The sequence below is a fragment of the Hoplias malabaricus genome, chromosome 16, assembly GCF_029633855.1.
Source record: "Hoplias malabaricus isolate fHopMal1 chromosome 16, fHopMal1.hap1, whole genome shotgun sequence".
Lineage (NCBI taxonomy): Eukaryota > Metazoa > Chordata > Actinopteri > Characiformes > Erythrinidae > Hoplias > Hoplias malabaricus.
In genome coordinates this window covers 20,139,005-20,409,787 of record NC_089815.1, presented here as the reverse complement: position 1 = coordinate 20,409,787, position 270,783 = coordinate 20,139,005, and the positions used below count along the sequence as shown (strand labels likewise).

The 270,783-nt window shown below is 40.8% G+C and overlaps 6 protein-coding genes and 1 long non-coding RNA gene across 7 annotated transcripts; all 7 read left to right on the top strand.

The window, feature by feature from the left end:
- Positions 1 to 5,442: 5,442 nt before the first annotated feature.
- Positions 5,443 to 29,287, top strand: LOC136671370 (granzyme B(G,H)-like). The gene is made up of 6 exons (XM_066647043.1): positions 5,443 to 5,500; positions 6,926 to 7,076; positions 16,938 to 16,954; positions 26,600 to 26,724; positions 28,676 to 28,906; positions 29,132 to 29,287. The coding sequence occupies exons 1-6, from the start codon at positions 5,443 to 5,445 to the stop codon at positions 29,285 to 29,287; spliced, it is 738 nt and encodes a 245-aa protein (XP_066503140.1).
- A 31,127-nt stretch (positions 29,288 to 60,414) lies between these two features.
- On the top strand, positions 60,415 to 201,547 carry LOC136671575 (guanine nucleotide-binding protein G(q) subunit alpha-like). Its single transcript, XM_066647309.1, has 7 exons — positions 60,415 to 60,464; positions 61,120 to 61,274; positions 116,153 to 116,281; positions 197,269 to 197,397; positions 199,678 to 199,807; positions 200,564 to 200,717; positions 201,348 to 201,547. Exons 2-7 carry the CDS (start codon positions 61,132 to 61,134, stop codon positions 201,545 to 201,547), a joined length of 885 nt encoding a protein of 294 aa, XP_066503406.1. The 5' UTR covers positions 60,415 to 60,464; positions 61,120 to 61,131.
- Positions 78,770 to 81,601, top strand: LOC136671582 (uncharacterized). Its single transcript, XR_010795729.1, has 3 exons — positions 78,770 to 79,340; positions 80,829 to 81,059; positions 81,285 to 81,601. It is a non-coding gene; the product is annotated as an uncharacterized lncRNA (long non-coding RNA).
- Positions 83,927 to 88,897, top strand: LOC136671576 (granzyme C-like). The gene is made up of 5 exons (XM_066647310.1): positions 83,927 to 83,993; positions 84,978 to 85,128; positions 85,710 to 85,854; positions 88,068 to 88,298; positions 88,533 to 88,897. Exons 1-5 carry the CDS (start codon positions 83,936 to 83,938, stop codon positions 88,686 to 88,688), a joined length of 741 nt encoding a protein of 246 aa, XP_066503407.1. The 5' UTR covers positions 83,927 to 83,935; the 3' UTR covers positions 88,689 to 88,897.
- LOC136671577 (mast cell protease 1A-like) lies at positions 158,018 to 162,375 on the top strand. The gene is made up of 5 exons (XM_066647311.1): positions 158,018 to 158,075; positions 158,864 to 159,014; positions 159,851 to 159,995; positions 161,689 to 161,919; positions 162,162 to 162,375. The coding sequence occupies exons 1-5, from the start codon at positions 158,018 to 158,020 to the stop codon at positions 162,312 to 162,314; spliced, it is 738 nt and encodes a 245-aa protein (XP_066503408.1). The 3' UTR covers positions 162,315 to 162,375.
- Positions 201,548 to 208,498: 6,951 nt separating the features above from the next.
- On the top strand, positions 208,499 to 213,346 carry LOC136672008 (granzyme B(G,H)-like). Its single transcript, XM_066647941.1, has 5 exons — positions 208,499 to 208,556; positions 209,630 to 209,780; positions 210,651 to 210,798; positions 212,503 to 212,733; positions 212,967 to 213,346. The coding sequence occupies exons 1-5, from the start codon at positions 208,499 to 208,501 to the stop codon at positions 213,120 to 213,122; spliced, it is 744 nt and encodes a 247-aa protein (XP_066504038.1). The 3' UTR covers positions 213,123 to 213,346.
- Positions 213,347 to 265,619: 52,273 nt separating this feature from the next.
- Positions 265,620 to 270,458, top strand: LOC136672006 (mast cell protease 1A-like). The gene is made up of 5 exons (XM_066647940.1): positions 265,620 to 265,677; positions 266,742 to 266,892; positions 268,244 to 268,391; positions 269,659 to 269,889; positions 270,139 to 270,458. Exons 1-5 carry the CDS (start codon positions 265,620 to 265,622, stop codon positions 270,292 to 270,294), a joined length of 744 nt encoding a protein of 247 aa, XP_066504037.1. The 3' UTR covers positions 270,295 to 270,458.
- Positions 270,459 to 270,783: the final 325 nt, after the last annotated feature.

Here is a 270,783-nt window from a genome sequence, read left to right as displayed (position 1 = left end):
CCAGCCGCGCCTATCTTCATGAACGCGGCGCCAACGGCCGCTCCTGTCCTTGTGAACGCGACGCCTCCTGCCGCGCCTGTCTTCATGAGCGCGGCGAGCGCCTCTCCTGTCTTCGTGAGCGCGACTCCCGCCTCTCATGTCTCCGTGGACGACGTCGCAGATTCCTCTGCCTCCGTGGACGTCGTCGCAGTTTCTCCTGTCTCCGTGGAAACTGAGAACATGAACATGAGAAACTGCGACGTCGTCCACGGAGACAGGGGGACCTGCGACGTCGTCCACGGAGACAGGGGGACCTGCGACGTCGTCCACGGAGACAGGGGGACCTGCGACGTCATCCACGGAGACAGGGGGACCTGCGACGTCGTCCACGGAGGCAGGGGGACCTGCGACGTCGTCCACGGAGGCAGGGGAACCTGCGACGTCGTCCACGGAGGCAGGGGAACCTGCGACGTCGTCCACGAAGACAGGAGAAACTGCGACGATGTCCACGGAGGTAGGGGGACCTGCGACGTCGTCCACGGAGACAGGAGAAACTGCGACGACGTCCACGGAAGCAGAGGAATCTGCGACGTCGTCCACGGAGACATGAGAGGCGGGCGTTGCGCTCACGAAGACAGGAGAGGTGCGCGCCGCGCTCATGAAGACAGGAGCGGCCGTTGGCGCCGCGTTCACAAAGATAGGCGCGGCTGGAGGCGCCGCGCTCTCGAGGACAGGCACGGCTGGAGACGCCGCGTTCATGAAGACAGGAGCGGTTGGAGGCGCCGCTTTTACGATGACAGGGGTTTGTGCTGCTCGCCGGGCTCGCGCTGGAGCTGTAGAGGGTTTAGGGGGTTTCACAGGCGCACCCATTAGATCCCTCAGAGGTGCGCCCCTGTTAGCCCCACCTCCGTCGTCCTGAGGTTGGAGGCTAACAGCCCCTACCCTTAACCCCACCCCAAAAATTTCCCCGGACCTAAGGGGGTAATCCACCGTCGAGGGGGGGACTCCAGCACGCTTCTTCCGCCGACTCTTTCGACTCCCGCTGGCGCAACTACTCGATTCACGAGTCGACTCCTCCGGTATAGGATTCGGAACAGCGCCAGGCAGGAGCTGGAGCCGGCGACTCCATTCCGATGCCGCTTTCAAAACCTCCCCCACAGGATCTTTGGGGCCTGTACGGAATGGAGTCCAGCGAACGGCACACCCCTTGAGGTAATAGTCCGTGCTAGCTGCGTCCATGTAAGGGTCGTACATTCTGTCACGGATCACTTGGCAGACTGACGGAAGCGGACGCACTTGCTAAAACACAGGGTTTTTAATATAGAATTATAACAACACAACGAGACTTAAACAGAACGAAAACAAACAGGGAGCCAAGCAGGCTAAATTAAACACGGGTAACTAGACAGGGTAAACGGGACAGACGGACAAAAAGCGAAAACAACGACAAAGGAAAAGAGACGGGGAAACTGTGGAGACAGACGGACAGACTATATAACACGACCAACTAGAGAAAGGAGAAATGTGAAATGTACGACAAACAGGACGTGAGACAAGAGGGCTTAAATACTGACACAAACGAGACACACCTGGACAGATAACGAGGAGGACGGGTTAACACATGACACGGACGAGGAGGCGGAACAAAGGCGGGACAAGGGCGGAGACAAGGACATAAACAAAACATAGCCATGTGCTAAAAGCACATGACCGGGGAAAACAGACATGACGAGACGAGGGCGTGACAATAATATTTTGATATGACGCTGTATTGAGTTTACACGAGAGAAACAAATAAAATAAAAATCTAAAGGTTTTACCTAAAGATCTGGAATAGAATTGAGGAAAGTTATGGACTGGATGAGGAGAAAAAAAAGATGTTATGTTCATATGTGGTGAATAGAGGAGAAGCATTTAATATACGCTGCCGTAATTTCCATGTTGATGCTTTTGTTTTCGATGGGATGTTCTCAAAAAACTGTCGGGTGGGTCTTTGGTGGGTGAGCTGAGTCTTTCCCTGTTCTGTTTTAACTCTTACACAACTGCTCACTCTTTGATTTCTATCAGAAGTTTGACCAGAGGACGATGGGTTCCACTTTGTTGCCTTTGGCTTGCTCGCATGGGGCTTTCTGATCCACATTGTTATTTGTTCTGATACCAGTTCTGTAAAGCTGTTTTGTGACAACATCACTTACAAAAATGTGCTATATAAATACATTTTGATTGATTGACTGATGACATCACAAATGTGTGCACCTCAAAGTGGCAGGGACTCAGAGCGGGTTTAAAGTAAGAGTCATGAGGCTGTTACACCCAGTGCAGTTAGTAACCTTACTGATGCTTAAAGAATACAACCCCAGAACAACATTCAGCAAATGTAATGTTACCCAATTTTCATTCTCCCACCATGCTCCATCTTCCAGATTCTCTCACATTAATCAAGTTCAGTTTTGTTTACCACATTTAACTAATTTTCTTGCCTTTGTTACAGCTAGGAAAGTCGACTGAAAACAGCAAGAATGCTGCAAAGATTTCCATCTCTAAACTAAGCGAAGGCATAGATGGGTCTTGCAGCGTAGCTGGTTGGGGAAGAATTAAAACCAAGGGAAATACAAGTAACGTACTTCTGGAGACGAACATCACTGTCTATGAAAGTTGTGAAACGTACTGGAACGACACCAACTTACTGTGTGCAGGTGGTGATAAAGGTGGATTTTGTCAGGTAAATTATCCTTAAGATTAAACCCATTAAACCCAAGCAGATTTCAGTTTCCTGGACCAGGATTAAACCTAGTCGTGAACTACCCAGCATTCTGATTGGAGATTAACTACAGAAAGTACAATTTAGTCCAGGTCTAAGCTTAATCCCTGGTATGAAAAAAACAAAAAAATAGCAGAAGCTTTATAAAGGTTTAGATCAGCAGTGTGTTAACGTTGCTTATGTTTTGTTTGAAGGGAGACTCTGGTGGTCCTCTGGTGTGTGATAAGAAAGCAGTCTGCATTGCTTCCTTCACCGAGAAGGACAACTGTGACAACCCCACAAAACCAAATGTCTAAACCAATATTTCTGCATTCATGTCCTGGATTGAGAAAATCATTGAACAACAGTAATTCCACTGTAAAGAGGCCTTTATTTGGTTGTAGTGGTGTTTCAGTTCACTGAAGGAAAAGCCTATGTTGTTAAACCTATGCCATTGTAAAATAATGTAAGGTTAAATGTTGACTGAATATGGATGAAGCACTGTCATTAGAACTTCACCTAGAACTTGTTATTTCACTATAAATAAACCATTTCTGCCTTAAAAACTGTTATGAGTTTTCTCACCACTTGTTCAGATGTCATCTGTCCTCTCACGTTGTATACTATAATTATAGGTTTATAAAATATACAGAATGTAAAAGATTCTCAAAAAATGATGCTATTAGCACTCGAGTGGAGTTTTTGTGCATAATGATATCAAAGATTAAACCCATGAATGGAGCTACACCATCAGGAGTGCATTTATATAAATGAATGGCTGCATATTTCATGTGTTATTCTGTTCTTAGACAATATCATTGTCTTTAACAATGCCCAGGATGAAGCCTAAAATAATAATATCATAATTAATTCAGTCATTCATTATCTGTAATCGCTTATCCAGTTCAGGGTCACGGTGGGTCCAGAGCCTACCTGGAATCATTGGGCGCAATACACCCTGGAGGGGGCGCCAGTTCTTCACAGGGCAACACAGATACACACACATTCACTCACACACTCACACCTACGAACACTTTGGAGTAGCCAATCCACCTACCAACATGTGTTTTTGGACTGTGGGAGGAAACCGGAGCCCCTGGAGGAAACCCACGCGGACACAGGGAGAACACACCAACTCCTCACAGACAATCACCCGGAGCGGGACTCGAACACACAACCTCCAGGTCCCTGGAGCTGTGTGATTGTGACTCTACCTGCTGCACCACCATGCCATCTAATATCATAATTATAATTATTAATATATATTAGGAATTCAAAAAGGAAAAAATATATGAATATATGCATATATAAGTAAATAAAATACATAATAAACAATGAACTGTAATCAAAATATATGAACATTAATATGCTACAGCCCCTTCTAGGGTGTGTTCCCACCTTGCACCCAGTAATTCTGGGTAGGCTCTGGACCCACCATGACTCTAAACTGGATAAGCGGTTTCAGACAATGAATGTGCCACAGAAACACAGCATGTTATGTATTAATACCACGCTAATAACTTTACAAGTAGCCCCTTGATCAGAATCAGTGAATCACATTAAGTGAAATGTTCTTTAAAAAAGTAAGAAAAAGCATTTTAACCGATGTGCCTCAGCAATGTACAGGTTTATACATCAAAGTATTGATTCACTGCAGTAATATTTGTGTTTACTGTAGAACTACACACAGTAACGAATACCTCACTGCTACAGCTACCAGATTAATAAGGTTTTTGTTCAAATTTTCCTTTCCTGTTTAAAATGGTGCAAATTACAATTATAAGTTCTTGATGAGTTTTATACATTTCTGCTTATGTTGTGGAGAACATACAAACACTCCACATAAAAAATAAATATGGCTTCTTTGAATGTTCTGTTCTACATTAGAAGCCAATGAAGTTACTTTTAAAATGACTAAAAAACACGTCTTCAGGCTGAAACCTGTGTGTCACCACTGCAGCATTTAAGGTGGAACGATGAAACTGAAAACATCTTCATGTGAGTGATTTACTTAAGACAGTGAAGTGTTTGTAAAAAGCTAGATAGCTACTTACACGTATGCCTTATCTGCCTCATGCTGGTGCTACTTTAATGAGGATACAATCCATGTGACCAATTATATGTGTGAGGCAGGCGGAGAGGTAAAGCTTAAGTTGGAATTGTACGGTCCGATGTAGGGATGAAATAGTATTTCAAGATTCTTCCAGGCATGAATATTGTAAATTTGTTGAAGTATATAACATTATATGTAAGAAGGATGTATAAATGTTTCGACCCCCTGTGCTATTACTTTTAGCCTTGTTTGTGGGGGTTCAAGTCATAATTAGGGGGTCAACCCCCCCACCCCAATTCCCTGTAATTCGAAACCTGGTATTACATCTTATTTTAGTTTTCATACTTCATGTGAAGCCAGCCATGGCTTGAACCTCAACTAACTGAGCATCACTGGACCAACAACACTTGAAGGTGCTTGGAGTAGCACATTGCTGTCCCAGTTTTGTTGCTAGCTGTAATGTCAAATAATGATAGGGCCAAAGAACCAAAAGATCTTTATGTTCACATGATCACATGATCAGAACTGATAACTCCGTCTCTAATCTTTGAAACTGTCTCCGTGAAAGTAAACCACACAGGAAATGTGGAGGAAATAATTTTTTATTAAGAAGAAGCAAATAGTATTAAACATCATTTCCCTTGCTGTGGAGAACATAAAACATAGAGTCATGGCTCTGGTTCATCTGCTCCTACTGCTGGCTGTACTGCTGCCCCTCGGTCACTCAAGTAAGTGGCACACACACATAATCGCATACACAGCCTATGTTGTCCAGTAGCTCAGTGGAAAATTGTCAGCTTTCAGTTCCAAGGATTGAGGGTCTAAATCTTTGGTTGTGACGGCTGTCTTCTCTAAAACAGCATTGAACCCTATACTATTTATAGTGCTCTGGTAGGTTAATTGTGTGGCTGGGTAACCACCCAATGCTACACCAATAAGGGTCCTTTGCCAAAACTCCAGCACTACATTGGCTCACATCTGCAACAGGATTAAACTGTAACTTGCTCTGGATAAGAGAATCTGCCAAATGCAATCAATGTAAATGTAAACAGCTCCAGTATTTGTGAAGACTGGGGCAATGTAGAATCTGTATTATGTAACTAGAACAGGATACAAAATCAATGTTAGCAGATTGCAGTTTATCAAAATATTTTTAAAAGTTATATTTTGCTTAGGTAATATCAACATATATAGCTCTTAATTCTGAATATCACCTAAAACTGATTAGTAAAATTGAACATTCAGTTCTATAAATGCTTTTATGGACATTTCAAAAACTCACAAATATGCCAAATTATGTGCAGCAATGGCCTAAAGGTTAAAGATGTGGAATTAAGCAACAGCAATTTCTCCTCCCTCAACATTCATGGCTGAAGTGCCCTTGCACAAAGGCACCTAACCTCAACTGCTCCCTGGGGACTGATGTGGCTGCCTCTATGTGTGTGTGTGTGTGTGTGTGTGTGTTGTGTGTGTTCATAGCACTTAATCACTAGTGTGTGTGTGTGTGTGTGTGTGTGTGATCATAGACATGGATAGGTCAAATAATTTTGCAGTACTCTACAATAGCAATAAAAACATGCTTTACATTTTCATTTTGAAATGGTCCTGTTTGATTTGCAACAGTTTGATTTGCAAAGGGTACACAATATTGATTCTTTCAAGCAAAATGAGCCAAATTTGCTAGTTCATAAAACACCAGTAAAGGCTGAAATGGACAGGAGTTCAGAGTGACTTGGATAGATGAATACAAATACAAGGGACAGAGATCGGGTGGAGGCAGGGTTTATATTGGGTTGAGGGTAAAAGATTGGGATAGATTAACTTACAACAAGTATATGTCTAGAAGAAAAGTAATTCATCTTAAGAGCTTATTATTACCTGATCATAGCGGTCGACTGAACATAATCAATAATGCAGATATAAGAAACACTGACTAGGTTCCATTGATTTCATTTACCAAGTTTGCTCCAGTGTATCTTTTAAAACATACATTGTTTAATGGCAGTGGCTGGTGATATTAGAGCTTTGATTCAGTGTTGTTTCTGAGAAGAGTGAAAAATATTCATACCAGTAAGTACTTATAACCAGCATGTGCCTGTACTGAAATCCTGCATCTCTCCCTCTCTCTCTCTCTCCCTCCCTCTCTCCCCCAGTCATTGTGAATGTTCGTATCATGAACGGCACAGAGGCAAAGCCCCACTCCAGACCCTACATGGTTTCTGTTCAAAGAGTCAAGGAGCACGTCTGTGGGGGTTTCCTTGTGTCTGATCTCTTTGTCATGACGGCTGCAAACTGCTGGACAGGGTATGCTCTTTTTGTACTGAATACTTTTGGGCAAACGGATCTTTTTATCTGACTGACACTTCTGCCTAGTTTCTGTTTATTTGCTAAATTGAAAACTGACCTGTAAACGTTTACAGTCAGTTAGCCGCTGCACCTCCTCCCTGTATGCTGGCTCGTCGTTCTTACTGATGAGACCCACCACAGTCATGTCATCAGCGAACTTGATGATATGATTTGAGCTGTGCATCACTGCACAGTCATGATTCAGCAGTGTGAACAGCAGTGGACTGAGCACGCAGACCTGTGGGGCTCCAGTGTTTAGTGTGATGGTGCTGGAGGTGTTCCTGCCGATCCAGACTGACTGAGGTCTCCCAGTCAGGAAGTCCAGGATCCAGTTGCAGAGAGAAGTGTTAAGGCCCAGTATATTCAGCTTCCCAATCAGGTGCTGAGGAATGATGGTGTTGAATGCTGAGCTGAAGTCTATGAACAGCATTCGGTCATATGTGTCTTTCTTGTCCAGGTGGGTGAGTGCCAGGTGGAGCGGGGTGGATATGGCATCGTCCGTTGAACAGCGAGGACGATACGCGAACTGTAGAGGGTCCAGTGTGGGGGGAAGTAGGGTTTTGATGTGCCTCATGACGAGCCTCTCGAAGCACTTTGTGATGACAGGTGTGAGTGCAACGGGACGATAGTCATTGAGGCAGGACACAGAAGAATTCTTAGGCACCGGGATGATGGTGGTGTTCTTGAAGCAGGTTGGGACTATGATTAGTTGGATTTTATGTTTGACGGACATTACTATTATGGTGTAATCAGTGGCAGATGCTGGTCTTTCAAGGAGGGGAAGCTCAATTTTGGCCTACATAATAAAATGTGTAGGCTTATTTATTCATAAATTCTACCCTCCGTTCCTTTTCAAGAAAATGATCTGTGACCCTGTCATACCAACAAGGTGCCTTTTCCAGGGACTTGACTAGTGTCCTCTCAATGGCCATCAGAGCTAGGCTGCTTAAACGCCATGTGAAGTCTGTCCATCTGTGAGTGCTTTGTGACGGTGCAGGGACTCAGCAGCACCCGCTGGTCAGAAACTGCGATAGAAGTCAGAAAGAGTGATAGAAGTCAGTCTCCAAACACAAGCAGCTACAAAAAAACCCACTTTATATAGGAGCTCGATTTGTTGCTAGTCGTTTTTAACAAAGAAAATGCCGCTAAGAGGTTTAAGTAAGTGTCCGAACAGAACAGAACAGAACTCAGAACAGAATGAAAATGTAATGCTCCCACAGATCTCTACACCAAAGTATCGCTGATTCACTCATTTCGCTGTCAGTCAAATAAGGATTCAGCCTCAGACAGATCATCCAATCATCATGCAGAAGCTGAGCGTCCAGGCCAGTCGAGGCCAGCCCACTGCCCCATAGACCCCCAGAGATGCTGAGCATCCAATGGGCGGGACAAAGCCCAGTATCTATCCAATGACTCATCTCGTTTCGCTACCCTTCGCTGCTTCGCTATTGAACTCTGTGGACGCTCAGCGTCCAGACTGTTTAAAACACTGTGAGGCTGCGGGAATGATTGAGAGGAAAGCCACGTCTTTACCAGTGATAAGAAGCTGATTCTGAACAAAAGTTGAGCACGTTGTAGTGCATATTTATTCAATAACATGTACACACAACAGTATATATTTGATCACTTATTTTTTGACATTTTTGGGGAAGCTGAGCTCCCCTTGCAGTCTTAGAGCAATCACCTTTGGTGTAATGTATAAATGTTTTGTTGATGTATATTTTATTGGACTTGTCTTTAGATGATACAGACAAGGATTCAAACAGAAGTGTGATTGATAAGGGTCAGACGTGACATATATTTAAACATAAGGCCTTAAGTGCAGCATTAAGGGATATTTACTGTTCTATATGTTTAGACGTATGCTCTGTGTCTGTGCTCCAAATAGAGAAATGTTTAGGATAAGCTGTCAGTGAGGATAGGAGACAATAAATTTTACCCCTCCCTTAGTCCCTTAAACATGCAAATGTAGACCAACCTTTACATTCACCATATTTGGAAAGGAGAAAGAACCATATAGATTGGGGTCCTAGCAAAGAGAGAGAGAGAGAGAGAGAGAGAGAGAGAGAGAGAGAGAGAGAGAGAGAGAGAGAGAGAGAGAGAGTGAAAATAGAGAAGGGAGAGAGAAAACAGAGAGATAGAAAGAGAATGGGACAAAGGTGAGCGTGCACTGAATCGGAAAACTCTCATGGGATCCTTAAGAACCTGTAAGACACTGTTTCTGTAAATAAAGATGTATTTACACCTTTAACCATGTCTTCCATCACCTGTCTTCACAATACAGCAAATAAACAACAAAAAGATGGCGATGAGGATGGGATACTGAGTTGTGGCCTTTCAGCTGCAGATGGCTCCTGCATTCGAACTCCCGATTAAAGCCGGCAAATAGAAGGTGAGATTTTCACAAATTTGAGCGCTGGTTGTTTGTTTGAGCTGTTTGTTGTTAGAAGGGTTGCACTGTATTAGACTCATTAGTGTATGCAGCATTGTGTTGATGATGGTTTTGAAAAAAGTTTCTCCATTGTAAATTGGTAAACTAGAATAATAGAAAAATAGAAATGAAGGATATAAAAGGGAACAATGAATTAAAAGTAAAAAGGAACAGATGTAATAGAAGAAAAAGAAAAGGAAAGGAAAAGTTCAAGTATAAGTGTAGAATAGTTTAATAAGTAACATAGTGTGTTGACCACTGTGTGAAAGTAAGGTTTGAGTTATTGTGGAATTGGATTATATTGAAATAGTGAGAAGTCCTGGGGCCCCAGTGGCATTAGGTTAAAATTTATATAAGGTTAAAATTGAAGGAATATAAGGGAAATAGAAGAGATTTAATTAAAGAGATTTAAGAGAGGTAATAAAAGAGATGTAATAAAATAGGAAAAAAGGAATAAAAGGAAAAGAGATAAAGGTGAGTTAAATAAAAAAGGATGCTGCAGATTTGGATTAAGTCCTCTGTTGAGGCAGGGTTAGCCCAGCCATAAACCCTGAAAAATTCACTATGTGATTTTTGGGTCAGTTTGATGAGAAACTGGAGGTGTGATATGGAGATTTAATTAGGGGTGCCCACTCCAAACACTGTTGACGAACACTGTACTGATGCTGCCTCACTTTGAATTATTACACCTCATAAGGTAGCATAAATTAAAAATAAGGAAATAAGGAAATAACGAGCGGCAGCATGCTGTTAAAGTGTGAATGAGTCGACTATAAGAATTGTGTTAAATGTTGAAAGTGATGTGTCTATGTATAAGCGCTGTTAGGGTTTGTTGGAAGATGTCTCTGTGTGTGTGTGTGTGTGTGTGTGTGTGTGCTTGGTGAGTTTAGAAAAAAAAGCGAGTGTCCTGCTGTATGTGTGTTTGTCTGTGTGAGTGTCTCTCACCCCTCCATTCCTATGTTTGTGAGTGCAGGTGGGCAATGGCCACCCCGTCCCTTCTTTTGGTCCATCATGAGTATGTGTGTGCAGAGCTGGTCTTGGTCTTTGCTCTGTAAAGAGCCATAAATTATCTGTGGGTGTGTTTAGAGAAAGTCAGTTTAAGGATACCTCTGTCCAGAGAGTGTCAGAGAGAGAGAAAGAGTGAAGAAAGTGTGAAGAAAATGGGGAATGTTTTTTAGATGCTGAGAATAGGAAAAGGGAGAGAAGAGTTATTAAGCTGAGTGTTATAATAATTAGTGTTAAAGTGGAATCATAACGGACAAAAGTGTCTGTAATTAATAGGGTACATTGGGGAAACTGTAAGGTTTAATCATGGGAATTAAAGGTAAAATTAATATTGGAGAAAAGGAGAAATTTTTAAATTTGAAATATGTTGGCTTTTATCAGGAGAAAAAAAGAGATCATGGGTCTAAGTTCCCTCATTTCGATGAAGCCTCGAGATTTTACACTTTGATCAAGGGGTCTCCTCTGACAAGTGTGCAAGGCCTAGGTTCCACTCTCGAAAAAGAGAGAGATGGCAGGACTGATAAAAGTCACATTGATTTGATTTAAATAGAAAACAATAGTTATTTGGGCAAATTAAAATTATAGTTGTATGATGTATAGTGCTGTGCAGGGGTTTGGGCTCCTGAGATTGTGTGCATTTGAACTGGGTCTTTAAATGGGTGTGGTGCTTGTGTGGAGTTGTATGTCAGCACAGCTGGGATTAAAGCATAATAATCAAAATTAAGAGGGTAATATAGGATAAATTTAACATAGTGGGTGAGAGTGAGTTGGTGGAGCAGTAATTTGTTTGGGTTCTCTTTGAATGCAATAGTTTGATAAAATTGAGGCACATTGTATGGGGTAATAATTTTTGGCCAGTGGGACTGGGTGTTGGTGTTGTTTGGTTGGGAGTTTAGCTTTATTGTTGCTCATTTGGGTTTAGTAAATTAACATTTGTTGCTCTGAAAAAGGGGATTGAGTCTTATAGTCTCTGGAGTTTATATCTCTGTGAAGTACTGTTACTTTATATAAACAATTAATTAGCTGCCAACTGATACATGTAAAAGTACTGTCAATGTGTGAATGTTGGAAAAATCTGAGTTTTTGACAGTGGTGCTTTCTGGGGTTTCAAACATATCACTGAAATGTTTTATAAGTTAAAATTACAATTTATAACTACTAAAATAAGATTGATATACTAAGTTTTAAGAATCAAGATGCAGGGTTGAAAATGTACTAGTGAAAATGTATCTAGTGACCATAAAAATGGTATGTGGCATATTTATGTTTAACTGGGAAAGCAAAACCAGATGTTAAAAGCAAGCTTTATTGAGGATGGACTTGCCATCAATCACTTTAGATCCTTTCTCGGGGCTGTTAAGAAAAAGGTCATTCAGGCCTTAAGCCAATGAAGACACTTGTTGGAGTTGTTTTGCATGTAGAATAATCATACGATGTTGAATGAACTAAATGTTGGTGAATAAAATACAAATAATCATATTGAATGTTTAATTACCAAAAAGTAAGCTCAAGTAAACTCAAACTTCTATTTGTCTGTTTCTCTTATCCTGTGGGGTGTGTGTGTGTGTGAGTCTGTTTCTCTCATCCTGTGGGGGTGTGTGAGACAAGAGGAGGCGAGGAGCTGGCCAAAAAGGGGGGTTGAAGTTTGAGGGTACCCAGACCAGACTTCAAGAAAAGGCCAGATATTTTTATCCACAAATTATCTTTCACAAACACCTGCATTAATACATTTCATTAATAGGTCTCATTATTAAAAAGTTAAAAAGTAATAATTAGAAATTCATTGATTTGTTTATCTATTTGCATTTAGTCCATTATTTGTGTTACAGTACATGACATGACTTTATGAAAGAAAGCTTGGCAAAAGGTTGTTCCCTTTTTTAAGATAATGCTTCTCTGATTATAATTCCATTAAGAGTTATAAATGAGGTTTATAAAGACAAATTATTATTTGGAAAGGGGTTTTCTGATCTAAGCTTTGCTGTAGGTGTAATGGGGTTTCAAATGTTTAGTGGCAATTATCATATGTAGAAGTGCTTGTTGAGTCTTATATAAGTTTGTATATTCTTTAATTGCAAGGTAGTTATTGAATGCTTAATAAATCTAAGTTTATCTAAGTACTTGTATCAACATGCAAGGCAAGACAGAAGAAAGGGCATCAAGGAGAAAAGCGAAAGGAAGAAAGACAAATAGAGCTTGACATTCTCCAGTTATTTCAACAAGAGAGTCAGAAACTGATAAAGGCTGCAAAAGAAAAGAGGGAGAAATATGCAGAAGCAATAGATCAGTGTACAAAGGTAATAGAATAACAAATGGCAGAAGTTAATGTGTCTTTTTCACATGTGGACTCAGTTAAGACACCACCACCTTATGAGAAGGAAGTGAAAACTGAGGAAGTCTACCCTCAGGTTCCAAGCTGTGGGAGAAATTTATTGTAGCAAACATGCCTGATGCGGAGGTTCCAGAGTATCCATTTCATTGTACACTGAAATACTTTAAGGATGCTAAACAATCAGATGCAGAACAATGGTTGAGTCATCAACCAAAGCAAGTTGAATTATGCCCATGTTGCATAATTTTGTGACCACAAGGAGCTGCTATGAAGATAAACAAAAATGAATATTTGCATAAAGAGTTTGATATGGGAAAAAAGTGTACCACACGAGACTTTATTGGTGTCTGAGGATTGTGAGCAGAAACAAATAGGTGAAATGATGGCAGAAGCAGAAGAAGTTGTCTTTGAACCACTGAAAGAGAATCTTTCCATCTGGAGGAGTCAAGACCAGCGATTTATTAAGATTATGATTACTGCTCAAGGACAAGGACAGCCACAAGTCTTCAGGATGACACGAGTCACTTTGCAATGAGAAGATGGATTCAAACTCTCTGAAAGAGGAAATGCTACAATATGTTCCAAAATGTTTATGGTCACAACATAGCATTGACATTGCCTTTGTGATGTCAGCTCAACCAGTGAAAGTTGAACTCCGACCAGGAACAAAACCTCCATGGAAGCCTCATCCTTTGAATGAAAAAGCAATCAAATGGACCTAACCACAAATTTAAGGTCTTGTGAAAGTAGATGTTCTGAAGATAACACAGAATCCACAGAGTAACACAACTTTGTTGCCTGTGAAGAAGCCAGATAACTCTTATCGTTTAGTACATGATTTGAGAGCAGTAAATGAAGTAGTAGCAGACTTTTCAGCAGAAGTGCCAGATCCATATGTTTTGTTAGCCTAAATTCCTCCAGATGCAAAGTATTTCACAGTATTAGATTTATGTGGTGCATTTTTTAGTGTTCCACTAAGTATAGAAAGTCAGGGTTTTTTTGGGTTCACATACAAGGGACAGTTCTATGAGTATTCTATGAGAGATTACTACAGGGATATAAACATAGTCCTCACATTTTTCAATAAAGTATTGAAAGATGATCTAGCTGGGGTAGATCAGAAGTTAAAAAGTACTGTCATTCAATACATGGATGATATTTTTCTTTGTGCACCAGATGAGGAAACATGCCATAAACTAAGTGTAAAGATCTGCTCAATCTGTTGCCAAGTTTTTTGTGTAGAGAAGTCATAAGCAGGTGGGAAATTCCAGATCGAATATCCTCAGGAAAGAGTTTGTGGATAAAACAGTAAAATAAATTTTGCAAAAATTGGGAATTAAACAGCATCTGTGGGCTGTGTACCATTCGCAAATCAAGGGATTTGTGAAAAAATGAATGGTGCCTTCATTTTGTATTTCCAACGAATGGTGTCTTCAAAAAATCGGATTGTTTAAACCTGTCAGCACAAGGGTTCAAATTGGATAGCAGCACTTCCATTAGCATTAATGGTGTGTCGCTCAAGTGAGCAGCATGATTTACAAATGACTCCTCATGAGTTAATGACAAGCAGACGAATGCCAATGCCGTCTTTGCGTACAAGTGGGAAAGGTCCAAGCTTAGCCATTTTAGAAGATGCATGAGGGCATATGTTTCATACTTAGCTAATTTACATAAAGGAATATCCACATATGTTTCAGAAAAACAAAGAGGAGGAGCAGGAGAGGCTGGATGAGTAAATGAGCCTTCAGTTGCATTTACACAGTAATTATATAGCCATATTCAATATGTTGTTTTATTTTCTAAAGACCCCTTTCTACTCAAATATGCAAATATGCAAAAATATGCAATTTTTCTATAAATTTGTCATGTTTGACCAAAATTTTATTATATATAATTTATTATATATAAACGGTAGGATCTGCGCTTTCTAACGGTATATGGAGCTCACAGACGCATTCAGTCATTCAAGACTTACAAAGTTGATTATATAAGTTGTGTTTTTTACCCCGCAAAATGCGCAGTTCGTGTTCAAAGAGAAGTCTTTTTCAAAGGGTTGAGAGGTTGCAGGTTCAGGAGAGCCAAAAGAACATGAGGAAGAACAGGTTGAAAATAACATGCAGGAGACATCCCAGAGTCAAACTCCTGAAAAGGAGATTGTCCCTTGTTTGAATGATGCTGATGACTCTGTGTATATTTCTGATGATGCCAGAAATGACACAGCAGATAGTAAACAAGACTGAAAGTTTGGAGACATTGAATTTCAATATGTCCCAGAAACAGCAGGTCCCATTCCAGAAAGCAGTAATTCCATTTCAAAACAGTTAGTTTGAAAAAAAAAAGTTAGACCTAAAAGATATGTGTCACAGATCACGAGGCGGACTGACAGAGGCGGACGCACTTGCTAACACAAAATACTTTAATTTAACAAAAGAAACCACACGACATGAACAGGAAGCAAAACGAAAACGACTTAACTGGGAAATAACAAAGACTAGACTCGGGGTAGAAAGGAAACAAAACAACATGACTTAGAAAACAAATTGACTGGAATAGGAGAGGGAAAGAGACAACACGACAGGACTCGGAACATAGTATAAACACGACATGACTGGGCAACAATACAATACGAAGTGAAATGAACGACAAACAGGACGTGAGACAAGAGGGCTTAAATGCTGACGCAAACGAGACACACCTGGACAGATAACGAGGAGGACGGGTTAACACATGACACGGACGAGGAGGCAGAACAAGGGCGGAGACAAGGACATAAACAAAACATAGCCATGTGCTAAAAAGAGCACATGACCGGGGACAACAGACTTGACAGGACGAAGGCATGACAGATGCCCCCCCCCATGAACGCGCAACTCCCGGGGCGCGTACTCCTAAACCTCCCAGGAGTTGGCACAGGAGAGGGCACGGAAAACAAGACTCAAGACTAGACAGGAACAGACACCGGAACTGGGGACACGACAGGACCGGATAAATGAGATGGAACATGGGACATGACAGGAGACTGACAAAAGGGAAAAGGAGACAGGACGGGAACAGACAAAGGAAATTGAGCTGGAAAGTTGACAGGAGTGGAAACTGGGGGCTGGACCGGGGACAGGACAGTAGACTGACAAAGTGGGGTGGCAGGAGTTGAAACAAGAGACTGGAGCAGACTGGACAGGACGGGAGTGGACACATGAGACTGGACAGGCGACTGGACAGGGTTTTTGACACTGGACGGGAACAGGGACTGGACAGGAGATGGGACAGGTGACTGAACGCGGGATGGATACGGTGACTTGACATGTTTGGGGACAGAGGACTGGACATGATTAACAGGGGACTGGACATGTTTGGGGACAGAAGACCGGACATTGGCAGGTGACAGGACAGGGGACTGGAATGGAGACAAAACTGGTGACTGATCATTGAGCGGATACGGGGACTGGACAGGACTTGGTAGGGGAACAGGGACCAGGACGTTCAGGGGGACAGACACGAATACAGTAACAGGGACTGGGACAGAGACAAAGGCAGACAAGGGCACAGGGACAAGGACAGAGACAGGAATCAGGACAGGGACAGACAGGGGAACCAATATAACTTGGGGGTGCCCAGGACTGGCTAATGTATGTGGAAATGTCGGAGGAACCAGCTTGGGCACAGTTCTGGGGATTCTGGGCACAGTTCCCGAGGTCCTTGGAGCCGTCCCACGGACACGACCAGGAGTGGCCGTAGCCACAGTCACAGGGGCAGAAACTGCCGTAGCCACAGTCACGGGGACAGGAGGCCCTGCAGCGACATCCACGGAGGCAGGGGAACCTGCAGCGACGTCCACGGAGGCAGGGGAACCTGCAGCGACATCCACGGAGGCAGGGGAACCTGCAGCGACGTCCACGGAGGCAGGGGAACCTGCAGCGACGTCCATGGAGGCAGGGGGACCTGCGACGACGTCCACGGAGACAGGAGAAACTGCGACGACATCCACGGAGGCAGAGGAATCTGCGACGTCGTCCACGAAGACAGGCGCGGCTGGAGGCGCCGCGTTCACAAGGACAGAAGGAGCTGGAGGCGCCGTGTTCATGATGACAGGAGCGGCTGACTGCTCCGTGTTCAGGAGGAGAGGAGCGGCTGACTGCGCCGCTTTCGTGGGGGCCTCCAGACTTGACAAGATTTCAAGCATCTCTTGGAGGTCAGGAGGGAGTGCAGAGAGGTGCTTGGAAACTGGGGCCCTTGCGACGCCGTCCACAGAGACAGGACAGGAGGGCACCGCGCTCACGGAAACTGGAGAGGCGGATGCCGCGCTCACGGAAACTGGAGAGGCGGGCGCCGCGCTCACGGAGACTGGAGTGGCAGGCGCCACGCTCACGGAGACTTGAGAGGCGGGCGCCGCGCTCACGGAGACTGGAGAGGCGGGCGCCGCGCTCACGGAGACTGGAGTTTGTGCTGCTCGTCGGGCTCGCGTTGGAGCTGTAGAGGGTTTAGGGGTTTTGACGGGCACACTCATGAGGGATGTCATCGACCAAGGATCCCCCAGAGATGTGCCCCTGTTAGCCTACTCTTTCTTGTCCTGAGGATGGAGGCTAACAGCCCCAACCCTCAACCCCCCCCCCCAAAAATTTCCCCGGACCTGAGGGGGTAATCCGACATCGACGGGGTAACTCCAGCAAGTTGCTTTCGCCGACTCTTCTTTCCTTGACTCGATTAGTGCCTGGATAATATTAGCCTGGACTTCTTTTAGCTTCTCGCTGGAATAAACCATCGATTCTCGACTCGAGTCCTTTGTTGGGGGGAAAGGAACCGCGCCGGGCACGAGCTGGAGCCGTGGACTCCATTCTGAGGTCGCTCTTAAAGCCTCCTCCTCAGGTTTTTTAGGGCTTGTTCGAAATGGAGTCCGGCGAATAGCACCCCTCCGAACAAAGTGGTATGAGCTAGCTGCGTCCAGATAAGGGTCGTTCATTCTGTCACGGATCACGAGACGGACAACGACAAACAGGACGTGAGACAAGAGGGCTTAAATGCTGACGCAAACGAGACACACCTGGACAGATAACGAAGAGGACAGGTTAACACATGACACGGACGAGGAGGCGGAACAAGGGTGGAGACAAGGACATAAACAAAACATAGCCATGTGCTAAAAAGAGCACATGACCGGGGACAACAGACTTGACAGGACGAAGGCGTGACAATATGAGAACTAAAGAGAATGAAACTTTAGAGAATTTTACTTTTCCAGTGTTGAAAGTTACTGAGGGGGTAAATGGATCACATCTAACTATACTAGTGCCTCTGACAACACCATCACCTTTGAAGATTGTGATTAAAGTTAAATTAGGTAAAACAGTTCATCTTCCCTGTACATGTGGAAGATTTAATACAGGTAGTAATAGTCCTCCTAAGTGGAAAAATAGTCAATGTCAGGTGTGGTGTTAGCAGGACCTGAAGTTCATCATGTGCCTCGTGACCAGAGAAAGTATCTTTTGTTTAATGCCTTTAGGAGGTTCAAAGTTAGAGATGATTGTTCAATTCTTTTGCGTAATTTTACATGGGAACGATCAAGGGGAATACACGTGTACTTATTTGGAGCCAGAGCTTAAATTTGTGCCATTTCAAAATGTGTGGAGAGAAGGGTACATAACTCGTACAGTGATAGTCATGATAAAGGACCCGAGTCCTATTGAAGCTTTTACATCTACAAACTGGATTCCAAAAAAGTTGGGACACTAAACAAATTGTGAATAAAAACTGAATGCAATGATGTGTAGATGGCAAATGTCAATATTTTATTTGTAATAGAATGTAGATGACAGATCAAAAGTTTAATCTGAGTAAATGTAACATTTTAAAGGAAAAATATGTTGATTCAAAATTTCACAGTGTCAACAAATCCCCAAAAAGGTTGGGACAAGTAGCAATAAGTGGCTGGAAAAAGGAAATTGAGCATATAACGAACAGCTGGAAGACCAATTAACACTAATTAGGTCAATTGACAACAAAATTGGGTATAAAAAGAGCTTCTCAGAGTGTCAGTGTCTCTCTGAAGCCAAGATGGTAAGAGGATCACCGATTCCACCACTGTTGCGCAATAAGATACCAGAATGATGTTACCCAGCGTAAAATAGCAAAGACTTTTAAGTTTTCATCATCAACCGTGCATAACATCATCAAAAAATTCAGAGAATCTGGAACAATTGCTGTGCGTAAGCGTCAAGGCCGTAAAACTCTACTGGATGCTTGTGATCTTAAACGTCGCTGCACCTCAAACAGGAATTCCACTGTCAAGGAAATAACAGAATGGGCTGTTATTTGAAATTAATTCCATTTGGACAATCAAAATGGGTGGGATCATTTTTGTTTATATGAATTTATGTAGAACCAAGGTAGCCACATACTATGTGTATGTAAAGTATGATTCAGAATCCTGGGATATTCACTCACCAGAGATGGTCAAGTCTTTGTCTTGTCAAGTGTCATAAATTCTATGTGATGCCACTACCAAAGTACAGGAAACAGCCAATCAGGAGCAATAAATGCTCCAATTCTCCCTCACTGAGGACGAATCAGGTATTCAGGGCGGGTTTTCTAAACTCTGGTAAAAGCCAGTCACAGACCACACTTGGCAGAGCTCACTCATTTTATAACACTCCTCTGAGAAACACTCTTCGAGAATTTTGGAGTGGAAGACATTTTTCTGAAGAACGTCTCTCTCCTGCTTCCAGCAGACAATGCTTCTCAGATAGGGTAGTCAGAGAGCTCTCTTAAGCTCTCTCATGGCTCTCTTCAACAGTCTTGGGCCCCTCGTGATCCAGAGGGAACCGATGTTTCTATATTAATGTTGTCCAGATAGAAACTATAGATTAAGAAAAGCTAAAGTTTAACCCTAACGAAATTTCAATGCCACACCCAGAGCATGAAGACAACCTTAGACCTATGACCCTAAAAGGGACACAATGCCTCCGGTCCAATAACGACGAAAGAAGGACGCACGCACCCTCAGAATGACCTTCTGAGATGAGGAGAAACCTGCCCAGGAGAGACCTGCATGGACGTGTCTCTTTCTCACAAGGCGGCAGATCAGCGATGACGAAGAATCCCCACAGAGAACTTCAGAACCGACGGCTGCATCTGAAAGCCTCAGGAGAAAAGGAATGCCCACAGCTGCAACCTACAAGGCCCGTGTCTGCAATCCTCCAGGAAGTCGTGCTGGAAGGTACCGTCAGCGACATGCTCCCTGCCCATCTCCAGATACGTATGGTCACATGGTCTCACGTCTCTCATGGCTCATGGGTTGGTACTGAAAGTTTGCTAGGATAAACAATAGCCTTTCTTAGAACTTAGGGTAATAATTATCAAACAGAATTTCCCTCATATATTAATCTCCCTGTTCCCTCATGTATCGCTGTAATCCATTTCAATATATGAATGTATAATCAATATTCATTGTTCTATTTTACAATTAATAAACCAGTTGTGTGATAAAACCAATCCTTGGTTATTTGATTGTGTGTGCACCTTTCTTGTATGGAATTATAACTTCTAGTTCAGATTCCATTTCAGAGTCAAGAACCAACGGCGGATCAATGAGCATAATTCATTAATAATAATTAATTCTAGCTAATTCTGCTGTATCATATGTGAAGATGGCCTTCTTGTCTAAGCTGAAGTTAAGACAGGTAAAGAAACTACATATTAGTTAATGCCTCCAAAACATGGAGCTTAGCAAAATGAATTAAATAATTAATTATTAATAAAATAATAATCAATTATCATTGACTCCGCTATGTAGTGCTTATGCCACCGCAACGTGTGCATACTATTTCCACTACAGAAAAGAGAAGCAAAATAGAAAGCATATAGATTTGATTCTTCAGTGCTACAAATCACAGACCCATGGGCAGCTAGACATATATGGTTTCAGCAAATAACTCATTCCATAAGAATGAGTAAGAAGTTGACTGGTCTATGTGTGGTAAAAGTTACAGTACCAGAACCACTGCATGCTATGTGTCAATCTTATGCTTTATCATGGTTATTATATCAGCAAAACTCTGCAGAAGATAGAATAATTACTTTATCAGTGCATTTGCTAAGACCTAGATTAAATTGTACTTGGTTGATGAAGCTGCCATATGTGAATTTCCTTGATCAGCATGAAAATATACTGACAGCATTGCCTGATGCAATGGAAGTAAAATTTGTGGGGACTAAAGACTACTTCTGTTCCAATAATACTCAAAATGGACCGGGATGTTTATCTGATTGTGCTCGTTATATGATGAATTTTAAAGAACCTAAACCTAAGAATGCTTTGTTTAAAGTGAATTTTCATACACCAGATAGCAAACAGCGTAGAACATTAATGGTGCAGTATGACATTTTGCCTGTAAATGTGACTATAGGAAATTTTAAGGATTTTTGGTGGGTTTGTGGAAATAAAGCATACATATTTCTACCATATGGGTGGACAGGCTGTTGTTATATGGCAACATTAAAGCTTCCTTATGATGTTTATACTCTCCAAAAAGGTGAAGCAACTGATTAAAGGAATTCTGAAGGTATTTCTGGGAGAAGAAAGAAAAGGGAAATTGCTCAGTTTCATATTTTGGAAGCCTACCATTGGAGAATCAGTATAGGAGAAAAATGGGGTATAGGATTACTTCCATGGTATGGTGTGGCATTTTTAGCAGATCATATAGATAATATAACATACACTTTACAAGGATTTGCTAATGAGAAAATAAGAGGGTTTCAGTATTTGTCAAAACACAACAAAGTCATAGATTAACATTGTTAAAACATGACATGACTCTGGATTGCATTTTAGCTAAACAAGGAGGTTTATGTGTGGCTTTGAATCTAACAGGGGATGCCTGTTACATCTTGATTCTGGATAAATCTGATAAGATGACAAAGTGTTATAGAAGCATTGAAGCATATAAGGGAGGCGTTTGGTCAATCAAAAGGAGCTGGATGGTCTGTGAATGCTTGGTTATTGCAGAAATTAGGACCACTTGGAGCAATGTTGGCTCAAGTTTTTGGAGCATCTCTTTTAGCATTGTGTATAATGTTTTGTTTTTGTACACTGTTGTTAACCTGTGCAAAGGCTATGTTGAAATGGGTTGGAGTTGTAATGCCTGGAGATCAAGTGCAGATGCCATTATTAAGTAGGACTGAGGAGGAAATTTTGGAAAACAACCTGGTGAAGAGATATCCATTTTGAATATCCACTATTCGACTTTACTATGCAATTATGACATTATTTTATTATTTTGTTAGGTTTATTATTTAGTAATAAATTATAATGACTGTAGGATGAAGTATAAACTGTAGCTTATAACACGTGCTAATGTATTACTATTATTAATTTGTATTTGATGTTTATTTGCATCTGTCATTTTAGCAAAAGATACTGGCTGTTGTTTCTTTCTTCCAGAATAAAAATTGGGGAAGAACACTGTAAGGGTGGATGGTGGTTCAAGATTCCTAAAGTGTTACAGGGATCCAAAAACTCAAAAGAGGACAATAAAAGAGAAGGACTTTGAAACAGAATAGTGAAAACTTGCTGAAATTCAATATGTCATCAACATCGCATCAGAAGACAAAATTGCTGGAGAGCTGTAGTGTGATACAATATTATGTCATATGTTTCTATTGAATTGTTTATTATTTCTAATCTTTGATATTGATAAACCATTATACGAGTGATATTAAAAATTGTAACACCTGTTTATTATGACAACTTATAGACTGATGAAATGAAATCTGTGTAAGTGTATTGAAATCTCAGATGTTTTTTCTCGATGTTAGGGCCAAGGGGTGTTTCAGGTAGGGACAGCTCCGATGGGTCGACCAGCCTGAATTTGGACATTGGTTTGATTTTATTTTCTGAGATTTCTGTACACATTTACATGAGTCAAGTCCCTACACATATAGAGTAAATTTAATTGGACTGGAGTACAGTGTCATAATGCAAGCAATGTTAAAGTTGCATGTAAGGATGTATCATTTATTTTTTATGACATTAACATGTATGGATTGCTTAATTTTACGAGACTTTAACAGTCTCGTAAGGGGGGGAATTATGATGTTTATTTAAAAATAAGGCTTTAAGTGCTGAATTAAGAGATGTTCACTGTTCTATATATTTAGACGTATGCTCTGTGTCTGTGCTCCAAAGAGAGAAATGTTTAGGATAAGCTGTCAGTGAGGATAGGAGACTATACATTTTACCCCTCCCATAGACCCTTAAACATGCAAATGTAGACCACCCTTTACGTTCACCATATTTGGAAAGGAGAAAGAACCATATAGATCGGGGTCCTAGCAAAGAGAGAGAGAGAGTGAAAATAGAGAAGGAAGAGAGATAATAGAGAGATAGAGAGAGAATGGGACAGAGACGAGTGCGCACTGAATCGGAAAACTCTCTCACGGTATACTTAAGAACCCGTAAGATATTGTTTCCGTAAATAAAGATGTATTTACACCTTTAACCATGTCTTCAGAGATTCTTTTCCATCACCTGTCTTCACAATACAGCAAATAAACAGGAGAATAAGAACAGCGTGGTTAGTTTAAAATGGTAATGTTGAATATAATTGTTTAATACGTTATTTTTTTTATCAGCAAAGGCCTTTCTACTTTTATGATTGTGTTAAAATTTGTATTTGTTTTTTTTTCTTATATTTATGTTAGGATTTTATATGATGACTTTTAATGTTTTCTGTTTCTCTCTTTGTGCAGAGGGCTGAGTCACATTTTGGTACGTTTGGATTATTGATTTGATTGTGTAACTGAGCTTAATATTAATATAATTGTGGTTTGTAAATGTTTTAAAGTAGTCACTTAAGTTTTATGGCTGTATATTTTATTCACATATTAATTATTAGAAACATTGTGTGTGGAGTGTAAAGCCCTTCTCGCAGTGAAAGATATAATTGGCATTTTTTGTGGATGATATCTGATTATACTCTAAGTCAATAAAAACCTGAAATTTAACACTTGATTTTGGTGGAGTTGTTCTTTAATGGCCATATGCTGAAACCGGATGTATTAAAAGAATGTAAGGTTAAGAGTTGACTGAGTATGGATGAAGTACTGTCACTGACCATCATCTAGAACTTGATATTTCATTATAAATAAACCACTTGTTTTGCATTAAAACCATCTGTCCTCTCATACTGAATATTGTAATGATAGGTTTATGAAATAAACAGAATGTAAAAGATTCCCCACAAAAGGATTGTTTCATAATTAAATCAAAGATGGAACCCATGAATGGAGCCACCCCATCAGGAGAACATTTATATTAATAAATACCTGTGTAATTAATGTATTTTTCCTACACTGTTAAATATGATTGTTCTACAAGGGTTCTTTATTAAAGGAGATTGTTCTTTGCATCATGAAAGCGTTCGTCATATGGATAGAGAATGGGTTATAGATGGTTCTGTATAGCACCATTTAGAGAAGGGTTCTTTAAGGCACCAAAAACAGTTACTGCACAATTTGTGTGCAGTAGTAGGAAATAATGAATATTTTTATTGTCATATTTCATGTGAAGTCAGCCTTTGGTTCTTTTTGACACAGTGTCTGTGAAAGTAAACCACACAGGAAATGTAGAGGAAATTATCTATTTTTAAGGAGGAGCCATTAGTATTTAATATCCTCTCCATCACTGTGGAGAACATAAAGCATAGAGTCATGGCTCTGGTTCATCTGCTCCTACTGCCGGCTGTACTGCTGCCCCTTGGTCACTCAAGTAAGTGTCACACACACATAATCACACACATAGCCAAAGTAGTCCAGTAGCTCAGTGGAAAATTGTCAGCTTTCAGTTCCAAGGGTTGAGGGTCTAAATCGTTGGTGATGATGATTGTCTTCTCCAAAACAGCTTTGAACCCTATACTATTTATAGTGCTCTGGTAGGTTAATTGTGTGGCTGTGTAACCCCCCAGTGCTACACCAATAAGGGTCCTCTGCCAAGACTCCAGCACTACATTGGCTCACATTTGCAACAGGATTAAACTGTAACTTGCTCTGGATAAGAGAATCTGCCAAATGCAATCAATGTAAATGTGAACAGCTCCAGTGTTTGTGAAGACTGGGACAATGTGGAATCTGTATTATGTAATTAGAACAGGGTAAAACGTAAGAGTAATCAGATTAAAATGTATGATTTCTTTTTTAATTAACACATATCAGCACATAAACTTCTTAATTCTGAACATGACCTAAACCTGATAAATAAACTTGGACAGTCAGTTCTATAAACGCTTTTTGGACATTTAAAAACTCACATATATGTCAAATCATGTGCAGCAATAGCATAAAGGTTAGAAAACTGAATTTAGAGACAGCAATATTCACACCTGAAGTGCCCTGGAACAGAAGATTGAAAATTGTCAATAATTAAATTTGCAAACTGTCTAAAATGTTGATTAATTTAAGCAAAATGAAAATTATTGGCCAATATTGTAAGAGGTCTGCCTGGGGCTGGGGTGAGGCTGCCTGCTAAACCACCCCCAGTCACTAGAGGGACACAGAGCCACTCTTAATTTGGGGCAATTGGTTCCACCTGGGCTACTCCTACTTAAGGGAAGTCAACACACACCTCAGTGCTCAGTCTTGGGTTTCTCTTTTCAGAGTGCAGTGCAAATCTGGCTGGTAATTTAGTAAAGGCTCTTGAGTTTTCTCCTGGTTCACTCTATCTTCTTCTTCACCAGAGCTTTCCCTCTGGTTTTTCTCTTGGGATTCAATATTTTCTTTTCTTTACCATTTTTTAGTATAAATAAATAATTAATGATAGAACACAACTTATTTCTAATTTCTTTTGTCGTATCTTATTCCTCCCTTTTGTTTTGGGAAGCTCTCTTGCCTTTGTTTTATTTTGCTCAATTCTGAGCTGATCAGTTTTCCCCTGACATCTTAGGTTTTCCTCTCGTGTTTCATTTTGTCTCGGTGTTCCTAACTTCCAGAGGGGTTGTTTGTGTGTCTCTGCACTTGAGGCCTATTTCTCTAGTGCTCTGTTCGTGGCTTGCCCTGTTTCAATCCACCCCTGGGTGAGCTGTCACATTACACATATTTTGATAGATTTACTTACAACAAGAACAGGTCTAGAAGAAACTTATATAATCTAAAGAGCTTATTATTACCTGATCATAGCGGTCAACTGAACGTAATCAATAACACAGGTATAAGAAACACTGACTAGGTTCCATTGATTTCATTTACCAAGTTTGCTGCAGTGTATATTTTTAAAATGTTCATTGTTTAATGGCAGTGGCTGGTGCTATTAGAGCTTTGGTTCATTGTTATCTCTGAGAAGAGTGAAAAATAAACATACCTGTAAGTACTTGTAACCAGCATGTTTTTGTACTGAAATCCTGTAATCTCTCCCCCCCCTCAGTCATTGTGGGTACAGTGGCAAAGCCCCACTCCAGACCCTACATGGTTTCTGTCCAAGAAAACGGGGAGCACATCTGTGGGGGTTTCCTCGTGTCTGATCTCTTTGTCATGACGGCTGCAACCTGCGGGAAAAAGTATGCACATTTTTAATGGAAGGTTTTGGGCAAACTGACCTTTTCATCTGACTGTCACTTCTGCCTAGTTTCTGTTTGTTTGCTAAACTGGGGTGTAAACTGAGTAAATAAACTCTTTTTTTCAGCAAGATTCTGTCTTCTGGTTCCTCTAGTAGTGGACTGGATAAGGCAGAAGTGACAGCAGTGATCGGAGCTCATGATCTGAAGTCCAATGACTTTGAGCGTATAGCAGTAAAGGAGCACCACATTCATCCAGAGTTCCATTACCCTGCCCCCAGCAATGACATCATGCTTTTGAAGGTAAACTCTGCTATTTACTTTCAGCCTAGCTTTATTGTACAGGTATTGATATTAGGACATGCCTTTCAGTGTATTCTAAAGTTAATAGTAACTTCTCTGAGTATGAAATGTATGTTGTGATGAGTGTGAGGAACTGAAGCATCAAGCCCTTAGGGTTAAAGGTCAATGGTCTATACGCGCTACAACATGGGAGGATATTTCTGCTAGAAATAGATACACTAGCACTTTACATTACACTTCAACGGAATAAAGTTCTTAGGATCTCTTTCACTAAATAGAAATCATTCATTCATTATCTGTAAGTGCTTATCCAATCGGTGGGTCCAGAGTCTACCTGGAATCATTGGGTGCAATGCAGGAATACACCCTGGAGGGGGTGCCAGTCCTTCACAGGGCAACACAGACACACACACACATTCACTCACACCTACGGACACTTTTTCAGTCGCCAGTCCCCCTACCAACGTGTGTTTTTGGACTGTGGAAGGAAACCGGAGCACCCAGAGGAAACCCACGCAGACATGGGGAGAACACAGCAACTCCTCACAGACAGGCAACTAGAGCGGGAAATCGAACCCACAACCTCCAGGTCCCTGGAGCTGTGTGACTTCGACAATGGACAGTGAATATAGAAATAAGGAAGAGCACATAATATTCTGATATGACTCTGTATTGAGTTTACACGAGAGAAACAAATAAAATAAAACCTAAAGATTTTACCTAAAAAAAAAAAAAAAAAAACTGGAATAGAATTGAGGAAAGGTATGGATTGGATGAGGAGAAAAGCATGATGTTATGTTCATTTGTGGTGAATAGAGGAGAAGCTTTTAATATACGCTGCAGTAATTTCCATGTTGATGCATTTGTTTTCGATGGGGTGTTCTCAAACTGTCCGTGGGCATTTGGGGGGTGAGCTGAGTCTTTCCCTGTTCTGTTTTAACTCTTCCACAACTGCTCACTCTTTGATCTCTATCAGAAGTTTGACCAGAGTACGATGGGTTCCACTTGTGAGTCTTGGTTCCTCCCAAGGTTTCTTCTTCCAGCCTCGAGGGAGTCCTTCCTTGCCACTGTTGCCTTTGACTTGCTCGCATGGGGCTTTCTGATCCACATTGTTATCTATTCTGATACCAGTTGTGTAAAGCTGCTTTGTGAGAACATCACTTACAAAAATGTGCTACATTAATGTAACCGGTGGCTGCTGCTTCTTTGCTCTGCACTGTGTTGGTTAATAATGACTGGACCAGCGACGTGTTTTGAAGTGCATCTCCATTTATTGGCTGACAAAACAGTGATCAAAATATCACACTCCGGTTAGCGATCACTCACTCTAAGACCCGCTCCCGCCAAATGCCACAGAGAAAAGGGGGCGGATGGGCGCGAAACTACTCCTTATAAAGGAGCTGTCCCCGGAAACAAAACGTAGGGGTACAAAAAAAAAACAACCAACAAAATAGTTCCACACACCAACCGGAATTACACAGTCACGTCAGGTAAATTAAAAAAACAAATAAATGTTGTGGAATTATACATAAATAAACATGAAAATAACAGATAAAGACAGACTTTAACTGAACACTATTAACAAAGAATTGGCATCGTTACATAAATACATTTTGAATGATTGACTGATGACATCACAAATGTGTGCGCCTGAAAGGGACTCAGAGCAGGTTTAAAGTAAGAGTCATGAGGCTGTTACACCCAGTGCTGTTAGTAACCTTACTGATACTTAAAGAATACAACCCCAGAACATCATTCAGCAAATGTAATATTACCCAAGGATTTTTATTCTACAGTAAGGAGACCTTATTGCTCAAGTAGGAAAATCAAATCCTTGTCTGCTGCACAAAAGGCAGCAGTATCTCCCACCATGCGCCACAATCCAGATTCTTTCACATTAATCAAGTTCAGTTTACTACATTTCTAACAAATTTTCTTGGCTTTGTTACAGCTAGGAAAGTCGACTGAAAACAGCAAGAATGCTGCCAAGATTTCCATCTCTAAACTAAACAAAGACAAACATAGGTGTTGCAGCATAGCTGGTTGGGGAAGAATTAAAACCAAGGGAAAGGCAAGTAACGTACTTCTGGAGACGTACATCTACGTCTACAAAAACTGTGAAACATACTGGAACTACAACAACATGCTGTGTGCAGGTGGTGATAAAGGTGGATTTTGTCAGGTAAATTATCCTTAAGATTAAACTCATTAAACCCAAGCAGATTTCAGTTTCCTGGACCAGGCTTAATCCTAGTCCTGAAATACCCAGCATTCTGAATGGAGATTAACTACAGAAAGTACAATTTAGTCCAGGTCTAAGCCTAATCATCAGGTTTTAGAATTTGAGCAGGAGCTTTATAAAGGTTTAGTTCAGCAGTGTGTTAACGTTGCTTATGTTTTGTTGCAGGGGGACTTTGGTGGTCCTCAGGTGTGTGATAACACTGCAGTCGGCATTGCTTCCTTCACTGAGAAGGACAACTGTGACAAACCCACAAAACCAAATGCCTACACCGATATTTCTGCATTCATGCCCTGGATCAATAAAGTAATTGAACACCAGTAATTCCACTGTAAAGAGTCCTTAATTTGGTTGTAGTGGTGTTTCAGTTCACTGAAGGAAGAGCCTATGTTGTTAAACCTATGCCATTGTAAAAGAATGTAAGGTTAAATGTTGACTGAATATGGATGAAGCACTGTCATTAGAACATCACCTAGAACTTGATATTTCACTATAAATAAACCATTTCTTGCCTTAAAAACTGTTATGAGTTTAATCACCACTTGTTCGGATGTCATCTGTCCTCTCACATTGTATACTGTAATTATAGGTTTATAAAATATACAGAATGTAAAAGATTCTCCAGAGAAGTTGCTATTAGCACTCAAGTGGAGTTTTTGTGCATAATTATATCAAAGATTAAACCCATGAATGGAGCTACACCATCAGGAGTGCATTTATATAAATGAATGCCAGCATATTTCATGTGTTATACTTAGACAATATTATTGTCTTTAACAATGCCCAGGATGAAGCCTAAAATATTATCATAATTATTATTATTAATATATAATGGGAATTCAACAAGGAAATATATATGTAATAAACAAATTAACTGTAACCAGAATATATATGAATGTTAATATGCTACAGCCCCTTCTAGGGTGTGTTCCCACCTTGTGCCCAGTAATTCCGGGTAGGCTCCGGACCCACCATGACCCTCAACTGGATAAGCAGTTTCATATACAACTAGCCCATTGATCAGAATCATGGTGCAAATTATACAATGACAATTATGGGGGTAAACTTTTTCTTCAGGTCATAATGGGAAACCAGTACAGCACAGGTGTGTGCTTCAGTAAACTGAAGTCTTACAATCCTTACAGAGTCTTGCTTGTTTACTATAATGTCTGCAGTACATTAATGATAAATCCATTACACCAGCCAATGTGTCACATACCACATAAAGTTTAGGGGTCACCAACAATATAATACAGAGCAAAATCACATAGTGGTAATGGTTACTACCATACACAATTTAGGCCTGTAGATGAACATTAACAGAACATTAATAGCTGTCACATTTCTGATGTAGGGGAGTGTCAGGGTGGTAAAGAATATAGATACTGGAATGGAGGTAATTGCAGGAGACTTCAATAATATCAACAACAACCAAAAGGAAACTAGACAGAGGGGTTAAACACAAAGGGTACTAAACACACTAAGCAAGTCTACTAAACACACTGAACAAAAAAAACCCCACACACTACAAAGACCTTGAAACAGAAACATTGAACATAAAGCAAGGGGCTAGACAAGGAACAGAAAACACACAGAACAGACAAAGGGCCTAAACCCTAAACAAGACTAATTCAGAACAAGAGGCTAAACACAAAGCATGGCTAGGAAACAGACAGGAAGCACAGACTACAAACATACAATCTAGATACATACATCTACAATGACCAGGAAACACTGGGTTTTGCTGCCTTCACAGGAAAAGGAGCAGCTGACGTCGCCTTTACCGGAACAGGAGCCGTCTAGATCGCCACCATCTTGGGAACAGGAGCGCCGTGATTTGCTGCCTTCACTGGAACAGGAGCTGCCTTGATAGCCACCTTCGCAGGAACAGGAGCAGCCTGAGTCACCCCCTTCACTGGATCCAGAGGGGCCTGGGTCGCCTCCTTCACTGGATCCAGAGAGGCCTGGGTCACCTCCTTTGCTGGAACAGGAGCGGCGGGGTTTGCTGCCAGCACAGGAATAGAAGCGGCAGGGATCGTCACCACCGACGCAGGAACAGAAGCACCCTGGGGCTCTGGAGCCTCTGGAGTGGCTGGGAGCTCTGGATCCTCTGGCTTAGTATCTGGAAGCTCCTCATCAAACAGATTCACTAATATCATTAGCTTAAAATTAAAGTCTGTGAGGTCTCCACTGATGCTGGTTCTAAGCTCAGGCAATGTCTGCTTTATGGACCCTACCAGTTCAGTTAATTTTGCCCTTAGAGATCAGGCATATGCCTGCATTAAAGAAATGTCTAAAGTTCCGAAACTCACGGCTGGCTTTGCTGGAGCGGGACTGTAGACAGGAGCTGGACTCTTGGACGACTTCTTTTTGGTCTTTTCTGAACTCTGGAACAGTCCACTAGAGAGTCCCTGCACTGATCCCCAGCAGTAGTCAGTTTCATCAGTCCCACAGACAATCCTATATCTCCTGCTACCTCCTTGATTTGGTGGGTCATTATGTTACATTGCTGGTGTAGGTGTGAGTGTCAGTGTGGTCAAGAATATAGAAACAGGAACAGAGCTAATTGCAGGAGACTTTAATAATAACAAAAGAAAATTAGACAGAGGGGCTAAACACAGAGGGTACTAAACACACTGGACAAAAAATGTGTGTGTGTGTGTGTGTTCATAGCACTTAATCACTAGTGTGTGTGTGTGTGTGATCATTGCCATGGATAGGTCAAATAATTTTGCAGTACTGTGCAATAGCAATAAAAACATGTTTTACATGTTCATTTTGAAATGATTCTTTAATGAAAATTGTCAACACTTTGATTTGCAAAGGGTACAATATATTGATTCTTTCAAGCAAACTGAGCCAAATTTTCTAGTGCATAAGACACCTGTAAAGGCTGAAATGGGCAGGAGGTCAGTAACTTGGATAGATGAATGCAAAAAATAGAGACCGAGATCGGGTGGAGGTAGGAGCGTGTTTGCAGGGTATATATTGGGTTGGGTGTTGTCCTACTCCCAAAATCATGCTGTTACATAACTTGAATTATTGGCCGATATTTTGATAGATTAACTTACAACAAGTATATGTCTAGAAGAAAAGTAATTCATCTTAAGATCTCCAGTTTCCTCCCATAGTCCAAAAACAAATGCTGGTAGGTGGATTGGCGACAAAAAGTGTCAAAAGTGTCCGTAGGTGTGAGTGAATGTGTGTGTGTGTCTGTGCTGACCTGTGAAGGACTGGTGCCCCCTCTAGGGTGTATTCCCACCTTGCGCCCAATGATTCCAGGTAGGCTCTGGACGCACCGCGACCCTGAAATGGATAAGTGGTTACAGATGTTGTAAACTTGTCTTCTGGTGGTTTCAAAGTGAAGAGAGGAGACCAGTCTGAATATAATGCTGTTTATTGAGTGCTCTGGTTGATCCTCAGACTGATCTCAGAATGATCTGGTCACAGGCTGAATCTCAGACTGATCTAATGGTTTGTAAGAGGCACACATCTTTATACCCATTTTACAACTTCACACATGGATTGATCTTTACCTAAAACAGGATCTGAAAGCACCAGGAACTGTCGTAACACATCACTGCCGTGAACAAGCCATAAACAACCTAGGCCATATACATCTTCTGAGTTCCTGGTGCACTGTCGTAAAGTTAACAGCTGTTCTTATCAAAGGTCTTTAAAACAGGGAATGTGTGATCTCTAAAACAGTCCAAAATGTTATAGGAGAAATGGTACAATTCAGATCCAAAGGAAAAAAACCAATACAACATTCCTCCCTCTTGAACGTAAAAGAAACGTACACACAAATTAAAGAAAAATAAAACAAAACAAAACAAAACAAAAAAAAAACGTTTCATATTCCTAAGTGGAATAGCCCTTATTTCTTTCCTAATGTATCTTACATTAGATATAATTGTTAGTGTAGCGTAGTGTAGTGTAGTTGAAAGACATTTTCACTGCTCACATCTGAGATGTGAACAGCAGCACATGTAGTCCATAGAGTCAGTAGAAGAAACAACAATTCCATTTTCATTCCTGTCATCTTCCTTGATGATTATCAGGAATGGTGAGATGAACACATCCATGCAGAAATCTTCAAGGGAGTTTCATTTCATCCACTGTTGTTCTTGACTTTACCTAGAAGGTACAAACACAAAAAAAAAAAAAAAACTAAAAACAAAAACTAAAAGACTTGGCAGTATCATGTTGGCTGTATATAAACTTTTAACATTTTGAGGAGCATCACTTCACTATTGCATCAAGTATTACCACGTCTTACCCTACCTAACACTGGGCTCCTACTGGCTGGAAGTGTGGAACGCTAATCGTAGGATGAAAAGAGGATGTCTTCACTTTGGGTGTGGCCCCTGTAGCTTACATGCATACAGTTCTTCCCAAAGCTCTCCCAACCAGTTCAGCCATCTGTCCCTAGTTAGGTGGTAACACTACTTTGCAATGTGACACGTGTGTCCAAGCTTTCTTCCCTTGACACAATACTGCTGCATCTGTTACTAATAGCACTTGGAATGTGCCTTTCCATTTTGCTTCAAGTGGACCAGCTGTGTGATTTTTAATCATCACAAATTGTCCTGGAACAATTGGATGTCCGCCCCTGGAAGGCTCAGTCCAAGCATCTTTGACACGTTGTTGAGCAGAATGTACAGAATTGGTGAACTGCTTACAGTATATTAATAAGGCATCTGACGTAAGATGCACATCTGCCTGTCTAAGGTCAATGCTTCCTGGTAGAGAAATGGCATGTCCTGTAATGATTTCATATGGACTCAAACCAATTTTGCGTGTAGGTGAGGCTCTGATGCTACACAATACAGCAGGTAGCGCATCCACCCAAGAAACCCCACTTTGGTGTAGCTTTGACAAACACTGCTTTATATTTTGGTTCCTTCCATTTAACCTGCAACATTTTCATCACTTCCTGCACTACTTTTCCTGTAAAGTGTGTTCCCTGGTCAGACTCTATGATGTCAGGCAAACCCCAACGTGGAATATAGTCTTGGACCAGAACCTTGGCTGTGTGCAAAGCAGTTCCCTTTTTTGTTGGATAAGCTTCTATCCAGCGTGAAAATTTATCAACCACAATCAACACATCTTGCTTTCCCTGACAGGGAGGTAGTGTGATGTAATCAACTTGCAGATGTGTGAATGGTCCTGGGGGTGCCATTGTGTGCACAGCAGGTGTGGAGACACCCACCACTGTATTGTTTGACTGACACAATATACACCGCTTCACTACATCAGATGCATGGGAGCGGAATTTGGGATTCCACCATACTGAGGAGAACCAGTGAACCATGCTGTGGACACCCACATGTCCTAAACTATGAATTTGCTGAGCCAAGTATGGTAAAAGTGCCTCAGATGCTACATACTTCACTCCCTTTGTCCAAAACCCACTGGAATCAAGACACGCACCTTTATCCATCCAAGACCACACTTCAATAGCAGGAGCATCAGAGTAGATTTGCATTAGTGATGAACGTACAGTTTGTAAACTAGTGTCATTAGTTTTTGTAGCAGCCACTGTCACTGCTGGTAATTTCCCTGCAACCTTTGCTGCTGCATCAGCCATGGCATTACCTCATGCTTCATCTGTGTCAGAGGAATTATGAGCTTTTACTTTAACAACTGCAAGTTCTGCTGGAAGCTCACTAGCTGACATGAGATCAGAAACCAAAGACGCATGTTTTATAGGGGTACCAGCAGCTGTCAGAAAACCACGACGACGCCAAATATTGCCAAAATCATGAATGACACCAAATGCGTACCTGGAATCAGTATAAATTGTTGCAGTTAGACCTGAAGCTAGCATACAAGCATTAGCTAAGGCCACCAATTCAGCAGCTTGGGCAGAAAAATGATCAGGAAGACGACCCTGAGCTATTACTGCATGTGGCGAGCAGACAGCCCATCCAACATGTTTACAGCCATTCAGAATCTGTGCTGAACCATCAGTAAACAAAATCAAATCAGGATTTTCCAGAATTATCCATATGTGGACTGTGTGACAAAACAACACAGTCATGATCATCTTCACCCTCATTACAAGTATAAGACAATGCAGTCATCATTAATGACGAGGGATTAGTGATCTGTGCCCTTTGCAGGCAAATGTTAGGAGCTGTGAGTGCAGAGAGCCAGTTACCCCATCTCTGAGTAGTAACTATAATTACACGAGCCGAAGACAATAGACATTTGACAGCATGTGGACAACGCACTGTGAGTGACTATGATAAGACCACTGGAGTATACATAGTAATGGCTAAATATGTTGCTTGCATGGCACGCAAACATGGACCCAGCCCAGTTGCATTTATATTCTATTTAGCTGAACAGCACTTTACAGGCTGTAACTGACCACCATGATCTTGCATGAGGCATGCTGTCATAAAACCATAATTTTCATGAACATGCAATGTGAAGGGCAGAGCGGGTTGAACAAAACCTAATGCTGGGGCAGATGTCAGAGCATCCTTAAGCTCTTTAATTGCTATTTCAGCCGTGTTGGAAACCTGAACACTATCTGTTTCTTTGGGGCTTCCCTTCAAAATATCATATAATGGCTGAGCAATTTGAGCATAATTTTCAATCCATGGACGACAATAATTGCACAAGCCCAAGAATGACCTAAGCCCTTTGATGGTGGTTAGTACTGGGAGTGCACACTGCAGAAGCACGGTCAGGAAGAATGGACCTTTGTCTAGCAGTTACTAACTATAACCATTGCAGTGGGCAGTAAAGTATCTTGTGCTCCTGTGTCAATCAAAAAATCACATTCATTTTCATTCACAGTGGTTCTCACATACAGTCTGTCATTGTTTTGGAGAATTGGCTCCAAATACGCTCTCACAGCTGACATCTCTAATTTAAGTGCTCTGACTCTTTTGAAAGAGCAGAAATCCAAGTGGGGGCAGCCAGCTGAGTAGACTGTGTATGAGTTTTAACAGATAACCTGCCACCTCTGGGGTAAGAGGACTGTCTGATTGAGACTGTGATTTCTCTGGACTGGACTTGTTTTTATATTTTTGCCATTTCTTTTTTTTTTATAATCTCGTTTCAAATGTCCCCTTTTCCCACAAAAGTGACACACATTGTTATGTTTATTCTGGAGGACCTGAATACTTGTCAGCTGGGGAACAGTTTGCAAAACAGAGGCAACATGTAGTTTAAACTGCACATCTCTCTCGAATGTTGTTAAACACTCAGACAACTCGGTCAGTGTACTAGTGCGCCAGTTGGGCTTCAACAGTGGCAAAACCTTCCTCATTTCCTGAGATAAGCCATCAGCCCACTGGGCCACTGACACCTGCGAATTCAGAATGTTTGCTAGTGATACAAACTCTGAACTTCCCCCATGGAGCAAAAACACCTCTGTGTGTACGGACTCACAGGCTCATTTTTCCCCTGATGACATTCCACAACTTCTTGCCAGCAAGCAGTAGACCCTAAACTGTTTTTAAGTACTGTAAGCAACCCCATATTACAGTCCTGCACTGCTTTTCTAGATTTCAACTTATCTATCTGTGTCTCATAATATTCCTCCATGACTTCAATCTCAACTGGCAGGAGTATTTGCGAGCACACAGATATGATGTCTAATGGATGGAGAGAATACAGTTTGATTTTATGTGTCATTTGTTTTAAGAAAGGACCAATGCCCATTTCCTTAGGGTGCTTAAACTCTTTAGACAGGCGATTTATCTGTTCTGGATTTAGTGGGTTGTGTTTAACTGAAATTTTATCCTCCCCCTCTCTAGGAGGGGAGGGGGATTGAGGGTTGGGGCTGTTAGCCTCCATCCTCAGGGCAAGAAAGAGGAGGCTAACAGGGGCACATCTCTGGGGGATCCATGGTCAATGACATCCCTCATGAGTGTGCCCGTCAAACCCCCTAAACCCTCTACAGCTTCAACGCGAGCCCGACGAGCAGCACAAGCCCCTGCCTCCGTGGACGTCGTCGCAGGTTCCCCTGCCTCCGTGGACGTCGTCGCAGGTTCCCCTGCTTCCGAGGACGTAATCGCAGTAAGGCTTACTGCTGTTGCTCCACTGGGCGCAGCACCTCCAATCACTCCAGTCTCCGTGAGCGCGGCGCCCGCCTCTTCTGTCTCCATGAGCGAGGCGCCTCCAGCCGCTCCTGTCTTCATGAACGCGGCGCCAACGGCCGCTCCTGTCTTCGTGAACACGGCGTCTCCAGCCGCGCCTGTCCTCGAGAGCGCGGCGCCTCCAGCCGCGCCTATCTTCGTGAACGCGGCGCCAACGGCCGCTCCTGTCCTTGTGAACGCGGCGCCTCCTGCCGCGCCTGTCTTCGTGAGCGCGGCACGCGCCTCTCCTGTCTTCGCGAGTGCGACGCCCGCCTCTCATGTCTCCGTGGACGACGTCGCAGATTCCTCTGCCTCCGTGGACGTCGTCGCAGTTTCTCCTGTCTTCGTGGACGATGTCGCAGATTGCTCTGCCTCCGTGGACGTCGTCGCAGTTTCTCCTGTCTCCGTGGACGACGTCGCAGATTCCTCTGCCTCCGTGGACGTCGTCGCAGTTTCTCCTGTCTCCGTGGACGACGTCGCAGATTCCTCTGCCTCCGTGGACGTCGTCGCAGTTTCTCCTGTCGCCGTGGACGATGTTGCAGATTCCTCTGCCTCCGTGGACGTCGTCGCAGATTCCGCTGCCTCCTTGGACGTCATCGCAGGTTCCCCTGCCTCCATGGACGTCGTCGCAGGTTCCCCTGCCTCCGTGGACGACGTCGCAGGTTCCCCTGCCTCCATGGACGACGTCGCAGGTTCCCCTGCCTCCGTGGACGTCGTCGCAGGTCCCCCTGCCTCCGTGGACGTCGTCGCAGGTTCCCCTGCCTCCATGGACGTCGTCGCAGGTTCCCCTGCCTCCGTGGACGTCGTTGCAGGTTCCCCTGCCTCTGTAGACAACGTCGCAGGGCCTCCTGTCTTCGGAATGGCGGCTCCCTCCGCCGCTCCTGTCCCCGTGACTGTGGCTACGGCCGCTCCTGTCCCCGTGACTGTGGCTACGGCCCTTCACCACCTGTGACTGTGGCTCCGGCCGCTCCTGGTCGTGTCCGAGGGATGGTCCCTAGGCTGAGGCTGGTTCCTCAGACTGCCCCACAGACATTTGCCAGTCCTGGGCACCCCCCCCCCCCCTGTCCAGTCCAGTCCTGTCCTGTCCCCTGTCAGCCCCGTCCAGTCTCTGTTTCAAACCCCTGTCCAGTCTCAAGTCCCGTCTCCGGTCATGTCCCCATTTCAACCCTCTGTCTTGTCTCATGTCCAGTCCCCTGTTAGTCCTGTCCAGTCCCTGTTTCAACCCTTTGTCTTGTCTCATGTCCAGTCCCCTGTTAGTCCTGTCCAGTCCCTGTTTCAACCCTCTGTCCCGTCTCCAGTCCAGTCCCCGTTGCAGTCTAGTGTCATGTTACCTGTCCTGTCTTCTGTCCAGTCACATACCCCTCTCCAGTCTAACGTTCCTATCCTGTCCAGTGTCTTGTCCCCTGTCTCTTCACCAGTCTCTGCTCCCGTCCGTTCCCAGCACCCAGTCCTGTCATCAGTCCCGTCTCCATTCTAGTCCCCTGTTCTGTCACCTGTCCATGTCCAGTCTTCTGTCCCCAAACCTGTTCAGTCCCCTGTCTTGTCACAGTTCCTGTCTAATGTGCAACCCCAGTCTCTTGTCAAGTCTCATGTTTCCACTCCTGTCCTGTCCAGTCCGTTCCAGTCTCTTGTTGCCCCCCTTTGTCAGTCATCTGTCATGTCCCATGTCCCATCTCAGATATTTGGTCCTGTCGTGTCCCCAGCTCCTGTGTCTGTTCCCGTCCTGTCCTGAGTCCTGTCTCCCTTGGTTCCTTGTCTTGTCTTAATCTGTCTTGTGCCTTCTCCTGTGCCAACTCCTGGGGGTTTAGATGTACGCGCCCCGGGAGTTGCGCGTTCGGGGGGGCATCTGTCATGCCCTCGTCTCGTCATGTCTGTTTTCCCCGGTCATGTGCTCTTTCTCAGCACATGGCTATGTTTGTTTATGTTCTAGTCTCCGCCTTTGTTCCGCCTCCTTGTCTGTCATCTGTTATCCTGCCCCCTTGTTATCAGTCTCAGGTATGTCTCATCAGTGTCTTGTATTTAAGTCCCCTTCAGGCACTTCCTGTTTGTTAGTCATTTTTTCTCTTGTACTTTGTCATGTCAGTCGTGTACTCAAGTCTGTCTGTCTCTGTAAGTTTCTCCATTATTAGTTTCCACGTTGTCGTTGTATTTCCTCTGTCGTTTAGTTCTTTAGTCTGTCTGTCCCGTTTGCCCTGCTTGGATCCCCGTTTCTTGTCTTTTTGTTAAAAGTCTCTTTGTTTTGTTATTATTTATTATTAAAAGTTTATCTGTGCTTTAGCGTGTGCATCCGCTCCGTCAGTCCGCCCCGCGTTCGTGACAGCAGCTTCTAACATTGTTAGATCATAACTTTCTTCATCAGTGCTGTCACTAGAATCTAAGCTGGAAAACTTCTCTTCTAGACTTTGAAATTTTGTAAGAGATGGATACAGCTTCTCCACCTTTTTTTGCAGCTAATTCCTGAAGGTCCCTTTTTTCTTTTACAAGTTTATCTACTTTAACTTGTAGTGCATTGAGAGTGCGTTGAGTGTGTTCACATGTGTTCTGTGCACTAATGGCTGCACGTTTATGATTAGCACACTCCTGTAACAGTTGTGCATGTTGTTTCTTCTCTTCATTCAGTAGTAAAGAATGCCACTGTCTGAACACCTGAACACACCCCTCAAGGTCCTTCTTTTTCACACATTTGGCTAAGACTGTAAAACACTGCTCCTGATTCCAGTCTGACTCCACTGGAATATTAAATTTCTTACATATCTTAGCCTTCCTTTTGGAGCATAATTTGTCTGACAACATTTTTGTCAGACCAGCCTCAAATGAAGCTCTGTCTACAAATGATGTTGTCATCATGATGTAGACATTTTAACACAAAACACAAATTAAAACAAACAAACATACTCTAGAGAAAATTCTGTTTTACCCTTGAGTCTATTTGACCATGAACTCTAGTGCACCCTTGTATCGTAAACTGTAAACTGGATTTGATCACATTCAAATCCCACTAAATCCTAATAAACCCAATTAGGAACGACTGTGTGCTAAGGCCAGGAAAACACCCTGCCTCACTTCTTAGACTAGTACTAAGAAGCCAAAAACAAAACAAAGACAAAACATAGATTCTCTTAATTTAACAGCTCTTTTTCTCCATAAATGGACTCATAAGGTTCTAGTGGCTCACCGCTTGCATGTAGTTTGTTCTCATCAGAGGGAGAATCACCAGCCCATCCGGATTTAGGGAGGTGATTCTGCTTCTGGGATGATCTGTAGCACAACTTCAATGTCTTCTTGGTGAGCAGTCAAAACCGTCATGAAGAGCCACCAGGAGTTTTCAGAAACCATCTGAAACCATCAGAACTGGGCAGAAACACCAACTGTTGTAAACTTGTCTTCTGGTGGTTTCAAAGTGAAGAGAGGAGACCAGTCTGGATATAATGCGGTTTATTGAGCGCTCTGGTTGATCCTCAGACTAATCTCAGAATGATCTGATCACAGGCTGAAACTCAGACTGATCTAATGGTTTGTAAGAGGCACACATCTTTATACCCATTTTACAACTTCACACATGGATTGATCTTTACCTAAAACAGGATCTGGAAGCACCAGGAACTGTCGTAACACATCACTGTCGTGAACAAGCCATAAACAACCTAGGCCATAAACATCATCTGAGTTCCTGGTGCACTGTCGTAAGGTTAACAGCTGTTCTTATCAAAGGGGTTTAAAACAGGGAATGTGTGATCTCTAAAACAGTCCAAAATGTTATAGGAGAAATGGTACAATTCAGATCCAAAGGAAAAAAAAACAATACAACACAGATAATGAATGAATGAATGAATCTTAAGAGCTTATTATTACCTGATCATAGCGGTCGACTGAACATAATCAATAACACAGATATAAGAAACATTGACTAATTTCCATTGACTTCATTTACCAAGTTTGCTGCGTTGTATCTTTTAAAATGTACATTGTTTAATGGCAGTGTCTAGTGATATTAGAGCATTGGTTCAGTGTTGTTTCTGAGAAGAGTGAAAAAAAAATATATATACAAGTAAATACTTATAACCAGCATGTTTCTGTACTGAAATCCTGTACCTCTCTCTCTCTCTCTCTCTCACTCTCTCTCTCTCTCTCTCTCTCTCTCTCTCTCTCTCTCTCTCTCTCTCTCTCTCTCTCTCAGCTAGCGTGAATGTGGGTATTGTGAACAGCACAGTGGCAAAGCCCCACTCCAGACCCTACAAGGTTTCTGTCCAAGGAAATGGGGAGCACGTCTGTGGGGGTACTGGGCAAACTGACCTTTTTTTCTGACTGACACTTCTGCATAGTTTCTGTTTATTTGCTCAATTGAAAATGCATTAAATTTAATTGTGGCCTGTGTTAAGGTTATGGCAGATTTAGTACATATATATGTAAAAATATTTGGTGTTTAACAGTACTGCATATTAAATTTTTTTGCATATTTTGAAGTCTTATTACATACTGCATTATTCATTAATTCATTCATTGTCTGTAACTCCTTAGTCAAATAAGGGTCGTGGTGGGTCCAGAGCTTACCCGGAATCACTGGGCATAAGGTGGGATCACATTCTGAAGTGGGTGCCAGTCCTTCACAGGGCACATCCTGCTTTAAACAATCATAGTTGCTCTTCTGTGTTTTCTTACAAATTATGCTAACACACGTATCATAAAAAGCATGTGCTAGTCTTCTCAGTTTGTCAGCATGGTGTGATTGTGGGAAATCTAGTAGCAATGACAGAAGTGGACAATTACTAAACTGAGGAGTAAACTGACTAAGGTTTCTGTCTCCTGCTTCCTCTAGGCCTGGACTGGATGAGGCTAACGTGACAGCAGTAATCGGAGCTCATGATCTGAAGTCCAACCACTTTGAGCGTATAGCAGTAACAGAGCACCACATACATCCAGAGTTCCCTTTACCCTCCCTCAGGAATGACATCATTCTTTTGAAGGTAAACTCATTCCCAGAGAGCAAAAAATATTGGGCCCAAATAGGGCCCATCCACAGTTCTCTTATGGCCCACATTTGGCCTGGAATGACAGCAGTGTCTCAGGACGAGTCTGCCTACCTGATCTCAGTCACAACCTCAGTGTATCTGAGCCAGATTTTGGCATGTGTAATGTGTGCACCTCAAAGTGACAGGACTCAAAACAGGTTTACAGTAAGAGTCATGAGGCTGTTACACCCAGTGCTGTTAGTAACCTTACTGATGCTTAAAGAATACGACACCTGAACAACATTCAGCAAATGTAATGTTACCCAAGGATTTTTATTCTACAGTAAGGGGACCTTATCACTTGAGTGAGAAAATCAAACCCTTGTCTGCTGCACAGAAGACAGCAGTATCTCCCACCATGCTCCTCCATCCAGATTCTTTCTCATTAATCAAGTTCAGTTTACTACATTTGTAACTATTTCTTGGCTTTGTTACAGCTAGGAAACTCAACTGAAAACAGCAAGAATACTGCCCCAATTTCCATCTCTAAACTAAACAAAGACATGACAATTAATGGGTCTTGCAGCGTAGCTGGTTGGGGAAGAATTAAAACCAAGGGAACTGCAAGTAACTTACTTCTGGAGACGAACATCAACGTCTATAAACATTGTGAAACATACTGGAACTACACGAACATGCTGTGTGCAGGTGGTATTAAAGGTGGATTTTGTCAGGTAAATTAACCTTAACATTAAACTCATTAAACCCAAGCAGATTTCCTGGACCAGGATTAAGCCTACTCCTGAACTACCCAGCATTCTGATTGGAGATTAACTACAGAAAGTACAATTTAGTCCAGGTCTAAGCCCAATCCCAGGTCAGGAAAAAACATCAGTTGTTAAAATTTCAGCAGAAGCTTTATAAAGGTTTAGTTCAGCAGTGTGTTAACGTTGCTTATGTTTTGTTGCAGGGGGACGCTGGTGGTCCTCTGGTGTGTGAAAGCACTGCAATCTGCATTGCTTCTTTCTATGAGAGGAACAACTGTGACAAACCCCAAAACCAAATGCCCACACCAATATTTCTGCATTCATTCCCTGGATCAAGGCCATAATACACCAAAGTGAGTAGTAATGCGCTTGTGCAAGGCCTGAGTACATTGTGGAGGAATCCCTAATGTAAGTTTGTCCCACATTTAAAAACAGGGAATGTAGGGAGGAGCGCTATGTGCATGTGTGTGACTCCTCGGGTGAACCACTTGGAAACGATGAATGGCATTTAGCATGCTATGCTCTGCTTAAAACTAGATTGTATTGCCTCGAAGCAGAGTTTTTAAGAGGTTGGAACTATGATTAGTTGGATTTTATGTTTGACAGACCTTTGGATTTATTGATTGATTTGATGATGTAACTGAGCTTAATATAATTGTGGTTTGCAACTGTTTTAAAATAGTCACTTACATTTTATGGATGTACAGACAGACTTGACTGGCCTAGGAATACCTTGGTATACCCCCGGAGGAGCTGGAGGCGGTGGCTGGGGAGAGGGAGGTCTGGGTTTCTTTGCTCCGACTCCATAACTGATTACCCTAGCTGAGAAGCATTGCCTGCTGGTAGCAAGAGAGAGAAGTTCTTCCTACATTTTCTTTCTGTTCATATCCTGTTCTGAGAGTGCTGGAGTTTGAGTTTTTTTAACCAGTTTTTTTTTTTAACCAGAATCTAGAAAACCCACCTTGAATACCTGATTGGTCCTCAGGGACTGAGGATTGGAGCATCTCTTGCTCCTGATTGGCTGTTTCCTGTACCTTGGTAGTGAAACCACATAAAATGTATGACACTTGCAGATGATCCCTGTTGAATGAATATCCCAGAATTCTGAATCATACTTTTGCAACTTAAGAGATTATATGTTAACACAAAATAATATCATTCAGACAAACCATCATTTTTACATAATTTTTACATCATTCTTAGACAAATAACACACAGAATGGCTACATTGGTTCCTACATATAAAAAGGTGAGTTTAAACACTTGTAAATTATTTCCACCCATTTTGATTGTCCAAATGGAATTAATTTCACACAGTTGTGCCCATATACAACTTGTTCACCAGGTAAACTTAGGAATTATGGAATGTTAGTTTCTTTTGGTTTTAACAGTTTTTCAGACATGTAAGAGGACATGGCATCAAGTTGGTTCTGTGTGTCTCTCTGCATTCTGCAAAGATTCTTCTCTTGACCCTATGTGAACTTGGGTCATAAACTGTCCTTGAAGGGGCCTGTAGTGTCAGTTTTAAGATTCTCTGATACAGACCTTTAGGCACCAATTTTGAGCCAGTGCTTGCTGGAAGGGTTATCTCAAATTCCGATTTAGGCTTGTGTGGCTTAGAGATGTCTCTGAAGACCAATTGAAAGTCTGAGTATTAAAGTCAAATCCCAGAAAGTCAAACTTCTTATTAGAAATTAATACACATTCATCATATCACCCTACAATGCAAAGAATCTTTTAATCATGCAAAATTTTCTTCAAGCATTCTTGGTTCCATATAGAACCATTTTCTTTACTAAAGAGCCTTTAAAAACTTTTGTCCTTGACAATGCACAGAAATATAGTAGTATCATATTAATAATTATTATCATTATATATTTGCAAGGGATTCAAACATCAGAACATATAAATGTCAATATGCTACAGAAACACAACATGTTGTGTAAAACACTATGCTGATAACTTTACCACTAGCTCCATTAGAACCCAGATAAAACCATCTGCTGAAATGTTTATTCTTATCTATGTTTTTGGGGTGGTTTTCAGCTTCCTGAAGATGGTGGAGGCTTCTCAAAACCACAAATTTAACACAAATTAAATACATGGTCCATATTCTTCTGAGATTCAGTTAATAAACAGATATCCTGGAATTTCCCTTAATAATATAGGATACGTCAGGATTCAACGGTCCCTCAATGATGGGCAAGCTGTACTGATACCTGAAGTTATGTAATAACAATTTTGGGAGTAGGACTATTCTCAAACACCTCCCCTCAGCCGTATATATACCCTGTGAACTCTGGTCATGTCCATGTCAGACAAACTTGCTGCACTTGGCTCATAAAACCAAGGGCGTAGAATTAGCATGGACAGAAGTGACTAGCACTGACTAGTTTTTCCTTTTAGATTTGAGCACGGACAATATAGTATTGTATATTGCAATTACTATGTTTTGTTCGCACTGGCCCTTATTCTGACAAGTGTCTGAACTCAGAGGGAGTTTGTACTCTAACCTATTTGGACGCTGGAGTGGAGCTGACAGACTACACTCATCACAGTTGTAAATAATCCTTTTATCTCCAACATAGAAACACAGTTTGTAGGCATGGTTTTGAAGGTAAACTTATTTCCAGATAGCAAAGAATATTTGGTCCCAATCTGGCCCATCTGCAGTTCTCTTATGGCCCACATTTGGCTTGGAATGACAGCAGTGACTCAGGGTGAGTCTGGCTACCTGAACTCAGCCGCAGCTTCATTGTATTTGAGCTGGATGTCAACACTGAGACAAGTCTAGCCCACACAACAAAACAAATGTCTGTTATCTGGGTTGCTATTTACTTTAAGCTTAGTTTTATTGTAAAGGTATTTATATTAGGACTTGTCATTCAGTGTATTCTAAAAATGATTAGTAACTTTGTGTGGGGAGGTGATGTATCAAGGCCTTAGGGTTTAAGGTATTAAACCTATACCATTGTAAAAGAATGTACATTTAAAAGTTGACTGAGCATGGATGAAGCACTGACATTTATTCAGGGTCGCAGTGGGTCCAGAGCCTACCAGGAATCACTGGGCGAAGAATGCTACAGAAACACAGCATGTTGTGTAATAATACTATGTTGATAATTTTACAACAAGCCCCTTTGGTCACAATCCAGATATGCTATTTTTATTAATCAACTGCTGTCTCATAAAAAAACACACATATAGCTGTCAAGGCATACGTAGGATCCCAGAAAACCCATTCTATCTCCATTTAATGGAAAGATTTTATTTCCTACAACCATTTATGGAGTCCGCTCCACAGTTATTGGCACCAATGGCACCAAGACAGTGCCCTCCATGATGGAGATATAAGTTTTTGTTACTTTATAAAAAAAGATTCTATAATAATAAACTTCTTATTTCAGAACTGTGTATGCTACATATGTAGAACAATGTGTAATATGAGAAACACAGAGAAAAGGGAGTTTCATTATCATTAAGCTGCTACTGGTAATGTTTCTATGGGAAGCCATTCAGGAATTAATTATTATGTACTTATGTCATTTTAAAATGAGGCTGAGTTTCTGGAGGGAATGTGAGGTTCTTAATCCCATCCCATACACATCCCATAGACAGGAATAATTTCCCCCTATAAGGAAAACAAATTATTTTATACTTTAAAACTTTAAAATTCCCTCCAGAAACTCAGTTTCAAATACATTTTTTGGTGCACAATTGCTTAATATGCCATGTTTCCAGAAAAAAATTAAGGTATGAAATAAACAAACTAAACGTCAATTGAGTAAAGGAAGAAAGAAAATATTTCGTACATGTTTTTGGCTTGTTTTGTGTGTTGTGAGGGGAAACAGTTCGTTACTTTCTGTATTTAGCGCTATTCATTAGGCCTTGAAGTGTTAAAATCAATGTGCACAGCTTTATGTGCACATTGAACAGTCCCTTTCGTTCACTGCGTCTCACTGAATCTGGATCTGCAAATCAGGAGCTAACTTCAGCGTCATACAAAAATTACTGTTGTAGAATGTAATCCAAATCTACCCTGAGTTTTATTATCTTTATTCATTTATTATCTGTAACCGCTTATCCAATTCAGGGGCACGGTGGGTCCAGAGCCTACCTGGAATCATTGGGAGCAAGGTGGGAATACACCCTGGAGGGGGCACCAGTCCTTCACAGGGCAGCACAGACACATATTCACTCACACCTACGAACACTTTTGAGTTGCCAATCCACCTACGAACGTGTGTTTTTGGACTGTGGAAGGAAACCGGAGCACCCGGAAGAAACCCACGCGGACACGGGGACAACACACCAACTCCTCACAGACAGTCACCCAGAGTGGGAATCGAACCCACAACCTCCAGGTCCCTGGAGCTGTGTGACTGCGACACTACCTGCTGCGCAACCGTGCCACCCCTAGAATCCCTCCATGACGCAACGAATGTTTTAATCATGCAAAATTTTCCTCAAGCGTTCTTGGTTCTATATAGAACCATTTTCTTTACTAAAGAGCCTTTAAAAACTTTTGCCCTTGACAATGCCCAGAAATATAGTAGTATCATAATAATAATAATTATCATCATATAATTGCAAGGGATTCAAACATCAGACTTCCAACATTCAAACTTCCAAGTCTGTCTGTTTATGTTGCTCTTCACCGTCGTTGTTTCCACTGTTGTCACACTGTTTTCCTCTGTAGTCATCTGTCTCTGCTTTTCCTCATGTTGTTTGCTCCCAAGTCTATTAGCCTTGTCTGTTCATCGTTTTATATCTGCCCGAGTCTGTATGTCTATGTTTTGTTATAGTTTAGGTTAAATAAAATTGCTGTGTTTTAGCGTGTGGGTCTGCTTCCGCCAGTCCGCCCTCCGCGTTCCTGACAGAATGTCCAACCCACTAAAGGACGCAGCTAACACGGCAATGTCACCGGATAAAGCCATTAAAATAGCAGAGGAAGCACTGGCCATAAGGGTGGGTGATCAAAATGCTATTTTGCAATCCTTCATCGGAGTACCCAGTGAATTTGAAAGCGGTCCCAACTGTAAAGGATTTTTATTACAGTGCAGACTTTTTTCTTAATTTTTGACCTGTCCTGCTCCTCCTGACATTGTCCAGGTCATCTTTGTTAGATCTCTTCTCTGAGGAGAGGCATTGCTGTGGGCAGAACAATTAATTAAAGAAAAGGCCCTTGAACTAACTGTAGAGACATTTTTAGAACTCGAGAGATTCTCCCGTTCTGCTCCCTTACCCCCTCAGGTCCGGGTAAATTTTTTGGGGGGGGGTTGAGAATATGGGCTGTTAGTCTCAAACCGCTGGACATGGGAGGTGAGGCTAACCCAGTGCGCCCATCAGTCCCCCTAAACCCGCAATAACCCGTGTCAATAACTGCATCCGTTTCCGTCAGTCCGCCCTCCACGTTCCTGGCATTTGTGCTGCGGTACCTGAGAGTTTGTTAACCCTTTAGAATTTCTCTGCATTTCTCAATTGTAGCGGATTGACCTTATTCAAACTAGTTATGCTAAATAGTGATTTAACTAATGACAATAATTATTATTATTATTACTGACTTAAATAACAAAAACATTAACAATTAATTAGAGAGTGAATACTGTCACCGCTACGTGAGTTCTTCAGGATTTTCAGACTCTTAATGAACAAACTCCACACACTGTTATTTCAAATAATCTAAATATTTTATTAAGAGGAAAGATAATATTTAATAAACCTAGCACAATCTCACGGAATCAATGCAGGTGAAACCGGTTCGAATTTAGAGATAGGCTAGGCGATATGACTTGGAAATGAGATGTTGCTATGGTCTGATTAAGAGATTATGTTACCAAGAGATTTAATTCAATTTTCAGCTCTGGAAATTTTAGCTTACTTTTCTGCTGATTTCGGGGTTATGATCACAGCTGCTGATGTCCCACAGATCTTCGCTCTGTTGTTTCTCTGGGGCTTGACTTGTCACGGCTGACGTTGGGCGGATCAGTGGGGAGATTCCCTCCCTGATGATTCAGCCACTTTTCGGTGTCCCTCGGACGGTGTGACGTCAGCCGGGGATTCCCCTCACAGAGAGCTGCTGGCTTAGCTGGTTTTATCCTTCCCGATAGAAGAGCTTCAAGATGAAAGTTTGCTGAGTTTCCTCCTATCTCCAGAACTAATATTGAATTTATATTTATTTTACTTTTTTTATATATTTTCTTTTATTCTGGCCATGAATGAGTTTCACCTGCTTTGATCAGTCGTAAAATTAAAACTTGGATTGGGCTACAAACACAAACACAAATAAACAACGAAAAGATAACTGACAATTGCAAGTATGTCTCGCTGCAGCCTGTAGGAAGGCGGAGTTGGACATCCAACTCCTTCCACATCCAACTCCGCCCACATCCAACTCCTCCCACATCCAACTCCGCCCACATCCAGCCACGCCTTCTAATTCTGACGTGTTCAATAAGCACTGTGTGGCACTTGAACGCAGACATGTTTAGCGACACTGAGTAGCACATTAAATACACATATACGTCTTTTATTAATTATTACACTGTTCAGGTGCTTTTTTGTTTTTCCGCTGAGGACATCTGTTAAAAAGATTACCTGATTCATACCTGATTTGATTTAACTTTTGTCGTTGTTGTCAATGCTTGGCAGACTATTATTATGAATGGTAGGGTGAACGGAGGATATCGTTCAGGATTCATTCAAATATTGTTCTCCATTCAGTTAATATATTGTCCCAAAAATCGTTAATTTTGTTATTCGTAATGGTCATTCTCAGCCACAACGAGTGGTAATGTTACGCCAACTATGACATGATGGATTGTTATGTAGTGTATGTAGTGCACAGCTGACTGCAAAACAATAATAAAATCCAGAGCTATTAAGTGTATAGTGCCTTGAAAATATAAGCATCCCTGCCTGGTCATGAACATCTTCTCATTTTAAGAACATACAGATTTCCATAGGTGATGCTGTTTGTCTGCATACAATTTATTAGAAGCTTATACCATTTTCATATGTATTTAAACGTCTGTGTTTTGAGGTTCAGACAAATAAGTGTTCACAAATATTAGAGGTACCACTTATTTAATAATGACTAATAATTACTACCTGTGAGTGGTTAGAGATATCTAAGGGTAATTAGCCAAGTTGTGAAATAAAAGTAAAGACTAAAGAGATAATGATGCTAATGACAATATTCCAAATGTCCAAGTGAAGAAAATGCTGCAGGAAACACATGTTCAGATGTCCAGTCGTGCAGGACTGATTTCAATAAGAAGAAAGAGAAACACATTACACAACTTAGCACTCCAATTACAACTCCCTACAGTCGCGGTCGCTTGAAATATAGTCAAACAGAATATTCTTATTGGCACTGGCATTTTAGAACTCTAAAAGGTGGTGAAGTCACGGGTGTGCAGTCTGTATTAAAGACAAGGAAAAACTGGCATAGTAGTTTTATTTTTTTATTTTCAAGTCTTTACAGCATTTTATATATATATCTATATATATACACACACACACACACACACACACACACACACACCCCACACAAACATTGGCTCACTCACACGCCCAAATCTTCATAAACTTGTTGGCAGAATGGGCTGCAGAACCCAGGATACATGTCCTCGCTGTGATACCTAACAAGTTCCCCACGTCTCCCATGCCCAAAGCAGCCTGTGGACAACAAACAATTAACAGAAGCATACTTTTAATATGTTCTCTTATTTTACTTCCTTACGTTGTCTGTCTTTTGATGTTGTTTGTACTCTGTATCGTAACGCATGCACGATGCTTTGAGGCCTTGAAAAATGCTGTATAATTAAAATGTATTTATATTATTATTATTATTATTATCAAAGTCAGCAACACTGCTTTTGACTGCAAAATTCCAACAAAATCTTCTGATCATAAAACATTTATTTGTCAACTTTTTTGCAACCACTGGCAAAAGAAACTTCAAACTTCAAACTTCATACGCAGTTCACAAACCTGGTAAACAGTCTTTATATGTCTCTCTACAGCACAGGCAGCACTCCAGTCCATACATTGTGCAAAACTGTTGTTGGTATTCAGTGCTGTAGGGTTTCCAAGTCACAACAGCTGCATGTGTCGAATTAGAGAATTAATAATCAGATTACCACCTCTTCTTATGAGGAATACAAACATCTTAAAATAAAGTTTACTGAAATACAATAATGCACTTTATACTCACTGTCAAGCCTCTGAAAATGTGCTTGGGCCTGGAATGACTGTCTTCCAACAGTGTCCTGGAAGAGGCAACACACCAGCGAGAGCTTTAAAAAAAGCTTGGTCACCCTCTTCCAGGACGACCTCTAATAGAATCTGCTCCTGGACCATGAGGGGCATCTGTTAAAGACGTTATAGAAGAATGCAGATATTGTTGTACAGTTTATTTAAATTTAGTGAAACAAAAAAGCTAAATATAAATTTACCACAGAACCTACATTCCAATTAATTTATTAAAACAAACCCCAGTTTTCTCATTTGTGAAGGCTATTGCACATTAAGCAAAATGAAAGTTGAAATGCCCAGTTCAGCTTCAAGAACAGACACAAACACCTGCTCAATGGAGACGGTAAACATTCTGTCTCCTTTACTGTTAACAGAAAACACAAGGTGAAATCCAGACTGAAATTAATATAAATACTATTTAACAATGGACCATGTCATCTAATTTGAGCTCATCAGATGCTATAAATAACTGCTTTTAAGTCAGACTAGTTACACACTGACATGTGCCCTTAGAAATTCAAATAAACCATCAGACCCTGAACGCTCCTCAGTCTTTCCCTTCTTGTGCTGACTGGCCTTTCCTTGTGCATTAGAGCTCACCATTCTAAAATACAGCTGGAATTTAAATGATGTAAGATAATTGAAAATTAGGTTTATCAGCTACATTTACAAACATTATGTTGTTTGCAATAAACCAATCAAACAAAACCAATTTAAATAACTCAATACAATGACTTTAACAAGTGGTCTCTCCAAAACGCGAAACATCACAGTACAATGTACAATGTGTCTGAAGAGAAAGCTGCATGTATGTGTAAATATTTTTGTTTCAGTAACAGATGTATATACCTTGCAGGTGACATGCTCCCTAAAAGTAACCGGCACCACCACCTACGGAGCTGTGGGATGTCACTCTCACGGACAAATGACAAAGTTTAGAATGCCGTTTAAAGCCTTACTGGAAATGTATCCTCAAAAAAGTCCTAATCTCAAGTAATCACCTGACTGAAGTCAAAAGGCCAACCAAGGGCCATGTAGAGTGCATACCGAAACATACCATAGATACAGCTGAGAACATTGAACATTGAAGGGTTAAAAGTGGCCTGAACATGGGCTGGATGCTGAAAAAAACAAAACAATAAAACATAAAAGGAGATTACAGTTTATCTGTGATATGAATGTTCATTGTAACTACATTTGTGAGCTTTTCTTTAAGTCAAAAGTCTTGTTACTTACATGGAGGCAATATTATAAGCAAGTTTTTTCTGTGTGTAATTAAGTATCACTAACTCTGTTACATGTTTGGCTAAAAACACGCGTGCCGCAGTTGAATATTCGTGTATTTATCTACGACCCTACTAGTACATACTGAAATAACGTATTTATAACGTGTTCGTGTATTTAGCAAAAACACTGACAACAACGAGCTTTGTAATTATACTTAGAAACTAAATGTTTTTTACTCACCGACATAACGTGCGCTGTTAATTTTTCCGTTAAAAAATTCAGTTTGAGAGTTTTTAGGGCGCGGGCGTGAGCTGTGTTCGAATTCACGAGGGTAGGGAACGATTTCAGACACTACCTTAAAATAGTGTGGTATATAGTGACTAGAGCACCATTTGGGACACAGAAAAGTCACTGGGCACGGGCGTGGCTTCTGACGTGGTGAGAGGGCGGGGTTGGATGTGGGCGGGGTTGGATGTCCAACTCCGCCTTCCTACAGGCTGCAGCGAGAGGCTTCTCGACAATTGCTCGACGTTACTCTGTAGTTTCTGTAACGCACTGCTAACTGGCACAAGGCGTCCCTTTGGAGTTGCGTGAGGTCCTTCTCTTAGAGTTCTTTTGAAGAGTCGTCTTGTAGGCGTAAAGAATATGGAAGAAGAGCGTAGCAAGCGAAGAGACAAGCGAAGAGAAGTGTTTAGAGCTGGGCGACTCCTTTTCAGATGTTGCACGGTCACGCCCATTTGGGAGGTCTCCTTTCTTTGATTGGATCCTGGGTCTGAGGCTCACGTGACTTCCTTCACGTTTCAGAGAGAGAAGTCACATTTTTTTGGCTCTTGAAAATACTGGATAAAATAGAATACTGGATAAAATAAAATACTTATTCATACTTGGGTATAGCATAATGAGTGTACTGGATTATTTTTATCAAATATATATGTATATATATATATATATATATATATATATATATATATATATATATATATATATATATATATCTTGAGTACATTACCAACTATTCTAGATGTTAGAAACTAATTCGTTTTCCTAAACAGAGACAGAAATTTTCCTTTCATGATTGAAACAGTAATACACATCACTTCATTAGTTAGTAAACATTTACCTGAGAATAACAGAGAGTAACATTAATACATATTGCATAAATATGTTTATAACAACGGCTTCTTGATGCGTCAATTATGTATTTAGAGGGCGGCCGGGCGAAATATGATTTCGCAAATGTCCACTTGGGGGCACTGTTGGTCCATGCTGTTTGTCTGGTTTGAAACAGGGTTGTGAGAGTTCACCGCAAGGTCAATTCTGGGGGCCATCTGTTGATTTTGCAGAAGATAATCATTGCGTTATCTAGGCTGGGTTCTTTAATCCTGGTCTCCAAAACTTTGTTTGATCTCCTTTGGCTTAAAAGCGTCATAAACTGGGTTCTCCTTTCCTTTGCATTCCTGACGAAGAGGGGGGTAGTCATCTGGGTTGAAGGTGGTGACTCGTTCATCCTGGGGTCACTGCAGTATGTCCTGCTTAGTCCTTGGGTTGAAGACATATGTGTGTGCGTGAGTTTGTGTGTGTGGGGGGATGCAGAGTCTTTCAGCACACACGCATTCTGTGGAATGTGGGATTCTGTTCCAAAAATCCTTATCAGAGTGGCGAGTCTTTAACTTTTCATTTCTTGCTCTGGTCCATACTCCACTACACAATAAACATTTGACTTCCTTCTAGGTTTAAGCTCGGACAATATAGTATTGTATATTGCACTTACTACGTTTTGTTCGCACTGGCCCTTATTCTGACAAGCGTCTGAACTCAGAGGGAGTTTGGACTCTAACCTATTTGGACGCTGGAGTGGAGCTGACAGACTACACTCATCACAGTTGTAAATAATCCTTTTATGTTCAACATAGACACTTTACATGGGAAAGAAATCTTGTTAAATTTGACATGATGTTAGGTCACTGGCAGTTTGTTGGTGGCTGGCTTCAAACATCAAAAGAAGCTTGTGCTAGTCTTCACAGTTTGTCAGCATGGTTTTGAAGGTAAACTTATTTCCAGATAGCAAAGAATATTTGGTCCCAATCTGGCCCGTCTGCTGTTCTCTTATGGCGCACATTTGGCTTGGAATGACAGCAGTGACTCAGGGTGAGTGTGGCTACCTGAAGAATGCTACAGAAACACAGCATGTTGTGTATAATAATATGTTGATAACTCTACAACAAGCCCCTTTGGTCACAATCCAGATATGCTATTTTTATTAATCAACTTCTGTCTCATAAAAAAAACACATATAGCTGTCTACCTAATTTCCAGTGCAGAAATTAAGGGGTCAAGGCATGCAAAGGATCGCCGAAAACCTGTTCTATCTCCATTTAATGGAAAGATTCTATTTCCTACAACCATTTATGGAGACCGCTCCACAGTTATTGGCACCAAGGCAGCACCCTCCATGATGGAGATATACTTTTTTTACATTATAAAAAAAGATTCTATAATAATTAACGTCTTATTTCAGAACTGTGTATGCTACAAATGTAGAACAATGTGTAATATGAGAAACACTGAGAAAAGGGAGATTCATTATCATTGAGCTGCTACTGGTAATGTTTTCATTGCTTTCACTGGGCAATATTTCAGACGCCCGGATGAATGCAGAATCACAGCCATCAAAAACCTTTGCTATGAGAAAATAGCAACATATATTTAGCCAATCATGTTGCTTGAATTGGACACATCATGGGTGCATTGTCTATCGCCCTAAGCAGATGAGTTAGACTACAGGTCAAAGAGCTCGGTCCACACACACACACACACATACACACAAAAAGGGAAAATCAGAGTGAGAGAAAAATCTTTGTGATGTTTCACTAACCTGTACCATGGAGAACATAGCTTATCATTGCTACTATGGGCTCAGCAATGCAGAAACTGCACTATGTAACTTTTGTAACACCTGGAGGTGGGTAGGGGAAACCCCAGGAGCAAAAAAAAAAAAAAAGAGAGAGAGAGAACATAAATACATTTGTTTAAAATTGATTAATTTTTCTCATCTTTACCTGTAGTGACAATAATTTTTGTGTGGACTGTATTTTTGAGAGTAAATTATGTGACTCATAAACACACTTGGAAAACTGAAATTATTAGACAGATTTATATATGCTGCCCTATCAAAAATGTAGTTCTTAAAGTGTAAATTAAAAGGAACTATGATTACATATTTAAGGGAATCCGGTTCTGATTCTAATCACGTTTGGTAATCAGATTATGAGTAGTTTTAACATGACTCAACACAAGTTATCAGCTTTAAGAAGATTTATTCAGAGGAGAACTTGCAGGGCAATTTAGGCTTTCATATATGCAATAGCTTAAATTTTGGGAAATATTCACCAATAAATTTTACTTAAATATTTATGGTTTGTACTGAAAGAGGTGGCACAGTGGCACAGCAGGCAGTGTCGCTGTCACACAGCTCCAGGGACCTGAGGTTGTGAGTTCAAGCCTGGCTCCAGGTGACAGTCTCTGAGGAGTTTGGTGTGTTCTTCCAATAATTGTGTTGAGGAAGATAATGCAATATTATGAGTGACTAATTTGTATGAATGTTTGCTTCCAGTGCGTGTTGTGACTTCCTTGTAAACATCTGTTAAGGGTCAGTCCTGCACATGACTTAAAGGATTTTTATCTCGCTCCTTCAAACAGAACAGCTTCAACTAAAGAAGTTCCTTATATGTGTAGTGTAACATATACATATATTTTTATAATTTGTTTTATAGCCTTGACCTTATTCAAACTCCTCCAATCTCTGATATTTGACTTAATGAGATTAATTACGATTTATAATTGGCTTAAGCAATTAAAACATTAATAATTAGTTTGAGAATGAATAATAATCATGCTAAATGAGTACGTCAGGATTTTCAGGAAAATAATAAACAAATTGCAAACACTGTGATTTCAAATAATGAGAGTTTTATTAATAAAGAGAAGTATTTAATTAACATAGCACAACCTTGTAATCTCACGGTGTCCGGCAGGGGGAACTGATTCGAGCTTAAAGGTGAGCTAGGCGCTTCTGACTTGTGGCTAAAGTTACTAGCTAAGGTTTTATTAATACAAAATTTATCAAGAACTTAATTCGGTTTTCAGCTCTAGAAATGCATAAGTTTAGCTTACTTTTTCGTCGATTTTCACCACTCGTTTGGATGCAGAGGCTCTTTGAAGTCCTGGGAGTGGAGGCGTCTCATTTAGTCTCGCGGTTCTTACTGCAGAAGCATCCAGGCTGAGTTAGCGTGGAGGTCTTTCTTCGTTGATTGAGTTGTCTCGGGCGTACCCGGAGTGTGATGACGCAGGCGGCAGGATCCTCTCTTCGGCCTTTGGTCCAGAGTGGGAGAGTCCAAAATATGGACGTCTTAGACGAAAGGTTCGCTGGTTGCTGCAGTTCCAGAACTGAAAATCGCTTCAATAAACTTACTTATTCTGAGACTTTTTGGTATCTCGGCAGTGTTTCCTTACTCTGGCCACGAATAAGTTCACCTGCTTCGATCAGTCGTGAGATTAAACTTAGATTGGGTTATAAGACATAAACACGATTAAAAGAAAAGAAGATATTCAAATTACTCGACGTCTTAGTAAAACTTCATACTCTTAGCTAATTTCGAGACGTCTCTCGTAAGCTTTTTCTGAAGTCTGAGATTTTCTCGGATCTCCTCGTTGTTGTTGTCGTCGGCGTCCTCTCTTTTCCGCTTTCTTTCGTGGTTCGTTACTTCTGTCGAGCTCTCGGGACTGAATTCTCGTAACTCTGTTGAACTTCGAACTGAACTGCGTTGGCTGCTCTGTGTTTTCAAGGCTGGCACGGTCACGCCTTAACGGGAGGAGTCCTCTTTCTGATTGGACACAAATTCAGTCTCACGTGACTCTCGCTAGGGGGAGAGAGTCGAAGGGGGTTTGAATCATTGATTCACACATAAAGAATATGAATTTCGCGTATCGAAATTCTTATACCTGTTATCAACATATAACAATGGGTACACTGGATTATTAATATCAAACATTTACATAAGGTTTCATTTTTAGGTCCCATTTATGACGATACGCTAGAAAGGAATATTAATCCGTTTTCTCTTATTCAGAGGTAGGATTTCTTTTCATGATAGGAACAATCCACAATATACAACATTTCATTAGGAGGTAGGCATTCATCTGAGGGTACAGAAAGTGACATTAATACATCTGTTTATACACAAATAATCAGAGTTCGACTATTTTCCGCTATGGTTTCCGGCGACTCCGAGTGAGGCGTAGTTTCGCCAGTGTCCATTTGGGGTCGCTGTTGATCCATGTGTAGATTGTCGCTTAGATGAGTCAATGGGGTTCAATTCGAGGTCGCCCCTTTCTGAACATCTGTTGATTCCCGTGGAGATAACGAGACATTGAGGTGCCACTTTGTCCCAAGCGGGATTATAACCCTTCCTTTTGTTTGAGGTTCCTGTCTCTTAAAAGCATTATAAAATAGGTTATCTCCTGAAGAGAGGGGGTCGTTGGGGCCATGTGTTGAAAGTGTCCTTCTCAAGTCCTTTGATGTTTTAGCTTATGTGTGTGCGCGCGGTTGTAAAGTTCTTCAACCCCGCAGGTACAAACAATCCTCTGGAATGTGGCTTGGTCGCAGAGGAACGGTCCTATTCAGACTGGAAAAGTTTTAATTCAAAACTTTTAATTTCTTCATTTCAATCTGTCCAAATATATCTTAGGTCTATACTCCACTACATATGAACTTCTTGCACCAGGTTCTTCCATTGGATTAAGATCAGGACATTGACTTGACCTTTCCAAAACATTAACTTTATACTTTTTAACTGTTCTTTGGTAGAATGATATCTGTGCTTAAGGCCTTTGTCTTACAACATGGTCCATGTTCTCTTGAGATTCAGTTAATAAACAGATATCCTGGATTTTCCCTTAACAATTTGGGATACTTCAGGATTCAAAGTTCCCTCAATGATGGGCAAGCTGTACTGATACCTGAAGTTATGTAATAACAATGTTGGCAGTAGGACTATGCTCAAACTCCTCCCCTCATCCGTATATATACCCTGTGAACTCTGGTCATGTCCATGTCAGACAAACTTGCTGCACTTGGCTCATAAAACCAAGGGCATAGAATTAGTATGGACAGAAGTGACTAGCACTGACTAGTTCTTCCTTCTAGGTTTAAGCACGGACAATATAGTATTGTATATTGCACTTACTACGTTTTGTTCACTGGCCCTTATTCTGACAAGCGTCTGAACTCAGAGGGAGTTTGGACTCTAACCTATTTGGACACTAGAGTGGAGCTGACAGACTACACTCATCACAGTTGTAAATAATCCTTTTATGTCCAACATAGACACTTTACATGGGAAAGAAATCTTGTTTGATTTGACATGATGTTAGGTCACTGGCAGTTTGTTGGTGGCTGGCTTCAAACATCAAAAGAAGCTTGTGCTAGTCTTCACAGTTTGTCAGCATGGTTTTGAAGGTAAACTTATTTCCAGATAGCAAAGAATATTTGGTCCCAATCTGGCCCAATCATGTTGCTTGAATTGGACACATCATGGGTGCATTGTCTATCGCCCAAGCAGATGAGTTAGAGGTGAATTCAGGACACCTGGGATTATTTGTAAGAAACTACAGGTCAAAGAGCTCGGTACACACACACACACACACACACACACACACATACACACAAAAAAGGAAAATCAGAGTGAGAGAAAAATCTTTGTGATGCTTCACTAACCTGTACCATGGAGAATATAGCCTATCATTGCTACTATTGACTCAGCAGTGCAGAAACTGCACTATGTAACTTTTATAACTCCTGGAGGTGGGTAGGGGAAACCCCAGGAGCAAAAAAAAAAAAAAAGAACATAAATACATTTGTTTAAAATTGATTAATTTTGTGTGGACTGTATTTTTGAGAGTAAATTATGTGGGTCATAAATACCATTGGAAAAATGAAATTATTAGACAGATTTATATATGCTGCCCTATCAAAAATGTAGTTCTTGAAGAGTAAATTAAAAGGAACTATGATTACATATTTAAGGGAATCCGGTTCTAATTCTAATCACGTTTGGTAATCAGATTATGAGTAGTTTTAACATGACTCAGCACAAGTTATCAGCTTTAAGAAGATTTATTCAGAGGGGAACTTGCAGGGCAATTTAGGCTTTCATATATGCAATAGCTTAAATTTTGGGAAATATTCACCATTAAATTTTACTTAAATATTCATGGTTTGTACTGAAAGAGGCGGCACAGTGGCACAGCAGGCAGTGTCGCTGTCACACAGCTCCAGGGACCTGAGGTTGTGGGTTCAAGCCTGGCTCCAGGTGACAGTCTCTGAGGAGTTTGGTGTGTTCTCCCAATGTTCACGTAGGTTTGTGTTGAGGAAGATAATGCAATATTATGAGTGACAAATTTGAATGAATGTTTGCTTCCAGTGCATGTTGTGACTTCCTTGTAAACATCTGTTAAGGGTCAGTCCTGCACATGACTTAAAGGATTTTTATCTCGCTCCTTCAAACAGAACAGCTTCAACTAAAGAAGTTCTTGCACCAGGTTCTTCCATTGGATTAAGGTCAGGACATTGACTTGACCTTTCCAAAACATTAACTTTATACTTTTTAACTGTTCTTTGGTAGAATGATATCTGTGCTTAAGGTCTTTGTCTTACAACATGGTCCATGTTCTCTTGAGATTCAGTTAATAAACAGATATCCTGGATTTTCCCTTAACAATTTGGGATACTTCAGGATTCAAAGTTCCCTCAATGATGGGCAAGCTGTACTGATACCTGAAGTTATGTAATAACAATGTTGGCAGTAGGACTATGCTCAAACTCCTCCCCTCATCCGTATATATACCCTGTGAACTCTGGTCATGTCCATGTCAGAGAAACTTGCTGCACTTGGCTCATAAAACCAAGGGCGTAGAATTAGCATGGACAGAAGTGACTAGCACCGACTAGTTCTTCCTTCTAGGTTTAAGCACGGACAATATAGTATTGTATATTGCACTTACTACGTTTTGTTCGCACTGGCCCATATTCTGACAAGCGTCTGAACTCAGAGGGAGTTTGGATTCTAACCTATTTGGACGCTGGAGTGGAGCTGACAGACTACCACTGAGAAAAGGGAGTTTCGTTATCATTAAACTGCTACTGGTAAAGTTTCCATTGCTTTCATTGGGCAATATTTCAGGCGCCCGGGTGAATGCAGAATCACAGCCATCAAAAACCTTTGCTATGAGAAAATAGCAACATATATTTAGCCAATCATGTTCCTTGAACTGGACACCTCAGGGAGTACATTGTCTATCGCCCTAAGCAGATCAGTTAGAGGTGAATTCAGGACACCTGGGATTATTTGTAAAGACACTACAGGTCAAAGAGCTCGGTCCACACACACACACCTTTGGACACTTTTGAGTCGGCAAACGACGTGTGTTTTTGGACTGTGGGGGGAAACCGGAGCACCCGGAGAAAATCCATGCAAACACAGGGAGAACACACCAAACTCCTCACAGACTTGAACACACACCCTCCAGGTCCCTGGAGCTATGTGGCTAAGTATATTTGTGAGTGTAAACTACTGGGTGAAGTGTAAAATATTAAATTAATATTAAATAGTAGGCACTTGTTTGAGGTCACTGTTTTTCTCATAATCAGGCAAATGCCATATGTTTTTTGTTAATTTATTTTTAATGTATTTCACATTAAATTAGACTATGATGTGCTATATACAGTAAATAGTCGACATGCTTTGATTTGGAGTTATATACTTTATTCATTTGGATTCCATTTTTCTCAATATATGTAGGTGTATGCTTGGATGTTTCAAGATGTAGACATTCATCAGGTGACACAGTTGGAGCGGAAATATGTGGATGCAATTCATCGCTTGTGGGCAGACTCTGGCCTTAAAATATGCTACAGTCGACGGCGAGAGTACCAGCTACTGGACTCCACAGAGTAGTAAGCTGAAGTGTATAAAATAATTTTAATGTTAGACCTGTGCAATCACACTGCAGTGGACTTGCCTTTTTTCCAGTGTGTGTTTCTGCTTTGTGTCCAATGATTCTGGATATGCTCTGGACCCAACGCAACTCTGATCAGAATGAAGCTGTTACCAATGATCAATGAATGAATAGTGTGGTGCCATCTCTCAGGCTTCAGATAATTACTAGAGCATAATGAAGATGTAAATAAAAGTGAAGGAATGTTAAGGAATGTTAAGGAATGTGTTGTGTCCACAGTGATGTACACAGCTGCAGATACTTTTCAAAATGACAAGGGAAGAAGAATAGATTCAGAAAATAGGTTTTAATCAAATTAAAATATAAAATTAGTCATATTCCATGGTTGGAGAGCAGCAGTATATTATTTTCAAAATTGAATAACTGCTTACAGATTATCTGAAGTTTTGAGAAACCAATTAGGAATATACCCCTCCGCAATACACATATTTATTTTCATATAGTAAATAACAAAAACGTTAACATGCCAGTGCAAGTGTGTCTTAATATTGAATTGAGAAGATGAAACACTCAGTGATATATCTGTTGAATGGATAAATAAATAAAATTGTCTTAGTTCTGATGTAAGATTTGCAGGACCGTATATATCCACGAGATGGCGCCTAATAGCTGTAAAAGAAATGGAGCATGAGTAGAACCTGGAACAAATGTGGAGAATTAAGTAATTTATTCTAATAAATTACTTATTTATTATATACATTATTCTAAATTTTATGGTCAGGCTCATGTTATGGAAATTCTGCATATTTTTATGTTGTGCTTACAAAGTGTCTCCAAATTACACCAGTTATTTGTAGTTGTCACATCCTAGCACTTTCTTGTTTGTTTTCCCCTTCTATGTGGCTCTTTCTGTCTATCATTGTTCACATCTCCGCCCTCGCTCCACCTTGTTTCCGCCTCCTTGTCATTGTCTTCGTTATCTGTGTCAGGTGTCTCTTGTTAAGTTCGTTTATTTAAGCCCTCTTCCCTCACTTCCTGGGATCGGTCATTTTGTTTTCGTGGTCGTTTGGTTTCGTTGTCGTTTCCTTCTTTCTCCTTGTAAAGCCGTGCCGTTATTATAGTGTTTGTTTCTTGTTTCTCGTTTCTGGTTTCTCGTTCCTCATTCGCTCTCTTACTCCTTTCATGACCCTCTAGTTCGTTTGTGTTTTGTAGTGTTTGTATCTCTAGCTTGCCCTGTCTCCTGCTCTTCCGTATGTTTATTAGTCATGCTATTTCGTGTTTCTTGTCAAGTTCGTTTGTTGTGTTTTCTCTTTATTAAATCATCTGTGTTGTAGCGAGTGTGTCCGCCATCCGTAAATTCCACCCTTCACACCCCCGTGACAGAATGACCGATCACAATAAGGACACAGCTAGCACGGACTACCCGTTTAGGAGATGTGTGATTCGCCAGACTCCGTTTCTCACAGGCCCCAGAGATCCCGTAGAGGAGGCTTTAAGAGCGGCCTCTGAATGGAGTCAACGGCTCCAGAACATGCCCGGCGCAGATAATTATCTTCGTCATAGGAGTCGAGTAATTGCTTCAGCGGGAATCGACGGATCCGGAGGAGAAAGCGGGCTGGAGTCTCCCCCTCGTTGGAGGATTATCCCCTCAGGTCCGGGGAAATTCTTGGGGGGGGGGGGGGGGTTTATGGGTAGGGGCTGTTAGCCTCCTACCTCAGGACAACGGAGGTGAGGCTAACAGGGGCGCACCTCTGGGGGAATCCCTCAAGAGTGCGCCCATCAGACCCCCTAAACCCAATAAATCCACAACTCGTGCTCGGCGAGCAGCACAAGCACCTGCCTCGCTGGACGTCTCAACTCCGTTTCCGTAAGAGCGGCGCCTCCGGCCGCTCCTGTTCCTGGAAGAGCGGCACCTCTGGCCATGCCTGTCTTCGTGCCCGCGGCACCTCCGGCCACGCCTGTCTTCGTGCGCGCGGCACCTCCGGCCGCGCCTGTCTGCGTGAGCGCGGTGTCTCCGGCCGCGCCTGTCTTTGTGCGCGCGGCGCCTCCGGCCGCGCCTGTCTTCGTGGACGACGTCGCTGCAGGGCCTCCTGTTTCCATGGACGTCGTCGCTAGGCACCGCTCCGCGCTCACTCCTGACCCCCAGGAGAAGCTTACAGGCCTCATGGCACGCCTGGAGCTCTCCTTGAAGGCGGCGTCCGCCTCTCCTGTCTTCGTAAGAGCGACGCCCGCCTCTTCTGCCTCCGTGGACGACGTCGCAGATTCCTCTGCCTCCGTGGACGTCGTCGCAGATCCTTCTGCCTCCGTGGACGACGTCGCAGATTCCTCTGCCTCCGTGAACGTCTTCGCAGATCCTTCTGCCTCCGTGGACGACGTCGCAGATCCTTCTGCCTCCGTGGACGACGTCGCAGATTCCGCTGCCTCCGTGAACGACGTCGCAGCTTCTTCTGTCTCCGTGGACGTCGTCGCAGATTCCTCTGCCTCCGTGGACGTCGTCACAGCTTCTTCTGTCTCCGTGGACGGCGTCGCAGATTCCTCTGCCTCCGTGGACGTCGTCACAGATTCCTCTGCCTCCGTGGACGTCGTCGCAGATCCTTCTGCCTCCGTGGACGTCGTCGCAGATCCTTCTGCCTCCGTGGACGACGTCGCACATCCTTCTGCCTCCGTGGACGTCATCGCAGTTCCGCCTGCCTCCGTGGACGTCGTCACAGTTCCGCCTGCCTCCGTGGACATCGTCGCAGTTCTGCCTGTCTCCGTGGACGTCGTCGCAGGTTCCCCTGTCTCCGTGGACATCACTGCAGGTTCCCCTGTCTCCGTGGACGTCACTGCAGGTTCCCCTGTCTCTGTGGACGTCACTGCAGGTTCCCCTGTCTCCGTGGACGTCGTCGCTGGGTCTCCTGTCTCCATGAGTGCGGCTCCCTCAGCCACTCCTACTCCTGTGACTTTGGCTTTGGCCGCTTTTGAGCCTGAGACTGTGGCTACGGCCGTTTCTGCCCCCGAGACTGTGGCTACGGCCGTTTCTGCCCCCGAGACTGTGGCTACGGCCGCTCCCGGTCTAACCCGTAGGATGGCCCCAAGGACTTCGGGGCCGATCCCCAGAACTGTGCCCAGGCTGGTCCCTCAGACATTTCCATGGACATTTGCCAGCCCTGGGCACCCACATGTTATATTTGTTCCAGTATCTGTTCCTGTCTTGGTTCCTGTCTCTCTTCTTGTCTCTGTACCTGTGTCTGCTTTTCTTTCAGTTCCGGTCCCTGTAACCGTGTTAATGTCTGTCCCTGTGAAAGTCCTGGTCCCAGTTCCCTTGCCTCAAGTCCAGTCCCCTGTTAGTCCTGTCCAGTCTACAGTTAAACCCTCTGTCCAGACCCATGTCCAGTTCCCAGTCCCGTCACGTGTATCTGCTCCTTTCCAGTCTCAGTCTCCGTTTAGTGTTCAATCAAATGTCCAGTCTATCTTTCAGTCCCCTGTCTCCACTCCTGTCTTCTCTCGTTCCCCATCTGTTCTTTCTAGTTCTGTCCGATGTCCGTTTAAGTCCAGTCTCTTACCTCCATTTCCATTTCTTGTCCTATCATAAGTCTTCTAGTTTCGTTTTTTGTCTTGTTCTTCTGGCCCCCTCCTGCGTCAGCTCCTGGAGAGTCTAGTTTTTCGCGCTCCGGGAGTTGCGCGTCTTGGGGGGGGGCGTCTGTCACATCCTGGTACTTTCTTGTTTGTTTTCCCCTTCTATGTGGCTCTTTCTGTCTATCATTGTTCACATCTCCACCCTCGCTCCACCTTGTTTCCGCCTCCTTGTCATTGTCTTCGTTATCTGTGTCAGGTGTCTCTTGTTAAGTTTGTTTATTTAAGCCCTCTTCCCTCACTTCCTGGGATCGGTCATTTTGTTTTCGTTGTCGTTTCCTTCTTTCTCCCTATAAAGCTGTGCCGTTATTATAGTGTTTGTTTCTAGTTTCTCATTTCTGGTTTCTCGTTCCTCGTTCGCTCTCTTACTCCTTTCATGACCCTCTAGTTCGTTTGTGTTTTGTACATTTCGTGCCCGCGGCACCTCCGGCCGCGCCTGTCTGCGTGAGCGCGGTGTCTCCGGCCGCGCCTGTCTTTGTGCGCGTGGTGCCTCCGGCCGCGCCTGTCTTCGTGGACGACGTCGCTGCAGGGCCTCCTGTTTCCATGGACGTCGTCGCTAGGCACCGCTCCGCGCTCACTCCTGACCCCCAGGAGAAGCTTACAGGCCTCATGGCACGCCTGGAGCTCTCCTTGAAGGCGGCGTCCGCCTCTCCTGTCTTCGTAAGAGCGACGCCCGCCTCTTCTGCCTCCGTGGACGACGTCGCAGATTCCTCTGCCTCCGAGGACGTCGTCGCAGATCCTTCTGCCTCCTTGGACGACGTCGCAGATTCCTCTGCCTCCGTGAACGTCGTCGCAGATCCTTCTGCCTCCGTGGACGACGTCGCAGATTCCGCTGCCTCCGTGAACGACGTCGCAGCTTCTTCTGTCTCCGTGGACGTCGTCGCAGATTCCTCTGCCTCCGTGGACGTCGTCACAGCTTCTTCTGTCTCCGTGGACGGCGTCGCAGATTCCTCTGCCTCTGTGGACGTCATCACAGATTCCTCTGCCTCCGTGGACGTCGTCGCACATCCTTCTGCCTCCGTGGACGACGTCGCACATCCTTCTGCCTCCGTGGACGTCGTCGCAATTCCGCCTGCCTCCGTGGACGTCGTCGCAGTTCCGCCTGCCTCCGTGGACGTCGTCGCAGTTCCGCCTGCCTCCGTGGACGTCGTCGCAGTTCCGCCTGCCTCCGTGGACGTCCTCGCAGTTCCGCCTGCCTCCGTGGACGTCCTCGCAGTTCCGCCTGCCTCCGTGGACGTCCTCGCAGTTCCGCCTGCCTCCGTGGACGTCCTCGCAGTTCCGCCTGCCTCCGTGGACGTCCTCGCAGTTCCGCCTGCCTCCGTGGACGTCCTCGCAGTTCCGCCTGTCTCCGTGGACGTCCTCGCAGTTCCGCCTGTCTCCGTGGACGTCGTCGCAGTTCCGCCTGCCTCCGTGGACGTCGTCGCAGTTCTGCCTGTCTCCGTGGACGTCGCCGCAGGTTCCCCTGTCTCCGTGGACGTCACTGCAGGTTCCCCTGTCTCCGTGGACGTCACTGCAGGTTCCCCTGTCTCCGTGGACGTCACTGCTGGTTCCCCTGTCTCCGTGGACGTCGTCGCTGCGTCTACGTGGCTACTGTGGCTGCGGCCGCTCCCGGTCTAACCCGTAGGATGGCCCCAAGGACTTCGGGGCCGATCCCCAGAACTGTGCCCAGGCTGGTCCCTCAGACATTTCCATGGACATTTGCCAGCCCTGGGCACCCACATGTTATATTTGTTCCAGTATCTGTTCCTGTCTTGGTTCCTGTCTCTCTTCTTGTCCCTGTACCTGTGTCTGCTTTTCTTTCAGTTCCGGTCCCTGTAACCGTGTTAATGTCTGTCCCTGTGAAAGTCCTGGTCCCAGTTCCCTTGCCTCAAGTCCAGTCCCCTGTTAGTCCTGTCCAGTCTACAGTTAAACCCTCTGTCCAGACCCATGTCCAGTTCCCAGTCCCGTCACGTGTATCTGCTCCTTTCCAGTCTCAGTCTCCGTTTAGTGTTCAATCAAATGTCCAGTCTATCTTTCAGTCCCCTGTCTCTACTCCTGTCTTCTCTCGTTCCCCATCTGTTCTTTCTAGTTCTGTCCGATGTCCGTTTAAGTCCAGTCTCTTACCTCCATTTCCATTTCCTGTCCTATCATAAGTCTTCTAGTTTCGTTTTTTGTCTTGTTCTTCTGGCCCCCTCCTGCGCCAGCTCCTGGAGAGTCTAGTTTTTCGCGCTCCGGGAGTTGCGCGTCTTGGGGGGGGGCGTCTGTCACATCCTGGCACTTTCTTGTTTGTTTTCCCCTTCTATGTGGCTCTTTCTGTCTATCATTGTTCACATCTCCGCCCTCGCTCCACCTTGTTTCCGCCTCCTTGTCATTGTCTTCGTTATCTGTGTCAGGTGTCTCTTGTTAAGTTCGTTTATTTAAGCCCTCTTCCCTCACTTCCTGGGATCGGTCACTTTGTTTTCGTTGTCGTTTCCTTCTTTCTCCCTGTAAAGCCGTGCCGTTATTATAGTGTTTGTTACTTGTTTCTCGTTTCTGGTTTCTCGTTCCTCGTTCGCTCTCTTACTCCTTTCATGACCCTCTAGTTCGTTTGTGTTTTGTAGTGTTTGTATCTCTAGCTTGCCCTGTCTCCTGCTCTTCCCTATGTTTATTAGTCATGCTATTTCGTGTTTCTTGTCAAGTCCGTTTGTTGTGTTTTCTCTTTATTAAATCATCTGTGTTGTAGCGAGTGTGTCCGCCTCCCGTAAATCTACTCCTCACGTCCCACGCGTGACAGTAGTATTTAATTTATGAACAAGCTAAGAAGCATCCGTTCATTAAACTCCACATTAAACTGCTCATTATCGTCTAATTTCCTGTAAAAATTGGTGGAGTGAGGCATTTTACCTGTTACTTTTAATCATCATGCCCTTCCTTGTCTTCCTGACATCTCCCTTTCTCTCTCTCTCTCTCTCTCTCTCTCTCTCTCTCTCTCTCTCTCTCTCTCTGTTATTTGGTCCTCTCTTACTACACACTCAATTCTCAGAACATTTTCATGATAAGAAAAACAAACAAACCCAGGACAGCATTTAATTAAGGCTCAGGCTACACATGCACTACCAGCGTAACACAGAATATACATCTTCAAAAATAACAACTTTCTTGTGTTCTTTCTCTAATGAACAATTTCTTATATTTGCATGTGCCTGATGCACAACATGTATAACACACAAACATAACAAACAGATATTAACGTGTTTTATATTATTTCCTCTATGCTGTTTGATACTAAACTTAATATAACTGTGTTTTTATAGCTTCTAGAACAACATGGACCGCATTGCTGCCCGAACTTACATCCCCACAGCACAGGAGGTTCTGAGAGTGCGCTTTCCAACAAGATCAACGACTATTCCTTTGTAGTGGAGAAGATAACTCTGAGGTAATAAGAGTAAATGAGTTAACTGCTTTAGACTCTTTTTAGTAAACTAATCTTTGAGTGGGGCGGCACGGGCGCAGCAGGTAGTGTCGCAGTCATACAGCTCCAGGGGCCTGGAGATTATGGGTTCGGTTACTGCTCTGGGTGACTGTCTGTGAGGAGTTGGTGTGTTCTTCTCTCAAAAACACACGTTGGTAGGTGGACTGGCGACTCCAAAGTGTCCGTAGGTATGAGTGAATGTGTGAGTGTGTGTGTTGCCCTGTGAAGGACTGGTGCCCCCTCCAGGGTGTATTCCCGCCTTGCACCCAATGATTCCAGTTAGGCTCTGGACCCACCGCGACCTTGAATTGGATAAGTGGTTAATGGCCTGTCAATAGTAACTGATGGTGTAGCAGGTAGTGTCACAGTTACACAGCTCCAGGGACCTGGAGCTTGTGGGTTCAGGTCCTGCTCCACACGTTGGTAGGTGGATTGGCGACTCAAAAGTGTCTGTAGGTGTGAGTTTGTGTTGCCCTGTGAAGGACTGACGCCCCCTCCAGGGTGTGTTCCTGCCCTGTTCCTAATGATTCCAGGTAGGCTCTGGACCCACTGCGACCCTGAACTGAATAAGAGTTACAGATAATGAATGAATGAATTAATGGCCAATACTTAAATGCACTGCAACTAGAACTAGATTCAGCTTTCTTTAATTGCATACAATATCCACAGTATGCAGAACATATTATTGTTTATCTTAAAGACAAAATATATAATGATACTGAAGAAGGATCTCACTTAGTAACAGTATACATCTGACTGGGCAACTCCTGCCTGTTGTTGACTGATAATCAATTGAAGTCTTGTTTGTTTATTTATTTTTTGTTTGACAGTCCATATTCTCATATTGACTTTATTCCCACGTTAAACATCCACTTAAACACTTTGTCATGGCTGCCTTTAAACAGCAGGTCAGAAAGGCCTAAATATCTACTTTGTGGCTGTCACTGAATCTGAAAGATGTCTCCCAACTGAAATGTAATGTAGCTTCAATATGACTCCGTAGGTGGCAGTGCAAACCTGTACAGCCAGATCAGAATTTATGATATATAATTTTACATCAATCCAAACTTGACCTTGTAATTTCAACTTTGTGAAAAATATAAAATAAAGTTTTAATAGAAATGTTTAAAATAATCTGACTTTGGATGTCAATGACGTTCCATTGGCTGCATGTGGTTGTGGAGTCTCATGCAAACAAGGGTTCTCAAAAGAGGAGGGTTGGAGAGCCAATGAAATTGGTTAAATTTTACATATGTAGTCAAGCTCCTTAAAGACAAGAAAATTATACTAATAAAGATGTATTGAGAAATTATCTTTTTTCTCTTTTTTTTTTCAAATGATTAATACCTATTTCTATTACTCCTTTTGTCAAAAAATACTATAACTGGACTGTTCATTCATTTTTTCTATTCATTCATTCTTTAAGTGAGATGGATTGTTTAGTTCATGTGGGTCAGTTTAGGAGTGTGATCAGAGACTCAGCAAACCCATAGATACTTGTTTCATAACTACAATTTAGGATGAATTGACAGATTTGGCTTTTTAGATCAAGTCACTGAAATGTTGTGCCCCCTGCCCCCTGTAAAATATTATGAAATACTATAATTTTAGGCACCTCAAGTAATAAGCAATAACTCACATTTCAAATCACGTAGACAACTGTGCTGGCGGGACCCACAATACTGAGATGGTGTAGATATCAGGACAATTCTGAATGTTTTCCTTGTCACGCTTGATTTATTGTAATTTCTTGTGACAGCAGTAGAAATTCTTGGATGCAATATTGTGTCCAAAGCCATTAATGTTCTCTGTCTGGCCTATTTCCTCCTTGTTAAATGAATGACATGATCAGACAGGGCCATTACTGAACAAATTTATTCCAGAAGCTAAGGAGGAAAAAAGAGCAACACAGCACATGGTCAAAAAAGAAATCAGACGTATCAATTGTTAATAAATACACTAGTGAGGCCAGTATTATTTTGGCCAAGATCAATTACTCTTGATAGATTACATGGGTCCTTCTGATCATTCTGGTTCATCAAAACACCAACAGAACCTCATCTGGCACTCTGATTGGTCAACTCACATTAAAAAATATTGTGATTGGATGGAAGACCCATTTACATGTTGTAGCCTTCTTCAGTATCTGCACTGCAAAAGCCAATATCATGATAAGGGTTAAGAAGTCCTTGCCTCAAACAAACGTGTTCTCCCTGCTGTAGGATTGTGGATGTAGGAGGACAGAAATCAGAGAGGTGGAAGTGGATCCACTGCTTTGAGAATGTGACATCCCTCATCTTTCTAGCTTCCCTCAGCGAGTATGACCAGAACCATAAGGATGTGAGTGGAGGATATTGTGAAGCTTTTTTTTCCTACTGCACTTTTAATCCCTAATTATCCTTCTCAATCCGAGTAAAGAGGTTTACATCTGCTGTTGACAGGTGCATTATCTCTCTCTATCTCTCTCTCTCTTACAGATTTCTCACACACACTGGGTCTATAATTGTGCCAAATGTTATGTTCTAAATACACTTGGTTTTGTGTTTCACAGATTTAATATACAGTTGTATTCACATTACGCACACCTGACACTCACAAGATTTCCTAAATAAATAAGATCCACAACAACTACAGTGAATGCACAGCATTTACACATTATGTTTGGTGAGTTTAAGATATTGAGGGGAAAATGTGGGGGAAATATGTGCAGAACTTGTGAACATACATTAGTTTATGCCAGTAAGTGATTTAGACATGATGTCTGCATAGTGCTAATTGGTGGATTATTTTCTCGTGTAGCCAGCCTTGTGCCTGCAGTCCAAAAAAGTGCAAAGTTCAGGCATCAGACACGCCTTGACCTCAACTCTGTCTCAACCAAGATTTGAAATACTTGTGTTTTGATATGTCCCCCACACCCTTCCTGTGTGTTATTAAAAAAGTACCTTAGTTTGATCCTTATTCTCTTGGAAAAGGAATAACCCACACTCATCTTCTCTCTCCTTATGTTGTAGAACCGTATGGAGGAGAGTCTAACACTGTTTTACACCACCATTCACTCAGTGTGGTTTGCCAATGCCTCTATCATCCTCTTTCTGAACAAAATGGACATCCTAGCTGAGAAAAACATCAGACCTGCAGGTGTACTTCCCCAAATATGCAGGTAAGATGAATCTGCTGCTTAAATCAAGCACCTTATGGGAGAGTGCAAAAAATAAAAGAAAAAGGAAACATCCATCCTCATTAAGCTGATACTGGAAACCCTGACCATGATTTTTTCCTTCATCAGTTGTGTCTGTGAAACGGTTATTGCATACCTCTATATCTCCAAATCTCCACTTTCTCCTTTCTGTCTGTTACCCATGGCAACTATAAAATGCACCCCTTTTTGCATCAGGATGCAGGCAAGACGTATATGTTGCTGCTGGAACTAGGTTGAAGTTTCACTCTCAGGCACAATGACTGCATGTATGATAGTATTTGTGATGTTCCTGTTGCTGATGTCTATTGATGTCAATTTCTCATTTGAATTGTACTAATGAGGCAATAAACGTCAACAAACAAAACACAGCAATATCGCTCTCTTTCGAATTCTGCAATAATATGTCATATTTATTGTATTTTAAGTTTTCCTGATAAAATCTCATAATGTTTCCTCTCAGAATGATTCTGCTGTACTTCAGATCAGTTTCGGAACTGGATACTTTTCTCAATGTTAATTAGTTTAACGTCTATATTTACACTCATTTTTCATTGCATTTACCATTCCTCTTCTCTATTGGGTGCTGGCTGCAGGTAAGCCACGAGATGCTGAAGCTGCTATGAAGTACATTTGTGTCATGTATAAGCATCAGGCCCTAAACCAGGACAAGAAGAGTAAGAGCGTCTACTCTCACTTCACCTGTGCGACAGACACGAACAACATCCATATAATTACTTAATACATTAGTGTTGGGTCCTATTTATAAAATTCATTATCACAATAAATGCTCATTTATGCTCAAAGTTTAATACGTATACAGATGCGCATGAAGCCTTCAGTCAGAACTCTGTGTTCAGTTCACCTGTAGGTTTGCACATCCTCTGGATGATTACGGATGTATACGGTAATTTTGAGAAGTATTTAATGGCTTCACAGACCACTGCCTCTTACAACGCTGACTCTTTCTCCTTTTTTTTTTAGTATTATGTAACGTTACATTATAAGCATCTCCTCCAACATTGCCATCTTTGTTATTGTCATGAAAAACATTTCACCCTGAACTGCTCCAGTGGATGTAGTGTTTAACATCCATGCCATCATAAAGGATGCATAGAAGTATGTGGCAGTGATGGTTACAATGTTTGAAATGGACATATTCATTTACATATGTAAAGAGAGTATAAATGAGCCTTCATTTTTTGCACCAAAATAACACCAAAAAGGGGACCTTACACAGTATTTTAAATGTTAAAAATTCAGAAACCATATTTCGAGCAAGGACAGATACTCTTTATTTTGTGTTTATTCTGAACTCGTATAAGCAAACAGCAAATTCATTAGGGCTATATAAGGTTTTGCACTCTATGAAATCTGAAAATCTATATTGTTGTTGTGTCATTAATTTTACCAGTCTAATTAGTATAAATGTTGAAACGATCCAGGTTTTATATGCAAACACATTCCATATGTTTATTTTAAGCATTTAAAAGAAACTAATATGCATCTTTTACCAGTTTTACATTGAGTCTTACTTTAAAAAACCCAAGCTTTGTGATGCTTGATTTTTCCACATCTAACAACTGATGAAACACTTTGCTCAGACTATCACCCATATTCATAATCAGTGAACTTCCTAGGGCTACCAGAAGATGTTTTACTCATTTTATGAAGCATTTATTTTCTTATAAATGTTCATTTTCATGGAAGAAATTAAATGAGAGTATTATTAGCTTATTGCAAAGCTAAAATACAAAAGCATTATGATTACACTAAAATAAATGGACAAAAAAAGCTTACGCTGACCTGAGAATGTTTGATTGTGCGACAATCACAAAATTTGCAACAGTCACATAATATACATGCAACTTTTCTTTTCTTAGTTCAGTATGCATTCCAGACTGTCTTCTCACTATAGTGACTGCAGTGGCCTTACAAATGTGATCAGATATCTCAAAGACATCTGAATTATTAGTTTGATTGTGGATGGGTGGATTTTTGGGCATGTATGATGATTAGTCTATAAGCATAATGGTCATCATGGCTCCCGCAGTTTGGACAATATTTCTAATGCTTGAGACCATTAACAGTCAAAAAACAAGGCTTGAAACACCTCTAGAGGGCAGCATCACTATTTGAGCTCTATGTAGTCACTGTGATATACTGCCTTAGGAAATGCACCTTCCTGGGTGTGGGTGTGTTGGTGTTGGTATTTGTACATATGTATATCATTAGATTACTTACACATTGTTCTTCTGTTCAGGCTATAGAATATAGTCTATAGGTACACCCTTGTTGTCCCTGGTGTTGTGAGGCATTTAAGGAGTAAGAATACATCCATGTATACTTTTTCTATGTTGTCTTCCTTGATTTTGAAATCAGGTGATATTAGATTAGCTTTGGCTGTTGTGTAGTTTATAGAAGAAGAAGTAGAAAGTGTAGTTACCTCTGCTTTTGATCATAGCTGAATCAAACAGGTGGTGTTGGCATTACAAAGGAATCGTAGCTGTGAGTCACGCTGCCTCAGTATGATGCTCCTTAATAATCATTTTTTGTCTTTTGTTTCTTCCTTTTCATGCCATGTGTTGTTTTTCTCCCTTTTTTAGACACATCATCTCTTTTCCCTCCCTCTTCTGTGATTGTCAATGCCACCTTCACACAGCCAGGCCCACCTACCCATACTTCACGTAGGAGACATTTAATCATAAGAGCAGGCAACGGATGAAAAGACTGTTCCCGTTGTCGGTTGGTTGGCCATTTTGCACATAAAAGCAGTACATTTTATTTAGTGATGATATTTTTTTCTGTGGGGATTTGTGTTGTATATTTGGATATTGTTTGCAATTTTATATGTAAACTATAGATGAACTGTATTTGTTTTTCTGCATAAATATGTGAAATAAATATGGTATAAAATCTATAATATCAGTAACAAAAAGCACTGTCAATCTACCTTTCATTCTCTTCCTCCGTCCACCCCAAACTGTTTCCAGTTTTTTCAATTATCTTGTGTTTTGAAGTGAGGACTTACTTTCTCACATGCTGGAGTAAACATAAATGTCATTCCAGGAAGTTTTAATCAAATGGATCATCCAGCTACTCTTGGGCAAATAATCATATAGCAGCTTTGTGGTGCCATTTAGAGGAACAGTATACGGATGTGTACCCACACAGTTAGTCAGGAAGCTCAGAGCATTCTGCCACTAGTTAGCTCCTGGTATTTACATAGGGGATAGAGACTCTGATCTAAGAAAAGACTTGAAATATAAGTCTGATGTGCCACTGTTCTAAAGGTGATGAAATATTATACAAAGCCTGGTTGTGGTGTTCTATGTGTGCTTTAATCTACGTAATGACTCACTTCACACTGCAGCTAACCATAACTCACTTTATTCTTCAGCACATGCAAAGGGCGACACGGGCAGGGGACAGGAAGGGCGACAAGGTGACATAACAGGGTGTCTCTCTCACACTGCTCCAGAGGTCTTAGATTGTGTGTTAGATCCCTGCCTCGGGTCTGTGAGAATTTTGGTGTTTTCACCCTGTATCTGTGTGGGGTTCCTCCAGGCCCTCTAGTTTCCTCCTACAGTGAGCTATTGCAATGGTAAAAATCTGTGAAATTACAGCTGTTTACAAAACATCTGAAGCTAATACTAATCCATTTTTAATGTGGATCAGTAAACTGAGCAAAACATGAAGTTATAGCTATAACATTAAACATGGAACCTGTGTCATTTCTGAGAAAACAACACTGATATGTATCACAAGGGTGAACTCACACACATGAGTCAGAATGCCACATGAAGAACACTCCCTCATTTCTAATCGTCTTATAGTTTTTCTCCTTTTCAGTTTTTGCTAGAGATGTGAAAGGCTAGACGGGTATCAGCCACAATCTAATATATGTGGTTATCAGTTTAATTCTGAAGTATTTCATCAGTTTATTATCTGATTCCATATACCATTTCTGATTTATATTGCCAGGCTTTTAAATGCATATGAAGATACCAGTGTAGTCATTTTCATCTCTAGGCATTTGAAGATACTGTGTCCAAAATATTGTAATTTTAATGATTGAAAACAGCTACTTCAAGGAGCACCCATTCTTGATAGAGATGCTCATTTAGTATAACATCCATAGAAAAGTATTAATGAAATCAGGTGCTAAGCTGCACATGAGCCTAAGGTAACCAAGCTTTGGCTAGTTGGTGAGTGAAAGACCACACATCTTTTATTCTTTTTCTAGTCACTACAGTCATTACATACAAGTTATCCAAGGAAAACAAAAACAACATTTGAAGCCTTTACTAAATATTGAACTGAGTATTAAACATAAACAATCCCATGTCCCGAAATCTTCACAAAATGTATTAAAGCAAAAAAATACTTAGTGATTGTTCATTCTCTTAAATGTTTTATTTACATTCTCTTAATTTTTTTTTACTGACCCAATTTTGTATTTTGTAAATATATTTTCACTCAAGCAGTTGGGAGAGTTGGGGGCAAATTAAGAGTGAAAATTGAAAATGAATTGAAATTACAACTAAATTTCAAGAGAAAATTGTCAGTTCAAAAATAATATTTCTCAGTGCAATAATTTCATAAATAAATTCAGGAAATCTGGAGAAATATCAGTCTGTGTCGGGCAAAACACTCTGAAATGAGCAAGACCTTTGAGCCCTCAAACAGCACTAAATCAGAATGCATCAAGCTATAAATTCAAAACATATTCAGTGATGTTAAAATCTTTGCTCTGGTGCCATCAGTCTATTGTTCTGAGAATACTAGCAGTTTTTTTTATTAGTTTTTTTTTTTTTTTTGGAAATGTACTTCTTGTGTGTTTCCTTTTGATTCATGGCTGTTTCCACTGGGAATAAATAAAAAAAGAGTGGTCCAGAGTATGATCTCTATGCTCTACTGTGAATTAATAAATGTGACTCACACCATGTGATTAACAACCTTTTCTCAAGTACTAAATGACCATTTATTATTGAAATATAATTTAAAGAAATGCCACATTCAAAACAGACTCTTTACATTTTGTCGTTTCTCACAGACATTTCAAGCTCTCAGACATTTGTGGCTCTAATGAACTTCCTGTGTTATTTTTCTCAACCAGCTGCTGGTTGGTTACCAAACCACATATAGAGCTGTCAACTATATAGTTGACAGAAATTAAAGGGGCAATGTATGCTTATAATCCCAGAAAACCTGGCCTATCCCCAATTATTGGAAAGATTCTATTTCTAACAAACATTTAGGAATCTATGGAGTCCCTTCCACAGTTATTGTAACAGCTGTCTGGTCAATAGAGGGCACCCTGGAACTTAAAAAAAAAAAACCCTCAGTCTTGCTTCATCTATCGCCCTAAGCAGTGTCAGATAATGGTGAATTCTGTTGATTATTTGTAAAGAAACCACAGGTCAAAGTGTTCAATCCAGACACACACAAAGAGAGAGTGACAGAGAGAAAGAGAGAGCACATTTCTTTATATTTAATTCAATTTAATTTAATATATTTAATATAATTTCTTTATTTCTTTATAGATACAATATGATCCAGCAATATAGAAATGTCTAATGTTGCATTATTACTGTTTTTGGTAATACATCTGCATGTAGTCTGTAATGTAATGATCCATATAATGTAATTTACCTTAAGCACATTAGAGCTGCAATTTATTTCAATTTTGACATGTATTCATCTGCTGATGAATGTCTATTAAAATGACAAATATTCACAGCTCTGGTGTCTTGCAGTATTAAATGTTAAATTGCTTTGGGATGGTCGTTGAAAATGAAAATGTGGTGCAAACAGCCCTACCTACAATATTTTCACCAGCCATCACTGGTGAATGGCATCATGATACACTGTGGTTTTTGTAAAAATAATTAGTTCTTAATAAGGGACTGTTTTCCTCACAATACATTTACTTCAGTTAAAGGAACGCTAGGTAATAATTTTTACCTTAAATTACACCTTCAAAATCATTTTGATGTTTCAATGTCCAGTTGTTAGTAGTAATGCCAGATAATGATAGGGCCATGAGTTTAAAAAGAAACCAAAAGAACTTCATGCTCACACCCCATGCTGAGCACCGATAACTCTGTCACTAATCTTTACACGGTCTCTGTGAAAGTAAACCACACAGGAAAGTTGTTGGAAATTATTATTTATTTTTTTAAGAAAGAGCAGTTTGTATTAAACATCTTCTCCCTCACTGTGGAGAACATAAAGCATAGAGTCATGGCTCTGGTTCATCTGCTCCTACTGCTGGCTGTACTGCTGCCCCTCGGTCACTCAGATAAGTGTCACACACACACATAATCGCACACACACACAGCCTGTGTTGTCCAGTAGCTCAGTGGATTGTCAGCTTTCAGTTCCAAGGGTTGAGGGTCTATCTTTGGTTGTGACGGCTGTCTTCTCTAAAACAGCTATGAACCCTATACTATTTATAATGCTCTGGTAGGTTAATTGTGTGGCTGGGTAACCCCGCAATACTACACCAATAAGACTCCAACACTACATTGAAGACTGGGACAATGTAGAATCTGTATTATGTAGTTAGAACAGGATACAAAATCAATGTTAGCAGATCACTGTTTATCAAAATATTTAGTTAAATTTTGTTTAGTTAATATCAACATATATAGCCCTTAATTCTGAATATCTCCTAAAACTGATTAGTAAAATAGGACAGTGAGTTTAATAAATGCTTTTTGGACATTTTAAAAACTCACAAATATGTCAAATTATGTGCAGCAATGACTTAAAGGTTAAAGATGTGGAATTATGCAACAGCAATTTCTCCTCCCTCATCATTCATGGCTAAAATGCCCTTGCACAAAGCACCTAACCTTAACTGCTCCCTGGGGACCAATGTGGCTGCCTCTGTGTGTGTGTGTGTGTGTGTGTTGTGTGTGTTCATAGCACTTAATCACTAGTGTGTGTGTGTGATCATTGCGATGGACAGGTCAAATAATTTTGCAGTACTGTACAATAGCAATAAAAACATGTTTTACATTTTGAAATGGTCCTTTAATGAAAACAGTCAACACTTTGATTTGCAAAGGGTGCAAAACATTGATTATTTCAAGCAAAATGAGCCAAATTTGCTAGTACATAAGACACCCGTAAAGGCTGAAATGGACAGGAGTTCAGAGTGACTTGGATAGATTAATACAAAAACAAGGGACAGAGACCGGGTGGAGGCAATGTATATAGGGTTGAGGGTAAAAGATGGGGTGTGGTCCTACTCCCACAATCATGCTGTTACATAACTTGAATTATTAGGCAATATTTTGATAGATTAACTAACAATAAGTATATTTCTAGAAGAAAAGTAATTCATCTTAAGAGCTTATTATTACATGATCATAGCTGTCGACTGAATATAATCAATAACACAGATATAAAAACACTGACTAGGTTCCATTGATTTCATTTACCAAGTTTGCTGCAGTGTATTTTTTAAAATGTACATTGTTTAATGGCAGTGGCTGGTGATATTAGAGCTTTGGTTCAGTGTTGTTTCTGAGAAGAGGGAAAAATATACATACCAGTAAGTACTTATAACCAGCATGTCTCAGTACTGAAATCCTGCTTCTCTCTCTCTCTCTCTCTCTCTCTCTCTCTCTCTCTCTCTCTCTCTCTCTCTCTCTCTCTGCCAGTGTGAATGTGGGCATCGTGAATGGCACAGAGGCAAAGTCCCACTCCAGACCCTACATGGTTTTTGTTCAAGGAAACGGGAAGCACGTCTGTGGGGGTTTTCTCGTTTCTGATCTCTTTGTTATGACGGCTGCACACTGCTGGAAAGAGTATGCTATGTTTATTACTGAATAGTTTTGGGCAAACTGACCTAATAAAATAAAAATCTAAAGGTTTTACCTAAAGAACTGGAATAGAATTGAGGAAAGTTAAGGACTGGATGAGGAGAAAAAAATTATGTTATGTTCATATGTGGTGAATAGAGGAGAAGCATTTAATATACGCTGCCATAATTTCCATGTTGATGCATTTGTTTTCGATGGGGTGTTCTCAAAAAACTGTTGTGTGGGTCTTTGGTGGGTGAGCTGAGTCTTTCCCTGTTCTGTTTTAACTCTTCCACAACTGTTTGCATCTTTATTTAGCATTTTCATATATTTCACTATCCATTTTGGTAATGTTGGTTTATTTTACTACATTAATAAATGTTTATTTAATGGACTAAAAGTACAAACAATGGTATTTTTCTTAGACTTAAACCAGACTAAATCTGAGAAGAATTTAATGATTAAAATAAGACTAAACTTAATACAGCAGTACAACAGTAATGCAGCACTGAGAATGATCCACCCCCAAATCATACTCTCTGCTCTGTGGGGGTCCTGACCATTGAAGAACAGTGTGAAGAGCGACAAACAATGTGTGCACAGCAACTGATGGACTACACTCTGTAATTGTAGAAGTAGAAACTGCTCCTGTATGGTCAGTGAAGCTGAGACAATGGACAGTGAATATAGAAATAAGGAAGAGCACATAATATTCTGATATGACGCTGTATTGAGTTTACACGAGAGAAACAAACAAAATAAAAACCTAAAGGTTTTACATAAATAACTGGAATAGAATTGAGGAAAGTTATGGACTGGATGAGGAGAAAAAAATGATGTTATGTTCATATGTGGTGAATAGAGGAGAAGCATTTAATATACGCTGCCGTAATTTCCATGTTGATGCTTTTGTTTTCGATGGGGTGTTCTCAAAAAACTGTCGGGTGGGTTTTTGGGGGGTGAGCTGAGTCTTTCCCTGTTCTGTTTTAACTCTTCTACAACTGCTCACTCTTTGAGTTCTATCAGAAGTTTGACCAGAGGACGATGGGTTCCACTTGTGAGTCTTGGTTCCTCCAGCCTCGAGGAAGTCCTTCCTTGCCACTGTTGCCTTTGGCTTGCTCGCATGGGGCTTTCTGATCCACATTGTTATCTGTTCTGATTCCAGTTCTGTAAAGCTGCTTTGTGACAACATCACTTAAAAAATGTGCTATATAAATACATTTTGATTCATTGACTGATGACATCACAAATGTGTGCACCTCAAAGTGGCAGGGACTCAGAGCAGGTTTAAAGTAAGGGTCATGAGGCTGTTACACCCAGTGCTGTTAGTAACCTTACTGATGCTTAAAGAATACGACCCCAGAACAACATTCATCAAATGTAATGTTACCCAATTTTCATTCTCCCACCATGCTCCATCATCCAGATTCTCTCACATTAATGAAGTTCAGTTTTGTTTACCACATTTAACTAATTTTCTTGCCTTTGTTACAGCTAGGAAAGTCGACTGAAAACAGCAAGAATGCTGCAAAGATTTCCATCTCTAACCTAAGCGAAGGCATAGATGGGTCTTGCAGCGTAGCTGGTTGGGGAAGAATTAAAACCAAGGGAAATGCAAGTAACATACTTCTGGAGACGAACATCACTGTCTATGAAAATTGTGAAACGTACTGGAACGACACCAACTTACTGTGTGCAGGTCGTGATAAAGGTGGATTTTGTCAGGTAAATTATCCTTAAGATTAAACCCAAGCAGATTTCAGTTTCCTGGACCAGGATTAAACGTCGTGAACTACCCAGCATTCTGATTGGAGATTAACTACAGAAAGTACAATTTAGTCAAGATCTAAGCTTAATCCCTGGTATGAAAAAAAAATAAAATAAAAATAGCAGAAGCTTTATAAAGGTTTAGTTCAGCAGTGTGTTAACGTTGCTTATGTTTTGTTGCAGGGAGACTCTGGTGGTCCTCTGGTGTGTGATAACAAAGCAGTCGGCATTGCTTCCTTCACCGAGAAGGACAACTGTGACAACCCCACAAAACCAAATGTCTACACCAATATTTCTGCATTCATGCCCTGGATTGAGAAAATCATTGAACGCCAGTAATTCCATTGTAAAGAGGCCTTCATTTGGTTTTAGTGGTGTTTTAGTTCACTGAAGGAAGAGCCTATGTTATTAAACCTATGCCATTGTAAAAGAATGTAAGGTTAAATGTTGACTGAATATGGATGAAGCACTGTCATTAGAACTTCACCTAGAACTTGTTATTTCACTATAAATAAACCATTTCTGCCTTAAAAACTGCTATGAGTTTTCTCACCACTTGTTCGGATGTCATCTGTCTTCTCACATTGCATACTGTAATTATAGGTTTATAAAATATACAGAATGTAAAAGATTCTCCAAAAATGATGCTATTAGCACTCGAGTGGAGTTTTGTGCATAATGATATCAAAGATTAAACCCATGAATGGAGCTACACCATCAGGAGTGCATTTATATAAACGAATGCCTGCATATTTCATGTGTTATTCTGTTCTTAGACAATATCGTTGTCTTTGACAATACCCACGATGAAGCCTAAAATAATAATATCATAATTCATTCATTCATTCATTCATCTGTAACCGCTTATCCAGTTCAGGGTCACGGTGGGTCCAGAGCCTACCTGGAATCATTGGGCGCACAATACACCCTGGAGGGGGCGCCAGTCCTTCACAGGGCAACACAGACACACACACATTCACTCACACACACACACTTACGGACACTTTGGAGTCGCCAATCCACCTACCAACATGTGTTTTTGGACTGTGGGAGGAAACCGGAGCCCACGGAGGAAACCCACGCGGACACGGGGAGAACACACCAACTCCTCACAGACAGTCACCCGGAGCGGGACTCGAACACACAACCTCCAGGTCCCTGGAGCTGTGTGATTGTGACTCTACCTGCTGCACCACCATGCCATCTAATATCATAATTATAATTATTAATATATATTAGGAATTCAAAAAGGAAAAAATATATGAATATATGCATATATAAGTAAATAAAATACATAATAAACAATGAACTGTAATCAAAATATATGAACGTTAATATGCTACAGCCCCTTATAGGGTGTGTTCCCACCCTGCGCCCAGTAATTCTGGGTAGGCTCTGGACCCACCGTGACTCTGAACTGGATAAGCAGTTTCAGATAATGAATGTGCCACAGAAACACAGCATGTTATGTATTAATACTACGCTAATAACTTTACAAGTAGCCCCTTGATCAGAATCAGGGTGTGATTTATACAATGACAATTATTGGGGTAAAAGTTTTCTTCACGTCCTAATGGGAAACCAGTACAGCGCAGGTATGTGCTTCAATAAACTGAAGTCTTACAATCCTTACAGAGTCTTGCTTGTTTACTATAATGTCTGCCGTACATTAATGATAAATCCATTACACCAGCCAATGTGTTCCATACAGAACAACAAACTTTAGGGGTCACCAACAATATATTATACAGCAAAATCACACAGTGCTAATGGTTACTACCATACACAATTTAGGCCTGAACATGACTATCATTAATAGCATAGATCACCCAATAATCTAAATCTGTCAGCTATTTTCTCACCCTAAAAATGAAATTCACATTATACAGAATCGTTTGTATGGGAATCAAGTGTTAATTAATTCTGAATACATGGGAATAATATCATTGAAAGTCATTGTAGGTTAGGCTTTTGTCCTATTTCATCCATTCATACTGGGACCAATACAGCATCTAAGTGTGAAATGTTAAGGGAAGTGTGGTGGATTGCCTTCATATAGAAGTTTGGCTATTGTTAGTCTCCAAAGTGAATCACATTAAGTGAAACGTTCTATATTGTGGTCGTGCACCATCTTGCTGGAAAAACTCAGGGAATGTGCCAGCTTCAGTGCATAAAGAGGAAAACACAACATCATGTAGCAATTTCACATATCTAGTAGCCTTGAGGTTTCCATTGATGAAAAATGGCCCCACTATCTTTGTACACTATCTTAGAGCTGCAATTTATTCCAATTTTGACACCTATTCATCTGCTGATGAATGTCTATTTAAATGACAAATATTCACAGCTCTGGTGTCTTGCAGTATTAAATGTTAAATTAATTTGGGATGGTTGAAAATGAAAATGTGGTGCAAACAGCCCTACCTACAATATTTTCACCAGCCACCATTGGTGAATGGCACCATGATGCACTGTGTTTTTCTTAAAAATAATTAGTTCTTATTAAGGGACTGTTTTCCTCACAATACATTTACTTCAGTTAAAGGAACGCTAGGTAATGTTTTTTACCTTACATTACACCTTCAAAATCATTTGGATGTTTCAATGGCCAGTTGTTAGTTGTAATGCCAGATAATGATAGGGCCAAGAGTTTAAAAAGAAACCAAAATAAATTTATGTTCACACCCCATGATCAGAACTGATAACTCTAGTCTCTAATCTTTGAAACGATCTCTGTGAAAGTAAACCACACAGGAAATTTGGTGGAAATTAAGAAGGAGCAGTTTGTATTAAACATCCTCTCCCTCACTGTGGAGAACATAAAGCATAGAGTCATGGCTCTGGTTCATCTGCTCCTACTGCCGGCTGTACTGCTGCCCCTCGGTCACTCAGGTAAGTGTCACACACACATAATCATACACATAGCCTGTGTTGTCCAGTAGCTCAGTAGAAAATTGTCAAAATTGAGGGTCTAAATGTTTGGTTGTGATGGCTGTCTTCTCTAAAACAGCTATGAACCGTTTACTATGTATAGTGCTCTGGAAGGTTAATTGTGTGGCTGGGTAACCCCCCAATGCTACACCAATGAGGGTCCTTTGCCAAAGATCCAGCACTACACTGGCTCACATTTGCAACAGGATTTAAACTGTAACTTGCTATGGATAAAAGAATCTGCCAAATGCAATCAATGTAAATGTGAACAGCTCCAGTGTTTGTGAAGACTAGGACAATGTGGAATATGTATTATTATAATTAGAACATGATACAACGTAATTAAAATTAATGAGTTTTTTTAATTTACATGTATCAGCGTATAAACTTCTTAATTCTGAACATGACCTAAACCTGATTAGTAAACTTAACAGTCAGTTCTATAAACGCTTTTTGGGCATATAAAAAATTCACAAATAAGTCAAATTATGTGCAGCAATGGCTTAAAAGTGAATTTAGAGGCAACAATATTCACACCTGAAGTGCCCTTGCACAATGAAAATTATTGGCAAATATTTTGATAGATTTACTTACAACAAGGATATGTCTAGAAGAAACGTATATAATCTAAAGATCTTATTATTACCTGATCATAGCGCTCGACTGAACGTAATCAATAACACAGATATAAGAAACGTTGACTAATTTCCATTGATTTCATGTACCAAGTTTGCTGCAGTGTATCTTTTAAAATGTACATTGTTTAATGGCAGTGGCTGGTCACATTAGAGATTTGGTTCAGTGTTGTTTCTGAGAAGAGTGAAAAATATTCATACCGGTAAGTATTTATAACCAGCATGTCTCTGTACTGAAATCCTGCATCTCTCTCTCTCTCTCTCTCTCTCTCTCTCTCTCTCTCTCTCTCTCTCTCTCTCTCTCTCTCAGAGAGTGTGAATGTGGGTATCGTGAATGGCACAGAGGCAAAGCCCCACTCCAGATCCTACATGGTTTCTGTTCAAGGAAACGGGAAGCACGTCTGTGGGGGTTTCCTCGTGTCTGATCTCTTTGTCATGACGGCTGCACACTGCTGGAAAGAGTATGCTCTTTTTTACTGAATAGTTTTGGGCAAACATAAAATGTGGCCCATGTAAAGATTATGGTTAAGATTAAGATTTATTCATTGTCTGTAAGCGCTCATCCAATTCGGGGTCATGGTGGGTCCAGCGCCTACACGGAATCACTGGGCACAAGGCAGGAACACACCAGTCCTTCACAGGGTGACACACACACACACACACACACACACACACACTTTTGAGTTGCCAATCCACCTATCAACGTCTGCTTTTGGATCATGGGAGGAAACCCTGTATGTTCAGTGGAGCTGAGAGACTACTCTCATCACAATTGTAAATAATTCTTTTATCTCCAACATAGTAACTTTACATAGGAAAGATAACTTAGCTTGTTAAATCTGACACGATATTAGGTCACTGGCAGTTTCAGGCTTCACACGTATCAGAAGAAGCATGTGCTAGTCTTCACAGTTTGTCAGCATGGTGTGATTGTGTGTAACATAGTAGTAATGACAGAGGTGGACAATTACTAAACTGGGGAGTAAACTGAGTAAAGAAAACCATTTTTCAACAAGTTACTGTCTCCTGGTTCCTCTTGTAGTGGACTGGATAAGGCAGAAGTGACAGCAGTGATCGGAGCTCATGATCTGAAGTCCAATGACTTTGAGCGTATAGCAGTAAAGGAGCACCACATTCATCCAGAGTTCCATTACCCTGCCCCCAGCAATGACATCATGCTTTTGAAGGTAAACCATGCTATTTACTTTCAGCCTAGCTTTATTGTACAGGTATTGATATTAGGACATGCCTTTCAGTGTATTCTGAAGTTAATAGTAGCATCTTTGAGTATGAAAGGTATGTTGTAATGAGTGTGAAGAACTGAAGTATCAAGCCCTTAGGGTTTAAGGTTAACCCTATGAACCCTATGCATATATCTATTAAAGATAAAAATACACAATGAAGATTTATTTAAGCTTTTTAGTTTATATTTGTTAATCTAATGCATTATTATTTGATGTGAAACCAAAAAAACCCTTGAAAACCTATAAATCAATAATAGGAATATGTTTTTGCTGATGACTCAGTTTTCTGCCCAGAGACAGCGTGAGATGACGTCATTTGAGTCAAAACGAAACTGAAAGAAAATGCCGTCTGCATTTTCCAATGCAGCGTCTTTAATTTTAATAATAGCGAGTATAATTACACCATTTCATGACGAATATGACACACAAATTTTGAAGCAGCACCTTGGTTTTTAGGTGTTTTTTCACAATGGATTACTCCCAGAGGCTTCACAGCACCGCGATGAGAGCGCTATTTTTAGAAACGGTAGGATCTGCGCTTTCTAACGGTATACGGAGCTCACAGACGCATTCAGACATTCAAGACTTTCAAAGCTGGTTATATAAGGTGTGTTCTACCCCGCTCATTGCGGGGTTAGAGTTGTTTGGTCTATACGCACTACAACATAGGAGGGTATTTCTGCTAGAAATAGATACACTAGCACTTTAGTTACATTACACTTCAACAGAATAAAGAAGTAAAGCTCTTACGAACACATTCACTAAATAAAAATTAACTTCTACACTATTTCTAAAGGATACTCAAGCCCACTTTGGTTGGTGAGGCTGTAGAGCAGAGGTATTCTAACTGTGGGGTGTGTGATGGGAACAGGTGACAAAAGGAAAAGTGAAAAAAATAATTAAAGACTGTTTTCATTTTTATTTACCATTTTCATATATTTCACTATCCATTTTGGTAATGTTGGTTTATTTTACTACATTACTAAATGTTTATTTAATGGACTAATAGTACACAAAAATAGTATTTTTCTTTGACTTAAACCAGAATAAATCTGAGAAGAATTCAATGATTAAAATAAGACTAAACGTAATACACATTTTAGTCTAAAGACTAAGATTAAAACTAAATAATCAGCTGCCAGAAATAACACTGTGTCCGTGTCACTGCAGCACTGAGAATGATCCACCACCAAATCATACTCTCTGCTCTGTGGGGGTCCTGACCATTGAAGAGCGACAAACAATGTGTGCACAGCAACAGGTGGACTACACTCTATAACTGTAGATGTAGAATGTGCTCCTGTATGGTCAGTGAAGCTGAGACAATGGACAGTGAATATAGAAACAAGGAAGAGCACATAATATTCTGATATGACGCTGTATTGAGTTTACACAAGAGAAACAAACAAAATAAAAACCTAAAGGTTTTACCTAAAGATCTGGAATAGAATTGAGGAAAGTTAAGGACTGGATGAGGAGAAAAAATGATGTTATGTTCATATGTGGTGAATAGAGGGGAATCATTTAATATACGCTGCCGTAATTTCCATGTTGATGCATTTGTTTTTGATGGGGTGTTCTCAAAAAACTGTTGTGTGGGTCTTTGGGGGGTGAGCTGAGTTTTTCCGTTCTGTTTTAACTCTTCCACAACTGCTCATTCTTTGATTACTATCAGAAGTTTGACCAGAGGACAATGGGTTCCACTTGTGAGTCTTGGTTCCTCCCAAGGTTTCTTCCTCCAGCCTCGAGGGAGTCCTTCCTTGCCACTGTTGCCTTTGGCTTCCTTGCATGGGGCTTTCTGATCCACATTGTTATCTGTTCTGATACCAGTTCTGTAAAGCTGCTTTGTGACAACATCATAAAAATGTGCTATATAAATACATTTTGATTGATTGACTGATGACATCACAAATGTGTGCACCTCAAAGTGGCAGGGACTCAGAGCAGGTTTAAATTAAGAATCATGAGGCTGTTACACCCAGTGCTGTTAGTAACCTTACTGATGCTTAAAGAATATGACCCCAGAACAACATTCATCAAATGTAATGTTGCCCAATTTTCATTCTCCCACCATGCTCCATCATCCAGATTCTCTCACATTAATGAAGTTCAGTTTTGTTTACTATATTTAACACATTTTCTTGGCTTTGTTACAGCTAGGAAAGTCGACTAAAAACATCAAGAATGCTGCAAAGATTTCAATCTCTAAACTAAGCAAAGACATAGATGGGTCTTGCAGCGTAGCTGGTTGGGGAAGAATTAAATCCAAGGGAAATACAAGTAACGTACTTCTGGAGACGAACATCACAGTCTATAAAAATTGTGAAACGTTATGGAACGACACCAACTTACTGTGTGCAGGTGGTAAAAAAGGTGGATTTTGTCAGGTAAATTATCCTTAAGATTAAACCCAAGCAGATTTCAGTTTCCTGGACCAGGATTAAGCCTAGTCCTGAACTACACAGCATTCTGATTGGAGATTAACTACAGAAAGTACAATTTAGTCCAGGTCTAAGCCTAATCCCAGGTCAGGAGAAAAATATCAGTTTTTAGAATTTTAGCAGAAGCTTTATAAAGGTTTAGTTCAGCAGTGTGTTAACATTGCTTATGTTTTGTTGCAGGGGGACTCTGGTGGTCCTCTGGTCTGTGATGACAAAGCAGTCGGCATTGCTTCCTTCATTGAGAAGGACAACTGTGACAACCCCACAAAATCAAATGTCTACACCAATATTGCTGCATTCATGCCCTGGATCAAGAAAATCATTGAACACCAGTAATTCCACTGTAAAGAAGCCTTTATTTGGTTTTAGTGGTGTTTCAGTTCACTGAAGGAAGAGCCTATGTTGTTAAACCTATGCCACTGTAAAAGAATGTAAGGTTAAATGTTGACTGAATATGGATGAAGCACTGTCATTAGAACTTCACCTAGAACTTGATATTTCACTATAAATAAACAATTTCTGCCTTAAAAGCTGTTATGAGTTTTCTCACCACTTGTTCGGATGTCATCTGTCCTCTCACGTTGTATACTGTAATTATAGGTTTACAAAATATACAAGATGTAAAAGATTCTCCCGAGATCTTGCTATTAGCACTTGAGTGGAGTTTTTGTGCATAATGATATCAAAGATTAAACCCATGAATGGAGCTACACCATCAGGAGTGCATTTATATAAATGAATGGCTGCATATGTTATTCTCTTCTTAGACAATATAATTGTCTTTGACAATGCCCAGGATGAAGCCTAAAATTATATATCTAGGTCATAATGGGAAACCAGTACAGCACAGGTGTGTGCTTCAGTAAACTGAAGTCTTACAATCCTTATAGGGTCTTGATTGTTTGCTATAATGTTTGCAGTACATTAATGATCAATCCATTACACCAGCCAATATGTCACATAACACACAACCTTTGTAGTCAGGGGTCACCAACAATATATTACAGAGTAAAATCACACAGTGCTAAAGGTTACTACCATCCACAACTTAGGCCTGTACATGACTATCATTAATAGCATAGATCACACAATAATCTAAATCTGTCAGCTATTTTCTTGCCCTAAAAATGAAATTCACATTATACAGAATCTTTTTTATGGAAATCAAGTGTTAATTAATTCTGAATACATGGGAATAATGTCACTCAAAGTCACTGTGGGTTAGGCTTTTGTCCTATCTCATCCATTCATACTGGGACCAATACAGCATCCACAGTGTGAAATGTTAAGGGAAGAGTGGTGGAATGCCTTCTTATAGAAGTTTGGCTATTGTTAGTCTCCAAAGTAAACTCTCTTTTAGTGAATCACATTAAGTGATTCATGTTCTTTAAAAAATAAAAAAAGAAGAAAAAGCATTTTAACCGATGTGCCTCAGCCATGTACTTCAGGTTTATACATCAATGTATTGATTCACTGCAGTAATATTTGTGTTTACTGTAGAACTACACACAGTAACTAATACCTCACTACTACAGCCACCAGATCAATGAGGTTCTTGTTCAAATTTTCCCTTCCAGTTTAAAATGGAGCATATTACATTGAGCTTGTAATAGTTGTTAAGTTCTTGATGAGTTTTATACATTTCTGCTTATGTTGTGCAGAACATACAAACAGTCCACATAAAAAAAAAATATGGCTTCTTTGAATGTTCTGTTCCACATTAGAAGCCAATGAAGTTACTTTCAAAATGACTAAAAAACACGTCTTCAGCCTGAAACCTGTGTGTCACCACTGCAGTATTTAAGATGGAACGGTGAAACTGAAAACATCTTCGTGGGAGTGATTTACTGAAGACAGTGAAGTGTTTGTAAAAAGCTAGATAGCTACTTACACGTAATGCATTATCTGCCTTGTGCTGGTGCTACTTTAATGAGGATACAATCCAAGTGACCAATGATATGTGTGAGGCAGGCGGAGAGGTAAAACTTAACTCGGAATGGTATGATCCGATGTAGGGATGAAATAGTATTTCAAGATTCTTCCAGGCATGGATGTTGTAAATTTATTGAAATATTTAACATTATATGTAAGAAAGATGTATAAATGTTTTGACCCCCTGTGCTATTACTTTTAGTCTTGTTTGTGAGGGTTCAAGTCATAATTAAGGGGTCAGCCACCCCACCCCAATCCCCCCGTAATTCGAAACCTGTTATTACATCTTATTTTGGTTTTCATATTTCATGTGAAGCCAGCCATGGCTTGAACCTCCACTAACTGAACATCACTGGACTAACAACACTTGAAGGTGCTTGGAGTAGCACATTGCTGTCCCAGTTTTGTTGTTAGCTGTAATGTCAAATAATGATAGGGCCAAAGAAACCAAAAGAACTTTATGTTCACACCCCATGCTCAGAACTGATAACTCCGTCTCTAATCTTTGAAACTGTCTCCGTGAAAACCACACAGGGAATGTGGAGGAAATGATTTTTTATTAAGAAGAAGCAAATGGTATTAAACATCGTCTCCCTCACTGTGGAGAACATAAAGCATAGAGTCATGGCTCTGGTTCATCTGCTCCTACTGCCGACTGTACTGCTGCCCCTCGATCACTCAGGTAAGTGTCACACACACATAATCACACACACAGCCTGTGTTGTCCAATAGCTCAGTGGAAAATTGTCAGCTTTCAGTTCCAAGGGTTAAGGGTCTAAATCTTTGGTTGTGACGGCTGTCTTCTCTAAAACAGCTATGAACCCGTTACTATTTATAGTGCTCTGGTAGGTTAATTGTGTGGCTGGGGAACCCCCCAATGCCACACCAATAAGGGTCCTTTACCAAAACTCCAGCACTACATTGGCTCACATTTGCAACAGGATTAAACTGTAACTTGCTCTGGATAAGAGAATCTGCCAAATGCAATTAATGTAAATGTGAACAGCTCCAGTGTTTGTGAAGACTGGGACCATGTGGAATCTGTATTATGTAATTAGAACAGGATACAAAATCAATGTTAGCAGATTACAGTTTATCAAAATTTTCCTGAATATCACCTAAAACTGATTAGTGAAATTGAACAGTCAGTTCTAGAAATGCTTTTTGGACATTTCAAAAACTAATATGTCAAATTATGTGCAGCAATGGCTTAAAGGTTAAAGATGTGGAATTTCAGCAATTTCTTCTCCCTCAACATTCATGGCTGAAGTGCCCTTGCACAAGGCACCTAACCTCAACTGTTCCCTGGGGACCGATGTGGCTGCCTCTATGTGTGTGTGTGTGTGTGTGTGTGTGATCATTGCGATGGATAGGTCAAATAATTTTGCAGTACTGTACAATAGCAATAAGAACATGTTTTACATTTTCATTTTGAAATGGTCCTTTAATGAGAACTGTCAACACTTTGATTTGCAAAGGGTACAAAATATTGATTATTTCAAGCAAAATTAGCCAAATTTGCTAGTACATAAGACACCCGTAAAGGCTGAAATGGGCAGAAGTTCAGAGTGACTTGGGTAGATGAACACAAAAACAAGGGACAGAGACCTGGTGGAGGTAGAGTATATATTGAGATTGGGTGTTGTCCAGTTCCCAAAATCATGCTGTTACATAACTTGAATTATTGGGCAATATTTTGATAGATTAACTTACAACAAGTATATGTCTAGAAGAAAAATAATTCACCTTAAGAGCTTATTATTACCTGATCATAGCGGTTGACTGGACATAATCAATAACACAGATATAAGAAACACTGACTAGGTTCCATTGATTTCATTTACCAAGTTTGCTGCAGTGTATTTTTTAAAATGTACATTGTTTAATGGCAGTGACTGGTGACATTGGAGCTTTGATTCAGTGTTGTTTCTGAGAAGATTGAAAAATATACATACCAGTAAGTACTTATAACCAGCATGTCTCTGTACTGAAATTCTGCATCTCTCTCTCTCTCTCTCTCTCTCTCTCTCTCTCTCTCTCTCAGCCAGTGTGAATGTGGGTATCGTGAATGGCACATTGGCAAAGCCCCACTCCAGACACTACATGGTCTATATGGGACGCTACAAGGAAATGGGGAGCATGTCTGAGTGGGTTTCCTTGCGTCTGATCTCTTTGTCATGATGATGACTGCACATTGCAGGAAAGCGTATGCTCTTTTTTTACGTTATAGTTTTGGGCAAACTGACCTTTTTATCTGACTGACACTACTGCCTAGTTTCTGTTTATTTGCTTATTTAAAAATGCATAAAAATCAAATGTGGCCTGTGTTCAGGTTATGGCAGATTTAGTACTGCATATTCATTTTTTTAGCATATTTTGAAGTCTTATTACATACTGCATTATTCATTAATTCATTCATTGTCTGTAACTGCTTAGTCAATTCAGGGTCACGGTGGGTCCAGAGCTTACCCGGAATCACTGGGCATAAGGCGGGATCACATCTTGAAGCGGGTGCCAGTCCTTTACAGGGCACATCCTGCATTAAACAATCATAGTTGCTCTTCTGTGTTTTCTTACAAATTACGCTAACACACGTATCAGAAGAAGCATTTGCTAGTCTTCACAGTTTGTCAGCATGGTGTGATTGTGGGAAATCTAGTAGTAATGACAGAAGTGGACAATTACTAAACTGTGGAGTAAACTGACTAAAGTTTCTGTCTCCTGGTTCCTCTAGGATTGGCCTGGATGAAGCTAACGTGACAGCAGTGATCGGAGCTCATAATCTGAAGTCCAACATCTTTGAACGTATAGCAGTAACAGAGCACCACATACATCCAGAGTTCCTTTACCCCTTCCCCACCAATGACATCATCTTTTTGAATGTAAACTCTTTCCCAGAGAGCAAAAAAATATTGGGCCTAAATGTGGCCCATCCGCAATTCTCTTATGGCCCACATTTGGCCTGGAATGACTGCAGTGACTCAGGGAGAGTCTGGCCTGATCTCAGTCACAACTTCACTGTATCTGAACCAGATTTTGGCATGTGTAATGTGTACACCTCAAAGTGACAGGGAGTCAGAGCAGGTTTAAATTAAGAGTCATGAGGCTGTTACACCCAGTGTTGTTAGTAACCTTACTGATGCTTAAAGAATACGACCCCAGAACAACATTCAGCATATGTAATGTTAACCAAGGATTTTTATTCTACAGTAAGGAGACCTTATCGCTCGAGTGGGAAAATCAATCAATCATGCTCCACCATCCAGATTCTTCAGTTTACTACATTTGTAACTAATTTTCTTGGCTTTGTTACAGCTAGGAAACTCAACTGAAAACAGCAAGAATGCTGCCAAGATTTCCATCTCTAAACTAAGCAAAGGCATAGGTGGGACTTGCAGCGTAGCTGGTTGAGGAAGAATTAAAACCAAGGGAAATGCAAGTAACATACTTCTGGAGACGAACATCACAGTCTATAAGATTGTGAAAGATACTGGAACTACAACAACATACTGTGTGCAGGTGGTGTTAAAGGTGGATTGTGTGAGGTAAATTATCCCTAAGATTAAACCCATTAAACCCAAGCAGATGTCAGTTTCCTGGGCCAGTATTAAGCCTAGTCCTAAACTACCCAGCATTCTGATTGGAGATTAACCACAAAAAAGTACAATTTAGTCCAGGTCTAAGCCTAATTCCAGGTCAGAAGAAAAACACCTGTTTTTAGAATTTTGATTTATTACCCACTGTACAAGCTAAATTTCCAATATCCACTGACCGCCTCACAGACATCCAGGTGATGTTAGCAGAGGATCTTCAGTGCACAGCACATGTGCACGAAGGCTCTGACAGTGAGTTTGAATCAAAATGGAACATGTGGGTTTTAATTGAGAAACTGACTTTGAATTACATTTACTGGGTGTAGTGGACTATGGACCGAATAACGAGATAAAGGATGAAAAATCAAAATGAAGAAATAAAGAAATGAAAAGTTTTGAATTAAATCTTTCTCACTCTGACCAGGACCTTCGTCTGGTCCCGAAGCCAACATTCCACAAACCACAGGGATGCAAAGATCCTGCAGCCCCCCCCACACACACAGAACCTTACGCACGCACATAAGGTCTACATCAAAGGATTGACCAGAACCTGGCTACGACACCCTTCCTCCCTTCAGAAACATAAATATAACAAATCCACTTTATGATGCTCTTAGACCAAAAGGACATCAAACAAGAGTGGGGAGTCATAAGCCGTATATGACAGTGGCTCCTAAGTGTCTCAGTCCTTATCTCGAGCCCACTAAACAGACACCCCAAATGGTCAAACTGATTGAACTCGACATGACCTCTCGTTAACCAACGGCATGGACCAACAGCGACCCCAAATGGACACTGGCGAAACTACGCCTAGCTCGGGGTCACCTAAACAAATAACGGAAATGAAATCAAATTCTGATTAATGTGCATAAACAATATGTATTAATGTCACTTTCTGTGTCCTCAGATGAACGTCCACCTTCTAATGAAATGATGTGTATTACTGTTGTTAACCATGAAAAGAAGTTCTGTCTCTGATTAGAAAAGTGAATTAACACCAGAATTAATACTTCTAACGTATCATTGTAACTGGGACGTAAACACAACGTACCCAGGATGAAATCTTATGTAAATGTTTGATATTAATAATCCAGGATACTCATTGTTATATATTACTAACATGTATAAGGAATTTCAATACGCGAAATTTATATTCCGTTTCTGTGAATCGCTGATTCAAACTCCCCCGCCTCTCTCTCCCTCGTGAGAGTCACGTGAGCCTTGAACTCGCATCCAATCGGAAAAGGACGCCTCCCATGGCTTTGAAAAACAGTTCAGCTCGGCACACAGAAGAGAGTTGAAAAAAAAGGAGAGTCGAGCAGAACAGAAAGAGACAAGAGAACAACACAATTCAGCGGTTCAGCTCAGAACATCTCTTCAAGCTCAACCTCTCCAAGCGAGACGCCTATCTCTTCTTCACGCCGACGAACGAAACAAAGAAGAACCTTAAAAGACTTCATCAAAGCTCACAAGAGACGTCTTGAATTAGCTAGAGTATGAAGCCTTACTAATACATCGAGTGATTTGAATATCTTCTTTTCTTTTAATCGTGTTTATGTTTTATCGCCCAATCTAAGTTTAATCTCATGACTGATCAAAGCAGGTGAACTTATTCGTGGCCAGAGTAAGAAAACACCGCCGAGATATAAGAAAGTCGTAGAATAAGTAAGTTTATTGAATCGATTTTCAGTTCTGGATCTGCAGTAACCAGCGAAACCTTCTTCCAAAACGTCCATATGGTTGGACCCTCCTACTCAGGACACTGAGCCAGAGGATCCTGACGCCGGCGCCATTACGCTCTGAGTACGCCCGAGGCGACTCGACCAACAAAGAAAGAACTCCACGCTGACCCAGCCCGGAAACTTCCGCGGGAGCGAAACCAAACAAGACGCCATCACTCCCAGGACCTCAGAGAGCCTTTGTACCCAACGAGTGGAGATAATTGACGAAAAGTAAGCTAAACTTAAGCATCTCCAGAGCTGAAAATTGAATCAAGTCTCTTGATAAATTTTGTATTAATTAAACCTCAGTTAGCAGCACTTTAGTCACAAGCCAGAGTGCCTAGCGTATCGTTAAAGTCGAATCGGCTTCCCCTGCGTTGATGCCGTGAGATTTCAAAATCATGCGCTATATTAAGTAAATATCCTTCTCTTTGTTAATAAAACCTTCATTATTTGAAATCACAGTGTATACAGTTTGTTCATTAATTTTCCTGAAATCCTGAAGTACTCACTTAGCTTGACTACTACCCATTCTCAAACTAATTATTAACGTTTTAATTGCTTAAGCTAATTATAAACTTTAATTAATATCATTAAGTCAATATCAGAGATCATAAGAGTTTGGATAAGGTCAATGCTATAAACACAAATAAATATATATATTAAAATTATATTCACAGAGGTCACGGTGTATGACCAACATACGCTACATATAGGCCTTTTTTATTTTTTTATTTTTTGGCGCCCACGCGAGGCCAGGAAAAAGGCTTTTTAGTGTACAAACTGTAAAACACTGAAACAATCTCAGCTTGGGTTTATGAAATACTTTCCGCTGTTTGTGTTGCTGAATAACTATTGAGATTCAAAGCTTGATGTGGGCAATTTCGTGTTGTGTTGAAAAACTGTTCTGTGGTATATACCGTTGAGAAAATTAAGCTTGGTTGTTTTTAAAGTGCGCGTGTGCGCCATTTTGCATGCATTAAATTGAGGCCTGGGTACACCCCCATTACGCGGAACTCCGTTCTGGGATAAGTACCGTCGGGAAATTCCGGCGAAGTGAGACCACCGAACCGAACACCTCCATTCGTTTTAAACTGGGTCGCTACCAGCGTTAATAACGATCGCACGCTAGGCGATTGGGAGGTTATTAAAAAGAAGCCGCCGAAAATACGGCCTGTTTTAAAGAGCGATCTGCTCTTGTCAGCTGTTCCAGTTAGACTGAACGCAGTTTCAGAAAAGGAACGACCCCCTCTGAAGGGGCTGAGCTGAAACTAAGGAGGGAAATTCAAAACGCCCCCAAAACAGAGGAAGACTAATTCCATCTTGTGGTATAAGCGCGTAATTGCAGGGAAAACTACTTCATAACTAGTGTCCTCCCGTGCTCCTCCTTGTGGTCAAGTGTGGTGCTACCCTTGACGTTTGATTCCCGTACACCCTCTAGTGGTTGGGAGGTTGAGACAACATAAGTGTTTAGCAGCCCTCTGGTGTTTAAAAGTTGTCATTACAGATGAAATTCTTTTAAAGTACCTTAGTGTAAAATCTCTGTTCCCCTTTTAAATTTAAATTTTTATTTATTTTTTTTGATAAAGTATCTGAGCGTTTAAAATCTTTATTCCATTTTAGATTTTAATTTGATAACGCCCTCTAGTATTGAAACTTCCCGCTACAGTGGAAATTCCCGTGCCGTGTTTATTGGGATTTCCACCAGCGCCGACTGGTGTCCATTGCTGCTATTGCATTACAACTTGCTTGTCGCCCTCTGGTGTCCCAGTCTGGTATTGCAATTTAAGTTCAGCTTAAATACTGAAGCTTGCTGTTGCCATTCAGACTTACCTTCAGTACCCTCTAGTGAAGAAACTTGCTATCGCAATTGAAATTGTCGACCAGTTCACACTGATAAGACTGGTATTACAGCTCTAGTGGCTGTCTCTAAACTCTGCACATCTTTTGATCACTTGCGTATAGCAACTTTCACTCCACCCTCTGCTACTAACAGACTCCCCTTAGAGATTCACAAGTGAACTCTAACACCATACATACTAGCAGTTACTCTTAGAGCACGCGGTACAGGTGAATTTAGTTCGGTTTAGTTAGAAAAGGGATTAACGGAATTAATCCTAACTAAATAGAAGAAAGTTACACCTCGCAGGTTAAAACACAGCTAACATGGCAGAAGGGACATTTCCCTCGGAAGTATATGTAGAAGGTTTGTGGGATGAGGCATTCTCTGTTCTGACCAGCATCACCAATGATGTGATGCCTGGACTCGCAGAGACGGTGCAGAAAGCCTCACAGGCCCATCGTGACCACATGGTGGCTAAGTGGGTAGAGAACCACTTAACCGACATCCTCAAGGGCAAGCCCCGAACTGAGGCATTAGGTCAACCTTTACCCTCTCACGGTCCCTCATACAAGGACCTAGATAAAATTGCGCGTAATATAACCCGCTTTGATCCCAAACCTGACAGTTCTAATGATATCTTTTCCTACCTAAAAGATATTGACTTCTACCTCCAAAGGTTCCCCGGGATCACCATAGATGACAGACTATATGTGATCAAACTGACCTCCAACCGAGACGTCAGTAACTTCATTGAACGTCAGCCAGACTATGTAAAAGCACGATATGATGTGCTGTGCCAAGCATTGGAGGAAGAATTCTCCAATCACCTGTCACAGACCGGACTGGCTGCTGCTTTGAACATAAAACAGCAACACCAGGAATCCCCTCAGCAATATTATAACCGACTCAGACAGGCGTATTTCGGACCTAGAAATGACTCCGGAATGGAGGAAGAGTTAAATTTCAAATCACTATTTATCCAAAACCTCCATCCCCACACCAGTCATCAGCTGGGAGTCTCAGCTTGCCCTCGCGCCCTGTCTAGCAGACAGCTGCGTGATTTAGCACTCAGGGGTTTCCTAAAATCCCAACAAATTCCCAACAGATGGTCTGAAACACCCCAAGTCTTCAATGTCGACTCCAGCTCCCCACATTTAGAGTTGGAAGGTGCCACCCAGGCCAATCCACCAAGATCCGCCCTGGACCCTTCCTCCACTCCGTGGACCAGTGAGGGCCCTCACACCAATACAAGCGCTACCCTCCTCGCAGGCCAGACAGAAATCACGACAAAGATTTCTGGAACCCTCGGGACAGGGCTGGGTATGGTCGTGACTATTACCCTGCAGAAAACCGCGGTGTGGGCCGTGGAAAACCATCACATCCCCATAAGGGATATGAGCGAACAGCTCAGAACCAGCTTTCTGATTCCAATAGAGAAAAGAAAGAGAAATACTGGTATCAAAATAAAGAAAATCACACCAAAGACAAACTTAAAGGCAAGGAATTCAGCTCTAAGGAGTTAGAGGACATCCGCCGAATGCTTGCAATGATCTGCAAAGAGAAAAAGAAAAAACCTGACGTTCTTTCTATCACCTCTATGCGGTCTAACCCAAAACCATCCTCTAACACCCCAGAAATGTTAGAGAGTTATGTAGGAGAAGTGACAAGCGAAGCTCCGTCTTCTAGCGCACCGTGCAATCTCCTTGTGACCCAAACAAACACTGAGGACCCAATGATACAGGGGGGTGACTCGCAACCACCCTCCAGTGCTGTTTTGGTTGTTCAATTCATGGGACACTTAACTGAGAAAGGGGTTGCATGCAAATTCTATTTGTCCACCATTGTGGAAAGAAGGCTAGTACATGAGGCCCTGTTGGACACTGCATCAGATGTCACGCTCATGTCTTCCGTCTTGTTCCACCAGGTTCGAGCCATTGCGCGGCGTGAAAATCGCGAGATACAGCTCCAAAACTGTTCTCTTAAAATTCAGCCGTATTCACATGCAGGCCTCACTATCCAATCTATGGCACTAATACACTTAGCCAATGGACCAATGACTTTAGTGCATCCAGTTCATGTGTCTCCTCTCGAAACAATTCCCTTCCTCATTGGCAAAGATCTCCTTAATCGCTTCGAACCACTGATTGACTTCAAAAGGTCAAAGATCTGGGCACAAGTGCGTGAGCCTTTGCCCATCTGCACCCCACACCACCGGGAAGCTCAGTGTTGCCGTCTCGAAATCCGGCCTGAGTCAATAGGAGATCCACCAAGTCAGATCTCTCACTTTGAGGAAGAGGAAACTGAGCCCATGGCGGCCACGCTAGAGACTGCAGTCTCTTCCTGGCCCCCTAGTGCCATGTTAGAACAATGAAACACATTCCTATGCACTTTCAATAAACCGTCCGCAACAGACGCTCCCGGCCTTCCCATCGTGAATGGTCTCACAATGCAGGACTATCATGTGGACAATGCAGTTCTGGCTCTGTGGACCGACAAGTCCACCATAAGCCAAACCCTCTTTAACACTCTGCGCCTCACTCAACCAAATATTCCTTTGGTGAGCAGTCCTTGTCGCTTTCCTCTCAACCCGTCATCAAAAGTAATGTCACCCACTGATGGAATTTGAGCTTTAACTATCCAGTGGAACAAAAGGGTAATCACCCATTATTTCTTGGTCGTCCCTAACTTGCCGCACGACGCTTATATTGGAAGTGACTTCTTGGTGCGCCTCGACGTCCACGTAGACACCCTCAATAGTGTGCTGTGGTCTTTGATGGATGTTTCGACGGAAACCTGGTCCTCAGATCTCAGCAACCTAGGCTCAGGACAAACTATTCCCGAGGTATGTCAGGTCACTAACCAAGGTTCACTTGTGGTACCTGCGAAAACCGCAAATGTACCCATCCGCTTAGTCATGCGACCTGGCCAACACTTAAGCCACGCGCATGCACTTTTCCAACCGTCACCTCAGTTCTTCGAACTAGGCCTCACCCTCGAAGCCACACCTTTGGTGGAAACACGAGCAAGATCCACCTATCTGTTCGTACGGAACGAAACCGCTCAACCCTTGACGATCCCTCACTCATCTCCTCTGGGTTGGTTAGTCAGTACGAAATTCCATGACTTCGAGTTGCGAATCCCGATCATAGGACCAATGCCTGAATCCCTGCAAAGGTGTTCTACACTCATCCGACACGAGCTGTTGCTCTCTTCTCAGCTCTGGACATGAGTAAAGACGCCATTTGCAGGATAGATCTCGCTGACGACAATCAAATGACGGTCATGATTCTTTCCTTAGATTCATCCCCGGAATACTCCCGGGAACCACCTCCTCCTCCCGAAGCGGGAGCAAACACTTCAAATTCACATACTTCAAAAGAACTATCTGACACCGAATTCCGTATCCAAGTCGAACAAGTTCTAAAGGAGGCCGACGCCCTCCAAAACAAAGAAGAACGTGAGAAACTCTGTGAAGTGCTTCTTAAATATCAAAAATCTTTTGCCAAAGATTCAACGGACTGTGGTCTCACTGATATTCATTCAGTGCGCATCCCCACTCATCCAGGAGCACCACCCACGTTTGTCCGCCAATACAAAATTCCGTTGGCATCCTATGAACCTGCACAAGAAATCATTGATGACTTGCTGGAAAAGGGCATAATTCGACCCTGCAACAGCACGTACTCGGCACCATTATGGCCAGTCATAAAACCAAATGGTAAATGGCGCCTAACCATTGACTATCGGAAACTAAATCAACAGGTTCCCTTGTCTCGGTGGCCGATGACACAATTGGAGCAAGAACTCCCCTCGGTCCGAAACGCTAAATACTTTTCCACCATCGATGTAGCCTCTGGCTTCTGGACCATCCCGGTGCAAGCAGAAGACCAACACAAGCTCGCTTTCACCTTTGCAAACCGGCAGTACACATTCACTCGGTGCCCTTTTGGATATGCCAACTCACCCGCGGAGTTCAACATTTTCTTAAACAAAGCATGCCCTGATGCCTGCGAGCGAGGCACCCTCATATATGTGGACGACATACTCATGCGTAACCACTCCCTACAGGCACACATTGACGAGATTGATCATGTTCTTGACCAGCTTACAACAGCAGGTGCGAAAATATCACTCTCCAAATGTCAGTGGTGCAGAACAAAAGTGAATTACGTCGATCTGCCCGTAAGCACTGATGGTGTTGAACCACAAGTGAGTCAAGTGCAAGGGGTAACAAACCTCGCAGCACCCACCAATCTTAAGGAACTCCACAGTTTCTTAGGAGTATGCAACTACTCACGACAATTCATAGAAAACTATACGGACCTAGCTCGTCCACTTTATGACCTCCTGAAAAAGGATACTCCGTTCACCTGGGGCGAAGCCCAGGAACACGCCATGCAGGCACTGAAATCTAAACTGTGCATGGCTCCATGCCTTGCCTATCCTGACAGTAGCAAAGAATTCTACCTAGAAGTAGGGTTCTCGGACCACTGTCTCAGCTCCGGTCTGTATCAATTACACAACAGAGACAAACGTGTCATAGCCTATGCTAGTAAAACTATGCTGGCTGCTGAAAACAAATACAGTGACTGCGAAAAAGCACTACTACCAACAGTGTGGACAGTCAAACATTTCTCCAACTACCTAGGTGGTCAGAAGGTGATTGTTGAAACTCATCATCAGCCAGTCACTTTCCTAAACAGCCAACGAATTCGAGAGGGTGTAGTAACTAACGCTCGAGTAGCATCCTGGCTAATGGCTCTCCAAAGCTTTGACTTAGAGGTACGTTACGCGCAAAACTACAAGAGCCCCCTAGGCACAGGCCTTGCTTCCTGCAGGCGATGCGAAGGAAACGTTCCTTCCCAAGTGCCACAAACTCCAGAAACCCTCTTACCTACCGTGGCTAACCACCATTATTTCGATCCTAACACATGCAAAGACCTTGTCACTGCGCATGTAGATGGTTGTTTGTTCCGCCGAGAACACACCCTGATGGCAGGGGTGGGTATTATCGGAATAAACGGATGGCCTCACGAACCCCTAAGTTTCAAATTGGGTGCTCAGTCCTCCCAATATGCTGAAATAGCAGGAATTCTCATCACAATCCAGTCTGCGGTCCAGAAAAGCATAAAAACGTTGGTGATCTGCACAGACTCCAACTACGCGCGCCTAAGTTTCACATGCCACTTGAGACTGTGGAAAACCAACAACTACACCACGTCAAACAAAAAGCCAGTTAAACACAAAGAGCTTTTCACGGCATGCGAACACTTGGTAGACACACATGACCTGCAGATCTACTGGAAGAAAGTGAAGGGTCACTCCCGAGTCCCGGGAGATGACAAAGAATTCAATGATCAAGCAGACAGCTTAGCCAAACAAGGGGCCCGCGAAGGCACATCGTGGACATTCGATCCCTCCCTTTATCCAAACCCACCCGACATCGAAGTCCTAGCTGTCACACGGTCTCGAACTGTAACGAAGGCATCGCCTGACAATGCTAAACCTACCATTGTCTCTATTAACCCTGCTTTTTCGGACGCCGACTTAGTTACTCTCCAAGCTCGAGACCCATCCATTTCTAAAATGCTTAGCCATGTCTCTGACCCATCTACATATCCCATCTCAGCCCAAGATCTTGACACCATACCAGGCCTTAAAGACCTATACGGCGCCAGAGCGTCCCTCCAAGTCGTCAAAGGCTTGCTAGTTCATGCCACTGACTCGCACACCTCACCTACGTTCATGGTTCCTCAGTGCCACAGGGGGGTGATGCTGATGCACGCCCATGACTCCCCATCTGCGGGACACAAAGGGGTCAAAGCTACACCATGCGCTCCGGCAGGTGGCATATTGGCCCCACATGGTAAAAGATGTGGCTGACTACATTAAAGGCTGTCTGGTATGTTGCCAATTTCAACCCTCGAATCCTCTTCATAGAGCCCCCTTGCAAAAGAAAGGATTATCCTTCCCTTGGTCAAACCTCCAGATAGACTGGGTCGGACCACTCACTCGAACAGTAAGAGGTAACAAGTACTTCCTCACAGTCACGTGTGCATTCACTAAATAGGTAGAATGCCTCCCCGCACCGAATGACACAGCGCTATCCACTGCATACTTACTGATGAACCATGTCTTCTCACGGTTTGGCCTACCCAAACGTTTCGACTCCGACAGAGGGACACATTTCACAGCTGAGGTCATGCAGCAGCTCTGGCAACTCTTAGGAGTAAAAGCCAGCCTTCACATTAGCTACCATCCTCAAAGCTCAGGTCAGGTAGAGCGAGCCAACCGAAATGTTGTTAGCATACTGAAAAAGTACGTAGCAGCAAACCAACGAGACTGGGATGTCAAACTACCCCTTGTACTGATGGCCATACGGGCGACCCCACACGATGCGGTCGGGGTCTCACCCTTTGAATTGATGACAGGGAGACAGATGACTCTGCCTCTACATCTGTTATATCAGCCAGGTGAAGCTAGCATAGCCGTAGCCTACAACACTCATCAGTACATGGAGGATCTACAGAAACACCTCAAGGCCACTTTCGCCTTTGCCCAGCAGAAACTGGAAAAAAGTGCAGAAGGTCGCAAAGCGTACTATGATCACACAGCATCCCACGACGAACTCCAAATAGGGGACAAGGTATGGTACTACATCTTTGTCCAACCTGTTGGAAGGTCGCGAAAAACAGGGGGGAATTTGGCCCGCAAATTCCTACCCCGATGGTTCGGTCCCTATAAGATAACAGACAAACTGTCCCCCGTTGTTTACAGGATCAAAATAAACAAAGCTCGGGGCAGTACTGAACTCAAATGGGTCCACCGAAACCAAATCCGACCACACACAACCCCCATGGGACTTGTAGGGGATACTAACGCTTGTGTTAGATCATAAACGATAGAACCAAAGGCAGGAAGGGTGTTGGTTAACAAACAACTACAACCTTCTACTCACACCTTAGTTCTCCTATCCCTTTTCCCTTTTTCTCTCACTCTTTAGCAGGCAACGAGCTTCTAACCAGACTGAGGACACTCAGGGTGCAAGACCCTAGTCCCTCATCGTCAATTATTGTAGAGTGTTTACCCTAGGAAACTTTTATCAAAAGGGGGGTTTAATGAAAAATTTTATAACTTGTCTAAAACGACTCGCCGTAAATACCCTAAGTCTAACCATGAGCATCTCTTCCGGTAGGATGGCCCCGCTGCTCATTCTCCTGATCGTCGGCTCCCTAGGAACCGCCGTGCTCCCTGAAGTGATTGAACCGGGTCCTGACTCAGGAATGATACTGAAAGACCAGCCGGGACTGCTAATCACTAATTGCCGCCTCCATACCCAGAGAGTATTTGTACGGTTGAATCCCGCCGAAGCGTGTAGCAAAAACCTACCGATAACCACTCTGCAGACTGGCCGGAATGGAGTTAGATGGACTGAGGAAGCTATCAGCCATGCTGAAGCCGACGTAACTCATATGCTCCGCCAGCTACAAAAGTTTACCGTAACGCAATCAGAACTAAATGGTTTTAACAAACGACCTAAACGCTTCATAGGCGGATTGCTAATGGCAGCTGCAACTGTGGGATCACTACTGAGTCTCGGAACGTCCGCCGTCAATGCCGTCAATGTAGACACTGTTAAACGTCAAGTGGGGGAATTGCAAGCTGAAATTCCAAACATTAAAACCCAATTAGACAAACAGCAGCAGCACCTGCAAACAATTGGGCAAACCCTACGTGGCACCGTCGTAGTGCTCAACGCTCACAGTGTCGCTTTGAACAAAACGCTCCAGACGGTTAACTCTATGCTTTCAGTAGTGCAACTTGACCTTGCCCACATCCAGCTTGTGAATATGTTATTGTCTGATATGCTACAAGAAATCAGCTCCTCTGTGGATAGCCTAGCCATGGGGAGAATTCCTCCCTACCTGGTGCCTCTATCCTTAGTACAGGAGATTTTGTCTACAGCAACTCGAGAAGTAGTTACTGATCTCCAGGCCCACCTAGCCTATACCTTAGGTAGCGCCATCCCAATTTACGTTAATCCTCAAGACCGATAATTAGCATTCATCATTAACCTTCCCATAATGGCGCCTGAAAACATATGCCGTTTGAAAGATGTTGTCAACGTTGGCTTCTGGCAAGATTCTGCCTACGTTCGTGTAAAGACAACATCTCTTGTAGCATACCAAGACGATAATCCTGACCTATATCTAGTACCCAATTTGCTTATGTGCACACTCACTAAATATATTCACTACTTGTGCCCTAGAAAACCTTTCATTCATGACAGCGCAAATGGGATCTGTGGCCTCAAGCCTATGATGAGTAATACTCAATGCCCGGTAGTCGTCACACCCCGACGTTTAGTAACTAGTACTCAAGCTGAGATTATTGGAAATCGTTGGTTGGTTAACACCCCCTTTAGAGAGGCCCTACTAACCTATGATCAACATGACACCTCAGAAAGGGAACTCCTTCCTCGCCAAACCTTCTGGGTAGACGTCCCCGTAAATGCAATCCTACACGTAGGAGACCTGGCCCTGTATCACCTAAACCCTGACCAATATGAGAGCGACATAGAAATCTCAGAGTTCTTCTCCAAACACACCATCGAGCTAGATACTAAAACACTAACTCGCCTAGAATAAGAGGGAACCCAAGTCATTGATCTAACCCCCATAGATAACACTCTTAGAGAGTTGTCGTCTCAACCCCTATGGCCAGTTCAGCCTGTCACCTATGCATGGTCCACTCCGGACACCTTACTAGTTACCCTGGTAGGATTAGGATATCTCTTGACTTTTGGTATAGCCTGGTTCTATTTCAAACGCACTCGAGCCCTCCAGAGCAGGTTAGAAACTTGGTCTAATAAAATGGTCAAATTCGTTAGACATAAAAGAGCCCAGAGAGGTGAACCCCCAAGTTTTAGATATGAAGCCGAAGGCCATGTCGAAGAATCAGCTCTCGAGGTTGCGTTTGAACAAGACCTACCCCTAAATAATTAGAATCCCTTCAGCATGCAAACATACACATTCCATATGCACCCATACACTGATAGGAAAACATCAGCTCTGGAAATGTGTTTGAATATACTTTCTGATCTCACCTTCCTCCACAGCAAAAGTTCTTTTCAGCTCCATGCTCCCTGCCGAACCATAAAACTGAAAAGAAAGGGGGGAATGTAGTGGACTATGGACCGAATAACGAGATAAAGGATGAAAAATCAAAATGAAGAAATAAAGAAATGAAAAGTTTTGAATTAAATCTTTCTCACTCTGACCAGGACCTTCGTCTGGTCCCGAAGCCAACATTCCACAAACCACAGGGATGCAAAGATCCTACAGCCCCCCCCCCCACACACAGACCCTTACGCACGCACATAAGGTCTACATCAAAGGATTGACCAGAACCTGGCTACGACACAGTTCCTCCCTTCAGAAACATAAAGATAACAAATCCACTTTATGATGCTCTTAGACCAAAAGGACATCAAACAAGAGTGGGGAGTCATAAGCCGTATATGACAGTGGCTCCTAAGTGTCTCAGTCCTTATCTCGAGCCCACTAAACAGACAGCCCAGATGGTCAAACTGATTGAACTCGACGTGACCTCTCGTTAACCAACGGCATGGACCAACAGCGACCCCAAATGGACACTGGCGAAACTACGCCTCGCTCGGGGTCGTCTAAACAAATAACAGAAATGAAATCAAATTCTGATTAATGTGCATAAACAATATGTATTAATGTCACTTTCTGTGTCCTCAGATGAACGTCCACCTTCTAATGAAATGATGTGTATTACTGTTGTTAACCATGAAAAGAAGTTCTGTCTCTGATTAGAAAAGTGAATTAACACCAGAATTAATACTTCTAACGTATCATTGTAACTGGGACGTAAACACAACGTACCCAGGATGAAATCTTATGTAAATGTTTGATATTAATAATCCAGGATACTCATTGTTATATATTACTAACATGTATAAGGAATTTCAATACGCGAAATTTATATTCCGTTTCTGTGAATCGCTGATTCAAACTCCCCCTCCTCTCTCTCCCTCATGAGAGTCACGTGAGCCTCAAACTCGCATCCAATCGGAAAAGGACGCCTCCCATTAGGGCGTGACCGCGCTGGCTTTGAAAAACAGTTCAGCTCGGCACACAGAAGAGAGTTGAAAAAAAAGGAGAGTCGAGCAGAACAGAAAGAGACAAGAGAACAACACAATTCAGTGGTTCAGCTCAGAACATCTCTTCAAGCTCAACCTCTCCAAGTGAGACGCCTATCTCTTCTTCACGCCAACGAACGAAACAAAGAAGAACCTTAAAAGACTTCATCAAAGCTCACAAGAGACGTCTTGAATTAGCTAGAGTATGAAGCCTTACTAATACGTCGAGTGATTTGAATATCTTCTTTTCTTTTAATTGTGTTCATGTTTTATCACCCAATCTAAGTTTAATCTCACGACTGATCAAAGCAGGTGAACTTATTCGTGGCCAGAGTAAGAAAACACCGCTGAGATATAAGAAAGTCGTAGAATAAGTAAGTTTATTGAATCGATTTTCAGTTCTGGATCTGCAGTAACCAGCGAAACCTTCGTCCAAAACGTCCATATGGTTGGACCCTCCTACTCAGGACACTGAGCCAGAGGATCCTGACGCCGGCGCCATTATGCTCCGAGTACGCCCGAGGCGACTTGACCAACAAAGAAAGAACTCCACGCTGACCCAGCCCGGAAACTTCCGCGGGAGCGAAACCAAACAAGACGCCATCACTCCCAGGACCTCAGAGAGCCTTTGTACCCAACGAGTGGAGATAATCGACGAAAAGTAAGCTAAACTTACGCATGTCCAGAGCTGAAAATTGAATCAAGTCTCTTGATAAATTTTGTATTAATTAAACCTCAGTTAGCAACACTTTAGTCACAAGCCAGAGTGCCTAGCGTATCGTTAAAGTCGAATCGGCTTCCCCTGCGTTGATGCCGTGAGATTTCAAGATCATGCGCTATGTTAAGTAAATATCCTTCTCTTTGTTAATAAAACCTTCATTATTTGAAATCACGGTGTATATAGTTTGTTCATTAATTTTCCTGAAAATCCTGAAGTACTCACTTAGCTTGACTACTACCCATTCACAAACTAATTATTAACGTTTTAATTGCTTAAGCTAATTATAAACTTTAATTAATATCATTAAGTCAATATCAGAGATCATAAGAGTTTGGATAAGGTCAACGCTATAAACACAAATAAATATATATATTAAAATTATATTCACAGAGGTCACGGTGTATGACCAACATACGCTACACTGGGAAAATGGACTTTCTGCAGCACAGGTCCTTCTCTCACCCTCACATAGGCATTTGTTTAATTCAGGATTTCAGAAAAAGTGCCGAATTGAGTGCACTATAGCCCATGTTTCACTGACAAAGCCCTGTGAGGATGAGTGGGAGGATTTGGGTCCATGGTTGCATAAATGCACCCTTTTGGGAAATTGGGAAAATGATGGTGGGGTACAGAGAAGCAGGAGAACAGGGGTTTTCCGAATCCCTTACACAGCTATGGTTTCTGTTTTTCGCACTGTTGAACTCGTCGATCCGCAGACACACACAGGCCAGAGCTGCGTAGGGGGTTCAGTTCCTACTGGGGAGTTGACAATGATTCCTGAGTGTCTATGGGCAAAAAATAACTTGACTTGACTTGACCAGTCGTGGTCACTCCAAAAAGCGATTACCGACCAAAAAAAAAAGTCAGTATCCTCTGAAACATGATGCTGCAGAGGGTATCACCCCGGTATTTGACTTGTTCGTTGAGGCTGGGGTGACCGTTTCGTGTCCAGAATCTCCAGTCCAAACTCCAATATTTCCGGTGAAAAAAATCTGTGGTCTGTGGGAGCCTGATGAATGGACGTTTGTACAGGATTTACAAGCTGTAAATTCCGCCATTCAACCGCGCGCGCCAGAGGTTCCGAATCCACACACAATTCTATCGCAGTTACCTGTAAATAGTACTCATTGTTCTGTAATTGATTTAGCAAATGCATTTTTCAGCATTCCGGTCCATCCGGAAAGCCAGTACTGGTTTGATTTTTCATTCAAGTGTAAATTGTGGACATCGACACGCGTGCCCCAGGGGTACGCTGAGTCCCCAACTATTTTCAATGCAGCTCTTAAGGCTGATTTGGAAGATTTTGTTTTTCCAGGGGGGAGTGAGCTTGTACAATACATCAATTATCTGCTGGTGTGTTCACCTGATGCAGAAACATGCAAAGAAGACACAATAGCACTGTTGTGTTTCTTAGCAGAGAGGGGACACAAAGTCAGTCAGAAAAAACTTCAATTTGTTCAACAACAAGTGTCTTGTTTAGGACATGACATAGCTGCAGGGGGAAAATCACTGTCCTCCTCACGAGTGCAGGCAGTTTGCCAAATTCCAAAACCTGTAACTAAAAGGCAGCTGATGAGTTTTCTGGGTATGACATCCTACCATAGACAGTGGATTCTAAATTATGCAGAGCAAGAAGCATCATTACCTGCTCTAATTCATGGGAAAGGACTATCCACTCATGACAAAGGGTTTGCCTAAGTGTCTGTGTGCAGTAGTGGCAGCAGAGAGAGCAGTTTTAGCCTCCCGAGATATTGTGTGTTACAATCTGCTGACATTGTTAGTCCTACATGCAGTTTCAATGATTTTGTTGGAGCAGAAAACATCTCACTTGTCAGCAGCAAGATGGTTGCCATATCATGTTATGCTGCTCAAATTGCCCAATGTCACTATTCAGCGTTGTACAATTTTAAATCCAGCAGCTTTACTCCCTACATCAGATGATGGAGAACCTCATGACTGTTTAGTAGCCATTTCACAGGTGTGTTCCTCCAGGCCTGATTTAACTGATGTTCCAATTCATAACGCTGATCTTAATTTGTATGTGGATGGATCCGCATCTCGCGATGACTGCGGGAAAAACAGAGTGGGATTTGCAGTTGTGACCTTGCATGAGTGTTTGTGTTCTGGCAGGCTTTCAAGTTCTCTATCAGCACAAGCAGCAGAGTTAGTGGCTTTCACAGGAGCATGCAAACTGAATGTCGTTGGAGGCAAAGCTACACTCTCTGAAACCAGGAGAATGGATGGTGATAAAGGATCACAGACATAAGCACTGGAGAAATCAACGGTGGTTGGGGCCCTTCCAAGTCCTGCTCACTACTGAAACTGCGGTGAAGGTCGAGGAACGCGCACCCTGGATCCACGTGATGCACTGCAAAAGGCACCAACCTTACAGAAAGACGACAGCGATGCTGTGTAGCAAGAATGAATGTTAACCAACTGTTAATCATTTGGTTGTTGGCACCAGCATTGACTAGGTCATTTCAAGGTTCAGGCTATCCCAGCAACAACATACGGTCAGGTACAAATCTTTGGCATCAAAAAGCTAAATACGCTGTCACAACAGCCACAAATTCATCATGTCATGTCTGTATGGGGGCCCGGGACATTCCAATTTGCCATTTCCTTAAAATGCTTCCACTTGTGCCAAATACATGAGAAAAATGCATCCAGATCCATTAAAGATAGAATGCTCACTGCAGGGGAATAAAAGTAGAAGGTGTAAGGATGAAGACATCTTAGACCAGTCAATAAAGAGGGGCTATATGTTTCCTAGAGATTGCACTCTAGCAGCTGGCTCAATAACATTCAATTATTCAGTTATACATCGTGAATGTCCCACATGGCTTAAATCTTTCTTAATGTTGTCCCCTACAGGGATGATTGAAAACCCAGATGATTATGTTGACAATTTGGATGCTCCCTATGAGCGTTACACCAGAAACTTGTCAAAGGACATAATGTGTGTTGTATCGAACCGCTTGCGCCCTTGCGCTATAGAAGTGGGACAGGTACACGTGCACTAGTCATGTTGGCAGAGCCGACTCTTATTTTTCCTGAATCCAAATTGTCTGACCTTCTGACTAAAAGGGTGACTCACAGGGCCAAGAGAAATTTCATGGGGGACCGTTTGATTTACTTAGATGCAATAGGCATTCCACGTGGGATCCCCGATGAATCCAAAGCACAGAACCCTATAGCAGCAGGGTTTGAGTCTATTTTTGTATGGGTAACAGTCAACAAAAATGTAGATTGGATAAATTTCATATGGTATAATCAACAACGTCTGGCTAATATGACTCGTGACACACTGAGAATTCTGAAGGAACATTTGCATTACACTTCACAAATGACATATCAGAACCGAATTGCCCTAGATATGATTTTGGCTGAAAAGGGAGGTGTATGTCACACGTTTGGTGATCATTGCTGCATTTTCATTCCTAATCACTTAGTAGCAAACGGGTCGTTCACTGAGGCGATGAAGGAGTTAACAACTTTTAATGAGGAGTTGTATGGATTTTCACTTAGTCATAAATAATGACTGGATGGCATGGTTTGGCAAATGGGGAGCACTGGGGTTGAAACTGGCTGTCGCGGTGATCATTTCTCTATTAATGTCACTAATCGGATGTTGTATTATTCCCTGTATCAGAAATCTTATCATCAAAATTATTGAGCGTTCTGTTACATTCAGTATGGTGAGTGCAGATGTGTACATGGAGCTTGACCCTGCAGCCTCTGGTCGTGAGAGAATTCCGCTGGATGAAATGCCTCTTGAAATGCCCCAGCCAATCTATGCCTCATTGGATGGGGAGTAAATCTTTACATTAAACTCACTTTTTATTTATTAATGCTGATTTCAAGTTGATTTTATCATTTTTTAAGTTTAAATAATTATTTGATTTAATCATTTGACATGTAATCATATCACATGTAATCATTCAATATGTTTTTTTAAGTGCATGAGTTATCATGCCTAGACTGAAAGCTTAGCTAGTCTGTGGTTGATGTTATCTTTTGCATTTTCTTTTAGCAATATTATGATTAAAGTTCACACGCACTGATGTTTTTAATTCATAAAAAGGGAGGAATGTGATGGGAAAAATGCAGATTTACACTAATGAGTAATGGTTAATGATAACTAATGATTTATATTAATGATACAATATATTCAGGGAGTAATGGTATTGATTAATCTTGATTAATTCTTACTAAATTAAGTGTGCAGCTTAGTGTGCTTGTGACCTGAAAGGACTTGTTACATTGTGTTGTGTTACTGTGACCCAGGAGATAGCGGAGACTGTGGGAAAGTGCTGAAAAGAGCTATTCTGCGAGTAGTAGGGGAGACTAAATAGAGTGGAAGAAGGGAGTCAACAAACTGAAAGAGACATCTCACCTGCAACCATTTCTCCTGACAATAATAAACTAGGATCCACCAATAAGGGAATGTTTGGGTTGATGTAATAAAGCATTATGGTGTACGTGACTGGGGTCATATATATACTGCATGATTTTGTTCAATAAATGAGAGATAAGAGAGAATCCTTGACTGCATGTCTTTATTCCTCTGGTCTCCCCAAAGAATGCTTTGAGCATTGATCTTCCTTCCTGGTGATACTTAGAGATTAATTTTAGATTTGCCATAACAAAAGGCTGTCTGGTATGTTGCCAATTTCAACCCTCAAATCCTGTTCATAGAGCCCCCTTGCAAAAGAAAGGTACCCCTTGTACTGATGGCCATACGTGCAACACCACATGATGCAGTTGGGGTCTCACCCTTTGAGTTGATGACTCTGCCTCTACATCTGTTATATCAACCAGGTGAAGCCAGCATAGCAGTAGCCTACACCACTCATCAGTATATGGAGTATTTGTGGAAACACCTCAAAGCCACTTTTAAAACACACTTTTGTGATTGAGTCAGATAGTATCCTGTAGAAATAACTCCTTCAGCGAGTTTGTCATTTTTTTGTCGCCCAATCAAAGCCTCGTTTACAGCTGATCAAAGCAGGTGAACCCTATTTTTGGCCAGACTAGGGTGCCACCTCTGAGATTAGTTGATAATTAGAATATTAACGTTATATGCAGACTTCAAGACGTCACTTCTGAAAATTAAAAAACAACAGAGTGCTTCTCTCGACACCCCCCTCATTTGGGGACTCCCCACCAGGACAGTGAGCCAGAGGAAATTCTTCAACTGACGTCACAACGCTCTGAGGGACAACTCCTGAGCGAACCCAGCTTCAGCAGCTCCCACGGGAAGAACCGGAATAGCCAGGCTTGGACTCTCTGCTGTCACTGCAACGGAACCGCTGTACCCATCGGATGGATGATCTGCACCAAGAGTAAGCAAGCTCATAAATATATCATTTTCAGAAGCTGATGTCTAATTAGACTGGCGCCCCCTCCAGGGTGTATTCCCGCCTTGCGCCCAATGATTCCAGGTAGGCTCTGGACCCACCACGACCCTGAATTGGATAAGCGGTTACAGATAATGGATGGATGGATGGATGGATGGTTACAGATAATGAATGAATGAGTGAATGAATGATGTCTAATTAAGTCTCTTGATAAATTTAAATATTAATTTACTTCATTTAGCAACACATATTATCACAAGTCATATAGCCTAGCCAATTATTAAGTCATAAGATGGGCTTCACCTTCGTTGATCCCGCTGTTAAAATTTGATAATTATGCTATGTATCAAATAATTATTATTCCTTTTTAATAAAGTATTCTTTGACTTGAAATAATACCGTGTATAGAGTTTGAATTCTGAATCTTAAAATTTCTCCATTTCTTGATTTAGATCCAGAGTCTTAAGAAAAAGGTTCAGCATACCTGGGCCTTCCTCCACTACAGTACCTTTGGATTTATTGATTGATTTGATGGTGGAATTGAGCTTAATATTAATATAATTGTAGTTCGCAAGTGTTTTAAGGAATGTTAAGGAATGTGTTGTGTCCACAGTGATGTACACGGCTGCAGATACCTTTCAAAATGACAAGGGAAGAAGAATAGCATCAGAAAATAAGTTTTAATCAAACTAAAATATAAAATTACCGTATTTTCCGCACTATAAGGCGCACCGGATTATAAGGCGCACCTTCATTGAATGACCTATTTTAAAACTTTGTCCATATATAAGGCGCACCGGATTATAAGGCGCATACAATAGACGCTACAGTAGAGGCTCGGGGTTACGTTATGCATCAATTAGATGGAGCTGCGCTAAAGGGAATGTCAACAAAACAGTCAGATAGGTCAGTTCAACTTTATTAATAGATTACAACCCAGCGTAGTTTAAGGTAAAACATGTAGTGCAATGTTAATGTACCCCACATAGTGGGGGGGGGGACTTTTCCTCGATTCAATAATAATAATAATCACAATATAGTAACACTCGAAATAGTGCAAAGCGATAACAATATATCAATAACTCAACGTTGCTCAAACGTTAAAATCACACAACACACAAAATAAACACGTAAAGCTCACTTTACTAAGTTATTCGTCTATTCCCGTGTTCTTCTGCGTGACTGATCGCCTTGAGTTTAAACTCTGCGTCATATGCGTGTCTCTTAATAGGAGCCATTTTGGGGTCTTTACATAAAAAACAAATGGAAATGAGATATATATAACGGTATATATCCAGCATGCACCGCGCGCGGAAGAAAATGAAGTAGGCGGCTGCTTACCGTAGTTGCGAGACCTGGCTCAATATTGGTCCATATATAAGGCGCACCGGATTATAAGGCGCACTGTCGGCTTTTGAGATAATTTGAGTTTTTTAGGTGCGCCTTATAGTGCGGAAAATAGTCATATTCCATGGTTGGAGAGCAGCAGTATATTATTTTCAAAATTGAATAACTGCTTACAGATTATATGAAGTTTTGAGAAACAAATAAGGAATATACCCCTCAGCAATACACATATTTATTGTCTTATAGTAAATAACAAAAACGTTAACATGCCAGTCAAATTGTGTCTTAATATTGAATTGAGAAGATGAAAAACTCAGTGATATATCTGTTTAATGGATAAATAAATAAAACGGAAGTTTATTGCTAATAGATACTTTTTTTGCAACAAATACATGCATTTGTTGGTAAACATACTGCTTGTCTTAGTTCTGATGAAGATTGGCAGGACCGTATATATCCACGAGATGGCGCCCAATAGCTGTAAAAAAAATGGAGTATGAGTAGAACCTGGAAAAAATTACTTATTTAATATATACATTATTCTAATGTTTATGGTCAGACTCATGTTATGGAAATTCGGTGTATTTTTACGTTGTGCTTACAAAGTGTCTCCAAGTTACACCAGTTATTTGTAGTATTTAATTTATGAACAAGCTAAGAAGCATCCGTTCATTAAACTCCACATTAAACTGCTCATTATCGTCTAATTTCCTGTAAAAACAGAGTGAGGCATTTTACCTGTTACCTTTAATCATCATGCCCTTCCTTGTCTTCCTGACATCTCCCTTTCTCTTTCTCTCTCTGTCTCTCTTTCTCTCTGTTATTTGGTCCTCTCTTACTACACACTCAATTCTCAGAACATTTTCATGATAAGAAAAACAAACAAACCCAGGACAGCATTTAATTAAGGCTCAGGCTACACATGCACTACCAGCGTAACACAGAATATACATCTTCAAAGATAACAACTTCCTTGTGTTCTTTCTCTAATGAACAATTTCTTATATTTGCATGTCCCTGATGAACAACATGTATAACACACAGATATTAACGTGTTTTATATTATTTTCTCTATGCTGTTTGATACTAAACTTAATATAACTGTGCTTTTGTAGCTTCTTGAACAACCTGGACCGCATTGCTGCCCCAGCTTACATCCCCACAGCACAGGACGTTCTGAGAGTGCGCTTTCCAACAACTGGGATCAACGACTATTCCTTTGTAGTGGAGAAGATAACTCTGAGGTAATAAGAGTAAATGATTTAACTGCTTCTGACTCTTTTTAGTAAACTAATCTCTGAGTGTCTTTATCTGATGTGTAAATCTAGGAATATACACTGGTAAATATTCTCTCCAAATTTGAAAGTGGTAGTAAATGGCCTCATTATGAATTGTTATATGTTTATGTTGTTATATTTATGCAGTCCTCTAAGTAGTTTACAAGTAATTTTATCATAATAAACAAGTTTACCTGCAAATCTAATTAACACTTCATGTAAATACACTCATACCTTTTATAAGCTTGTTTACAATTTTATAATGATATTCCCCAGCCCGTTATTAATGGCCTGTCAATAGTAACTGGTGGCGCAGCAGATAGTGTCGCAGTCACACATCTCCAGGGACCTGGAGGTTGTGGGTTCAAGTCCTGCTCCACACATTGGTAGGTGGATTGGTGACTCTAAAGTGTCCGTAGGTGTGAGTGTGTGTTGCCCTGTGAAGGACTGGTGCCCCCTCCAGGGTGTATTCCAGCCTTGTGCCCAATGATTCCAGGTAGGCTCTGGACCCACTGCGACGCTGAACTGGATAAGGGTTACAGATAATGAATGAATGAATGAACAATCCTTAAATGCACTGCAACTAGAACTACATTCAGCTTTCTTTAATTGCATACAATATCCACAGTATGCAGAACATATTATTGTTTATCTTAAAGACAAAATATATAATGATACTGAAGAAGGATATCACTGAGTAACTGTTTACATCTGACTGGGCAACTCCTGTCTGTTGTTGACTGATAATCAAATTAATTCTTGTTTGTTTATTTATTATTTTTTTTGACAGTCGATATTCTCATATTGACTTTATTCACACACCAGAAAAAGGGTTAAACATCCACTTAAACACTTTGTCATGGCTGCCTTTAGACAGCAGGTCAGAAAGGCCTAAATATCTACTTTGTGGCTATCATTGAATCTGAAAGCTTTTCTCCCAACTGAAATGTAATGTGGCTTCAGTATGACTCCGTAGGTGGCAGTGCAAACCTGTACAGCCAGATCAGAATTTATGATATATAATTTTACATCAATCCAAACTTGACCTTGTAATTTCAGCTTGCTGGGCACACTATATGACAAAATGACCATTTTTTTCCTTTTTTCAAAATTAGCTATGTGAACAATATAAAATAAAGTTTTAATAGAAATGTTAAAAATAATCTGACTTTGGATGTCAATGACGTTCCATTGGCTGCATGTGGTTGTGCAAGTTTCCTTTGTTCTAAACACACACTCATGCAAACAAGGGTTCTCAAAAGAGAACAAGAAAATTATACTAATAAAGATGTATTGAGAAATTAGCTCTTTTCTCATTTTTTTATTCAAATGATTAAAACCTATTTCTATTACTCTTTTGTCAAAAAAATATAGTATAACTGGACTGTTCATTCATTTTTTCTATTCATTCATTCTTTAAGTGAGATGGATTGTTTAGTTCACGTGGGTCAGTTTAGGAGTGTGATCAGAGACTCAGCACACCCATAGGTACTTGTTTCATAACTACATTTTAGGATGAATTGACAGGTTTGGCTTTTTAGATCAAGTCACTGAAATTTTGTGCCCCCTCCCCACTGTAAAATATTATGAAATACTATAATTTTAGCCACCTCAAGTAATAAGCAATAACTCACATTTCAAATCACGTAGACAATTGTGCTGGCGGGACCCACAATACTGAGACGGTGAAGATATCAGGACAATTCTGAATGTTTTCCTCGTCACGCTTGATTTATTGTAATTTCTTGTGACAACAGTAGAAATTCCTGGATGCAATATTGTGTCCAAAGCCATTGATGTTCTCTGTCTGGCCTATTTCCTCCTTGTTAAATGAATGACATGATCAGACAGGGCCATTACTGAACAAATTTATTCCAGAAGCTAAGGAGGAAAAAAGAGCAACACAGCACATGGTCAAAAAAGAAATCAGACGTATCAATTGTTAATAAATACACTAGTGAGGCCAGTATTATTTTGGCCAAGATCAATTACTCTTGATAGATTACATGGGTCCTTCTGATCATTCTGGTTCATCAAAACACCAACAGAACCTCATCTGGCACTCTGATTGGTCAACTCACAGTAAAAAAATATTGTGATTGGATGGAAGACCCATTTACATGTTGTAGCCTTCTTCAGTATCTGAATTGCAAAAGCCAATACCATGATAAGGATTAAGAAGTCCTTGCCTCAAACAAACGTGTTCTCCCTGCTGTAGGATTGTGGATGTCGGAGGACAGAAATCGGAGAGGCGGAAGTGGATCCACTGCTTTGAGAATATGACATCCCTCATCTTTCTAGCCTCCCTCAGCGAGTATGACCAGCTCCTTGAGGAGAACAATAAGGATGTGAGTGGAGGATATTGTGAAGCTTTTTTTTCCTACTGCACTTTTAATCCCTAATTATCCTTCTCAATCTGAGTAAAGAGGTTTACATCTGCTGTTGACAGGTGCATTATCTCTCTATCTCTCTCTCTCTTTCAACATTACTTTCCTCCTTAAGCAATTATTCATTCATTTTACACAAGTCAATCAGCCATGACTCATTACCAAAAGCTTGACCAAATTTCTCACACACACTTGGTCTATAATTGTGCCAAATGTTATATTCTAAATACACTTGGTTTTGTGTATCACAGATTTAATATACAGTTGTATTCACATTACGCACACCTGCATTTCCTAAATAAATAAGATCCACAACAACTACAGTGAATGCACAGCATTTACACATTATGTTTGGTGAGTTTGTGAGTTTAAGATATTGAGGGGAAAAATGTGCAGAACTTGTGAACATACATTAGTTTATGCCAGTAAGTGATTTAGACATGATGTCTGCATAGTGCTAATTGGTGGATTATTTTCTCGTGTAGCCAGCCTTGTGCCTGCAGTCCAAAAAAGTGCAAAGTTCAGGCATCAGACACGTCTTGACCTCAACTCTGTCTCAACCAAGATTTGAAATACTTGTGTTTTGATATGTCCCCCACACCCTTCCTGTGTGTTATTAAAAAAGTACCTTAGTTTGATCCTTATTCTCTTGGAAAAGGAATAACCCACACTCATCTTCTCTCTCCTTATGTTGTAGAACCGTATGGAGGAGAGTCTAACACTGTTTTACACCACCATTCACTCAGTGTGGTTTGCCAATGCCTCTATCATCCTCTTTCTGAACAAAATGGACATCCTAGCTGAGAAAAACATCAGACCTGCAGGTGTACTTCCCCAAATATGCAGGTAAGATGAATCTGCTGCTTAAATCAAGCACCTTATGGGAGAGTGCAAAAAATAAAAGAAAAAGGAAACATCCATCCTCATTAAGCTGATACTGGAAACCCTGACCATGATTGTGTTCCTTCATCGGTTGTGTCTGTGAAACGGTTACTGCATACCTCTATGTCTCCAAATATCCACTTTCTCCTTTCTGTCTGTTACCCATGGCAACTATAAAATGCACCCCTTTTTGCATCAGGATGCAGGCAAGACGTATATGTTGCTGCTGGAACTAGGTTGAAGTTTCACTCTCAGGCACAATAACTGCATGTATGATAGTATTTGTGATGTTCCTGTTGCTGATGTCTATTGATGTCAATTTCTCATTTGAATTGTAGTAATGAGGCAATAAACTACAACAAACAAAACACAGCAATATCGCTCTTTCAAATTCTGCAATGTCATGTTTATTGTGTGCATAGTGTTTCCTAAACCAGATTTTATTACCTCCGCCACTATGAAAGTTGTCTGTAACATACCTAAGCTTGTAACTCTGAAAAGTGGCACTGCAGAAATATATAGAACTGTCATTATCACTTTTCATGATAACTGATTTCCACAGTAATATACATTGTATTTTAAGTTTTCCTGATAAAATCTCATAATGTTTCCTCTCAGAATGATTCTGCTGTACTTCAGATCAGTTTCGGAACTTGATACTTTTTTCAGTGTTAATTAGTTTATTACTCTATATTCACACTCATTTTTCATTGCATTTACCATTCCTCTTCTCTGTTGGGTGCTGGTTGCAGGTAAGCCACGAGATGCTGAAGCTGCTATGAACTTCATTAGTGACATGTATAAGCATCAGGCCCTAAACCAGGACAAGAAGAGTAAGAGCGTCTACTTTCACTTCACCTGCGCGACAGACACGAACAACATCCGCATGGTCTTTGGCGATGTTAAAGATACAGTGCTGATCAAGTCTCTACAGGAGTATGGGGTGCTGTGACCAGCTCAGGACACTGAGGGTCTTCCCTTGCTTCTAAAGGCTGCAAAAAAAAAAAACACTCTGCCCTGGTATGAACTGGCAAAGCTGGCCTGTAGTGCTCATTTTCTGGGCTCAGAGTTGTCATTTTCCACAAAACATTTTTAGGGCTTTTTGTCTTCTTTTACTCCTGTGTTAGATGTTGATGAAGGTCATTATGGAACCCGTTTGGCTGTTTCTGTACCCGTTTGGAAGCTGTTTTGATCGCTCGGGTTTTCCTGTTTACTCGTTTCCATTGTTATTTCTATATTTATATCTGTTTTTATAACCTACTAACCATCCATAGATCTATCTTTTAGATTGTCTCCGCAGGAATATTCATTACAGAGGCACTAAAACTGCCACCGGACCCTGGAGTAACGTTCTTGGTGTAAGTTACTAAAATTCACTAAAAGCGGTAAGTACCTGCAATTCCATGGCTACTACTGGCTGTTTTGCCTGCTCAGAGTGTGGCATGTTTAGTTTAACGCCCTTTTCCACCTCTAGCGATAAATATAGTGGTTGTATTTGTAGTAAGTGTCAGCTAGTTAGCTCCCTGGTGGATAAAGTGGACCAGCTAGAAGTGCGCATCCGGAGCTTATTATTGTTGAGGGATAAACAGCGAGATTCAGTGTTAGCAACTCCGGGTGCCTTAGGGAGAGTTAGCACCCCCACGACTCCGGCGTTAGAGCCCTCACAGCGGGGTGAATGGGTGACGTCTCGGCGTCATAGCCGGAAAGCTAAGGCTGATGCTAACGCTGAGGCCAAAGCTAGCCCACCGGGACACCACGCTCCTCCGATTCGCGTGTCAAACAGGTTTGCCCTGCTCAGCGAAGCACCCGCTGAGGAGCCTGTTAAGAGTGCTCTGGTTATAGGAGACTCTATTGTTCGGCACGTGAAATTAGCTACTCCTTTAGGGGCGCCGGCAGTAACAGTTAGCTGTTTATCGGGAGCCAGAGCGCCGGATATTACCTTAGACTGTTAGCTAATAGGAGATATTCGAGGGTATTCATTCATGTAGGGGCCAATGATATTCGTCTGCGGCAGTCTGAGGTAACTAAGGGTAATATTAGAGAGGTGATTAAACTGGCCCAGACGATGTCCGATGCCGTAATCTGCTCTGGCCCCATACCAATGCGGCGTGGCGACGAAGCTTACAGCAGACTTTGGGCGTTAAACTGCTGGATGTCCAAGTGGTGTTCCGAAAATCAAGTGGGCTTTATAGACAATTGGTTACGTTTTGAGGGCAAGCCTGGTCTTATAGGTAGGGATGGTATCCACCCCACGCGGGAGGGTGCTGCCTTACTTTCTTGCAGTATAGCACATAGTCTTTTAGTTAGTCAGCAGAGTAGTGTAGATAGCTGCTGACAATCCAGAGCCGGGACCAGGCCGCAGACAGACAGGCTAAACCGACCGTCTGCGAACTGTCTTGAGACGTCACCCAGGTTCAACTGTATTGAGACTGTGTCTTTCCCCCGAACTAAATGTAAAAGTAGAAAAACAAAATCAGCCTGTTTCAGCAACCTAATCAATATTAAATCATACACAACACCTAGCATCAACACCTCAGAACTAAAATTTGGGTTACTCAACATAAGATCACTAAACTCAAAAGCACTCATCGTAAATGATATTATAAGTGATCATAAATTCAATGTTTTCTGTCTCACGGAAACGTGGGTTAAACCAAATGAATATTTAGCACTAAATGAAGCCACCCCCCTAGGCTATAATTATGCACATAGCCCAAGAATATCAGGCAAAGGAGGTGGAGTATGTGTAATTTACCAAAATACCCTAGAAATTAGTCTTAAACAATGTGACACCTTCTCTTCTTTTGAGGTTCTCTCCACTATTATTACAAATCCGGTCACAAAAAAGGACGCATTTTTATTATGCAACATTTACAGACCACCAGGGCCTTACTTAGAATTTCTGAAAGAATTCAGCGATTTTGCTACAAACCTAGCGGTGTGCAATCATAAAGTTATAATTGTAGGAGATTTCAATATCCATTTTGAGAAGGAAAGTGACCCACTAAAAAAGGCATTTACCTCAATCTTAGACTCTATTGGTATTACTCAAAATGTAACAGGGCCTACACACTACTGCAGCCACACTTTAGACTTAGTTCTGACACTAGGTCTTAACATTGACAAAATTAATATCTTACCGCAATCCTCAGCAATCTCCGATCATTACTTAATTTCATATGAGCTACGTTTTATCCATAATATATGTAAGAACCCTCGCTATTCTACAAGGCGTATAATAAAACCATCTACCGCCCTACAATTTATAGAAAACCTACCAGAACTATCGACCCCAGTTCCAACTCCATCAGACCCAATGGACCTAGATGTACTAACTGATTACCTAGAAAATACCTGTCGATCTACTTTAGAAAAGGTAGCACCACTTAAACATAAAAGTATAAGACAGAAAAAGCTCGCACCATGGTATAACGATAAGACCCGTACTTTAAAACAAACATTACGAAAACTAGAGCGGAAATGGCGATCAACCAAGCTTGAAGTGTTCCATTCTGCCTGGAAGGACAGCCTTATAGAGTATAGAAATGCCCTCACTAAAGCTCGCTCAGCATATCTGGCCTCGCTGATCTCCCATAATAAAAATAATCCGAGAGCACTGTTTAGTGTGTTTTCTGGAATTACAAAAAATCAAGCAGGTTCTGAACAACTAATTCCAGCAACTCTCACCAGTAAAGATTTTATGGACTTTTTTAATAATAAAATTGAGAATATTAGACAACAAACTCTAGCCACAGGATCAAATCCATCCTGGCTGCCACCTGATGTGAATGAAATAAAACATAATATAACTGTAAAAGAAAGACTTGAAACCTTTTGCCCACTCCCACAATTAGAACTAGAGAAGATTATCACCTCCGCAAACTGTACAACTTGCACACTTGATGCAATTCCCACAAAGTTGCTCAAAGAAGTACTACCAGCTATTATTGATCCTCTTTTAACTATAGTAAACTCATCGCTTAGTCTGGGCCATGTACCCAAAGCTTTTAAACTAGCAGTTATTAAACCTATGATCAAGAAACCAAATCTTGATGCTAGTACACTGTCTAATTACAGGCCTATTTCTAATTTGCCATTTCTGTCTAAGATCTTAGAAAAAGCTGTGGCCCAACAACTTAGTTCATATCTACATAAGAATCATATATATGAAAAATTCCAATCTGGATTCAGGCAACATCATAGTACAGAGACAGCTCTAGTCAAGATAACAAATGATCTTCTTCTTGCCTCTGATCAAGGCCACATATCCCTGTTGGTGCTTCTTGACCTAAGCGCAGCCTTCGATACAATAGACCACAATATTCTCATAGAAAGGTTAGAAAACATGGTTGGAATCACAGGGACAGCCCTATTATGGTTTAAATCTTACTTAACGGAACGTTATCAATTCGTAAAAGTAAACAATCTAAATTCAAATTATTCTAAAGTAAGATTTGGAATTCCACAAGGCTCTATTTTAGGACCATTATTATTTACATTATACATGTTACCGCTAGGCACAGTTATAAGAAACCATGACATTAACTTTCACTGTTACGCAGACGACACACAATTGTATATTTCAGCCAAGCCCGATGACAAACACAGATTAAAGAAAATAGAGGACTGTGTAAAAGACGTGAAAGGCTGGATGTTGCGTAACTTCCTCCTCCTAAACAGCAACAAAACAGAGGTCCTGCTTTTGGGTCCAAAAGTGACAAGAAATAAATTATCAGACTTAATTTTAAATCTAGCTAACTTTCCAGTTAAACCTGGTTCAGCAGCAAAAAATCTTGGTGTCATAATTGACCCGGATTTATCATTTGATCAACACATAGGTAGTATCACTAGGACAGCTTTTTTACATCTTCGCAATATTGCTAAGATTAGAAATGCCTTATCCCTTCAGGACGCAGAAACATTAGTACATGCCTTTATTACTTCAAGGCTTGACTACTGTAACGCACTACTGTCAGGATGCACCAGCAGCAATTTAAGAAAACTTCAACTAGTTCAAAATGCTGCAGCTAGGGTCCTCACTAAAACTAGAAAATTTGAACATATCAGCCCAGTTTTATCATCACTTCATTGGCTGCCTGTTAAATTCCGCATTGACTACAAAATTTTGTTATTAACATATAAAGCTCTACATGGGCTTGCTCCTGAATATCTTCAAGATACAATTTCCTATTATGAGCCCCCACGTTCACTCAGATCACAGAATACTGGATTTTTAAATGTTCCCAGAATTCAGAAGGCCTCAGCTGGGGGAAGAGCCTTTTCTTATAAAGCCCCCCAACTCTGGAATGATCTTCCAGAAAATGTTCGGGACTCAGACACAGTCGCAATCTTCAAATGTAGGCTAAAAACTCATTTGTTTAGTTTATCATTTGGTAGCTAATGCTCCCCCATAGATAAAGGCGGCAGATCCGGGGGGTCCATGGACACAGGGAATTATAGTATACTGAGACGCTGGTGCTGTCGTCCCGCCGCTTCTCGCGATCATTCAGGTTTGTTGACGGTGGAGCGGAGGGATGCCAGTGTTTCAGGATGCTCCCGTGTCTGTGTGTCCTCCTGGTTCTCTCCTTTTAGTTAATGCTGTCATAGTCAGATCTGCCGGAGTCATTAGCCACACTCTGGAAATTTTCATATTTTCTACTTTACAAACACAAAACAGTTCAAAACTAATTCCATCCCTTTACATCTTTCCGAGTAAACGACTGCCACCTGTCTGTCTGGACACTGATGGATGACTGTCGAGATCCTCCTCCACGCTTCAGACCAGCTGCCCACGCTCCAGCAACCACCAAGTGCCTTGAAGCTGTCCCAACACTGAAGTTCTCATGGACTACTAACTATCATCACCAGTAGATTGACCAGAGGAGGATGGGTCACCCCTTGTGAGCCTTGGTTCCTCCCAAGGTTTCTTCCTCAGCTGGGGGAGTTTTTCCTTGCCACTGTCGCCCCTGGCTTGCTCACTTGAGGGTTTTACATTTGTCTTTACATTTCATGTCAAATCTTGTCTTACTGGAATTCTGTGAAGCTGCTTTGTGACAACATCAGTTGTGAAAAGCGCTATATAAATAAATTTGATTTGATTTGATTTGATTATGGTGAAGGTGGTTATGACTGTGCTGCTGTGTTTACTGGAGATCTCTTCAGAGATCCGAAACTTGGAGACCAGAAACTATTCTAGGACTGGAAATAGTTCCCAAAACATCATACTGCTAAATGCCTTGTAAATACTCTCTTACTCGTAAATGAATTATTTTATTTTTTCCAGTATCTCAAAACCCTTCATATATCACTTAATACATTAGTGTTGGGTCCTATTTATAAAATTCAGCATCACAAAAAATTCATTTATGTTCAAAGTTTAATACGTATACAGATATGCATGAAGCCTTCAGTCAGAACTCTGTGTTCAGTTCACCTGTAGGTTTGCACATTCTCTGGATGATTATGGATGCATACGGTCATTTCGAGAAGTATTTAATGGCCTCACAGACCACTGCCTCTTTCGTCTTTTTTTTTTTTTTTGTATTATGTAACGTTACATTATAAGCATCTCCTCCAACATCGCCATCTTTGTTGTTGTCATGAAAAACATTTCACCCTGAACTGCTCTAGTGGATGTAGTGTTTAACATCCATGCCAACATAAAGGATGCATAGAAGTATGTGGCAGTGATGGTTACAATGTTTGAAATGGACATATGCATTTACATATGTAAAGAGAGTATAAATGAGCCTTCATTTATCGCACCAAAATAACACCAAAAAGGGGACCTTACACAGTATTTTAAATGTTAAAAATTCAGAAACCATATTTCGAGCAAGGACAGATACTCTTTATTTTGTGTTTATTCTGAACTCGTATAAGCAAACAGCAAATTCATTAGGGCTATATAAGGTTTTGCACTCTATGAAAACTGAAAATCTATATTGTTGTTGTGTCACTAATTTTACCAGTCTAATTAGTATAAATGTTGAAACGATCCAGGCTTTATATGCAATCACATTCCATATGTTTATTTTAAGCATTTAAAAGAAACTAATATGCATCTTTTACCAGTTTTACATTGAGTTTTACTTTAAACACCCAAGCTTGGTGACGCTATTTTTTCCACTTCTAACAACTGATGAAACACTTTGCTCAGGCTATCACCCATATTCATAATCAGTGAACTTCCTAGGGCTACCAGAAGATGTTTTACTCATTTTATGAAGCATTTATTTTCTTACAAATTCTCATTTTCATGGAAGAAATTAAATGAGAGTATTATTAGCTTATTGCAAAGCTAAAATACAAAAGCATTATGATTACACTAAAATAAATGGACAAAAAAGCTTTCGCTGACCTGAGAATGTTTGATTGTGTGACAGCAACAATCACAGAATATATATGCAACTTTTCCTTAGTTCAGTATGCATTCCAGACTGTCTTCTCACTCTAGTGACTGCAGTGGCCTTACAAATGTGATCACATTTCTCAAAGATATTTGAATTATTAGTTTGATTGTGGATGGGTGGATATTTGGGCATGTATGATGACCTGAGTCAACAATTTTGAGCAGTTATGAAGGCTTTGCAGAAACTAGAGCATATTTTACACAGAACAATTCACTAATCTCTAAGATTCATCAGTTATGGGGAAACTCTGCACTGGTCAGAAACTCTTAGTCATTCCTCATTGTCTTTAAGGAATGCTGTTGGTATCATGACGTTCAGTATATTTCCAGGGCTGTGTGGGTCATTTCTCTTATTCAGTGCTGAATATTACAAGAGGGAGAGAAAAAAATATCACCTTTAAATGATGTCCAATCCCTGATTCACCCCAAACTATTCCACTAGCTGATGTTCTTATCTACTGGGATCTACATATTTATTTATCGGTACAGATTTGTTTCATTCCATTTTTAGTCTACTGTCACTCACGCAATTCATGCAATCTATCTTTTAATCATGTTGCTTTTAAATTAGATAATTGAGTGGAGTAGTCAATACATTTGTAAATCATATTTATATTAGGATTGTGAACCTGCATCTTAAACATAGAAGTTTATATAAACATAGACGTTTTTTTAAACTTAACGATGTTTTAAGTAACAATCTAAAGCATCTTCACAAAATTAAGTGCTATTTGTTGTGCTGTGTACATATTGACCCACTGTACCATTACAGCCAATATCATGTTTCAACCTTAAAATACAGCAATATGTAAAATGCAAAATAAGCAAAGCCACAAAAACACAAATACTGGCACTTAAAATTTGTTAGATGGATACTGTTGTATACCATGAATAAAATGAGTTTAAATTTGTCTTTTGTTCAGCACGATGCTACCAAATGTGGCCATATTTTGCAGATATTACAGACCTGGCTATGTGAGGTTGGCATGTCCAGTGATTTTCTATTATTGGCAGCTCGAAAAGAGCAGGTGGCTGGCTTCATATGCTTTGGAGGAAGCATGTGCTTGCCCTCACATTCACAGGTTAGTGGCATTGTGCTTTAACAGGAGGCTAATATGTGCAATTAACAATGATTTAATTTGTGGAAAAAATATACAGTAAAATTTGTTTCAAAAAAGAAAACATCAAGCAAGTTCATTTAAAAGCAAATAATGTTAAGTGCTGACCTTTTAATTTACTTTTTTTTTTTTGTTAATTTTTGTTTTACTTACTATATCTGTAGCAGTAGTCTATAAGCGTCATGGTCATAGAACATGATGGGATCCATGCTTCAATAGTTTGGACATTATTTCTAATGCTTGAGACCATTATCAGTCAAAAAACAAGGCTTGAAACACCTCTAGAGGGCAGCACCACTTTTTGAGCTCTATATAGTCACTGTGATATCCTGCCTTAAGAAATGCACCTTCCTGGGTGTTGGTGTGTTGGTGTTGGTATTTGTACATATGTATATCATTAGATTACTTACACATTGTTCTTCTGTTCAGGCTATAGAATATAGTCTATAAGTACACCCTCAAAAAAGGGGAGGCTTGTTGCACCTGGTGTTGTGAGGCATTTAAGGAGTAAGAATACATCCATGTATACTTTTTATATATTGTTCGCCTGAGTTTGAAATCAGGTAACATTAGATTAGCTTTGGCTGTTGTGTAGTTTATAGAAGAAGTAGTACAAAGTGTAGTTCCCTCTGCTTTTGATCATAGCTGAATCAAACAGGTGATGTTGGCATTACAAAGGAATCGTAGCCGTGAGTCACGCTGCCTCAGTATGATGCTCCTCAATAATCACAAACTGTATTTGTTTTTCTGAATAAATGTGAAATAAATGTGATATACAATCTATACTATCAGTAACAAAAAGGACTGTCAATCTATCTTTCATTCTCTTCCTCCGTCCACCCCAAACTGTTTCCAGTTTTCTCGATCAACTTGTGTTTTGAAGTGAGGACTTACTTTTTCACATGCTGGAGTAAACAGAAATGTCATTCTAGGAAGTTTTAATCAAATGGATCATCCAGCTGCTCTTGGGCGAATAATCATATAGCAGCTTTGTGGTGCCATTTAGAGGAACAGTATACGGATGTGTACTAGTGATGGGAATTTCGGCTCTTTTTGGGGAGCCGGCTCTTTTGGCTCGGCTCTTCATAAAGAGCCGGCTCTTTCGGCTCCTAAATGGCTCTTTGTTTTACCACTTATTTCCACTGGTACAGAACAATATTACCTACATTTTACATGACTATATGGACAAAATATTATTGTTCAATATTAAAAATAATAAATAGTGTTCCAATGGCCAATTGTTTTATGGCTGTCTTGTAATAACTCACTGATTGCACTCACACATTCAATTGTATAAATAACTGGATTTTTATTTAAACACCTTAATAAAAATCACTTGTAAACTATGAAATATAGCCAATGGAACCCAAAAGGTAGGTATTACAAAATAGCTTATTAAATTAAATAATCATCCATTTCTGGATAATAAAATAAACAAATACTCTACAAAGTACAAAAGAGCAGCATTCAACGATAGTGATTAAAACTGTCAACAAACATTTAACTGATTTAACATTTTCTTCAACTATTTTTTGGAAGGCACTAGGGTTGCAACTAATGATTATTTTTATAATCGATTAATCTGTCGATTATTTTTTCGATTAATCGATTATTAATCGGCTAAAAAGGAAGACAAGCCAAATTTGGTTTACTGTCTGTTACTAGCATATTCAGGACACCATCAGTGAGAACAGCTGCTTGCTGTGGTGTGCAGAACTTCAATACATAATCAGCAATGCTGGGCTGTTTTTATCTGAGGTGAGAGAGAAAGTGTAGATATGGACATACACCTTTTTTAAGTTAATAACTACTGATCTAAAATGCAGACAACAATGCAGGCAAATTGAAATTACATAAATGGATATTGGGTGATGCTGCCATGTGCTGAGAATAAAAGGGAAATTCATCTAACACATATGATCAGATATTGTTAAGATATTTAAGATTTTAGAGAACTAATGTTGTAACTGTATAAGGAACACACAACCTGCCATTATTAAAAATTAGTGTTTACATGAAGAATTAACCCAACCGTTACATTAATTTTATATTCATCAATATTTAACACAGTGTATGTAATGTAATACACACTTATAATGTAATATACACTTGGCTGCGATACTCAAACACTAACACGCAATGCCAGTCAGAAAAGACCTTAAAAGGCTTTAAATATATTATTTTAAAAAATGTTTGGATTGATGTTTTTTTTAACTCTGAATGTAACTGCCGCCACATTTAAGGTGGAACGGAAAACTCGCTAAATACAAGAGTGATATAAATTTACTAAAAATGAGACATCTTGTTTAACTACTCTAGCAGGCTCTAGTGACATTGAGTGAGAGAAAAACTATCGTCGCTAACGTTACCTTGACTAAAACTACGGTTTATTTTGGAACTGCTGGTCGAGCCTTGACACATTTAAGGTGGAAGAGAAAACTCGGGGGGAGTCTAAGGCTTGTTCACTAAACACGAGTGTAATATCAATGTACTAAGAAAAACAAATGTTGTTTAACTACTCTAGCAGGCTCTAGTAACATTGAGTGAGAGAAAAGTAGAATGAACTTACTATACTTAATCTCTTTCACACATAGCTCCAACAGGCTTCATTTTCAGGTGCTCATGCAGTGATGTTGTGCTGCTGTGCCATGCGAGATCAGCTGTGCACATTTTGCACCTAATGCTGTTCCTTGAAGGCGTTAATGTAAAGTGTTCCCATACTTTTGATGACTTGGGTCGTACATTTTTCTCTCAGCTTGTGCTAACATTATCCTCTGCTGTGACCGCCTCCGCCATTTTTCAAACCCTTCTTCCAGAGTTCGTCACGTGTAGCAACTGTACCTATGTGTATAATAACTTAGACCCAACTAATCGATTATTAAATTAGTTGCAAACTATTTTAACACTCGATTTTATTCGATTAGTTGTTGCAGCACTAGAAGGCAGATTGGCATTCAGGAAAACCAAGTGTCTCAGCTTTGCTTGTTGTTCTCTGATTTGTTGAATGACAAGCCTTAGAAAAAAATGGCTCTGTCTTAGACACGAACCGGCTCTCATCGTTCACTTACAAGAGCCGGCTCTTTGAACCGGTTCGTTCGCGACCGACACATCACTCAGGAAGCTCAGAGCATTCAGCCACTTGTTAGCTCATGGTATTTACATAGGGGATAGTCTCTGATCTAAAAAAAACACTTGAAATATAAGTCTGGTGTTCCACTGTTCTAAAGGTGATGAAATATTATACACAACCTGGTTGTGGTGTTCTATGTGTGCTTTAATCTATGTAATGACTCACTTCACACTGCAGCTAACCATAACTCACTTTAAACCTCAGCACATGCAAAGACAGTGTAGTGGAGTATGGATCAAATCAAATGAAGAAATAAAGACATGGAAAGTTCTGAAAAAGAACTCTCCACTTTAACAAGGATTTTTGTGTTTGGAACTGAACCCACATTCCACAGAATTTTGTGTGTGCGTACGAACTCACATCAAAGGACTCACCAGGACGCCTGCCCATGGCCCCCTCACCTCCGCCATGAATGAAAGATAACAAACCCGTTTATTATGCTCTGGCAGAGGGGAGATCAAACAAAGTGGGGAATAACTGTGGGTGACAGTTCGGCTTTATGGCTGTGGCGCCTAAACGGCGAAACTTATCTTGTGTGAAAATCAACAGATGGCAGCGCTGACGTAACTCGAGTTGACCTCCGGGTAACCCATCAGCACAGGACGAACAGCATGGACCAACAGCGTCCCCAAGTGGACGTTTGCGAAATCGTGTTTCGCCCTACTGACTCCTAAATGCACACTGAGCAACGAGTGTTCATGAACATTGTTTTATGCAAATATGTATTAATGTTAGCCCTGTTGTTGTCCTCAGATGAACGTCTACCAACCAATGAAGTGATGTGTATTACTGTTTCAATCACGAAAGTTTCTGTCTCTAATTAAGAAAACGAATTAATATCTTCTAACATAATATTGTAGTGGGATGTAATCATAAAGTACCCAAGATATATGCACGTAGATGTTTGATATTAATAATCCAGGACACATATTATGCTATACCACAAGCATGTATAGGTAATCTTTATGTTATTCAATTTTGTGTATACGTGTATCCTTTCTCTCTCTCTCTGAAACGTGAAACAAGTCACCTGAGCCTCAGACCCAGGATCCAATCAAAGGAAGGATACCTCCCAGTTGGGCGTGACTGCGCCACCTCTGAAAAGAGTGTGCCCGGACCACGCCGCACTTCTACTCTCCACTTCTACTCTTCGCTTCTCTCTGCTTTTTGTTTTACTCTTCTCTTTGTTTTACACTCTCTCTCTCTGATTTTCAACCTCTCCAAGCGAGACGTTTTTCTCTTCCTTACGTCAAAACAAAGACTCTAAAAGGACCTCACTCAGCTTCCCAGGAGACGTCTTGCGCTAGCTAGAGTGTGAAAGAAAATGTATCAGTAACGTCGAGTAAATCCGAATAATCCTTTGTTCTTTTATTGTGTTTATGTTTTATCGCCCAACCGAAGTTTAATCTCACGATTTGATCAAAGCAGGTGAAACTTATTCGTGGCCAGAATAAGATATCACCCCTTTAGATAAGATAGTTGATAGTGGATACCTTAGCGTTATCTGACTCAACCTGGAAGTAATCCCCTTTCCAGCGAGCCTACCTTCAACGACGCGGGGAGGACAAGAAGCAAAAACCCGGAGCACGGAGGTTAAAACAGCGGGACCCGACGGCTCGGTGAAAACAGCAAAAAGAGTAAGCAAGCAAACTTCACTCACTTTCCAGAAGCTGGTGCCTAATTAAGTCTCTTGATAAATTTATACGTTAATTAAAACCTCAGTTAGTAACACATTAGTCACAAGTCCTAGCACCTAGCTTATCTTTAAATTCGAATCGGCTTCCCCTGCATTGATGCCGTGAGATTTTGAGATTATGCTATGTTACGTACATATTCTTTTGTTAATAAATATTTCAATTATTTGAAATCACAGTGTGTGGAGTCTGTTCATTTAAAAGTCTGAAGATCCTGAAGAACTCACGTAGCTTGGCCATTATTCATTCTCAAACTACTTGTTAATGTTTTAATTAAGTCAATTATAAAATTTTAATTATTATCATTAGTCAAATATCAGTAATCATAAGAGTTTGAATAAGGTCAAACGCTACAAACACAATATATAAATATATATAATATATATATTTATATATATCATGGTGTATACACAACATACACTACAACAGGAAGGGCGACAAGGTGACATAACAGGTGGTGTCTCTCTCACACTGCTCCAGAGGGCTTAGACTGTGTGTTAGATCCCTGCATCGGGTCTGTGAGAACTTTGATGTTTGATGTTTGATGTATCTGTGTGGGGTTCCTCCAGGCCCTCTGGTTTCCTCCTATAGTGAGCTATTGCAATGGTAAAAATCTGTGAAATTACAGCTGTTTACAAAACATCTGAAGCTATTACTAATCCATTTTAATGTGGATCTGTAAACTGAGCAAAACATGTTATAGCTATGGACATGGAACCTGTCTCATTTCTGAGAAAACAACACTGATGTGTATCACAAGGGTGAACTCATACACGAGTCAGAATGCCACATAAAGAACACTCCCTCATTTCTAATCGTCTTATAGTTTTTCCCCTTTTCAGTTTTTGCTAGAGATGTGAAAGGCTAAATTGCTATCAGTCACAATCTAATATATGTGGTTATCAGTTTAATTCTGAATTATTTCATCAGTTTATTATCTGATTCCATATACCATTTTTGATTTATATTGCCAGGCTTTTAAATGCATATGAAGATACCAGTGGAGTCATTTTCATCTCTAGGCATTTGAAGATACTGTGTCCAAAATACTGTAATTTTAATGATTGAAAACAGCTACTTCAAGGAGCACCCATTCTTGACAGAGATGCTCATTTAGTATAACATCCATAGAAAAGTATTAATGAAATCAGGTGCTTAGCTGCACATGAGCCTAAGGTAACCAAGCTTTGGCTAGTTGGTGAGTGAAAGACCACACATCTTTTATTCTTTTTCTAGTCACTACAGTTATTACATACAAGTTATCCAAGGAAAACAAAAACAACATTGAAGCATTTACTAAATATTGAACTGAGTATTAAACATAAACAATCCCATGTCCCAAAAACTTCACAAATTGTGCTAAAGCAAAAACATACTTAGTGATTGTTCATTCTCTTAAATATTTTATTTACATTCTCTTAATTTATTTATTTTTTACTGACCCAATTTTGCATTTTGTAAATATATTTTCACTCAAACATTTGGGAGAGTTGGGGGCAAATTAAGAGTGAAAATTGAAAATGAATTGAAATTACAACTAAAGTTACAACTAAATTTCAAGAGAAAATTGTCAGTTCAAAAATAATATTTCAGTGCAACAATTTAATACAAACCGGATTCCAAAAAAGTTGGGACACTAAACAAATTCTGAATAAAAACCGACTGCAATGATGTGGAGGTGCCAACATCTAATATTTTATTCAGAATAGAACACAATTCACAGATCAAAAGTTTAAACTGAAAGAATCATTTTAAGGGAAAAATATGTTGTTTCAAAATTTCATGGCATCAACAAATCCCAAAAAAGTTGGGACAAGGCCATTTTTTACCACTGTGTGGCATCCCCCCCTTCTTCTTACAACACTCAACAGACGTCTGGGGACAGAGGAGACCAGTTTCTCAAGTTTAGAAATAGGAATGCTCTCTCATTCATGTCTAATACAGGCCTCTAACTGTTCAATCGTCTTGGGCCTTCTTTGTTGCACTTTCCTCTTTATGATGCGCCAAATGTTCTCTATAGGTGAAAGATCTGGACTGCAGGCTGGCCATTTCAGTCCCGGATCCTTCCCCTAGCCATGATGTTGTGATTGCTGCAGAATGTGGTCTGGCATTATCTTGTTGAAAAATGCAGGGTCTTCCCTGAAAGAGATGACGTCTAGATGAGAGCATATGTTGTTCTAGAACCTGAACATAGTTCTCTGCATTAATTGTGCCTTTCCAGACATGCAAGCTGCCCATGCCACAAGCACTCATGCAACCCCATCCCATCAGTGATGCAGGCTTCTGAACGGAGCGTTGATAACAAATTGGGTTATCCTTGTCCTCTCTGGTCCGGATGACATGGCGTTCCAGTGTTCCATAAAGAACTTCAAGTTGTGACTCATCTGACCACAGAACAGTCTTCCACTTTTTTCCACAAGTTTGCCACACCTTTTTAAAAGACCCCTGGCCCAGTGCAAATGTCTGAGCTTGTGGAGCTTGCTTAGAAATGGCTTCCTGTTTGCAGTGTAGAGTTTCAGCTGGCAACGACGGATGGCACGGTGGATTGTGTTCACTGACAATGCTTTCTGGAAGTATTCCTGAGCCCATTCTGTTATTTCCTTGACAGTGGCATTCCTGTTTGAGGTGCAGTGATGTTTAAGGGCCCGGAGATCACGAGCATCCAGTAGTTTTACGGCCTTGACCCTTACGCACAGCAATTGTTCCAGATTCTCTGAATCTTTTGATGATGTTATGCACCGTTGATGATGATAACTTAATAAGGGACTGTTTTCCTCACAATAAATTTGGTGTTTTTTTAAAGAAGAAGCAGTTTGTATTAAACACCTTCTCCCTCACTGTGGAGAACATAAAGCATAGAGTCATGGCTCTGGTTCATCTGCTCCTACTGCTGGCTGTACTGCTGCCCCTCGGTCACTCAGGTAAGTGTCACACACACATAATCACACACACAGCCTGTGTTGTCCAGTAGCTCAGTAGATTGTCACCTTTCAGTTCCAAGGGTTGAGGGTCTATCTTTGGTTGTGACTGCTGTCTTCTCTAAAACAGCTATGAACCCTATACTATTTATAGCGCTCTGGTAGGTTAATTGTGTGGCTGGGGAACCCCCCAATGCTACACCAATAAGGGTCCTTTGCCAAGACTCCAACACTACATTGGCTCACATTTGCAACAGGATTAAACTATAACGTGCTCTGGATAAAAGAATCTGCCAAATGCAATCAATGTAAATGTGAACAGCTTCAGTGTTTGTGTTTTATAAACTAAGAGCTTATTATTACCCGATCATAGCGGTCGACTGAACGTAATCAATAACACAGATATAAGAAACACAGTCTAGGTTCCATTGATTTCATTTCCCAAGTTTGCTGCAGTATATCTTTTAAAATGTACATTGTTTAATGACAGTGGCTGGTGATATTAGAGCTTTGATCTAGTGTTGTTTCTGAGAACAGGGAAAAATATACATACCAGTAAATACTTATAACCAGCAGGTCTCTGTACTGAAATCCTGTACCTCTCTCTGTCTCTCTCTCTCTGTCTCTCTCTCTCTCTCTCTCTCAGCCAGTGTGAATGTGTGTATCGTGAATGGCACAGTGGCTAAGCCCCACTCCAGACCCTATATGGTTTCTGTTCAAGGAGACAGGGAGCACACCTGTGGGGGTTTCCTCGTGCCTGATCTCTTTGTCATGACGGCTGCACACTGCTGGAAAATGTATGTTAATTTTAAATGAAAAGTTTTGGGCAAACTGACCTTTTTTTATCTGACTGACACTTGTGCCTAGTTTCTGTTTGTTTGCTAAATTGAAAATGCACAAAAATAAAACATGGCCATGTAAAGATTATGGCAGATTTATTCATTGTCTGTAAGCGCTTATAAAATTCAAGGTCATTGTGGGTCTAGTGCCTACCCGGAACCACACCAGTCCTTGGCAAGGTGACACACACAAACACACTTTTTGAGTCGCCAATCCACTTAACAATGTGTGCTTTTGGACTGTGGGAGGAAATCAGCAGAAACCCACGTGCACATGGGGAGAACACACCAAACTCCTCACAGACAGTCACCGGAGCAGGACTTGAACCCACAACCTCCAGGTCCCTGGAGCTGTGTTGCTGCGACACTTCCTGCTGCACCACCATGCCGCCCCATGGCACATTTAGTATATATGTCAGTATATTTCTTGTTTAACAGTACTGTATATTTAACATTATAGTATTTTTGAAGTTGACTCGCTGAGAAAGTAACTCTGTATGTTCAGTGGAGCTGAGAGACTACACTTATCACAGTTGTAAATAATCTTTTTATCTCCAACAAAGCAACTTTACATAGGAAAGATAACTTAGCTTGTTAAATCTGACATGGTATTAGGTCACTGGCAGTTTGTTGGATGCTGGCTTCACACGTATCAGAAGAAGCATGTGCTAGTCTTCAGTTTGTCAGCATGGTGTGATTGTGGGTAACATAGTAGTAATGACAGAGGTGGACAATTACTAAACTGGGGAGTAAACTGAGTAAAGAAAAACATTTTTCAACAAGTTTCTCTCTCCTGGCTCCTCTAGTAGTGGACTGGATAAGGCAGAAGTGACAGCAGTGATCGGAGCTCATGATCTGAAGTCCAATGACTTTGAGCGTATAGCAGTAAAGGAGCACCACATTCATCCAGAGTTCCATTAACTTGCCCCCAGCAATGACATCATGCTTTTGAAGGTAAACGCTGCTATTTACTTTCAGCCTAGCTTTATTGTACAGGTATTGATATTAGGACATGCCTTTCAGTGTATTCTAAAATTAATAGTAACTTCTCTGAGTATGAAAGGTATGTTGTGATGAGTGTGAGGAACTGAAATATCAAGCCCTTAGGGTTTAAGGTTAATGGTCTATACGCACTACAACATAAGAGGATATTTCTGCTAGAAATAGATACACTAGCACTTTAGTTACATTACACTTCAACAGAATAAAGGACTCTTACGAACTCATTCACTAAATAAAAATCAACTCTACACTATTTCTATAGGATACTCAAGCCCACTTTGGTTGGTGAGGCTGTAGAGCAGAGGTATTCAAACTGTGGGCTGTGTGATGGGAACAGGTGACAAGCAAAATTACACATGCACTACAAGCGTAACACCGAATATACATCTTCAAAGATACCAACTTCCTTGTGTTCTTTCTCTAATGAACAATTTATTATATTTGCATGTCCCTGATGCACAACATGTATAACACACAGATATTACCGTGTTTTATATTATTTCCTCTATGCTGTTTGATACTAAACTTAATATAACTGTGCTTTTGTAGCTTCTTGAACAACCTGGACTGCATTGCTGCCCCAGCTTATATCCCCACAGCACAGGACGTTCTGAGAGTGCGCTTTCATATACCACAAATATGTATAAGTCATTTTTGTGTATACGTGAATCTTTTCTCTCTCTCTGAAACGTGAAACAAGTCACGTGAGCCTCAGACCCAAGATCCAATCAAAGGAAGGATACCTCCTAATTGGGCGCCACCTTTGAAAAGAGAGTGCCCGGCTCACGTCGCTCTCTCTAGCCTCTCTTGCTTCCTCTTCTCGCTCTTCTAGCTTCCGCTCTTCTCAGAGCTCTTCTGCCGCTCTCCAGCAACCTTCTCACGTTGCGCTCACTCTCTTCAAGTGCGATGCTCTTCATTCCTCCTTACGCCGACGGAACGACTCAAAGACTCTAAGAAGGACTGCACTCAGCTCCAAGGGACGCCTTGTGCCAGTTAGCAGTGTGATACAGAAACTACAATGTAACGTCGAGTAACTCTAAGTAATCTTTGTGTAATCGTGTTTATGTTTTATCGCCCAATCTAAGTTTAATCTCACGACTGATCAAAGCAGGTGAAACTTATTCGTGGCCAGAGTAAGAAACAATGCAGAGATAGAAGAAAATCGTAAAAGAAGTATAAGCCTATTGACTCGATTTTCAGTTCTGGAGACTGCAAGGACCAGCGAGACTTCTCGTCCAAAGCTTCCATATGGTTGGAACCTCCCACTCAGGACAGTGAGCCAGAGGGAATCCTTTCGTCTACGTCACCACGCTCTGAGTACGCCCGAGGGGGCTTGACTCGCGGGTGACTAAATCCAGGCTGACCCAGCCTGGAAACTTCCACGGAAGAACTGCGGGAACTAAGCGGGAATCCTCCCTTCCATAACCTCAAAGAGCCTCTGTACCCGTCGAGTGGTGGAGAATCGCCGAAAAAGTAAGCTAAAACTACGCACTTCCAGAGCTGAAAATTGAATTAAGTCTCTTGATAAATTTATACGTTAATTAAATCTCAGTTAGCAACACATTAGTCACAAGTCATATCGCCTAGCTTATCTTTAAATTCGAATCGGCTTCACCTGCATTGATGCCGTGAGATTTTGAGATTATGCTATGTTAAGTGAATATTTTTTTCCTTTTAATAAAATATTTCCATTATTTGAAATAAGTGTGTGGAGTCTGTTCATTAAAAGTCTGAAAATCCTGAAGAACTCACGTAGCGATGACAGTATTCATTCTCTAACTACTTGTTAATGTTTTTGTCATTTAAGTCAATCATAATAATAACAATTATCATTAGTCCAAACGTCAGTAATCAGAAGAGTTTGAATAAGGCCAAATGCTACAAACACAATATATAAAAATATATATAATATATATATTTATATATATTAGTGTATACACAACATACACTACAAGATGTATTGAGAAATTAGCTCTTTTCTCATTTTTTTATTCAAATGATTAATACCTATTTCTATTACTCCTTTTTTCAAAAAATACTATAACTGGACTGTTCATTTTTTCTATTCATTCATTCTTTAAGTGAGATGGATTGTTTAATTCAAGTGGGTCAGTTTAAGAGTGTGATCAGAGACTCAGCACACCCATAGATACTTCATTTTAGGATGAATTGACAGGTTTGGCTTTTTAGATCAAGTCACTGAAATTTTGTGCCCCCTGCCCCCTGTAAAATATTATGAAATACTAGATATTCTACATATTCTACTATCATTTTAGCCACCTCAAGTAATAAGCAATAACTCACATTTCAAATCACGTAGACAATTGTGCTGGCGGGACCCACAATACTGAGACGGTGAAGATATCAGGACAATTCTGAGTGTTTTCCTCGTCACGCTTGATTTATTGTAATTTCTTGTGACAACAGTAGAAATTCTTGGATGCAATATTGTGTCCAAAGCCATTAATGTCCTCTGTCTGGCCTATTTCCTCCTTGTTAAATGAATGACAGGGCCATTACTGAACAAATTTATTCTAGACGCTAAGGAGGAAAAAAGAGCAACACAGCACATGGTCAAAAAAAATCAAACGTATCAGTTGTTAATAAATACACTAGTGAGGCCAGTATTATTTTGGCCAAGATCAATTACTCTTGATAGATTACAAACTGGATTCCAAAAAAGTTGGGACACTAAACAAATAGTGAATAAAAACTGAATGCAATGATGTGGAGGTGCCAACATCTAATATTTTATTCAGAATAGAACACAATTCACAGATCAAAAGTTTAAACTGAGAGAATGTATCATTTCAAGGGGAAAAATATGTTGTTTCAAAATTCCATGGCATCAACAAATCCCAAAAAAGTTGGGACAAGGTAATGTTTTACCACTGTGTGGCATCCCCTCTTCTTCTTACAACACTCAACAGATGTCTGGGGACAGAGGAGACCAGTTTCTCAAGTTTAGAAATAGGAATGCTCTCCCATTCATGTCTAATACAGGCCTCTAACTGTTCAATCATCTTGGGCCTTCTTTGTCGCACCTTCCTCTTTATGGCGCGTCAAATGTTCTCTATAGGTGAAAGATCTGGACTGCAGGCTGGCCATTTCAGTCCCGGATCCTTCTCCTATGTAGCCATGATGTTGTGATTGCTGCAGAATGTGGTCTGGCATTATCTTGTTGAAAAATGCAGGGTCTTCCCTGAAAGAGATGACGTCTAGATGGGAGCATATGTTGTTCTAGAACCTGAACATAGTTCTCTGCATTAATGGTGCCTTTCCAGACATGCAAGCTGCCCATGCCACAAGCACTCATGCAACCCCATCCCATCAGTGATGCAGGCTTCTGAACGGAGCGTCGATAACAACTTGGGTTATCCTTGTCCTCTCTGGTCCGGATGACATGGCGTCCCAGTGTTCCATAAAGAACTTCAAATCGTGACTCATCTGACCACCATTTTGCCACACTCCATTTTAAAAGACCCCTGGCCCAGTGCAAACGTCTGAGCTTGTGGAGCTTGCTTAGAAATAGCTTCCTCTTTGCACTGTAGAGTTTCAGCTGGCAACGATGGATGGCACGGTGGATTGTGTTCACTGACAATGCTTTCTGGAAGTATTCCTGAGCCCATTCTGTTATTTCCTTGACAGTGGCATTCCTGTTTGAGGTGCAGTGATGTTTAAGGGCCCGGAGATCACGAGCATCCAGTAGAGTTTTACGGCCTTGACCCTTACGCACAGCAATTGTTCCAGATTCTCTGAATCTTTTGATGATGTTATGCACGGTTGATGATAACTTAAAAATCTTTGCTTTTTTACGCTGGGTAACACCATTCTGGTATCGCTGCACAACAAACATCTTTCTGCGCAACAATGGTGGAATTGGTGATCCTCTTACCATCTTGGCTTCAGAGAGACACTGACACTCTGAGAAGCTCTTTTTATATCCAATCATGTTGTCAATTGACCTAATTAGTGTTAATTGGTCTTCCAGCTGTTTGTTATATGCTCAATTTACTTTTTACAGCCACTTATTGCTACTTGTCCCAACCCTTTTGGGATTTGTTGACACTGAGAAATTTTAAATCAACATATTTTTCCTTCAAAATGTTACATTTACTCAGATTAAACTTTTGATCTGCCATCTATGTTCTATTACGAATAAAATATTAACATTTTCCATCTCCACATCATTGCATTCAGTTTTCATTCACAATTGGTTTTGGAATCCGGTTTGTACATGGGTCCTTCTGATCATTCTGGTTCATCAAAACACCAACAGAACCTCATCTGGCACTCTGATTGGTCAACTCACCATAAAAAATATTGTGATTGGATGGAAGACCAATTTACATGTTCTAGCCTTCTTCAGTATCTGCATTGCAAAAGCCAGTATCATGACAAGGCTTAAGAAGTCCCTGCCTTCCTTGCCCAGAAATCAGAGAGGCGGAAGTGGATCCACTGCTTTGAGAATGTGACATCCCTCATCTTTCTAGCTTCCCTCAGTGAGTATGACCGGCTCCTTGAGGAGAACAATAAGGATGTGAGTGGAGGATATTGTGAAGCTTTTTTTCCTACTGCACTTATAATCCCTAATTACCCTTCTCAATCCGAGTAAAGAGGTCTCTCTTTCAGATTTCTCACACACACTGGGTTTATAACTGTGCCAAATGTTATTTTTTAAATACATTTGGTTTTGTGTTTCACAGATTTAATATACAGTTGTATTCACATTATGCACACCTGACACTCACTAGATTTCCTAAATAAATAAGATCCACAACAACTACAGTGAATGCACAGCATTTACACATTATGTTTGGTGAGTTTAAGATATTGAGGGGAAAAATGTGCAGAACTTGTGAACATACGTTAGTTTATGCCAGTAAGTGATTTAGACATGATGTCTGCATAGTGCTAATTGGTGGATTCTTTTCTTGTGTAGCCAGCTGTGTGCCTGCAGTCCAAAAAAGTGCAAATTTCAGGCATCAGACACGTCTTGACCTCAACTCTGTCTCAACCAAGATTTTAAATACTTGCGTTTTAATATGTCCCCCACACCCTTCCTGTGTGTTATTAAAAAGTGCCTTGTTTGATCCTTATTCTCTTGGAAAAGGAATAACCCACACTCATCTTCTCTCTCCTGATGTTGTAGAACCGTATGGAGGAGAGTCTAACACTGTTTCACACCACCATTCACTCAGTGTGGTTTGCCAATGTCTCTATCATCCTCTTTCTGAACAAAATGGACATCCTAGCTGAGAAAATCAAAACATCAGACCTGCAGGTGTACTTCCCCAAATGTGCAGGTAAGATGAATCTGCTGCTTAAATCAAACACCTTATGGGAGAGTGGAAAAAATAAAAGAAAAAACATCCATCCTCATTAAGCTGATAGTGGAAAGCCTGACCATGATTGTTGTAGTGGAGTATGGACCGAATACCAGATAACCAGATCGAAATGAAGAAATGAAAAGTTTTGAATTAAAACTTTTCCAGTCTGAAGGGGACCTTTCGTCTGCGACCAAGTCACATTCCACAGGATTGTTTGTGCCCGCGGGGGGGGCAAAGGCCTTGCAGCCCCCACACACACGCACCCACCTAAGAACACTTTAAAGTAACACATGGCCAGGAACTGTCGAGATAACCGATTTTACGATGCTTCTAAGAGACAGGAACCTCAAACAAAAGGAAAGGGTTATAATCCCTTTTATGACGAAGTGGCACCTCAATGTCTCTCATTATCTCCCACGGGCATCAGCAGATGTTTAGAAGGGGTGACCTCGAGTTGAACCCCATTGACTCATCTACACGACAACCTACACATGGACCAACAGCGACCCCAAATGGACACTGGCAAAACTACACCTCGCGCGGAGTCGCCTAAAACAATAGCGGAAAATAGTCAAATTCTGATTAAATGTGTATAAACAAATGTATTAATGTCACTTTCTGTGTCCTCGGATGAATGCCCACCTCCTAATGAAATGTTGTATATTGTCGATTGTTTCTATCATGAAAAGAAGTTCTGTCTCTGAAATAGAGAAAACGGATTAATATTCTTTTCCAGCGTATCATCATGAATTGGACGTAAAACAACGTACTCAAGATGAGATCTTGTGTGGATGTTGGATGCTAACAGTCCAGTGTACTCATTGTTATATATTGATAACAGGTATAAGAATTCCGATACGCGAAATGTATATTATTTCTGTGCGAATCACTGATTCAAACCCCCTCCTACTCTCTCTCCCTCGCGAGAGTCACGTGAGGCTGAACTTGTGCCCAATCAGGAAAGGACACCTCCCATTAGGGCGTGATCGCGCTGACTTTGAAAAACAGCAGCTCGACTGCTCACAAAGCAGTTACGAGAGCTCGACAGCAGTCCTGAGAGCTCGACAGAAGTAACGGACCACGAAAGAAAGCAGAAAAGAGAGGACGCCGACGACAACAACAACGAGAAGATCCGAGAAACTTTGAAACAACAAAGAGACGCTTTCTCCAGCCGACGAGACAAAGAAAACTCTCAGACTTCATCAAAGCTTCCAGGAGACGTCTTGAATTAGCTCATCGTATGAAGTTTTAATAACGCGTCGAATGATTCGAATATCTTCTTTTCTTTTAATCGTGTTTATGTCTTATAGCCCAATCTAAGTTTAATCTCACGATTGATCAAAGCAGGTGAACTTATTCGTGGCCAGAGTAAGGAAACACTGCCGAGATACCAGAAAGTCTTAGAATAAGTGAGTTTATTGAATCGATTTTCAGTTCTGGAGCTGCAGTAACTAGCGAACCTTTCGCCCAAGACTTCCATACTTTGGACCCTCCCACTCCGGACAGAAAGCCGAAGAGAGGATCCTGCCGCCTGCGTCATCACACTCCGGGTACGCCCGAGACAACTCAACCAACGAAGAAGGACCTCCACGCTGACTCAGCCTGGACGCTTCTGCGGTAAAAACCGCGAGACTAAGTGAGACGCCTTCACTCCCAGGACCTCAGAGAGCCTCTGCATCCAAACGAGTGGTGAAAATCGACGAAAAAGTAAGCTAAACTTATGCATTTCCAGAGCTGAAAATCGAATCAAGTTTCTTGATAAATTTTGTATTAATTAAACCTTAGTTAGCAACACTTTAGTCACAAGCCAGAAGTGCCTAGCTCACCTTTAAGCTCGAATCGGTCTACTCTGTGGTGACGCCGTGAGATTACAAGGTTATGCTATGTTAATCAAATATCTTTCTTCTGTTAATAAAGCTTTCATTATTTGAAATAACAGTGTGTGCAGTTTGTTCATTAGAATTTCTGAAAATCCTGACGTACTCACATTAGCTTGATTATTATTCATTCTCAGACTAATTATTAACGTTTTAATTACTTAAGCCAATTATAAACTTTAATTAATATCATTAAGTCAAATATCAGAGATTATAGGAGTTTGAATAAGGTCAACGCTATAAACACAAACTATAAATATATGTATTAAATATATATTCACAAAGGTATCGTGGCGTATGATTAAACACCCAACATACGCTACATTGTGTTCCTTCATCAGTTGTGTCTGTGAAACGGTTACTGCATAGCTCTATATCTCCAAATCTCCACTTTCTCCTTTCCGTCTGTTACCCATGGCAACTATAAAATGCACCCCTTTTTGCATCAAGATTTTTGGACTTTTTGCACCTCCGCCACTATGAAAGTTGTCTGTAACATACCTAAGCTTGTAACTCTGAAAAGTGGCACTGCAGAAATATATAGAACTGTCATTATCACTTTTAATGATAACTGATTTCCACAGTAATATACATTGCATTTTAAGTTTTCCTGATAAAATCTCAAAATGTTTCCTCTTTTAGAATGATTCTGCTGTACTTCAGATTAGTTTCAGAACTTGATACTTTTTTCAATGTTAATTAGTTAAATAGTCTATATTCACACTCATTGTTTATTGCATTTACCATTCCTCTTCTCTATTGGGTGCTGGCTGCAGGTAAGCCACGAGATGCTGAAGCTGCTATGAACTACATTCGTTACATGTATAAGCATCAGGCCCTAAACCAGGACAAGAAGAGTAAGAGCGTCTACTCTCACTTCACCTGCGCGACAGACACGAACAACATCCGCATGGTCTTTGGCGATGTTAAAGATACAGTGCTGATCAAGTCTCTGCAGGAGTATGGGGTGCTGTGACCAGCTCAGGACACTGAGGGTCTTCCCTTGCTTCTAATGGCTGCAAAAAAAACCCACTGTGCCCTGGTATGAACTGGCAAAGCTGGCCTGTAGCGCTCATTTTCTGGGCTCAGAGTTGTCATTGTCCACCAAATATTTTTAGGGCTTTTTGTCTTCTTTTGCTCCTGTGTTAGATGTTGATGCAGGTCATTATGGTGAAGGTGGTTATGACTGTGCTGCTGTGTTTACTGGAGATGGAGAAGGATTCACTGTAGAATTTGAAAGATTTACATAGATGTAAAGTAACTTTTCTCACATTAATAATATTAGAATAAAGGAAAATCTTTTTAAACTCTCTAGAGATCCGAAACTTGGAGACCAGAAACTATTCTAGGACTGGAAATAGTTTCCAAAACATCATACTGCTAAATGCCTTGTAAATTCTCTCTTACTTGTAAATGAATTATTTTATTTTTTCCAGTATTTCAAAGCCCTTCATATATCACTTAATACATTAGTGTTGGGTCCTATTTATAAAATTCAGCATCACAATAAATTCATTTATGCTCAAAGTTTAATACGTATACAGATACGCATGAAGCCTTCAGTCAGAACTCTGTGTTCAGTTCACCTGTAGGTTTGCACATTCTCTGGAAGATTACGGATGCATACAGTCATTTCGAGAAGTATTTAATGGCCTCACAGACCACTGCCTCTTACAATGCTGCCTTTCATCTTTTTTTTTTTTTTTTTTTTTTTTTTATTATGTAACGTTACATTATAAGCATCTCCTCCAACATCGCCATCTTTGTTATTGTCATGAAAAACATTTCACCCTGAACTGCTCCAGTGGATGTAGTGTTTAACATCCATGCCAACATAAAGGATGCATAGAAGTATGTGGCAGTGATGGTTACAATGTTTGAAATGGACATATGCATTTACATATGTAAAGAGAGTATAAATTAACCTTCATTTTTCGCACCAAAATAACACCAAAAAGGGGACCTTACACAGTATTTTAAATGTTAAAAATTCAGAAACCATATTTCGAGCAAGGACAGATACTCTTTATTTTGTGTTTATTCTGAACTCGTATAAGCAAACAGCAAATTCATTAGGGCTATATAAGGTTTTGCACTCTATGAAAACTGAAAATCTATATTGTTGTTGTGTCATTAATTTTACCAGTCTAATTAGTATAAATGTTGAAACGATCCAGGCTTTATATGCAAACACATTCCATATGTTTATTTTAAGCATTTAAAAGAAACTAATATGCATCTTTTACCAATTTTACATTGAGTTTTACTTTAAAAAACCCAAGCTTTGTGATGCTTGATTTTCCAACATCTAACAACTGATGAAACACTTTGCTCAGACTATCACCCATATTCATAATCAGTGAACTTCCTAGGGCTACCAGAAGATGTTTTACTCATTTTATGAAGCATTTATTTTCTTACAAATTCTCATTTTCATGGAAGAAATTAAATGAGTATTATTAGCTTATTGCAAAGCTAAAATACAAAAGCATTATGATTACACTAAAATAAATGGACAAAAAAAGCTTACGCTGACCTGAGAATGTTTGATTGTGCGACAATCACAAAATTTGCAACAATCACATAATATATATGCAACTTTTCTTTTCTTAGTTCAGTATGCATTCCAGACTGTCTTCTCACTATAGTGACTGCAGTGGCCTTACAAATGTGATCAGATTTCTCAAAGATATCTGAATTATTAGTTTGATTGTGGATGGGTGGATTTTTGGGCATGTATGATGACCTGACTGAGTCAACAATGTTGAGCAGTTATGAAGGCTTTCCAGAAACTAGAACATATTTTACACAGAAACTAGAACATATTTTACACATGATGGGATCCATGCTCCCACTCTTTGGACATTATTTCTAATGCTTGTGACCATTATCAGCCAAAAAACAAGGCTTGAAACACCCCTAGAGGGCAGCACCACTTTTTGAGCTCTGTATAGTCACTGTGATATCCTGCCTTAAGAAATACACCTTCCTGGGTGTGGGTGTGTTGTTTTTTATTTGTACATATGTATATCATTAGATTACTTACACGTTGTACTTCTGTTCAGGCTATAGACTATAGTCTATAGCAGGGTTGGGCAATCTTATCCGCAAAGGGCCGGTGTGGCTGCTGGATTTAAGTCCATTCTAGCTCAAGCACACCTGATTTCACTCCTTTAATTAGTTGGCTTGAGTAAAAAAAATGATCATGTGACCTCCTAGTTGGTTGGAACAAAAACCAGCAGCCACACCGGCCCTTTGCGGATAAGATTGCCCACCCCTGGTCTATAGGTACACCCTCAAAAAAGGGGAGGCTTGTTGCACCTGGTGTTGTGAGGCATTTAAGGAGTAAGAATACATCCATGTATACTTTTTCTATATTGTTCACCTGAGTTTGATATCAGGTGATATTAGATTAGCTTTGACTGTTGTGTAGTTTATAGAAGAAGAAGTAGAAAGTGTAGTTACCTCTGCTTTTGATCATAGCTGAATCAAACAGGTGGTGGTGGCATTACAAAGGAATCGTAGCCATGAGTCACGCTGCCTCAGTATGATGCTCGTTAATAATCATTTTTTGTCTTTTGTTTCTTCCTTTTCATGCCATGGGTTCATTTTCAAGAGTGTAACATATTTTGGCGAGCCAGCCAGGAGGGGGCGCTGGTGAGTCAACAACATCACCAACCTCCTTCCTTCCCAAGAGACGAACCTTCAAAAAAAAATAAATAAATAAATAAAAATGGAAGTAATACAGCTTCTGCGCGATCAAGTGAGTGCAGTCTTGTGGCAGTTGGAGAGAGACTCTCTCGTGGACGTCTGCAGGCGACTGAAGTGTTCCGGCCTGGACAGCGGAGAGCCTCAACGCAAGACCAAGAGGACACTCATCAGGTTAGCCGAGGGCATGTTTGATGAGATAGAGAAAATGGAAGAGGAGGATCAAGTGGAACAGTTCTACAGAGACGCAGCCACATACATCCAGAGACTGAGTGACGAAAAGGGTCAGTCAGAAGAGGAACCCCCAGTTAAAGAGTGTGCACCTCAGAAAGATCTTGAGGGCACCATTCCACGTGCCATTTCAGTCCAGTCAATCGATTATCCATCCAAAACCCGACCAGAGCCAACACGAGCTCTGCAAGAGGTAACACTGAGGAGGGAGTTTAAAATCTCTGGGCAGATTGGAGAGAGTTGGCAGAAGGATAAGTTGTCCTACCTCAGTTTAGTCCGCCAGATCGAAAATGGGGTTGAAAAAGGACACTTAGAGACTGAAATAGTTGAAGCAGTAATTAGGGCCATTAGTCCGGGAATGCCCCTAAGAGACATGTTGGAGATAAAACGTGGGCTCACACTTAGCAAATTGCTCACCATATTAAAGGGACACTACAGAGTAGACAGCCCCACTGAGCTTTACCACCAGCTTCTCAATATCTCTCAGGAACCCAAAGAAACTGCATTCAATTTTGTATTTTGTGGCATCGAACTCAAAGAGAAACTGTTATGGAAAGCAGCCAATGAGGAGACCGATGAACTGTACAGTAGGGCCACAATTCAGCGCAAGTTTCTCCGCTCCATTGAAACTGGGCTGCTTAGTGACTCCATTAAGTATCAGTTACTGCCCCTCCTGAGTAACATGACCATAACAGATGAAGAACTGATCGAGAAAGTCAATGAAGCTTCAAAGCTAGAAAATGAAAGATTTGAGAAACGGAAAAGGTCCACTGCAACTAAGATTCCCAAGGTACAAGAGCTCCAAGCAGAATGTCAGACAGACCTGACACCTGTTCGGAGCCACTCAACACCCAAAGAATCCCCCACTACAGTGGCCCAGAAAACAGTGAAAACTAAAGAGACCAAATTAGATGCACAGCAGATCGTAGAAGAACTTCGCAAGGAAATGAAAGAAATGTTTCGGGTTGCAATGGAAACTAGCGCCCCCACCAGGGCACTAACACAAAGACAAAAGGGTTGTAAAAAATGCAGAGAAGAGGGGAAAGGAGATAACTGTAGACACTGCTTTAAATGTGGTAGAGAGGGCCACTACTCTCATGGATGCCGAGCACCGAGACCGTCGCCGGGAAATGGGGAGGGACTACTGAGATGGGACCAGCAGTAGTCCAGAGCCAATGGTCCCATAATGAACAACCAAGCTTACCACCATCCTTCAATGAAAAGCCAGCTACTGCTACTGTAACTGAAGTTCGCTATCTAACCCCCCAACGCAAGTCAAGGTTAGTAAGCCTGGTGGGAAACCGCTGTACCGTGAACTGTCGTATGGATAATCATCCAGTCAAAGTATTGTGGGATTCAGGGGCACAGTCCAGCATTGTAAATGAAATCTGGCGGCAAAACCACCTTCCCCACACGGTGGTCAGACCTGTGTCAGAACTGCTAGAGAATGAGACGCTCACAGTGTTCGCGGCAAACAGCACGCCCATTCCCTACACGGGATGGATAGAAGTGAGCTTCAGACTAGACAGTGATTTGTCCTCAACCAGTGAACTGCGAGTGCCAATACTGGTATCCAGCGACCCAGCCGTGGCCAGTGAACCAATCATTGGCTACAATGTTATCGAAGCCGTCGTCAACAGGGAAGGTGTGAAGACTAAAGACGGAAGAAAACAACTTACACACTATGTAAGTAAAGCATTCGAAATAACTATACAAACTGCACATAATGTTGTCAAACTTGTGCAGAGCAGCAGTAAAGACTCAGAGGTAGGAGTGGTAAGGACTGGAGTAAAAAGGGTGCCTTTACCAGCTAATCAAGTCACCACAGTATATGCAGCGGACATCCAGACAAAAGTAAATGAGTTGTTACTAGAGGACAAAAAGAGTGCGGAATTAAGGCCACATAACCTGAGTAACACACAGTCACACGAGACCCAACAGAGACCAGGGTCATGGGATCCCCCAGTGGATCTTCAACACCTGACAGAAGGTCAACAAGCAGCTGTGAAGAGGATGTTGCGGGAGGAATGTGAGGCGTTCGCATATGACAGTGATAATGTGGGCTGCATCCCATCCCTTAAAATGCATATTACTTTGCAGGACACAAGTCCTGTAAAAAAACCTACATGTCGGTCCCGAAACCCCTTCACAAGGAAGTGAAAGAGTATTTGCAGGACCTGCTCAACAAAGGTTGGATCACACCATCACAGTCTCCATATTCATCACCTGTGGTGTGCGTTCGCAAGAAAGATGGTGCCCTTCGCCTTTGTTGTGACTTCAGGGAGCTCAATCGCAAGTCGGTTCCAGATCGGCACCCAATACCAAGGATTCAGGACATGCTGGATACTCTGGGTGGGAGTGTTTGGTTTTCAGTGTTGGACCAAGGCAAAGCGTACCACCAGGGTTTTCTGGATGAAGAAAGTCGCCCTTTAACAGCCTTCATCACACCCTGGAGCCTCTATCAATGGGTACGCATTCCCTTTGGTCTCAGCTCCGCACTCGCTGAGTTCCAGAGCAGCATGGAACATTGTATGGCAGGCCTCAGAGACACCATTTGCCTTCCATACCTGGACGACATCCTGGTGCACAGCAGCAACTTTGAAGAGCACCTCAAGCACCTCCGTCTGGTCCTCCAGTGTTACAGAGAGCATGGTGTTAAGCTGACCCCAAAGAAATGTGAACTATTTAGGCAAAGTTTGAAATTTCTGGGCAAGCTAGTGACAGGGGAAGGTTACACAATGGACCCTGCAGAGTTGGCCCCGGTGATGGCCTTAAAGGAGAGAACCCCTACAACTGTCAGAGAGGTGCGTGAAATGCTTGGTTTTCTCTCTTATTATAGGTCCTTCATCCCCAACTTCTCTCGTGTAGCCCATCCACTCTATAGCCTGCTTAGTCCTCCCTCCTCTGAGAACCCTGCTCCAGTCTTAGCCAACAAGTCTAAAACGGGAGTGAAGAAAAGTAGAGGCCACTTACCATCACGCATGCCCATTCAGTGGACTAGCTCCCACCAAGAGATATTGAACCAGCTTGTAGATGCACTTGTCAGACCTCCTGTGCTTGGGTATCCCGACGTCACCGAACCCTTTGTGTTACATTGTGACGCCTCACAAGTTGGACTAGGTGCTGTCTTATACCAGCGTCAGCAAGGCAAGATGAGAGTTATAGCATATGGGTCCCGAACTCTGAGTCCAGCTGAGAAAAAGTACCATCTGCACTCGGGCAAATTAGAGTTTTTGGCAATGAAGTGGGCCATTTGTGAGCGTTTCCGGGATTATCTGTACCATGCTCCATCATTTGTGGTATATACAGATAATAACCCGCTAACATATGTGCTCACGACTGCAAAGCTCAACGCCACAGGTCACAGATGGGTCGCAGAACTGGCCAGCTATAACTTCACCATCCGCTACCGCCCAGGTAAGACCAATGCCGATGCTGATGGGCTATCACGGATGCCACTGGACATTGACAGCTACATGAAGAGCTGTACGGCTGAAGTGGGACAGGAAGCTATAAGCGCATCTATGGAGTCAGTGATGGTGGAGCACAGAGATCCTTCTCGAGGTATTGGTGTTATCCAAGTTGGTGCTCTGAAGTTGATGGAAGAGTCTAACAGTTCCCAGCCTTTTACACCAGACCTGATTCGCACAGCCCAGGAAGCGGATGAAGTCCTGTCAAGGGTGCTCTGGTACAAGTCACAGGGTAAAAGACCAAGTAGGGCTGAGGTGAAGTCTGAGCCTCCTGCAGTAGCTGCACTGCTCAGGCAGTGGCTGAAGCTTCACGTCGACCAAAGCGGGGTCTTGCGTCGTAAAACAACCTGCAGAGAGCAGCTATTGGTCCCTAACGCTTATCGTCCCCTAGTGTTCAAAGAGCTTCACCAAGACATGGGCCACTTGGGAGTGGAAAGGACACTCGACTTGATTCGAGACAGGTTCTACTGGCCTCAGATGGTGAAAGAAGTTGAACACTTTGTTACAGAAGTGTGTGAGTGTCTTTAGAAGAAGAAACCGAGTAAGCAGACCTGTGCACCTCTGATCCCGATCCAGTCCACTTACCCATTCCAACTGGTCTCCATAGACTTCACCTCCATAGACTCCACCTGGAAAAGTGTAAGCAGGGCTATGAATACATACTAGTGGTCATGGATCACTTTACCAGGTTTGCACAGGCTTACCCGACACGGAACAAAGCAGCTAAAACTGTTGCTGACAAGCTCTTCAATGACTTGGCACTCAAGTTCGGCTTCCCGACTAGACTACACCATGACAGGGGTAAAGAGTTTGATAACAAGCTCATGACAAGATTAAAAGAACTCTCAGGTATCCAGGGCTCCCACACAACAGCCTACCACCCACAGGTTAACGGACAGGTAGAGAGATTCAACCGTACCCTATTGTCCATGTTACGGACACTGGAAGACAAGGAGAAAGATGATTGGAAAGAGTCACTGGCTAAAGTTGTCCATGCGTACAACTGTACCAAGAGCGAAGCGACAGGGTATGCCCCATATTATCTCATCTTCGGCCGGTCCCCACGTCTGCCCATCGACCTGCTCTTCAAGCTACGGGAAAATGAAGCTCATATGGACTATGATGACTATGTGAGCTGCTGGAAACAGAGAATGCAGGAGGCTTACACCGTGGCTTCTGAAACGGCTACCAAAGAAGCTGCAAGAGGGAAAGCATACTATGACAGGAGAGTTAAGGGGAGAGATCTTCAGCCTGGTGATAGAGTGCTCCTCCTAAACCTCACTCCTAGAGGTGGACCCGCAAAGATCCAGTCCTATTGGGAGAACCAAATCTACAAAGTGACAGGGAGAAAAACAGATGACAGCCCAGTGTATAGGATCTGTCCTGAAACTGGTCATGGAAGAGAGAAGGTGGTGCACAGGAATCTCCTACTGCCATGTGACTTCCTACCCCTTGAGAAGCCACCAGCACAGACTGTTCAGCCCCAAAAAGACTCTCCAACTGTTACGAGGAAAAGGTTGAGACGTCCATGTACACCGCAGCAGCAGCCAGAAAATGGTGACACATCGGACGATGATTACAGCGGTACATACAAGTGGTACCTCAGGCCTCTTCCAGGGAGACGACAGAGGCAGATTCCACTCAACCCTTTGGCAGAGCCATTCCAGCCTGAACCAAGTCTTCATGTTCAAGAAGAGGATGTGCCACTACAGAGCGAAGAGAACAGACCCAATCAGAGTCAAAGCCTTGATATTGACCTTGAAAGGTCAGGGAGAAGTAAGGTGGTGATGGACATTCCAGTTCCGAACAGAGGTGAGACTAACTCTGAGAGACAGCGACCCAAAAGACAGAGTCAGAAACCAAGGGTACTGAGTTGTGACACTCTAGGTCAGCCGACTTTGGTTCAGAGAGACGGTAAGGTAACTAAGGCTCATGTCATTGAGAGTAATGCCTTCTGGAGACTGTGGGCTGGACTGTATTCAAGTTAGGGGGCAAATGTATTTTGTAACCAGAAATGTCAGGAGACATTTAAATTTGTGGGGGAGAGTGTGGCACTATGGAATAGTTAAATAAATGAAAATAGTAGCCCCCCATTTTATTTTTATGTCTAAGGTCACTTTCACCGTAAAAACTACTGTTAATGTCTCTTTTATTATTTAACTGTATAATATATAATTCCGCCAGTAGAGTGCCATATGCACCAGTGGCTGACACTCCGACCGGCAAAAGGAGTCGGTCAGTACTTGGTGTAGCGGTTAGCAGGTAACACACCGAGTGGCTCCTGTAACCTGCTATTTTCTGTTTTTGCAGTGCATAAACAAAATAAATATGTCACACCGGAGATGAGTTGGCCCATCATTTTCAAGAGTGTAACAGACATTTAATCATAAGAGCAGCCAACAGTTGAAAAGACTGTTCCCGTTGTTGGTTGGTTGGCCATTTTGCACATAAAAGCAGTACATTTTATTTAGTGATGATATTTTTTTCTGTGGGGATTTGTGTTGTATATTTGGATATTGTTTGCAATTTTATATGTAAACTATAGATGAACTGTATTTGTTTTTCTGAATAAATATGTGAAATAAATATGGTATAAAATCTATAATATCAGTAACAAAAAGGACTGTCAATCTACCTTTCATTCTCTTCCTCCGTCCACCCCAAACTGTTTCCAGTTTTCTCGATCATCTTGTGTTTTGAAGTGAGGACTTGCTTTCTCACATGCTGGAGTAAACAGAAATGTCATTCCAGGAAGTTTTAATCTAATGGATCATCCAGCTGCTCTTGGGCAAATAATCATATAGCAGCTTTGTGGTGCCATTTAGAGGAACAGTATACAGATGTGTACCCACGCAGTTAATCAGGAAGCTCAGAGCATTCAGCCACTTGTTAGCTCCTGGTATTTACATAGGGGATAGAGACTCTGATCTAAGAAAACACTTGAAATATAAGTCTCGTGTTCCACTGTTCTAAAGGTGATTAAATATTATACACAGCCTGGTGTTCTATGTGTGCTTTAATCTACGTAATGACTCACTTCACACTGCAGCTAACCATAACTCACTTTATTCTTCAGCACATGCAAAGACAGGAAGGGTGGCAAGGTGACATAACAGGTGGTGTCTCTCTCACACAACTCCAGAGGGCTTAGATTGTGTGTTAGATCCCTGCATCGAGTCTGTGAGAATTCTGATGTTTTTCACCCTGTATCTGTGTGGTGTTCCTCCAGGCCCTCTGGTTTCCTCCTACAGTAAGCTATTGCAATGGTAAAAATCTGTGAAATTACAGCTGTTTACAAAACATCTGAAGCTATTACTAATCCATTTTAATGTGGATCAGTAAACTGAGCAAAACATGAAGTTACAGCTGTAACGTTAAACATGGAACCTGTGTCATTTCTGAGAAAACAACACTGATGTGTATCACAAGGGTGAACTCATACACGAGTCAGAATGCCACATGAAGAACACTCCCTCATTTCTAATCGTCTTGTAGTTTTTCCCCTTTTCAGTTTTTGCTAGAGATGTGAAAGGCTAGACTGGTATCAGCCACAATCTAATATATGTGGTTATCAGTTTAATTCTGAAGTATTTCATCAGTTTATTATCTGATTCCTTGTACCATTTCTGATTTATATTCCCAGGCTTTTAAATGCATATGAAGATACCAGTGGAGTCGTTTTAATTTCTAGGCATTTGAAGATACTGTGTCCAAAATACTGTAATTTTAATGATTGGAAACAGCTACTTCAAGGAGCACCCATTCTTGACAGAGATGCTCATTTAGTATAACATCCATAGAAAAGTATTAATGAAATCAGGTGCTAAGCTGCACATGACCCTAAGGTAACCAAGCTTTGGCTAGTTGGTGAGTGAAAGACCACACATCTTTTATTCTTTTTCTAGTCACTACAGTCATTACATACAAGTTATCCAAGGAAAACAAAAACAACATTTGAAGCCTTTACTAAATATTGAACTGAGTATTAAACATAAACAATCCCATGTCCCGAAAACTTCACAAATTTTGTTAAAGCAAAAAAAAAACTTAGTGATTGTTCATTCTCTTAAATATTTATTTATTGATTTACTTGAATTGTTTTTTACTGACCCAATTTTTTATTTTGTAAATATAAATATATTTTCACTCAAACATTTGGGAGAGTTGGGGGCAAATTAAGAGTGAAAATTGAAAATGAATTCAAATTACAATTAAAGTTACAACTAAATTTCAAGAGAAAATTTTCAGTTCAAAAATAATATTTCTCAGTGCAAAAATTTCATAAATAAATTCAGGAAATCTGGAGAAATATCAGTCTGTGTCGGGTAAAACACTCTGAAATGAGCAAGACCTTTGAGCCCTCAGACAGCACTAAATCAGGAATCATCAAGCTATAAATTCAAAACATATTCAGTGATGTTAAAATCTTTGCTCTGGTGCCATCAGTCTATTGTTCTGAGAATACTAGCAGTTTTTTATTAGGTTTTTTTTTTTTTTGGGAAATTTACTCCTTGTGTGTTTCCTTTTATGGCTGTTTCCACTGGGAATAAATAAAAAAAAGAGTGGCGCAGAGTATGATCTCTATGCTCTACTGTGAATTAATAAATGTGACTCACACCATGTGATTAACAACCTTTTCTCAAGTACTAAATGACCATTTATTATTCAAATAAAATTTAAAGAAATGCCACATTCAAAACAGATTCTTTACATTTTGTCGTTTCTCACAGACATTTCAAGCTCTCAGACATGTGTGGCTCTAATGTGAACTTCCTGTGTTATTTTTCTCAACTAGCTGCTGGTTGGTTACGAAACCACATATAGAGCTGTCAACTATATAGTTGACAGAAATTAAATGGGCAAAGTATGCTTATAATCCCAGAAAACCTGGCCTATCCCCGATTATTGGAAATATTTTATTTCTAAGAAACATTAAGGAATCTATGGAGTCCCTTCCACAGTTACTGTAACAGCCGGCTGGTCAATAGAGGGCACCCTGGAGGAACTTTAAAAAAAACCCACAGGCTTGCTTCATCTATCGCCCTAAGCAGTGTCAGATAATGGTGAATTCTGTTGATTATTTGTAAAGAAACCACAGGTCAAAGAATTCAATGCAGACACTCACAAAGAGAGAGTGACAGAGAGAAAGAGAGAGCGCATTATGTTGCATATAGATACAATATGATCCAGCAATATATAAATGTCTAATGTTTCATTATTAGTGTTTTTGGTAATACATCTGCATGTAGTCTGTAATGTAATGATCCATATAATGTAATTTACCTTAAGCCCATTAGAGCTGCAATTTATTCCAATAGCACCATGATACACTGTGGTTTTCTTAAAAATAATTAGTTCTTAATAAGGGACTGTTTTCCTCACAATAAATTGACTTCAGTTAAAGGAACGCTAGGTAATATTTTTTACCTTAAATTACACCTTCAACATCATTTTGATGTTTCAATGTCCAGTTGTTAGTAGTAATGCCAGAAAATGATAGGGCCATGAGTTTAAAAAGAAACCAAAAGAACTTCATGCTCACACCCCATGCTGAGCACCGATAACTCTGTCACTAATTTTTACACTGTCTCTGTGAAAGTAAACCACACAGGAAATTTGGTGGAAATTATTATTTATTTTTTTAAGAAGGAGCAGTTTGTATTAAACATCTTCTCCCTCACTGTGGAGAACATAAAGCATAGATTCATGGCTCTGGTTCATCTGCTCCTACTGCTGGCTGTACTGCTGCCCCTCGGTCACTCAGGTAAGTGTCACACACACACATAATCGCACACACAGCCTGTGTTGTCCAGTAGCTTAGTGGATTGTCAGCTTTCAGTTCCAAGGGTTGAGGGTCTATCTTTGTTTGTGACGGCTGTCTTCTCTAAAACAGCTATGAACCCTATACTATACTTTATATACTTTATAGTGCTCTGGTAGGTTAATTGTGTGGCTGGGTTACCCCCCAATGCTACACCAATAAGGGTCTTTTTGCCAAGACTCCAGCACTACATTGGCTCCCATTTGCAACAGGATTAAACTGTGACTTGCTCTGGATAAGAGAATCTGCCAAATGCAATCAATGTAAATGTGAACAGCTCCAGTGTTTGTGAAGACTGGGACAATGTGTAATCTGTATTATGAAATTAGAACAGGATACAAAGTAAATGTATTCAGATTAAAATGTATTATTTTTTTTATTTTACATGTATCAGCACATAAACTTCTTAATTCTGAATATCACCTAAAACTGATTAGTAAACTTGAATAGTCAGTTCTATAAACGCTTTTTGGACAATTAAAAAACTCACAAATATGTCAAATTATGTACAGCAATGGCTTAAAAGTTAGAAAACTGAATTTAGAGACAGCAATATTCACACCTGAAGTGCCCTTGCACAGAAGATTTAAAATTGTCAAAAATTAAATTAGCAAATTCTCAAAAATGTTGATTTATTTAAGCAAAATTAAATTTATTGGCCAATATTTTCTTAAACAAGGATATCTCTCTCTCTCTCTCTCTCTCTCTCTCTCTCTCTCTCTCTCTCTCAGCCAGTGTGAATGTGGGTATAGTGAATGGCACAGTGGCAAAGCCCCACTCCAGACCCTACATGGTTTCTGTTCAAGGAAACGGGGAGCACGCCTGTGGGGGTTTCCTCGTGTCTGATCTGTTTGTCATGACGGCTGCACACTGCTGGAAAATGTATGCTGTTTTAATAAAAAGTTTTGCGCAAACTGACCTTTTTATCGGACTGACACTTCTGCCTAGTTTCTGTTTGTTTGCTAAATTGAAAATGCATAAAATAAAATGTGGCTGTGTAAAGATTATGGCAGATTTATTCATTGTCTGTAAGCGCTTATTCAATTCAGGGTCACTCTGAGTCAAGTGCCTACCCAGAACCACACCAGTCCTTGGCAAGGTGACACACACAAACACATTTTTTGAGTCGCCAATCCACTTAACAATGTGTGCTTTTGGACTGTGGGAGGAAACCAGCAGAAAACCCATGTACACACCAAACTCCTCACAAACAGTCACCTGGAGCGGGACTTGAACCCACAACCTCCAGGTCCCTGGAGCTGTGTTACTGCGACACTTCCTGCTGCACCACCGTGTCGCCCCATGGCACATTTAGTATATATGTCAGTATATTTCTTGTTTAACAGTACTGTATATTTAACATTATAGTATTTTTGAAGTTGACTCGCTGAGAAAGCAACCCCGTATGTTCAGTGGAGCTGAGATACTACACTCATCACTGTTGTAAATAATCCTTTTATCTCCAACAAAGCAACTTACATAGGAAAGATAACTTAGATTGTTAAATCTGACATGATATTAGGTCACTGGCAGTTTGTTGGATGCTGACTTCACACGTATCAGAAGAAGCATGTGCTAGTCTTCACAGTTTGTCAGCATGGTGTGATTGTGGGTAACCTAGTAGTAATGACAGAAGTGGACAATTACTAAACTGGGGAGTAAACTGAGTAAAGAAAACCATTTTTCAACAAGTTTCTGTCTCCTGGTTCCTCTAGGAGTGGACTGGATAAGGCAGAAGTGACAGCAGTGATCGGAGCTCATGATCTGAAGTCCAATGACTTTGAGCGTATAGCAGTAAAGGAGCACCACATTCATCCAGAGTTCTATTACCCTGCCCCCAGCAATGACATCATGCTTTTGAAGGTAAACTCTGCTATTTACTTTCAGCCTAGCTTTATTGTACAGGTATTGATATTAGGACATGTCTTTCAGTGTATTCTGAAGTTAATAGTAACTTCTTTGAGTATGAAATGTATGTTGTGATGAGTGTGAGGAACTGAAATATCAAGCCCTTAGGGTTTAAGGTTAATGGCCTATACGCACTACAACATGGGAGGATATTTCTGCTAGAAATAGATACACTAGCATTTTAGTTACATTACACTTCAACAGAATAAAGAAGTAAAGCTCTTATGAACACATTCACTAAATAAAAATCAACTCTACACTATTTCTGTAGGATACTCAAGCCCACTTTGGTTGGTGAGGCTGTAGAGCAGAGGTATTCAAACTGTGGGGTGTGTGATGGGAACAGGTGACAAGCAAAATTGGAAATTGCAAAAAAATAAATATTTAAAGACGGTTTTCATTTTTATTTACCATTTTCATATATTTCACTATCCATTTTGGTAATGTTGGTTTATTTTACTACATTAATAAATGTTTATTTAATGGACTAAAAGTACACAACAATGGTATTTTTCTTCAACTTAAACCAGACTAAATCTGAGAAGAATTCAATGATTAAAATAATACTAAACATAATACACATTTTAGTCTAAAGAATAAGATTAAAACGAAATAAAAATCAGCTGCTAGAAATAACACTGTGTCCGTGTCACTGCAGCACTGAGAATGATCCACTACCAAATCATACTCTCTGCTCTGTGGGGGACCTGACCATTGAAGAACAGTGTGAAGAGCGACAAACAATGTGTGCACAGCAACAGATGGACTACACTCTGTAATTGTAGGAGTAGAAACTGCTCCTGTATGGTCAGTGAAGCTGAGACAATGGACAGTGAATATAGAAATAAGGAAGAGCACATAATATTCTGATATGACGCTGTATTGAGTTTACATGTGAGAAAAAAACAAAATAAAAATCTAAAGGTCTTACCTAAAGAACTGGAATACAATTGAGGAAAGTTAAGGACTGGATGAGGAGAAAAAAATTATGCTATGTTCATATGTGGTGAATAGAGGAGAAGCATTTAATATACGCTGCCATAATTTCCATGTTGATGCATTTGTTTTCGATGGGGTGTTCTCTTTGGGGGTGAGCTGAGTCTTTCCCTGTTCTGTTCTAACTCTTCCACAACTGCTCACTCTTTGATTACTAGCAGATGTTTGACCACAGGATGATGGGTTCCACTTGTGAGTCTTGATTCCTCCAGCCTCGAGGAAGTCCTTCCTTGCCACTGTTGCCTTTGGCTTGCTCGCATGGGGCTTTCTGATCCACATTGTTATTTGTTCTGATACCAGTTCTGTAAAGCTGCTTTGTGACAACATCACTTAAAAAAATGTGCTATATAAATACATTTTGATTAATTGACTGATGATATCACAAATGTGTGCACCTCAAAGTGACAGGGACTCAGAGCAGGTTTAAATTAAGAGTCATGAGGCTGTTACACCTGGTGCTGTTAGTAACCTTACTAATGCTTAAAGAATACGAGCCCAGAACAACATTCAGTAAATGTAATGTTACCCAATTTTTATTTTCCCACCATGCATCATCATCCAAATTCTCTCATATTAATTAATTAAATAATTAATATAAATCAAGTTTAGTTTTGTTTACCACATTTAACTAATTTTCTTGGCTTTGTTACAGCTAGGAAAGTCGACTGAAAAGAGCAAGAATGCTGCAAAGATTTCCATCTCTAAACTAAGCCAAGGCATGGATAGGTCTTGCAGCGTAGCTGGTTGGGGAAGAATTAAAACCAAGGGAACTGCAAGTAGCGTACTTCTGGAGACGAACATCGCCGTCTATAAACATTGTGAAAGATACTGGAACTACACCAACATACTGTGTGCAGGTGGTGATAAAGGTGGATTTTGTCAGGTAAATTATCCTTAAGATTAAACCCATTAAACCCAAGCAGATTTCAGTTTCCTGGACCAGGATTAAGCCTAGTCCTGAACTACCCAGCATTCTGATTGGAGATTAACTACAGAAAGTACGATTTAGTCCAGGTCTAAGCCCAATCCCAGGTCAGGACAAAACATCAGTTGTTAGAATTTCAGCAGAAGCTTTATAAAGGTTTAGTTCAGCAGTGTGTTAACGTTGCTTATGTTTTGTTGCAGGGGGACTCTGGTGGTCCTCTGGTGTGTGATAACAAAGCAGTCGGCATTGCTTCCTTCACCGAGAAGGACAACTGTGACAACCCCACAAAACCAAATGCCTACACCAATATTTCTGCATTCATGTCCTGGATCGAGAAAATCATTGAACACTAGTAATTCCACTGTAAAGAGGCCTTTATATGGTTGTAGTGGTGTTTCAGTTCACTGAAGGAAGAGCCTATGTTGTTAAACCTATGCTATTGTAAAAATATGTAAGGTTAAATGTTGACTGAATATGGATGAAGCACTGTCATTAGAACTTCACCTAGAACTTGTTATTTCACTATAAATAAACCATTTCTGCCTTAAAAACTGTTATGAGTTTTCTCACCACTTGTTCGGATGTCATCTGTCCTCTCACGTTGTATACTGTAATTATAGGTTTATAAAATATACAAAATGTAAAAGATTATCCTGAGATCTTGCTTTAGCACTCGAGTGGAGTTTTTGTGCATAATTATATCAAAGATTAAACCCATGAATGGAGCTCCACCATCAGGAGTGCATTTATATAAATGAATGGCTGCATATTTCATGTGTTATTCTTGTTATTCTCTTCTTAGACATTATCATTGTCTTTGACAATACCCAGGATGAAGCCTATAATATATATTAATAAAATAAAATAAATTAAACCGCTTATCCTGAACTGGATAAGTGGTTTCAGACAATGAATGTATGAATGAATGAATGAATAATTTGACACAGAAACACAGCATGTTGTGTATTAACACTATGCTAATAACATTACATCTAGCCCCTTGATCAGAATTATATATATAGGTCATAATGGGAAACCAGTACAGCGTAGGTGTGTGCTTCAGTAAACTGAAGTCTTACAATCTTTACAGGGTCTTGCTTGTTTACTATAATGTTTGCAGTACATTAATGATAAATCCATTACACCAGCCAATGTGTCACATACCACACAACCTTTGTGGTCAGGGGTCACCAACAATATATTACAGAGTAAAATCACACAGTGCTAATGGTTACTACCATCCACAATTTAGTCCTGTACATGATTATCATTAATAGCATAGATCACACAATAATCTAAATCTGTCAGCTCTTTTCTCATCCTAAAAAAGAAAATCACAATATACAGAATCTTTTCTATTGGAATCATGTGTCAATTAATTCTGAATACATGGGAATAATGTTACTTAAAGTCACTGTGGGTTAGGCTTTTGTCCTATCTCATCCATTCATACTAGGACCAGTACAGCATCTACAGTGTGAAATGTTAAGGGAAGAGTGGAGGAATGCCTTCTTATAGATGTTCGGCTATTGTTAGTCTCCAAAGTAAACTCTCTTTTAGTGAATCACATTAAGTGAATCATGTTCTTTAAAAAATAAAAAAAAGAAGAAAAAGCATTTTAATAGTGGAAACCCTGACCATGATTGTGTTCCTTCATCAGTTGTGTCTGTGAAACGGTTACTGCATAGCTCTATATCTCCAAATCTCCACTTTCTCCTTTCCGTCTGTTACCCATGGCAAATATACAATGCACCCCTTTTTGCATCAGGATGCAGGCAAGACGTATATGTTGCTGCTGGAACTAGGTTGAAGTTTCACTCTCAGACACAATAACTGCATGTATGATAGTATTTGTGATGTTCCTGTTGCTGATGTCTATTGATGTCAATTTCTCATTTGAATTGTACTAATGAGGCAATGAACTACAACAAACAAAACACAGCAATATCACTCTCTTTCAAATTCTGCAATAATATGTCATATTTATTGTATTTTAAGTTTTCCTGATAAAATCTCATAATGTTTCCTCTCAGAATGATTCTGCTGTACTTCAGATCAGTTTCAGAACTTAATATTAATTAGTTTAACGTCTATATTTACACTCATTTTTCATTGCATTTACCATTCCTCTTCTCTATTGGGTGCTGGCTGCAGGTAAGCCACGAGATGCTGAAGCTGCTATGAACTACATTCGTGTCATGTATAAGCATCAGGCCCTAAACCAGGACAAGAAGAATAAGAGCGTCTACTCTCACTTCACCTGCGCGACAGACACGAACAACATCCGCATGGTCTTTGGCGATGTTAAAGATACAGTGCTGATCAAGTCTCTGCAGGAGTATGGGGTGCTGTGACCAGCTGAGGACACTGAGGGTCTGCCCTTGCTTCTAAAGGCTGCAAAAAAAAAAACCACTCTGCCCTGGTATGAACTGGCAAAGCTGGCCTGTAGTGCTCATTTTCTGGGCTCAGAGTTGTCATTGTCCACCAAATATTTTTAGGGCTTTTTGTCTTCTTTTGCTCCTGTGTTAGATGTTGATGCAGGTCATTATGGTGAAGGTGGTTATGACTGTGCTGCTGTGTCTACTGGAGATGGAGAAGAGTTCACTGTAGAATTTGAAAGATTTACATAGATGTGAAGTAACTTTTCTCACATTAATATTATTAGAATGAAGGAAAATCTTTTTAAACTCTTCAGAGATCCGAAACTTGGAGACCAGAAACTATTCTAGGACTGGAAATAGTTCCCAAAACATCATACTGCTAAATGCCTTGTAAATTCTCTCTTACTCGTAAATGAATTATTTTATATTTTCCAGTATCTCAAAACCCTTCATATATCGATTAATACATTAGTGTTGGGTCCTATTTATAAAATTCAGCATCACAGTAAATGAATTTATGCTCACAGTTTAATACGTATACAGATACGCATGAAGCAGAGGCGATTGCTCTAAGACTGCAAGGGAAGCTCAGCTTCCTCAAAAATGTCAAAAAATAAGTGATCAAATATATTCTGTTGTGTGTACATGTCATTGAATAAATATACACTACAACGCGCTCAACTTTTGTTCAGAATCAGCTTCTTATCACTGGTAAAGACGCGGCTTTCCTCTCAATCATTCTGAGCGCTGAGCGTCCACGGCGTTCAATGGAGAAGCAGCGAAGTGCAGGGAAACGAGATGAGTGATTGGATAAATGCTGGGCTTTGTCCCGCCCATCGGACGCTCAGCGTCTCTGGGGGTCTTTGGGGCAGTGGGCTGGCCTCGGCTGGCCCGGACGCTCAGCTTCTGCATGATGATTGGATGATCTGTCTGAGGCTGAATCCCTTTTTGATTGACAGCGAAATGAGCGAATCAGCGATCCTTTGGTGTAAAGATCCGTAGGAGCATTACATTTTCATTCTGTTCTGAGTTGAACCGGAGAATTTCTAAGTTCTCTCGACAAATCGAGCTTCTATTTCTGGTGGGGTTTTTGTAGCTGCTTGTGTTTGGAGACTGATTTCTATCACTCTTTCTGACTTCTATCGCAGTTTCTGTCCAGCGGGTGCTGCTGAGCCCCTCCACCGTCACAAAGCACTCACAGACGGACACACTTCACATGGGCCAAGGTCGTTCAAGCAGCCTAGCTCTGCTGGCCATTGAGAGGAAAAGACTCCTTGGTGGTACGACCGGGTCACAGATCATTTTCTTGAAAAGGAACAGAGGGTAGAATTTACGTATAAATAAACCAACACATTTTATGATGTAGGCCGAAATTGAGCTTCCCCTCCTTGAAAGACCAGCATCTGCCACTGGCATGAAGCCTTCAGTCAGAACTGTGTTCAGTTCACCTGTAGGTTTGCACATTGGATGATTACGGATGCATACGGTCATTTTGAGAAGTATTTAACGGCCTCACAGACCACTGCCTCTTACAATGCTGCCTCTTTCGTCTTTCTTTTTTGTATTATGTAACGTTTTATTATAAGCATCTCCTCCAACATCGCCATCTTTGTTATTGTCATGAAAAACATTTCACCCTGAACTGCTCTAGTGGATGTAGTGTTTAACATCCATGCCAACATAAAGGATGCATAGAAGTATGTGGCAGTGATGGTTACAATGTTTGAAATGGACATATGCATTTACATATGTAAAGAGAGTATAAATGAGCCTTCATTTATCGCACCAAAATAACACCAAAAAGGGGACCTTACACCGTATTTTAAATGTTAAAAATTCAGAAACCATATTTCGAGCAAGGACACATACTCTTTATTTCGTGTTTATTCTGAACTCGTATAAGCAAACAGCAAATTCATTAGGGCTATATAAGGTTTTGCACTCTATGAAATCTGAAAATCTATATTGTTGTTGTGTCACTAATTTTACCAGTCTAATTAGTATAAATGTTGAAACAATCCAGGCTTTATATGCAAACACATTCCATATGTTTATTTTAAGCATTTAAAAGAAACTAATATGCATCTTTTACCAGTTTTACATTGAGTTTTACTTTAAAAACCCAAGCTTGGTGACGCGATTTTTTCACCCATATTCACGCATATTCATAATCAGTGAACTTCCTAGGGCTACCAGAAGATGTTTTACTCATTTTATGAAGCATTTATTTTCTTACAAATTCTCATTTTCATGGAAGAAATTACATGAGAGTATTATTAGCTTATTGCAAAGCTAAAATACAAAAGCAGTATGATTACACTAAAATAAATGGACAAAAAAAGCTTACGCTGACCTGAGAATGTTTTATTGTGCGACAGCAACAGTCACATAATATATATGCAACTTTTCTTAGTTCAGTATTCATTCCAGACTGTCTTCTCACTCTAGTGACTGCAGTGGCCTTACAAATGTGATCAGATTTCTCAAAGATATCTGAATTATTAGTTTGATTGTGGATGGGTGGATTTTTGGGCATGTATGATGACCTGACTGAGTCAACAATTTTGAGCAGTTATGAAGGCTTTGCAAAAACTAGAACATATTTTACACAGAACAATTTGCTAATCTCTAAGATTCGTCAGTTATGGGGAAACCCTGCACTGGACAGAAACTCTTAGTCATTCCTCATTGTCTTTAAGGAATGCTGTTGGCATCATGACGTTCAGTATATTTCCAGGGCTGTGTGGGTCATTGTTTCTCTTATTCAGTGCTGAATATCACAAGAGGGAGAGAAAAAAATAGTACCTTTAAATAATGTCCAATCCCTGATTCACCCCAAACTATTCCACTAGCTGATGTTCTTATCTACTGGGATCTACATATTTATTTATCGGTACAGATTTGTTTCATTCCATTTTTAGTCTACTGTCACTCACGCAATTCATGCAATCTATATTTTAATCATGTTGCTTTTAAATGAGATAATTGAGAGGGGTAGTCAATACATTTGTAAATCATATTTATCTTAGTATTGTGAACTGGCATCTTAAACATAGAAGTTTATATTCAACTATAAATAAGCGAGACACTGAAAATGAAATAGATGGTCAGTGTTATTTTTATTTTTATGTTTTCATAATGAAACTCCTTGACTGTGTTTGTTTTGTTTTTTGGTCCTGTTAAATAAAGATTCCTTGCATTTATGTCCACCTCCCTTGTCTGTCCTGCCCAACCGTGACAATTTCACTCAGCATGTAGCCAGATAGGCTATTTACTTTGGTGCAGTTTACTATATAAAGTTTATGCACTTTATTAACAAGTTTTCCTATATCTGCAGTCATCTTTCTCTTTCTCTTTATTCTACAACTGACACAAAGACATTATTTGAACTATAATTCCAAAACATCTCAAGTCTGCCTCCTTTGTACTAATTTTGGATTGTTTTCTCACTGATGATTGGTCAAAATAGCTAAAGTTCAGATTTTTTAACCATTATTTTAAGTAATTTTGTCTTTTGAAAACTGCCAATAGGTAAAGATATTTTTACATAAATTTATACAAAAAAAAACAACCCTCAGCTACTTCTCATTTTTACTTAAACTTTTTTAAAACCCAAAGTAAAAGAATCTTATCAGGACATTTTGTCTTGTTTTAAGTCACAATATCTCACCCCATTGGCATAAATATGTAAATATGACTCAAATTAAGATAAAATACTATTTTTGAGCAATTTTTACTAAATAATAGATTTTTTTATATTTATATTTTTCAGTTTTTTCAGTTTCAGTTTTTTTTAGGTTTCACATCAAATAATATTGCATTAGATCAACAAATGTAAACTAAAAAGCTTAAATAATTCTTTATTGTGTGTATTCTAAATAAACAAGTATTATTTCATCATATTTTTAAAAGATAATAATAATAATAATAATAATAATAATAATAATAATAATAATTGTTATTATTATCAGCAGCTGAGAAAACTGCCAAAGTACCAAAATATTTTTGATTTGTTGAGATATTGTCCATATTTGCCCTGAACTAAATTCATGAAAGTCTGGGCCTGCTGTGACTGTCAGAACTTTATCAGTCATACATCCCAGACCTTAGAATATCAAGAAAAATATGTCCGTCTGATGCTACAATTTTATTTTGTCACAGTAATAAATTACCATCAGAAATGCTTATGTTTTCAACTAACAGATACCTCACACTAACAATCTGTGTCAAGATGTCTGATGTGGGAGTATGATTTCAAGGCTGTACATTGAGAAATATGAAAAAAAAAAAAAAAAGCAGGCGCTAGGTAAAATCTTTGTCAAAACATGACCAATTTATAGAAAAAATTATTTATTGGTCAGCATGAAAACCTCAAGTGATTACATATTTAAGTAGCAAAGGGTCTTTAGAAAATAAAACAATATATTGAATATGGCTATGTCACATAATTACTGTTTAAATGCAACTGAAAGAGGCACTGAAAAAAAAACGGAATAGCAAAATAGCTATATAGATATGGTTCTTTTGCTGATATAATAGACCTGGCTATGTGAGGTTGGCATGTCCAGTGTTTTTCTATTATTGGCAGCTCAAAAAGAGCAGGTGGCTGGTTTCATATGCTTTGGAGGAAGTATGTACTTGCCCTCACATTCGCAGGTTAGTGGCATTGTGCTTTAACAGGAGACTCATTTGCTAATGTGTGCAATTAGCAATGATTTAATTTGTCGAAAAAAATATACAGTAAAATTTGTCTCAAAAAAGAAAACATCAAGCAAGTTCATTTAAAAGCAAAGAATGTGAAGTGCTGACCTTTACATTTGAACTTACATTTTTTTGTTAATTTTTGTTTTACTTACTATATCTGTAGCAGTAGTCTATAAGCGTCATGGTCATAGAACATGATAGGATCCATGCTCCAACAGTTTGGACATTATTTCTAATGCTTGAGACCATTAACAGTCAAAAAACAAGGCTTGAAACACCTCTAGAGGGCACCACCACTTTTTGAGCTCTGTATAGTCACTGTGATATCCTGCCTTAAGAAATACACCTTCCTGGGTGTGGGTGTGTTGGTTTTTATTTGTACATATGTATATCATTAGATTACGTACACATTGTTCTTCTGTTCAGGCTATAGACTATAGTCTATAGGTACACCCTCAAAAAAGGGGAGGCTTGTTGCACCTGGTGTTGTGAGGCATTTAAGGAGTAAGAATACATCCATGTGTACTTTTTCTATGTTGTCTGCCTGAGTTTGAAATCGGGTGATATTAGATTAGCTTTGGCTGTTGTGTAGTTTATAGAAGAAGAAGTAGAAAGTGTAGTTACCTCTGCTTTTGATCATAGCTGAATCAAACAGGTGGTGTTGGCATTACAAAGGAATCGTAGGTGTGAGTCACGCTGCCTCAGTATGATGCTCCTTAATAATCATTTTTTGTCTTTTGTTTCTTCCTTTTCATGCCATGGGTTGTTTTTCTCCCTTTTTTAGACACATCATCTCCTTTCTCTCCCTCTTCTGTTATTGTCGATGCCACCTTCACACAGCCAGGCCCACCTACCCATACTTCACGTAGGAGACATTTAATCATAAGAGCAGCCAACGGATGAAAAGACTGTTCCCGTTGTCGGTTGGTTGGCCATTTTGCACATAAAAGCAGTACATTTTATTTAGTGATGATATTTTTTTCTGTGGGGATTTGTGTTGTATATTTGGATATTGTTTGCAATTTTATATGTAAACTATAGATGAACTGTATTTGTTTTTCTGCATAAATATGTGAAACAAATGTGGTATACAATCTATACTATCAGTAACAAAAAGGACTGTCAATCTACCTTTCATTCTCTTCCTCCGTCCACCCCAAACTGTTTCCAGTTTTCTCGATCATCTTGTGTTTTGAAGTGAGGACTTACTTTCTCACATGCTGGAGTAAACAGAAATGTCATTCCAGGAAGTTTTAATCAAATGGATTATCCAGCTGCTCTTGGGCAAATAATCATATAGCAGCTTTGTGGTGCCATTTAGAGGAACAGTATACGGATGTGTACCCACACAGTTAGTCAGGAAGCTCATAGCATTCATCCACTTGTTAGCTCATGGTATTTACATAGGGGATAGAGACTCTGATCTAAGAAAACACTTGAAATATAAGTCTGATGTGCTACTGTTCTCAAGGTGATGAAATATTATACACAGCCTGGTGTTCTATGTGTGCTTTAATCTACATAATGACTCACTTCACACTGCAGCTAACCATAACTCACTTTAAACCTCAGCACATGCAAAGACAAGAAGGGCGACAAGGTGACATAACAGGTGGTGTCTCTCGCATACAGCTCCGGAGGGCTTAGACTGTGGGTTAGATCCCTGCCTCGGGTCTGTGAGAATTTTGGTGTTTTCGCCCTGCAGATGAGCCTAAGGTAACCAAGCTTTGGCTAGTTGGTGAGTGAAAGACCACACATCTTTTATTCTTTTTCTAGTCACTACAGTCATTACATACAAGTTATCTAAGGAAAACAAAAACAACATTTGAAGCCTTTACTAAATATTGAACTGAGTATTAAACATGAACAAAAATAATATTTATCAGTGCAATAAGTTCATAAATAAATTCAGGAAATCTGGAGAAATATCAGTAGAGTAAAACACTCTGAAATGAGCAAGACATTTGAGCCCTCAGAAAGCACTAAATCAGAAAGCTTCAAGCTATAAATTCAAAACATATTTAGTGATGTCTATTAAAATGACAAATATTTGGTGTCTTGCAATATTCTATTCTAACAAACATTCTATTGTTCGAAAGATTCTATTTCTAATAAACATTTAGGAATCTATGGAGTCCCTTCCACAGTCATTGTAACAACTGGCTGGTCAGTTGAGGGCACCCTGGAGGAACTTTAAAAAAAAAACCTCAGGCTTGCTTCATCTATCGCCCTAAGACACACACACACAGAGAGTGACAGAGAGAAAGCGAGAGCACATTTTGTTGCATATATTGGATGGGCCCTTTATTTGGATACCCCTTAAAAAAATAGGAATGGTTGGTGATATTAACTTCCTGTTTGTGGCACATTAGTATATGGGAGGGGGGAAACTTTTCAAGATGGGTGGTGACCATGGCAGCAATTTTAAAGTCGGCCATTTTGGATCCAACTTTAGTTTTTTCAATGGGAAGAGGGTCATGTGACATAACAAACTTATTAGGAATTTCACAAGAAAACATTTTTCAAAGTGCTGCCCATTGTGTTGGATTGTCAATGCAACCCTCTTCTCCCACTCTTCACATACTGTGCAACACCACAGGAGAAATGCTAGCACAGGCTTCCAGTATCCGTAGTTTCAGGTGCTGCACATCTCATATCTTCACAGCATAGACAATTGCCTTCAGATGACCCCAAAGATAAAAATCTAAGGGGGTCAGATCAGGAGACCAATCCACTTTCCAGGAAACTGGTCATCTATGAATGCTCTGACCTGACCCCCATAATGTGGTGGTGCACCATCTTGCTGGAAAAACTCTGGGAATGTGCCAGCTTCAGTGCATAAAGAGGAAAACACAACATCATGTAGCAATTTCACATATCCAGTAGCCTTGAGGTTTCCATTGATGAAAAATGGCCCCACTATCTTTGTACCCCATATACCACACCATACCATCAAGATGTGCAGCACCTGAAACTACGGATACTGGAAGCCTGTGCTAGCATTTCTCCTGTGGTGTTGCTATCAGTGTGTGAAGAGTGGGAGAAGAGGGTTACATTGACAATCCAACACAATGGCCAGCACTTTAAACATATTTTATAAGAGGCCAGAAACTTGTAAATAACTCATGAAAGAATAAAGTTACATTAAAACCACATGACCCTCTTCCCATTGAAATAACAAAAGTTGGATCCAAAATGGCCGACTTCAAAATAATCAATCTATAGTCACCACCCACCTTCAAAAGCTTCCCCCCTCCCATATAGTAATGTGCCACAAATATGAAGTTAATATCACTATCCATTCCTATTTTATTAAGGTGTATTCATATAAATGGCCCACCCTGTAGATAAAATATGGTCCAGCAATATAGAAATGTCTAATACTGCATTATTAGTGTTTTTGGTAATACATCTGCATGTAGTCTGTAATGTAATGTCCATATAATGTAATTTACCTTAAGCACATTAGAGCTGCAATTTATTCCATTTTTGACATGTATTCATCTGCTGATGAATGTCTATTAAAATGACAAATATTCACAGCTTTGGTGTCTTGCAGTATTAAATGTTAAATTAATTTGGGATGGTTGTTGAAAATGAAAATGTGGTGCAAACAGCCCTACCTACAATATTTTCACCAGCCACCACTGGTGAATGGCATCATGATACACTGTGGTTTTTGTAAAAATAATTAGTTCTTAATAAGGGACTGTTTTCCTCACAATACATTTACTTCAGTTAAAGGAACGCTATGTAATGTTTTTTACCTTACATTACACCTTCAAAATCATTTTGATGTTTCAATGGCCAGTTGTTAGTTGTAATGCCAGATAATGATAGGGCCAAGAGTATAAAAAGAAACCAAAAGAACTTTATGTTCACACCCCATGATCAGAACTGATAACTCTGTCTTTAATCTTTGAAACGGTCTCCGTGAAAGTAAACCACACAGGAAATTTGGTGGAAATTAAGAAGGAGCAGTTTGTATTAAACATCCTCTCCCTCACTGTGGAGAACATAAAGCATAGAGTCATGGCTCTGGTTCATCTTCTCCTACTGCCGGCTGTACTGCTGCCCCTCGGTCACTCAGGTAAGTGTCACACACACATAATCATACACATAGCCTGTTTTGTCCAGTAGCTCAGTGGAAATTGTCAAAATTGAGGGTCTAAATCTTTGGTTGTGATGGCTGTCTTCTCTAAAACAGCTATGAACCGTTTGCTATGTATAGTGCTCTGGAAGGTTAATTGTGTGGCTGGGTAAACCCCCAATGCTACACCAATGAGGGTCCTTTGCCAAACCTCCAGCACTACATTGGCTCCCATTTGCAACAGGATTTAAACTGTAACTTGCTATGGATAAGAGAATCTGCCAAATGCAATCAATGTAAATGTGAACAGCTCCAGTGTTTGTGAAGACTAGGACAATGTGGAATATGTATTATTATAATTAGAACAGGATACAACGTAATTAAAATTAATGAGTTTTTTTTTTATTTACATGTATCAGCGTATAAACTTCTTAATTCTGAACATGACCTAAACCTGATTAGAAAACTTAACAGTCAGTTCTATAAACGCTTTTTGGACATTTAAAAAACTCACAAATATGTCAAATTATGTGCAGCAATGGCTTAAAAGTGAATTTAGAGACAACAATATTCACACCTGAAGTGCCCTTGCACAATGAAAATTATTGGCCAATATTTTGATAGATTTACTTACAACAAGGATATGTGTAGAAGAAACGTATATGATCTAAAGATCTTATTATTACCTGATCATAACGCTCGACTGAACGTAATCAATAACACAGATATAAGAAACGTTGAATAATTTCCATTGATTTCATTTACCAAGTTTGCTGCAGTGTATCTTTTAAAATGTACATTGTTCAATGGCAGTGGCTGGTGATATTAGAGATTTGGTTCAGTGTTGTTTCTGAGAAGAGTGAAAAATATACATACCAGTAAGTACTTATAACCAGCATGTGCCTGTACTGAAATCCTGCATCTCTCTCTCTCTCTCTCTCTCTCTCTCTCTCTCTCTCTCTCTCTCAGCCAGTGTGAATGTGGGTATCGTAAATGGCACAGAGGCAAAGCCCCACTCCAGACCCTACATGGTTTCTGTTCAAGGAAACGGGGAGCACGTCTGTGGGGGTTTTCTCGTTTCTGATCTCTTTGTCATGACGGCTGCACACTGCTGGAAAGAGTATGCTCTTTTTTACTGAATTGTTTTGGGCAAACATAAAATGTGGCCCATGTAAAGATTATGGTTAAGATTAAGATTTATTCATTGTCTGTAAGCGCTTATCCAATTCGGGGTCATGGTGGGTCCGGCGCCTATACGGAATCACTGGGCACAAGGCAGGAACACACCAGTCCTTCACAGGGTGACACACACACACACACACACACACAAACACACTTTGCCAATCCACCTATCAACGTCTGCTTTTGGACTGTGGGAGGAAACCCTGTATGTTCAGTGGAGCTGAGAGACTACTCTCATCACAATTGTAAATAAATCTTTTATCTCCAACACAGTAACTTTAAATAGGAAAGATAACTTAGCTTGTTAAATCTGACATGATATTAGGTCACTGGCAGTTTGTTGGAGGCTGGCTTCACACGTATCAGAAGAAGCATGTGCTAGTCTTCACAGTTTGTCAGCATGGTGTGATTGTGTGTAACATAGTAGTAATGACAGAAGTGGACAATTACTAAACTGGGGAGTAAACTGAGTAAAGAAAAACATTTTTCAACAAGTTACTGTCTCCTGGTTCCTCTAGGAGTGGACTGGATAAGGCAGAAGTGACAGCAGTGATCGGAGCTCATGATCTGAAGTCCAATGACTTTGAGCGTATAGCAGTAAAAGAGGACCCATACTTTCCTCCAGAGATCCATTACCCTGCCCCCAGCAATGACATCATGCTTTTGAAGGTAAACCCTGCTATTTACTTTCAGCCTAGCTTTATTGTACAGGTATTGATATTAGGACATGCCTTTCAGTGTATTCTAAAATTAATAGTAACTTCTTTGAGTGTGAAATGTATGTTGTGATGAGTGTGAAGAACTGAAATATCAAGCCCTTAGTGTTAAAGGTTAATGGTCTATACGCACTACAACATAGGAGGATACTTTCTGCTAGAAATAGATACACTAGCACTTTAGTTACATTACACTTCAACAGAATAAAGAAGTAAAGCTCTTACGAACACATTCACTAAATAAAAATCAACTCTACACTATTTCTATAGGATACTCAAGCCCACTTTGGTTGGTGAGGCTGTAGAGCAGAGATATTCTAACTGTGGGGTGTGTGATGGGAACAGGTGACAAAAGGAAAAGTGAAAAAAAATATTTAAAGACTGTTTTCATTTTTATTTACCATTTTCATATATTTCACTAACCATTTTGGTAATGTTGGTTTATTTTACTACATTAATAAATGTTTATTTAATGGACTAAAAGTACACAAAAATGGTATTTGTCTTCGACTTAAACCAGACTAAATCTGAGAAGAATTCAATGATTAAAACAAGACTAAACATAATACACATTTTAGTCTAAAGACTAAGATTAAAACTAAATAAAAATCAGCTGCTAGAAATAACACTGTGTCCGTGTCACTGCAGCACTGAGAATGATCCACCACCAAATCATACTCTCTGCTCTGTGGGGGTCCTGACCATTGAAGAACAGTGTGAAGAGCGACAAACAATGTGTGCACAGCAACAGATGGACTACACTCTGTAATTGTAAGAGTAGAAAGTGCTCCTGTATGGTCAGTGAAGCTGAGACAATGGACAGTGAATATAGAAATAAGGAAGAGCACATAATAGTCTGATATGGCGCTGTATTGAGTTTACACGAGAGAAACAAACAAAATAAAAACCTAAAGGTTTTACCTAAAGAACTGGAATAGAACTGAGGAAAGTTATGGACTGGATGAGGAGAAAAAATGATGTTATGTTCATATGTGGTGAAAAATTTAATGGTGAAGCATTTAATATACGCTGCCGTAATTTCCATGTTGATGCATTTGTTTTCGATGGGGTGTTCTCAAAAAACTGTTGGGTGGGTCTTTGGGGGGTGAGCTGAGTCTTTCCATTCTGTTTTTAACTGTTTTTAATCTGTTTCATTCTTTGATTTCTATCAGAAGTTTGACCAGAGAACAATGGGTTCCACTTGTGAGTCTTGGTTCCTCCCAAGGTTTCTTCCTCCAGCCTCAAGGAAGTCCTTCCTTGCCACTGTTGCCTTTGGCTTGCTCGCATGGGGCTTTCTGATCCACATTGTTATCTGTTCTGATACCAGTTCTGTAAAGCTGCTTTGTGACAACATCACTTAAAAGAATGTGCTGTATAAATACATTTTGATTGATTGACTGATGACATCACAAATGTGTGCACCTCAAAGTGACAGGGACTCAGAGAAGGTTTAAAGTAAGAGTCATGAGGCTGTTACACCCAGTGCTGTTAGTAACCTTACTGATGCTTAAAGAATACGAGCCCAGAACAACATTCAGCAAATGTAATTTTGCCCAATTTTCATTCTCCCACCATGCTCCATCATCCAGATTCTCTCATATTAATCAAGTTCAGTTTTGTTTACTACATTTAACACATTTTCTTGGCTTTGTTACAGCTAGGAAAGTCGACTGAAAACAGCAAGAATGCTGCAAAGATTTCCATCTCTAAACTAAGCAAAGACATGGATGGGTCTTGCAGCATAGCTGGTTGGGGAAGAATTAAAACCAAGGGAAAAACAAGTAACGTACTTCTGGAGACAAACGTCATCGTCTATGAAAATTGTAAAACATACTGGAACTACAACAACATACTGTGTGCAGGTGGTGATAAAGGTGGATTTTGTCAGGTAAATTATCCTTAAGATTAAACCCAAGCAGATTTCAGTTTCATGGACCAGGATTAAACCTAGTCCTGAACTACACAGCATTCTGATTGGAGATTAACTATCTCCTAATCTAAGCCTAATCCCAGATCAGGAGAAAAATATCAGTTTTTAGAATTTTAGCAGAAGCTTTATAAAGGTTTAGTTCAGCAGTGTGTTAACGTTGCTTATGTTTTGTTGCAGGGGGACTCTGGTGGTCCTCTGGTCTGTGATAACAAAGCAGTCGGCATTGCTTCCTTCACCGAGAAGGACAACTGTGACAACCCCACAAAACCAAATGCCTACACCAATATTTTTGCATTCATGCCCTGGATCAAGAAAATCATTCAACACCAGTAATTCCACTGTAAAGAGGCCATTATTTGGTTTTAGTGCTGTTTCAGTTCACTGAAGGAAGAGCCTATGTTGTTAAACCTATGCCATTGTAAAAGAATGTAAGGTTAAATGTTGACTGAATATGGATGAAGTACTGTCATTAGAACTTCACCTAGAACTTGTTATTTCACTATAAATAAACCATTTCTGCCTTAAAAACTGTTATGAGTTTTCTCACCACTTGTTCGGATGTCATCTGTCCTCTCACGTCGTATACTGTAATTATAGGTTTATAAAATATACAGAATGTAAAAGATTCTGCAAATATGATGCTATTAGCACTCGAATGGAGTTTTTGTGCATAATTATGTCAAAGATTAAACCCATGAATGGAGCTACACCATCAGGAGTGCATTTATATAAATGAATGGCTGCATATGTTATTCTCTTCTTAGACATTATCATTGTCTTTGACAATGCCCAGGATGAAGCCTAAAATTATATATATATAGGTCATAATGGGAAACCAGTACAGCGCAGGTGTGTGCTTCAGTAAACTGAAGTCTTACAATCCTTACAGAGTCTTGCTTGTTTACTATAATGTTTGCAGTACATTAATGATAAATCCATTTCACCAGCCAATGTGTCACATACCACACAACCTTTGTGGTCAGGGGTCACCAACAATATATTATAGAGTAAAATCACACAGTGCTAATGGTTACTACCATCCACAATTTAGGCCTGTACATGACTATCATTAATAGCATAGATCACCCAATAATCTAAATCTGTCAGCTATTTTCTTGAATATTGATTATTTCAAGCAAAATGAGCCAAATTTGCTAGTACATAAGACACCCGTTAAGGCTGAAATGGACAGGAGTTCAGAGTGACTTGGATAGATGAACACAAAAACAAGGGACAGAGACCTGGTAGAGGTAGAGTATATATAGGGTTGAGGGTAAAATATTGGGTGTTGTCCAATTCCCAAAATCATGCTGTTACAAAACTTGAATTATTGGGCAATATTTTGATAGATTAACTTACAACAAGAATATGTCTAGAAGAAAAGTAATTCACCTTAAGAGCTTATTATTACCTGATCATAGCGGTTGACTGAACATAATCAATAACACAGATATAAGAAACACTGACTAGGTTACATTGATTTCATTGACCAAGTTTGCTGCAGTGTATTTTTTAAAATGTACATTGTTTAATGGCAGTAACTGGTGATTTTAGAGCTTTGATTCAGTGTTGTTTCTGAGAAGAGTGAAAAATATATATACCAGTATGTACTTATAACCAGCATGTCTCTGTACTGAAATCCTGCATCTCTCTCACTACATGGTCTATATGGGACGCTACAAGGAAATGGGGAGCATGTCTGTGTGGGTTTCCTTGCGTCTGATCTCTTTGTCATGATGACTGCACATTGCAGGAAAGCGTATGCTCTTTTTTTACTATATAGTTTTGGGCAAACTGACCTTTTTATCTGACTGACACTACTGCCTAGTTTCTGTTTATTTGCTCATTTAAAAATGCATAAAAATCAAATGTGGCCTGTGTTCAGGTTATGGCAGATTTATTACTGCATATTCATTTTTTAGCATATTTTGAAGTCTTATTACATACTGCATTATTCATTAATTCATTCATTGTCTGTAACTGCTTAGTCAATTCAGGGTCACGGTAGGTCCAGAGCTTACCCGGAATCACTGGGCATAAGGCGGGATCACATCTTGAAGCGGGTGCCAGTCCTTTACAGGGCACATCCTGCATTAAACAATCATAGTTGCTCTTCTGTGTTTTCTTACAAATTACGCTAACACGTGTATCAGAAGAAGCATTTGCTAGTCTTCTGTTGAAAATAATTATTCTTACACTCTCTTCCTCACATGAACTCTAAGATAATTCAGGATGCAACCACCTTGGTGACTTTGTATAAAGTAATTACCATGGGGTGCCTTTTGTTCCAACCATTTGGGCCAAGCTGAAGACAGACTGGATGTCCCTAACACAGCAGGGGTTCTCCATTTCTGTTAACCTGATTGCTATGGTAATTGATTAGGTGTGGTTAAGGGTGGGAGGATCACTGTGTTATCCTTAAAAGGGTATTGTACAGAGAGAGTTTCAGACTTGTTTAGGAAGAGACCCATGCGCTCCCAATAAACTTCATTTTCATCTCTACTTTATGAGTCTCCTCTCCTATTTTCAAGAAACAACTTGCCAGCAGAAAAACAACAACTTCCAGTGACGAAAGCAGGAACAAAAGAACAAATTTTAAAAGACAACACTTCACAGGTTGTCAGCATGGTGTGACTGAAAATCTAGTAGTAATGACAGAAGTGGACAATTACTAAACTGAGGAGTAAACTGACTAAAGTTTCTGTCTCCTGGTTCCTCTAGGATTGGCCTGGATGAAGCTAACGTGACAGCAGTGATCGGAGCTCATAATCTGAAGTCCAACATCTTTGAACGTATAGCAGTAACAGAGCACCACATACATCCAGAGTTCCTTTACCCCTTCCCCACCAATGACATCATCTTTTTGAATGTAAACTCTTTCCCAGAGAGCAAAAAAATATTGGGCCTAAATGTGGCCCATCCGCAGTTCTCTTATGGCCCACATTTGGCCTGGAATGACTGCAGTGACTACCTGATTTCAGTCACAACTTCACTGTATCTGAACCAGATTTTGGCATGTGTAATGTATGCACTTCGAAGTGACAGGGAGTCAGAGCAGGTTTAAATTAAGAGTCATGAGGCTGTTACGCCCAGTGCTGTTAGTAACCTTATTGATGCTTAAAGAATACGACCCCAGAACATCATTCAGCAAATGTAATGTTAACCAAGGATTTTTATTCTACAGTAAGGAGACCTTATCGCTCGAGTGGGAAAATCAAACCCTTGTCTGCAGCACAGAAGACAGCAGTATCTCCCACCATGCTCCTCCATCCAGATTCTTTCTCATTAATCAAGTTTTGTTTACTACATTTGTAACTAACGTCCTTGGCTTTGTTACAGCTAGGAAACTCAACTGAAAATAGAAAGAATGCTGCCAAGATTTCCATCTCTAAACTAAGCAAAGGCATAGGTGGGACTTGCAGCGTAGCTGGTTGGGGAAGAATTAAAACCAAGGGAAATGCAAGTAACATACTTCTGGAGACGAACATCACAGTCTATAAGATTGTGAAAGATACTGGAACTACAGCAACATACTGTGTGCAGGTGGTGTTAAAGGTGGATTGTGTGAGGTAAATTATCCCTAAGATTAAACCCATTAAACCCAAGCAGATGTCAGTTTCCTGGACCAGGATTAAGCCTAGTCCTAAACTACCCAGCATTCTGATTGGAGATTAACCACAAAAAAGTACAATTTAGTCCAGGTCTAAGCCCAATTCCAGGTCAGAAAAAAACATCAGTTTTTAGAATTTTAGCAGAAGCTTTATAAAGATTTAGTTCAGCAGTGTGTTAACCTTGTTTATGTTTTGTTGAAGGGGGACGCTGGTGTGTAATAACACTGCAGTCAGCATTGCTTCTTTCTATGAGAAGGACAACTGTGACAAACCCACAAAAACAAATGCCTACACCAATATTTCTGCATTCATGCCCTGAGATCAAGGCCATAATCGGTAAACACCAAAGTGAGTAGTAATGTGCTTGTGCAAGGCCTGAGTATATTGGGGAGGAATCCCTAATGTAAGTTTATACCACATTCAAAAACAGGGAATGTAGGGAGGAGTGCTATGTGCATGTGTGTGACTCCTCAGGTGAACCACTTGGAAACGATGAATGGCATTTAATGTGCAATGCTCTGCTTAAAACTAGATTGTATTGCCTCGAAGCAGAGTTTTTAAGAGGTTGCAACTATGGTTAGTTGGATTTTATGTTTGATGGACATTACTATTATGGTGTAATGTATAAATGCTTTGTTGAAGTATATGTTATTAGGCTTGTCTTTAGATGATACAGACAAGGATTCAAACAGAATTGTTATTGACAAGGGTCAGGAGAATCAGAGCAGTGTGGTAAGTTTAAAATGGTAATGAATATAATTGTTTGATACATTATTTTTTGTCAATAAAAGCCTTTCTATACTAAGTGGTCGTTCGAAAGTTATGACCACCATTAAACCAAAGATAATGCCAACAGAGCCTTGGGAACTGAGTCATAAAACTCACTACGTGAGGAGACCCCCAGCCCCCCTGGGCATGTTTCACCCAGCTTCGGTCTCAATCTTATTGCAAGATCAGCAAATGGCCCCCGAGGAATTCGCTGATATTCTTCTCTTCAACCCGGCAGGAACAGCATGGACCAACATTTCATTGGAGGAAGAACTCTCCAATTACCTTTCACAGACAGAACTGGCCGATGCTTTGAATGTAAAACAGCAATGCCAGGAATCCCCTCAGCAGTATTATAACAGACTCAGACAGGCATATTTCGGGCCGTTATATAAACGTTATTTATCCAAAACATCCATCCCCACACTAGTCACCAGCTGGGAGTCTCAGCTTGCCCTCTTAGACTTACCTCTTAGAGGTTTCCTAATATCCCAACAAAATGCAATTAAACAGCCTGAAATACCCCTAGTCTTAAATGTCAACTGCAACTCTCCACCTTTAGAGTTGGAGGGTGCTACCCATGCCGATCCACCAAGATACACCCAGGACCCTTCACAAACACTGTGGTCCAGAGAGAGCCCAAAATCTCCTCCGCCCTCACAATACTACAAACACTACCCTCCTCACAGGCCAGACAGAAATTGAGGCAAAGATTTCTGGAACCCTCGGGACAGGTCTGGGTATGGTCGTGACTATTACCCTGCATAAAACAGCGGTGCGGGCCGCAGAAAAGCAGCATATCCCCATAAGGGATATAAGCGAACAGCTAAGAACCTGCCTTCTAATTCTACTAAAAATACTGGTATCAAAATAAAGAAAATCATGCCAAAGGCACGTCTAAAGGCAAGGAACTTAACTCTGCGGAGTTAGAGAAAATCCGCAGAATGCTTGCAATGATTTGTAAAGAGAATCACCTCTGTGCAATCTGACTTAGAGCCATTCTCTAACACACCAGAAATGGTAGAGAGTTATGTAGGAGAGGTGACAAGCGAAGCTCCGTCTTCCATTGTACAGTGCGATCTACTTGTGACCCAGACAAGCGCTGGGAACCAAATGGTGCAGGGGGGTGACTCACAAACACCCTCCAGGACTGTCTTGGTTGTTCAGTTAGATGGCAGAGAAGGTTTAAAGCCAGATGATCCCTCAGTCATTGAAGACGACACATCCGTCCATCAGTTCATGGGACATTTAACTGAAAAAGGGGTTGCACGTAAGTTCTATTTTTCCAACATTGTGGAAGGAAGGTTAGTGCATAAGGCCCTGCTGGACACTGTATTAGATGTCACCCTAATGTCTTCCACCTTGTTCCACCAGGTTCGAGCCATTGCGCAGCATGAAAATCGTGAGCTACAGCTCCAAGACTGTTCTCTTAAAATTCAACCTTATTCACATGCAGGCCTCACAATTCAATCTATGGCACTACTACAGTTAGCCATCAGGCCGATGACTTTGGTGCATCCAGTTCACGTGTCTCCTCTTGAAACAATTCCCTTCCTCATCGGCAAAGACCTCCTTAACCGATTCAAACCACTGATTGACTTCAAAAGGTCAAAAATCTGGGCACAAGTGCATGAGCCTTTGCCCATTTGCACCCCACACCACTGGTTGCCGCCTCAGTGTTGCCGCCTCAAAATCCAACCTGAATCGATAGAAGGTCCACCAAGTCCGACCCCTCACATTGAGGAGGAGGAAATTGAGCCCATGGTAGCCACCCCAGAGACCGCAGTCTCTTCTTGGCCCCCTAATGCCATGTTAGAACAGCGGAGCACATTTCTGTGCACTTTCACTTTCACAGATACTCCTGGACTTCCCATCGAGAATGGCCTCACAATACAAGGTCATCACATTGACAATGCCGTTCTGGCTCTGTGGATTGACAAGTCTGCCATAAGCAGAACATTCTTTGAGACCCTGTGCCTCACTCAACCAAATATTCCTTTGGTGAGCAGTCTTTGTCGCTTTCCTCTCGACACAACATCAAAAGTAATGTCACCCACTGATGGAATTTGTGCTCTAACAATCCAATTGAACAATAGGGTACTCACCCATTACTTCTTGGTCGTCCCTAGCTTGCCACATGACATTTACATTGGAAGTGATTTCTTGGTGCACCTTGTTGTCCACGTAGACACCCTCAATAATGTGCTGTGGTCCTTGACTGAAATTTCAACAGAAACCTGGTCCTCAGATCCCAGCAACCTAGGCTCAGAGCAAACTATTCCTGAGGTATATCAGGTTGCCAACCAAGGTTCCCTTGTGATACCCGCGAAAACCGCAAATGTACCCATCCGCTTGGTAATGCGGCCTGGCCAACACTTAAGTCACGCTCATGCGCTTTTCCAACTGTCACCTCAGTTCTTTGAACTAGGTGTCACCTTAGAAGCCACACCTTTGGTGAAAACACGAGCAAGATCCACCTATCTGTTCGTACGAAATGAAACCGCTCAACCCTTAACGATTCCTCATTCATCTGCTTTGGTTTGGTTGGTCAGTACGAAATTCCACGATTTTGAGTTGTAAATCCCTATTATAGGACCAATGCCTGAGTCCCTGCTCCTTGAGCACCCAGAACCAAAGGTGTTCTATACTCAAACGGCACAAGCCGTTACTCTCTTCTAGGCTCTGGACATGAGCAAAGACGCCATTTGCAGAATAGATTTAGCTGATGATAATCAAATGACGGTCATGGTCCTTTCTTTGGAATCCCTGGAAACCTCCTGGGAACCATCCCTTCTCTCAAAAATGGGAAAAGACACTTTGAGTCCCCACAATCCAAAAGAACTCAAAAAGAATTATTTTTGAGAACTCAAAAGAATTTATGATTCAAGTCGAACAAGTTCTAAAGGAAGCCGATGCACTCCAAAGTGAAGCAGAACACAGAAAACTCTGTGGTGTGTCAAATATTTTTGATATTTTTGTAAATATCAAAAATCTTTTGCCAAAAATTCAATGGACTGTGGTCTCACTGACATTCACTCAGTGCACATTCACTCTTGTCCAGGAGCACCACCCACGTTTGTCCGCCAATACAAAGTCCCATTGGCATCATATGGACCATTACAGGAAATCATTGATGACTTGCTGGAAAAGGGCATAATTCGACCCTGCAACAGCACATACTCTGCACCATTATGGCCTGTCATATAACCCAATGGTAAATGGCGCCTGGCCATTGATTATCGGAAACTTAATCAACAAGCTCCATTGTCTCGGTGGCGGATGACACAATTAGAGCAAGACCTTCCCTCAGTCCAAAATGCTAAATACTTTTCCACCATCGATGTAGCCTCTGGATGTGCAAGCAGAAGACCAACACAAGCTAGCTTTCAGCTTTGCGAACCGACAGCATACAACTTGACAGCAGAGTTCAACATTTTCTTGAACAAAGCATGCCCTGAATCCCTCGAGCGAGGCACCCTGATATATGTGGATGACATCCTCATGCATAACCACTCTTTACAGGCACACATTGAAGAGATTTATCATGTTCTTGACCAGCTCACGATAGCAGGTGTGAAAATATCACTCTCCAAGTGTCAGTGGTGCAGAACAAAGGTGAATTACGTCAGTCTACTCGTGAGCACTAATGGCGTTGAACCACAAGTGAGTCGAGTGCAAGGGATAACAGACCTCGCAGCACTAACTAATCTTAAGGAACTCCATAGTTTCTTAGGGGTACGCAACTACTCACACCAGTTCATCGAAAACTATGCGGACCTAGCCCGTCCACTTTATAACCTACTAAAAAAGGATACCCAATTCACCTGGGGCAAAGCCCAGGAACAAGCCATGCAGGCACTGAAATCGAAACTGTGCACGGCCCCATGCCTTGCCTATCCTGACAGTAGCAAAGAATTCTACCTAGAAGTGGATTCTCTGACCACTGTCTGAGCTGCGGTCTGCATCAATTACATGACCAAGACAAATGTGTCATAGCCTATGCTAGTAAAACTATGCTGGCTGCTGAACACAAATATAGTGACTGCGAAAAAGCTATACTAGCAACAGTGTGGGCAGTTAAACACTTCTACAACTACCTAGGTGGTCAGAAGGTGATTGTTGAAACTCATCATCAGCCAGTCACTTTCCTGAACAGCCAACGAATTCAAGAGGGTGTCGTGACTTATGCTTGAGTAGCCTCCTGGCTAATGGCTCTTCAAATCTTTGACTTGGAGGTATGTTACACACAAAACTACAAGGGCCCTCTAGGCACAGGCCTTTCCTCCTGCAGGCGATGCGAAGGAAACATTCCTTCCCAAGTGCTACAGACTCCAGAAACCCTCGTACCTACCGTGGCTAACCACCACTATTTTGACTCTAACACATGCAAAGACCTTGTCACTGCATATGTAGATGGTTGTTCGTTCCACCGTGAACACACATTAATGGCAAGGGTGGGCATTGTCGGAATAAACGGGTGGCCTCACGAACCCCTAATGCTCAAATTGGGTGCTCAGTCCTCCCAATATGCTGAAATAGCAGAAATTCTCATAACAATTCAGTCTGCCATCCAGAAAAGCATAAAAACGTTGGTGATCTGCACAGACTCCAACTATGCGTGCCTAAGCTTCGCATGCCACTTGAAACTGTGGAACATCAACAACTACACTACATCAAACAAAAAGCCAGTCAAACACAAAGAGCTTTTTGCGGCGTGTGAACACTTGGTAGACATACATGACCTGCAGATCTCTGTAAGAAAATGAGGGGCCACTCCCAAATCCCGGGAGATGACAAAAAACCCAATGACCAGGCAGATAGCTTAGCCAAACAAGAGGCCTTTCCTCCTGAAGGCACATCATGGACATTCGATCCCTCCCTTTATCCAAACCCACCTGACACCAATGTCCTAGCAATGTCTCAAACAGTAGTGACAGCGTCACCTAACAATGCTAAAAGTACCATTGTCTCCATTAACCCTGCTTTTTCTGACATCAACTTAATTGCTCTCCAGGCTTGGGACCTGTCATTCTCCAAAATGCATATGCATGCCTCTGACCCATCTACATGTCCCATCTCGGCTCAAGATCTTGACACCATAACAGGCCTTAAAGACCTATACAACACCAGAGCGTCTCTCCAGGTCATCAAAGGCTTGCTTGTTCATGCCACTGACTCGCACACTTCACCTGCGTTTGTGGTTCCTCAGTGCCACAGGGGGGTGATGCTGATGCACGCCCATGACTCCCCATTTGCGGGACACAAATGGGTCAAAGCAACATGCTCCAGCAGGTGGCATATTGGCCCCACAGGGTAAAAGATATGGCTGATAAATTAAAGGTGTGATGGGAAAAATGCAAATTAAAAATAATCAGTAATGGTTAATGATAACTAATGAGTTATATTAATGATACAATATATTCAGGGAGTAATGGTATTGATTAATCTTGATTAATTCTTACTAAATAGATATAAGAGAGAATCATTGACTGCATGTCCTTATTCCTCTGGTCTCAAAAAAAGAATTCTTTGAGCATCGATCTTCCTTCCTGGTGATACTTAGAGATTAATTTTAGATTTGCCATAACAATTTGGGGGCTCGTTGTCTGGGATTTCTCATGTGTCTGGTGTCTTCTGAGCAGGGGAAAATGGCGGATTGAAAAAGCAAGTCCAGCCATCCACCAAAAGCCTCCTGAGTGGGGAGGTGGCTTTGTTTCGGGTCCACCGGCACCGCTGATATTGAACTTGGCATGGGACACCAGGAGGGAACACTGATTGAACCATGGTAAGGTTGATGGTTGATAATTTTATGTTTCCAGAGCTGACAAGCTCCTAGGGCAGAACATCCTATTAAATAAAGTGTCTTTAGAAATAGTTCGCTAGAGAGGAACATATAGGTGATGTCAAAGTAGTTTCTAAGGGAGAAAGGGAAAAAAAACACAACAAGAGTTTTTTCTTGCTGGGGTTGATTAAAAAATAATTATAAGGGTTTTTTTCTTTCAATTTTGGTTAATTAATTCAATTAACTTGGGATTTTTAAAATACAGTTATGTATGGCTAAGGAAAAAGATAAAATTAATAAGGCTGCGTCACAATACAGACACATGCTGAAGGTGTATGGCCCCAGCAGTGTGAGGCAGATGGGAGAATGGGTTAAACTGGGGTTTCCTGAGGGAGGAAGTTTCAGTCCAAATCAGTTGGAATGGTTGACAGATGAATTAACGCAGGAGACTGAAATACTTAGACAGAATATTCAGCTTAGTGGGTGTGGGTGTTGTATAAAATTTCCAGAGCCGTCTGTAGTGGACCAGCAGGTGCTACAAATGTGGAACGGAGAAGCAGATAAAAGAATTCTGAAAAAGAACAGAAATGCAAGGAAGGGAGAAGTTAATGAGGATGTTAAACCAAATGTTTGTGCTGTTTCACCAATGTCTAACAATTGTGCAAATGTTGGTGCTGTTGTTCCATATATGCCCTCCTGAGTATGGCCTATATCTGAAGATCTACTGGGACCTGGATGTGAATCCACATCGCCCAGCGCAGGCCTCAGCACCTCCTCATCCTCTGCATTCACCTGCACTCCCTCCACCCGCCGTGACACAACCAACCGCTCAACAACAGCTGCAGACTCAGCCAAGGGCCCCTCCCATCCAGGCAGCATGAGAGATAAGGGCGAAGGAGGACGAAACTGATGAGGAAGCAGAGCCACTGTTCCCAGGCCCTCCCTCTCAAGACACACTCGAGATAATCACAAAGCTGAGCGTAAAGCCAAAAGCCAGAAAAAAGGAGATCGCGCCACTAAAAATGAAACTCTGCTTCAGGGACAACTACGAAAGAGACGAGATTCCCGGCCTGGTCGAGGCCATGAACCAGTTTAGCATGCCGATACTTGAAGTTCCAATGGGTGAAACCATCAGACAGGTGTTCAGACCATGGACTTTTGCTGAGATCAAAGGGGTGGCCGCTTCTCTCCCCGATGTCACTGATAGAGGAAAGGAATTCTGCAAACGCTTAAAACAGTTCTGTGAGACTTTCCGTCCGAGCCTGCACGAGCTGGGAGTAGACTGGACAAGGGTGCAAGGGGATCTCATGACTGGAGCGGACATTCAACCCAACAGGACAGAGTTGGGTCAGGCGTATCTTACCAAATCTGATGCATTGTGCAGACACATCAAAGGGAGGTATCAGCGCGATCCTTCCTTTCCTGCCTTCTGGAGGTGACAAGGAAACATGGAGGCGATGGACCACCAATGGAGGACTGGGAGACTGCTGACATAACAGCCTGGGAATGCCAGCTTACATACCACTTTGTGTGCGGGTTATGCCCAGATCTACATGCCTGTGTCGAAACCAACTGTTTAGATGTGGACATGGGCCAACTGAAGGAGGTGGAAAATGCAGATGCAGCGCATGCAGAAAAGCTCCTGAATGCCAAGAGAGAAAAACTATGAGGAAAGGAGGAGCGCAAACTGGTTGATGCACAGCTGGTGTTGTGGAAGCAGGCAACAAACCATGACCAAAGAGGTGAGGGATGGCGCGGAGGTCGAGGCAGGGGTCGAGGATGCGGAAGAGGCCATGGCAACGCTGGCAGAAGCGCAGGGTGTTTCACTTACGGAAGACCTGATCACTTCATAAGGGATTGTCCCAACAGACACGGAAACCAGAGACAAGCCCCACAAGCAATGGAGCCTTCCGACTGAGAGAAGGCCTTGGGGGTGGAGGAGCTGGATGGGAATGGAGTGCCTGGAAGAACACCAGAGTCGATAAGTGAACAGTTTTTATTATTAACACAAACTAATGCTTACACAGCCATGCCTAGAGTAACCATGACAGTGGCAGGGAGAGAGCTTAGTTTTCTGGTTGATTCAGGGGCAACCACATCCACTGTTAAAGCATCACACTTCCCCGAAAAGCCTCAGCTTACACGGAAAGCGATAACATCAATCACCAAACATCAGGTACCAAAACCACAGAATTTGTCACAGAACCTTTAAAGTGTTCTTTACAAACAGGGGAAACTTTTTCACATGCATTTTTGTTTCCAGAAGTGTGTTCAATTAATCTCTTGGGGAGTGTTTTAATGTGTAAATTGAAATTTTCTTTAAAAGCATCCTCTAACGGCATCAAGGTTTGTGCGGAGGACTCAGTGGATTATGCAATGGTAAAGCAGGCATGTGCCCAGCCTTTGTATAATTATGAGTGAAAACTGGCTAATTTAATATTAGATCTTGATTTATTATCCACTGTACAAGCTAAATTTCCAATATCCACTGACCGCCTCACAGACATCCAGGTGATGTTAGCAGAGGATCTTCAGTGCACAACACATGTGCACGAAGGCTCTGACGGTGAGTTTGAATCAAAATGGAACATGTGGGTTTTAATTGAGAAACTGACTTTGAATTACATTTACTGGGAAAATGGACGTTCTGCAGCACAGGTCCTTCTCTCACCCTCACATAGGCATTTGTTTAATTCAGGAATTCAGAAAAAGTGCCGAATTGAGTGCACTATAGCCCATGTTTCCCTGACAAAGCCCTGTGAGGATGAGTGTCAGGATTTGGGTCCATGGTTGCATAAATGCACCCTTTTGGGAAATTGGGAAAATGATGGTGGGGTACAGAGAAGCAGGGGAACAGGGGTTTTCCGAATCCCATACACAGCTATGGTTTCTGTTTTTCGCACTGCTGAACTCGTCGATCCGCAGACACACACAGGCCAGAGCTGCGTAGGGGTTTCAGTTCCTACTTGGAAGTTGACAATGATTCCTGCTGTAAATTCCGCCATTCAACCGCGTGCGCCAGAGGTTCCGAATCCACACACAATTCTATCACAGGCACCTGTAAATAGTACTCATTTTCCTGTAATTGATTTAGCAAATGCATTTTTCAGCATTCCGGTCCATCCGGAAAGCCAGTACTGGTTAGATTTTTCATTCAAGTGTAAATTGTGGACATCGACACGCCTGCCCCAGGGGTACGCTGAGTCCCAAACTATTTTCAATGCAGCCCTTAAGGCTGATTTGGAAGATTTTGTTTTTCCAGGGGGGAGTGCGCTTGTACAATACATCAATGTTCTGCTGGTGTGTTCACCTGATGCAGAAACATGCAAAGAAGACACAATAGCACTGTTGTGTTTCTTAGCAGAGAGGGGACACAAAGTCAGTCAGAAAAAACTTCAATTTGTTCAACAACAAGTGTCTTGTTTAGGACATGACATATCTGCAGGGGGAAAATCACTGTCCTCCTCACGAGTGCTGGCAGTTTGCTAAATTCCAAAACCTGTAACTAAAAGGCAGCTGATGACTTTTCTGGGTATGACATCCTACTATAGACAGTGGATTCTAAATTATGCAGAGCAAGAAGCACCATTATCTGCTCTAATTTATGGGAAAGGACTATCCACTCATGACAAATTTGAATGGACTCCTGAAGCTGATTTTGCTTTCACAGATTTGAAAACTGCTTTGACACAAACCCCTACTTTGGGTTTACCAGATCCTAACAAACCTTTCTTTCAAGCAGTAGACAAGAAAAATGGTTTCATGACTTCTGTGTTGCTGCAAAAGCATGGGGGTCGTAAGTGCCCAGTGGCGTATTTTTCTAGAAAACTTGATTCTGTAGCACAGGGTTTGCCTAAGTGTCTGCGTGCAGTAGCGGCAGCAGAGAGAGCAGTTTTAGCCTCCCGAGATATTGTGTGTTACAATCTGCTGACATTGTTAGTCCTACATGCAGTTTCAATGATTTTGTTGGAGCAGAAAACATCTCACTTGTCAGCAGCAAGATGGTTGCGATATCATGTTATGCTGCTCGAATTACCCAGTGTCACTATTCAGCGTTGTACAATTTTAAATCCAGCAGCTTTACTCCCTACATCAGATGATGGAGAACCTCATGACTGTTTAGTAGCCATTTCACAGGTGTGTTCCCCCAGGCCTGATTTAACTGATGTTCCAATTCATAATGCTGATCTTAATTTGTATGTGGATGGATCCGCATCTCGCGATGACTGCGTGAAAAACAGAGTGGGATTTGCAGTTGTGACCTTGCATGAGTGTTTGTGTTCTGGCAGGCTTTCAAGTTCTCTATCAGCACAAGCAGCAGAGTTGGTGGCTCTCACAGAAGCATGCAAACTGAATGTCGTTGGAGGCGAAGCTACACTCTCTGAAACCAGGAGAACGGATGGTGATAAAGGATCACAGACATAAGCACTGGAGAAATCAACGGTGGTTGGGGCCCTTCCAAGTCCTGCTCACTACTGAAACTGCGGTGATGGTCGAGGGACGCGCACCCTGGATCCACGTGTTGCACTGCAAAAAGGCACCAACCTTACAGAGAGACGACAGCGATGCTGTGAAGCAAGAATGAATGTTTACCAACTGTTAATCATTTGGTTGTTGGCACCAGCATTGACTAGGTCATTTCAATGTTCAGGCTATCCCAGCAACAACATACTGTCAGGTACAAATCTTTGGCATCAAAAAGCTAAATACGCTGTCACAACAGCCACAAATTCATCATGTTATGTCTGTATGGGGTCCCGGGACATTCCAATTTGCCATTTCCTTAAAATGCTTCTACTTGTGCCAAACACATGAGAAAAATGCATTCAGATCCATTAAAGATAGAATGCTCACTGCAGGGGAATAAAAGTAGAACGTGTAAGGATGAAGACGTCTTAGATCAGTCAATAAAGGGGGGCTATATGTTTCCTAGAGATTGCGCTCTAGCAGCTGGCTCAATAACATTCAATTATTCAGTTATAAGACGTGAATGTCCCACATGGCTTAAATCTTTCTTAATGTTGTCCCCTACAGGGATGATTGAAAACCCAGATGATTATGTTGACAATTTGGATGCTCCCTATGAGTGTTACACCAGAAACTTGTCAAAGGACATAATGTGTGTTGTAGCGAACTGCTTGCGCCCTTGCGCTATAGAAGTGGGACATTTTCCAAGGCATTGCTCCATCATGTGGTTGGTTGATCAAAATCAAAAAGTGTTTCAACTGGGGTCAGATCATTTCAGAACATGAATACTCTCTATCCCTCAAGCTACACGCTCCTGGTGACCCAACAGAGACCAAGGGCTGATATATTCTGGCAGTGTGGTAACAAAGGTCGTCTTAGATCGACCCTTCCTTCAAATTGGACAGGTACACATGCACTAGTCATGTTGGCAGAGCCGACTCTTATTTTTCCTGAATCCAAATTGTCTGACCTTCTGACTAAAAGGGTGACTCACAGGGCCAAGAGAAATTTCATGGGGGACCGTTTGATTTACTTAGATGCAATAGGCATTCCACGTGGGATATCCGATGAATCCAAAGCACAGAACCCTATAGCAGCAGGGTTTGAGTCTATTTTTGTATGGGTAACAGTCAACAAAAATGTAGATTGGATAAATTTCATATGGTATAATCAACAACGTCTGGCTAATATGACTCGTGACACACTGAGAATTCTGAAGGAACAGTTGCATTACACTTCACAAATGACATATCAGAACCGAATTGCCCTAGATTTGATTTTGGCTGAAAAGGGAGGTGTATGTCACACGTTTGGTGATCATTGCTGCATTTTCATTCCTAATCACTTAGTAGCAAACGGGTCGTTCACTGAGGCGATGAAGGAGTTAACAACTTTTACTGAGGAGTTGTATGGATTTTCACTTAGTCATAAATAATGACTGGATGGCATGGTTTGGCAAATGGGGAGCACTGGGGTTGAAACTGGCTGTCGCGGTGATCATTTCTCTATTAATGTCACTAATCGGATGTTGTATTATTCCCTGTATCAGAAATCTTATCATCAAAATTATTGAGCGTTCTGTTACATTCAGTATGGTGAGTGCAGATGTGTACATGGAGCTTGACCCTGCAGCCTCTGGTCATGACAGAAATCCGCTGGATGAAATGCCTCTTGAAATGCCCCAGCCAAACTATGCCTCATTGGATGGGGAGTAAATCTTTACATTAAACTCACTGTTTATTTATTAATGCTGATTTCAAGTTGATTTTATCATTTTATAAGTATAAAAATAATTATTTGATTTAATCATTTGACATGTAATCATATCACATGTAATCATTCAATATGTTTTTCTAAGTGCATGAGTTATCATGCCTAGACTGAGAGCTTAGCTAGTCTGTGGTTGATGTTATCTTTTGCATTTTCTTTTAGCAATATTTTGAAGATTTAAAGATCACATGCACTGATGTTTTTAAATCATAAAAAGGGAGGAATGTGATGGGAAAAATGCAGATTAGCACTAATGGGTAATGGTTAATGATAACTAATGATTTATATTAATGATACAATATATTCAGGGAGTAATGGTATTGATTAATCTTGATTAACTCTTACTAAATTAAGTGTGCAGCTTAGTGTGCTTGTGACCTGAAAGGACTTGTTACATTGTGTTGTGTTACTGTGACCCAGGAGATAACGGAGACTGTGGGAAAGTGCTGAAAAGAGCAATTCTGAGAGTAGTAGGGGAGACTAAATAGAGTGGAAGAAGGGAGTCAACAAACTGAAAGACACACCTCACCTGCAACCATTTCTCCTGACAATAATAAACTAGGATCCAACAATAAGGGAATGTTTGGGTTGATGTAATAATGCATGATGGTGTACATGACTGGTGTATCATATATATACTGCATGATTTTGTTCAATAAATGAGAGATAAGAGAGAATCCTTGACTGTGTGTCCTTATTCCTCTGGTCTCCCCAAAGAACGCTTTGAGCATTGATCTTCCTTCCTGGTGATACTTAGAGATTAATTTTATATTTGCCATAACAAAAGGCTGTCTGGTATGTTGCCAATTTCAACCCTCAAATCCTGTTCATAGAGCCCCCTTGCAAAAGAAAGGGTTATCGTTCCCTTGGTCAAACCTCCAGATAGATGTCAAGCTACCCTTTGTACTGATGGCCATACGTGCGACACCACATGATGCAGTTGGGGTCTCTCCCTTTGAGTTGATGACTCTGCCTCTACATCTGTTATATCAACCAGGTGAAGCCAGCATAGCAGTAGCCTACACCACTCATCAATATATGGAGTATTTGCGGAAACACCTCAAAGCCACTTTTAAAACACAACTTTTGTGATTGAGTCAGATAGGTTCCTGTAGAAATAACTCCTTCAGCGAGTTTGTCATTTTTTTGTCGCCCAATCAAAGCCTCGTTTACAGCTGATCAAAGCAGGTGAACCCTATTTTTGGCCAGACTAGGGTGCCACCTCTGAGATTAGTTGATAATTAGAATATTAACGTTATATGCAGACTTCAAGACGTCACTTCTGAAAATTAAAAAACAACAGAGTGCTTCTCTCGACACCCCCCTCATTTGGGGACTCCCCACCAGGACAGTGAGCCAGAGGAAATTCTTCAACTGACGTCACAACGCTCTGAGGGACAACTCCTGAGCGAACCCAGCCTCAGCAGCTCCTACGGGGAAAACCGGAATAGTCAGGCTTGGACTCTCTGCTGTCACTGCAACGGAACCACTGTACCCATCGGTTGGATGATCTGCGCCAAGAGTAAGCAAGCTCATAAATATATCATTTTCAGAAGCTGATGTCTAATTAGACTGGCGCCCCCTCCAGGGTGTATTCCCGCCTTGCGCCCAATGATTCCAGGTAGGCTCTGGACACACCGCGACCCTGAATTGGATAAAGCGGTTACAGATAATGAATGAATGAGTGAATGAATGATGTCTAATTAAGTCTCTTGATAAATTTACACATTAATTTACTTCATTTAGCAACACACATTAATCACAAGTCATATTGCCTAGCCAATTATTAAGTCATAAGATGGGCTTCACCTTCGTTGATCCCGCGGTTAAAATTTGATAATTATGCTATGTATCAAATAATTATTATTCCTTTTTAATAAAGTATTCTTTGACTTGAAATAATACTGTGTATAGAGTTTATTCATAAAGTCTGAAAATCCTGAAACTCACTCCCTAGCGTGAACAGTATCCCAACTTCTGATAAATTATTAATATTGTTATTATCTAAAATTAGCAATAATAATAATAATTTATAATTGATAATCACCATTAAGCAGACATAATTCAAATACTTTTGCCATGCTACAGTACAAAAATGTAACTCTGCCCTCTGCAAAAAGAGAGAAACAGAAAACATCAAAAGTCATCCTATAAAAATCTAACATTAATATAATAAAAATAACAAATATTAATTTAAACACAATCATAAGTATAGGTATGGGCATTTTTATGAGCGTCATGAGTCTTCAACACACACTGCTGTGGAATGTGAGGTCTTGATAAATAAAGTCTGAATCTTAAAATTTCTCCATTTCTTGATATAGATCCAGAGTCTTAAGAAAAAGGTTCAGCATACCTGGTTTGATGGTGGATTGATTTGATGGTGGAATTGAGCTTAATATTAATATAATTGTAGTTCGCAAGTGTTTTAAAGTAGTCATTGGGCAGTGACTGGGCTCTCACTTGTGGGCAGACTCTGGCCTTAAAATTTGCTACAGTCGACGGCGAGAGTACCAGCTACTGGACTCCACAGAGTAGTAAGCTGAAGTGTATAAAATTATTTTAATATGTTAGACCTGTGCAATCACACTGCAGTGGACCTTTTTCCAGCTTGTGTTCCTGCTTTGTGTCCAATGATTCTGGATATGCTCTGGACCCAACGCAACTCTGATCAGAATGAAGCTGTTACCAATGATCAATGAATGAATAGTGTGGTGCCATCTCTCAGGTTTCAGATAATTACTAGAGCATTATGAAGATGTAAATAAAAGCGAAGGGATGTTAAGGAATGTTAAGGAAAGTGTTGTGTCCACAGTGATGTACACGGCTGCAGATACCTTTCAAAATGACAAGGGAAGAAGAATAGCATCAGAAAATAATTTTTAATCAAATTAAAATATAAAATTAGTCATATTCCATGGTTGGAGAGCAGCAGTATATTATTTTCAAAATTGAATAACTGCTTACAGATTATCTGAAGTTTTGAGAAACCAATTAGGAATATACCCCTCGGCAATACACATATTTATTGTCATATAGTAAATAACAAAAACGTTAACATGCCAGTGCAATTGCGTCTTAATATTGAATTGAGAAGATGAAAAACTCAGTGATATATCTGTTGAATGGATAAATAAATAAAACGGAAGTTTATTGCTAATAGATACTTTTTTTGCAACAATACATGCATTTGTTGGTAAACATACTGCTTGTCTTAGTTCTGATGAAGATTGGCAGGACCGTATATATCCACGAGATGGCGCCCAATAGCTGTAAAAAAATGGAGTATGAGTAGAACCTGGAAAAAATTACTTATTTAATATATACATTATTCTAATGTTTATGGTCAGACTCATGTTATGGAAATTCGGTGTATTTTTACGTTGTGCTTACAAAGTGTCTCCAAATTAAACCAGTTATTTGTAGTATTTAATTTATGAACAAGCTAAGAAGCATCCGTTCATTAAACTCCACATTAAACTGCTCATTATCGTCTAATTTTCTGTAAAAACAGAGTGAGGCATTTTACCTGTTACCTTTAATCATCATGCCCTTCCTTGTCTTCCTGACATCTCCCTTTCTCTCTCTCGCTCTGTCTCTCTTTCTCTCTGTTATTTGGTCCTCTCTTACTACACGCTCAATTCTCAGAACATTTTCATGATAAGAAAAACAAACAAACCCAGGACAGCATTTAATTAAGGCTCAGGCTACACATGCACTACCAGCGTAACACAGAATATACATCTTCAAAGATAACAACTTCCTTGTGTTCTTTCTCTAATGAACAATTTCTTATATTTGCATGTCCCTGATGAACAACATGTATAACACACAGATATTCACGTGTTTTATATTATTTGCGCTATGCTGTTTGATACTAAACTTAATATAACTGTGCTTTTGTAGCTTCTTGAACAACCTGGACCGCATTGCTGCCCCAGCTTACATCCCCACAGCACAGGACGTTCTGAGAGTGCGCTTTCCAACAACTGGGATCAACGACTATTCCTTTGTAGTGGAGAAGATAACTCTGAGGTAATAAGAGTAAATGATTTAACTGCTTTTGACTCTTTTTAGTAAACTAATCTTTGAGTGTCTTTATCTGATGTGTAAATCTAGGAATATACACTGGTAAATATTCTCTCCAAATTTGAAAGTGGTAGTAAATGGCCTCATTATGAATTGTTATATGTTTATGTTGTTATATTTATGCAGTCCTCTAAGTAGTTTACAAGTAATTTTATCATAATAAACAAGTTTACCTGCAAATCTAATTAACACTTCATATAAATACACTCATACTTTTTATAAGCTTGTTTCCAATTTTATAATGATATTCCCCAGCCCGTTATTAATGACCTGTCAATAGTAACTGGTGGCGCAGCAGATAGTGTCGCAGTCACACATCTCCAGGGACCTGGAGGTTGTGTGTTCAAGTCCTGCTCCACACGTTGGTAGGTGGATTGGCGACTGTAAAGTGTCCGTAGGTGTGAGTGTGTTGCCCTGTGAAGGACTGGTGCCCCCTCCAGGGTGTATTCCTGCCTTGTGCTCAATGATTCCAGGTAGGCTCTGGACCCACTGCGACCCTGAACTGGATAAGGGTTACAGATAATGAATGAATGACCAATCCTTAAATGCACTAGAACTAGATTCAGCTTTCTTTAATTGCATACAATATCCACAGTATGCAGAACATTTTATTGTTTATCTTAAAGACAAAATATATAATGATACTGAAGAAGGATATCACTGAGTAACTGTTTACATCTGACTGGGCAACTCCTGCCTGTTGCTGACTGATAATCAAATGAATTCTTGGTTGTTTATTTATTTTTTGTTTGACAGTCCATATTCTCATACTGACTTTATTCCCACACCAGTAAAAAGGGTTAAACATCCACTTAAGCACTTTGTCATGGCTGCCTTTAGACAGCAGGTCAGAAAAGCCTAAATATCTACTTTGTGGCTGTCATTGAATCTGAAAGCTTTTCTCCCAACTGAAATGTAATGTGGCTTCAGTATGACTCCGTAGGTGGCAGTGCAAACCTGTACAGCCAGATCAGAATTTATGACATATAATTTTACATCAATCCAAACTTGACCTTGTAATTTCAGCTTGCTGGGCACACTATATGACAAAATGACCAGTTTTTTTTTCTTTTTTCAAAATTAGCTTTGTGAAAGATATAAAATAAAGTTTTAATAGAAATGTTAAAAATAATCTGACTTTGGATGTCAATGACGTTCCATTGGCTGCATGTGGTTGTGGAGTCTCATGCAAACAAGGGTTCTCAAAAGAGGAGGGTTAGAGAGCCAATAAAATTGGTTAAATTTTACATATGACCCACAGTCAAGCTTCTTAAAGACAAGAAAATTATACTAATAAAGATGTATTGAGAAATTAGCTCTTTTCTCATTTTTTAATTCAAATGATTAATACCTATTTCTATTACTCCTTTTGTCAAAAAATACTATAACTGGACTGTTCATCCATTTTTTCTATTCATTCATTCTTTAAGTGAGATGGATTGTTTAGTTCACGTGGGTCAGTTTAGGAGTGTGATCAGAGACTCAGCACACCCATAGATACTTGTTTCATAACTACATTTTAGGATGAATTGACAGATTTGGCTTTTTAGTTCAAGTCACTGAAATGTTGTGCCCCCTGCCCCCTGTAAAATATTATGAAATACTATCATTTTAGCCACCTCAAGTAATAAGCAATAACTCACATTTCAAATCACGTAGACAACTGTGCTGGCGGGACCCACAATACTGAGATGGTGAAGATATCAGGACAATTCTGAGTGTTTTCCTCGTCACGCTTGATTTATTGTAATTTCTTGTGACAACAGTAGAAATTCTTGGATGCAATATTGTGTCCAAAGCCATTAATGTCCTCTTTCTGGCCTATTTCCTCCTTGTTAAATGAATGACATGATCAGACAGGGCCATTACTGAACACATTTATTCCAGAAGCTAAGGAGGAAAAAAGAGCAACACAGCACATGGTCAAAAAAGAAATCAGACGTATCAATTGTTAATAAATACACTAGTGAGGCCAGTATTATTTTGGCCAAGATCAATTACTCTTGATAGATTACATGGGTCCTTCTGATCCTTCAGGTTCATCAAAACACCAACAGAACCTCATCTGGCACTCTGATTGGTCAACTCACAGTAAAAAATATTGTGATTGGATGGAAGACCCATTTACATGTTGTAGCCTTCTTCAGTATCTGCACTGCAAAAGCCAATATCATGATAAGGATTAAGAAGTCCTTGCCTCAAACAAACGTGTTCTCCCTGCTGTAGGATTGTGGATGTCGGAGGACAGAAATCAGAGAGGCGGAAGTGGATCCACTGCTTTGAGAATGCGACATCCCTCATCTTTCTAGCTTCCCTCAGCGAGTATGACCAGCTCCTTGAGGAGAACAATAAGGATGTGAGTGGAGGATTTTGTGAAGCTTATTTTTCCTACTGCACTTTTAATCCCTAATTATCCTTCTCAATCTGAGTAAAGAGGTTTACATTTGCTGTTGACAGGTGCATTATCTCTCTCTATCTCTCTCTCTCTCTATCTCTCTCTCTCTCTTTCAACATTACTTTCCTCCTTAAGCAATTATTCATTTATTTTACACAAGTCAATCAGCCATGACTCATTACCAAAAGCTTGACCAAATTTCTCAAACACACTTGGTCTATAACTGTGCCAAATATTATGTTCTAAATACACTTGGTTTTGTGTTTCACAGATTTAATATACAGTTGTATTCACATTACGCACACCTGACACTCACAAGATTTCCTAAATAAATAAGATCCACAACAACTACAGTGAATGCACAGCATTTACACATTATGTTTGGTGAGTTTAAGATATTGAGGGGAAAAATGTGCAGAACTTGTGAACATACGTTAGTTTATGCCAGTAAGTGATTTAGACATGATGTCTGCATAGTGCTAATTGGTGGATTATTTTCTTGTGTAGCCAGCTGTGTGCCTGCAGTCCAAAAAAGTGCAAAGTTCAGGCATCAGACACGTCTTGACCTCAACTCTGTCTCAACCAAGATTTGAAATACTTGTGTTTTGATATGTCCCCCACACCCTTCCTGTGTGTTATTAAAAAGTGCCTTGTTTGATCCTTATTCTCTTGGAAAAGGAATAACCCACACTCATCTTCTCTCTCCTGATGTTGTAGAACCGTATGGAGGAGAGTCTAACACTGTTTTACACCACCATTCACTCAGTGTGGTTTGCCAGTGCCTCTATCATCCTCTTTCTGAACAAAATGGACATCCTAGCTGAGAAAATCAAAACATTAGACCTGCAGGTGTACTTCCCCAAATATGCAGGTAAGATGAATCTGCTGCTTAAATTAAACACCTTATGGGAGAGTGCAAAAAATAAAAGAAAAAAAACATCCATCCTCATTAAGCTGATAGTGGAAACCCTGACCATGATTGTGTTCCTTCATCAGTTGTGTCTGTGAAATGGTTACTGCATAGCTCTATATCTCCAAATCTCCACTTTCTCCTTTCCGTCTGTTACCCATGGCAACTATACAATGCACCCCTTTTTGCATCAGGATGCAGGCAAGACGTATATGTTGCTGCTGGAACTAGGTTGAAGTTTCACTCTCAGGCACAATAACTGCATGTATGATAGTATTTGTGATGTTCCTGTTGCTGATGTCTATTGATGTCAATTTCTCATTTGAATTGTACTAATGAGGCAATAAACTTCAACAAACAAAACACAGCAATATCACTCTCTTTCAAATTCTGCAATAATATGTCATATTTATTGTTTTTAAGTTTTCCTGATAAAATCTCATAATGTTTCCTCTCAGAATGATTCTGCTGTACTTCAGATCAGTTTCGGAACTTGATACTTTTTTCAATGTTAATTAGTTTAACGTCTATATTCACACTCATTGTTCATTGCATTTACCATTCCTCTTCTCTATTGGGTGCTGGCTGCAGGTAAGCCACGAGATGCTGAAGCTGCTATGAACTACATTCGTGTCATGTATAAGCATCAGGCCTTAAACCAGGACAAGAAGAGTAATAGTGTCTACTCTCACTTCACCTGCGCGACAGACACGGACAACATCCGCATGGTCTTTGGTGATGTTAAAGATACAGTGCTGATCAAGTCTCTGCAGGAGTATGGGGTGCTGTGACTAGCTCAGGACACTGAGGGTCTGCCCTTGCTTCTAAAGGCTGCAAAAAAAAAACCCACTCTGCCCTGGTATGGACTGGCAAAGCTGGCCTGTAGTGCTCATTTTCTGGGCTCTGAGTTGTCATTTTCCACCAAATATTTTCAGGGCTTTTTGTCTTCTTTTGCTCCTGTGTTAGATGTTGATGAAGGTCATTATGGTGAAGGTGGTTATGACTGTGCTGCTGTGTTTACTGGAGATGGAGAAGAGTTCACTGTAGAATTTGAAAGATTTACATAGATGTAAAGTAACTTTTCTCACATTAATATTATTAGAATAAAGGAAAATCTTTTTAAACTCTCTAGAGATCTGAAACTTGGAGACCAGAAACTATTCTAGGACTGAAAATAGTTCCCAAAACATCATACTGCTAAATGCCTTGTAAATTCTCTCTTACTTGTAAATGAATTATTTTATTTCTTCCAGTATCTCAAAACCCTTCATATATCGATTAATACATTAGTGTTGGGTCCTATTTATAAAATTCAGTATCACAATAAATGCTCATTTATGCTCAAAGTTTAATACGTATACAGATATGCATGAAGCCTTCAGTCAGAACTCTGTGTTCAGTTCACCTGTAGGTTTGCACATTCTCTGGATGATTACGGATGCATACGGTCATTTTGAGAAGTATTTAATGGCCTCACAGACCACTGCCTCTTACAATGCTGCCTCTTTCGTCTTTTTTTTTTTTTTTGTATTATGTAACGTTACATTATAAGCATCTCCTCCAACATCGCCATCTTTGTTGTTGTCATGAAAAACATTTCACCCTGAACTGCTCTAGTGGATGTAGTGTTTAACATCCATGCCAACATAAAGGATGCATAGAAGTATGTGGCAGTGATGGTTACAATGTTTGAAATGGACATATGCATTTACATATGTAAAGAGAGTATAAATGAGCCTTCATTTATCGCACCAAAATAACACCAAAAAGGGGACAAAAATTCAGAAACCATATTTCGAGCAAGTACAGATACTCTTTATTTTGTGTTTATTCTGAACTCGTATAAGCAAACAGCAAATTCATTAGGGCTATATAAGGTTTTGCACTCTATGAAATCTGAAAATCTATATTGTTGTTGTGTCATTAATTTTACCAGTCTAATTAGTATAAATGTTGAAACGATCCAGGCTTTATAAGCAAACACATTCCATATGTTTATTTTAAGCATTTAAAATAAACTAATATGCATCTTTTACCAGTTTTACATTGAGTTTTACTTTAAAAAACCCAAGCTTGGTGACGCTATTTTTTCCACATCTAACAACTGATGAAGCACTTTGCTCAGGCTATCACCCATATTCATAATCAGTGAACTTCCTAGGGCTACCAGAAGATGTTTTACTCATTTTATGAAGCATTTATTTTCTTACAAATTCTCATTTTCATGGAAGAAATTAAATGAGAGTATTATTAGCTTATTGCAAAGCTAAAATACAAAAGCATTATGATTACACTAAAATAAATGGACAAAAAAAGCTTACGCTGACCTGAGAATGTTTTATTGTGCGACAGCAACAGTCACATAATATATATGCAACTTTTTCTTAGTTCAGTATTCATTCCAGACTGTCTTCTCACTCTAGTGACTGCAGTGGCCTTACAAATGTGATCAGATTTTTCAAAGATATCTGAATTATTAGTTTGATTGTGGATGGGTATGGATATTTTTGGGCATGTATGATGACCTGACTGAGTCAACAATGTCAATTATGAAGGCTTTGCAAAAACTAGAGCATATTTTACACAGAACAATTCGCTAATCTCTAAGATTAATCAGTTATGGGGAAACTCTGCACTGGTCAGAAACTCTTAGTCATTCCTCATTGTCTTTAAGGAATGCTGTTGGCATCATGACGTTCAGTATATTTCCAGGGCTGTGTGGGTCATTGTTTCTCTTATTCAGTGCTGAATATCACAAGAGGGAGAGAAAAAAATGTCATCTTTAAATAATGTCCAATCCCTGATTCACCCCAAACTATTCCACTAGCTGATGTTCTTATCTACTGGGATCTACATATTTATTTATCGGTGCAGATTTGTTTCATTCCATTTTTAGTCTACTGTCACTCACACCTTCATGCAATCTATATTTTAATCATGTTGCTTTTAAATGAGATCATTGAGAGGGGTAGTCAATACATTTGTAAATCATTTTTATCTTAGTATTGTGAACTGGCATCTTAAACATAGAAGTTTATATTCAATTATAAATAAGCGAGACACTGAAAATGAAATAGATGTTCAGTGTTATTTTTAAAAATGTATGTTTTTTTAAACGTAACAATGTTTTAAGTAACAATCTAAAGCATCTTCACAAAATTAAGTGCTATTTGTTGTGCTGTGTACATATTGACCCACTGTACCATTACAGCCAATATCATGTTTCAACCTTAAAATACAGCAATATGTAAAATGCAAAATAAGCAAAGCAACAAACACAAATACTGGCACTTAAAATTTGTTAGATGGATACTGTTGTATACCATGAATAAAATGTGTTTAAATTTGTCTTTAGTTCAGCACGTTGCTACCAAATGTGGCCATATTTTGCTGATATAATAGACCTGGCTATGTGAGGTTGGCATGTCCAGTGTTTTTCTATTATTGGAAGCTTGAAAGGAGCAGGTGGCTGGCTTCATATGCTTTGGAGGAAGCATGTGCTTGCCCTCACATTCGCAGGTTAGTGGCATTGTGCTTTAACAGGAGGCTAATGTGTGCAATTAGCAATGATTTAATTTGTCGAAAAAAATATACAGTAAAATTTGTCTCAAAAAAGAAAACATCAAGCAAGTTCATTTAAAAGCAAAGAATGTGAAGTGCTGACCTTTACATTTGAACTTACATTTTCTTTTGTTAATTTTTGTTTTACTTACTATATCTGTAGCAGTAGTCTATAAGCATCATGGTCATAGAACATGATGGGATCCATGCTTCAATAGTTTGGACATTATTTCTAATGCTTGAGACCATTATCAGTCAAAAAACAAGGCTTGAAACACCTCTAGAGGGCAGCACCACTATTTGAGCTCTATATAGTCACTGTGATATCCTGCCTTAAGAAATGCACCTTCCTGGGTGTTGGTGTGTTGTTTTTATTTGTACATATGTATATCATTAGATTACTTACAAATTGTTCTTCTGTTCAGGCTATAGACTATAGTCTATAGGTACACCCTCAAAAAAGGGGAGGCTTGTTGCACCTGGTGTTGTGAGGCATTTAAGCAGTAAGAATACATCCATGTATACTTTATCTATATTGTTCGCCTGAGTTTAAAATCGGGTGATATTAGATTAGCTTTGGCTGTTGTGTAGTTTATAGAAGAAGAAGTAGAAAGTGTAGTTACCTCTGCTTTTGATCATAGCTGAATCAAACAGGTGGTGTTGGCATTACAAAGGAATCGTAGCCGTGAGTCACGCTGCCTCAGTATGATGCTCCTTAATAATCATTTTTTGTCTTTTTTTTCTTCCTTTTCATGCCATGGGTTGTTTTTCTCCCTTTTTTAGACACATCATCTCCTTTCTCTCCCTCTTCTGTTATTGTCGATGCCACCTTCACACAGCCAGGCCCACCTACCCATACTTCATGTAGGAGACATTTAATCATAAGAGCAGCCAACGGATGAAAAGACTGTTCCCGTTGTCGGTTGGTTGGCCATTTTGCACATAAAAGCAGTACATTTTATTTAGTGATGATATTTTTTTCTGTGGGGATTTGTGTTGTATATTTGGATATTGTTTGCAATTTTATATGTAAACTATAGATGAACTGTATTTGTTTTTCTGAATAAATATGTGAAATAAATATGGTATAAAATCTATAATATCAGTAACAAAAAGGACTGTCAATCTACCTTTCATTCTCTTCCTCCGTCCACCCCAAACTGTTTCCAGTTTTCTCGATCATCTTGTGTTTTGAAGTGAGGACTTAATTTCTCACATGCTGGAGTAAACAGAAATGTCATTCCAGGAAGTTTTAATCAAATGGATCATCCAGCTGCTCTTGGGCAAATAATCATATAGCAGCTTTGTGGTGCCATTTAGAGGAACAGTATACGGATGTGTACCCACAGTTAGTCAGGAAGCTCAGAGCATTCAGCCACTTGTTAGCTCCTGGTATTTACATGAATAGAGACTCTGATCTAAGAAAACACTTGGAAATATAAGTCTGATGTGCCACTGTTCTAAAGGTGATGAAATATTATACACAGCCTGGTTGTGGTGTTCTATGTGTGCTTTAATCTACGTAATGACTCACTTCACACTGCAGCTAACCATAACTCACTTTAAACCTCAGCACATGCAAAGACAGGAAGGGCGACAAGGTGACATAACAGGGGGTGTCTCTCTCACACAGCTCCAGAGGGCTTAGATTGTGTGTTAGATCCCTGCCTCGGTTCTGTGAGAATTTTGGTGTTTTCGCCCAGTATCTGTGTGGGGTTCCTCCAGGCCCTCTGGTTTCCTCCTACAGTCAGCTATTGCAATGGTAAAAGTCTATGAAATTACAGCTGTTTACAAAACATCTGAAGATATTACTAATCCATTTTTAATGTGGATCAGTAAACTGAGCAAAACATGTTATAGCTATGGACATGGAACCTGTGTCATTTCTGAGAAAACAAAACTGATGTGTATCACAAGGGTGAACTCACACACATGAGTCAGAATGCCACATGAAGAACACTCCCTCATTTCTAATCGTCTTATAGTTTTTCCCCTTTTCAGTTTTTGCTAGAGATGTGAAATGCTAGACTGGTATCCGTCACAATCTAATATATGTGGTTATCAGTTTAATTCTGAAGTATTTCATCAGTTTATTATCTGATTTCATATACCATTTCTGATTTATATTCCCAGGCTTTTAAATGCATATGAAGATACCAGTGGAGTCGTTTTAATTTCTAGGCATTTGAAGATACTGTGTCCAAAATACTGTAATTTTAATGATTGAAAACAGCTACTTCAAGGAGCACCCATTCTTGACAGAGATGCTCATTTAGTATAACATCCATAGAAAAGTATTAATGAAATCAGGTGCTAAGCTGCACATGAGCCTAAGGTAACCAAGCTTTGGCTAGTTGGTGAGTGAAAGACCACACATCTTTTATTCTTTTTTTAGTCACTACAGTCATTACATACAAGTTATCCAAGGAAAACAAAAACAACATTTGAAGCCTTTACTAAATATTGAACTGAGTATTAAACATAAACAATCTCATGTCCCACAAAATGTATTAAAGCAAAAAAAAAACTTGCTGATTGTTCATTCTCTTAAATATTTTTATTTACTTGTATTATTTATTACTGACCCAATTTTGTATTTTGTAAATATAAATATATTTTCACTCAAACAGTTGGGAGAGTGCGGGCAAATTAAGAGTGAAAATTGAAAATGTATTGACATTTAAAAGTACAACTAAATTTCAAGACAAAATTGTCAGTTCAAAAATAATATTTCTCAGTGCAATAATTTCATAAATAAATTCAGGAAATCTGGAGAAATATCAGTCTGTGTCGGGTAAAACACTCTGAAATGAGCAAGACCTTTGAGCCCTCAAACAGCACTAAATCAGGAATCATCAAGCTATAAATTCAAAACATATTCAGTGATGTGAAAATCTTTGCTCTGGTGCCATAAGTCTATTGTTCTGAGAATACTAGCAGTTTTTTTATCAGTTTTTTTTGTTTGTTTGTTTGTTTGGAAATGTACTCCTTGTGTGTTTCCTTTTGATTTATGGCTGTTTCCACTGGAAATAAAAAAAAAGAGTGTTGCACAGTATGATCTCTATGCTCTACTGTGAATTAATAAATGTGACTCACACCATGTGATTAACAACCTTTTCTCAAGTACTAAATGACCATTTATTATTCAAATAAAATTTAAAGAAATGCCACATTCAAAACAGACTCTTTACATTTTGTCTTTTCTCACAGACATTTCAAGCTCTCAGACATTTGTGGCTCTAATTAACTTCCTGTGTTATTTTTCTCAAGTAGCTGCTGGTTGGTTACGAAACCACATATAGAGCTGTCAATCTAATTTCTAGTGCAGAAATTAAAGGGGCAAGGTATGCTTATAATCCCAGAAAACCTGGCCTATCCCCGATTATTGGAAAGCTTTTATTTCTAATAAACTTTTAGGAATCTATGGAGTCCCTTCCACAGTTACTGTAACAGCCGGCTGGTCAATAGAGGGCACCCTGGAGGAACTTTAAAAAAAACCCTCAGGCTTGCTTTATCTATCACCCTAAGCAGTGTCAGATAATGGTGAATTCTGTTGATTATTTGTAAAGAAACCACAGGTAAAAGAGTTCAATCCAGACACTCACAAAGAGAGAGTGACAGAGAGAAAGAGAGAGTACATTTCGTTGCATATAGATACAATATGGTCCAGCAATATAGAAATGTCTAATACAGCATTATTAGTGTTTTTGGTAATACATCTGCATGTAGTCTGTAATGTCCATATAATGTAATTTACCTTAAGCCCATTAGAGCTGCAATTTATTCCAATAGCACCATGATACACTGTGGTTTTCTTAAAAATAATTAGTTCTTATTAAGGGACTGTTTTCCTCTCAATAAATTTACTTCAGTTAAAGGAACGCTATGTAATATTTTTTACCTTAAATTACACCTTCGAAATCATTTTGATGTTTCACTGGCCAGTTGTTAGTAGTAATGCCAGATAATGATAGGGCCAAGGGTTTAAAAAGAAACCAAAAGAACTTCATGTGCACACCCCATGCTGAGCACCGATAACTCTGTCACTAATCTTTACACGATCTCTGTGAAAGTAAACCACACAGGAAATTTGGTGGAAATTAATATTTATTTTTTTTAAGAAGGAGCAGTTTATATTAAACACCTTCTCCCTCACTGTGGAGAACATAAAGCATAGAGTCATGGCTCTGGTTCATCTGCTCCTACTGCCGGCTGTACTGCTGCCCCTCGGTCACTCAGGTAAGTGTCACACACACATAATCACACACACACAGCCTGTGTTGTCCAGTAGCTCAGAGGAAAATTTCAGTTCCAAGGGTTGAGGGTCTAAAATCTTTGATTGTGACTGCTGTCTTCTCTAAAACAGCTATGAACCCTATACTAATTTAAATGCTCTGGTAGGTTAATTGTGTGGCTGGGGAACCCCCCAATGCTACACCAATAAGGGTCCTTTGCCAAGACTCCAGCACTACATTGGCTCACATTTGCAACAGGATTAAACTGTAACGTGCTCTGGATAAAAGAATCTGCCAAATGCAATCAATGTAAATGTGAACAGCTCCAGTGTTTGTGAAGACTGGAACAATGTGGAATCTGTATTATGTAATTAGAACAGGATACAAAGTAAATGTATTCAGATTAAAATTAATGATTTTTTATTTATTTACACGTATCAACTTCTCTGAATATCACCTAAAACTGATTAGTAAACTTGAACAGTCAGTTCTATAAACACTTTTTGGACATTTAAAAAACTCACAAATATGTGAAATTATGTGCAGCAATGGCTTAAAAGTTAGAAAACTGAATTTACAGACAGCAATATTCACACCTGAAGTGCCCTTGCACAGAAGATTGAAAATGGTCAAAAATTAAATTTGCAAACTCTCAAAAATGTTGATTTATTTAAGCAAAATGAAAATTATTGGCCAATATTTTGATAGATTTACTTAAACAATGATATGTCTAGAAGAAACGTATATAAACTAAGAGCTTATTATTACCTGATCATAGTGGTTGACTGGACATAATCAATAACACAGATATAAGAAACACTGACTAGGTTCCATTGATTTAATTTACCAAGTTTGCTGCAGTATATCTTTTAAAATGTACGTTGTTTAATGGCAGTGGCTGGTGATATTAGGGCTTTGGTTCAGTGTTGTTTCTGAGAAGAGTGAAAAATATACATACCAGTAAGTACTTATAACCAGCATGTCTCTGTACTGAAATCCTGTACCTCTCTTTCTCTCTGTCTCTCTCTCTCTCTCTCTCTCTCTCTCTCTCTCTCTCTCTCTCTCTCTGTCTCTCAGCCAGTGTGAATGTGGGTATCGTGAATGGCACAGTGGCAAAGCCTCATTCCAGACCCTACATGGTTTCTGTTCAAGGAAACGGGGACCATGCCTGTGGGGGTTTCCTCGTGTCTGATCTCTTTGTCATGACGGCTGCACACTGCTGGACCAAGTATGCTCTTCTTTTACTGAATACTTTTGGGCAAACTGACCTTTCTATCTGACTGACACTTCTGCCTAGTTTCTGTTTGTTTGCTAAATTGAAAATGCATAAAAATAAAATGTGGCCGTGTAAAGATTATGGCAGATTTATTCATTGTCTGTAAGCGCTTATTCAATTCAGCGTCACTGTGGGTCTAGTGCCTACCCGGAATCACTGGGCACAAGGTAGGAACACACCAGTCCTTCGCAAGGTGACACACACACAAACACATTTTTTGAGTCGCCAATCCACTTAACAATGTATGCTTTTGGACTGTGGGAGGAAACCAGCAGAAACCCACGTGCACACGGGGAGAACACACCAAACTCCTCACAGACAGTCACCTGGAGCGGGACTTAAACCCACAACCTCCAGGTCACTGGAGCTGTGTGACTGCGACACTTCCTGCTGCACCACCGCGCCGCCCCATGGCACATTTAGTATATATGTCAGTATATTTCTTGTTTAACAGTACTGTATATTAAACCTTATAGAATTTTTTAAGTTGACTCGCTGAAAAATAAACCTGTATGTTCAGTGGAGCTGAGATACTTCACTCATCACAGTTGTAAATAAATCTTTTTATCTCCAACACAGCAACTTTACATAGGAAAGATAACTTAGCTTTTTAAATCTGACATGATATTAGGTCACTGGCAGTTTGTTGGATGCTGGCTTCACATGTATCAGAAGAAGCATGTGCTAGTCTTCAGTTTGTCAGCATGGTCTGATTGTGGGTAACCTAGTAGTAATGACAGAAGTGGACAGTTACTAAACTGGGGAGTAAACTGAGTAAAGAAAACCATTTTTCAACAAGTTACTGTCTCCTGGTTCCTCTAGGAGTGGACTGGATAAGGCAGAAGTGACAGCAGTGATCGGAGCTCATGATCTGAAGTCCAATGACTTTGAGCGTATAGCAGTAAAGGAGCACCACATTCATCCAGAGTTCAATTACTCTACTCCCAGCAATGACATCATGCTTTTGAAGGTAAACTCTGCTATTTACTTTCAGCCTAGCTTTATTGTACAGGTATTGATATTAGGACATGCCTTTCAGTGTATTCTAAACTTAATAGTAACTTCTTTGAGTATAAAATGTATGTTGTGATGAGTGTGAGGAACTGAAATATCAAGCCCTTAGGGTTTAAGGTTAATGGTCTATACACACTACAACATAGGAGCATATTTCTGCTAGAAATAGATACACTAGCACTTTAGTTACATTACACTTCAATAGAATAAAGAAATAAAGCTCTTACGAACACTTTCACTAAATAAAAATTAACTTCTACACTATTTCTGTAGGATACTCAAGCCCACTTTGGTTGGTGAGGCTGTAGAGCAGAGGTATTCTAACTGTGGGGTGTGTGATGGGAACAGGTGACAAGCAAAATTAGAAATTGCAAAAAATAAATATTTAAAGACTGCTTGCATTTTTATTTACCGTTTTCATATATTTCACTATCCATTTTGGTAATGTTGGTTTATTTTACTACATTACTAAATGTTTATTTGATAGACTAATAGTACACAAAAATAGTATTTTTCTTTGACTTAAACCAGAATAAATCTGAGAAGAATTCAATGATTAAAATAAAACTAAACGTAATACACATTTTAGTCTAAAGACTAAGATTGAAACTAAATAAATCAGCTGCCAGAAATAACACTGTGTCCGTGTCACTGCAGCACTGAGAATGATCCACCACCAAATCATACTCTCTGCTCTGTGGGGGTCCTGACCATTGAAGAACAGTGTGAAGAGCGACAAACAATGTGTGCACAGCAACTGATGGACTACACTCTGTAATTGTAGAAGTAGAAAGTGCTCCTGTATGGTCAGTGAAGCTGAGACAATGGACAATGAATATAGAAATAAGGAAGCGCACATAATATTCTGATATGACACTGTATTGAGTTTACACGAGAGAAACAAACAAAAAAAAAACCTAAAGGTTTTACCTAAAGAACTGGAATAGAATTAAGGAAAGTTAAGGACTGGATGAGGAGAAAAAAATGATGTTATGTTCATATGTGGTGAATAGAGGAGAAGCATTTAATATACGCTGCCGTAATTTCCATGTTGATGCATTTGTTTTCGATGGGGTGTTCTCAAAAAACTGTTGGATGGGTCTTTGGGGGGTGAGCTGAGTCTTTCTGTTCTGTTTTAACTCTTACACAACTGCTCACTTTTTGATTTCTATCAGAAGTTTGACCAGAGGACGATGGGTTACATTTGTGAGTCTTGGTTCCCCCCAAGATTTCTTCCTCCAGCCTCAAGGAAGTTCTTCCTTGCCACTGTGGTCTTTGGCTTGCTCGCATGGGGCTTTCTGATCCACATTGTTATCTGTTCTGATACCAGTTCTGTAAAGCTGCTTTGTGACAACATCACTTACAAAAATGTGCTATATAAATATATTTTGATAGATTGACTGATGACATCACAAATGTGTGCACCTCAAAGTGACAGGGACTCAGAGCAGGTTTAAAGTAAGAGTCATGAGGCTGTTACACCCAGTGCTGTTAGTAACCTTACTGATGCTTAAAGAATACAACCCCAGAACAACATTCAGCAAATGTAATGTTGCCCAATTTTCATTCTCCCACCATGCTCCATCATCCAGATTCTCTCATATTAATCAAGTTCAGTTTTGTTTACTACATTTAACTAATTTTCTTGTCTTTGTTACAGCTAGGAAAGTCGACTGAAAACAGCAAGAATGCTGCAAAGATTTCCATCTCTAAACTAAACAAAGGCATGGATGGGTCTTGCAGCGTAGCTGGTTGGGGAAGAATTAAAACCAAAGGAAATAAAAGTAACGTACTTCTGGAGACGAACGTCGACGTCTTTAAAAATTGTGAAACATACTGGAACTACAACAACATACTGTGTGCAGGTGGTTATAAAGGAGGATTTTGTCAGGTAAATTATCCTTAAGATTAAACCCATTAAACCCAAGCAGATTTCAGTTTCCTGGACCAGGATTAAACCTAGTCCTGAGCTGCCCAGCATTCTGATTGGAGATTAACTACAGAAAGTACAATTTAGTCCAGGTCTAAGCTTAATCCTTGGTATGAAAAAAAACAAAAAATTATCAGAAGCTTTATAAAGGTTTAGTTCAGCAGTGTGTTAACGTTGCTTATGTTTTGTTGCAGGGGGACTCTGGTGGTCCTCTGGTGTGTGATAAGAAAGCAGTCGGCATTGCTTCCTTCACCGAAAAGGACAACTGTGACAACCCCACAAAACCAAATGCCTACACCAATATTTCTGCATTCATGTCCTGGATCAAGAAAATCATTGAACACCAGTAATTCCAGGGTATAGAGGCCTTAATTTGGTTGTAGTGGTGTTTCAGTTCACTGAGGAAGTGATGTGTTAAACCTATGCCATTGTAAAAGAATGTAAGGTTAAATGTTGACTGAATATGGATGAAGCACTGTCATTAGAACATCATCTAGAACTTGATATTTCACTATAAATAAACCATTTCTGCTTTAAAAACTGTTATGAGTTTTCTCACCACTTGTTCGGATGTCATCGGTCCTCTCACGTTGTATACTGTAATTATAGGTTTATAAAATATACAGAATGTAAAAGATTCTCCAGTAATCTTGCTATTAGCACTCGAGTGGAGTTTTTGTGCATAATTATATCAAAGATTAAACCCATGAATGGAGCTACACCATCAGGAGTGCATTTATATAAATGAATGGCTGCATATTTCATGTGTTATTCTTGTTATTCTCTTCATAGACATTATCATTATCTTTGACAATGCCCAGGATGAAGCCTAAAATTATATATATATATATATATATATATATATATAAATAAAGTTGGGACACTAAACAAATTGTGAATGAAAACTGAATGCAATGATGTGGAGATGGCTAATGTCAATATTTTATTCGTAATAGAACAAAGATGACAGATCAAAAGTTTAATCTGAGTAAATGTAACATTTTAAAGGAAAAATATGTTGATTCAAAATTTCACAGTGTCAGCAAATCCCAAAAAAGTTGGGACACGAAACAATAAGTGGCTGGAAAAAGGAAATTGAGCATATAACGAACAGCTAACACTAATTAGGTCAATTGATAACATGATTGGGTATAAAAAGAGCTTCTCAGAGTGTCAGTGTCTCTCTGAAGCCAAGATGGTAAGAGGATCACCAATTCCACCATTGTTGCGCAGAAAGATAGTGCAGCAATACCAGAATGGTGTTACCCAGCGTAAAATAGCAAAGACTTTTAAGTTATCATCATCAACCGTGCATAACATTATCAAAAGATTCAGAGAATCTGGAACAATTGCTGTGCGTAACGGTCAAGGCTGTAAAACTCTACTGGATGCTCATGATCTTCGGGCCCTTAAACGTCACTGCACCTCAAACAGGAATGTCACTGTCAAGGAAATAACAGAATGGGCTCAGGAATACTTCCAGAAAGCATTGTCAGTGAATACAATCCACCGTGCCATCCGCTGTTGCCAGCTGAAACTCTACAGGGCAAAGAGGAAGCAATTTCTAAGCAAGCTCCACAAGCTCAGACGTTTGCACTGGGCCAGGGGTCTTTTAAAATGGAGTGTGGCAAAATGGAAGACTGTTCTGTGGTCAGATGAGTCACAATTTGAAGTTCTTTATGGAACACTGGGACGCCATGTCATCCGGACCAGAGAGGACAAGGATAACCCAAGTTGTTATCAACGCTCCATTCAGAAGCCTGCATCACTGATGGTATGGGGTTGCATGAGTGCTTGTGGCATGGGCAGCTTGCATGTCTGGAAAGGCACCATTAATGCAGAGAACTATGTTCAGGTTCTAGAACAACATATGCTCCCATCTAGACGTCATCTCTTTCAGGGAAGACCCTGCATTTTTCAACAAGATAATGCCAGACCACATTCTGCAGCAATCACAACATCGTGGCTACGTAGGGGAAGGATCCGGGTACTGAAATGACCAGCCTGCAGTCCAGATCTTTCACCTATAGAGAACATTTGGCGCATCATAAAGAGGAAGGTGTGACACAGAAGGCCCAAGACAATTGAACAGTTAGAGGCCTGTATTAGACATGAATGGGAGAGCAAAAAATGACCTTGTCCCAACTTTTTTGGCATTTGTTGACACCATGAAATTTTGAAACAACATATTTTTCCCTTAAAATGATACATTCTCTCAGTTTAAACTTTTGATCTGTGATTTGTGTTCTATTCTGAATAAAATATTAGATGTTGGCACCTCCACATCATTGCAGTCAGTTTTTATTCACAATTTGTTTATTGTCCCAACGTTTTTGGAATCCGGTTTGTATGTATATATATATATGAATAAAATAAATTAAACCACTTGAACTGAACTGGACCTGAACTGGATAAGTGGTTTCAGACAATGAATGACTGAATGTGTCATGCCCTTGTTCTGTCTTGTCTGTGTTGTTGTGCTCACTTAGCACATGGCTCTGTTTGTCTGTTTGTTATCTTTCTTTTCTATGTGTTATGCTAGTCTCTTTCTGTTTTGTTATATTTTGTAAATAAAAGTCAGTGTGTTTTAACGTGTGCATCCACCTCCGTCAGTCTGCCCCGCAGTCCTGACAGAATGAATGAATGGATAATGTGCCACAGAAACACAGCATGTTATGAATTAACACTATGCTAATAACTTTACAACTAGCCCCTTGATCAGAATCAGGGTGCGAATTATACAATGACAGTTATTGGGGTAAACTTTTTGTTCAGGACATAATGGGAAACCAGTACAGCACAGGTGTGTGCTTCAGTAAACTGAAGTCTTACAATCCTTATAGGGTCTTGCTTGTTTGCTATAATGTTTGCAGTACATTAATGATCAATCCATTACACCAGCCAATATGTCACATAACACACAACCTTTGTAGTCAGGGGTCACCAACAATATATTACAGAGTAAAATCACACAGTGCTAATGGTTACTACCATACACAATTTAGGCCTGTACATGACTATCATAAATAGCATAGATCACACAATAATCTAAATCTGTCAGCCCTTTTCTCACCCTAAAAATTAAATTCACATTATACAGAATAGTTTCTATGGGAATCATGTGTTAATTAATTCTGAATACATGGGAATAATGTCACTGAAAGTCACTGTGGGTTAGGCTTTTGTCCTATCTCATCCATTCATACTGGGACCAATACAGCATCTACAGTGTGAAATGTTAAGGGAAGAGTGGTGGGACGCCTTCTTATAGAAGTTTGGCTATTGTTAGTCTCCAAAGTAAACTCTGCTTTAGTGAATCACATTAAGTGAAGCATTCTTTAAAAAAGAAAAAAAGAAGAAAAAGCATTTCAACCGATGTGCCTCAGCCATGTGATTCAGGTTTATACATCAATGTATTGATTCACTGTAGTAATATTTGTGTTTACTGTAGAACTACACACAGTAACTAATACCTCACTACTACAGCCACCAGATCAATAAAGTTCTTGTTCAAATTTTCCCTTCCAGTTTAAAATGGTGCATATTACATTGAGCTTGTAATAGTTGTTAAGTTCTTGATGAGTTTTATACATTTCTGCTTATGTTGTGCAGAACATACAAACAGTCCACATAAAAAAAATAAATATGGCTTCTTTGAATGTTCTGTTCCACATTAGAAGCCAATGAATTACTTTCAAAATGACTAAAAAACACGTCTTCAGCTTGAAACCTGTGTCACCACTGCAGTATTTAAGGTGAAACGGTAAAATTGAATAATCTAACATCTTCATGTGAGTGATTTACTGAAGACAGTGAAGTGTTTGTAAAAAGCTAGATAGCTACTTAAACGTATGCCTTTTCTGCCTCGTGCTGGTGCTACTTTAATGAGGACACAATCAATGTGACCAATGATATGTGTGAGGCAGGCGGAGAGGTAAAACTTAACTTGGAATTGTATGGTCCGATGTAGGGATGAAATAGTATTTCAAGATTCTTCCAGGCATGGATATTGTAAATTTATTGAAATATTTAACATTATATGTAAGAAAGATGTATAAATGTTTTGACCCCCTATGCTATTACTTTTAGCCTCGTTTGGGGGGGTTCAAGTCACTTAGGGGGTCAGCCCCCCCCCCCCCCAATCCCCTGTAATTCGAACCCTGATATTGAATATTATTTTGGTTTTCATATTTAATGTGAAGCCAGCCATGGCTTGAACCTCCACTAACTGAGCATCACTGGACTAACAACACTTGAAGGTGCTTGGAGTAGCACATTACTGGCCCAGTTTTGTTGTTAGCTGTAATGTCAAATAATGATAGGGCCAAAGAAACCAAAGGACTTTATGTTCACACCCCATGATCAGAACTGATAACTCTGTCTCTAATCTTTTAAACGGTCTCCGTGAAAGTAAACCACACAGGAAATGTGGAGGAAATGATTTTTTATTAAGAAGAAGCAAATAGTATTAAACATCGTCTCCCTCACTGTGGAGAACATAAAGCATAGAGTCATGGCTCTGGTTCATCTGCTCCTACTGCCGGCTGTACTGCTGCCCCTCGGTCACTCAGGTAAGTGTCACACACACATAATCGCACACACAGCCTGTGTTGTCCAGTAGCTCAGTGGAAAATTGTCAGCTTTCAGTTCCAAGGGTTGAGGGTCTGAATCTTGGGTTGTGACGGCTGTCTTCTCTAAAACAGCTATGAACCCTATACTATTTAAAATGCTCTGGAACGGTTAACTGTGTGGCTGGGGAACCCCCCAATGCTACACCAGTCCTACACTTTGCCAGGACTCCACTACATTGGCTCACATTTGCAACAGGATTAAACTGTAACTTGCTCTGGATAAGAGAATCTGCCAAATGCAATCAATGTAAATGTGAACAGCTCCAGTGTTTGTGAAGACTGGGACAATGTGGAATCTGTATTATGTAATTAAAACAGGATACAAAATCAATGTTAGCAGATTACAGTTCATCAAAATATTTTTAAAAGTTAAATTTTGTTTAGGTAATATCAACATATATAGCTCTTAATTCTGAATATCACCTAAAACTGATTAGTAAAATTGAACAGTCAGTTCTATAAATGCTTTTTGGACATTTCAAAAACTCACAAATATGTCTAATTTTGTGCAGCAATGACTTAAAGGTTAAAGATGTGGAATTAAGGAACATCAATTTCTCCTCCCTCAATATTCATGTCTGAAGTGCCCTTGCATAAGGCACCTAACCTCAACTGCTCCCTGGGGACCGATGTGGCTGCCTTGGTTTGTGTGTGTGTGTTCATAGCCATGGATAGGTCAATACAAAAAATTGATTATTTCAAGCAAAATGAGCAAAACTTGCTAGTACATACGACACCCGTAAAGGCTGAAATGGGAAGGAGTTCAGAGTGACTTGGATAGATGAATACAAAAAACAGGGGACAGTGACCAGGTGGAGGCAGGGTATATATAGGGTTGAGGGTAAAAGATTGGGTGTGGTCCTATTCCCAAAATCATGCTGTTACATAACTTGAATTATTGGCCAATATTTTGATAGATTAACTTACAACAAGTATGTGTCTAGAAGAAAAATAATTCATTTTAAGAGCTTATTATTACCTGATCATAGCGGTTGACTGGACATAATCAATAACACAGATATAAGAAACACTGACTAGGTTCCATTGATTTCATTGACCAAGTTTGCTGCAGTGTATTTTTTAAAATGTACATTGTTTAATGGCAGTGGCTGGTGACATTGGAGCTTTGATGCAGTGTTGTTTCTGAGAAGTGTGAAAAATATACATACCAGTAAGTACTTATAACCAGCATGACTCTGAACTCAAATCTCTCTCTCTCTCTCTCTCTCTCTCTCTCTCTCTCTCTCTCTCTCTCTCTCTCTCTCTCTCTCTCTTTCCGTCCCTCTCTCCCCCAGTCATTGTGAATGTTGGTATCATGAACGGCACAGAGGCAAAGCCACACTCCAGACCCTACATGGTTTCTGTTCAAAGAAACAGGTAGCAAGTCTGTGGGGGTTTCCTCGTTTCTGATCTCTTTGTCATGATTGCTGCACACTGCTAGAAAGAGTATGCTCTTTTATTTACTTAAGAGTTTGGAAAGATGGAACCAATGAATGGAGCCACCACTTTGCGTAATTAATGTATTCTTCCTACACTCTTAAAAATGATGGTTCTACAAGGGTTCTTTATTATAGGAAATGTTTTTTTGCATCATGAAAATGTTCTTCATATGGATAAAAGAGCACATGTCACGCCCCTATTAGTTGAGCTGCATTGGCTACCCTTAGCTGCTCGCATCAAATTTAAATCACTAATAATGGCCTTCAGAGTATTCACTGGTTCTGCTCCCATCTACCTCAATAGACTCTTAAAACCATACGTTAGCGCCCGCCCTCTCCGTTCCTCAAAGGAGTGCCAACTAACACGACCAACCCCCTGTACAGGTCAATCGAGGCTATTTTCATCTCTGGTACCACGCTGGTGGAACGAGCTTCCAAGCACTATCAGAGCAACAGGAACCCTCTCCGCATTCAAGAAATCCTTGAAAACCCAGCTCTTCCGAGAGTATCTTTTGCACGGAATGTCTTTCTTTAATGCACTTATTACTTCCTGGCAAATTGCACTTAATGTAAGGTATTTTGTATAATTTGTGCTGTAGTTAGAATGTTAGATCATCTTTTGTAAGTCTCTTTGGATAAAAGTGTCTGCCAAATGCATAAATGTAAATGTAAATGTAAAGAATGGGTTATAGATGGTTCTATATAGCACCATTTATAGAAGGGTTCTATATGGCACCAAAAACGGTTCCTCTATTGTTACAAGCTTGACATCATAACAATAAAGGAACTTAAAGGTGCTATATAGAATAATCTATAGCACATTCTTGCTCAACCTGAAGAATCCATTCATGGCACAAAGAATCTTTTAATCATGCAAAATTGTCCTTTCTTTACTAAAGAGCCTTTAAAAATATTTTGTCTTTTACTATGCACAGAAATATAGTAGTATCATATTAATAATTATTATTATTATATAATTGCGAGGGATTCAAACATCAGAACATATAAATGTCAATATTCTACAGAAACACAGCATGTTGTGTAAAACACTATGCTGATAACTTTACCACTAGCTCCACTAGAACCCAGATAAAACCATCTGATGAAATGTTTGTTCTTATCTTTGTTTTTTGGGGTGTTTCCAACTTCCTGAATATGGTGAAGGCTACAGAGGAGCCTCACAAAACCTCACAGATTTAACACAAATTAAATCCAGAATATTTGAACTTCACAAGTAAATTAAGCTGTGATGGACTTCAGAGATTTGTGCTGCGGTACCTGAGAGTTTGTGAACCCTTTAGAATTTCTCTACATTTCTCAAAAAACATTTGTGTTGAGGAAGTTAAGGCAATATTATCTATGAGTGAGAAATTTGTATGAATTTTTGCTTTCAGTAGGTGTTATGACTTCCTTGTAAACATCTGTTAAGCATCAGTCCTGCACATGACCTGATTTTAATCTCGCTCCTTCAAACAGAACAGCTTCAACTAAAGAAGTTCATTATATGAACTTCCATTGGATTAAGATCAGGACACTGACTTGGCCTTTCCCAAACATTAACTTCATACTTTTTAACTGTTCTTTGGTAGAATTATATCTGTGCTTAAGGCCTTTGTCTTACCACATGGTCCAGGTTCTCCTGAGATTCATTTAATAAACAGATATCCTGGAATTTCCCTGAACAATTTGGGATACTTCAGGATTCAACTTTCCCTCAATGATGGGCAAGCTGTACTGATACCTAAAGTTATGTAATAACAATTTTGGCAGTAGGACTATGCTTAAACTTCTCCCCTCAGCCGTATATATACCCTGCGAACTCGGGTCATGTCCATGTCAGACAAACTTGCTGCACTTGGCTCACAAAACCAAGGGCGTAGAATTAGTATGGACAGAAGTGACTAGCACTGACTAGTTTTTCCTTCTAGGTTTGAGCACTGACTAGATTGTATTGTATATTGCACTTATTACGTTTTGGTCGCATTGGTCCTTATTCTGACAAGCGTCTGAACTCAGAGGGAGTTTGGACTCTAACCTATTTGGACACTGGAGTGGAGCTGACAGACTACACTCATCACAGTTGTGAATAAACCTATAACATTGTAAAAGAATTTAAGTTTAAAAGTTGACTGAACATGGAAAAAGCACTCTCATTAGCACCTTCTTTCATTCATTCATTCATTCATTCATTCATTCATCAAGATTGTGGTGGGTCCAGAGTCTACCAGGAATCACTGGGCAAATAATGCTACAGAAACACAGCATGTTGTGTAATAATTCTATGTTGATAACTTTACAACAACCGCCTTTGGTCACAATCCAGATACGCTATTTTTATTAATCAACTGCTGTCTCGTAAAAAAAAAAAACACACATATAGCTGTCTACCTAATTTCCAATGCAGAAATTAAGGGGTCAAGGCATGCGAAGGATCCCAGAAAACCTGTTCTATCTCCAATTAATGGAAAGATTCTATTTCCTACAACCATTTATGGAGACGGCTCCACAGTTATTGGCACCAAGGCAGCACCCTCCATGATGGAGATATAAGTTTTTTTACTTTATAAAAAAAGATTCTATAATAATTAACTTCTTATTTCAGAACTGTGTATGCTACAAATGTAGAACAATGTGTAATATGAGAAAGACTGAGAAAAGGGAGTTTCATTATCATTAAACTGCTACTGGTAATGTTTTCAGTGATTTCATTGGGCAATATTTCAGGTGCCCGGTTGAATGCAGAATCACAGCTATCAAAAATCTTTGCTCTGAGAAAATAGCAACATATATTTAGCCAATCATGTTCCGTCAATTGGACCCCTCAGGGGTGCATTGTCTATTGCCCTAAGCAGATCAGTTAGAGGTGAATTCAGGACACCTGGAAGTATTTGTAAAGAAACTACAGGTCAAAAAGCTCGGTCCACACACACACACGCATACACACACATACATACATACAAAAAGGGAAAAACAGGGAGTGAGAGAAAAATCTTTGTGATGCTTCACTAACCTGTACCATGGAGAATATAGCCTATCATTGCTACTATGGGCTCAGCAATGCAGAAACTGCACTATGTAACCTTTGTAACTCCTGGAGGAGGGTAGGGGAACCACAGGAGCAAATAAAAAGAAAAGAAAAGAACATAAATAGATACATTTGTTTAAAATTGATTAATTTTTCTCATCTTTATCTGTCGTGAAAATAATTTTTGAGTGGACTGTATTTTTGAGAGTAAATTATGTGGGTCATAAATACACTTGGAAAACTCAAATTATTAGACAGATTTATATATGCTGCCCTATCAAAAATGTAGTTCTTGAAGAGTAAATTAGAAGGAACTATGATTACGTATTTAAGGGAATCCGGTTCTGATTCTAATCATGTCTGGTAATCAGATTATGAGTAGTCTTAACACGACTCAACACAAGTTATCAGCTTTAAGAAGGTTTATTCAGAGGGGAACTTGCAGGGCAATTTAGGATTTCAGCTATGTAATGGCTTAAATTTTGGGAAATATTCACCAATAAATTTTACTTAAATATTCATGGTTTGTACTGAAAGAGGCGGCACAGTGGCACAGCAGGCAGTGTCGCTGTCACACAGCTCCAGGGACCTGAGGTTGTGGGTTCAAGCCTGGCTCCAGGTGACAGTCTCTGAAGAGTTTGGTGTGTTCTCCCAATGTTCACGTAGTTTTTCTCCGGGTGTCCTGTGTTCCTCCCACAGTCCATAAACACATGTTTGTAGGTGGACTGGCGACTCAAAAGTGTGAATATGTGTCGCCCTGTGTATGTCTGGTGCCCCCTCCACGATGTGTTCCTGCCTTGCGCCCAGTGAACCTGGATAGGTTCTGGACTAAAGGCGATCCTGAATTGGCTAAGAGGTTACAAACAATGAATGAATGAATGGTTTGTACTACAGGCCTACTTCTACTTTTCACAATTTGTGTGCAGTAGTAGGAAATAATAAATATTTTTACTGCCATATTTCATGTGAAGTCAGCCGTTGATTCTTTTTGACACGGTCTCTATGAATGTAAATCACACAGGAAATGTACAGGAAATGATCTATTTTTAAGGAGGAGCCATCCATCCATCCATTATCCACCGCTTAAACGGGTCCGGGTCGCAGGGGAAGCAGTCGGAGCAAAGAAACCCAGACCTCCCTCTCCCCAGCCACCGACGCCAGCTCCTCCGGGGGTATACCGAGGCGTTCCCAGGCCAGTCGAGACATATAGTCTCTCCAGCGTGTTCTTGGTCTGCCCCGGGGCCTCCTCCCCGTTGGACATGCCCGGAACACCTCTCCAGGAAGGCGTCCAGGAGGCATCCGAACCAGATGCCCGAACCACCTCAACTGGCTCCTCTCGACGTGGAGGAGCAGCGGCTCCACTCCGAGTCTCTCCCGGATGTCCGAGCTCCTAACCCTGTCTCTAAGGGAGAGTCCAGACACCCTGCGGAGAAAACTCATTTCAGCCGCTTGTACCCGCGATCTCATTCTTTCGGTCACTACCCAAAGCTCGTGACCATAGGTGAGGGTTGGGACGTAGATTGACCGGTAAATCGAGAGCTTTGCTTTTCTGCTCAGCTCTTTCTTCACCACAACGGACTGGTACAGAGCCCGCATTACTGCTGACGCTGCACCGATCCGCCTGTCAATCTCACGCTCCATCTTTCCCTCACTCGTGAACAAGACCCCGAGGTATTTAAACTCCTCCACTTGAGGCAGGATCTCACTTCCAACCTGGAGAGAGCACTCCACCCTTTTCCGACTGAGTACCATGGACTCGGACTTGGAGGTACTGATCCTCATCCCTACCGCTTCACACTCGGCTGCAAACTGGTCCAGCAAGAGCTGGAGGTCCCGGCTCGATGAAGCCAACAAGACCACATCATCTGCAAAAAGCAGACATGGGATCCTGAGACCACCAAACCGGACACCCTCCGCCACTTGGCTACGCCGAGAAATTCTGTCCATAAAAATTGTGAACAGAACCGGTGACAACGGGCAGCCCTGACGGAGTCCAACTCCGACTGGAAACCAGTCGGACTTACTGCCAGCCATATGAACCAGACTCCTGCTCTGTTTGTACAGGGACTGGATAGCTCGTAACAAAGAGCCCAGTACCCCATACTCCCTGAGCACCCCCCACAGAATACCCCGAGGGACACGGTTGAATGCCTTCTCCAGATCCACAAAACACATGTAGACTGGTTGAGCAAACTCCCATGCACCCTCCAGGATCCTAGCGAGGGTAAAGAGCTGGTCCTGTGTTCCACGACCGGGGCGGAATCCGCATTGTTCCTCCTGGATCCGAGGTTCAACTATCGGTCGGACTCTCTTCTCCAGTACCCCCGCATAGACCTTACCGGGGAGGCTGAGGAGTGTGATCCCCCTATAGTTGGAACACACCCTCCAATCCCCCTTTTTAAAAAGGGGAACCACCACCCCAGTCTGCCAGTCCAGAGGCACTGCCCCCGATGTCCACGCGATGTTGCAAAGACGTGTCAACCAGGACAGCCCCACAACATCCAGAGCCTTGAGGAACCCGGGGTGAACCTCATCCACCCCCAGGGCCCTACCGCCAAGGAGTTTCCCTACCACCTTGGCCACTTCAGCCCCAGTGATAGACGAGCACCCCCCGGGGTCCCCAAGCTCTGCTTCCTCTGCGGAAGACGTGCTGGTGGGATTGAGAAGATCCTCGAAGTATTCCTTCCACCGTCTGGTGACGTCCCCAGTCGAGGTCAACAGTTCCCCACCCCCACCATATACAGTGTTGGTGGAAAACTGCTTTCCCCTCCTGAGTCGCCTGACGGTTTGCCAGAAACTTCTCGGAGCCGACCGAAAGTCGTTTTCCATGTTCTCACCGAACTCCTCCCACACCCGAGTTTTTGCCTTAGCGACCGCCAAGGCTGCGAGCCGCTTGGCTCCTCGGTACCTGTCGGCTGCCTCCGGAGTCCCCTGAGCCAACCATGCTCGATAGGACTCTTTCTTCAGCTTGACAGCCCCCCTCACCCAGGGTGTCCACCACCGAGTGCGGGGATTGCCACCCCGACAGGCACCGACAACCTTGCAGCCACAGCAACAATGGAGGTCTGGAACATGGCCCACTCGGACTCAATGTCACCAGCCTCCCCCGGGATGCAGTCGAAGCTCTGCCGGATGTGGGAGTTGAAGATCTTTCTGACAGGTTCCTCTGCCAAACGTTCCCAGCAAACCCTCAACACACGTTTGGGCCTGCCAGGTCTGTCCGGCACCCTCCCCCGCCATCTGATCCAACACACCACAAGGTGGTGATCAGTTGACAGCTCAGCGCCTCTCTTCACCCGAGTGTCCAGAACATATGGCCGCAGGTCAGATGATACGACTATAAAATCGATCATCGAAATGCGGCCTAGGGTGTCCTGATGCCAGGTGTACTTGTGGACACCCTTATGTTCGAACATGGTGTTCGTAAAGGACAAACTGTGACGAGCACAGAAATCCAATAACTGAACACCACTCGGGTTCAGATCAGCGGGGCCGTTCCTCCCAATCACGCCCCTCCAGGTCTCACTGTCATTACCCACGTGAGCGTTGAAGTCCCCCAGCAGAACAATGGAGTCCCCAGAATGAGTGTTCCAGCACTCCCTCTAGGGTCCCCAAGAAGGCATGGTACTCTGAACTGCTGTTCGGTGCATAAGCACAAACAACAGTCAGAGCCCTTTCCCCAACCCGAAGGCGCAGGGAAATTACCCTCTCGTCCACTGGGGTAAACCCCAACGTACAGGCGCTAAGCCGGGGGGCTATGAGTAAGCCCACACCTGCCTTACGCCTCTCACCCTGGGCAACTCCAGAGTGAAAGAGCATCCAGCCCCTCTCGAGGAGATTGGTTCCAGAGCCCATACTGTGTGTCGAGGTGAGCCCAACTATATCTAGTCGGTACCTCTCAACCTCGCGCACCAGCTCAGGCTCTTTTCCCACCAGAGAGGTTACGTTCCATGTTCCAAAAGTCAGTTTCAGTAACCGAGGATCGGAACGCCAGGGCCCCGACCCCGACCACCACCCGATCCACAATGCACCAGACCCGGATTACTACCTCTCCCACAGGTGGTGGGCCCATGGGAGAGTGGACCCATGTATCCCCTTCGGGCTAAGCCATAGGTGAAAGTCCGGCCACCAGGCGCTCGCCAAGGAGCCCCTCCCCCAGGCCTGGCTCCAGGGTGAGGCCCCGGTAACCCTGCTCCGGGCAAGGGAGGCTGTGTCCTCGTTGCCTTTTTCATCTGTGTCTTTATGGATCACTCTTTGTCTGGCCCATCACCTTAAGGAGGAGCCATTAGTATTTAATATCTTCTCCCTCACTGTGGAGAACATAAAGCATAGAGTCATGGCTCTGGTTCATCTGCTCCTACTGCCGGCTGTACTGCTGCCCCTCGGTCAATCAGGTAAGTGCCACACACACATAATCACACACACAGCCTGTGTTGTCCAGTAGCTCGGGGGAAAAATGTCAGCTTTCAGTTCCAAGTGTTTTGGGTCTAAATCTTTGGTTGTGACGGCTGTCTTCTCTAAAACAGCATTGAACCCTATACTATTTATAGCGTTAATTGTGTGGCTGTAGAACCCCCCAATGCTACACCAATAAAACTCACAAATATGTCAAATTATGTGCAGCAATGGCTTAAAATTTAGAAAACTGAATTTACAGACAGCAATATTCACACCTGAAATGACCTTGCACAGAAGATTGAAAATTGTGAAAATTTTAATTTGCAAACTCTCAAAAATGTTGATTTATTTAAGCAAAATGAAAATTATTGGCCAATATTTTGATAGATTTACTTACAACAAGGATATGTCTAGAAGAAACATATATAATCTAAGAGCTTATTATTACCTGATCATAGCTGTCGACTGAACGTAATCAATAACGTGAACGGCACACACACACACACTTTTGAGTCGCCAATCCACTTACTAACGTTTGCTTTTTGAATGTGGGAGGAAACTTGAGGAAACCCACACGGACACGGGGAGAACACACCAAACTCCTCACACACAGTCACCTGGAGCAGGACTTGAACCCACAACCTCCAGGTCCCTGGAGCTGTGTGACTGCGACACTACCTACTGCACCACCGTGCCGCCCCATGGCACATTTAGTATATATGTCAGGATATTTCTTGTTTAACAGTACTGTATACTTAACATTATAGTATTTTTGAAGTCTTATTACATCCTGCAATAGTTGTTCTTCTGTGTTTTAATTAAAAATCACACTAACAGAAATGTAATAGTCACTATCATCTTTATGCTTCTTTCTTTCCCATAGATGTAAATGTAAGTAAGTTAAAATACTTACACTTCACCACACGTCACACAAGGCAGGAACACACACTGGGCAGGGTGCTGGTCCATCACAGGGCATTACACACAAACACAGTCACTAACACACTCACACCTGTGGACAATTTCACACAGTCTAGCCACCTATCATGTGTTTTTGGATTGTGAGAGGAAATCTGAAGTAGATCTACACAGACGAGAATTGAGCCTGCAACCCCAAGACTCTAGAGCTCTGTGGCAGAAGATGTTTACCCTTTTTAAAAGGCACAGTTTACATGGAGGAGTTTAAAAACTCCAGCAGCACTGCCGTGTCTGATCCACATTTATCAGTGCCACACACAGTAACACACCACCACTACCTCATTGTCACAGCAGCGTTGACTCACTGAGAAAGTAACCCTGTATGTTCAGTGGAGCTGAGATACTACACTCATCACAATTGTAAATAATTATTTTATCTCCAACACAGCAACTTTACATAGGAAAGATAACTTAGCTTGTTAAATCTGACATGATATTAGGTCACTGGCAGTTTGTTAGATGCTGGCTTCACACGTATCAGAAGAAGAATGTGCTAGTCTTCACAGTTTGTCAGCATGGTGTGATTGTGGGTAACCTAGTAGTAATGACAGAAGTGGACAATTACTAAACTGGGGAGGTAAAGAAAACCATTTTTCAACAAGTTACTGTCTCCTGGTTCCTCTAGGAGTGGACTGGATAAGGCAGAAGTGACAGCAGTGATCGGAGCTTATGATCTGAAGTCCAATGACTTTGAGCGTATAGCAGTAAAGGAGCACCACATTCATCCAGAGTTCCATTACCCTACTCCCAGCAATGACATCATGCTTTTGAAGGTAAACTCTGCTATTTTCTTTCAGCCTAGCTTTATTGTACAGGTATTGATATTAGGAATATTTCATTGTATTCTAAAGTTAATAGTAACTTCTCTGAGTATGAAAGGTATGTTGTGATGAGTGTGAGGAACTGAAATATCAAGCCCTTAGGGTTTAAGGTTAATGGTCTATACGCACTACAACATGGGAGGATATTTCTGCTAGAAATAGATACACTAGCACTTTAGTTACATTACACTTCAACAGAATAAAGAAATAAAGCTCTTACGAACACATTCACTAAATAAAAATTAACTTCTACACTATTTCTGTAGGATACTCAAGCCCACTTTGGTTGGTGAGGCTGTAGAGCAGAGGTATTCTAACTGTGGGGTGTGTGATGGGAACAGGTGACAAGCAAAATTGGAAATTGCAAAAAAATAAATATTTAAAGACTGTTTGCATCTTTATTTAGCATTTTCATATATTTCACTATCCATTTTGGTAATGTTGGTTTATTTTACTACATTACTAAATGTTTATTTAATGGACTAATAGTACACAAAAATAGTATTTTTCTTTGACTTAAACCAGAATAAATCTGAGAAGAATTCAATGATTAAAATAAGACTAAACGTAATACACATTTTAGTCTAAAGACTAAGATTAAAACTAAATAAAAATCAGCTGCCAGAAATAACACTGTGTCCGTGTCACTGCAGCACTGAGAATGATCAACCACCAAATCATACTCTCTGCTCTGTGGGGGTCCTGACCATTGAAGAACTGTGTGAAGAGCGACAAACAATGTGTGCACAGCAACTGATGGACTACACTCTGTAACTGTAGGAGTAGAAAGTGCTCCTGTATGGTCAGTGAAGCTGAGACAATGGACAGTGAATATAGAAATAAGGAAGAGCACATAATATTCTGATATGATGCTGTATTGAGTTTACACGAGAGAAACAAACAAAATAAAAACCTAAAGATTTTACCTAAAGAACTGGAATAGAATTGAGGAAAGTTATGGACTGGATGAGGAGAAAAAATTATGTTATGTTCATATGTGGTGAATAGAGGAGAAGCATTTAATATACGCTGCTGTAATTTCCATGTTGATGCATTTGTGGTTATGGGGTGTTCTCAAAAAACTGTCGGGTGGGTCTTTGGAGGGTGAGCTGAGTCTTTCCCTGTTCTGTTTTAACTCTTACACAACTGCTCACTCTTTGATTTCTATCAGAAGTTTGACCAGAGGACGATGGGTTCCACTTGTGAGTCTTGGTTCCTCCCAAGGTTTCTTCCTCCAGCCTTGAGGGAGTCCTTCCTTGCCACTGTTGCATTTGTCTTGCTCGCATGGGGCTTTCTGATCCACATTGTTATCTGTTCTGATACCAGTTCTGTAAAGCTGCTTTGTGACAACATCACTTAAAAAAATGTGCTATATAAATACATTTTGATTGATTGACTGATGACATCACAAATGTGTGCACCTCAAAGTGACAGAGCAAGTTTAAAGTAAAGGCTGTTACATCCAGTGCTGTTAGTAACCTTACTGATGCTTAAAGAATACGACCCCAGAACAACATTCAGCAAATGTAATTTTGCCCAATTTTTATTGTCCCCAATGCTCCATCATCCAGATTCTCTCATATTAGTCAAGTTCAGTTTTGTTTACAACATTTAACTAATTTTCTTGGCTTTGTTACAGCTAGGAAAGTCGACTGAAAACATCAAGAATGCTGCAAAGATTTCCATCTCTAAACTAAGCAAAGACATAGATGGGTCTTGCAGCGTAGCTGGTTGGGGAAGAATTAAAACCAAGGGAAATACAAGTAACGTACTTCTGGAGACGAACGTCGACGTCTTTAAAAATTGTGAAACATTCTGGAACTACAACAACATACTGTGTGCAGGTGGTGTTAAAGTTGGATTTTGTGAGGTAAATTATTCTTAAGATTAAACCCATTAAACCCAAGCAGATTTCAGTTTCCTGGACCAGGATTAAACCTAGTCCTGAACTACCCAGCATTCTGATTGGAGATTAACAACAGAAAGTACAATTTAGTCCAGGTCTAAGCCTAATCCCAGGTCAGGAGAAAAATATCAGTTTTTAGAATTTTAGCAGAAGCTTTATAAAGGTTTAGTTCAGCAGTGTGTTAACGTTGCTTATGTTTTGTTGCAGGGAGACTCTGGTGGTCCTCTGGTCTGTGATAACAAAGCAGTCTGCATTGCTTCCTTCATTGAGAAGGACAACTGTGACAAACCCACAAAACCAAATGTCTACACCAATATTTCTGCATTCATGCCCTGGATCAAGAAAATCAATGAACACCAGTAATTCCACTGTAAAGAAGCCTTTATTTGGTTGTAGTGGTGTTTCAGTTCACTGAAGGAAGAGCCTATGTTGTTAAACTTATGCCATTGTAAAAGAATGTAAGGTTAAATGTTGACCGAATATGGATGAAGCACTGTCATTAGAACTTCACCTAGAACTTGATATTTCACTATAAATAAACCATTTCTGCCTTAAAAACTGTTATGAGTTTTCTCACCACTTGTTCAGATGTTATCTGTCCTCTCACGTTGTATGCTGTAATTATAGGTTTATAAAATATACAGAATGTAAAAGATTCTCCTGAGATCTTGCTATTAGCACTCGAGTGGAGTTTTTGTGCATAATTATATCAAACATTAAACCCATGAATGGAGCTACACCATCAGGAGTGCATTTATATAAATGAATGGCTGCATATTTCATGTGTTATTCTCTTCTTAGACAATATCATTGTCTTTGACAATACCCAGGATTAAGCCTAAAATTATAGTTTCATAATTATTAATATATATTAGGAATTCACAAAGGAAATAATCTATATAAATATATGTATATATAAGTAAATAAAGCACGTAATAAAAAATGAACTGTAACCAGAATATATGAACGTTAATATGCTACAGCCCCTTCTAGGGTGTGTTCCCATCTTGCGCCCTGTAATTCTGGGTAGGCTGACATGAGGACACAATCCATGTGACCAATGATATGTGTGAGGCAGGCGGAAAGGTAAAACTTAACCTGGAATGGTATGATCCGATGTAGGGATGAAATGGTATTTCAAGATTTTTCCAGGCATGGATGTTGTAAATTTATTGAAATATTTAACATTATATGTAAAAAAGATGTATAAATGTTTTGACCCCATGTGCTATTACTTTTAGCCTCGTTTGTGGGGGTTCAAGTCATAATTAGGGGGTCTGTCCCCCCCCACCCCAATCCCCCGTAATTCATAACCTGGTATTAAATCTTATTTTGGTTTTCATATTTCATGTGAAGTCAGCCATGGCTTGAACCTCCACTAACTGAGCATCACTGGACTAACAACACTTGAAGGTGCTTGGAGTAGCACATTACTGGCCCAGTTTTGTTGTTAGCTGTAATATCAAATAATGATAGGGCCAAAGAAACCAAAATAACTTTATGTTCACACCCCATGCTCAGAACTAATAACTCCGTCTCTAATCTTTGAAACTGTCTCCGTGAAATTAAACCACACAGGAAATGTGGAGGAAATGATTTTTTATTAAGAAGAAGCAAATAGTATTAAACACCCTCTCCCTCACTGTGGAGAACATAAAGAATAGAGTCATGGCTCTGGTTCATCTGCTCTTACTGCCGGCTGTACTGCTGCTCCTCGGTCACTCAAATAAGTGTCACACACACATAATCACACACACAGCCTGTGTTGTCCAGTAGCTCAGTGGAAAATTGCTAGCTTTCAGCTCCAAGGGTTGAGGGTCTAAATTTCTGTTTGTAACAGCTGTCTTCTCTTAAACAGCTATAAACTCTATATTAACCTGGTAGGTTAATTGTGTGGCTGGGTAACCCCCAATGCTACACCAATAAGGGTCCTTTGCCAGGACTCCAGCACTACATTGACTCACATTTGCAACAGGATTAAACTGTAACGTGCTCTGGATAAGAGAATCTGCCAAATGCAATCAATGTAAATGTGAACAGCTCCAGTATTTGTGAAGACTGGGACAATGTGGAATCTGTATTATGTAATTAGGAAGATGTGTGTGGCTGGCCGTCTGTTACTCTCACTTTGCTTTGTGTTATTAGTGTTGCTAAGCTTTGGCACTTCACATATGAAGTCTCTACTGGTGTATGATCGCCAATTTCTACTGGATCTTAGATATAATACCTGTGATGTAGGTGTTTTTAATCACAGTGGACAGAATCCTCTGCCCTTGCACCTATCGAACATGGACATACCTTAGACCTTGTTCTGTCTTATGGGTTGTCTGTGTTTAATTTAGAGATCAATGAAAGTGGGTTTTCCGATCACATGCCTGTTTTATTTGATGTTGCTTTATCCTGTGCTGCTTTTAAACCTTGCGCTCCTGCTTGGCTTGGAGAGGCAGTATTAACATGGAAAGGCATCGGCATCTTACGTTCGCGTGACGCTGGCACATGCCAGTGACATCGGCACCTTATGTACGGGTGATAGTGGCATCTATTTTTTTTTTTTTTTTTTGTGACAGTGGCATATGCCAGTTACATCGATTTTTTATTTTTTTTTTGACAGTGGCATATGCCTCTGTTTTGCGCAAATGCCGATGGCATTGACATCCGTTTTATGACACTGGCATATACTCCACTTCATTGTTGAACATCTGCCAGTAAGTTTAGCTAGCATTTGGATGTGCTATATATTTAACTACTCAGGAAACAAGGAACGTCCCTGGACGTTCAAAATAGGTTTAAAAGTAGTCTGTCCGTCAAACACATATTTTAAACGTCAATGGATGTCCAAAATCCATCTTAATAAGTTAGTTAAGTGGTGACCAATCGATAACGTCAGTGGACGTCCAAAACGCGTTTTATACAAGTAATTTATTTCGGGACCAATTAATAACGTCAATGAACGTCCAAAATACGTCTAATAGTCGTTTTTTCAATGTCTGTGTTTGGTCGTCTTTTCAACGTTCATTTTCAAACTTAAGAGAATGTTGATGGCAGTCATTACGTTATTTCAACGTCGAATCAACGGCTAATTGTTTACTGGGTAGCACACGTATGCTACTAGTGTAAACGGACCAAACAAGTGACATGCTACAAACATAGTCATGTCACTGTGTTCATGGACAAGTGAACTACAAGTTCTTTCCAGTAAGGGGTATATGACACTCCTCAAATACCACAATACTGCCAAGCAACATTACTACTGGACTACTAGATTAATTAAAATGTCTTTATGGCACATGAAGCTCTAATAGCCTTGTACAACACTGCATGTCAGATTCTTGAAAGCTGACATTTCAACCAAGACAATGTATGACTTTCTGATGAAGGCTCATACAATACAATACAAGACATCCAATTCTACTGACATATAATCCAGATTTCCCCTAAATTTCTCCTTTACAATAAAGCCCATTTGTTTATTTAATGACTTCTTTTTAAGTCTTTAACTTGTCCACAAAAACATGGCACTGTGAAAAGATCTGACAGAAAAAAGAATTCAACATTATGTAATTACTACTGAACATTTAGTTTAGCTGTACAAGTCATCAAAAGTCTACAAAAACAACAATCATAAACAGCACATCATTTTTTAAGTTTTTAATCTCAATAATAAGACAATCATACTGATCACAAAGGAACATTTTGGCCATTAGTATTTCCTCAGCATTTATCAAAATAAATATACCATTATTAACATAGAAATTCAGATTAGAAACAGACTGCTTATTATTGCTAGCATCTTTAAAAAAAACAGAATACTTGAGATGTTTTTTAGAGATGTGGTCCTGGGTGCACTCATCACACTTTCTACAGAATGGACAAGTACTGTGAGCCTGGATGTCATGAAACAGACCATCAAGTGTTTTAAATGTGTGTCCTAAAAAGCAAAATAAATACAGGATAGAATTAAGGTATCAATGTTAACATGTCAGAGACTTGCAGCACCAGAACGCAGGCACACTAAACCTTATAGTATAGTCCTCTGCCACTTTTAATAGCATTCCTATACAGCATTCTATTGTATATTAGCAGTATAAAATTTATTTCCCATATATTACTGATAACCAGTGAACATGATACTACACGGCATTTAACATTACCTGTATAAAATAATATAAATAATAATGGTAGCTACACCACTATTTGTACTCATTTAATACGCAATAGTACAACACACCTACCATGCAATGTCCCCATATTGTTTTCTCGTTCTTCTTGAGAAAGACCTTTGGCCCCTAGATGATGCCAGTGTTCAATTTTCTGATTAGGCCTAGCAGGGTTACTACCTCAATTTAAATTCGAAAATTTTAAAAAGTAATGTTTCATTTAATACACTGTCATATTAGATTTTCACTCTATACACACACACACACACTATATATATATATATTACTGTCTCTCATGTTATCGCACGGCAGCATTGTGGTATGTCGACGTCTTAAAAGTGGTGGTTTTGAGGAGCGTCGTATACCCCTAACTGTGAAGAACTTTTAGTTCAATTGTCCATGAACACAGTGACAGTGGACTGTGTGCGAATAAGGGATGCTATGTTTGTAGCGTGTCACATGTTTGGTCCGTTTACATGCTAGTAGCATACGTGTGCTAGTTAAATATATAGCTAGTTTAAACATCCAAATGCTAGCTAAACTTAGTCTACTGGCAGATGTTCAACAATGAAGTGGAGTATATGTCAGTGTCATAAAACGGATGTCAATGTCATCGGCATTTGCACAAAACAGGCATATGCCACTGTCAAAAAAATAAATAAATAAAAAAATAAAAAATAAAAATTCGATGCCATTGGCACATGCCACTGTCACCAAAAAAAAAAAAAATAGATGCCATTGGCACATGCCACTGTCACCAAAAAAAAAAAAAATAGATGCCACTGTCACCCGTACGTAAGGTGCCGATGTTACTGGCATGTGCCAGTGTCACGCGAACGTAAGATGCCGATGCCTTTCCATGTTAATACCGCTACTGGAGGCTTGGTCGGAGTTTTAACTCTTTCACTGCCGGTCAGTTCACCTGCGCTTTCGACCAGCTTTGTCCTCCTCCTGACTCAGCCTCTGTTAATACGGAGGAGCTCAGCTCCTGGTTTCACTCCTCCTGCCGAATCATACTGGACTCAGTGGCCCCATTAAGAACTAAACAGCCCAAAGTTAAACCTGAGCCCTGGTTCAATGACCGAGCGCGTGCAGCAAAGCAGAAGTGTCGCAGAGCTGAACGCCAATGGAAAAAGGATAAGCTGCAGGTTTCATTTCAAATGTTAAAAGACTGCTGGCATTCTTACCAGAGTACCATCAAAGAGGTTAAGAGAGAACACTTGTCAAATATTATTATGGCAAATTGTCATAAGCCACGTGTGTTATTTAAAACAATTGACTCTGTTCTTAAGGCCCCTCAGCCCGTCTGTTTGGAAGCATCTCCTGACATGTATAATGACTTTCTGCACTTTTTTATTGATAAGATTGTTACTGCAAGAGCTCTTATCACAGCTCCTGCTGTTGACCCCTCTGACTCTGCCCCTTGCTTGGCTGTGTTTGATAGGTTTGAGCCGGTGACTCTGTCGCACTTGGAGGATGTGGTGGGCCATTTAAAGCCCTCAGGTTCTCCTTGTGATGTTTTGCCTCCTCACTTTCTAAAAGAGATTTTTCATACTATAGGGCAGCAGGTTCTGACCATTATTAACAGCAGTCTGTCTGCTGGTGTTGTTCCTGTGAGTTTTAAACATGCTGTAGTACAACCCTTGCTCAAGAAACCTGGCCTCGACCATACAGTACTGGCTAATTATAGGCCTATTTCCAAGCTGCCTTTTATTTCAAAGATCTTGGAGAAAGGTGTTTATGCTCAACTGAAATTATTTTTGGATGAGCATAATATTCTGGAGGTTTTTCAGTCTGGTTTTAAAACCTTGCATAGTACAGAGTCAGCGTTGCTCAGGGTTTTCAATGACATTCTCCTGGCCAATGATTCTGGGGACCATGCAATTCTTGTCCTGTTGGATCTAACAGCTGCTTTTGACACAGTGGATTACAACATTTTAGTTTCCCGCTTGCAGCATCTAGTCGGCATTTGTGGTACTGCGTTGGAATGGTTTAGGTCCTATCTGACGGACAGAACTTTGTATGTGAGTTTTGCTGGCTCAGAATCCTCCTCAGCTCCCCTATAATATGGAGTTCCACAGGGCTCAATCTTAGGACCTCTCCTTTTCTCACTTTATCTGCTCCCATTGGGCTCCATCTTGAGAAAACATGGCATTGCATTCCACTGTTATGCTGACGACAGCCAGATATATGTCCCTTTGAAGAAGAAAGATGCTTTCTCGATTAAACCACTTTTGTTATGTCTCAATGACATTAAAGACTGGATGGCTTTAAATTTTTTACATTTTAACGAAAACAAAACAGAAGTGGTGTTGTTTGGTCCCAGTGGTCCCTGTGAAGCCCATCCAGTTGATTTGGGCCCCTTGACTTTGTATGTGAAGCCAACTATCTTAAATTTGGGTTTTAAGATGGACAGTGATTTTAAATTGGACAGCCAAATAAGCACAGTAGTTAGGTCCGGCTTTTTCCACCTGAGGCAGCTGGCAAAGGTGAAGCCAATTCTCTCACACGAGCACTTTCAAACAGTAATCCATGCCTTCATCACTTCCCATTCTGGCCTCTCTCCACTGGCTGCCTGTGCATTTTAGAGTACATTTTAAGATTCTCTTATTTGTTTTTAAATCTTTAAATGGACTCGCCCCACCTTACCTCACTGAGCTGCTACATCCCCACGTCTCTGCTCGGTGCCTCAGGTCAGCTGATCAGCTGCTCCTGGAGGTGCCGAGGTCAAAAAGTAAGCTCAGAGGAGATAGAGCCTTTTCAATTGCTGCGCCGAAACTGTGGAATATCCTACCATTACAGATTAGGCAGGCTTCTTCACTTTCGATTTTTAAAACTTATCTTAAAACCCATTTTTATTCCTTGGCTTTTAACCCAGCATGAGACGGTTGTTTTGTTTTATTAGTTTTGTTTTTATTTAAGTTATTTTTCCTTATTGGTTATTTTATTTTATTTTGTTTTATAAACATCTTTTGTACAGCACTTTGTTTTAGCTGTTGGTGTTTTAAAGTGCTCTATAAATAAAGTTGAGTTGAGAGAACAGGATACAAAATCAATGTTAGCAGATTACTGTTTATCAAAATATTTTTAAAATTATATTTTGTTTAGGTAATATCAACATATATAGCTCTTAATTCTGAATATCACCTAAAACTGATTAGTAAAATTGAACAGTCAGTTCTATAAATGGTTTTTGGACATTACAAAAACTCACAAGTATGTCAAATTATGTGCAGCAATGACTTAAAGGTTAAAGATGTGGAATTAAGGAACAGCAATTTCTCCTCCCTCAACATTCATGGCTGAAGAGTCCTTGCACAAGTCACCTAACCTCAACTGCTCCCTGGGGACCGATGTGTGTGTGTGTGTGTGTGTGTTGTGTGTTCATAGCACTAAATCACTAGTGTCTGTGTGTGATCATTGTGATGGATAGGTCAAATAATTTTGCAGTACTCTGCAATAGCAATATAAACATGTTTTACATTTTCATTTTGAAATGGTCCTTTAATGAAAACAGTCAACACTTTGATTTGCAAAGGGAGTTCTTTGAAAGTGATTTTAAAGTTGTTAAAGTGATTTGGTGTTATTGGGCTTGTCTTTAGATGATACAGACAAGGAATCAAACAGAAGTGTGATTGATAAGGGTCGGGAGAATCAGAGCAGTGTGATAAGTTTAAAATGGTAATGTTGAATATAATTGTTTAATACATTATTTTTTGTCAGTAAAAGCATTTCTATTTTTATGACTGTGTTAAAATTAATATTTGTTTTTTTATTATTATATTTATGTTAGAATTTTATATGATGACGTTAAATGTTTTCTGTTTCTCTCTTTGTGCAGAATGCTGAGTCACATTTTTGTTCCTTTGGATTTATTGATTGATCTGATGGTGGAACTGAGCTTAATATTAATATAATTGTGGTTTGCAAGTGTTTTAAAGTAGTCACTTAAATTTTATGGATGTATATTTTATTCACGTATTAATTATTAGAAACACTTAGTGTGGAGTGTAAAGCCCTTCTAGCAGTGAAAGATATAATTGCCTTGTTTTTGTGTGTAGCGCCCCAACCAGGTACTGCGATAAGGTACGGCTATTTAATTAATTAAATATAGCTGGGGCCCTGGTTCTTCTATATTATATGGTTGGGTATAGATATATTAAAGTTATCTGAATGAATGGACCATTACCCTCAAACGAACTGCACAGCAAAACGACATACACAACCTAGACACCGGGAAATGCAAATCAAAGCACACAGAAAGAAATACACACAACACTAATATATATGTCAACGGTTTGGAATGTATTGACTTATCCAAAAATAAAGAAAAATAAAAAACAGGGCCCACACTCACACACTCAGACACCTAGCTCCCCAAGAGAAGCAGTTAACTGTCTCACTCAACAGTTCTCTAACCCCCTTTTTTGTTGCAGGCCTGATACCGTTGCTCGAGTGCATAGTGGCCGGGTAAAACACAAATTGGCCCCTTCACTCCGAAGAGCCAGAAATAAAAGAAAGTTACCTCTGCACTGTATGCCTTTACTTTGATTTTCTCTCTCTCTCTCGGTCGTAGTGTTGAGCCTGTTGTCATGCAGTCACATACACCGGGTCTTGGGCATCCGCCATCCAATACCGCCGGTAGAGATTAAACCCTGCAGGTCACTAACTAGAAAGTTCAATCAGCCAATGGAATTGGACGGCTACGTTCATGCATTCAGCAGAGAAATAAAGTCCGACTGAGCTAACCGGGCTTAAAGTCTCTGTTAGCAGTGTTCCCGCTAACGATAGCAGCCTGAACTAGCCTACTATAGAGCACATAAAATAGCAGCCTGAACTAGCCTACTATAGAGCACATAAAATAGCAGCCTGAATTAGCCTACTATAGATATATCTGAGTGGAACACGAGGGGTATATATATGCCCCGATGTATAATAGTCATGGGCTGATCAGTGGACTTTCCTGGCTGTTCATAAGTGAGTCGAATTATGGGCTTCACTTTTCTTTTTCCTGGTGTTTTTTCACACTGGTCCCTACAATTTGAAGGTGTCTCAATACTAGACCTTTGCTCTCCCCTTTCAACATCTGCTGGGGTTTCAAACTCATGTTCTAGTTCTACAGGCTCCTCTTGGTCATATGGCATCTCACCATCAGTTTCATCACTCACAGAGTAATTCTCCTCTGGATCTCCATCGCTGGTTTCTTCACCAATAGGAACTTGAACAAAACTGGAGTCTTTCTCCACAGTCTCACCTACAGGAGAAGTTCTTTCACTTGTCCTCATTCTCGACAGCTCATAATGAACGTCAACATCAGAATCTTCCATTTGAGAACTTGTGCAGTACTGTCGCTCTTCCGCAGTGTTGTCCCTGGACAACCGCAGGACAGGTTTGTTTTTTTTACTGCGTGTAATGGGTCGAGAAGCAGAAGGCACTGTATCGGGGGAAGAATACATCCTTACCCACTGCCCAATCGCCAACAAGTGGTATCTATGAAGAGTCCTTATACCACCCATTCCACTCTCTGGTTTCACTTTGTACACAGGGATGTCTGGATTTTTTTTCAGTACTACATAGGGCATTGGATTCCACTTACTTTGTAGCTTGTGCTTTCCCGGTAGACCCAGATTTTTAACAAGCACCCGGTCTCCATCATTCAGGACTTGATGTCAGACAAGCTTGTCATATGCTACTTTGTTTCGCTGGTGTCTTTGATCAGCTGCCTGAGAGGTGAGCTTGAAAGCTTGGTGTAAATCCTGCCTCAGCCTGTTTACATATTGGGTGTGTGTCACTTCACTTCCACCATCTGGGGAAGTTCCAAAACACACGTCCACAGGCAAACGAGCCTCTCTTCCAAACATTAAAAACTAGGGGCTGTAGCCAGTGACATCACTCTTAGTGCAATTATATGCATGCACTAACTGACTCACATATCGACTCCACTCTCGTTTCCTGGCTGGTGGAAGCGTTCCCAGCATAGATAACAAGGTCCGGTTAAAGCGTTCCGGCTGTGGATCGCCTTGCGGTCTGTATGGGCTGGTCCTAGATTTCCTTATGCCCATCATCAGCAGAAGTTCCTTTATGACTCGACTTTCAAAGTCGCGGCCCTGGTCAGAATGAAGGCGTGCAGGTAAGCCATAGTTGACAAAGAATTTTTCAACTAAAACTTTGGCAACTGCATGTGCCTTCTGATCTGTGGTTACATAAGCTTGGGCATATCTACTGAAATGGTCTGTGACCACTAAAATATTGGCTATCCCTTTGCTATCTGGCTCTAGGGACAGGAAATCTATACACACTAGCTCCATAGGGCCACTGCTGACTATCTGATGTAAAGGGGCAGCACGTGGGCTTGGACTTTTGCGAGCAACACATTCCCCACAGCTCTTAATGTAGTGTTCCATGTCATGAGCCATTTTTGGCCAATAGAACAGTTTCCTTAACAATTCTATAGCTCTATCTGTGCCTAGATGTCCTAAATCATCATGCAATGATTTCATCACGGTATGCCTGTACACTTCCGGTAACACTAACTGAATAATGTCTGTCCCTGTACCTCTATCAGAAATTCGATACAGCAGTCCATTCTTAACTATCAGTTTTCCGCTCTCACGCCTCATCAGTGACATAGCAGAATCTTTCTCATCTGCACCAACTGACCAGTGTCCTGTACTCAAAGAGCCTTTCACCTTGTGAATAAGTGGATCTTCATTTTGTGCTCTCTTTAGATCTTCCTTGGTGAGTTGTTCCATCTGACCTATTTCAAGGTGAGTAGGAAAAGCATATACATATGGAATTCCTTCTGGTCTAACTCCCAGCTGATCAGCCAATCGCGTAGGAGCTTGAGATGGGTTCCTCACACAGATACCCTGAGACAGAGCTCTCACCTCAGAACGAGGGATTACTTTCCATTCTTCGACTTTGGCCGTTTCCTGCCTCCGTGACAGTACATCTGCATCCACATTAGCCTTCCCTGGACGATACAGAACATCAAAATTGTATGACGCCAGGCTTGCTAGCCATCTGTGTCCCGTTGCATTTAGCTTTGGCAGTTGTTAATACGTACGTTAGCGGGTTGTTGTCCGTTCTCACTACAAATTTGGCTCCGTATAAGTAGTTGTGAAACTTATCGACCACTGCCCACTTCAGCGCTAAGAATTCCAACTGGTGTATGTGATAGTTTCGTTCCGAGTTGCTCAGACCTCTGCTTGCAAACGCAACAGGTCTCATGCCTTCAGGATGCTCCTGGTAGAGTACAGCACCAAGACCACTCAGACTTGCATCCACGTGCAGTACATAAGGCTTTTGTGGGTTAGCGAAAGCCAGTAGTGGGGCATTTGTGAGGCAGTGTATAATCTGATGAAACGCATTTGCACACTCTTCACTCCACCTCTCTCCAAATGGATCAGATTCCTTGTAGTAAGACTGAGCTTTAGCAGGGGTGATTTTCTTTGTCGGTCTGCTTGGCGCGTAGCCCTTGGTAAGATCTGTCAGCGGCTTGACAATTGCTGCATAATTCGCTATGAAGCGGCGATAATAGCCACAGAAACCAAGAAAAGACCTTAGAGACTTCAAATTAGTAGGCTGTGGCCAGTTGGTGACTGCCTCCACCTTGGCCGGATCTGTAGAGATACCACTGGAAGACACAATGTGGCCAATGTACTTTACCTTGGACTGGCAAAACTGACACTTGTCAAGCGAAATCTTAAGCCCTGTCTCTTCCAAACAATCAAGAACTTTTAAGAGCCGTTCTTCATGCTCTTCTAGCGTTCTGCCAAAAACAATCAAGTCATCTAGGTACACTAATACCTGGAGCAGGTTCATGTCTCCCACAGCCTTTTCCATAAGTCTTTGAAAGGTAGATGGGGCCCCCATGATGCCTTGCAGCATTCGCTCAAACTGGTAGAAACCTAGCGGACATATAAATGCTGTTTTTTCTTTATCTTCCTCCGCCATGGCGATTTGGTAGTAACCGCTGCGAAGATCAAGAACAGTGAACCACCTACTTCCAGCTAGGCAGTCCAGCGCATCATCAATTCTCGGGGTAGTATACTGATCAGGTATGGTTCTGTTATTTAGAGTGCGATAATCAATACACATACGCACAGAGCCATTTTTCTTTCGAGCAATCACAATTGGCGATGCATACGGACTACGGGACTCCTTTACTATTCCAGCAGCTAACAGCTCCTGAAGATGACGTCTCACATCCTCAAAGTCAGCTGGAGCTAACCGCCTAGACCTCTCACGAAATGGTCTCGAGACACACTCTATCAGATTATGCTTAACTCCTTGGGCTAGACCTACGTCCCACTCATGTAAGGAGAAAACTTGTGCTCTTTTGGACAACTTTTTTCTGAGTCTGTCTTTCCAATGCTCAGGTAGGGAGGAGTCTCCAAACTGAATGAGATCAGGGTCAATGTCCTTTGAGATATGCTGAGTGGGTGGAACCATAACTGAATCAGTAATATACAAGTGTCCCAACACTGTCCCTACCGGAATGTCCACTTCCTTCAAAGACTCATTCTGCATGAAAATGGAGAAATTAGATGTATCAATAGCAGAGGCTGGTATAACAACAGGCTGTGGCAGAACCCTACATGGTAGAGGTACAGCTGGTGGCTCCAGTACTAGTATATCTTTAGCTAATGACTGAAAGAAAGTCACTTGGCTGGGTACACAGCAACTGGCATTAGGAGGAATGACCAATGATCCAGGACCCATCCACTTCACGTGTCCCACTGGTTTCTCCATTGCGTTCACTCTCTTGCAGTTAGGCTGATCTCCCAACCTGCCTGAGATGTGGATCCCACACTTGTCTCTGAACAATTCTGCCAATCTCTTGAAAAAACTAGCATTTGTGCCAATTATAATGGGTGTTTGATCTGGACTTTTCGGACCTGGACAGACTAAGGCCAGCACTGTAATACTTTCTTGGACTCTCATCAGTTCTTTGGGGAACTGCATCTCTACAACTATATACCCAAGGTAAGGGTAATTGGATTCGCTGAGACCCCACACTGCTAAACCAGACACTGGCTGAATAGGCACGTCGGACAGATGCTCCTGATACCAATTCTCAAATATGATGGTCACTTGCGACCCACTATCCAATACAGCACTGCACGGCTTACCATTTACTGTCACCTTCACTACAGAAGTAGGTCCGATCAGACCTTTTGGAAATGTGTCCATCTGTATGACTGCCACTATACTTTTCTTAACCGAACAGGAGTGGTCAGTAGAGTTGGAGTTGTTAGGCTTTGCCACTTGAGCATTTCGCAATGAGCGAATAAGTTTCTGGATCACTTTCTGAGTATTCTCAGGGGCACAACACTTGGTAGAAATGTGCCCATTCTCGCCACATCTGTAACAAAAGTAATCATCAGAATTCTTTACTACAGGCTTTCTAGTGTTAGGTGCAACATTTTCAGAGGTGGTCACTTTCAGTGAAGAAGCTGAGGTTTCAGTAGTCTTTACCCCCATCCCATCCACCTTGTTCTGTAATCTCTTGATTTGTTTTTTGAGTGCAGTGACATCTGGGGTAGACCTACAGTCTGGGGATACGCTTGGCATAGCTTGGCTTGGCTGCGTGTCTTCCTGTGGACAGGTGGTGTTTTGCTTTGCCATTTCAGCAATTTGGTACTTTAGTTCTTTCAGTTCAGCTCTCAGACTTTGCACTTCAGAATTTTGGGTATCATAATTACCAGCAGCTTGAACCTTGCACACTGTGGCATTCACCTTCTGACGAGAAGCTTGGTACTCTTCCTCCATGCGTATCTCGCTGAGCAAATCTAAAAAACTAGGAGGATGACTTTTTCTCTCACGCAGTCTCAACTGCACTAACATGAGATCAGAAGTTATTGCGCCCCTCAAAAGCTGTTCAATACGTACCCTGTCTTTATCTGTGGCTGAGAGACCGCCCTTTTGTACTACCTTGGCTAGAGCTTGTTCCAATCTCCTTAGAAAGTCCGACAACTTCTCACCAGGATTTTGATGTAATAGCCAGAAAGCAAAATATAAGTCTTCTCCAGACTCAGTAGTTCCAAATGCACTATTTATTGCATTAAGGTAAACTTCAGGACTGGCATCAGGATCAGTGCACTTTACAGCCTTTACTATCTCAAGCGCAGGCCCCTTTAAACTCTCCACTATCCGCCGCCGCTTTTCTCTGTGGGAACATTCACTTTCCTCTATCATCATATAGGCTTGCTCTAACCAAGGGTCTAGCATCTCCTCTCCCATAGGTGTGGGACAGACACCTGAAAATGTTCTAAGTCTGCGGTAGCTGTGTCCTTCAATCTGAACACTTCTCGTTTGATTCAGAAGTTCACTCATTGTACGAAGGAGAGGCTCAGAAGTGTTTTGTTGGGAGCTGATGGGTGTATACACACACTGGAGATCCTCCACTGTTCTACCTTCTGCCTGGAGCCAGTTCTTCACCTTTTGTGCAAAGTCATCAGGAGCTGCAGTAATTTCTTTGGCTATTACCACCGTCCAAGGCTCGGATTTATCTGTGGGCCTTAATTCTGGGGGTATCCTCTCCGGATCAATTTTTTCTCTGCATTCACACAGGACTAGGAGGCTTTGAGTCTCACTATTGAATGACCTGCCTCTTATACGTACTCTGACCCAGCAGCGCACGGTGTGTAAAACAGCTTCAATTTGCCCTACTTCCAGATCTTCTGGGACCCCTATTAACAGTAAGGTATGCTGTACTTTTAGACCTTCCCCTCTACACCAGTTTATCAGAATATCCTGACACTTTGAGTATAACTGAGAGTCCACCATGTTGATAGTTATGATTCAGTTAGATTTTTTTTTTTTCAAAATTACTCAGACAGAAAAATAAAAATCGAATATAACATGAAAAATTTGTCACAACACTTTAAACCCTAACCATATCCCAGCGGTGCCTCCATTTTATGTAGCGCCCCAACCAGGTACTGCGATAACGTACGGCTATTTAATGAATTAAATATAGCTGGGGCCCTGGTTCTTCTATATTATATGGTTGGGTATATGTTGTTAACAATAGATATATTAAAGTTATCTGAATGAATGGACCATTACCCTCAAACGAACTGCACAGCAAAACGACATACACAACCTAGACACCGGGAAATGCAAATCAAAGCACACAGAAAGAAATACACACAACACTAATATATATGTCAACGGTTTGGAATGTATTGACTTATCCAAAAATAAAGAAAAATTAAAAACAGGGCCCACACTCACACTCTCAGACACCTAGCTCCCCAAGAGAAGCAGTTAACTGTCTCACTCAACAGTTCTCTAACCCCCTTTTTTGTTGCAGGCCTGATACCGTTGCTCGAGTGCGTAGTGGCCGGGTAAAACACAAATTGGCCCCTTCACTCCGAAGAGCCAGAAATAAAAGAAAGTTACCTCTGCACTGTATGCCTTTACTTTGATTTTCTCTCTCTCTCTCGGTCGTAGGGTTGAGCCTGTTGTCATGCAGTCACATACACCGGGTCTTGGGCATCCGCCATCCAATACCGCCGGTAGAGATTAAACCCTGCAGGTCACTAACTAGAAAGTTCAATCAGCCAATGGAACTGGACGGCTACGTTCATGCATTCAGCAGAGAAATAAAGTCCGACTGAGCTAACCAGGCTTAAAGTCTCTGTTAGCAGTGTTCCCGCTAACGATAGCAGCCTGAACTAGCCTACTATAGAGCACATAAAATAGCAGCCTGAACTAGCCTACTATAGAGCACATAAAATAGCAGCCTGAATTAGCCTACTATAGATATATCTGAGTGGAACACGAGGGGGAAAAATTAGCAGCCCGAGCTAGTCTGCTAGCACTCGACTTGAACAGTTGATTAACAGTGTGTTAACATCCTACACTGGTCCTCAGTCCGACAACCATACAGCGGAATGTACTCACGTACAGTCAGTCACATGCCCGCTTGAGAATAATAAACATTACTGCGTGTTGTTCACTCATACTCGTCCACCTTCTCTGCCATTCCCTCGTGTTCTCTCTCCACTCCCTCGCTTTTCCTTTTCTTTCTTTTCACTCCCTTCTCTCTCCCGCCCCCCTCTAAGCTGATAGGCTCCTAGACCTCCGACCCTTGAATGTTATTGGCTCACCAAAGAGAAAGAGACTAAAACTAATAAAAAGGTACATAACCAGATAAACAAACACATTGAATTCACTGGAACATGTATCAGAACATATACACCACTGTTAAATAAAATATATAAAATATTAACTGTTAGTTTTTTAACCGGGCTACACCCTCCCCCCTTTAAAGGGTCTGGGTGTCCCCATACAGACACTGAACATAAGGTAATCTATCCTACCAATGTTAAAGTTTTTATCAGAGCACTAGCCCAACCTTATCACTATGCCCCGATGTATAATAGTCATGGGCTGATCAGTGGACTTTCCTGGCTGTTCATAAGTGAGTCGAATTATGGGCTTCACTTTTCTTTTTCCTGGTGTTTTTTCACACTGGTCCCTACAATTTGAAGGTGTCTCAATACTAGACCTTTGCTCTCCCCTTTCAACATCTGCTGGGGTTTCAAACTCATGTTCTAGTTCTACAGGCTCCTCTTGGTCATATGGCATCTCACCATCAGTTTCATCACTCACAGAGTAATTCTCCTCTGGATCTCCATCGCTGGTTTCTTCACCAATAGGAACTTGAACAAAACTGGAGTCTTTCTCCAGTCTCACCTACAGGAGAAGTTCTTTCACTTGTCCTCATTCTCGACAGCTCATAATGAACGTCAACATCAGAATCTTCCATTTGAGAACTTGTGCAGTACTGTCGCTCTTCCGCAGTGTTGTCCCTGGACAACCGCAGGACAGGTTTGTTTTTTTTACTGCGTGTAATGGGTCGAGAAGCGGAAGGCACTGTATCGGGGGAAGAATACATCCTTACCCACTGCCCAATCGCCAACAAGTGGTATCTATGAAGAGTCCTTATACCACCCATTCCACTCTCTGGTTTCACTTTGTACACAGGGATGTCTGGAATTTTTTTCAGTACTACATAGGGCATTGGATTCCACTTACTTTGTAGCTTGTGCTTTCCCGGTAGACCCAGATTTTTAACAAGCACCCGGTCTCCATCATTCAGGACTTGATGTCAGACAAGCTTGTCATATGCTACTTTGTTTCGCTGGTGTCTTTGATCAGCTGCCTGAGAGGCGAGCTTGAAAGCTTGGTGTAAATCCTGCCTCAGCCTGTTTACATATTGGGTGTGTGTCACTTCACTTCCACCATCTGGGGAAATTCCAAAACACACGTCCACAGGCAAACGAGCCTCTCTTCCAAACATTAAAAACTAGGGGCTGTAGCCAGTGACATCACTCTTAGTGCAATTATATGCATGCACTAACTGACTCACATATCGACTCCACTCTCATTTCCTGGCTGGTGGAAGCGTTCCCAGCATAGATAACAAGGTCCGGTTAAAGCGTTCCGGCTGTGGATCGCCTTGCGGTCTGTATGGGCTGGTCCTAGATTTCCTTATGCCCATCATCAGCAGAAGTTCCTTTATGACTCAACTTTCAAAGTCGCGGCCCTGGTCAGAATGAAGGCGTGCAGGTAAGCCATAGTTGACAAAGAATTTTTCAACTAAAACTTTGGCAACTGTATGTGCCTTCTGATCTGTGGTTACATAAGCTTGGGCATATCTACTGAAATGGTCTGTGACCACTAAAATATTGGCTATCCCTTTGCTATCTGGCTCTAGGGACAGGAAATCTATACACACTAGCTCCATAGGGCCACTGCTGACTATCTGATGTAAAGGGGCAGCACGTGGGCTTGGACTTTTGCGAGCAACACATTCCCCACAGCTCTTAATGTAGTGTTCCATGTCATGAGCCATTTTTGGCCAATAGAACAGTTTCCTTAACAATTCTATAGCTCTATCTGTGCCTAGATGTCCTAAATCATCATGCAATGATTTCATCACGGTATGCCTGTACACTTCCGGTAACACTAACTGAATAATGTCTGTCCCTGTACCTCTATCAGAAATTCGATACAGCAGTCCATTCTTAACTATCAGTTTTCCGCTCTCACGCCTCATCAGTGACATAGCAGAATCTTTCTCATCTGCACCAACTGACCAGTGTCCTGTACTCAAAGAGCCTTTCACCTTGTGAATAAGTGGATCTTCATTTTGTGCTCTCTTTAGATCTTCCTTGGTGAGTTGTTCCATCTGACCTATTTCAAGGTGAGTAGGAAAAGCATATACATATGGAATTCCTTCTGGTCTAACTCCCAGCTGATCAGCCAATCGCGTAGGAGCTTGAGATGGGTTCCTCACACAGATACCCTGAGACAGAGCTCTCACCTCAGAACGAGGGATTACTTTCCATTCTTCGACTTTGGCCGTTTCCTGCCTCCGTGACAGTACATCTGCATCCACATTAGCCTTCCCTGGACGATACAGAACATCAAAATTGTATGACGCCAGGCTTGCTAGCCATCTGTGTCCCGTTGCATTTAGCTTTGGCAGTTGTTAATACGTACGTTAGCGGGTTGTTGTCCGTTCTCACTACAAATTTGGCTCCGTATAAGTAGTTGTGAAACTTATCGACCACTGCCCACTTCAGCGCTAAGAATTCCAACTGGTGTATGTGATAGTTTCGTTCCGAGTTGCTCAGACCTCTGCTTGCAAACGCAACAGGTCTCATGCCTTCAGGATGCTCCTGGTAGAGTACAGCACCAAGACCACTCAGACTTGCATCCACGTGCAGTACATAAGGCTTTTGTGGGTTAGCGAAAGCCAGTAGTGGGGCATTTGTGAGGCAGTGTATAATCTGATGAAACGCATTTGCACACTCTTCACTCCACCTCTCTCCAAATGGATCAGATTCCTTGTAGTAAGACTGAGCTTTAGCAGGGGTGATTTTCTTTGTCGGTCTGCTTGGCGCGTAGCCCTTGGTAAGATCTGTCAGCGGCTTGACAATTGCTGCATAATTCGCTATGAAGCGGCAATAATAGCCACAGAAACCAAGAAAAGACCTTAGAGACTTCAAATTAGTAGGCTGTGGCCAGTTGGTGACTGCCTCCACCTTGGCCGGATCTGTAGAGATACCACTGGAAGACACAATGTGGCCAATGTACTTTACCTTGGACTGGCAAAACTGACACTTGTCAAGCGAAATCTTAAGCCCTGTCTCTTCCAAACGATCAAGAACTTTTAAGAGCCGTTCTTCATGCTCTTCTAGCGTTCTGCCAAAAACAATCAAGTCATCTAGGTACACTAATACCTGGAGCAGGTTCATGTCTCCCACAGCCTTTTCCATAAGTCTTTGAAAGGTAGATGGGGCCCCCATGATGCCTTGCAGCATTCGCTCAAACTGGTAGAAACCTAGCGGACATATAAATGCTGTTTTTTCTTTATCTTCCTCCGCCATGGCGATTTGGTAGTAACCGCTGCGAAGATCAAGAACAGTGAACCACCTACTTCCAGCTAGGCAGTCCAGCGCATCATCAATTCTCGGGGTAGTATACTGATCAGGTATGGTTCTGTTATTTAGAGTGCGATAATCAATACACATACGCACAGAGCCATTTTTCTTTCGAGCAATCACAATTGGCGATGCATACGGACTACGGGACTCCTTTACTATTCCAGCAGCTAACAGCTCCTGAAGATGACGTCTCACATCCTCAAAGTCAGCTGGAGCTAACCGCCTAGACCTCTCACGAAATGGTCTCGAGTCCTTGAGCCTGATGTGATGCTTAACTTCTTGGGCTAGACCTACGTCCCACTCATGTAAGGAGAAAACTTGTGCTCTTTTGGACAACTTTTTTCTGAGTCGGTCTTTCCAATGCTCAGGTAGGGAGGAGTCTCCAAACTGAATGAGATCAGGGTCAATGTCCTTTGAGATATGCTGAGTGGGTGGAACCATAACTGAATCAGTAATATACAAGTGTCCCAACACTGTCCCTACCGGAATGTCCACTTCCTTCAAAGACTCATTCTGCATGAAAATGGAGAAATTAGATGTATCAATAGCAGAGGCTGGTATAACAACAGGCTGTGGCAGAACCCTACATGGTAGAGGTACAGCTGGTGGCTCCAGTACTAGTATATCTTTAGCTAATGACTGAAAGAAAGTCACTTGGCTGGGTACACAGCAACTGGCATTAGGAGGAATGACCAATGATCCAGGACCCATCCACTTCACGTGTCCCACTGGTTTCTCCATTGCGTTCACTCTCTTGCAGTTAGGCTGATCTCCCAACCTGCCTGAGATGTGGATCCCACACTTGTCTCTGAACAATTCTGCCAATCTCTTGAAAAAACTAGCATTTGTGCCAATTATAATGGGTGTTTGATCTGGACTTTTCGGACCTGGACAGACTAAGGCCAGCACTGTAATACTTTCTTGGACTCTCATCAGTTCTTTGGGGAACTGCATCTCTACAACTATATACCCAAGGTAAGGGTAATTGGATTCGCTGAGACCCCACACTGCTAAACCAGACACTGGCTGAATAGGCACGTCGGACAGATGCTCCTGATACCAATTCTCAAATATGATGGTCACTTGCGACCCACTATCCAATACAGCACTGCACGGCTTACCATTTACTGTCACCTTCACTACAGAAGTAGGTCCGATCAGACCTTTTGGAAATGTGTCCATCTGTATGACTGCCACTATACTTTTCTTAACCGAACAGGAGTGGTCAGTAGAGTTGGAGTTGTTAGGCTTTGCCACTTGAGCATTTCGCAATGAGCGAATAAGTTTCTGGATCACTTTCTGAGTATTCTCAGGGGCACAACACTTGGTAGAAATGTGCCCATTCTCGCCACATCTGTAACAAAAGTAATCATCAGAATTCTTTACTACAGGCTTTCTAGTGTTAGGTGCAACATTTTCAGAGGTGGTCACTTTCAGTGAAGAAGCTGAGGTTTCAGTAGTCTTTACCCCCATCCCATCCACCTTGTTCTGTAATCTCTTGATTTGTTTTTTGAGTGCAGTGACATCTGGGGTAGACCTACAGTCTGGGGATACGCTTGGCATAGCTTGGCTTGGCTGCGTGTCTTCCTGTGGACAGGTGGTGTTTTGCTTTGCCATTTCAGCAATTTGGTACTTTAGTTCTTTCAGTTCAGCTCTCAGACTTTGTACTTCAGAATTTTGGGTATCATAATTACCAGCAGCTTGAACCTTGCACACTGTGGCATTCACCTTCTGACGAGAAGCTTGGTACTCTTCCTCCATGCGTATCTCGCTGAGCAAATCTAAAAAACTAGGAGGATGACTTTTTCTCTCACGCAGTCTCAACTGCACTAACATGAGATCAGAAGTTATTGCGCCCCTCAAAAGCTGTTCAATACGTACCCTGTCTTTATCTGTGGCTGAGAGACCGCCCTTTTGTACTACCTTGGCTAGAGCTTGTTCCAATCTCCTTAGAAAGTCCGACAACTTCTCACCAGGATTTTGATGTAATAGCCAGAAAGCAAAATATAAGTCTTCTCCAGACTCAGTAGTTCCAAATGCACTATTTATTGCATTAAGGTAAACTTCAGGACTGGCATCAGGATCAGTGCACTTTACAGCCTTTACTATCTCAAGCGCAGGCCCCTTTAAACTCTCCACTATCCGCCGCCGCTTTTCTCTGTGGGAACATTCACTTTCCTCTATCATCATATAGGCTTGCTCTAACCAAGGGTCTAGCATCTCCTCTCCCATAGGTGTGGGACAGACACCTGAAAATGTTCTAAGTCTGCGGTAGCTGTGTCCTTCAATCTGAACACTTCTCGTTTGATTCAGAAGTTCACTCATTGTACGAAGGAGAGGCTCAGAAGTGTTTTGTTGGGAGCTGATGGGTGTATACACACACTGGAGATCCTCCACTGTTCTACCTTCTGCCTGGAGCCAGTTCTTCACCTTTTGTGCAAAGTCATCAGGAGCTGCAGTAATTTCTTTGGCTATTACCACCGTCCAAGGCTCGGATTTATCTGTGGGCCTTAATTCTGGGGGTATCCTCTCCGGATCAATTTTTTCTCTGCATTCACACAGGACTAGGAGGCTTTGAGTCTCACTATTGAATGACCTGCCTCTTATACGTACTCTGACCCAGCAGCGCACGGTGTGTAAAACAGCTTCAATTTGCCCTACTTCCAGATCTTCTGGGACCCCTATTAACAGTAAGGTATGCTGTACTTTTAGACCTTCCCCTCTACACCAGTTTATCAGAATATCCTGACACTTTGAGTATAACTGAGAGTCCACCATGTTGATAGTTATGATTCAGTTAGATTTTTTTTTTTTCAAAATTACTCAGACAGAAAAATAAAAATCGAATATAACATGAAAAATTTGTCACAACACTTTAAACCCTAACCATATCCCAGCGGTGCCTCCATTTTATGTAGCGCCCCAACCAGGTACTGCGATAACGTACGGCTATTTAATGAATTAAATATAGCTGGGGCCCTGGTTCTTCTATATTATATGGTTGGGTATATGTTGTTAACAATAGATATATTAAAGTTATCTGAATGAATGGACCATTACCCTCAAACGAACTGCACAGCAAAACGACATACACAACCTAGACACCGGGAAATGCAAATCAAAGCACACAGAAAGAAATACACACAACACTAATATATATGTCAACGGTTTGGAATGTATTGACTTATCCAAAAATAAAGAAAAATTAAAAACAGGGCCCACACTCACACTCTCAGACACCTAGCTCCCCAAGAGAAGCAGTTAACTGTCTCACTCAACAGTTCTCTAACCCCCTTTTTTGTTGCAGGCCTGATACCGTTGCTCGAGTGCGTAGTGGCCGGGTAAAACACAAATTGGCCCCTTCACTCCGAAGAGCCAGAAATAAAAGAAAGTTACCTCTGCACTGTATGCCTTTACTTTGATTTTCTCTCTCTCTCTCGGTCGTAGGGTTGAGCCTGTTGTCATGCAGTCACATACACCGGGTCTTGGGCATCCGCCATCCAATACCGCCGGTAGAGATTAAACCCTGCAGGTCACTAACTAGAAAGTTCAATCAGCCAATGGAACTGGACGGCTACGTTCATGCATTCAGCAGAGAAATAAAGTCCGACTGAGCTAACCAGGCTTAAAGTCTCTGTTAGCAGTGTTCCCGCTAACGATAGCAGCCTGAACTAGCCTACTATAGAGCACATAAAATAGCAGCCTGAACTAGCCTACTATAGAGCACATAAAATAGCAGCCTGAATTAGCCTACTATAGATATATCTGAGTGGAACACGAGGGGGAAAAATTAGCAGCCCGAGCTAGTCTGCTAGCACTCGACTTGAACAGTTGATTAACAGTGTGTTAACATCCTACACTGGTCCTCAGTCCGACAACCATACAGCGGAATGTACTCACGTACAGTCAGTCACATGCCCGCTTGAGAATAATAAACATTACTGCGTGTTGTTCACTCATACTCGTCCACCTTCTCTGCCATTCCCTCGTGTTCTCTCTCCACTCCCTCGCTTTTCCTTTTCTTTCTTTTCACTCCCTTCTCTCTCCCGCCCCCCTCTAAGCTGATAGGCTCCTAGACCTCCGACCCTTGAATGTTATTGGCTCACCAAAGAGAAAGAGACTAAAACTAATAAAAAGGTACATAACCAGATAAACAAACACATTGAATTCACTGGAACATGTATCAGAACATATACACCACTGTTAAATAAAATATATAAAATATTAACTGTTAGTTTTTTAACCGGGCTACACCCTCCCCCCTTTAAAGGGTCTGGGTGTCCCCATACAGACACTGAACATAAGGTAATCTATCCTACCAATGTTAAAGTTTTTATCAGAGCACTAGCCCAACCTTATCACTATGCCCCGATGTATAATAGTCATGGGCTGATCAGTGGACTTTCCTGGCTGTTCATAAGTGAGTCGAATTATGGGCTTCACTTTTCTTTTTCCTGGTGTTTTTTCACACTGGTCCCTACAATTTGAAGGTGTCTCAATACTAGACCTTTGCTCTCCCCTTTCAACATCTGCTGGGGTTTCAAACTCATGTTCTAGTTCTACAGGCTCCTCTTGGTCATATGGCATCTCACCATCAGTTTCATCACTCACAGAGTAATTCTCCTCTGGATCTCCATCGCTGGTTTCTTCACCAATAGGAACTTGAACAAAACTGGAGTCTTTCTCCAGTCTCACCTACAGGAGAAGTTCTTTCACTTGTCCTCATTCTCGACAGCTCATAATGAACGTCAACATCAGAATCTTCCATTTGAGAACTTGTGCAGTACTGTCGCTCTTCCGCAGTGTTGTCCCTGGACAACCGCAGGACAGGTTTGTTTTTTTTACTGCGTGTAATGGGTCGAGAAGCGGAAGGCACTGTATCGGGGGAAGAATACATCCTTACCCACTGCCCAATCGCCAACAAGTGGTATCTATGAAGAGTCCTTATACCACCCATTCCACTCTCTGGTTTCACTTTGTACACAGGGATGTCTGGAATTTTTTTCAGTACTACATAGGGCATTGGATTCCACTTACTTTGTAGCTTGTGCTTTCCCGGTAGACCCAGATTTTTAACAAGCACCCGGTCTCCATCATTCAGGACTTGATGTCAGACAAGCTTGTCATATGCTACTTTGTTTCGCTGGTGTCTTTGATCAGCTGCCTGAGAGGCGAGCTTGAAAGCTTGGTGTAAATCCTGCCTCAGCCTGTTTACATATTGGGTGTGTGTCACTTCACTTCCACCATCTGGGGAAGTTCCAAAACACACGTCCACAGGCAAACGAGCCTCTCTTCCAAACATTAAAAACTAGGGGCTGTAGCCAGTGACATCACTCTTAGTGCAATTATATGCATGCACTAACTGACTCACATATCGACTCCACTCTCATTTCCTGGCTGGTGGAAGCGTTCCCAGCATAGATAACAAGGTCCGGTTAAAGCGTTCCGGCTGTGGATCGCCTTGCGGTCTGTATGGGCTGGTCCTAGATTTCCTTATGCCCATCATCAGCAGAAGTTCCTTTATGACTCGACTTTCAAAGTCGCGGCCCTGGTCAGAATGAAGGCGTGCAGGTAAGCCATAGTTGACAAAGAATTTTTCAACTAAAACTTTGGCAACTGTATGTGCCTTCTGATCTGTGGTTACATAAGCTTGGGCATATCTACTGAAATGGTCTGTGACCACTAAAATATTGGCTATCCCTTTGCTATCTGGCTCTAGGGACAGGAAATCTATACACACTAGCTCCATAGGGCCACTGCTGACTATCTGATGTAAAGAGGCAGCACGTGGGCTTGGACTTTTGCGAGCAACACATTCCCCACAGCTCTTAATGTAGTGTTCCATGTCATGAGCCATTTTTGGCCAATAGAACAGTTTCCTTAACAATTCTATAGCTCTATCTGTGCCTAGATGTCCTAAATCATCATGCAATGATTTCATCACGGTATGCCTGTACACTTCCGGTAACACTAACTGAATAATGTCTGTCCCTGTACCTCTATCAGAAATTCGATACAGCAGTCCATTCTTAACTATCAGTTTTCCGCTCTCACGCCTCATCAGTGACATAGCAGAATCTTTCTCATCTGCACCAACTGACCAGTGTCCTGTACTCAAAGAGCCTTTCACCTTGTGAATAAGTGGATCTTCATTTTGTGCTCTCTTTAGATCTTCCTTGGTGAGTTGTTCCATCTGACCTATTTCAAGGTGAGTAGGAAAAGCATATACATATGGAATTCCTTCTGGTCTAACTCCCAGCTGATCAGCCAATCGCGTAGGAGCTTGAGATGGGTTCCTCACACAGATACCCTGAGACAGAGCTCTCACCTCAGAACGAGGGATTACTTTCCATTCTTCGACTTTGGCCGTTTCCTGCCTCCGTGACAGTACATCTGCATCCACATTAGCCTTCCCTGGACGATACAGAACATCAAAATTGTATGACGCCAGGCTTGCTAGCCATCTGTGTCCCGTTGCATTTAGCTTGGCAGTTGTTAATACGTACGTTAGCGGGTTGTTGTCCGTTCTCACTACAAATTTGGCTCCGTATAAGTAGTTGTGAAACTTATCGACCACTGCCCACTTCAGCGCTAAGAATTCCAACTGGTGTATGTGATAGTTTCGTTCCGAGTTGCTCAGACCTCTGCTTGCATATGCAACAGGTCTCATGCCTTCAGGATGCTCCTGGTAGAGTACAGCACCAAGACCACTCAGACTTGCATCCACGTGCAGTACATAAGGCTTTTGTGGGTTAGCGAAAGCCAGTAGTGGGGCATTTGTGAGGCAGTGTATAATCTGATGAAATGCATTTGCACACTCTTCACTCCACCTCTCTCCAAATGGATCAGATTCCTTGTAGTAAGACTGAGCTTTAGCAGGGGTGATTTTCTTTGTCGGTCTGCTTGGCGCGTAGCCCTTGGTAAGATCTGTCAGCGGCTTGACAATTGCTGCATAATTCGCTATGAAGCGGCAATAATAGCCACAGAAACCAAGAAAAGACCTTAGAGACTTCAAATTAGTAGGCTGTGGCCAGTTGGTGACTGCCTCCACCTTGGCCGGATCTGTAGAGATACCACTGGAAGACACAATGTGGCCAATGTACTTTACCTTGGACTGGCAAAACTGACACTTGTCAAGCGAAATCTTAAGCCCTGTCTCTTCCAAACGATCAAGAACTTTTAAGAGCCGTTCTTCATGCTCTTCTAGCGTTCTGCCAAAAACAATCAAGTCATCTAGGTACACTAATACCTGGAGCAGGTTCATGTCTCCCACAGCCTTTTCCATAAGTCTTTGAAAGGTAGATGGGGCCCCCATGATGCCTTGCAGCATTCGCTCAAACTGGTAGAAACCTAGCGGACATATAAATGCTGTTTTTTCTTTATCTTCCTCCGCCATGGCGATTTGGTAGTAACCGCTGCGAAGATCAAGAACAGTGAACCACCTACTTCCAGCTAGGCAGTCCAGCGCATCATCAATTCTCGGGGTAGTATACTGATCAGGTATGGTTCTGTTATTTAGAGTGCGATAATCAATACACATACGCACAGAGCCATTTTTCTTTCGAGCAATCACAATTGGCGATGCATACGGACTACGGGACTCCTTTACTATTCCAGCAGCTAACAGCTCCTGAAGATGACGTCTCACATCCTCAAAGTCAGCTGGAGCTAACCGCCTAGACCTCTCACGAAATGGTCTCGAGTCCTTGAGCCTGATGTGATGCTTAACTCCTTGGGCTAGACCTACGTCCCACTCATGTAAGGAGAAAACTTGTGCTCTTTTGGACAACTTTTTTCTGAGTCTGTCTTTCCAATGCTCAGGTAGGGAGGAGTCTCCAAACTGAATGAGATCAGGGTCAATGTCCTTTGAGATATGCTGAGTGGGTGGAACCATAACTGAATCAGTAATATACAAGTGTCCCAACACTGTCCTTACCGGAATGTCCACTTCCTTCAAAGACTCATTCTGCATGAAAATGGAGAAATTAGATGTATCAATAGCAGAGGCTGGTATAACAACAGGCTGTGGCAGAACCCTACATGGTAGAGGTACAGCTGGTGGCTCCAGTACTAGTATATCTTTAGCTAATGACTGAAAGAAAGTCACTTGGCTGGGTACACAGCAACTGGCATTAGGAGGAATGACCAATGATCCAGGACCCATCCACTTCACGTGTCCCACTGGTTTCTCCATTGTGTTCACTCTCTTGCAGTTAGGCTGATCTCCCAACCTGCCTGAGATGTGGATCCCACACTTGTCTCTGAACAATTCTGCCAATCTCTTGAAAAAACTAGCATTTGTGCCAATTATAATGGGTGTTTGATCTGGACTTTTCGGACCTGGACAGACTAAGGCCAGCACTGTAATACTTTCTTGGACTCTCATCAGTTCTTTGGGGAACTGCATCTCTACAACTATATACCCAAGGTAAGGGTAATTGGATTCGCTGAGACCCCACACTGCTAAACCAGACACTGGCTGAATAGGCACGTCGGACAGATGCTCCTGATACCAATTTTCAAATATGATGGTCACTTGCGACCCACTATCCAATACAGCACTGCACGGCTTACCATTTACTGTCACCTTCACTACAGAAGTAGGTCCGATCAGACCTTTTGGAAATGTGTCCATCTGTATGACTGCCACTATACTTTTCTTAACCGAACAGGAGTGGTCAGTAGAGTTGGAGTTGTTAGGCTTTGCCACTTGAGCATTTCGCAATGAGCGAATAAGTTTCTGGATCACTTTCTGAGTATTCTCAGGGGCACGACACTTGGTAGAAATGTGCCCATTCTCGCCACATCTGTAACAAAAGTAATCATCAGAATTCTTTACTACAGGCTTTCTAGTGTTAGGTGCAACATTTTCAGAGGTGGTCACTTTCAGTGAAGAAGCTGAGGTTTCAGTAGTCTTTACCCCCATCCCATCCACCTTGTTCTGTAATCTCTTGATTTGTTTTTTGAGTGCAGTGACATCTGGGGTAGACCTACAGTCTGGGGATACGCTTGGCATAGCTTGGCTTGGCTGCGTGTCTTCCTGTGGACAGGTGGTGTTTTGCTTTGCCATTTCAGCAATTTGGTACTTTAGTTCTTTCAGTTCAGCTCTCAGACTTTGCACTTCAGAATTTTGGGTATCATAATTACCAGCAGCTTGAACCTTGCACACTGTGGCATTCACCTTCTGACGAGAAGCTTGGTACTCTTCCTCCATGCGTATCTCGCTGAGCAAATCTAAAAAACTAGGAGGATGACTTTTTCTCTCACGCAGTCTCAACTGCACTAACATGAGATCAGAAGTTACTGCGCCCCTCAAAAGCTGTTCAATACGTACCCTGTCTTTATCTGTGGCTGAGAGACCGCCCTTTTGTACTACCTTGGCTAGAGCTTGTTCCAATCTCCTTAGAAAGTCCGACAACTTCTCACCAGGATTTTGATGTAATAGCCGGAAAGCAAAATATAAGTCTTCTCCAGACTCAGTAGTTCCAAATGCACTATTTATTGCATTAAGGTAAACTTCAGGACTGGCATCAGGATCAGTGCACTTTACAGCCTTTACTATCTCAAGCGCAGGCCCCTTTAAACTCTCCACTATCCGCCGCCGCTTTTCTCTGTGGGAACATTCACTTTCCTCTATCATCATATAGGCTTGCTCTAACCAAGGGTCTAGCATCTCCTCTCCCATAGGTGTGGGACAGACACCTGAAAATGTTCTAAGTCTGTGGTAGCTGTGTCCTTCAATCTGAACACTTCTCGTTTGATTCAGAAGTTCACTCATTGTACGAAGGAGAGGCTCAGAAGTGTTTTGTTGGGAGCTGACGGGTGTATACACACACTGGAGATCCTCCACTGTTCTACCTTCTGCCTGGAGCCAGTTCTTCACCTTTTGTGCAAAGTCATCAGGAGCTGCAGTAATTTCTTTGGCTATTACCACCGTCCAAGGCTCGGATTTATCTGTGGGCCTTAATTCTGGGGGTATCCTCTCCGGATCAATTTTTTCTCTGCATTCACACAGGACTAGGAGGCTTTGAGTCTCACTATTGAATGACCTGCCTCTTATACGTACTCTGACCCAGCAGCGCACGGTGTGTAAAACAGCTTCAATTTGCCCTACTTCCAGATCTTCTGGGACCCCTATTAACAGTAAGGTATGCTGTACTTTTAGACCTTCCCCTCTACACCAGTTTATCAGAATATCCTGACACTTTGAGTATAACTGAGAGTCCACCATGTTGATAGTTATGATTCAGTTAGATTTTTTTTTTTTCAAAATTACTCAGACAGAAAAATAAAAATCGAATATAACATGAAAAATTTGTCACAACACTTTAAACCCTAACCATATCCCAGTGGTGCCTCCATTTTATGTAGCACCCCAACCAGGTACTGCGATAACGTACGGCTATTTAATGAATTAAATATAGCTGGGGCCCTGGTTCTTCTATATTATATGGTTGGGTATATGTTGTTAACAATAGATATATTAAAGTTATCTGAATGAATGGACCATTACCCTCAAACGAACTGCACAGCAAAACGACATACACAACCTAGACACCGGGAAATGCAAATCAAAGCACACAGAAAGAAATACACACAACACTAATATATATGTCAACGGTTTGGAATGTATTGACTTATCCAAAAATAAAGAAAAATAAAAAACAGGGCCCACACTCACACTCTCAGACACCTAGCTCCCCAAGAGAAGCAGTTAACTGTCTCACTCAACAGTTCTCTAACCCCCTTTTTTGTTGCAGGCCTGATACCGTTGCTCGAGTGCGTAGTGGCCGGGTAAAACACAAATTGGCCCCTTCACTCCGAAGAGCCAGAAATAAAAGAAAGTTACCTCTGCACTGTATGCCTTTACTTTGATTTTCTCTCTCTCTCTCGGTCGTAGGGTTGAGCCTGTTGTCATGCAGTCACATACACCGGGTCTTGGGCATCCGCCATCCAATACCGCCGGTAGAGATTAAACCCTGCAGGTCACTAACTAGAAAGTTCAATCAGCCAATGGAACTGGACGGCTACGTTCATGCATTCAGCAGAGAAATAAAGTCCGACTGAGCTAACCGGTCTTAAAGTCTCTGTTAGCAGTGTTCCCGCTAACGATAGCAGCCTGAACTAGCCTACTATAGAGCACATAAAATAGCAGCCTGAATTAGCCTACTATAGATATATCTGAGTGGAACACGAGGGGGAAAAATTAGCAGCCCGAGCTAGTCTGCTAGCACTCGACTTGAACAGTTGATTAACAGTGTGTTAACATCCTACACTGGTCCTCAGTCCGACAACCATACAGCGGAATGTATTCACGTACAGTCAGTCACATGCCCGCTTGAGAATAATAAACATTACTGCGTGTTGTTCACTCATACTCGTCCACCTTCTCTGCCATTCCCTCGTGTTCTCTCTCCACTCCCTCGCTTTTCCTTTTCTTTCTTTTCACTCCCTTCTCTCTCCCGCCCCCTCCAAGCTGATAGGCTCCTAGACCTCCGACCCTTGAATGTTATTGGCTCACCAAAGAGAAAGAGACTAAAACTAATAGAAAGGTACATAACCAGATAAACAAACACATTGAATTCACTGGAACATGTATCAGAACATATACACCACTGTTAAATAAAATATATAAAATATTAACTGTTAGTTTTTTAACCGGGCTACATGTGGATGATATCTGACTATACTCTAAGCGAATAAAAACCTGTAATTTAACTCTTGATTTTGGTGGAGTTGTTCTTTAATGGCCATATGCTGAAACCTGTTGTATTAAAAGTGTAAGGTTAAGAGTTGACTGAGTATGGATGAAATACTGTCATTAGACCATCATCTAGAACTTGATATTTCATTATAAATAAACCACTTGTTTTGTATTTAAACCATCTGTCCTCTCATGCTGAATATTGTAATGATAGGTTTATGAAATAAACAGAATGTAAAAGATTCCCCACAAAAGGATTTTTGTTCATAATGAAATCAAAGATGGAACCCATGAATGGAGCCACCCCATCAGGAGTACGTTTATATTAATAAATGCCTGCATAATTAATGTATTCTTCCTACACTCTTAAAAATGATGGTTCTACAAGGGTTCTTTATTATAGGAAATGGTTTTTTGCATCATGAAAGGGTTCTTCATATTGATAGAGAATGGGTTATAGATGGTTCTATATAGCACCATTTAGAGAAGGGTTCTATATGGCACCAAAAACGGTTCCTCTATTGTTACAAGCTTGACATCGAAACAATAAAGAAACTTAAAGGTGCTATATAGAATAATCTATAGCACATTCTCCATCAACCTGAAGAATCCCTCCATGATGCAAAGGATCTTTTAATCATGCAAAATTTTCTCAAGTGTTCTTGGTTCTATATAGAAACATTTTCTTTACTAAAGAGCCTTTAAAAATCTTTTGTCCTTGACTATGCACAGAAATATAGTAGTATCATATTAATTATTATAATTATTATATAATTGCGAGGGATTCAAACATCAGAACATATAAATGTCAATATGCTACAGAAACACAGCATGTTGGGTAAAACACTATGCTGATAACTTTACCACTAGCTCCACTAGAACCCAGATAAAACCATCTGATGAAATGTTTATTCTTATCTTTGTTTTTTGGGGTGTTTCCAACTTCCTGAAGATGGTGAAGGCTACAGAGGAGCCTCAAAAAACCTCACAAATTTAACACAAATTAAATTCAGAATATTTGGGCTTCACAAGTAAATGAAGCTGTGATGGACTTCAGAGTTTTGTGCTGCGGTACCTGAGAGTTTGTGAACCCTTTAGAATTTCTCAAAAAACATTTGTGTTGAGGAAGATAAGGCAATATTATCTGTGAGTGACAAAATTGTATGAATTTTTGTTTTCAGTGCGTGTTGTGACTCCCTTGTAAACATTTCCATTAACTGCTGATCAGTCCTGCACATGACTTAAAGGGTTTTAATCTCGCTCCTTCAAACAGAACAGTTTCAACTAAGGAAGTACCTTATATGAAATTCTTGCACCAGGTTCTTCCAAAGGATTAAGATCAGGACATTGACTTGACCTTTCCAAAACATTAACTTTATACTTTTTAACTGTTCTTTGGTAGAATGATATCTGCGCTTAAGGCCTTTGTCTTACCACATGGTCCATGTTCTCCTGAGATTCAGTTAATAAACAGATATCCTGGAATTTCCCTTAACAATTTGGGATACTTCAGGATTCAACGTTCCCTCAATGATGGGCAAGCTTTACTGATACCTGAAGTTATGTAATAACAATTTTGCCACTAGGACTATGCTCAAACTCCTCCCCTCAGCCGTAGGGCGTAGAATTAGTATGGACAGAAGTGACTAGCACTGACTAGTTTTTCCTTCTAGGTTTGAGCACTGACTAGATTGTATTGTATATTGCACTTATTACGTTTTGTTCGCACTGGCCTTTATTCTGACAAGTGTCTGAACTTTAGTTTGAGTTTGGACTCTAACCTATTTGGATGCTGGACCTTACAAAATACACTCATCACAGTTGTAAATAATCCTTTTATCTCCAACATAGAAACTTTATATGGGAAAGAAATCTTGTTAAATTTGACATGATGTTAGGTCACTGCCAGTTTGTTGGTGGCTGGCTTCAGACGTATAAAAAGAAGCATGTGCTAGTCTTCACAGTTTTTCAGCATGGTTTTGAAGGTAAACTTTTTCCCAGATAGCAAAGAATATTTGGTCCCAATCTGGCCCGTCTGCAGACCTCTTATGGCCCACATTTGGCTTGGAATGACAGCAGTGACTCAGGGTGAGTCTGGGACAAGTCTAGCCCACACAACAAAACAAATGTCTGTTATCTGGGTTGCTATTTACTTTAGGCTTAGGTTTATTGTACAGGTATTTATATTAGGACTTGTCATTCAGTGTACTCTAAAAATGATTAGTAACTTCTTTGTGTATGAAAGGTATGTTGTGAAAAGTGTGGGGAGGTGAAGTACCAAGGCCTTAGGGTTTAAGGTGTTAAACCTATACCATTGTAAAAGAATGTAAGTTTAAAAGTTGACTGAATATGGATGAAGCACTGTCATTAGAACCTTCTTTCATTCATTCATTCATTCATCAAAGTTGTGGTGGGTCCAGAGCATACCAGGAATCACTGGGCGAAGAATGCTACAGAAACACAGCAAGTTGTGTAATAATTCTATGTTGATAACTTTACAACAAGCCCCTTTGGTCACAATCCAGATACGCTATTTTTATTGATCAACTGCTGTCTCGTAAAAAAAACACACATATGGCTGTCTCCCTAATTTTCAGTGCAGAAATTAAGGGGTCAAGGCATGCGTAGAATCCTTGAAAACCTGTTCTATCTCCATTTAATGGAAAGATTCTATTTCCTACAACCATTTATGGAGACGGCTCCACAGTTATTGGCACCAAGGCAGCACCCTCCATGATGGAGATATACGTTTTTTTATTTTATAAATAAAGATTCTATAATAATTAACTTCTTATTTCAGAACTGTCTATGCTACAAATGTAGAACAATGTGTAATATGAGAAAGACTGAGAAAAGGGAGTTTCATTATCATTGAGCTGCTACTGGTAATGTTTTCATTGCTTTCATTGGGCAATATTTCAGGCGCCCGGTTGAATGCAGAATCACAGCTATCAAAAATCTTTGCTCTGAGAAAATAGCAACATATATTTAGCCAATCATGTTCCGTCAATTGGACACCTCAGGGGTGCATTGTCTATCGCCCTAAGCAGATCAGTTAGAGGTGAATTCAGGACACCTGGGATTATTTGTAAAGAAACTACAGGTCAAAGAGCTTGGGCCAAACACACACACACACACACATACATACACATAAAAAGGGAAAAACAGAGAGTGAGAGAAAAATCTTTGTGATGCTTCACTAACCTGTACCATGGAGAATATAGCCTATCATTGCTACTATGGGCTCAGCAATGCAGAAACTGCACTATCTAACTTTTGTAACTCCTGGAGGAGGGTAGGGGAAGCCACAGAAGCGAAAAAAAAATAACATAAATAAATAGATACATTTGTTTAAAATTGATTAATTTTTCTCATCTTTACCTGTCGTGAAAATAATTTTTGAGTGGACTGTATTTTTGAGAGTAAATTATGTGGGTCATAAATACACTTGGAAAACTCAAATTATTAGACAGATTTATATATGCTGCCCTATCAAAAATGTAGTTCTTGAATAGTAAATTAAAAGGAACTATAATTACGTATTTAAGGGAATCCGGTTCTGATTCTAATCATGTCTGGTAATCAGATTATGAGTAGTCTTAACACGACTCAACACAAGTTATCAGCTTTAAGAAGGTTTATTCAGAGGGGAACTTGCAGGGCAATTTAGGTTTTGTAATGGCTTAAATTTGGGGAAATATTCACCAATAAATTTTACTTAAATATTTATAGTTTGCACTGAAAGAAATATTTATGGTTTGCACAGCAGGCAGTGTCGCTGTCACACAGCTCCAGGGACCTGCGGTTGTGGGTATACGCCTGGCTCCAGGTGACAGTCTCTGAGGAGTTTGGTGTGTTCTCCCAATGTTCACGTAGGTTTTCTCCGGGTGTCCTGTGTTCCTCCCACAGTCCATAAACACATGTTTGTAGGTGGATTGGCGACTCAAAAGTGTGAATATGTGCCGCCCTGTGTATGTCTGGTGCCCCCTCCACGTTATGTTCCTGCCTTGCGCCCAGTGAACCTGGATAGGTTCTGGACTAACTGCGATCCTGAATTGGCTAAGAGGTTACAAACAATCAATTAATGAATAGTTTGTACTACAGGCCTACTTCTACTTTTCACAATTTGTGTGCAGTAGTAGGAAATAATACATATTTTTACTGCCATATTTCATGTGAAGTCAGCCGTTGATTCTTTTTGACACTGTCTCTATGAAAGTAAACCACACAGGAAATGTACAGGAAATTATCTATTTTTAAGGAGGAGCCATTAGTATTTAATATCTTCTCCCTCACTGTGGAGAACATAAAGCATAGAGTCATGGCTCTGGTTCATCTGCTCCTACTGCCGGCTGTACTGCTGCCCCTCGGTCACTCAGGTAAGTGTCACACACACATAATCACACACACAGTCTGTGTTGTCCAGTAGCTCAGGGGAAAATTGTCAGCTTTCAGCTCCAAGGGTTGAGGGTCTAAATCTTTGGTTGTGACGGCTGTCTTCTCTAAAACAGCTATGAACCCTATACTATTTATAGTGCTCTGGAAGGTTAATTGTGTGGCTGGAGAACCCCCAAGTGCTACACCAATAATGGCCATTTGCAAAGACTCCAACACTACATTGGCCATTGGCTCACATTTGCAACAGGATTAAACTGTAACTTGCTCTGGATAAAAGAATCTGCCAAATGAAATCAAATGTAAATGTGAACAGCTCCAGTGTTTGGGAAGACTGGAACAATGCGGAATCTTAATTATGAAATTAGAACAGGATACAATTTAAGTGTAATCAGAATAAAAAAGTATGATTTCTTTTTTAATTTACACGTGTCGGCGCATAAACTTCTTAATTCTGTATATCACCTAAAACTGATTAGTAAACTTGAACAGTCAGTTCTATAAATGCTTTTTGGACATTTAAAAAACTCACAAATATCTCAAATTATGTGCGGCAATGGCTTAAAAGTTAGAAAACTGAATTTAGAGACAGCAATATTCACACCTGAAGTGCCCTTGCACAGAAGATTGAAAATTGTGAAAATTTTAATTTGCAAACTCTCAAAAATGTTGATTTATTTAAGCAAAATGAAGATTATTGGCCAATATTTTGATAGATTTTCTTAAACAAGGATATGTCTAGAAGAAACATATATAATCTAAGAGCTTATTATTACCTGATCATAGCAGTCGACTGAACATAATCAATATCACAGATATAAGAAACGTTGATTAATTTCCATTGATTTCATTTACCAAGTTTGCTGCAGTATATCTTTTAAAATGTACGTTGTTTAATGGCAGTGGCTGGTGATAGAGCTTTGGTTCAGTGTTGTTTCTGAGAAGAGTGAAAAATATACATACCAGTAAGTACTTATAACCAGCATGTCTCTGTACTGAAATCCTGCATCTCTCTCTCTCTCTCTCTCTCTCTCTCTCTCTCTCTCAGCCAGTGTGAATGTGGGTATCGTGAACGGCACAGTGGCAAAGCCCCACTCCAGACCCTACATGGTTTCTGTTCAAGGAAACAGGGCGCACACCTGTGGGGGTTTCCTCGTGTCTGATCTCTTTGTCATGACGGCTGCACACTGCTGGACAGAGTATGCTCTTTTTTTACTGAATACTTTTGGGCAAACTGACCTTTTTATCTGACTAACACTTCTGCCTAGTTTCTGTTTGTTTGCTAAATTGAAAATGCACAAAAATAAAATGTGGCCCATGTAAAGATTATGGCAGATTTCTTCATTGTCTGTAAGCGCTTATTCAATTCAGTGTCATGGTGGGTCCGGTGCCTACCCGGAATCACTGGGTGCAAGGCAGAAACACACCAGTCCTTCACAGGGTTACACACACACACTTTTGAGTCGCCAGTCCACCTACCAACATGTGCTTTTTGACCATGGGAGGAAACCCACACAGACCCAGGGAGAACACACCAAACTCCTCACAGACAGTCACCCGGAGCAGGACTTGAACCCACAACCTCCAGGTCCCTGGAGCTGTGTGACTGCGACACTACCTACTGCACCACCGTGCCGCCCCATGGCACATTTAGTATATATGTCAGGATATTTCTTGTTTAACAGTACTGTATACTTAACATTATAGTATTTTTGAAGTCTTATTACATCCTGCAATAGTTGTTCTTCTGTGTTTTAATTAAAAATCACACTAACAGAAATGTAATAGTCACTATCATTTTTACGCTTCTTTCTTTCCCATAGATGTAAATGTAAGTAAGTTACAATAGTTACACTTCACCACACGTCACACACCACACAAGGCAGGAATACACACTGGGCAGGGTGCTGGTCCATCACAGGGCATTACACACGAACATAGTCACTCACACCTGTGGACAATTTCACACAGTCAAGCCACCTATCATGTATTTTTGGATTGTGAGAGGAAATCTGAAGTAGATCTATACAGACGAGAATCGAGCCTGCAACCCCAAGACTCTAGAGCTCTGTGGCAGCAGATGTTTACCCTTTTTAAAAGGGACATTTTACATGGAGGAGTTTAAAAACTCCAGCAGCACTGCCGTGTCTGATCCACATTTATCAGTGCCACACACAGTAACACACCACCACTACCTCATTGTCACAGCAGCGTTGACTCACTGAGAAAGTAACCCTGTATGTTCAGTGGAGCTGAGATACTACACTCATCACAATTGTAAATAATTATTTTATCTCCAACACAGCAACTTTACATAGGAAAGATAACTTAGCTTGTTAAATCTGACATGATATTAGGTCACTGGCAGTTTGTTGGAGGCTGGCTTCACACGTATCAGAAGAAGCATGTGCTAGTCTTCACAGTTTGTCAGCATGGTGTGATTGTGTGTAACCTAGTAGTAATGACAGAAGTGGACAATTACTAAACTGGGGAGTAAACTGAGTAAAGAAAACCATTTCTCAACAAGTTACTGTCTCTTGGTTCCTCTAGTAAAGGACTGGATAAGGCAGAAGTGACAGCAGTGATCGGAGCTTATGATCTGAAGTCCAATGACTTTGAGCGTATAGCAGTAAAGGAGCACCACATTCATCCAGAGTTCCAGTACCCTCCCTACAGCAATGACATCATGCTTTTGAAGGTAAACTCTGCTATTTACTGTCAGCCTAGCTTTATTGTACAGGTATTGATATTAGGACATGCCTTTCAGTGTATTATAAAATTAATAGTAACTTCTCTGTGTATGAAAGGTATGTTGTTATGAGTGTGAGGAACTGAAGGTTAATGGTGTATACGCAATATACTACAATATAGGAGGATATTTCTGCTAGAAATAGATACATTAGCACTTTAGTTACATTACACTTCAACAGAATAAAGGACTCTTAGGAACTCATTCACTACATAAAAATCAACTCAACACTATTTCTATAGGATACTCAAGCCCACTTTGGTTGGTGAGTCTGTAGAGCAGAGGTATTCTAACTGTGGGGTGTGTGATGGGAACAGGTGAGAAGCAAAATTGGAAATTGATCTTGGTTTGCATTTTTATTTACCATTTTCATATATTTCACTATCCATTTTGGTAATGTTGGTTTATTTTACTACATTACTAAATGTTTATTTAATGGACTAAAAGTACACAAACATTTCTTTGACTTAAACCAGACTAAATCTGAGAAGAATTCAATGATTAAAATAAGACTAAACGTAATACACATTTTAGTCTAAAAACTAAGATTAAAACTAAATAAAAATCAGCTGTCAGAAATAACACTGTGTCCGTGTCACTGCAGCACTGAGAATGATCCACCACCAAATCATACTCTCTGCTCTGTGGGGGTCCTGACCATTGAAGAACAGCGTGAAGAGCGACAAACAATGTGTGCACAGCAACAGATGGACTACACTCTGTAATTGTAGAAGTAGAAAGTGCTCCTGTATGGTCAGTGAAGCTGAGACAATGGACAGTGAATATAGAAATAAGGAAGAGCACATAATATTCTGATATGACTCTGTATTGAGTTTACACAAGAGAAACAAACAAAATAAAAATCTAAAGGTTTTACCTGGAATACTGGAACTGGAATAGAACTGAGGAAAGTTATGAACTGGATGAGGAGAAAAAAATGATGTTATGTTCATATCTGCTGAATAGAGGAGAAGCTTTTTTTTTAGATTTTTTGTGCACCTCAAAATAACAGGGACTCAGAGCAGGTTTAAATTAAGAGCAGTGCTGTTAGTAACCTTACTGATTCTTAAACAATGCAACCCCAGAACAACATTCAGCAAATGTAATTTTACCCAATATTTATTCTCGCACCATGCTCCATCAACCAGATTCTCTCATATTAATCAAGTTCAGTTTTGTTTACAACATTTAACTAATTTTCTTGCCTTTGTTACAGCTAGGAAAGTCGACTGAAAACAGCAAGAATGCTGCAAAGATTTCCATCTCTAAACTAAGCAAAGACATAGATGGGTCTTGCAGCGTAGCTGGTTGGGGAAGAATTAAAACCAACGGAACTACTAGTAACGTACTTCTGGAGACGAACGTCGACGTCTTTAAAAATTGTGGAAAATTCTGGAACTACACCAACATACTGTGTGCAGGTGGTAAAAAAGGTGGAGTTTGTCAGGTAAATTATCCCTAAGATTAAACCCCCTTAAACCCAAGTTTTTACATGAAGATTTCGGTTTCCTGGATCAGGTTTAAATCTTGTAATAAACTACCCAGCATTCTGAATTTTAGTAGATTAACTACTAAAAGTACAATTTAGTCAAGGTCTAAGCTTTATCCCTGGTATGAAAAAAAACAAAAAAATTAGCAGAAGCTTTATAAAGGTTTAGTTCAGCAGTGTGTTAATGTTGCTTATGTTTTGTTGCAGGGGGACTCTGGTGGTCCTCTGGTGTGTAATAACACTGCAGTTGGCATTGTTTCCTTCACCGAGGAGAACAACTGTGACAAACCCACAAAACCAAATGTCTACACTAATATTTCTGCATTCATGCCCTGGATCAAGAAAATCATTGAACACCAGTAATTCCACTGTAAAGAGGCCTTTATTTGGTTGTAGTGGTGTTTCAGTTCACTGAAGGAAGAGCCTATGTTGTTAAACCTATGCCATTGTAAAAGAATGTAAGGTTAAATGTTGACTGAATATGGATGAAGCACTGTCATTCGAACATCATCTAGAACTTGATACTTCACTATAAATAAACCATTTCTGCCTTAAAAACCAGTTGTGATTTTCATCACTACTCCATCACTACAGATGTCATTTGTTATCTCATGCTGTATACTGCAATAATAACTACTTATTTGAAAACTGAGTATACTACAAATATAAAACAATGTGTAATATAGGAAATATATTGTGGATATAGAGTAATGTTTCCATTGGCTGCAGTAGGCAATATGTTGAATGCTGTAGGCAATATGGGTGAATGCAGAATAACAGCCAATCAGAAACCGCTGCTGAGAGAAAATATGCAGATATCAACATAATTTCAGCCATTGTCCTTGAATTGGA

What these genes read in the sequence shown, in the direction of transcription:
- LOC136672008 (XM_066647941.1), top strand. Translation starts at nt 208,499, where the DNA reads ATGGCTCTGGTTCATCTGCTCCTACTGCCGGCTGTACTGCTGCCCCTC. An exon ending in GCTGCACACTGCTGGACCAA is followed by an intron (nt 209,781 to 210,650) that starts GTATGCTCTTCT and finishes TGGTTCCTCTAG; the next exon opens with GAGTGGACTGGATAAGGCAG. An exon ending in ATAAAGGAGGATTTTGTCAG is followed by an intron (nt 212,734 to 212,966) that starts GTAAATTATCCT and finishes GTTTTGTTGCAG; the next exon opens with GGGGACTCTGGTGGTCCTCT.
- LOC136671577 (XM_066647311.1), top strand. Translation starts at nt 158,018, where the DNA reads ATGGCTCTGGTTCATCTGCTCCTACTGCTGGCTGTACTGCTGCCCCTC. An exon ending in GCTGCCCCTCGGTCACTCAG is followed by an intron (nt 158,076 to 158,863) that starts GTAAGTGTCACA and finishes TCTCTCTCTCAG; the next exon opens with CCAGTGTGAATGTGGGTATA. An exon ending in GCTGCACACTGCTGGAAAAT is followed by an intron (nt 159,015 to 159,850) that starts GTATGCTGTTTT and finishes TTCCTCTAGGAG; the next exon opens with TGGACTGGATAAGGCAGAAG.
- LOC136671370 (XM_066647043.1), top strand. Translation starts at nt 5,443, where the DNA reads ATGGCTCTGGTTCATCTGCTCCTACTGCTGGCTGTACTGCTGCCCCTC. An exon ending in GCTGCCCCTCGGTCACTCAA is followed by an intron (nt 5,501 to 6,925) that starts GTAAGTGGCACA and finishes TCTCTCCCCCAG; the next exon opens with TCATTGTGAATGTTCGTATC. An exon ending in ATAAAGGTGGATTTTGTCAG is followed by an intron (nt 28,907 to 29,131) that starts GTAAATTATCCT and finishes GTTTTGTTGCAG; the next exon opens with GGGGACTTTGGTGGTCCTCA.
- LOC136672006 (XM_066647940.1), top strand. Translation starts at nt 265,620, where the DNA reads ATGGCTCTGGTTCATCTGCTCCTACTGCCGGCTGTACTGCTGCCCCTC. An exon ending in GCTGCCCCTCGGTCACTCAG is followed by an intron (nt 265,678 to 266,741) that starts GTAAGTGTCACA and finishes TCTCTCTCTCAG; the next exon opens with CCAGTGTGAATGTGGGTATC. An exon ending in GCTGCACACTGCTGGACAGA is followed by an intron (nt 266,893 to 268,243) that starts GTATGCTCTTTT and finishes TGGTTCCTCTAG; the next exon opens with TAAAGGACTGGATAAGGCAG.
- LOC136671576 (XM_066647310.1), top strand. Translation starts at nt 83,936, where the DNA reads ATGGCTCTGGTTCATCTGCTCCTACTGCCGGCTGTACTGCTGCCCCTC. An exon ending in GCTGCCCCTCGGTCACTCAG is followed by an intron (nt 83,994 to 84,977) that starts GTAAGTGTCACA and finishes TCTCTCTCTCAG; the next exon opens with AGAGTGTGAATGTGGGTATC. An exon ending in GCTGCACACTGCTGGAAAGA is followed by an intron (nt 85,129 to 85,709) that starts GTATGCTCTTTT and finishes TTCCTCTTGTAG; the next exon opens with TGGACTGGATAAGGCAGAAG.
- LOC136671575 (XM_066647309.1), top strand. Translation starts at nt 61,132, where the DNA reads ATGTTTCAAGATGTAGACATTCATCAGGTGACACAGTTGGAGCGGAAA. An exon ending in GTGGAGAAGATAACTCTGAG is followed by an intron (nt 116,282 to 197,268) that starts GTAATAAGAGTA and finishes GTGCTTTTGTAG; the next exon opens with CTTCTTGAACAACCTGGACC. An exon ending in TTGAGGAGAACAATAAGGAT is followed by an intron (nt 199,808 to 200,563) that starts GTGAGTGGAGGA and finishes CTGATGTTGTAG; the next exon opens with AACCGTATGGAGGAGAGTCT.